At 40.9% G+C, this 233,502-nt stretch overlaps 6 protein-coding genes across 9 annotated transcripts in view; 2 read left to right on the top strand and 4 right to left on the bottom strand.

The window, feature by feature from the left end:
• Positions 1 to 33,369: 33,369 nt before the first annotated feature.
• b3glcta (beta 3-glucosyltransferase a) lies at positions 33,370 to 134,600 on the bottom strand. The gene is made up of 15 exons (XM_080503758.1): positions 134,405 to 134,600; positions 123,372 to 123,415; positions 98,099 to 98,138; positions 78,239 to 78,348; positions 67,918 to 67,994; positions 67,094 to 67,205; positions 63,557 to 63,693; positions 63,391 to 63,454; positions 60,217 to 60,348; positions 55,253 to 55,322; positions 50,172 to 50,285; positions 39,239 to 39,338; positions 38,647 to 38,766; positions 36,305 to 36,449; positions 33,370 to 33,885 (listed from the first exon to the last, which is right to left on the bottom strand). Exons 1-15 carry the CDS (start codon positions 134,469 to 134,471, stop codon positions 33,718 to 33,720), a joined length of 1,500 nt encoding a protein of 499 aa, XP_080359884.1. The 5' UTR covers positions 134,472 to 134,600; the 3' UTR covers positions 33,370 to 33,717.
• A 10,890-nt stretch (positions 134,601 to 145,490) lies between these two features.
• Positions 145,491 to 178,237, bottom strand: wdr95 (WD40 repeat domain 95; the record flags this gene model as incomplete). The annotated part of the gene is made up of 27 exons (XM_080505618.1): positions 145,491 to 145,660; positions 148,186 to 148,274; positions 149,228 to 149,267; positions 149,346 to 149,478; positions 150,131 to 150,189; positions 150,293 to 150,382; positions 150,467 to 150,620; positions 163,232 to 163,291; positions 163,566 to 163,611; positions 163,698 to 163,752; positions 163,863 to 163,942; positions 165,791 to 165,897; positions 166,020 to 166,122; positions 166,415 to 166,566; positions 168,056 to 168,161; positions 168,295 to 168,535; positions 170,097 to 170,166; positions 170,317 to 170,434; positions 172,752 to 172,798; positions 172,888 to 172,933; positions 173,007 to 173,099; positions 173,199 to 173,284; positions 174,280 to 174,459; positions 174,961 to 175,026; positions 175,188 to 175,265; positions 176,612 to 176,867; positions 178,203 to 178,237. 27 exons carry the CDS (start codon positions 178,235 to 178,237, stop codon positions 145,491 to 145,493), a joined length of 2,760 nt encoding a protein of 919 aa, XP_080361744.1.
• Positions 178,238 to 179,148: 911 nt separating this feature from the next.
• tex26 (testis expressed 26) lies at positions 179,149 to 184,066 on the bottom strand (the record flags this gene model as incomplete). Its single annotated transcript, XM_080505604.1, has 8 exons — positions 179,149 to 179,282; positions 179,401 to 179,562; positions 179,663 to 179,854; positions 179,945 to 180,101; positions 180,208 to 180,370; positions 180,446 to 180,530; positions 183,744 to 183,906; positions 184,022 to 184,066. 8 exons carry the CDS (start codon positions 184,064 to 184,066, stop codon positions 179,149 to 179,151), a joined length of 1,101 nt encoding a protein of 366 aa, XP_080361730.1.
• Positions 183,881 to 187,422, top strand: hmgb1b (high mobility group box 1b). Its single transcript, XM_080512806.1, has 5 exons — positions 183,881 to 184,001; positions 185,805 to 185,969; positions 186,341 to 186,486; positions 186,565 to 186,739; positions 186,826 to 187,422. Exons 2-5 carry the CDS (start codon positions 185,814 to 185,816, stop codon positions 186,949 to 186,951), a joined length of 603 nt encoding a protein of 200 aa, XP_080368932.1. The 5' UTR covers positions 183,881 to 184,001; positions 185,805 to 185,813; the 3' UTR covers positions 186,952 to 187,422.
• Positions 187,423 to 206,895: 19,473 nt separating this feature from the next.
• On the bottom strand, positions 206,896 to 217,957 carry prdm10 (PR domain containing 10). The gene is made up of 22 exons (XM_080512672.1): positions 217,825 to 217,957; positions 217,053 to 217,214; positions 216,817 to 216,876; positions 216,617 to 216,721; positions 216,181 to 216,355; positions 215,709 to 215,950; positions 215,355 to 215,555; positions 214,011 to 214,083; positions 213,792 to 213,909; positions 213,591 to 213,711; positions 213,127 to 213,399; positions 212,492 to 212,836; positions 211,780 to 211,935; positions 211,527 to 211,706; positions 211,335 to 211,445; positions 210,288 to 210,488; positions 210,067 to 210,210; positions 209,042 to 209,212; positions 208,274 to 208,411; positions 207,777 to 207,996; positions 207,592 to 207,689; positions 206,896 to 207,421 (listed from the first exon to the last, which is right to left on the bottom strand). Exons 1-22 carry the CDS (start codon positions 217,894 to 217,896, stop codon positions 207,233 to 207,235), a joined length of 3,555 nt encoding a protein of 1,184 aa, XP_080368798.1. The 5' UTR covers positions 217,897 to 217,957; the 3' UTR covers positions 206,896 to 207,232.
• A 5,935-nt stretch (positions 217,958 to 223,892) lies between these two features.
• Positions 223,893 to 233,502, top strand: part of aplp2 (amyloid beta (A4) precursor-like protein 2) — a 76,422-nt gene continuing 66,812 nt past the window's right edge. For all 4 annotated transcript variants that reach the window (XM_080512717.1, XM_080512715.1, XM_080512716.1 and 1 more), the window contains exon 1: positions 223,893 to 224,209. In XM_080512717.1, the coding sequence (XP_080368843.1) occupies positions 224,138 to 224,209 (72 nt within the window). In that variant the 5' untranslated portion in view covers positions 223,893 to 224,137. The remainder of the gene's footprint in view (positions 224,210 to 233,502) is intronic.

Here is a 233,502-nt window from a genome sequence, read left to right as displayed (position 1 = left end):
CTATTATAGTAGTATCGTTACCTGTGGAGCCTCTGCTTCATTTGTTCAAGTGCACTTTGGTCATTTAGCAATTCCTTTTTTCCTCCTTTTATTTTTTTAAACCAATGTTTTCCAATTTATCTTTCGGTGTAACATCACTATGTTTTTCTTGATTCACACATGATGACAGTGCTCATAAAACACCAACTCCAAAGTAATCCTGGTCCACTGTGTGCAGCAGCGTGTGGAGCAGAGCAGGACCTGAATGGAGGAACGAGGCTGGAGCCGGTGAAACCAACACCCTCCGGTGGAGCCGGGAGGCTGTTTCCATGGTGAGACGCATTTAGATTTGTGCCAGCGGAGCAGAACATGCTGAATAATTGATAGCTATCAGGCCCTAATGTTAGCGCTCACCAGCTGAAGGTTAATTCCAGCTCTGCCGGCGGACGCCTGAACACCACACTCAGGCAACAAGTTGAAAAACAACGCACTGCGGGAAATTATGCTGGAAAGAAATGAGTAAAATGTGTGACACTTAAAATGTTTACCTGCGACTGAATTGCATGTCAGAGAATACGACTTTGCATAATGAAAACCTCGTGCCACATGCTGTCAAAGCTATTGAATTGTGAAGCAATTTCACACTTTTTTTTTTTTTTACACTCTCTTCAAGGTCCTACTGTTTCCTCCTCGCCATCATCATTGGAGTCGTCCACCTTTACATTTTACAGAGAACAATAATCACAAAAAACAAAAAAACAGAGCGTGAGTAATAATTGAATAGGTCACCTGCTCTCTACTCTGCTCTGGGTCTGGGTTGGGTGAGGATACAAAAGGACCATTCAGGGGCTACAAACAGGTCGACAATCGACACCTGTCCCCTGATCTGTGCAGCCATGATCAGCCATGTGAAGGAGGGGCCTCAGACTGAACACATGCAGCCACTGCGGGCTCACAAAAAGGGAGACCAGATGAGGTGAACGCCATACATACATATCCAGTTACAGTGAGGTGATTGTTTTCATATGCATTGTTGCAGCAGCACTGCAGGTCTGTGTTGATGTGAAGGAAACATCTTTTATTGATAACTCTGCTGGATCCTCGAGTAAATATTAGCCTGGTGCACAGACCAACTTAAAAGTACATATTGTTTGTTGTTCAGGTGTTTTTTGGCGGTGTAGATAACCTAAAGGGACGTCTTAGTCACTCATAAGGATGATATCTACATAAAAATAAGTCATGCTGAGTAGTGCTGTTAAAGCCTTCATTAAATACACTGCCGGCAGGCAAACAAGGTTGTTTATGAGAAAGGCTTCAAAAACTCTACGAGGACTTTTTTTTTTTTTTTTTGTTAAATATGTCCAATCAATCTAAGTGCTGTGTCCTCTGAGAGGTGCTTGTTCCACAAACGGCTTTGAAAATGTATTTTTAGCAAACGTCCTTTGATAATCAAGAGAAATAAAATCTTAAGAACCATAAATCTACACCCCAATTCTCTATTGTTACAACCGTATTGATTTTGAATGTTAATTAGGTAACATTAACTGGCGTGGAACTGGAGTGACAGAAACGTCAAGTCGGTTTAGGCTGACTTTATTTACATAGCACAAACAAGTCTGCCACGTTTGCTTTGCAGCGACAGAAGCAAACAAATATAACAGACAGCTAAATCTGTGTGCAGCACCAACTTCTAAATCCTAATTTACACATCCCAAAGTCAGGTTCCCTGCATCCTCAGGTAAATAAGAACTGACACAGTGACTGTCTTGTGATGGAGGATCAGTGGAGACACAAATATAGACACAGTTCTTTAAACTTTTGACTGACTAGTGCCAGGTGCAGAAATGTTTGATACTTTTCTTTTTTTATAGCGCAGTTGTAAACTGCAAAGGTTATCCTAGTCGAGAGCGAATATCAGAACAAATACTGGATATCTATTGAATAACTTAATTATACAAGCAGCAAAAAGTTCTATTTTTACTTTCAAAACCCTCGAAAACTACAAGGATGTATGCACATGTAGTTTTAATGCCACTCACTCTTGTGGAATGAATAGTTTTATTGCTGAAAATACTGAAAAGTGCAAAAGACAACACAGGTCATACCGTAATTGAGAAATGAGGCATTGAAGGTTGCATTGGTACTGCAGTCCAACCTGAGTTGAAGGTGTACCGAGGTTGATTCACTCACACCTGTGGACGTTTTGCATGTAGAAAACAAGAATCCATGGAAATACACAAGTTATGAAGGTTTTTTTTTTTTTTTACAATGGATTTAATAAAAATAATAGATTACAGAGCTTCAGAACAACCATGCCCCAGGCGCAAAGGTTTGTACGGAGCCCCTCTGGTGACATTGGTGAAAAAAATATTATTGCTTAATAACGCGTGGCCACGTGTTATTAAGCAATAATATTTTTTTCACCAATGTCACCAGAGGGGCTCCGTCGGTTTGTTTACTAACAAGTTTTACTTTTTCTGAATGAATCAGATTCACACCGGAAGTAGTTCTTCTAATCTTGGTGGTCGTCACAGAGAAATCAATTGGCTACAACTTAATGTTATAATAACAATAACAACGAATGTATCCCTGCTCAGTTTAAACGTTAACTTTCGTTTTCATGTCTCTTGTGCTCCACAAATGGACTTTGGAACCGTTTGAACAATGTCTTTTCCCGCACTCAGGTTTATGTTTCCTGTTGGTAAAGTGTCGTCGGTTTCAATTTAAACCGATTCACGAAGAACTCGCAACATTTTTTACTCATAATATCATTTATAAGCTTATATAAGGCCCAAAGCTTGCAGAAACAGCCTCTTCAGAGGATTTATAATGCTGAATAGCGATGGCCAGCAGAAACTTGAGGACACTCAATAAATTAAAATGACATAAATACCTTTAACTGTAACAGGTGCGTATGCTTTGCTCACTCCATCTCCTCGAGCGCAGTCAGCCCAAGCCTCGGAGTCCCTCCACTTGTTTGGATGAAGACGTCTCCCCCGGTTTGCCTCCATCAGTCCGGCTGAGATAGGCCCCGCCCACCCCGACGCAGCCCCTCCCCCTTCAGCTGCCCTCCCCTCCTCCATCCACCCTCCCCACGTCCTACTGAATAATAAAAGCCCTCTCAGTGCATGTGGCTCTCCTGATCCATGACTTGGCTCCTGGCGGGTCAGTCTGGGTCAGACTGTGTAGGAAAAACATCAGACTGCAGCACTTTCTGGACGTCACGGCAGTGTGTGGTTCTGGCAGCGAAAACATTGCTTTATACTGTGAAGTCCATGAGAGCAGATCTTCAGGGGTCAAACTGCATGCAATTCAGAAGGGAGCTATATCACAAAACATAGAAAATACAAGCAAGTGATCATCACGAAGGGCTGCAGTGGTTAACCTCATCACCTCAGGGTGAGAAAAACATGCTCTGTTCATCTGCGAGGGGAAAATTACAACTTGATTTTCTAACCGTTTAGGGCCACCATTGAGGAAAAACCCCTTGTTTTAAACCTTTCTGTGTGGAATTTGCATGTTTTCCCTTTGTGTTTGTGTCGTCCAGGTACTTACCTTTGCTTCATTGGTGCCTTTATGTTTGAATGTGAGTGGTTGTCTGTCTGTGTGTTTGCCCTGTGATGGATTAGTCTGCTTTTGTCAGTAGTAAGATTTGAAGAAACACTATAAATTGGATAGATAGATTGAATTTGAACTTTTTTCATCTATTTATCTACTATCTATCAATCTATCTATCTATTGGAAAATTCATTATTCTCATTATTTATTTCAGACAGTGAAACATCCATATAGTTATTTTATATGCATTACACATAACTTGACATTATTTATTATATATTCAGAATTTAGGTAATCAAAATCAGAAATATAATCTCAGACAGACAGATGGCACACAATCACACTGACAGGTATTTTTTAACTAACAAGGATGTTTTGAGACTGTAATTAGTTTTTTTTTATTTGTCACATAGACATACTAGTATGGCCATGAAATGACTGGTAGGATCTATGAACATGCAAAATGTCAAAATAGGCCGAAAATAAAAGTAGAATAAAAAATATAAACATAAACAAAAGAGAAAAAAAACAAATAAGTAAAACTATCAAGCACAAACAGGTAGAAATCAGCACTCCAATCAAAATGCAGCAGATGTATGAAAGTGAAGACGTATGTCCACACAGAGAATGTGTAGGCCACAGGTGTTCCCAGACCACCCACATAAAATTCCCCCAAGAGCCAAACAGAACTGAACCAGAGACTTTTTTGCATCATGAATCATGATTTTTTTGTTATATATGTGATCAAACTGTTAAACTTTGTTATGTGTTAATGTTTTATATTTATTACACATGAACTGTTTTAAAAAGGAACATTAGCTTATCAATCATAGAAGTCAAAACGTGTAGTTTCCTTAAATTAATACAATATTTCAGAACCCCCCCCCCCCCCCCCAGTAGGCCATAATCATCCCACAAATAGGTTTAAAATACGGTTCAAACTTTTTATTTTACATATCACAAATGAAATTGAATTAACAAAAGCTGTATACAATTATTATTGTTTTCATGTCTGAACCATGAGCTTGTTTCCCTCATCCTGCATGAGCACCTGAGTTATATCAAGCAGTATATAGGATGAGTGGATGGAGGTAGTGAATGAATGAATGAATGAATGAATGAATGAATGAATGAATGAATGAACGAACGAACGCTCAATAAATGTACTTTGATAATATTCCAGCAGATGGCGTCAAAGCACGTGCTTAAAAGTGGGAAACATCGAGAAAAAAAAAAGAAGTGTCGTCTCGAGGAGAGAGATACTGGAGACACAGGGGGCATCTACTCCAGCTATTTGATGTTTTCTGAGTTTTACATTGAAGCTTCAAACAAACTTACACTTTCCTGCAGGCTTTAACAGATGTTACACTCTCAGGTCTTGCATTGATTTTTTTTTTTTTTTTTTTTTAAACAAACAAACAGCAAACTCAAAAAAACAACCCCAAACCTCAAAGAGCCACAGTAGTTGAAGTGAGCCGAGTTTAACAGCTCGCCGTCAACTTGTCGAGACATCATTGTTCCTGCATTGATGGTGAGCGGTGCTGATTTGCGATGGTGGCAGGCCCAGGAGCTCTGTCCAGACGAGTACAGCAAAATTGCTTTGTCAACTGTACACGCGCACCAGGGACCGTCACGATGACAGCGGATCTCCGCTGTGGCGCTGGGCTTTAGAGCAGCAGGTGCACGACAAGAGAAAAACACTGAAAAACACATTTGTTTCTGTTGTATAAAAGGAACAGACATGCGCATGCTAGTACGGCGGTTATAGCTACAGAGGAAACCAGCTCCTTGTCAACTGGAATAAAACGCAGCAACTGATGCAATGTAATCAAATTGCATGATTAAATTGCAGAAAGCGTTTCTTTACTTCGAAGTGAGCCAGGTGTTCTTGGCTGCACCGTCTTGGCTCTGGTGATGGTGCCACAGCACGAAAGGCAGAACATTGTTTTAAAGCAGATGTACAACTGCTTTTACTTGATCCAAGCGCTCCAATCTGTTGGGTTTTTCAAGCAAAATAAATAAAGAAGGCATGGATATGTGCCATGTCCCGGTGCTTAAGGTGCACATGCAGGTAGTTTTTTTTTCTGGTGACAGGGGAAGGCAGCACACTGCCGAACTCACACATGTACAGAGAGAACATGCAAACTCCCTAAGCCAAGACTCGAACTGGATGCAAACCACTACATGCCCATGCAGCATGCAACATCAAAATGTGCCAACCAATTAAAACCAGAATCCCATGAAGCTATTGTGAAAGCCACGACCCACACGGACAAGCAGAAAATCCCATTAGCCTGTAATTTCTTCAAAGTAAGCCTTGCCTTGCTTTGCACTCGAGGGTTGTAGGTTCAACACCGACTTGACATTTTGCAGGGATTTTCTGCGCACTGCTGGCTTCCCCTGCAGGTTCTCCACACCGAGAGATTTCTCGCTATAACATGAAGGCTGTCAGTTCACAATTTACCTCACAGCTGAAGGCGATGGGCAGGATGACCTCTGATTCATGCTTTGCCGCTTTTAATGGAGAATACAGGCCTCCTTTTGAAAGCTTCAAGTTACCGAACAACCAATATGTCCCCCGCAGAGCGGCAGCTGCAGAGAGAGACGGCACTGAAGCAGCAGGCCAGGAGGAATGTGGATCAAAGCTTGGACGTCTTGCAGGGGCGCTTTGACTAACATGGTTTGGGCTGTGCTGCACGATTCTGCAAACAATATTGATGAGACCCCCGGCGAGCCGTGGAGCTTCACTGAGACACGCAGGGATGTTTTCAAGCCCCAGACCTGTAATAAATATTTGACTTGGGTAGAGCGCAGACCTTCGCCAACGCCACGTTATACATACATATAAATAAATACACGCAGACAAAAACACAACCTCCTCGGCCAACTTCATCGGTTGCCCAACTTGTGTTGGCGAAGGTAATGATAGAATGGATGGGTTAGAGGGAAACTGCACAGACTCACGTTTGGGGGGAAACTCATTTCATTGACATTGCTCGGCGAATAGAAGCTGGCGGAGGCGTCAGCAGGTTTCTTGTACAGGAACTTAAACCCAGCAGGGGACGTGATGACTGGAGAGAAGGAGAACATGAGGTGTAAAGACCAATCAAGTTCTTCAAGCTCGTTCAGAAAAAGGACTGAGATTTGTGTGCAGTTTTGAATCTGACAAACAGCTGGCCAACGCAACTAATGGTTTCCAGACAGATGGAAGGTATATGGGACCCTATACGATTTGCATACATTAATCTGGTGAAGTGTATAGACACCACCTTACCTTTTAAATTCCAGCATCTTGAAGGCTAAATCGTAAAGCAAGATTTTTTTTTTTTTTTTAATCGCTGACTTTTTGAACCATCTCCAAACTCTCACTTGGCAAGCCGACAGCTCCAGAAGGCACAGACTGTTTATATGCTCAATTCATGTATCTTTAGTAAATTGGAGGCGGCACACGGCTGTTTGAAAACCCAGACTCTGATCATTTAATGCTGAAGGACACCAAAGGGAAGAGAGGACAAAGGATCTAATGAGGCCAAACTTCCCTGAATGGAGCAGTCTCCTCTTAGATGCTAAATTAGTTGATATTCTGTGATGTGACTGCTCTTTTTCGTCTCTCTCTGTCAGCAATGTGACAGTCATCTCCACGGCAGCCTTGTTTTGTTTTTTTTCTTTTCATCCAGGCTGCTATAACAGGTGCATGTCGCCAATAACACTATGTCGAGTGTGATGTTAAAACTAGTCTGTCACCCGTCACCAAAAGCAAAAAGACTTGATTGATATGCCTATCAGAATTATTTTCAAGCGAGAGAAGACGATCAGTACAAACTTTTATGTCTTTGTGTAGATTAAAGAAAAAAAAATTTACCTCCAGGAAGCAACGAAGCAACTGCACCTGGAATTATCATATAATTCCAATCAGAGGGTCTGCATTTTCCCATAGGAGTGACCTCTAATGCGCTTCACTTAAAACACAATATATTACATTGCTCAGGTACACGAGTCACAATTGACTTAAGTGCAAATCAGAGGCTGGCAGCTACAGCCACAGCAATGATTTCCTTTAATGCGTGTCGTGCCTCTTGGCACACTGTGCACGGCATACTGCAGCTCCACCGTTCTGCACAGCTAAGAAGACTTTACTGTTTTGTTTTTTTTGCTACCCCCCCCCCCCCCCCCTTTTCCACTTCTGGTTTAGCAACAAAACATACAGTCCCTGGCCGGTTGGGACATCAGAAGAGTTACAGCTGTCTTGTTTGAGTGATTTTTGTGTGGTCAGCACTCTACCAAAGTAACCTTGAGTGTGTGCGCGTGTGTGTGTGTGTGTGTGTGTGTGTATGTGTGTGTGTGTGTGTGTGTGTGTGTGTGTGTGTGTGTGTGTGTGTGTGTGTGTGTGTGTGTGTGTGTGTGTGTGTGTGTGTGTGTGTGTGTGTGTGTGTGTGAGAAAACTTGCTGATTGAACTCACTCCTTGTTAGTTTGGAATACACAGCAAGGACAACGTACAGATGCCATTCATTTATTGTGCATAATCAGTGTCAGGAATAGAAGTAGTAATATCTAATTACCCCTCTGAAAACCAATCTAATGTGGAAAACAGGACACAAACTAAAAGCTTTAAATGATATCACTGGTGAATAAATTACATTGCATTCAGGCTTTTATTGGTTTTTGTTTAGAAAATTATCTAAATTGTGACTCAAAACTATGCATTCAATAGTCAGGCTGGTGAAACGATAGTTATATTGCATTCAATCATTTCCTCATTTTGTGTTTGTGTTAAAGTAGATTTTTCACTTATCTGAACTTTACTGGAAGTCATGAAGCCACCCTTCATTGTTCAAAACTTTGCTGGGAATCCCAGGGGGGATTCTTTACAGCGCTGTTCCATACATGGTAGTAATTCACAGTAAATAGAATATATTTCTCATACAATTTGACTCTAAGGACTCGAAGAGGGAAAATGGTGAAATCCAAAGGAAAATATTTATCAATATTACAAATGCAGTTTGGCACAAAAAACAGCAGAAGATGACATGTATGTTTAACTTGGCTTGCAGATGTTGTACAGATTAATCTTCAGTGGTAATGCTGTGTCTGCTTGAACCGGTAGAACATGTTTGAATGGGTTTCATAGAACACACAAGATAGCATACCATGCCAGGTCTGAGCTCCCACATTTGCAAGATGGTCAATAACGGTTTCTATTGGACTTTCCATGAAGCGAGGTCAGTCAGTATGTGTTTCAATCTGGCGCACGTCCATGGCCACTGTCCGTATGGCAGTTTGACTGCAAAAATCTAAAATGCTCTGAAATGTCATGCAGGGCCTCTCACTTCATAAGCTCCATTTCAGGTATCTTTAATTTATTACCATTTACTTTTTTTATTGGGTTTTTCCCAACAGAACATGTTCAGTCACATAGGAGTATTGCAAACATTTACATAATCAATCAATTATAATCACACAGCAGAACTGAGAAACACAAAAGTGCATACATGTTTTAAAACTTTTTTTTATTTTTTATTCGATTACACTTCAGAATTAAAACCTGCATTTTCTTACTTTTACTTACTACATTGATTCAGCACCTTTACTTGAAATTTCCCACAAACTCATCTTTACTTGAGTAAAGATGAGATTATCTAACATGATGATTATTATTATTATCTAATATGGGATGAGTCTTTCTAACTATGTCGATTAAAAGTATAATTTTCAACATATAAAAAGGGATTCAAAAGGCCCGGCCAGCTGTTAAGCTGATGTCATGTTGTGATTGTCTATGAAACAGTTAAAAAAAACAAACAAAGAATATTACGTTTATTCATTATCATCTGACCCTGAGCATCACGTCCCTGTAAACTTGAGAGATGATGAAGAGCTGCTGCCTCACTGCAACTGGACTCATGTCATTACTTCTGATCATTAGAATGACCAGCTCGAGCTTAATTAGCCCAATCTGTGCCGGCTGCATCGGACCCGTTTTTGACCTTGACCTTGTTTTGTTGTCGTTAAGACGGCTGTGTGATTCCTGCATAATAAAATGAATAGAAATTTAAAAAAAAAACAAAAAACCCAGACATGAACGTGAGAGCCAGACTGCAGCATCTGTGCGCAGTACAAACAGCATCATTGTGCCTGTTAGGACTCTGCGGGAAAGCAGAGATGAGTTGTGTGCATCATTTTCCTGCAACTGACGCTCCAATTCATCATCTCCTCTCTGTCTGGTTTCAATCTGTGCTCTACCTGCTAATCTCCCCCAGGAGGGAGAGCTGAACCGTGCACAAAGGCACATGGGACGGCTGCTTGTTAATCTTTGATTTGGATCAAGAATCTGCTCCTCTGGAAATATTATAAAGCACAAGACAGCACAGCGCCGAGTCATGAGGCTGCTGCAAGAAACGCCTTTCAAAATGAGTTGATCTTATCAAAATCAATTTCAGAAAAACAGTCTTCTTTGGCATTTTGTAACTGAAATGCATCTACAGTGGAGGTTTCAAGCGGGATAAAATGTGCCTGTATACAAATATAGCATGTGTCAAAGGGTCACGTACAGGGTGTGATTGGCTGAGGGGAAATGAGGAGGTTAGATCCCTCCTCTGGCCTGCTTCTGCTTAATGTTCTTCTACCGAAAAGGGATCAAATGTTTCATGCCTGCAGAGGTATTAAAACCTACTTGTATCCAAACTTCTTTGTAAGTTTGGATACACGTTCCTCAGGTACCCATGAAATCCACTATGGGGTTCCCCAGGGGTCGATCTTAGGCCCAATCCTTTTTAATTTATACATGCTGCCACTAGGGGATGTCATCAGGAGACACGGTGTCAGCTTCCACAGCTATGCTGACGACACACAGCTGTATGTGGCCGTGTCTCCTGATGACACAAGGCCGATTGATGCCCTTTTTAACTGTATTTTAGATATCAAGTCATGGATGGCAGCAAATTTCCTCCAGCTCAACCAGGACAAAACAGAGATTTTAGTTGTAGGTCCTGAACACCAGAGAGAGAAACTTTTACCAAAACTGCTGGATTTTAACTCATCTTCATTTATAAAGAACCTGGGCGTAACTTTTGACTCTGAGCTTAATTTTATCTCACACATCAAAAATGTCACAAAGACTGGTTTTTATCATCTGAAGAATATAGCCAGAGTCCGCCCATTTCTCTCTCAGGCAAACGCGGAGGTGCTAATGCATGCTTTTATCTCTTGTCGAATTGACTATTGTAACGCCCTGCTCTCTGGTCTCCCCAAGAAAACTTTAGCACCACTACAACTCCTACAAAACTCTGCTGCACGAGTGCTGACGAGGACCAGAGGGCGGGCCCACATCATGCCTATTTTAAAATTGCTGCATTGGCTCCCCGTTCGCTTCAGGATCGATTTTAAGGTTCTTTTACTAGTTTTTAAGTGTCTTAATGGTTTTGCACCCTCTTATTTATCCGAACTACTTTTATCATATCAACCCTCGCGGGCCCTGAGGTCCTCCGGCACCGGCCTTTTAATTGTCCCTCAAACGAGGACCAAGACTCACGGGGAGGCTGCATTCAGCTCCTATGGCCCCCGTTTGTGGAACAGCCTGCCGGGGAACCTCAGGGCTGCAGAGTCCATTGAGGTTTTTAAAAAAGGGTTAAAAACTCACCTTTTTAATCAGGCTTTTAACTGATTTTATACATGTATGTGTGTATATAGTTATGTATTTGATCAATGTATTTATCTACTTCTATTTATTTATTTCAGATAATTATCTAATTTTCTTTTTTATCTCCAGTGGTTCCTCTAGGGGGCGCTACACTGGTGGTGGCCGGTTTTTGCCACTGGTGGAGCCGTCCCATGGGTTTCCCTGCCCGGGCACCTGGCAGGTCCCCCGCGTATGCGGTGGGATTGGCTTGTCTGCCCGGTTGGGGGGGGATCTGTGGGGCGGCGCCCCCTGTGGTCGGAAGTTGTGCCGCCCCCAGTGTGGACGGCCCAAATATGTCCCTTTCCTCACCTTAGTCCTCAGTGTCCTGCCATGTCTCCATATCACTCGGCATGTCTTCACCTATGATGTGTGTCTGCATGTGTGCGTGTGTGTTCACCTGCTTTTTATTCATCTATTTTATCTTTGCACTGTTTTTAATTTTTGTGGAAGCACTTTGTGTTGCTTAATGTATAAAAAGTGCTATAGAAATAAAGATTATTATTATTATCTGCAGGCCAAACAAAGGCCAAATAAATGTATTTTAAAATGAAAAGAAACCGAAGCACTTCCCACACAACCAAAGAGACACTTACACAATTAACTGATCTCACATCCAAAATACATACCACTGCCTCACACCAAGTACATTGCAACTTCCTGTATTTTTACAATTTGTAATGAAAGACTCATTGAGTGCCGGCAGAATGTTTTCAGTTTGCAAGTGAAAGTTATTTTAAGTTTCTGCAAGCCATGATGGCTTTTATTAAAACATGCACTGCACTTGTCATGAAGTTCTAAAGCTTTGTGGCAAAATTCAACAGTTCTCAAAGTAACATGTAACTCTTCCACTGCCAGTTGGAGGCGAGCTCCCTCTCATCAGCCACTCAATGTGCTGCAATGGCGAAGTGGAGAATTGTGTTCAGGAATAAATTGAAATGATTGAAATGATAACAATCCTGAAGCTGGTATCCTAGTTACATCATGTAACAACACTTTGAAAATCAAATGAAATGACTGTGCAGTAGATAATTTTGCTGCCGTAGCTGGTATCATGGAGAGAATGATCAATATCAAGATTTTTAAGTAATAAGTGACATTTATATGGTGCTTTCAAAGTTATAAAAGATACTTTGCATATTAGTAAAGTGTGTGTGGGTGTGGGTGTGGTCTTGATTACTGCCCTTTGGAATAGTATTTGTTACAATTACATCAATGCATAAAAGAATGTATTTGTTTCATTCAGATCAGTCTTCATTACGTTTATATTCATTTTTGTTTTAGAGATGTGAGTTATAACTTGTACCTGAATACGGGCCCTGGCCAAGTGGGGGCCCTAAGCAGGATTACATTTTTGGGGCCCCCTTCCAATAACATAATAATAATAATAATAATTATTATTATTACTATTATTATTGTATTGACGTTTGGAAGCCATCTCTCTCTCTCTACTCTCTACCTGTAAACAACTGCCTGCCGGCCCATCTGACCGCTGATTGGTCAGATGGTGACGCTTCGCGCTTTCAATCATTGCGTCTCTTTTCTCTCTCTCTCTCTCTCTCTCTCTCTCTGTCTCTCTCTCTCTCTCTCTCTCTCTCTCTCTCTCTCCTGCCTCGGGCTGACTTGGTGGCGGTGTTCTACGCGCGCCTCTCGGCAAAATGCACGCGCATCCTTTGCGCATTTGCAGAGTATGATGATACTTTGTTGATCCCGAGGGAAATTCAATTCACTTGCGCAAAATGGGGCCCCCCATGGATCGCGGGGCCCTACGCACAGCGCGTGTTCTGCGTGTAGGGAGGGGCGGGCCTGCCTGAATATTGCTGAAAGAAATTTGATCCATCTTCAATTTGAGCTCTCTCACTGCAGCCTCCCCGACACAGCAAAAAGCCCAGAGTTAATTTTGCTGTGAACAAATGCTACTTCCATTTGGTAGCATAAACGTCTATAAACCCTCTTTTTTCGTCATTTTACAAGCACAGTGACACAGAAACACTCAGAAATGTCATAAAAATGTCCAAAAACAGATGCATGCATTCGCACTAGAAGGGAAATATTTTATTGAGCCCCACTGCTTATTAATTTACAGTAATTCCAATAAAATATCAATTCAAAATATTATGGAAGTATCAGTTTATACTGCATATATGTAAAAGCTTAACACTAAATTTAGAAACACGCACAAATACACACAAGGTACATATACGCTTTATTTATTGCTTCCCTGCTCCACCGTCTCCGCTCCTGCTTTTATCCCACACGTCACCTGTTTGTTTACTGTATTTATGCACTCCTCACACATCGCAGGTCTGTCAGTGTGAAAGACGTCAGCGACACGGGGACAATTAACAGTCCCGACATGTGACTGCGAAGCCTCTGATAAGAATAAATCTTTAATCCTGGTTTGCGAGACACTGATTGACTGGCTGCTGAAGGCGCACCAACACTTCGTTGCTGCTACAGGATCCTCTGAATCATTCCTTCTAATTTGATTAGTGAGAACAGATCTAAGAGATGAAACGGAGTGATATCAAATCATTAACTGCAGGAATATATAACACACTTTTGTGTTTTTATGCCAATTTGACTCACATAACTGGATTGGGCAGCGACGATTCATCTCTGAGAGATGCTAAAGCTGAACGCAGCCTGAAAATATTAAGAGAGACTTTCATCTCCGCAGAGTAGGTAGAAACACTAATGCAGACAAATTACAACAAATCATACTCAATATGTCCCTAATGCTCTCACAGCATTTATAAAGCTGCTATTACTCATGAGTAATTCAATTCCAGTAAACCAATTAAAGCCAAGCAATTTTTTTAAGTCCCCGTATATCTCAAAGTATTACTTGTCCCATACATCTAACGGCGCGGTGTCCTCTCCCGTTAACACAATCAAATGCATTGGTAATTACGTCTGTGATTCATTTGAATAATGTTTTAGAGAAGTAGTGTAAATACTCAGCAGACCAAGAAGCCTTTTGGCTCAGATGTAACTGTAGTACAATGGAAATCCATTACAACTTTGGCAAAGCAATCATGCCAGGGTGGGAAGGTTAACTAATGCAATATGGGCATGCTCACTTGCATCTGAACTTTGTTTTTGCTTTCACTCCTCTTGTCAGCTCACTGACGGAAGTAAATAATGTAAAATGAAATGTTCAATCATGAGTGGAATCATATTCTGATCCATGTTGTTGCTGAGGGGCTTGTACTCTGTCCTTGAAATCCAACTATTGAGCAGACTGTCATTCACTTTGGAGAAAGAAATTGCTATAGTCTTCTATGACTCGACGTTTTCTCTGTCACTCCATGAATGTTTGTGTCGTGGAAACATTTCGCAACAGCGAGTTGAAGTAAAACTAGTTTACTGTATTTCCCTACTTTCTTACTTTTCCTTAAGTAAAACAGTTGACTCGAGTACTTACTCGATACGCAATTTGGGGAAATGTAAAGTGGCATGCAAAAGTATTGATACCATTTGAACCTTTCCACATTTTGCCACATTACAACTGTAAATGTATTTTATGTTGTAGGCCAACACAATGTGCTGCAGAATCATGAAGTGGAAGGGAAATCATACTTAGTTTTCAGATTTCCTGATCAAATCCAGTGCCACCGAGAATCTTCAGGAATCACCTGATTAGTAACAACAGTCCCTCTGTGTGCAATCTCATCTCAGGATATATCCAGACGTTCATCAGAGGATATTTGTGAACCGACGACATCGTGAGGAAAATCCCAGACAGGTCAGGGAGGAAGTTGTGGACAAGTTTAAAGCAACCTTTGAACAACTCAGGGATCATTCTGCAACACGTGATCAGCAAATCTAAAGAGTATGACACAACAACAACCAAGACATGGCCACCCGCCTGAGGCCCAACATGGAGAGCGTTGATCAGAGGAGCAGCTGAGAGGCTCATCTTAACTCTGGAGGAGCTGCACAGATCCACAGCTCAGGGGGGGACAATCTGTCCGCAGGGCAACCGACTTCAGGTGTTGTATCACTTTCTACCATCGCAGGGGGAACGACAGTGCAAATCTAGTTCACCTTCAACATTTACTGGCTGTTAACTGATATATTAAAATTCAAAGGTTTCAAAGTGAGCTTGACTTCCTAATGAGACCCATATCTTGATTGATTTTGTAGTCTAGTTTGAGGCTTTTATACAGTCTGCAACTGTTACACTTAAAAATCATTTTTTCCTCAGAATTTTAGCTCGTCTTGACTCTCACTCATAAATACAAGCACCTTGCGTGATGAAACTACTGCAGTAAAATCAAGCTTCAAGTAAAAGCCCCTCCCCCCTTCTTTCACCACTGGCTCCCTCAGAAAGTCAGAACTGTCTTGTCTGATCTTGTGAACTTTTCCCTTGTGGCATTATCAAATTTTTAATTGTCCAGCTCTTTGTGACTGCATGAGAAGCTTACAGCATCCTCATTAGTCTCAGCCGTGTTTGGAGTTTAGCGCTAATTAGAAAATATCAGCGTGCAAACAAAGCAAACAGTGCACACGGTAAGTAAATAGCATCGCACATGAGCTCCGACTCTGAGCGCATTTGCCTGCGGATGACTGCACTAAGCTTCTGCCATGCCAAAGCTTCAGGAAGCACGAGCTGCACTCAAAAGTGTTTCAAAGTGCGTGGAATCACACGGCAACACATTTTGAACTTGAAACAATCATGCAAACTGAACCGATAATGAATGTTTGGCCCGCTGAGAGAGCAGAAGTGGAGCGTCTGCACTCAAAGCTTCTGCAGGAAGATCCCAGATGAAACAACAGACCTTCAGTCTGCTTTAAATGTCAGGCTTGATTCCATTTTTTGGTTTTATATTGACGTTTTAAAAGTTTCTCGACTCTGACTTCATATCTGCTGCGATGAGTTTACTTTTCATTAAATTTTCTAGAACAATCATAAACGCTACAACAAGAATAACACTGGCAGAGTAATCCTAATGACCACCGTAGCATGTTACTCGCGAGTGTAGTAATATGTTAATATACAGGCTAAAAACTGCTCACATTATGCTCCGATTTGACTCTGAACTCACAACAGGAAAATTCAACATTCCAGTAAAAGGAATTTGTGATTCAAATGTGTTCATTGGGGAATGCAATAGATATACAGCAAGATGGGCCGATATCAGAGACCAGAGCTGAGAGATCTTTGACGTTGTAGTGAAAGTGAAAGCTACCTTAATGCTGCATAGTAGCATTACAACTTTGTTCACGTAATAAGTTTACAACTTTTTTTCTCGAAAATATTTAGACTCCCAAAGTGGTGGACCTGCACTTTAACCCACAAATCTGGGATTTGTTATATTATCTTCTTTTTGCTGAACTTGGAAAGTTAGTGGTCTTTGAATTTAAATATTTTTTATGTTAATTCCATGATTTGCCATGAATACTTATCCACTGCAATGTTCAGTCTTAAGTGGGAAAAAAATATGATTACCGGTAATCACAATAAATTACAATTACCAATTATAGTTCATCTTTGTTAAGTGATTGACAGCGCTAGGAAAAGTGCATGCTGAAGACTTTGTGCGTATTGAGGAAACGTGTGTGTTTCAATGTGTGACGGAGAATATTTTTAAACATGTCACTATGTTTTGCACAAGCAGACATTGTAACAACATTAACATTCTATATGTTTTAAAGTTTCAACTTGCTCTATCATCAAATGTATGGATTTTGTATTGTATTGTATTGTATTGTATTGTTTAAGGGCCATAACAACATAAATCTTAGTCCTCAGAGGACTTCTTAGTGGACGGCTCCACTACTCTCACAAACTGATTGAGTAGAGATGGCAGCAGGATTAGATTTAGTCTGTGCACAAAATGTTTCTCTGTGTGTTACTTTTAAGAGAAACTTGACTAAAATGTGCAGTCATGAACCACACCATTCAATTTGTTTTCTTTGTCCAGTCTGACAAAGGAGAGGTATTACTTTGTGGTATTCAGATTTTTTTTTAGACAAAAGAGTATCATTGTCCTATCATTTCATTTCTTCTGCCTCTGATTCTCGAGCAGAGATGATTTGAGACATAACACAGCCTGTTGAGTAACCTTTGAGAAGCCGATCTGAAATACTGTCCTTGGTTAGAGAGAGATTCTGTTCCATTACGAAACCAAAATCTCAAGAGGCCACATATTTGAAAATGTTGAAAGGTGTCTTTCCAGTAAATTTTGAGCATTATTTAAGTGGCTGAGTCATGGGTATGGTCACCATATCTTTACACCAGGAAAACGTTGCACTTTCCATTGTGGAGGTTCATTATGCTGAAATGTTACAAACATGTGGCTCCTGAATTAAAATACTTAAAAGAAGTAGTGAAAGAGTCAGTCTATCCTCCTGCAGCATATTAGCACAGATGAAGCATAAAGAAAAAGTGTGTGTTTAAGTCCAATGTCTGCAGTTTTTTGGCTATGAGCCTGTGGAGAAATTACACAAGTGTCACAACCACAACAAGCGGTGACAGTTTCATTGCTCTGATGAAAATTTCAATTGTGTTTGAGGATTGGTCATAATTATTCTTTCTCATTCATCTTATAGTGGGGCTGAAGATGCAAAAACACTCAAGGGAAATAACTGTTCTCTGGCCAAACAGCTTCAACCATTTGTTCCCGTCACGGGCTCAATGGCTTCATTAGTATGATAGGATAACAATCAGTCACAACACCAAGAGAGGGACCTGGCCTCATTAAAAAATAAGAACAGGAAGAACAAAGATTAGTATCTCTCTCTTAATAGTTTATTATCACAGATGCCCGAAAGGAAAAAGACAACATAAAAAAATAGATGAGTTGCTTGATGTTACTACGATCAGGCTTGTAAAGCACAAATATGATCTTTGTGTCATTGTATTGCATGCGAGGTAAACGGGGGCCAATTTGTGCTTTAAAGTAAAGGTTGGATGACGGACTGGGATGAAAACACCTCACAGAACAAGAGAAAGAGTGTGGAGATGATAAATTATAATCTTATCTTATTAAATTACTTTTTTGTCAAGGGTCTAGCTGAGGGACCCACAGTGGTGACACGTCAGCTCTGGGATTTGCAGGTTCGAATCCCATGTCCACTTCTCTTACCTGTTGCCCACCACCGCTCCGAACCAACATGGCGGCCTATTGCAAGGCGCTCTACCCATTGGCATGAACAGATTTAGATTTGAACCAGTGACCTTCTGATCGAGAGACAACCACTCTACCAACAGCCGTTACAATGCGATTTTACTTCTGAGGTAAAAGCTTCTCTTTACTGTATTTAACAGTGCATTCATGTGGAAAGTGTTTGTTGCAGTATGTTGATATTCATAATCCTTCACTACCGATTGAACTGCTGCTCATTAACTTTGCTATCCAGTCTGTCAATATCCAACAACCATTTCATTCACTCGTTATACTTTACATTTGAATACGTTTGTATATTCTTCTGTTTAATGAAATTTAAATGAGTGCATATGTAATTTACTTACTTTGTCAATAATGTGTGTTATTCGATTCATTTTATACATAGTGCATATTGATAAACTAATGAAAGCTGCACTGGTGTATAAATGAGTAAATATATAAGACAAGTTATTACATTTTATTCTATTCTTTTTAACCAACACTTTTCAATTAATGTGATTCAATATCAATCTTGCAAATACTGACGCAATACAACCAATATTTATTACATAGTAAAAAGTAAAAGGTGTTTGCAAGCACATAGAAGTCAATTGTAAATTGTGTTTTTGGCTTAACACTGTATATATTAACAATACTTATTTAACTTTACTCTGCCGTATTGATATTTTAACTTCTATGTACTCTGTGTTGTTTTCTGTGTGGCATTAATACAAGAATTTCCCAGTGGGATTCATAAAGTATGTCTATTCTATTCTATTGTATTCTGAGTATCAATGAAGACTTCAATATTTTCAACAACGCATTCCATTTATTTAATTTTGTCTTGTCGTCTATGCATCTTGGATTTGTCTTACTTACTGTGAAATTAATTGATCAGATTTGAGGATACATGGAACAGAAAGAGGAGCTCTATCCCCTCCAACACTCCCAGTAAGTCATACACCAGAGGTCATGAATAAGATAAGAAACTGGACTGACCTTCCACAGAAACAGGCTACGTATATGTGAACCTCCTTAAAATTTTGTACTTTCAGACTGCAGAAACCTTGGTGAGGATGCTGGTTAAGTGTAGTTTACACCGCCTCTCTGGACTGAGGACTGAGGATACCGCACTTGTACTGGTGGGATAAAATAAAGGGATTGAATTCCCTATGCTCAAAAATATGTGCACTTTGGATGAATGAGCTGATAAAGTTGCAGGAAAACCTACATTTCAACTTTTTCATGAGTTTTGCCAAAAGATGCAGAATAAACAAAAAAAGAATTCGTTGCTATTTAATAAGGAGCAGATTGTGCAGCCAGGAAATTTAGATGCAATGTGGATGAAAGCCATTGCTATTCAGTTGTAGCTACCATGCTGCGTCTTATTTGCCAATAGCTGTCAACATACAGAGTGGGAGATGGAGCACTCGCGAGGATTGAATCTCCGCGTGGTGCTACCATATTCACAAATTAACAACAGGCTAACGAGGGTAGCATGGCGTGCGTTGTGAAGAGCAGTCAGACAATGAGCCAAACCGAAAACACCAACAATGAGCCAATGATTAATTCCGCATCTCGTCAAATCAGCTGCTCTCTATATGCTTTATCTCTGGGATTCTTTACCTACTTATTAGAAATGCATGCTGCACAAGCCTCAAAACTGCTTTCCGGGTTTTCAACACGCCATATTTTTTCTTGCTCAAAGACTACAGGTTACAGGTTCAACATATTGTTATTCATGCGGTCCAATCCAGACTGAAAAATGTCATAAAGTTTTCATTATGTTGCATTCAAAAACAACATTTCACTGCACTGTCTACGGGTTGAGATTTAAATGTCATAGTAATTTTCTGAGCTCTAAATGATCACTGTGTGCATTTAATGCAGAGAGAGCTTGTGTTAATAGATTGAGCTTCTAAAAGAATAACTTTAGTCCTGCTAGTTAGATTTAGGATTTGAATCTGGTAAGTCTTTGCAGTTTAAACCATAGTTTAACATTTTGAGTGCTTCTTTTTTTCCCATTTAAAACAAATCAATTAAAAGGCATGTTTTAACAAAATTATTCAGCTTTACCCTCAACATATTGTATTTCTTTTTTTGTGACAAGAGAATTCCTGCTGGGAAAACACTTTCCTTTGACCTGAAGGGGGCCTCCATCTCTCTCTTGCTGCTGGGCTCCTCTGCTGCAACACTTTGAGGACTAAGTGGAGGAAAGTATTTTATGTTCTCCTTGAAAAATAGAGATATTAAGACAAAAAACCCCTTTGATTTCAGGCAAAATCGTCAAATGTGGTCGACAACTGTGTGGACCAGCCGGTTGACATTTGTAACTCGCTCCCTGAATCAGGCCACTGTTGTGTCACGTTTCAAGCAGGCCACGATCATACCATTGTTAGACCAACCCTCTGTAATCAGCCTGACTCCTATGATAATGATGAGGAGCTTCGAGAGGCTGCTAAAGCAGGACATAACCTCCCACTTCCCCTCCACATTCGACCAGTTCCAGTTCGCTTCAAGTCCAAACCGCTCTACAGAGGGTACAGAGGGTGCAATTTCATCTGCACTTCATTCGAGCCTGGAGGAGAGGAACACTCATGTGCGAAGGCTGCTTGTTGATTTCAGCTGAGCATTCAACACCATCATTCCACAGCATCTGGTGAGAAAACTGGCACCCCTGGGCTTCAACACCTTGTTTCAACTGGATCCTGGATTTCCTCTCCAACGTGCCCCACTTCGTGCAGAATACTTTAGTCATCACCCTGAGCACCAGCTCTCCCCAAGGCTGCATCCAAAGTTCGTTACGCTTCACACTGATGACACACGACTGTGTTGCCAGGTCCCCTACTAACCAAATACAGAGGATACTACAGTAGTCTGATTCAGAATGACATGACCAGACATCTAGAGAGGAGGTGCATTAGCAACACGAACAGGAACAGACAAAAGAACGCATTGTTGACTTCAGAAAGAGCCCAGCCTCTCCACTGGTTATTAATAACACAGCAGTGGAGGTGGTAGAAAACACCACATTCCTGGGGGTGCACACGAACAATCTATCCTAGAAACCAGAACACTACATCTCTGACAAAGCACACGCAGTAGAGTTTTGCAGCGTTCGCATGACTAGAAGGACACAACTGCCCACCGGCACCCTCACCACTTTCTACCGAAGCACCAGAGAGAGTGTACCGACCAATGGCATCTCTCTGTGGTGGTGCTTCCAGGCTCAGGCCAGATGAGTTCCCCTTTACAAATTGTCTGTTTGAGGATAATGCAATAATTCAATGCAATAATTCGTATCACTTTATTACAGCTTATCATTTGATATTTAGACACTTTATTTCAATTAAGTACATGCGCCTTAAGTGTTGCTCTCTGAGCCTTGCAACAAAGTCTTGTTCATGTATGTCCCTGTGATGAATATGTTGAATGGCAAGAACGATCTACTCTATTACTACCAATGATGGATAAAAAAGAGACACACATTCTAAGGAAGAATTCAGAAGGAATTCCTTAAAAAAAATTATTAGAGTGTTTTGTTTTGTTTTTTTTGTCATTTTGCCAAATGCAAACAGCAAGTCTTGGATTCAATTAATTTCATCACCGTCTCCAACTTCAGTTTGCATGTTATTATTGGATATTGGGATTCTTACCGTCGGCTCATTTGATCCTTTCAGTGTAACTTCTGAATCATCTTCACAGAGAGTTAACACAACGAGAACCAGTTTGAATAAGTAAGAAAGAAAGTACAAATGTTTGTGTTTACCTGTATGGAAATAACGTTTAAAAAAAAAAAAAAAGTACACGATAAACAAAAAAACAACAGATACATGAGAAAATCTATTTCACTATACAAGTAATTTACTTTCCACCTCTGTTTCTTCCTGTGAGGGAAACATGTTAAACTCTGCAGACAATTTTCATCATCATTATACAATTGAAAAATATGCAGAAGTTTCAGTCACAAAAATGCAGCATTTTTCCATCACTGGCGGTCGTGTTGCTGTTGACGATTACTGGGGTAGATGTTGTGGTCTCAGTCTAGATTTTTATGCATTTCCGTGTCTCCTGCACACCTGCATTCCATCATCTCATCAGGCTCTGCAGCATAGTTATGCCAGTTTACCACGTAATTACACTCACCTTGTTGTCTCCACTCACGTCTGCCTCCTGGCCACCCTGAATAGTTCATCCTCGCACGTCACTCTTTGCTTTGACTGCTGAACTAACCTTTGTTTCATCTGTTCCTGAGGATCTATAGTTTCCCCTGCTTCTTTCCAGACACACACTCTGTCTCTCACAGCTCAGATTTGATCCTTTTCCCACTTTGCCAGTCCAAAGACTCACCTTGACCCCACTGGTCAACTACCAACTCACTTGACTGTGAAAATACAGATAAGTAATGAAAATACACACGGAGGCTTACATCTGAATATGACCAAATGAAGGATTTTTGTCACTAAATGACTAAAATTTGTTCTTGATTAGTTCGTATTTTCTTCTAAAATGAATGCGTTCCCTCTCGCACATGCATAATGAAAACAAACATTTGGACTTTGGATATCAATTTGATTATGACTATAAAGTTGTATTGCTGTGATATACGCATTACTCTTAGCACAGTGATTCACTCATTACATTCGGTTTACTGAATTTTAGTCAGTTTGAGTTCATCAGTTATTTCTATAGTCCAATATTCTTAATCAGAGTTGCTCCCACCAGAGGGAGGCAGTTTTTGGCATGAAAACATCAGTTTGTACTGCCTCACTTTCTAATTAAAAATGTGACACATTCAAATCGCTGCCTCCAATCTCCCAACAGTCTGCCTTCGATTCATGGCTGTAGTATTTGTTTCAGTGCCACCGCCATGCCACCATTGGCTGCAGTGGAAGATGACCCAGCGGCTAAATATCTCCCATTATCTGACCACTGAAGAAAAGCAATGGCATTTAAACTAAATCTATACGCTGTTTGAGCCCGATTTACTCTCAGATGAGCTGTTGACTCTGTTGAAGTCCCATCTCCTTACACTAGGGAGTCTCTCAAAGCTTTTCGGATCGCGATCTTAAATGCTATGGAGTTTAAGATTTTGGATACTGAAATAGCCAATGCCTTGCTCAAGAAACTTCTGGCTTCCTAGCATGTCATGTGAAAACTGTAACTCTTGTACTGGAACAAAGCACCGGGGGATGGGACTGCCATGATGGCTCATCAACTGGTGATATTTCAGGTACAAATACCTGAAATATCAAGTAGAAGAACTCAGTACAACTGCTCAGCTGCTTCCCACCTCTGCAAATCATAGACTTCAGTTCGGGCTTACCCACACCTCAAAATAATTACATTTCATGTGGAGATGAGAGTGAACAGGTGGCCATTTTTCTCGGCTTTCTGCGTCTCAAAGATAAATGAGGGTTAACGTGTGGGGGAGGAATTCTGACTAGTTCATCGCACCACGTTTCGCTGAACATTTGCAGTAGCGATGTACCTGCACACTGCAGAGCTTTGCTCCGCTTTAGTTCATGATTTTTTGAATGCTTGCACCTTTTGAAAAGAGACCGGGGCTGAACAGAATTCTTGCTACACACACGGACTGAATATTACATGGCTTGGCGAAGGACAGAGTCCTTATAGTCCCTGCAGCTGCATGGGCTCTTTCCTGCAGCAGTTTAGCCGTTTGGTCCTCCTGAATATTCGAGCCGGATCAAATTTAAGGGGAAAAAAAAATTGACCAGAGGCATTTTCTGTACCAGCAGAGTCCTCAAGCCATGCTGCGCACAGATGTCCATACCCCATTCCTCAGACTACATTAGGTGTCACTGAATGTGGAATTGAGGGGTTACGCAAGTGTCTCCCCGAATTACTGCAGCCAAGTCACACCCCCTCACTGTGTCTACAGCTCGTTCAGCCTCTGGAGTTCAAACCTCTCATAATAAAGTGCACCCACTCCTTTCTCACTTCAATTTAATACCATGCCTAAACCAACAGACCCCTTATCAGCTTCTTCCTAATACTTTTTACACAAGTACTTAAAACAAAAACCAAACAACACCTGTAGTTAATGAGATACAAGTATCAGCTTTTATGCATGCAAGATTGATGTTTCTGAAAATAATTACTCAGTTCAGCAGAGTGTAATTGAAGCAATACATTGGATTTAGAGACAAAAATCAGCATCTGGGTTCAGTTGAGTTGGGGCATTTCTACAGTTAAAAGCCAATCATGGCATTCTTTTTGATTGGAGGAAGGTACAGTTTTGTGCTTACATCCATCTTCTCTGTCTACTTTCTACCTGAATGTCAATGTTCAAGGATATCAGGATGGTGAACAGGATAACATCATTCAACACTGTTTTCAAGGTTGTATATGATTCAGTGGGGAACAACAAGGTCTGGTCATACTTACTTACTCATTGCCAAGTTTTGTCAAGGATCGATGTGGGGAGACGCAAAAGGCCCGACACCACGGTTGAAGGTGAGAATAGAGGTTCTCTCTATTGAAGCACTGGAAAAAGGGGAGGTGGAGTCAAGACGTGGTCACTCGGATGAATGTCAGGGGTGGCGATGATCATGCTGGCAAGGGTCAAAAAATCTAAGATCCAAACTTGAGATGTCAAACATAAAAACCACAGAAACTGCTGGAAAGCAGGAACATGGAAGAACTGGCCACGGGCTCACACCTGAAGCCCAGTATATCCTGCAGTCACCCTGTGAAGACGATCACACACTCAGGCACAGGTGATGCACACGAGGGCAGACAGAAGCAATCAGACACGACGAGGGGAAGTCATGGAGCCTGAAACCAGGGTTAAGTGTTAGGAAGCATCAGCTCCCTATGTTGAACTTCTTGGAAAATAATGGAATAATTTGTTATGATTAGTTTAAGTTATATACCTATAAATTACCTATACAAAGGATATTTATTTTGTTTCTTGAAGATCCAGTTTTGTAGTGATGCCTGAAGGAGAGGTACTTCAATAAAGAGTGTTAAAACTTTCTTTCAAAATGTTTTACCTCCTCCACTCTGATCTGTGAGGCCAGTGAGAATCCGGAGGCGGAGCCAAGAGGCTCGAGGAAGGAACAGGAAGTGGGGAGATGAAGATGACTGGCGATGAAGGACATAAACACACACAAACCTGAGTACAAAGAAGGTTTTTTTTCCCCCACATCATTTAGTTTCCTTGGTATTGGAATGGAAAAAATACTTCCAATAAAAGTGGACTTTGACCTTGCAGCTCTCATCTGCCGGTGCGTTTTGTCTCCCTGAGCCTCTTCAGTGTTGCTTCACCCCTCATCTCACAACAAACACTAACGTTTCATCATGTGCAAAACACAATAAATCGAACATTCAGCCAAAAATGGCGACCTTGTGTGATGCAAAGCATGTGTAGTTTGAGTGTTGGGGAGACAATATATTTTCATCTCCCTGTGGGGGAGACACTCATCCTCTCACTTTGAAAATCCACTTAATATTTCAATCCTTTGACAGGAAACGCCAAATACCCACAAGGGGCATGATGTTTGGGAGCTGGGGGAAGGTTTGTGACGGTAATAAAAGCTTCCATTGAGCTCCATTTCAGGATGTATTGCAGCACTTTTTACACTTGCAAGTGGACGAAGTTGGAAACAACTTTTGTCTGGAGCCTCACTTTTCCCCATTTTTTATTTTTTTGTGAGGCCTACAAGTTTGTCTCATTGCCACATAAACCATAACAGTGGAAGTCATAGCAGCAGATGCAGTACCGACATCAAGGTACAGCTGTTGGAGGGACCAAAAGCAAAACTCTATTGAGCTATTTGGGCATATTGGGCTATTTCATTTCGGAGAGATTTTTTTTTTTCAGAGGGTGATTACTTTTTGCCCAGCTCTCTGTTCTTTTTTTTAATGCACTTGACATCTGATAGACATCAATATATCAATGCACTGCGGTCACAACTTGGACAGCTAATACTCTCTCTCTCCTTTGCTGAAAGGCTCAGATGACACAGCGTCCTATATTGCAGCCTAAATGGTGACATGGCGCACGCCGTTCCCTCACCAATAAAATAGATTAATTCGGAATGATTCTGCGCCACACTAACACTCACCTCGCGCTTTGTTTTTCCCTTCATTGTTCTCACAATTTATTTTTGATGAATAGTTCTTTACAGAAATTAGGTGCAATGTTGTTCCCATGAGTACAACAAATTGTATTTGTTGCCGTTGAACTTCCGTGCAGCACAGTTTGTAATGGCGGGCTTTGCCTGTTATTGTGTCCTTGAGGCTGTGACTTATACGTCGAAGACAAATTTCCCTGCAAAGACAATAAAGTTTTTTTTTTGTTTTTTTAAAATCTAATCTAATCTTCTCTCAGAATAGGCAGCTGGTGGCCGGTAAGTGTTCAGAAATATTTTAATCGCTATCAGTAGCCTGACACGATGACAGCACACTATTTATTTTACTATTGGACCAGCTATAAAACCAATCTTGCATAACTGATGTCTGAGAGCTGATAGCATTTTGACTTTCAACATTTGTCCTTCGCATTCCTTTAACTGCAACCTGCCCATTTCCCCGGCACGTCTGCACGAGTCGAACACCCCCGATATTACCCACTCTGCCTTTTAAAGAGGCTCCTTCCCTGCCGAGGATGGGGAATTGACACCCAGTTTGCTCTGATGATCCAAATTGTCCAGATACAATCATATTATCTCTATAGGACACAGAGGAATTATACATATACATGAAAATAATTAATTTGCCAGTCTTGCCAACATTCATTATCATTGTGATTTCCTCATTGTAAAACGACAAGTGAAGTGATGACTCCTGCTGAGGAATGCCTCCTGAATGCATAATATTTATAATCAGTGCGATCTAATTTATTTGGATGGTGTCGGTAAAACATCCCCTGGGCCAAATGAGATTTCACACACCTATATGGCTCATCTGTCTGCATCTATAAATCCCAAACCACGTGGCAGGCAAGACTTATAAAACTGGGTAATATCTGGTCCCGTATGTGTGTGTGTGTGTGTGTGTGTGTGTGTGTGTGTGTGTGTGTGTGTGTGTGTGTGTGTGTGTGTGTGTGTGTGTGTGTGTGTGTGTGTGTGTGTGTGTGTGTGTGTGTGTGAGAGAGAGAGAGACGAGACAAGATGAGAAAGTACAACAAGGTTACAGTATTAATGGCTCCATTTGCACCCACAGCCCGACCTTTTCACCCGGCTGAACTGATGTGAAAAGCCTCTGTTCTGTTCACAGATTGCATTCATGATGAGATTCACCGAATGATTTAATGCAATAAAACGGTGGAAAAGTGAAACGGTTCACAGTGTTACTTCTTTTAAATCCACACAGCATTAAAATGGGTTTGCATTTGGTTTACACTGAGTTAAATATGCATGTGATCAAGACTTTCTAACATTAATGAGAATCTTAATTTCCGAGATAGTCCAACAGGATGTACTCATTAAAATCTGCAGACACATGACTAATGATATTGCCATAGTATATGTCACGAGGATGAATGTCATCTTTTTTTTTTTACAGGCTCCATTTCTACACAAATAGACTTATTTTTAACTCGTAACCAAGAATTCAAAGCTCCTGAAATCCAGCTTTTTCCCTTTTAACTTGGATATGGATTTATTTGCATGTGTACTGATTATAAATGTTGTCAGTTTTGTGCTGACTGATGTGAAGTTTCCCTTTTGACATTTCTAAAAAAAACATACTGATCTAGTGGAAGGTTTTATGTATATTTGACATTCCCCTTCATATAATTCACCAGAGAACTGTCTTGTTCTCCAGTGTTTGTTACTATTGCATATAAGTTTTATGTTTCATATTTAAAATGGAGAGCAGTACTGTCAATGTATTGTTTTCCAATGTCATGACAACAAATACCTTCTGACACAAATCAAATAAATATTTACTTACTAAAAAGTCTACAATTTTCCAGCTTCCCAATTCCTCATAAAGGCTCTATTGAACATAAATTGAGGAGCCTTTTCACAAATGGAGCATTCGTGAATGCGTAAAGTGTTAAAATTCCAAGCTGAAAAATAAATGCATTTGAACATTAAAATAAAGTTTTCCTCTAAATAATCTGGAAGTTTTGGAGATTTTCCAGTGGCGGGTCACTCAACATGAAAGCAGTTTATGTGAAAGTTAACAAATATGAAATATGATATGATTTTTGATCATACAGGGATATTATAAGACTTAAGAGTCTTTTATACGTCTATTATATGCCTCAACTGTATTCAAGATATCCACTTATATAAACAGCAAAAACAAAAACAAAACAACAACACAGGACCAACTGTGCAGCAAATGTGTTGAAATCTATTTTAAAATCAGTCGCACCTCCTGAGATTCATGTCGTCTCCCTCTTGGTTTAAGCAGGCGATTTTGACCTTGGTTGTTTCTATTCTGGATTCTGCTGAGAAATTATTCTCACAAAAATTATGCTCTTCTAACTTTCAAAAGATTACATGTTATCCCCTGATCTGCCTCATGAAGAGAAGGTCTACTTTATTGATGAGAGAATCACAGGGTTTGGCTCGACTGCCCATGGATCAGTGGAAGTGTGTGGGTGGCTGCTGAGCTTCACAGCCATTTATCTAAAACAAGCGATGCATCGCATGTGCTAATGTTATTCTACATATCAAATGAAGCAAACGCATTAACACTTCACAGACTGAATTGTTCTACCTGTTGGATCTTCTGAGCCGATAAACAACGAGTGATTTGAAGGTTTTCCTGATATTTTGGTCATAATATCCAATAGGTCTTCTCCCCACATCCTTCTCCTCACACAGTTGTGGGTATATATGTGTGTCGCTGCATATGAAATAGCTGTTTTGGTCTAATTTGGTGAAGTCTTACAGTGATATAATTTTGTCTGTCTCTTTGTTGTGTTTATTGTATTTGATTGTTTGTATCACTCACTCTCTTTTGCTTCCCCTTGCTTCTGTTATAAAGTCATCCCACATTGAGATGTTTAATTCTTCTTCTCCACAACTCTCGCTCAGTCTCTTCTCCCGTCAACACCCCCACGAATGACACATGACAAATTTTATCCTTCATTGCTCCACTCAACAATGAAACAGAGTTTCCATCTTTGATAATAAATTGTTGTAAAAGGATTCAGAGTTTGCCTAAAAAAAAAAAAAAGAGGGAGAAAGAGACAGAAATAAACTTCCAAGGCTAACTAAAGTCATGATGTCAGCATGACAATGATGCAGCTTGATACTATAATGGCCATTATATTGTGCAGTACCCAGCTCACTGAGTTTGACTTAGTTCAACCTAATGAGATCATGTGTCTGTAGCTCAGATCTTGTAATTGTTTCACTGAAGCGATCTGTTGTTCCTCTGAGGGGATGGAAATGTGACTGGCAACAAGTGAGGGAAGTGAGTGATGATAAGAGCCTCGGATGGAGCGACAGTGACGGAGATTTGAGATGGCACCGACTGCGGCAGCTCCTCTCATCCGCTTCGCTTCGGAGGCCCTGCTGGTCGCAGCCAATCCTCGGAGGAAATGCACTCGTGCTCAAACAGCCCCGACAGAAGATTTAACACCCTCCAACAGCTCTTCATCGCTCCCCAAAGCCTTTAGTTGAATAAAGTTTCATGATTATTTCTGCTAACAATGACAAAACAAAAAAATAAAAAAGAAGCTGCATAATGTATTTTCTGATCTGTTTTGTGGCTCCTTGTTGGTCCGATTCTGGTTTAGCTGGTGCATCAATCGGGTCTTTACGGGCTTATGGTGCGCTCGCTATTTATGTCACCAACTGAAAGCAGCATGAAAACACATCATATATTGGTCTATGTTTGTCTAATGCTGGTCTATGTAAGGCTGACGCCAGTTTGATTCTGGGTCTGAAGCTCGTACATGTTAGTTTGATGGACCATACAGTGTTGTTTCGATGAAGGTCTGAAGCCGGTAAGCTGGTGTTTGTTGGTCTAATTGAGTTATAGAACTTAATAGATGGGTTAATGCAGAGGAGGAGTTCTCCCAAGCTTTTGTTCTTCTGTTTGCTGCTGGTCTCATCTGTTGGTTGTCAGATGTGTCTATGTTGGCCTGGTACTGATCTCTGTGGCTCTGATGCTCTGAGCTTTGGGGATTGACTCTATGTTGACTGCCTCCTTTCCTTCCACCACGAGCTGCTACGTGCCATTCTATGTTGCAGTGATCTGAGGTTGGTCAGTGAAGTGTGATGACACAGCTCCAGCTGGTACTCCTTCAGCATACACCAGAGTCAAACTTGCAGGATAATGTCAAAAAGTGTACTTAGGCATACATTTACACTTCCAACAGTGGAAAGCAGTGAAAAATGATATGTTAAACTTTCAGTGTGGTGAATTGCTTCAGGAGGACAAAATGTACGAGAAGACGAAGAGTGTCTACAACCTGTCACCGTGGTTTCTGCTACTCCCAATTTAACCCACAGCAATTTTCTTTCAGAGACGATGTTCGAGCAGGTTTAGACACATCTCTGCAGAGTGTGCTGCTTCTGCAACTAACCACACTCATGTCATGTCAATAAAAACTGGGATTTCTCTGCAGGGAGATTCAGCTTGTTTGATGTGATTCCATATTTTCTCTTAAACCAACAAAATATATAAATAAAGAGTCCTGTGTTTTTCCTCTTCGGAGTTTTTGCACTTGGCAGCGTGGACAGGCCCTGCAGCAGCATTTATGCCTTCACATAACATCGTCAGAAAATATTTCAAAAATTCCATCATGAAAAGTGAAATATATTAAATAACTTTTTTTTCCATCCTGCTCTGAGGATGTACAGTTCATATCCTCAATATTTGTGAAACTCGTTGCTGTAACTCAGACTCTTGGCTGAACTTGAAATGAAAGGATGTGCTTTAGAGGAATTATGGTGATACACTCATCCCTCTTCCGCTGTTTTGGACAAAGACCTAAGGAGGAAAATTCAAACAATGTTACTCACATGCTGTTTTGAATTATAGTGAGAATTCCCCTCAGTGCGAAACACTGTCTTACCACCACTCATCACTGTGTGGGCGAGTCCCACCAGGAATTTAATTTGTTTTCTGCAAATAGGTTACAATAGGTGTGTTAGGGGATGACTGCTTGAGTTATTGCACTGCCTCAAATGCCTGAAGCTATTAGACTTTTCATGAACTTGCACAAGCTCACTGTGCCATCAGAAGGGTACGAATTTAGCAGCACCAAGCTGACAAAATCCATAAGTGGAGGAGGCCGTTTCACTTTTATAGTTTGCATTACAATAATGAGTTTTCTTTTATTAATGGTTTCATTTTTTTTCATCAAATGAATGTAATTAATATCGTGCCATTCTTAATCCTCAGCTTCTCTAAATCTTGAGTGAGCATTGTCCAGCTACAGTCTCCAAACGTTTCTTTCAGAATGAACCATTCCAACTGCAAATTAATTTTTGAAGTTGGCAAACAGCCAGAGAATGAAAAGTTTAACTCTTCAACCGAAGCTGAAGGTCTTTGAAAGACCTTTCATGATGGTCAGCAAATTACAGTCTGCCAATTAATTATGAGACGGAGAGGGAAAAAAGAGAAAATGAGAAATTGCTATTGATGTCGATAAAACTCATTTGTACTGCGCACCTCAGGATATCAGAAACTGTTTTACAAGGAAGAAGCTATGAAGAAGCTGCTCTCTCTCTCTCTTTTTGTGTGGTTCCTGTGGCTCCATTTGAGGTCAGACTGCCCTCGGAGAAACAGATGGCTTGAGCAAAAAGTGGAATGAAGGATGGAGTTTGAAGGTGATCTGTTTATTTGCAACTGGAGGTGAAACTACCAAACCTTCAGTTTGCTTTTTAGCAGTGATGGGGTCTGCCCTCCAAAGGCCACAAAAAAAAAAAAAAGATCTTCAGGTTTCCACTATTATGACATGAGGGCCATATATGGAAGAAGAATAGGACCACTGTGAATGAAAAAGTTCTGACTTTTATTTCTCAGAATTCTGACTTTTTTTCTTTTTTTTACAGAATCTTGACTCTTAATTTTGACCTTTTTCAGAATGTTGACTTTTTTTCTCAGAATTTTGACTTTAAACTGTAAAGAAAATAAATAAACAATAAATACAAGTATGTAAACACGATTTTCTTTTCTGTATGTGACGAGAAACACCTATTTCTTTTCATGTTTGTGCTTGTTTAATTATGAGTGCAAAAGAGGTGTTGCACCTTGTTGACTTTAAGTGGTATGATATAATGCTATTACATTTATTTGTAGGTCAAAAATTATATAAAAATATAAAATAATACTCGTAAACTATGTACATATTAGCTTGGTGGTAATGTGTCATTGATTCTAATACGACCTAATAGGCAGAACAAAACACTCCGCCAGAAGCTTCATTGCCTGTCGCAAAAGTTATGGTGAAGTATTAAAAACAAGAAAATAATTATGACGGTAAAAGTGGCGCCGAAGCCTGAAAAATGCATGTTTTGTGAAAGTTTAATCCTGACTTCATTAAATATCGCTTTGTTGACCAAGATTCCACAGCAGAGTGGACGCCCTTTGTATGGGCTGTGAAAGAGGTTCACTTCTTACTGTAGATATGAATCATGTGATACTTGAATGGGCCCCGTGCCACTCAGCTCTTTCTCACAGAGCTTTAATAACGCAGGCCTAAAAAGTCTGGCCCTTCTATAGTATCAACATATTTTGCTCATACTTAACCTGTAAGGAATGTTGCAGTGGGTCACATTTCTTCCCCCTTATAGTGTCTCCTGATTAAGAAAACGAACACCCTTATTGATCTCTTATTTGTTAAATTTTTTTTGGAGTAAAGTCACGCATGGGAGGACATGCCTATAAGCAAGGCCAAACAAAAACAGAAGCACTTGGCATTTCCGACTTCGTATATTTGAACGTATCTTATCAGAGTTTTCTTTGACTGAAGCCAATATAGGCCAACCTCCATCAATTTTTAGATCCCAGTTTGTGAACCTCTGCATTAATGAGTTATTTGTAACACGAACTTTGTCTCCAATAAAACTGAAAAGCCAAACTCTTTCAAATATTTGTACTTTTATGTCAAAATAGGGCACATTGTACAGCATTAGTGATCATTTCTAAAAGATACGGTATCTCCTAGAGAACAAGTTATGCTCCTCTGTAAGGTTTAAGATTACTCATATGATATAAATACACACACACACACACACATTTCCAGGACTCAACATGCATTTCAGTCAGGGGCACGCACTCTCAATAACATCAACATCAACGATACAAAAACATTTACATCTGTGAATACATTATGTTTCCATGACATAGTGCGCGCGCGCACGCACGCACGCACGCACGCACACACGCACACACACACACACACACTGTACATAAATACATATTCATATAGGCGAGTCGTGTGCTTAAAATCGTTACAGTTCAGTCTTAGTCCTCTTGTGAAGTTCGTCTGAGGCGCTTGTGCTCGTGTCATCCTTCAGCCATTTGTAGAAAACGGCGATGGGGTCAATGTTCCAGTGTTTATGGAAAGAGATGGGCACCTGGTGCGCCAGGAAGTCCTGGGCATAGTCCTCTGGGCGCGCCTGGAAGGTAAGATTAAGTACAGTAATTTATATTTGGAAGCAGTCACAGGAGAGTGCTGCATAGAGCAGGAGTGAAGGCGAGAAAACCGAAAGTTTACGGCGAAATGCTGCCACTGAAAAAAGAGAAAGTGATACTTATGATGTCTTTTTTTTAAAGGTCCTGCATGGTCACGGCGTTTTCTTCTTATCTGTACTGATAGACACATGAACTATGTTTGTCATCTTACTCGGTTTTCTGGGGATTTTCTATCAATGGGATGAACTACAAAAAAGCCTCTGGGAAGGTCAGAGCAGGAACAAACAGGATTAATGATGCGGGATTACTTTAGTTTGCGGCTGCAGCTACTGTACATTGAGCTCATTATATTTCCTATTAAAAACTGCCGCTTTCCCTATGATTACAAGTCAAAGTGCCTGCTATGAAAAACCATGCCTGTTAAGCCCACATAAAGCTTCGTGACCGACCTCACATATCCCATTGCCCTGGATATCTGCAAGGCTTAAATCTGCATGAAATAGCGCTTTCGTATCAGAGACACTTTACGCTCTCTGGTTTGTAATTACAATTCATACCAACAACCACATTATATTTTTGACCCTGATATTTCCGAGAAGCTCTGGCATGTGCAGCTCCATAGTATAGCCTGAGAAGGTATGTCAGTGTGCGTTTTCCATGCCTTCATATATTCTGCAAACAAGTAGAGAGGCCGTGTATATAAATGTGTTTCCCACGCATTTCACCGTGATTACAGATTCTCTAATAGAGCACTTCAATGCAGCGTGAGCAGAGGTCAAATCAGCTGGATAGACTTCAGAAACACCTGTGTGGGTGTGAAAGACTTTAAAATAGCACTCATGGGTGAGTTGCGTTACTGCCTGTCATTAAGATGGATGCATCAATCTGACACTGGAACACCTGTGATGAAATGCAACAACACAGATTTTTTTTTTTTATATATATATATATCCATACAAAGGGGATGAGAGGCACCTCATGGAGGAGATCATAGATCAGAGTCTGTTGCCACGGAGACGCTCCCTGCTCAGTGTTTCACACAGTGATATAACTACCTGCCATACCGAGTTAGCATCGATATGAGCTAACGGCTACCATGCTAGTGATGCTAACTGAGTTCCGAAATCAAATGTGGTGTTGGCGAATGCCTGCGCTCGACTGAGTTCCCTTTCTAGTTGCTTTTGTGTTCTGCACTTTTTTAATGTATATTAAGACTATTGTTTTTGTGTTGTACTTTTTACTTGTGTTGTGATTTTTGTATTGATGGTGTGGCTTCTATACAGTATTTGTGTCGTGGGCTTGCAACCACGTTGAAGCCTGTCTGTTGTTAACATATTCAGCTTTGTACTGGTTATTTTTTTGTGGTTTTTTTTCTTTGCTGTGCAACTTTCATGTTGGTCTCGAAAGAGCAGACGTGAAACAGGGACGGAGACCGGGACTCGGGAGCACACGCTACGGCTGTAATCGATCCCAGGACAGACCTCGGCGCTGTCCCAGCGCACCGTGTGCCGACGCGGTCCGAGTCCGCTCGTCACATTGTGGCGCCGGCGGGAGCTCCGGTGGGACGTGATGCAACACAACGACCGTATTTGGACCGCGTCCACACACGGTGCGCCGGAACATGGGAGCTGCCCCGAGCCCCGGGGTCTGTCCTCGCATCACGTCCGTGCTTTCTGCCCCAACGGAGTTGGGCAGTCGCATCAAGCAGCGCAACAATGGCGCCGACCGCCGGAGTGGCTCCGGTGTCACTTTACCGGGACGTCGGTCGCTCTCTCGGAATCAACACACGACACCAAACCCGACCGGCTGTGTGCCGCCGGAGCGTGGTCCAGTGCACTTAGCCGGGGCGACGTGACCTGAGCGTTCGCTCTCGTAAGTTGCAGCTGCAGCTCTGTGGCTGCAAAAAAAAAAAAGTTAACTAAAGAAGTAGTGCAAAGTGGAGGATGCAAACAAAAACAGAGGATTCATAAGTTCCAGATCTGCCGCCCCGGCTGAGATTACTGTTGCAACGTCACATATCTGCAGAGCTCTAAACCCCGTCTACATTTTAATTGTAGTTTCTGATGAGGAAATGTGCACCAGATTTGGCTCTGATTACACTTTGCCTTACTTCTCCGTACCGCTCCGTTCCTACCCTGCACTTTTTGTGCGGTGGAAACAAGGCTTAAGAGTCATGGCTTCTGTATTGTTGTAGTGACCTTTGTGTTTGTGTTGTGACTTTTATATTGAAAGTTGTGGCTCTCAGATTTGTGTTCCGACTTTTGAATTTCCACGCTAAGTTTTTGCATCAAAGTGGAGGATTTTCTCGTTTACATTTCGAGTTTGTGCAGAGTAACAATGTTTTTGAGCCACTATACATATCATTCTCAAAATGAAAATATAAAGTAAGTCCGCTAATACAACCTGGTGGAAGAGGGCGCTGTGTGTGACGGGGAGGCCCAGAGCGTTGAGGCACATTCCCAGCACCATGTCGTCCGGTGCGTCGTTGCTGTAACACTTGCAGCCACTGTTGAGGAGCTGAACCACCGCCTCCCTGCTGAACACCATGCTGCAGCAAAACACAAGCATTTCAACAAACTTCAGCTCCACAGTAAATCCTCAACTGCAAGGCAAATGCTGGTAATCGTCAGAAAATAACATGTATATCTTTCAGCTGTATAATCTCAGTACTTCATTGTGTGCGTTTTATTTGTTTGGAAAGACTGCAACAGGGATGAGATTGAAACTGCCAATTGAGATGTGTTTTTTCCCCTCCTGCTTGTCTGCTCTGCACAGCCATGATGTGACATCTTTGGAATAAGAAACAATTACATATGAAAAAAAAAAAAAAACTTTAAGCTGCCAGAAAATCGCTGGTTGCCACTCAAAACTGTTTTTTAAAAAAAAAAAGGAGAAATCACTTTGCGAAAACTGGCAGCTGTGGTGTTGTAAATTGTCACGTCAACTGAAGTGTTTCTAAATAGATTCTCTCAGAGCCCGGGACTTATATTGAACACAGATTTTTGCCAAATAGCCAAAATCTTCTATATTGTCTGTACTGTCAGCTGACATATAACATTTTCCTTGCATGTAAAAGATGAGGAGATAAAAGTTGGAATGTGGTGAGAAGTAACAGTGAGTTGATTCCGGATGTACAGAGAACAACTAACTGCATTTTATCCACTGGATTATTCCTTTGTTGGAACAAAGCTTGTTGAAAACACAATGAAAAGTGTTTTTATGCTGCATTGAAGAATTCGTGGGAACATTTACACGGTCTAACATTATATGATGGCAATACTAAAGAGCTACTCTGTTGAAAATATACATTTTTCCCCCTTAAACGTGCCATTGCCACACTTTTTGTAAATATACCTTCACTGTCAAACAATATAAAACAAGACCTACCTTTTCAACAATCACAGTATTTTAGAATCAATACTGATGTTGTCGTCCAGTTCAGCTATAAGTTCAGATAATGAAATCTAATCTGCCGTCAACTCAAGATGTTTAATTGTGAAAATAATTGAATTTAATATGCAGGACTTCCTGTCTGATCACCTCAACTCAATATGAAGCAACTGCTCTTACAAAATAGGCTTCTGATGCAACTGAAATGTGCTACGTAACTTCTAATAGAAACAAACGTATTACTATATCAGGGCTACAACTAATGATTATTTTAATAATCGATTAATCGGTCGATTGTTTTTTCGATTAATCGATGAATCGGTTAAAAAAACCACAAAAAAAACATTTCAAATTGTAGGACCCGTTGATGTTGAACGAACCAAACACCAAATATGTTATCGTTATTTAAAAGAACATAACTGAACCAATACAAAGATGTATACTACATAAATACAGATATACACACGTGTATAAGACGTATACAAGATAATTATCAAATAAGATTTAATGTACTTCAGGGACCACATACAGTCCAGTTTCATCCTGAGTGACCAGACTGGTCCAGATTGTTATAATAACCTTTAAATTTACACTTCAAAGTTTTTCTTTGTTGCAGTCACAGTGTATGGAATGAAATTGTGGATATTTTTACAAGATCAAACAGTTAGTAATGAAAATGATTACAATCCCAACATAAAGTCACGCAGCCCAAATTTTGTGACTGTGCGAGTCTGAACACGCTGACTGTGCATGCGCCAGAATCCTCTGTATGCATACATAGAAAAACAAGATTTTATCTGCAATCATTAACAGTTAAGGGTTGTAAATCTGGTTTGGGGAATAAATGAATGGCAACACCATTATCAATTGTATTTAGGTAATGATTTCATTTCCAAACAAAAACGTTGTGACCAAAGAAAATATTGAATCAGCACGGCAATTATTACATGGACGAGGCAGAATGTCTCCTCCTCTGAGGCAGGTTCTACCAGTTTCTTGCTATAAAAAGAGAGTTTCTCCTTTCCACCGTCTCCCCTGCTTGCTCGGGTGGAATAGTTGAGTTTTTCTCCTTAAAAGTGCCTTGAGATGACTGTTGTTTTTGTTGCCTTATAAATAAAATTGAACTGAATTGATTCGCCGCCTCATCCAGTTAACCCATGACGTCGGTTTCACACTGTGGTTATTTATTACATATTTTTATGGAGTACTCTGACTGCAACGTGGTCTCCCACTTTCAAGCTGAACTGAAATGGTTTATCTATAAATTACAGATCACAGCTTCTTCATTACACACTTCACAGTTCCTCCGTGGCCTCTCATTACTATGCCCGGTGCATTCCGACGGTGAAACTCACCCTCCGCCTCCCGTGATGTAACTGTAGCCACCTTGGCTCAGGCCGTAGCCGTAGCGCTCGCCGAGACACACCGGTTCAGAGGGGTTGTAACAGCTCAGCAGCACTTGCAGTCTGGGGAGGCTGCAGGAAAGAAGCAATGATCAAAGTCATCACACGCTCATCATCATCATCATCATCATCATCATCATCATCATCATCATCATCATCATCATCATAACCCGTCTGCACACACACTTATGACACGGTCCGAACTGCAGGTTGAAATAACTGCCTCCCACGGGGGCTGTTACAACATCCAGAGGTTTCCACATGAAGAGTCCATCTGACAGAACATGTAGCCGGCTGGACGTGAATTTATCTACTGAGGATTTGAAATGTTCGACAGGGTGGTAATATCGCTGAAACTTCATTCCAGGGAGCTTCTCTCACTCACTGTGCAAACCTTCTCATGGTTGAGACAGAATCTATTACAGCAGTTATGAAAAAAATGTCAGTCAAACATTGAGATAAATGAAAGTGTGTCATTGAGAGAGAGAGAGAGAGAGAGAAAGAGTTGAAAACCCTTTTCCAGATCATGGAGGAGACTGTATACCTGATAAGTGTGTCATCATCCACAATGAGAAGCCACTTGGTGTTTGGGACGGCGCTGCTCAGAAATCTTTGAAGGATCGCAAATGTTTTCCCACAGTGGCCTGCAAACAGACAGACAACATCAATACGGCGGCCAGTGCAACTTAATCACATATTGACAACGTGTTGTTTTCTACTCAACAAAGATAAATGAGGCCCATCAGAAGGCAAAATAAAGTATTTGGTCGGAGAGGAGCGGTTACACTCAGACACAGGCAGGACAAGAGCAACACAGATATCTGTCAATTATTACAAGAAAAAGTAGTTTTCAAAATGTAGTTCCTTACATACACTCTCTGAAACATTTTCATTGTACACATTGTAATGCAAAATATCTTTCGTTGAGGTATGAGAGGGAACAATTCCAGGAGTTGCGCTAGTTACATGGACTATAATCAAATTAAAAGAACTAATTCAAATCATGCCATGTAAACACTTCAATTTGATTAGATTGGCCCGATCCAATTGACTTCACCATCAGATTAGAAAAAAAAAAGAGATTAGAGACGCTGTAACCTTGTTATGATCAGGTCAGAGTCCATTTAAACGGCTCATTGCATCCAACTGAGCTCTGTGTGCATGTCAGTGATGTAACGTCACATCATCACATCATGACACTTCTTACATAATGCTCTTTAGAAAATCTCAAAGCACAACAGGTCGATGGGAGAGACAACACTACTCTTACATAGACAACGGTTGCTCCACAAGGACAATGTTTCTTTGGTGTTGCAGTTGTAACAGCCGCACTCCCTCACCTCCTTCATCTCAGTGTGTGGATGGGTCGTCAATGGTAAATTATTATTATTTTTTATTTGAAGAAAAAAAAAAGAGAAGAAGTCAAAATTGTTTTATTTTTCATGGTTCCCTGAAATAATCATGCAATCGGAACCCCCAGGGTTGAGAATGGCTGATCTGGGAGAATTGTGTGGTCACAACCAAATTTAAACAACCTATTGGTTTCCCATTTAATGTAAAAAAAAAATATTTGTTACTCATTGCGGGGATTGAGGCAGCACAGAGACAAAAAAACTGTGGTTAGAAGACTTCCAATAGAGTGCAAAACCAATCAGAAGATAAGATCAAGTACAAAATAAAATTGAATCGATCATCAAACGTGTGCTTGAAAGGAGTCGGGGAGGTGAGTTTAAACAGGCTATTAAGAGACAAACAAAATAAAATGCATGACCACAACGAATATTATAGGCCTGTTTGGTCTCCAAAGCTGTGAATCGTTTCAGAATCAGAATCAGACGCCCTTTAATAATCCCAGGGGGAAATTCTTTATAGATCTATAGTTTAGATCCAAACTGCTTTCTGTTCCCAAAGTCAAAACCAAACACGCAGAAACTCCTTTTATGCAAAAATTATTTGGAACAAATGTCATGAAAACTACATAAAAGCACCAACTCTTTTAAAATGAGACTGAAGATCTTTCTGTATTTTATGTCGCATTTCCTCTTCAACTCTTGTACTTTTTATGCTTTTCATTCTTTTTAATGATTTGATGGTCTTTATCTTTGTCTATTATCAATTAAATCACAAGTTTAACTCAATGACTGTCTTTTACTTTTTTAAACTCTGGTTCGTTATTTGATGTGTTAATCCAGTCTGCTTGTAATTAGCTTTAATCACATTTTATCCCTCTATAGTAAAAAAAACAACCAGCATCGACCAGAGGGGTTATAGCCCACTTTAACAAAATACAGCACCCTAACAAAGCAATCTCACCAGGGTTCATTTAACTTCATTTAAAAACCAGACAAGTGAGAACACGCTCCAAAAGCTTTGACAAGAAGGATGCTAATCAATAAAAACAATTAGCCCCTGCAGAAAGTCAAGCATTTAACGACTGCAAACAAGTTGTTGTCATCATTCCTTTTCAAGACTTTTCTACCTAAAACTTACAAGGGTGTATTCAAGTCTTGTGAATAAAAAGCAGGAATCTGCTCTGTATTATCTGCTCAAGGATACCTCAAAGGTACATGAAGCTGTTTGTGCGCACGTAAGCCACGGCAGAGATCAAAGCCGTGCCCTTGCATTTGAGGGGCTATTTCATAAAACGACTCGGCTTTCCAAAGTGTCACAGACTGCATCATGTTGCACTTTCCTACACAATATGTCCTCTTGAGCTTTGTGAGGTAAAAGGAAAAAAAACAACAACAACAACCCACTGTCTGCATCTTGACATCTCAGAGAAGTAATAAGATATATTCTGCATGATGGGCCAGGAGGAACAAACTTACGCTATGGCATGTCTGACATGACGGCCAGATGGAACAAAATGTTCCGCCAACTGCTGCAAACGCAAACAGTGATGTGGTAGTACACAACCAATGCAAGGAAAGCAAAGAAATACACCCATCCGAATATCTGCACTTTACGCCATCATGGCTGAGAGCTGAGACACGGAATTCCATGGTGGCAAGCATCACAAAGAATACTGAGGCCCTACTGTTTTATTTATGAGGCACCCAAGGTGTTTTTTTTTCTTCCCCACCCTAGTATCTGAATATAGAATAAGAAGGGACACCTTGAACTGCTGACAGGAATAAAATCCCAAAAAGTAGACTTTTAGATGCAGATCTCCAGACAAGCTTGGTAATCCCACATCTGCTTTGGGGGAAGTTAGTGATGTTTCATAGTCTGGAGAAACTCCGCAGATTTACTCTTTGTGTTTCATGCGGTATCTTTTAAAAGATCAGACCTAATCCAGTTCAAAGTTCCTCTCCCACAAACTGAAGGTTGGTACAACACACTTGACCATGACAAGTGTGTGTGTTTTGCTTGATAAAGTCCCAGTGCCACTTCCCCACATTTCAAGGTCTTGCATCATTCCTGCCCCAACTTGCTTAAACGATCTAAAATTCAACCCCCCCCCCCACCCCCAACTGAGTTCATTTTTCCATTTTCAAAATACATGCATACAGTAAGGTTGCACAAGCTCTCACCAGAGTTCAATTTTCGTTGTGAGAAAACTGGTTGACAGGTTGTAAATCAGGGAAATGCTTGTTTCAGAGTCAAAGTGGTGGATTTATTTTGTAAAGTCTTCTTTTTTTAATTTTTTTTTTTATTGGAGCCTCCAGAATAATTGTGCATGTCTCTTTGCCAGTATAAACTCTATTGGTTATACACTCCCTCATTTTCTTTGGTGAGCATGTCAATACACGGTACAGTTTCGAGATCTGGCTCTGAGGGCACAGACAAACGCAGTATAATGGTGATGCGCACCGGCTCCTGACACATTGACGCCTGATGACGGACTTCAAGGATGCTCCGAGTATGATTAGCATAAACCTCAAGGTCTGGTGAAAAGAGTGGATGGAAGTCGGTGAAAGGGAATGGAAAATAAATAATACATGTGCTGAAGGCGCACCGAAAGACAGATAAACTGCTTATTCCTTATTTCACCTCAGCTATATATCATCTCAGTGCTGATCTGATTGTTATGAAGGCCAATGGCTTTCCCCTGAATATATCTGTTAAAAGATGATGCATAATATATTTTGTGTTCTCTGGGTTATCTTCAGTTATATTCAACATTTCTCTTTCTAGATATTGGTGTCAAACTACAGTAGACAAACTGGATGTGAAATCTATTAATGAGTCCATTGGACTGACAATGTGCGGCGCCTCAGTTTCTGGCTGTTCACCAAACCAGAGAAGATCCCCGCTGCCTTAATAATGGGCTGTGGACTGCAGCCAACGCCAGAATTTCCTTCCAAAACATTATTTAATAATAATAATAACAATAATGATAGCAATTACAAATAAACCACCATAACTTTCTTCTAACCGATCTGTTGGAAAGACTTTGCCAACACTGGCTTAATAAAAGCAATAACAGAAATGATTAATTCAGAGAAGCAGAGACGTTTCCTTGAACGAGACGTGAAACTCGGAGGTAAGTCGCTCCCGCTGTGCAGGTAGTCTGGGTAAATTGTGGGGCTTTGTAAAAGGAGAAGGTTTGAAACGCCGCACGACTTCCGCTCCAGTCAGACGAGCCGTCTGCCGCGTTCTCGGCTCGTCTGCACACAAACTGCAAATGAGAGCACAATTTATTACCCGCCGACCCCCATGGATCTGTTTCACAAAGATAAAATATCACCGCGAACAACGTTTTATGATTTGGGATATCAGTTTCCGTTTCCCAAGTGACGAGAAGTGGATGAATAAAAGAAAACAAAAGTCCACTTCAGTCAGAAGCCTCGACAGCAGGGCTTCACTCTCCAGCTCCAAACTCGACGGGACGAAACAAAACATCACTGTATTTATTAACCAGCTTATAACAAACACAACAAACCATGGATTCAAAGTTGATATGAAATCTGATCTTTACAGCGTATCAGCTTTGGTGATTCCACTTTTATTGAAATCTTCCTTGCATTTTGTGTTTCGTTGATATTTTGGCAAAATGGTCAGAATCATCACAGGTAGTTTGTATCAGTAGTTCGAGATCAGAGGTCTGCAACCTTTATCATCAAAACATGTGTCTTTGTCACTTTCCATCAAACCAAATTTAACTGGAGCCACACTGAATCATTAAAATGAGGCGAACACAGCTTCATGTACAGCTTTGATATACGAACATATACTGTGATTTTAAAACAATTTAGGATGGTGAAGCTTTCATTAAGCTTTCAGCTGTTTTTATACCTGATTTTAGCCATTTCAACCTTCCTTTCAAGCATTTTTTAGACCATTTTGACGCATGAGCTTTTTTCAAACTTTTTTCTTTTAGAAATCCTGGGTCTTATAGGGTTCTGTTAAGCTGTTTCCCCCCCATTGCAGCCATTTTGACTTTGTGTTCATAGATGCAATGAAAAAAAGACAACATTTTTGCAGAACCGACGGAGATTTTTCACAATCGCAATTGAGAGAAAGTTTGACATAATATGCATCCCCAATGAATGAATATGACGACTATCCCATCCACTGTACTTATCTGCATAAAAAGCATATATGTTCCAAGAAGTGCAGTCCTATTTATGTATTAATGCAATACTGGCTATACTTTTTTACTGTTTGGAAAGGACTTTAAATGTCTTTAGTCCTTCAAGTAATAACCTATTAAATATCAAATATCCTATTACTCAATTGGTAAGTTATCACATTATTGACTTTATCACAATCAAAATGGGCAAAATGATTACATTATTGTCAGATATCATATAGTTACAGGGGCTGAATGCTTGAAAGCTTCAGAAACGTGTCTGGTTTTCTCTGCAGAGCGAGACACGTGATTGGATGACTTTTCACCATATTGTATTTTATGTCACGTTAAAACAGCTCTGCTGTTCTGTTTCCTTCCTTTTACATTGCTGTTCTTTAATCAAACGGATTCTTGCTCTTTAGAACTGCATCACTACGAGGACTTGTCTCCTTTCCAGTGTTTTATAAAAGAACCAGTTTTAAATTAAAAAAACACAAGTTGAACTGTCTGCATGTTTACAGCGTATTAACCAAGGACGTTAGAGCTTTTCCTTTGTTCTCTATTATTCTCTCAGAGCAAAAAACCATGGTCTTTAATTGTATTTTCATTTGGGAAATAATAACACATAATTGTTAGACATAATTGCTTTGAATTTCAATTCTACTATCTGGCGAACAAAATGAGTCTATAAACCCAGCCCCCACTTTGGGTATTTTAATAGATATGTTTTCATGTTTTATTTAAGTGAGTGCATCATTTAATTGTGTGTATGTCTGATCTTGTGTGACTGAAAATGCCTTTTAAATACTCCCTCAGGGGTAAAGTGATCTGAATTGGAAGTTATTCATCTGCATTTTAACTATCTCTATATCCACCCTGTTCCTTTGCTCCTGCTCTTGTTGTTTCTCCAGTTTTGGCTTTCTTAAAGCTGTCGCAGTTTCTTTTATTTCGGAGCACTTATATCTTGTTTCTGTGAACTAAACAAGCCTCAATTTTCCTACATTTCAGTTCAGTGTTGCTCTCACATCTTCCCCTTGATAGATTCCCCCACTCCAGTCTTTGCTTACTTCCAGGTTGAGATTTGCTGAGTGGAATGGACTGAATTATGGTATTGAATTAGTCTGAATTATTTATCCCCCACGCAAAGTGATTAAAGTGGCTTCACCAGCCGAGTCCACCAATAAAACCTTAAATAAATGTCCTTAAAACCCTGATGGAGCAGAGCTGGAAGCTCTCACGCAAGCAAATTAACTCTAAACTCGCGCTGATTGCTTCACATCATGTACTACATTTTGGTTCAAAGCCAGTTCTAATAACTGGCATTGAACCAAAATGTAGTTTATTCAGGTCCTGGGTAGATACACTTTAAATGAACAATTTGTTGTTTTTTCATTTTATTTGGGTTCATTAGATTTTGTACTAAATACTTGTAGTAAAATGAGAAGTTGTGAAGCTTGTGGTTTATTTATTTACTTACTTTTTCATTGGAGCTGCAACTTGTTTGAAACTTGTTGATCAAAATGTTAAAGGTACAATTTATCACACCCAGAGTATTGTTTAAAATGTGATGACAGGATGCATTTGAGATAATAGAAAGCTTAGAAAATAGCATCTAAACTCATTGTCCATTGCAGCCATTGCTCGTCTATGTAATCAGTAGCTCTCCATATAGTAACATTCTGTAAAATGTGCTTATTTTGCACATAAAATATTGAATTCATCAAGTAGAACGTTCTCATCTAGTGTTAAAAATGGGTTTCTGCTATGAAGCAATAGTTTTAGACCAAACAGTTTTGAGCAATAACATCCCCAATAGTGTTCAAACTACCACTGATGGTTTTCAAACAAAGTCTCCAGATTGTTGATAAAAACATGCCTCGGGGACAAATACCAGCCCAAGTGCAATTTATTCAGCAGACAAGTCTATTTTCCGACTTAGCAGTGCTTTGTCATCTGTATGCTCCCGATGCAGCTTTGTATGTAATCAGTTACACCATTAAGCAGACCGTCTGCAGAAAACATGCTTTTCTGACAAACTGCTAACCTTCTTGTCTCATATTAAACCTAGTATAAGCCCCAGAAAGTACAGATTAATTGCATTTCAGGAGTGTGCATGGAATTCCTAAATGCTAGCTATCAATTAAATGTCCCTTAACAGCAGAGAACTGTGCTGTAATTGTTTGGTAATTTGGTTAGGGAGCCAATTTCCTTGAGAAGGCTTATAAAGGCAAGAAATCATATAGTTAGACACTGACACGGACATTTTCTGTGATCATGTGTTGTCGCACTCCATTGTATTCAGGCTTGTCGGTGCTCGTTAGGTTGTTGACACATCAGAAATGTCTTTCAGTGTCTTATAGGAGAACAATCGACGTACTGAACACGGAGCTGTCACACAATGCAACACAGAGCCAATCAATGAGGAAAAAACAACAAAGGAAACACAAAAAGACTCAATTAAAAAGTATAAGTCCAAACACATTATGACCATTTCTTTGCTTCTAATTATAGCCCTAAATTGTAATTTACAGTATAATTCCACCACATGTTTAATTATTCCTCTTAGATTGTAATGTTCTTAAAATCTATATTTTCAAAAGAACTTGCCTTCACTCGTACATGGCCCGACTCCAGACAGCTGCACATTAGCGATGTATTATAAGCTGCAGCGGAGCACCGCGGTGGCCCAGGAGGTGTTATTTTCATCTTCATTTTCCCCCACACACCAAACCTGCCTCTTCATACGAGCCGCCCCATCTCTGGAAAGTACTTCCATCGTGTGGGGGCATCAATGAGGTCAACAGAGACTGAACTTCTACTGCTTTCATGAGGACAGTGCAGATGGTTTTGAATAAATATTACTGGATTAGGAAAAAAAACCCAGATGTCACGACATATACAGTGATACATTAATCCCAGATTTATAATTTTGTTTTGTTCATCTTGTTGAGTGTTTGCAGGCCATGTTTATTAACACAGACATTAAGTACATAAAAAGCTGTTTGTCCTTTTTCACAAGTGCCGTAAAAAATAATTGCTCGACACTAATAAATGTTTAAGATGTATTGTTTACTGAGACTTACAATAGTGTTTAATTTAAGGAGTTAAAAAAAAAGAAGCACCCAGATCATATTTTATAGTTGCAATAAAAACTACTGAAATGATCACTTGTGGCCTGTGTGGATTTTGTTAATAATAATTTGCCAGATGCAGGATTAGCTAGTAGCAGTACTCTGTATTCAGTTACTGTATTCTTGCAGCATTCAACCATCACATGTAAACTTCTCTCGGTTGTGACTGCGAGAGAAATCCTTTATTTGTACTTGTCAGATTTCTCTTTTTTATGTCTGCACGAGTCTCAGCGTGAACATTTGATTTAAGGGAAAAATCAAAATGATTAGCCTGACAGTTGGTGCATCGTGAGAAAAGCAAAGGACTTGGTGGAGGATTTGTTATGAAGCAAAAAGTGGGTGAGAACTGTCACTACTCACAATGAAGAATTGAGGATGAGGCGGCGCCGGGGAGCGGGGACTGCATTTCAACAACAAACTGGGCCTCATATCTGAGTAACTCCGTGGGAAAAAAAGGGCCGACTTCTATTCTTGACGAGTCGCGGCTCCACAACACACTGGTCCACATACATCAGTGATAGCCAGTGGCAGTTTGCATCCCTCATGCCCTCCATGGGAAGAGGTTGCAAAAGACATCCTTGTTAAAGGACCAGGCAGCCTGGAGAGAGCGACCGAAGGCAGGCTGGAGACTAAATCAGGCTCCTTTGAACAGCAACCTCTGCCCGCTCTACATCAGGAAAAAAAGGCCACAGCTGATGTACAATCCCATTACGGAGCAACCTGAGGATTCTTTAGTGCCTTTTCTGCCTTCGGCCATCAGAACGGAGACGACTTTCTGCCCCAACGTCCTCGAGCCTGTGCAGGGTTGCTCAAAATACTCCGATGGCCGACAATAATTCAGGCACTTGTTTGTGTTTAATATATATGGATATATAAATTTCACGGTACATCAAATAAATATGCGTAGAGACATGTTTTCTGTAAATGATGCAACTGTGCAGAACTTTCGTGCTGTTGCACCATATAGCCTGCTTTCTGTTGTCTCCTTGAAACTTGCAAAATAACAACGATAAAGATAGATTAGGAATTTGACAAGAGTATAAATAAAACAGCTCAGCGTCTTGCCGTGTTGTCAGATTATTTTGACAACCGTGGCTAAAACAGACGCGCCATGATGAGCTCGCTGAGAAACGACAGAAGGAAAAGTAGAGATATTTGCCCGAAGCAACAAATGACGTCCAACTTTTTTAAAGAAAAACCAGACAGGATGTACAGCTGAATATATTGAAATCGTGATCACCATTACATCTCATTACATTTCAGCTTGGACTCATGCTGAAGCGCTAAACGTCCATCCATCCATCTATGCCTTTCTTTTCTGGTTCAGTGCATTAGTGGAAACAAGCCAGTTCTGCATTGTTCAACTCAACAACGACCGCCGCTTTCCCTCCCCCAGGAGTCGCTGCAGGATGTTGTTGGGTTAAATCCCCTCCTGGGGGATGAAAAGGCTTTGACAGTAGCTGAGGATGTGTTTTCCTTGCGGAGGAACCTGGTGCGTCCCGGAGTCTCCTCCCAGTCAATCACGCCCGGTGCGCCTCCGGAGGGAGCCACCTTTGGGCTTTATTATCAGGTGCAGTCGGAGGCTGTTAACAGCAGAACACCTGCTGTGCTATTTTCTCACTTTACCTCGCCTCACTGTGGGAGGAAGGTCATAGCTTTTCTGTACCTTTATACTTTAATCATTTGCTTATTTGCACTCATAAAACTTTGAATTTGTCGTCACAGATGATAATCACCATTAATATTCTCATCTAATGTTTAAAAAGGGATTGTGGATAAATTGTTTTGGACCTAAATACACTCATTCTTCAATGTTCAAACTTCCAAAAATGGCCTCAAACTAAAATCCCTCAGGGATATATGCCAGGGTTGCTACTGTTTATCCGGTAGGCGTGTTTGCTTCGTGATTCAGCCACACTTGATTTGTATGCGAACAACTGAATGAACAAGTGGAGAAAACATGACCTGCATGACCTTAATGTTTCATATAAAACTTGTTCTAAGCTCCAATAAACATAAACTGAGGGATGTTCAAGTGTGCATGGAATAAACAAATATCCTTTCTATCAATTAGGTGTCCATTATTAAGAATTGAGATCACTCTAAGTGCACTCTAAATATTTATTTGGGTTTTCCAACCCCCCCCCCAAAAAAAAAACAAACAAACAAACAAACAAACATAATAAATAAATAAATAAAAACCAGCCCAAAATGTAAAAAGCAGAACTAACTATAATGCTGAATCTATATCAAGTTGCTAATAAGGCTGTAATGAGCCAGAAAAAGCTTAAGATATTTGACCTAAAGGTCTGAGTTTAAAAGTCTGCTGTGGCTTTCTACTATCTACCCTGGTCGGGGGCAAGTAGCATGAGCTTATCAGAGGATCTAAACCAAATATCCAAAGCAAACAGTTCAGTTATTACATCCTGGCAGCTGTACTGACGGTGGAAACGAGTTGGGGACATATTGGCCGAGCTTCTGATGACTGAATGTACTGATTTTAGCTGTTTGTTATAGAAAAGCTTCCTGTTTTCCAAAACAAACTCAGGACACAGGCCCATTTGTCAGCTCACAATTATTTGAATACAAAAAAACAAACAAAAAAAGTGGATGCAATACTGCAGGGCTTTTGCAATGACCTTATTCTGTTGACCTTTTTCTGCACCAAAACCTGAGCGAAACACTCCCACTCACCTGCAACATCAGATAACAATCTGTCCCAAAAATGGGGTTTCTCGTGTATTCTACATATATTTTCTTTTATACACTGCTTCAGTCTGCATCACTACCAACAGCCGTCAGATGTATGTGATGGAGGAAAGGGAACTTACCTCTTTCGGTATTTGGCACTCCCAAATCAATGGTTGGTATGGAAGGATCAGCGTGGTCACTGTAATACTCTAAAAATAAGGCATCCTTTTCCCAAGTCTTCTTTATCACTGGAACTGGAGCAAAGGGCAGAAGAATCAATACAGCGCTCACTAGTTTCACAACAAGCAGACCTTTGGCTCTGTGCAGTGTCCAGAATGAACAACTGATTCACATTTGTTTTGTTACATGGATTGTGATGCTCAGATTGTGGTAGAATCTTCCTGTTAAGCTCACAGTATCAGTGGGCATTTAATTTAAATGTAGTCACATATATACTGTAATATGTACTGAGTAGTTGTTTCCACTTGAAAGAAATGTTGAAATGTGTTTTCTTCCCTCTTGATAGCACAACAAAGGTACAACAGTAGATCACTTTACATCTTCTACAATACGTCTCAACATGAGGTGGCATCTATGAACAAAACAACACTTTTGTGTGTTGAAATGAAGATGAATGTCTCCCATAACAAACAGTTGTTGTTGTATTTTTTTCCTTTTCTGGCCTTGAAGTAGATCTGATCTCAGCCACTTATGCTACACGACATAATGATCTAGTTGTTACTCCTGTATTTTCACCTGGGAGAACCCCCACTCTGAAACCAGGCACTTTGCCTCCAGCACAGTCCTCCGCTGCTTTGGTGTTGTGTCTTTTATTTATTTATTTTTTAAATTCAGAAGTCAAAAAACTAGAAATCTTTCATTTGAAGTGTTGTTTTGAAAAATGTACCTGTATCTCACTGATCCTCAACACTTTGCTCGTTTCTGTTTCTTCCACCAAGATGATGCTCATTAAGGCCTCTCCACACAAATTGTGAACTCACAGACACTCACATCTCCTGAACTGGCAGGTGTTGAGAGCGGCAGGGCTCCATCCATCATTATTAATACACAGTACATGGAAACATAATTTATTGCAGTTAAGCCAGTGATCTAAACTGTGCCTTGTCATTATATTGTGCAGTGGATGTCATCTATACACAGCCTGAGCAGCCGGGGACTGAGGATTTTGTTCCGGGACTCACAAACATCTGGCTTGAAGCTGGCTTCCATAAACACGAGGTCACTACTGCCACAATGCAAATTAAGCCTTTCCACTAGTACGGTACAGCGCGGAATTTTGTGTGTTTCCACCCGCAAAAGTTGTGGATAGTACCGAAAGTACCGTACACAACCATGAGAACATTTTCCAAGCTGTGTCAAAGACAATGGAGGCTCACGGCTTTGCTCGGATGCCTGAGCTGCGCTGAGCGACTACCGGAGAGTGAAGGACAACAACAACATCCGGTGTAATGATGTCACATACCTGCGGCGTAACGCGGCCGTTCACAATCCCGCCCACATTTCAACTGTTCTCTCGGCGGTAGAGCCACGCGACATATTTGGATCTGGCTACCGTTCGCCGTACCATACCGTACTGTGCAGTGAAATGAAGGCTTTGTGGCAACATTTATTTAGAATCACACTGAGTGAGTATTGACCACAAGTGGCCTGAATGTTGGAAGAAGATGGCATGAACTGCCGGGTCTAAATTTGCTTGAATTTCACATAAGAGAACAGTCAATCAACCTATAAATGAGATTCCCATGACATCCGCCAGATGAAATGATTAACTGTTGAGGCTCAGAAAATGGTTCACGACAGGCTTGGGACATCCACAACAACTTGCTGCATTCACACTACATTCAATAGCAACGTTCAAATTATTTCCTTTTTTTTAATTTGCAAAATAAGTTTGTAACTGTTGTGCTCCATGACTGGTTGCAAACTAGAACCTCTGCTCTTTAGCTGTCCTCTTCAGTATCATCAGTAGTTAGCACATTCCTTTAACTAAATCTACTTTTCAGTCTATTTATACTGTGTGTCTTTCAGCGAGGAATCAGCACAGTTGCCGACTTACTTCCTGGAATTGCACTGTTTGGTATAGTTTCGATTTGTATGAGACCGATGAGATCAGGAGGTTCTGCGATCAGTTTAAGGGTTGTTGAGGTGAGAAACACCAGATACCCAGACTTATGCAGCAGCAGCTCCAGGCTGTGCTCAACCCTCAAACATAATAAAAAAAAAAAAAAAGAATCAGAGTGGCACATTTAACACAAAAAGAATAAGGCAAGAAGATAAAGCTGCCTGAATGTCAGCGCCTGTAAAACTTCTCAGTTACAAGACTGAACTGTTGAAGTACAGTGAGGCTTAAAACACCGCTGAGGCTCTTACCGTCACATTATAAATATATGTAAATCAGCATTAAGTGCATACTGTTACATTTTATTAAAGTACTAAGGTGATCCTTCCTATCAGAATAACATAGAGTATATACAAGATGTCCTGAGGATTTAAATATACATGAAAATATTTATATTCAAAGCAAACAAAAGTAGAAGAGACCTATAATTGCAATTCTAGAAGAAAAAAAATATATTTTGTGATTCATGACTTTAATTTCACTCTGACTTAGGAAGACGAAATTGCTCTGTGCAGTCTATTATTACGTTTTAATTCATTTTAAATGTTTGAAAAGGGAAATAAATGTGGAGTGTTTAGTAGTGGCAGCTCCACTTCAGGAAGTGGCCCTCTTGTGTGAAGTTTGCATGTTCTCCCTGAGCAGGAGTTAGTTTTTACTCATAGACATATTTTCTGGGTGTAACAAGAGACCTCTAAATCTGCCATCTGTGTGAATGTGCTTGGATTGTTTGCCCGACAACAAACTCATTTATAAAAGTCGCGTCCAAAAATACAAAAGAAATTGAGCGTTCCCGTTCGTCAACTCCGACCCGTGTGTGCGCACGCTTTGGAGGCGCGTCAGACTGGTGGGGCAGATTATAACACACGTCGCTCATATTGTCCTTATAATAAATATTCACTCCAGCGACAGAGTTATTTACCAGCCTCATTAGTGTTTGTGCCACCCAACCAGGGAAGGACATGTCATTCTAACTTGTTACACGTAAATCTCAATTATAAATGTGCTCAGAGATTAGCTGAGAAAATAACCACTAACTCATTTTAATGTCAACCCTGTTAACTCGTTACTGCACAGGACGCTGTTGCTGTTATTTCCCAGTTTATCAAAAACGATTTCTATGTTTAGTGAAGGCAACACAGTGTGTTTCAACTAAAAACAATTTCTTTTTTGTTTTAAACGTTCTGATTGACCTCAGTGTTTAAACTTCAGCTCCTGTTTGACACCTCTGTGTAAAAAAAAAACGATAGGAAAACTATAGGAAGTTCTTAGATTTCCACATATTTCATTTTTAGGAGCTTCTTCTCAATGTCTCAGGCGTCATGACTCCCCCGTAAACAATCAGTACATGGAGACTCGAACCTGCGCTTTATTATTCCTGAGCTGCTCTGTATTTCTGGGTAAATGTGGGCGTGTTGGATATAAAGCAGAAATATTTAAAGCATATTTTTTGGTATTACTATTATCATCAAGTGTTTATGGCTTGAAAGTGTGAATAGTTATTAATCCGACTTGTGATCGGTGTTCACACACAAGTTTATCTGACAACACAACACACACCTGGAGTGTGTTGTTTTTCCACTGATTAAAATTGAACTAAACAGAAACAATTTCCCTCATTTATTTGTTTGTTTTCTGATGTGCAGACTTTTTACAGAACCACACACACTTTGTAACCATAGCTTTTGTAGTTCAGAGTAGCTACTGCAACTGTAAGGAAGCTTTGAACTTCAGTAAGTAAATACACTCAGGTTTTGAGGCTTTTCATAGCACTTTCTTGAGCTGCCGTTGAAAGAGCAAGGACAGAAAAACACATCAATCACATCTAAGTCTTATTCCTCTTTTAATTAAATAAACATAAATTATGAAGAAGAGAATGTTTGCATTCGTATTCATCTAAATGCTTTTTTAAAATCCTGCGTAATCACGATAGAAAGGGAAGATTAAAAAGCCCCAACACTGACTGACGTCTCCAATTAAATGTGAGGGATTTTCATTTCTTTTCGTGTATTGATCCCAGAAAACCTTTAATACGTAAATCTAATATTCATGTCTGCATTTGAAACTAATAATGGCAGCTTGTCAGGGGAAATGGTAATTAGTGAGATTACTTCTGAGGGACACCTTTTAAAAACAGTTTAGAATTTCTCCCGTGAAATTAATGAGGAACTCTGATGCACAGACTCAACCTCTAACATCTATAGTGAAAAGAGAAGCTGATTTACTGGAAAAAGCTTAAATGTGAAAAAAGACAACAACAAACACACAAACAAAAAGAGTTGTTGGAGGATTGTGCATTGAATTTTGCACTTTCAAACCTTGTTTTTTTTTAACAGCTCATCTTACAAACAAATCACTTCACAAACCAAGAATTGAAAGTCATAAATTCATTGTACACTAACTCATCTGCATTGCTGATCCAAGCAATGCGCTTTGATTTTGGTGATTTATTTACCGGTATTTTTTTCCCTGTGGTATTTTCTTTGGTAAGCACCACAGGAGCTAAGAAAGCTTGTGAAAGCCATAAGGAGAAAAGAAAAATAATGAGAGGTGAAGAAAAAGATCATATAACAATCGAATCTCGCTTTGCAGTTTGGTTTTCAAACTAAAAAGTCCTTTCTGCCTCCATGCACATCATCCAGACTCCTCACTACAGGTTAGACTGAAGACAAAAAAAAATATTTATTATTAAGAACTTTGCTCTTTAATCAGTAGGTATGTTATAATCTAACATTGCATGTTTTTACAAACAAAATACAGCTAAAGAAGCTTAAAAAGAACTTTTATCTCGAGGATCAGGAAGAAATTAATCCATTTCAGATTGAAATTCAGGAACGAATTATTTTCTAAAACCAAGCTTTGACAGTTTTTTTCTTTTTCTTTTTTTTTGCAACTTCAATACGATTAAATGGTTTTAGACGCGGTGGTGGAACAATTTGGAGAAAACTGTTATCGTGAAGCACTCATGCAGTCACACATGTCAGAGGTAAAAGTAATCCACGAGGAAACAAACAACAGGACTAAAATGTTCCGTATTCAAGATGAATTTGTGTCCTTGTGGTTTTCGGCCGGAGTGTGACTCACCTCTTTCACTGTGAAACTTCCCGCACGTTTTCACTGCAACAAATATCTCGTCTGTATTTACAGGCTCCCCCTTCAATGACACAAAGAAAATAAGAGCATGAGCAAAACAGAAAAATACTTACAATAGTTGGATTTATTGTATAAAATCTGGATCCAAGTAGTTTGACTTTGGGTACTTAGAGCTGAATGTGCTGCGGGACACAAAATGTGGACATAAATGATTAATCGGTGTGAAGTTTTTGCCCCAAAATGTGATCTCATTTCCTTTACAAAGACAGCTAGGCTCAAAATGTTGCCTCAGGCCAAATGTTCATTAAAGATATCATTAAATGTCAATTTTACCAGTATTTTGTCAGCGATAATACAAAATGATGATACAAGCGTCTTTTCTGTAAATATTTAAGTAACACATAGATGTAGGAACACATTTAGATTCATAATGAACACCCCAATCATGTCTGTGAATGTTAAGTGTGATATTTCTTTACCCTGAACGTGTCCAGAATTATTCAGGGTGACTTCCAGGGCAATATACTTTCACCTTAAACATTGAAAGTCACATTTAGGGTGAGATTTACCCTAAATATCTCCATTAATGTTTAGGTAAAGCTTGAGACACACATTTAGTGTCAGACCGTTTTGGCACATAATGTGTCTGTAAATGTTCTGAGTAAGATGAAAGGTTGAAATTTTGACATTTCAACATTTATCCTGCCCAAAACGATCACATTTAATGTCTCCCTTAATGTCTAATGTAACATTTGTTGAAATATTTTTACCCTAAATGTGTCCAAGTGGCTTTTTTTTTTTTTCCCATAGTGGGTCTGAGGTTACTTTAGCAGTTTCTATTGAAATTCAAAGAATAATTTCAAAATGCATTGAAAGCTTCTGTAGCATTAGGTAGAAAAATACTGCATGAGTGAGGCAGAGGAGGATAATAACATAACAAGACAGCGAACAAAAGTGAAACTGAAAAAAAATCCCGTTGTGCTTTGTTACTGCACACAAAAGGAAACGTAATGAGCTCAATTTTTCCTCCTCATATTTAAACAGGCACACAAAAAGGTGAGCTAAACCAACAACAGACAGGCGGCATTAAAAATGTATGCCACATTAAAAATATCCTCCGCCACTGAACAAACCGTCACTGTTCCAAGATTATTAATCGAGCAGAGGTCATGCAGTCTAACAGTTATTTGCCACCTTTGAGCCTGAGAAGCAAACTGAAACACAAAGGTGGAGATGTAACAGTAGCTTACAATTAAAAAAAACAAAACAAAAAACATTTCAGTCAATTAAAACCTAAAGACACCTGCATTTTTGTCATAATTCATAAACTCACATTCAATCATCTTTTTTTCGTTAAATGTTTCTGTATGTAGAGGAATGCTTCATAAGTAAACCTCATGTTATTAATGACTTTTGGTATTCATAAGCAATTAATTTGAAACTTGTAGGTTGGTCTCTAGAAACAGCCTGGAACTGTTATATGCTGTAAATCTAGAACTGCTACGCTAATGGTTTTGCCCAAGAGCTGATTTGATGATTTTATCACAATTTTCATAACGTTTAGCCAAGAAAATCCATCCATCCATCTTGAGGCAACTTATGGTTACCAATTAACCTTGCGCGCTTGGTTTTGGACCGTAGGAGGAGACCCCCCCCCCCCCCCCCACACACACACACACACACACACACACACACACACACACACGTGTAGAACATGCAAATTCCCCACAGAAAGGCCCAGGCCCACAATAATATGCATCCTAATTATATAAATTAAATATTCAATTCACTCATTCAATTAGCCCACGGTCAAGCTGAGCTGGAGGCCACTGCTCTCACCGACCAGCTCAATGCTCAAGAACAGTAGAATGAAAAAGTGCACACTTAATTCTCAAACCAGGTTTTCATTCATCACTTTTTCTGTATTGCTGAGCAGTAAATTGAAGCCTTTCACCTGTCTTTAGAATATTTGAAAATGAACATGTCTAACGATCAGTATTGTTAAAGAACATTTCAGGACCTATGTTTTTTTATGTTGAGGCGTTTTTCCATATCGAGATGTTTTTCATCTGTAAGAAAAATCTGTTGAAAAGTGTCAAACTGATCAAATTGACATCAGGATTTACAATTTTTACTTTGAAATGTCTCTAAATAGGCTATTAAAGATAATCAGCACACAGCTGGAATTCTGTAAAAGGACATGTTTTAATCAGAGAAGTGATGTGTTTGCTAACCGTTATTAACTTAACTAATACTTTTAAAGTCGGAAGAGACCATATATAGAGACTCCCCGCATTCAGGGTGAATGAACCAACCAATAAAACAAACTGGTATTTTCTTCTGGCGAAACACGTTGTACTCATGTTCTCTTCATAATAAACATGTTAAAAACATATACAAATACATTTTTTGCTGCTTGTGCAAATTGTTCTTTGAAAACATTTGCTTATTTTTCCAAGAACAACTTTTTCGTTCTTCTTTTGCTTCTTGTCGTTTAGAGTCGGATTTCTTTCTCTTTTAACAGAAATGCACCAATTAAATTGCAGATAAAATCTGTTTTAGTTGTAGGTGAAATTAAACAAAATTTTAAAAAAGTAGTCAAAATTGCAGGGTATTTATTTGTGACATTAAATTGTATTAGCCTATTAATAAGTATGAAGGTTGCAGTCCAGAAACAGTCCATATGCTTGAGACTACTGGTTTAGTTACTGATTTCCACTTAGTTAATCTGTCAAACGTTTCAATATTACTGGGAAGAAGGTCTGAGAGCAAATAGATGCCTTCCAAATGTTGACCCTTTGAATGTTGACATAAGGTTGGAGTCAGTGCTTGGAATAAAAGGGATCCTGTCGTCCTTCACCTTTGTGAATCTGCCTCCTGAGACTCTCCAAGTCTTTTCCCGACACGACAGCAAAGCGCTGCTCCGGCCCCAGCAGGCAATTTGTCTTGCAACTGTTTCCAACACGGCCCGATTACGATACGTCGCCTCTTGTTTAGTGTGAATGGAAACCTCTTGTTGAATACCTATTAGACCTGTGACCTTCCCGCTTCTCCACCGACTGCTTCGTCCTGGTTTCTGTTCAAATGAATGTACTTTTATGAGGACGGAGATTTCCACCGAGAGAGAGGCGATAACCACATGAATTTAAATCTGACAGTTGAGACGGCTGCAAACACGCACCAGACTGAAGAACACAAACGCTCGCACAGTATGTGATTTGGATGAAAAATGAAAAGATCAGATTGGATATACGTATATACATATACGTGTGTGTGTATATATATATATATATATATATATATATATATATATATATATAGGATTCAACCAGCAGTCTCCCTCACACACAGACTCAAGTATAAACTATCTCCTCCCCCCCGACGCCATCCATCATTTCATGTTGTGTGTGCAGTCAGCCGCTGCAGCCTAAAGGATGGCTGGTCCTTCTCATGAGTCGGCAAACCAAACTTCCTTTCAGCTTGAGCAAACACAATATCAACAATACATCAGGTATCCTGTGGGGAGTCATCGAAGAAATGAAAACAACCAACAAATAAATGTTCCAGAGGAGCCGCTACAGCAATCACGGCGCAAACTTCATTAAAATTTTCCACCCGACAAGGAAAGCACGAACCTCACCTTCACTCATCGCCAGACTCCCGAGAGGTAAGGCCATATTTATATATAGGTGCTTATAATGTGAATTTTCAGAAATAAATTGGTATTCAACTATCAGCTCATCTGATTGTCAGTTATTCATCACACAGAGGAAGCTGGAAGAATATTGGAAAAACATCGAAGATGTAAAAGGTCTTTATGGTATTGAATTTACAAATTTACAATTAATACCTTAAAAGTCTATAAAATAGACTAAATTTGATATTGTTGGTCTATATTTAGTTTTTATTGATACACAGTAACTATATTTGTAAATTTAAGTTGTTGTTTTTTTTTTTGCTTCATTTTATTTATTTGGTAATATTTAAAATGTTTACATTTGTCATGCGACAGGTGAGCTTGAATGTTTTGGCCCCTGAGTTGTATTCAAAATAAAATGAACACAAATCAGGAAATTAGTCGAAAGATTAAAATTAACTGTTAGGGGGAGCACGAAAGTCGTTTTTTTGCTGTATATTGTGTTTGGGATGTGTCCAAGCTGTAAAGAAAGTACCTCGAGTCCAGCGGTTCTATTTGCGGTGACTGTGTAATATGCTTTGAAATGGTATAAATGTTCCAGGTAGTCTTAAAAATATCTTAAATTGAACTTGAAGGAACCTGAAGGAACCCTGGAAGTATTGCAGAAGATGGATTGGTTTATTAAATGTGTTTTGTTTGGTTTGCTGGTGAAGCAGCATTTGACTTGAGAGTGTTTGTGCAACTGAAGATAACAAAGTAACCAGAGGGAAAATTCACTTGTCTGCTAAATCCCATCCTGAATCCGGTTTCACCTCCAGCCTGACTGGCAGTGGACCTTTCAATATCAATCAATCACATTTCATAACCTTGTCATATTTTAACCTGAAGCACCAGCAATAAACCTCCTCATTCATTAGGTGCAGAAATTCCGTCCATATTTATGGTTTGCATGACTTGTGTTAATGAAAAACATAAAATACTTTCATGTGACGTGTTCCATGGTCAGTAAATTAGATGAAAAAGAAAGCAAAAGACAAACTGAGATGTAAAGACCTTCACATCATGAATTAGGAGAACGTCACCCAAACAAATCGCTTGATGTACAAAAAGAAGATCCTGCTTAGCAACGAGAACATTTCCTTCCTCTTGTCATAAAAAAAAGAAATTAACCGGTCAGAACAAGCGGTAATTACAGGTGAATGAATGAATTGATTTACAGAAGCATGTCTCCATCTCGCAGCAAATGTCCTCCTGTTTGTACTTCCTCATTTAATGTTTGTTTGCCTGAGACTGGAGGACAGTGGGACTGGATACTCACACACAGTGGAGGCTCTCTGCTCAGAGTGGTGGCACAGCGCCGGGCCCGGGGAGAGTCCTCTGGCTCGGTGCACAGCTCAGGAACGGCAGTCAGATGTGGACCTTTCCCATCGTCCCAGATATACAAGGCGACCTGAAACAACACAGTGTTCTTGTTTTTAGAGCTACGCACGCACGCACGCACGCACACACACACGCACACGCACGCACGCACGCACACACACACACACACACACACACACGATGCAGTATTTCACACTTTGATGATTTATTTAATAGAGGAAAGAAAACATGGTGGAAAATTCCGTTACAACCACACTGGTCCAAATAAGAGACAATGCTATCTTTCTTCATGAAATGCATTTTAAAATGTGAAGTTGCCTCACGTTTGGGGTCTAATAATTAACTCCTACGTTATGCAGAGTTCGGACATGTATCCGACATGCATCCTTTCAATGCGACGGCTGTCCGGAACGGTCAAGCCACATGTATGTGACTCCCACATCCACTCATCAACTGCTGCTCCACAAAAGACCCTCGTTAAAAGCTGCGCTCTCCTCTTTTCTCAGCCTCCTTCCTCTTTTTCTTGCCATTTTGCATTTAGTTCAGTAAACAGCGTTACGCGCTCTTCCACACATACAAGTCTCACTTTGTGGGTCTAATACACTGCAGTCTGGTGAATGTTGCTTTTAAAGTCCGATCAGGCAAAGAATCTCAGTCTGAACGAAGCCTACGATCCGGCAGGAGGTGTGTTTATTTTTATGCTAAAGCAAAAACTACTCGTTTTATATGCGTGCCTTTCACCTTTGATCTCTCCAAGAATGCCACCATGAGTGATATCTCGTGAAAAAAGAAGTATTTATATGACATTTTTACATTTATTAAGTGATCTGCTGGAAATGGTTTCAATTCTGTGAAAGCCCTGGGGGAAGGTCTTGTAAAATACTTCCACACATAGAAGTACACAGAATATATAGAATACAAAATGAAGTTTCAATATTGCAGAATAAAGGCAAATAAGTATATTAAATTAAAATCCAGAAAATAAATCTGAATTTGGACCCCCCAAAAAAAGGCAATATGGGGGATAATCAGCCACAAAATCAAAGTTGCAGGTCCAACACAGAACATATACTTTCATAAATAAGTGTTATTAAATGCATAGCCAGTTTGCATTACTTTTTGAAACATACACTTGTTTAACACAAAATCTAAATTCAATATTAAAAAAACCTAACCTGGTTGGGTTATTTGGGTCACACTTGATCCTCAGTGCATCCTCTTCGTAGATCAGCTTCAATAAGTGTGGCGCAATGTCCAGTTTAAATACATGCAAGTCTTTAGTAGATGGGGCCTTATGGGAGGAGCAGGTGCAACCAGAGCACGAGAGTTACAGCATCTGCAGTGAGACCAGCAGTGCCCAAAATCTGTGTGAGGAATAAGCTGAGGACGCCGGACTCTGCAGACCAAACATGGACGACTGGGAAATGAAGTCCTTTTTTTTCTTCTTTTCTAAAATGTATAAATGGCTTCATCAGATGTAAATTGAAATCACACCAGATTACTGTATGACTGGAAATATTTTCAAGGTAAAAATATCAATATATGCTAATTCAAACTACACAAGTACAGTTAGTTGTTTGCATTTTTAAAATACTTGCTTGATGTGCTTTGGCTTCGTGTGGAAAGAATTACATTTTTGCATTGCTCACATCAAAGTTGCTGTAAATAAAGAAACACCTGCACTATCAGTCATATTTTAATCCTGTTGAGCATGTAGCCTCGCTACTGTAGACGAGTAACATGTGGGTGTCGTTAAGATGTGGGAGGGTGGTTTTACGTGATGCCCCAGAACGCATCACTCAAAGCTGTTAGCTCCTGCAGTTACAACCTGCGGTTGAAACTGGACCAACATGGTGTCTCAGACACAAACTTTCTCTTTTACTATTGAAACAGTTCAAAGAAATGTATTTCTGAAAATACTGGAGGTGAGAAATAAGCTGTGCAGTTGAAAAGGTAAAAAGCTGCTTTGCAGACATGTTCCTGCCGCGAGGGGGCGTGGCCTGCGAGTTGGACAGCTTCTCCTCGGAGTATGAATAGCCGGCTGACGTCACAGCCGAACTTTCTTCTTATTCTTATGGCTTCTAAAAGGGAGAATGCAGGGGCCTGGAGCGCACGCCTGTATAGTATTTTACAATGGTAACAACAGCTGTTTAATCGTCATACAAAAGCCTTTTTCTAAAATAATGAGTCGAGAGTCATCTTATTATGACCATTACATTATTTTATAATAAAAACATGCCGACTCTGAGCATATCAAGTATTTAAGATGAATTATGAATGACAGACAACAAGGCGGCAGAGGAGTACACCTTGAGAGACGGCAGATATTACTGAGCTGCTCTCCAAAGAGGAACCAAATAAAATCCAGGATTCGGTTTAAGTATTCTACTGGGGGAAGATGGAGATGTTACAGTAAAAGGATTTGTCATGAGGATGACACAATTATGGCCGTCTGTACCGTTGCAGCGATTTCAAAGGGGAGTAGACACTATTAACTGATGCTTTGCTAACTTATAGCCTGGAGCGTCTCAAACACCAATGAACTGTACTGACACTGACAATACATGTCATGTTTGGAATATAAAGCATGCACAAGTTTGTGCATGAAAGTAGAATGAGTTCACAGTCGCAAGTGCTCAAATAAATGTTCTTATTTCCAGGAAACAGCTGGAAACACACAATGCTTTGTCGACTTTATTTTTTTTACATATGAAAGCTGTAAATAATTTTACGTCATTTCTCCAGGAGGGAATTTATACCATGTCAACCTGAGCCACCTTCTTCAAACCGAGTCTGATAAGTCTGATGTTGTGTTTACTCAACAAAATCCCTGGATGCCTGCCTGACTGAATTTCTGTGATAAAAAATAAGAGCCTGCATGCTTGCACCATGACAATTCTGCAAAGTAATGAGATTTCACTTCGGGGTTAGATGAATTTTGTGCCTTTTCTCCGTGTTTTTTTTTTTTTTGTGTGTGTGTGTGCAAATAAATTACAGCAAGTTCTTAGTGGTTTGAGCGTGAAAAACCGAGCCGTTGTCGGGAAACGTTTGAAAAGTGGCGAGCCTTCCAGACAAAACACCATCAAAGGTAAGACTGGGCTTTTCATCTCACCTCGTGTTTCAGGTCAATGGTGAAATCAGATCTAAGTGGCTCCTCTCTCACTTTGTTCGCCAGCCTGAAACATGGAATCACATGAAATATGTAATAAATAAACAGCAAATTTAGTAAAACCTTTATGAGATCGAGTGCATTCATCTTTTAAAAAACACAGACTCACCGTACAACCAGAGAGATGCTTAAGGCCCAAGAAGCAGCAAAGTCCGGATATTTAAAGACGGAGGGATTTTCTGCAAAGGCGTAGTGATGGATAATGGTCGACTCCTCATCGCGGAGGGGCTTACCAAGAAACCACTCCTGATGAAGAAGTGGAAGAGACACATTTGAATACTCACAAAAGGATGTTTCCTTTTTCCAGCCACTATTTATCCCACTTTATTCAAACCAGGGACTCTATTGCTGTGACATGCGAGTGCAAACCACTACTCAACCAGATGTAGTAGTTATGTTGCATAATATTCATTGCAACAGTTCTTGAAAGGAAAATGGAATACCTGGACTTCAACATTCAACAAAAAGTAGCAGAACCTGGACCTTCCTTCCAAATACCGCATTCAACAAGAGGAAACACGAGGCTTTTGGTCGACTTCTCTACTGCACTCGTCAGGAAAACTTGGAAATAATGTCTGGTGAGTAGGTTGGCTACTGGCTGAGAAAATAATGAGATTTTTCTTTCTTTTGTACAAAAGTTCAAAGACGCCAGATATTGTTGCCACAAAGGCTCTGATCATAATTCATGACATATCTGAAGAAATTTTTTTTTTTTAAATCTGATATTTGAACAAAATCCTCCAACAGTTGAAGTAGATAAAGTTCAAAGGAGCGGGCCAACGGTTTGCCCGATACGTGCATCTGCTTTCCGCCAGAGTCGATAAGACTCATATCAGCAGCTAGCAGCCAGTTAGCTTAGCATAGCACTTCCTAAACGTGATATCTTTCTGAACAGTCCGTTTTTAAGACTTGTAGTTCTGCTGAAGTGTATAATTTCATGATCAGTGTATGAGTTTGTTCACACTGTTTATTCTAATTTTCTTCAAACCAGATCTGCAGACAGAAGCGTAAGGAAATTGTACCTGAATGTTTGATTTTGTTCACCACTGACTCAGAAATTCTCAAATTAATACAAAAGAAAAGAGGCCATCAGGCTGTTGAATCACAAAATATCAAGTGAGCTGAGATGATCTCTTTTAATGCTCTCATTTACCCCGACTCCACTTTTTAATATTGGATATTTCAATACTTCTCTTGATCTTTTGCAATTGTGTCTTTATGAATATTTTCTTGACATGGACAGCTCATCAACAAAGTCCTGAACATAGTTTGCTAATATTAACCTTCAACAGGGAAAGTCCAGGTTTAAATATAAGTATATCACAAAAAAAGATGGAGACGCAAGTCAATACATATGTAAGGAAGAAATCTGGTCACGGACTGAAACATTTTCAACGATCATGTTTCTAACTCGATGTAAAACCATCAGATCAGCTTAATATAATTACTGCACAGATTTTAAGATCCTGTAAGTGTGACAAATGTGACATTTGAAACACGTTTCCAGAATATTGCAATATTTTCCCATTTTGAAGCGCACATTTATTTTAGCTGCACGAAAGGAGATAAACCCATTGAAAATCAGCTTAATTGATGTCATCCTCCAACGTCTGATTGATTGTGGCCGATTTCAAAGTGTTTCTGTAAGGTGCTCACATCTCACCATTCTTTGAAATAAAAACCTATTTTTTTGGTCTTTCTGAACACAATGAGGCTGAACACGCTCAACTGTAACACCTGAGACAGAACTCTTTGCTTTAAGATGTGCTGTAATGAATCAAGCTGTCAGGGTGAAGCATCTTTTATTCTCCTCATCAGAATAAAGTTGTGGAAGTGCACAAGATAAAACAAAATCCATCTCTGCATTAAAACTGAAGCAGCTCCCAAGATGTAGATTGACAACACGACAGTGAAAGATTGAAACAAATAAAAGTTCAGTCATTGCTAATTTAAATAAGTGATTTCTTTTTTTTTTCCCCTCTTCCAAGAGTTGTTTTTCATCAAAGCGTGAGTGCTGCTATACTCATGCAATTTTCACCTTTAATTTGCCTTATGGCGGCTTGTCAACACTGAATCAACTGTGAAAATAAATAAATAAAAATTAAACCTTCAAATTGTAGAAAACTTTAAAAAAAACATCAGATAGAAATGATTGTCAGACCTTTGAAATAATGCACAATATGCCTGCCATTCCGCCTCATCCAGCTGTAACGCTCTTCAAGGAGACTGTGGATGCTCCCGCATGGACAGATGATGTGATGCATTCATTGGCCATTACTCAATTTAAAAGGCAGCGTCCAGCTGCTGGCTGTGAGCGCGGCTGCAGCTGCTCCGCCAGGTTGTGACGGGTGAAGCTTTGGCTGAATGTGGTTTTTGTTTAGACTTTGGCTGCTGCTGCCGCAGCCACAATCTGTGATGCAATGAATATGTCCAGCTGTTACTGTTTCAACTCGCAGTGCCTGTTTGACTGATGTGTTACCAACACGCCGCGGGAGCTCAGCAACACAGGAGCATCAATATAACACATGGCCTGGAAACTGTCACATAAACACACACACACAACACAACACACATCAATGCACTGCACGCACGCACGCACGCACGCACGCACGCACGCACGCACGCACACACACACACACACACACACACACACACACACACACACACACACTTCGATATATACTCAATGCACGAAATGTCATGCACATACACACCAACATGTGCGTGATCATGTGATCGCTCTCTCTCCCTCTCTCTCTCTCACGCACGCACACACACACACGCACACACACACACACACGCACACACACACAGCAGTTGTGTTAAAATCATTAGGAATAAATGTGTCACAGCCATAATTGTCAGAACCGAAGCGTGGTCACATCTCCAGCCATGGTGACAGCTGCGTCGTCCCACGTCACCGTCTTCAGAGCTGCGGTCCGTCTCAGCAGCGGTCAGCGAGAGAGTCGGTGGACCGGCTCCTCTCCGTTTATCTCTGAATGCAATGGAGCGGCCGAGTGGCTGTGCAGCCACAGCTCAGAGTGCACCCTCTCTCCTGCTCCACTTGCAGCCATTATACATGATACTGAGTCATAAGGCAGCTTAGCCTCTTTCCGTGGGTCAGACGAAAGATATCGTAAGGCTAATCTACAGAAAGATTCTCAGCGGGAACCTTTTAGTGGCTCTGTAGGAATGTGCCAATCTTTAGGATTAAGTAAAAAATTCATAAATGAAGAAATAACTTAAGGAAAAAGCTATTTCGCTTGATTAAAGGAATATCTTTTTTTTTATTACCACCCTGATGTATGATTTTCTCTAGCCTTCATTCAACATTTATAGCCGACCTCCCGGACGACCCATATAGAAGAGATTTTGCGAGTGGAGGGACAGGGCTTGCGGTGAGTGTGGGTATTAAGTCTGCAGCTGCTGGAGTGACACGTCTGACAGGTTGTGCCGTGAGCTGGTGGAGCTCGGCTCGCCTCGGCGACCACAAGGAGGCTGCAGCTGACCTGATACCGTATCTCTCCATTTGAGGCGATTATCAACCGAGCCAGAGCTCAAAGCGCAAAGCTTTTGGTCTCGATGATGAACTTGGCACAGAGACCAAACAAACAGTGAGAGAGTATGAAAGAAGAAAACTCTCAACCTTGTTCTTGTCAAATTTGGCGAGGACTTGGGTGAGGACGGGCATGTTCACGTTTGTCTCCTCCTCAAGGAATACAATCCAGGATGAGTTCCTCCCAAAGGAGCGGGATAAGCTGAGGACCCACAGACAGAAAATAAAGTATTATCAAAACCACAGTTCATAACAGAAAAGAAAATGAAAATCACCATAGATAAAAAAACAAAACAAAACCCTGTGAAACACTGATTGAGGTTCCCCCCCACATTTTTTTTCTCATTTCATTCCAGCGTGAGGTGCTATCAGACTGAGGCGACTGATCGAGTCCGATCAGCACAGTCAAGAGCTTTTTCTCCCTCAAGAAAGGAAACAGAACACATCAAGCGTTCACTCTTTTCTCAGGGAGGCACACTGCATCACATTTGGTTGGAATTTTGTTGATTTTGGTTTCTAAATCTTACATTAAAAAAAAAAATGAATTCAGATGTTTTACTCTCAAAACAGTCATCACATCCATACTGTATATTTAAGAAGACTAACACTTGATGGAAAGTGATATTATCATGCTGTTCACACACCACTGAATAGCAGCACTAATGGGCTTATTGTCACACTGACAAACACATTAAGAAGGGATTTATCATATCGTGAGCCAATTAATCACCGCAACTGTGTTTGTGATTGTTTCTAAGCAACTCAGGCAAACGCGACGTCCTCGCAACCTCAACATAACCTTCAAACTATCAACTGGAAAAAGATCTCTAACATCTTGTCCACCTGATGAACTCCTAATTAAAGTTAAATCTGTTTTTAATTGTATGAAGCACCAACAGCGAGGGGGGACTTACTAAGGCAGCAGAGGAAGAATACTCCAGTCTCCCTCATTATGTGATAAACTGTGAAGAAGCAGAACCTCTGGTGGTTTCTGGAAGAAAACAGAAGCCGTTATTAGTGTGACACCTAAAGAAAAATGAAGTCGGCCTGAAAGAGAGCGAAAATCTCAAATTTGTGTTTTGTGCAGTGTGATCAATGCCAGCAGGCCAGCCGAGTCAATTTTTACACTTTAATTGTTGTAATTTATTGGATATGAATGGCATTTAATGCACAAAAGTAAAAATGATTTCAAGCATGGTTCAGAGTTCATATCGATGAGTGTTTCTAAGAGTAGAGTCGATAAAGAGTTAAAGGCAATATATGAAACAGCAAGTCTGACCTGTGTGATTAAACGTATGACACTCAAGTGAATGGCGTGTCTTGATTGCATGGTACTCATTTTATCCAAGACCTTGACATATTGTTAAGTCGAACAAAACCCACTACCCTGAACATAAATACAGGTTATTTTTTGTAATTTTACTTCTATAGGGCCTTTTTATAACAGTCTTCTCAAGTGCATTACCATAGTCACATCTCGCTCTTACAATATACAGTATGTATACATATTAATTAAAACAGCATTGATTTGCACAAGAAGACTCAGAAAACAAAGAAACTTTAGAGGAAAAATAGCCAGAGGTCAGAAAAGAACAGTACACAGGACTTTAATTACAGGTCTGTGCAATTACAGGTTTGTAAATGTGAGATGGAAAGAAATCCAGACACAGCAGCAGGTAGTGAATCAATGATCTGGATACGGGTGGAGATATTCATGCAAGGACTCTCAAACAAGTCAAAAGAAGTACCTCAGTATATCACCCCTCTTTTTTTTAACAGTTTGTGAATCTTCCCTGGAGTGACTTACTTTATGCTTTATACATGATGGGTCCCGTTTGAAAATAAGCCACATCAGTAAAGGTTAATGATTTGTGATTCAGGCTTTTACCTCCTCAGGGATCCGCAAACTATTGTTTTGGAGCCGCGCTGGTGTTGGTTGTCTGGCTGAGCCGTTCCCCAACTCAAGTATACCAAAGGCCACTTAAAAATATGGAAATCTTCTGTCGCCCACTGAACTCTAACATCTCAAACAGGATTTCACGAGGAGCCCAAGACACATTTATTCCAGAAACAGAATCACTGAATATGAACATGGGCTAATGGCAATAAAGTGCACATTAATTAAGCATGCAGGCAATCTTTCACCAGTACCACTGTTCTGTACGGTCCATCACAGCTGGATCTTTAAAAAAAACCGAATGGCAAAATTCAGAAAGTTGAGGTCCATAAATGTCAACAATAGCGCAACCACATTTATGTACCACTTATTTAAGCAACACAAGTTCAACTCCAATTAGGAAACATTTATTCTCTTGTTTCCACCTCTATATGCAGGCTCCGTCATGCCTCTGCCCGCATCGTCCCCATCAGTGAATGTGATCAGAGACCCTCATTTACATTCCCAACCTCTGGTCCGATGTTGGCTTGAAGCCAGCTTCACATTCATAACAAGGCGTAATTTAAAGTCAGAGGGTCAAACACCTTACAATGACAAAGTGGGACGAATGAAGATTGAAACAGAATTCAATCATACTTTATTATAAGTTACGATAATTGGTTGATAAAAAACTAATGTAAAAACTGTATTTTGTAATATCAAACTCAGTTGCAAAATTGAATAGCGAGAACTTTTCAGTACAACTTTTCCCCGGTCTTATTGTTTCCTGCTACATTTCTATTGGTTGTTGCGTGAAGCGCACATGATCCCACATCCTGCTTCGGGGTGGCCTGATCCGGTCTATAAGCCCAAACTATCTCATATATCCTCAACTTCGCTTTACGTGACATGCCGTTACACAGACGAGCTGTCGCCATGGTTACCATGAGCCTGTGTATTTGTCACGTGAACAGAAGCCTGCAGAGCGGTAGTCATGTCTGCCGTGTGGAATTTGTTTACCCTAAAGGAGGAGAAAAGTAAAACAGGTGAGTGCAACATTTGTAAAACGAGTGTCTCAAGGGGGGGGAAGCAAAACCGGACGAGTTCAGCGCTGAGCTGCAGCGGAGAGGAGATGAGAAGTTAATTCAGAGCGATCCTTGATGTAATAAAATAAATCCTCGTTACTGAGGCTTTCAAGAATGTATTTTTGTTTTTACTTGCATCCAAGGCTGTTTATCTCCATGAGGGTTGATCTGTGATGATGAGGTTAATGATCTCACGAGAAACATGAATTTATTGAACCAAAACTACTCGTCCCGTCGCGGTGATGAATTAATATTCCAACACAAAAAACTCACATAAGAGAAACTCAGCCTAAAAACTGGATGGAAAATCTAAACTAAAAGAAGAATAGCGAGGAAGTTCATCCCGGCACATTTCTGCTGTAGCAAAGTGAAACTGAGTGATCACAGTGCCGTCCGTTTATATTGCTGATGAATTCATATCATGTAATCTCACCAAGTCAGCATTAACAAGTCAGGAATGTTCCGGCTTTGGCTGCAGCAGCAGTGTTGCTTTTAGCTGCTGGATGTGTTTTAATTCTTCATTTTAAAGGTGTAAAGCAGCCAAGAGTTTTTTTTGTTTTGATTGTGTGTCTTAAGAAGCCATGTGTAACTGGCTTCTTCCTACATTAGCCTCGTGGGGATGCTTTTATGTTATATTTTATGTTAATTCATAAAATTATTTATTGGAGCATTGCAATGCCATTGAGGTAAAATGTGACTTTTCTATACTGGAATTATTTAATTTAATTTAAATATTTGCACCAAGTTGCACTTTTATTTTATTTCAAACATTTGAAAGGTGTGTTGTGTGGTCTGGTGTGTTTACAAATGCTGTTAAAAGCGATGTGAGCTTTAAGTTTTAATAAAGCCAAAGCAGTTCAGTTGTTTCCTTCTTTCTTTAAGGGACCAGAATAGTTGTTGTACAGCGAACGTGATGTTTTAGATGTCAGTATCAATCAAATTACATCAATGTATTATTAACAACTTTTTGAGTGACCAAAGAATGGGATCGGTATCGGCCCATCCTCAATGCTCGAATATTGGTATCAGTATCGGATGTGAAGTGGTATCGAGCCATCCCTAATCCTGCTTGTGATCTATGTAACTGCAGCAACAGTCAGAAGATTATCTCAGGCTGCCTGCGGGTGCAGGGCAGTGACATCAGCGGTCTTTAAACGCCTCTCACTGTACTCCATCAGATCGCAAATTTCAAGCACCAATCAAAGAAATTGCCAAGAACAGCCGCCTTTCATCCGAGATCACTCAGTGTGTACCAACTCATGAGACGTGACAAATAAAACTAATGTTGACTTTTCAATTGCTGTGACTCCCTGCCCTCACTCTCACGCACGCACGCACGCACGCACGCACACACACACACACACACACACACACACACACACACACACACACACACACACGGCTTGTGATATTTCAGGGCCCAGACAGAGCACAATCTTCCCCCAAAATGAGAAAAGTGAATTTCAGGAAATGAAAAGAAAACCTTGGGAGTGTGGACGGGGGCAGAGACCGAGGTGTGTGTGTGTGTGTGTGTGTGTGTGTGTGTGTGTGTGTGTGTGTGTGTGTGTGTGTGTGTGTGTGTGTGTGTGTGTGTGTGTGTGTGTGTGTGTGTGTGTGTGTGTGTGCGTGTGTGTGCGTGCGTGCGTGCGTGTGTGTGGGAGTGAGTGAGCCACTGATTCACACTGTGAGGGAAACCACGCAGCGGAGCGAGAGGCCCTGTGGTTGATTACAGCACGGTCCACTCATCACACAGGAGGTCGGCTAGAAGAGTCTCCTCCGTGCCCGTGTGTTTGATTTAGGCAATGGATGTCAAATTGTTTACACTTAATAATCCCTATTAGAGATCTGTTAGCACTAATCTAATTGCCTTAAGAGTTAAATCTCGAAATAGGTTGCATAATGAGACGCCGCAAGTTTTATTACCCACTCACAATTTGACATTTACACCATTTCGGTTACAAATTAAATCACAGCTGAATTAAAGCAGATAATAAAAATCTGGCACTTTTGTGTCATTGATGAAGGAGATTTTAAGCTGTAATAAATGCAATCAATGTTCAAGGTCTTTATTGTGATTTTCATGCTTCCACATGCAGATGAGACCTGTTACTCAGGACCAGCAGTCGACAACGGCGTAAATTGCTTGAAATACTTTCAGCCCTTCAGTTTTTCCAGTGGTTAGTTTAAGGCACTGTACTTTTTCCATTCTTGAGACTTAAACACATTTATATGATCTCAAGATGTGTACACATGAATGCACGTACAAGCAGAAACAATACACATTTCATATAATTCTGTGACTGGCATTAATCCCTTGCTCTTAGTTTGAGAGAGAATGCAGACATTGCAGAGTAAGTTCATTTACATAATAGCCAAGGATTAAAAGATGATCGAGATGATACTTTTGAATGCAGCCCTGTGCAGCCTGCTGCCAACCCCTAATCAACAGATAAGAGGCCAATCTTTATGAGGACCTGCTCACGACGAGCCCGACACTGATTGCCTGGCGTCCAATGAGAAGATGATGGTCACTTTGACCTGCCTGTAAGAGAGGAAGAGCTTCAACAAAGGTCCTCAGCAGCTGCTGGAGGGGAGGGTAAAGATGAAGTGGCCACCTGTCAAAACTACTTCAGCAAAATGCTGCACTCAGAAATGACACATTTGACGGGTAATTCAAGCTAAATAAAGCTATATCTCCAACGGATCAGCTACTTTTCGAAGTGGCCTTTAAAAAGCATGAATTGCGAGCAGACAGAGGAAAGCATTTTAAAACAAAATGAATTCCACCAGTGCTGGTAAAGATTTTACTTTAATCTCATTCTGGAGTCGTCTCCGTCTGTCTCTGTGGATATGAGCATTGGCTAAATGACAAAAATAGTGTATAAATGTAATGTGAATTTCTCCCAGAAGGCAAGATGTCAGACTGCAGGAACCTGAGCTGACGGAATATACAAGTGTGTGTGTGTGTGTGTGTGTGTGTGTGTGTCTGTGTGTGTGTGTGTGTGTGTGTGCCTGTAGAAGGGGATAAAACAGGTCTATCTGCCATGTATAAAAAAACACTCTCAGAGTGATATACTGATTTTTACATGAGTCAAGGCCATAATTCTTCTACATGTAACTGATGTCAGCCTACAATTTTAAATATTCAGCTGCATTGCTTCAGCGTTAAAGTATTTAAAAGCACAGAAGACTTTTTTTTTTTTTTGCATTGCCATGCTTTTGACCAGAATCGTCTTTTTTTCCTCTTAGATTTTTACCTGCAAGACATTTCGACTGCAGCTTGAACCTTTTTTTTTTTTTTTACTAAAGAATATTTTCTGTTCCGTCTTCTCTTACTTTTTGTTTCCTCAAAAAATATTATTTCTCAAGTGGCATCTTGTAATGCTCAGATCACTTTCTTTGAGAGTCAGTGTATGAATTCATCCATTCGTCTTCCATCTCCTTACATATGTTATGGACAAGTCGACAGCCAACTTGCTGTTTTAGTGTCACACAAACAAACATCAAACAAAACTTTTTGGACTGTGGGAAGTAGAGAGTAGTAATTTAAACTAGTCAACTAGTCTCAATTACTATATATATATATATATATATATATATATATATAAATCCCCAAAGCCAGACTTGAATGCTCTCACTGTGAGATTAGAATGCTGCAGCGCTTGTGACCAAAGCTGCTTAAACAGTAGACCACAGAAAACACATACATTTAAGCTTTTTAAAAATGTAAGTCAAGCACTGCTGCAGCTCTGTAGCAAGAGAAGGAAAAGTCACACAATTAGCTCAGAACTCTCACTTAGTGGAACACGAGCACAATGAGATCTTTGCTATTATTATGATGTACTGAGTTTAACAACCGCTGGACTATAACAGAGAGTAAATAGCATTTACAGAGGAGTGTGCGAGTTCGAAGTTTCAGAATCATGTCTGGTCAGGGTGAAGTTCTCCCCAAAACCCCAGACTGTCAATGCTCAAGCACTGAGAGTGAAAGTCTACAAACTGACTCTTACAGTAGCATCACACAGATTTGATACTACATTCAATGGTCCCGCGTTTCAAGTGTCTCATACTTTGTGTTTTCGTTCCAGAAAAGCTTCTCGATTACACCGCAACGTTTTGAAAACGATATCCGTTAACATGGAAACAACAGAAATGCTAAAGTAGTTTTCATGTTGGGCCACTATTAGGTGCTGTTGTTTGTTTTCGTGTTGAAGCCACACACACATGCATGCAGAACAAACATTAACAATGGTGAGAACACAGACAGTTGGATTGTTATTACGGTGACACTGATCTATAAAACCACCAAGTCCCATGAAAATATATGGAGCCATGACACTGTGGAGTAAACACTGTTCTTATTGTCCATCGACTGAGCATGTGCAGAAGAATTGTTTACTACAGGTACTCAAGCGCAGTAGCCGAGTTTCATAAAAGTTGCGTTTTCCCTATTTACATGGAGATAGGGTGGGAGCATCTTCAAGTCGCTGCGTTTTCAGTGGCTCCGTGCACCATTTTCATTTAAACATGCACCCAAAATGCAACAAAAATTTTCTTTTTTGACTTTGCTTTAGAAGGAAGACCTGATCTAAGTCAAACTTAAAGGAGTCATATTATGGAAAATTCACTTTCTAATGGTTTCCCAAAATTAATAATCGTCCCCATACCTGGAATGACGCTCCAGAAGTGAAGAAAGTGTGTCCTCCAATCAGCCAATCATAAATCACACCCTATATCGTGTCATTGGGGGTTCAGCCAATCACAATCAAGGTAGGCGCCTACCCTTTGACTCCTCCCACAATGAGGCAGTTCTGCTCTGGCACATGGCACCACGAGAGGAAGTACTTCCTCCTCTTCCCTAGATGGGCAAGTGTGGGCGGAGCCGGTCCAGCTCACACAGACACAGCAGATTCTGAATGCAGCTCCTATGACCCAATATTCTAATGGAGGAAAATCAAGGAAAAGCTGGATTTAGGGCAATAAACTTTGACTACAATGTTTTTGGATCAACGAGACCTTGTGAAAGTGTTCAACAGCTGTATAATGTGACCTGTTTAATAATAAATTGAAAATAATTTGTTGTCTTTATTAAATCAACATCATTGCATTCACTTCGAACGTGTGTTTTAATAAAACATGAATCTGAAACAACAGATATTTTCTTTTATTTTGATATTTCTTGTATAGAAAATTAAACAAACTACCCCCTCAAATGTTTGTAGCCCCTTTTAATATACCGTAGTCTGAAACAGTCACACCCCAAGTCACTTTAATAGTTTCATTTGTATTTCATATATTTAGTAATGGATGTTTTGGGAAAACATTAGGTTTCCATTTAAAAATTGTGCTTTAATAGAAAAATAATGATACAATAACAAAACATCATCTCCATTTGCTTCTATACAACCAGGATTTCTTCACATAATGTGCAAGCTGGCAAACTCCCTCAATCCTCACATTTCTGTCTTGTAGAAATGTTTGAACCGAGAACACACGGTATAAGTCCATTGAGAAAGTGATGCAAATGTAATAAAGGCAATTTACACCCCCTGAAAGTTTTGATTGGTTCAAATATTACAGTGAAGAAAAACACAGACAGACACACTCACGTCTTGTATCGCTGTCTGAATCTTTACTCTGTGTGCAAAAGGGATTTTTCTTTCTTTCAACATTCTTATTTAATCAAAAGTCTGTATGTCAATTTTCTTCTTTGAAAACGGTAAAGTTTTTACTACCATCTGTCCAAGAAGTTGCAGTTTCCCCCCCCTGGATTTTGTGTTTATTTGTATGCAACAGAGGCTGAAAATGCCAAATCCCGAATGCAAACACAACAAGATGGCGTAAGCCTGTCTGATCTCATAAAAGTAGATAATCATTTAAGAAACTGAATCTTTTCAGGACAAACTGCATCTACTTGCTGCCACAATTCATTACAGAAAACATTTTTTTCATTTGCATATGTTGAACAGTCTACAATAATTGTTTGTATCTCAATATTCTCGAGATTTTTCATCTTTATTTGGTGTTTTTCAGCCACTTCAGAGAGAAAATCAGGATTTCCAATTCATCATTAGACAAACATGAGACACATGGGACGAGCCGAGTTCAGTAATCTTTCAAGGGAGCCGTAATTAAACAGCAAATATGTGTAGAGCATAATCGCAGCACATATTTCCTGATTATGTTCAACGTCGTAACGGCAGCACTAACTAGAGAAATAATGGGTTGCAGCAGAGTTTGAGAGTCGGTGACGAATCAGAGAGCGGAGCGATGTTAAAAACAAATACGTCTTTTAATAGAGTGAACATGGCGAGCAGTTGCTTTATTTAATTTACTGTGATATTTTAATTAGCGATGCTGAATTCACTCTTTAACCAAATGGAACACAACTCATGCATCGCACCGTGTTTCATCAAGCTTTAAAAGGATTTAATGAGACGTTCGAAAAAAAAAAAAGGTTTTGTGACCTCTGAATATGCTCGCTGACATCACATAACAGTAGTGGCTGTGTGTCTGTGTGTGAAGGAATCCTTCCAAAAGTGAATATGTCCATTTAGGATCAGCTGATCATTTTGTGGCATTTGTTTTTTATATACATATATAGCTCAGATTTAATCACTGATTCATTTGTCTTTGCCTGAGTCACAGTAAGTCACAGTTGCAGCATTAAGCAACGCAGGAAATACCAGAGTGCACAAAGGAAGAACATTTTTTTTAATACTAATGTGCTTCAACACCTCCAACAGCATGCAAGACTGACTGGGACCGCACTTGTAAAAATTGGTGTAATTATTGACTCAGGCCTGAATTTTAACAACCACTTAGAACTAAATCAGCCGTTTTCCACCTGAAAAACACAGCGAGAATAAAGGGTTTTCCGTCTAAACAAGACACAGAAAAAACTTGTTCTTGCTTTTTGTTTTCAGTAGGTCTGGGACAAGTCTACTGTGTGTTCCCCGAACCAGAAGCAAACAAAGTGAAGCAGCATTTAGTTTCTATGCTCCTCACTTGTAGAACAAACGTCCTGAACACCTGAGGTCTGCTCAATTCTCATTTCTGTCGGGGACGAAAACATTATTGCACACTGCAGCGTTCTCATGATTTTAATACATTATTCCTTGTAATCATTCCAATTCTTCACCGTTCTAAATGTATTTTTATGGGCTTCATTTTAAATGAATAACATTTACAACTTTACAGTCAGATCACCGATGAAAACCAGTTTCTTTATGATCCATTTAAATTGAAACAAGAAAAAAACCCAAAACTAAATGATTTTGTGTATTTCTGTCCAGACCTTTTGCCCACGGCGTTTCCAAACATAAAGGAAATCTAAACTGGTGGTGGAAGGAGCAGAACGAGGCCTCGAGGGACCCTTTGATGTCTCACACAGAAATATTTATTGACACCCGATCGATCAAAGGGAGGTCAGCCGCCAGAAGAAATGATCAATGTGCCTGAACACCCCTGTTATTACCCTTCCACCGTCACAATCACAGACATTGATGTATGTCATGTATGTCCTTGTGGATACACGCTATCGGGGAGCAGCAACGATGGCTTCTGCTGCTATTGACGTAATAACTGATGGCGGTGATAGTGCTCGCACCTTTCGCCCTGACAGAGCGGCTCCATGTAAACTCTAATGACCCGCCGTGACCAACCGAAGGACGGCCGCCACTCCCCTCGCCTCTTCGGCTGGAGATTTATGAGGTAACTCATGGAAGTGTGAAGAAGACAGAAGATTCCTTCAGAATGGGCTGTTTTTATACAGTATATTGATTATTTACAGAGACGTAGGCAGGAACAGGCGCTTTTTTTGGTTCTTTTTTGAACCAGAACCTCAAAACATGACTACTTTTTTTCAAAGAGTTGCAACTGTTGCATATTTTAAATGACACTTCCAAACTGTAATGTACTTTACAGGTTTAATCTGGCGGGTAGCATGATTAATTCTTCATGCTATCATTCAATATTTACATTTGGCCGATATTGCCATGTGACGCAAATGGTTGAACAAACTTTTCTTTTTTTTGTTTCTCCTTTTTTTTTATGACGTAGTAAAATCGCGTGCACTTTGTCCCAAAGCAATTTTAAATAAAAAATGTCCTGGTTTCGATTTAAAAATCTGTGCTGACGCTATGTGACAACTTAACTAGAACACAGGAAGAAGCTGCAAGGGAACACTGTTGTTTACATGTATTTATCCTGAAGTGCACTGCAAGAGAGCGTTCTTTGTATGCATCAGTGACGTCGTGTGCATTTGGATCTTACCTCGGTGAGAGCGTGCGCCTGCTTCAGCAAATCTGCTCTCTGTCTCTCCGCCTGCCGCACGTGGAAGGAGTTGCTTTGACTGTGGATGATGAACACTATCTGCCGCAGGTCTGCAGGAAACACAAAGGACGGAGATGTGAGACTGCTCACATACTGTGAAAAAGGATTGTGGCAATCGATGACCTTCCGAGAGCAAGACAAGATAAGAGTCACGGCCTGAATAACTGAGGTGACTTTTGCTAATCTCCATTATTGGCCTGGTGATAATAACCGGCACATCAAGAGCTTAATTGGCTCTGGGAGAGAGGATGTAAATGTCACAGCCCGGACTGTTTTACTTAATAAAAGATTAGCAGTCAGAGGAGTCTTTCTCTGAGGTGTTGTAGGACCCAGAAGGTTGACACAGCCCAGCTGTCCACTTCTGGCTCAACGACACAACTGCAGCGTCAGTAAAACTCGGTATTGTTACTGCGATGTCGAGGCCAAGGTTAACACGAAGCAATCAGCTCAATAATGTCTATTTAACTGCTAATACAGGCCGGTTGAGTGCCGACAAAAATGTTTAGTTTCCGTCGTTGTCATTGACCCCGCCGCTCGCTGCGGCTGCTCTTCACGTGGAATCCATTTACAGGGCGGTAATAGCAACATAGCTCAGTGAAGAATGACATCGGCTGCACAAGTGAAGCCACATAAACCCTGAGGCCCTCGCGACCAGGACAATCAAAACTAGACAAAAAAGACCCTGTCGGGGGGGAGGGGGGGGGTCTGTCAATTTGTCTTTCACTCTGTACAATTACATCAAGTAATCCTGTAAGCCGTCCCTCACATCAGAAATAAAGTCAGCAGCACCTGGCTGGAGAGACGGTGACAACAAAAAGGCTTTTCAGAGGATTTAGAGCTGAGAGGTGGAAGTTGAGATTCAGGTGTGAACAGGAAAAAACTGAAGTATTCGTCAAGAGGTTGGTAGTTTTTGTGGCTGTTACCAGGCGCTCAGAAACTCTCCAATAATTAATGGATTTTTAAGGTTTTCTTTTATCTACTTTTACCTTAATCTGAGTTCAGGCGAACAAATAATGTGCCATTATGCCACATAATTCTCTTGCTTTTGCCGTTTTAATTAGTCACTGAGGTATTTGCACAAAATACAGAAATAAGTGTGATACTGTGTCATAAATTCTGATTACCGGAAAGAACATTTCCAACAAACGCTTGCTGAAATTTTGCTGCCCAAGTGCATTTTTGTGCTTGAAAACATAAATAAGTCGCAGTCACTGCTGACACGTCTACAGTCTTCCCTTTGGAATAGGCACGCAAAAGCAGTACAGGGAGGGGGGGAAAAAAATGGGAAGGGCGAGTGCTGACAGCGGCAGGAATAGATGGATTGCCTCCACCTCGACTCCACGAGTTGCACCTCTTCACACCTCTGTTTTCAAATATTAGCGTCGGGGTCATGGGGAGACATCAGGGGAGTCAGGATACAGTATCTGTGTCAAATCTTTTTAATTAAGTGTTGGTGGGTGTGTCGCTCCTCTGCCCGGCTCATAACAAAGATCCCATTGATCCTCCAGCTCTGGTAAGGGGAGGGTTGAATTACTTGCTAAATCTCTGCATGTCCATCTCCAAGCAGATCTAACCTTTGCTGAGAGCACAGCTTAAAGAGAGAATACCCCCACACTGCCTCGAAATGTCCTGCTGAGTTTGCTAAATTAATGACCGTGTGTGTGTGTGTGTGTGTGTGTGTGTGTATACGTGTGTCTGCATATGGTTCCAGATAAAGGAGTGCATTTTAAACCCCCAGGTGAGGTACCAGCCTCTTGATACTGCACCGTACAGCAATAATGCCAGCTGCAAGAGACTAAGAGCAAAATCAGATAAGCAGTTTGCCAATCCCTCATTGTGTAGATAATGCCGGACCCTATGTCAAAGCAAAGGAGGATGAGGGGGTAAAAAAAGAAACTAATTAAAAGTGAATTCACTGGCCCGGACTTCCACACTAATAGGTTTCGATTAATCATCAAACAATGGGGGGAAAAGAGGGGAAAAGAAAAAGTCCTGTTACGGTGCCCTTTTCCCTCCACCTCCATCATTCCTGTGTCCTCCAGGTGAGAATCACCTTTGTGCACGGCTCTGATACTTCTCTGCAATCGATACATCTACCCGAGCTCGATTCCAGGATGAGGGTGTACAAACAATGCTGTTCACGCCAGAGATGCCAGAAGACACGTTTTGGTGATTTAGTCAGATTAGGCCTGATGATGCCTCCAGGCTCAGACAGACTTCCCACTTTGCTTTTAGACTATGCATTCATCAAATTATCATATTTGATTAGGGTATTGGATTTTAATGTGGTTACAAAAGTGTTCAATTGCAATGATTGTGCTTTACTTTAACACATCAACATTAGAACATTCCTCAGTGCATCTGGGAAAGTTCTTTTTGTTCCAGGCAGTCCGGTTTCATCTCACAAAAGTTCATCTCGAGTGGGCCAAACTGTTACAATTGTGCCATAATGACCTTTAAATTAAGTTTTGCGTTGTTGTGGCGCAGGGTCTCCATCATTAAAATATCTATATTGTCACAAGACCAAACAATTACTGCTGAAAGTGACTTCAAGCTCAACATAAGGCCGCTTTTAATGACACCTTCTGGTACAAAATACTGTGAAATATCAAAACGAAGTTCTTTAACTGTGGCGTTCCACACGTTTTTACAAACTCACCCTGACAGATTGGCTTTGAGACCAACGCTGGTTTGCATTTTGGCAGTGAGATAACTCGTTTTCACGGTAGCATCAGTGATATCTCAGCTCGAGTCTCTGTGGTGTCCGCTTTAACTTTAAAGTATTTCTGGTCCTGGCAGCAGGAATTATTGGTTACTCTGAAGGCGAAACAGAGCTTCAAATGTTATTGGACATTTTGCTGCACTTTGAGTTGTACGTGACAGCGTCATTAATTCTGAACGAAGCCACAGCGCATGATTGAATAGCTGGAGCTACTAATAATATCGACTGACAACTGGACTAAATTATAATCATTGACAACACAACTAAATGTGTGAAGAAGCAAGAAATTGCAAAAACTATGCAAACTTTCAGTTTGGGGGATTATTCTCTCTTCATATTAAAAAAAAAACTTGAATCCGTCTATCTACTATATTGAGGATGATTATGTGTACAAGCAGGCAGCCATTACACATGAATGTTCACACCTACAGGCAAATTAGAGTCACTAATTAAACCTAAAGCTCTGTTTTCATACTGTTCTCACTTATTTTTAGCTCAATAAGTCTAAATCTATTGGTCATTTCTAGAGCATATTCCCTCACTGTCACAGTACAGGGACATGTTGTAAACATTGCACAATGGCTTTCTCATCGTCAGCACGTAGTGCAAAGATTCACTGTACACACTCAGTACAACCTTGCAGAGGTTGGGAGGAAGTTTTTGTTTTTCTTTTGTTTATTTCACCGTCTAAAGTTTTCTCACTTCTGTCAAAATTACGTGGCCTAATTCTACTCTAAACTTCCACATTCAGACAGTATCCAAGATATAAAGGCCACGTTAAAAACATGAAACTAAAGACAAAAGAGACTGACCCGCCTGCATTAGATTGAAATTCATAGCGATCCTTGGCCAAATGTTTCAACTCAATTCAACTCGTACGTTCATTACTATTCATTGCTCCAGCTTCTCTGTTGTGACATTGTGCATCTGAAGCAAATGATCTATTTCTCTTTGTTTCTCCTCCATATGATGAAAAATGCACTGAAGTGAATCGATTAGTCTCAACAGCCGAAGGTCTTATAGGATTTGGATTATTATGATATTCTCACTGTGATGCTGAGCAGTGTAGTGGAAACTTATTCATGACTCTGTTATACACTAGGGGTCAGCGTTGAGTCGCCTCGCCTGGATTTCTACATTTAGTTACTTTAATTCTTCTTTATGGTTGCTCTTTGCAATGCTCCAGAGTAGGTCCAGTGGGTAAATACTGTATACATGCTTATCAAGAACACTACATCACAACCCTGCGAGTCAGGCATTGTTCTTAACTGTTCAATTCTTCAAGTGACTCAATACACCACCTAGTGGTGCCAACCTGTACGACAAGGCCCAACAGGCCTGGGAAATCAAAATAATTAGTTGTTTTTAATTGATGTGCGAAAAGACAAAAATTGCCCTTAAAAGGACAGTACATATGTTCTAGCTTGTTTGGCTCTTGATATGAATTAAAATAATAAGAATAAGAATAAGAATTTAATCATAGTGGCGGTATTTTTTTTCAAAAGAGGAGATTTAGCCTGAGCTTTTGGTACTCACATTATGAAATTAATTTTTAATTTCCATTCAGCTTTGGATATAACTGTAGTGCAAGCAAAATGAGAAGGCATTAATTAGATTTAAATATCACAGTTAAGATGAGAACCAACTCACACACATCCCTGAAACCCTCAGCAGTGTTTATTTTGCACTAATAAATAGTCAATTAAATTATGAAAGTGAAAGGTCAATGATTCTCAAAGTTTCCTCAAAGATTTGTAATATTTCCAAAGTATGTCGACTCTCTATGGATAGAAAATTTGCTTTTCTAAAAAAAAAAACTAAAAATTAACTATATCTTGCTGTAACTAGACAAAAAAAGCTTGCCAGAGATCAATCAACATGCTTGATGTAATCTCTTCCTATAGCCAATGGTAGAAAAAAGGGATCTTTGAAATGAAGCAATGATTTTCTTCCAGCAAATCATCAAATAACAAATAAAACTTGTTCTAATATGACTCAACAAATGAATAAATATAAAATATGAAATGTTTTGCCTCCAACCATGAACTGGATAAATTAAAAAAAGAAAATTTTCAATGCACTGAATATCTGTTTTCAACACTCCATCCTTCATAAAATATATCTTACAGTGTTTTCAATGTAATCTTGCAAACAATAAAAGAGTAGGCTTATGAAGATTAACCAACAATAGAAGATCTAGACTTAAATCAGCGAATGGAAGAGCAGCACTTGGATTTTTCTGGGCAAATAAGATGCAATTCAGTTCTGCATCTATTTGTTCGATATTAAAATTGGGACTGTTTTAGAGCACAAGAGGAAGAAAACCTTTGTGATATTATGAACAACAAAAAGCACAGTACCATTTTATGCACTGCATCACTCAATTTAAATACAGGTCACTTTAAAAGCAATGAAAATCACTGACATTACCGTATTTTCCAGACTACTGAGCACAACGGGGTATAAGCCACCAAAATTAATAAAAAAACAAAAAGTAAATATATAGACCACACTTGACTATAAGCCACAGGTGTCCATGTTGGAACAGGGTGGGAATTTCACTGAGGGAATATGGGAATTTTACATAGTTGCATCAATTCCCGCAAATCTGTCTTTCATTGTGCTGGAAATTTCTACACACAGTGCTATGTGCGTGCGTGTGTGTGTGTGTGTGTGTGTGTGTGTGTGTGTGTGTGTGTGTGCGTGTGTGTGTGTGTGTGTGTGTGTGTTGTCTGCCTGCTGTGGAGAAGCCTTCAGACAGAGAAAGAGAAATCACTGAGGGTTTTATATCTGTTGATAAAGTATTTTGTGAGTAATTTGCCGATTGTGATTCTGAGGAGGAAGATTTCTCAGTCTCAGAGTCCAGCAGGGCGGCTTTACGTGATGCACCTGAACGCATCACTTACGGCCTTCAGCTGCTGAGTTCCCTACCATGGAAAGCAGCACAAAAGACCATGTACTATGTGGAAGTAGAATCTGGCAGCATGAAGCCTCTTAATCTGTACAAAGTCATAAATGAGCCACGTTATTATATAAGCCCCAGGGTTGAAAGCTTGTGAAAAAAGTAGCAGATTATGGTCCGGAAATTATGGTTTTGAAAAAAAAACCCTCTGCCTAACCAGATGCCAGAGAGGACATGAAAAGCACAGACATAAGGACATTTTTTCATATAGTGCACCTTCAAAGAAAAATGATGACTGAACCTTAGATACTCTACTGTTGTCATCTTAATGTAAAATTACTGTAAAATGATCAGATGATGATCCTTAGGCTGTGACATGAAAGTTCAAACAAAACAAACTGCACCTCACTGTAGACCATTTTCTCTCTTTCCCAATATATATCAAGTTCACAGTCGCCTTTGCTTTGTGCAGATTATTTGAGCAGGATATAGCTGCATGTTTGCTCATGTGGCTGCAGTGTGGCGTCAAGCCCGCGGCGACCAGTGCTTTAAGTCGCCGGTACGCACTGGTACACAGTACCGCCATTTAAAATGTTTACCCTTCAGCGTACCGGGACTTGTTTCCACTGTATGGCGTGTACCGGAACCTTTCATAATGTCTGGACTATCAGCCGCTACTATATCACAGTTAAACAGTTATAACACAGAGTTGAAGCCCTCAGTGTTTGTGTGTTTTTGCAGTAATTCACTCGCCCTCCCTCCCTCTCTCTCTTTCCCTCCAATCCAGTCCGTCGCCCCACGGAAGCAGTGTTTAAAACTATTTTTTTGCTTTAAATAAAAGAAGAAAACCCCACAATCCTACAGTGAAATTCATATTTGTCTATAAGGACACATGTACTTATAGACAAATGTTTGTACTGAATATGTACAAATACATTTATTCTTTTTAAATATGGTGGGTGCACCTTACGTTCATTTTTTAAAAATAGTTTAGACTGTGGTCTGTGGTCCATATGGATGTGATCATCGACAACATCAACATTTTTCACAATTACACACTTAAATACTGTACAGGCAGTTCCTAGAAACTCAAACCAATTTGTTTTCAGCAAACTGCACCATGATCCTGTCCTGTCCATTCCTACATGACCCCAGGTTCCTCCAGGTCAGTTTTCTCGTGGATTCTCTGCAGCTTTTTATCACAATCACACTAAAATCTTTCTAAAAGAAATATTGCTGTCAAGGAAGATTTTTAAAAACTCCCTAAAAAATCTAATTGTTTTCAGTAAACTGTACCATATCCTTGTCCTACATGACCCCAGGTTCCTCTGGGTCAATGTGTTACACTCTTAAATTACACCCAATACATGTAATGGTGTACAGGCTGATAAAAAAAAATAAAAAAATAGAAAATCCCCACAGGGACAATAAAAGTACATATGAACTTATTCAGGATGGTGTGTAGTGACATCCACTCATCTCTCGCTCTTTCTCCCTCTTTTTCGTTCCATTAATTTTTTTTGCAGGGGTGGAATTATTAAAAATCGACCAATATTTAAATAAATATGCAATTACTTACAACATTTACTTGTTTTTTCTTCAAATCTCACTATAATAAGGCCGCCACTGGATCCACACGCTGCTCAAGGTGCCTATATTTTACACTAACCACCTTCCGTACAACATGTCTGCACACACCACTGAATATTATGATTTTCTCACATATTAGTATGAGATACTGACGTCACGTCGCCAAGGGGAGTACCACCACTTGTTTTTTTCCCACTTAAAGCACTGGCGGCGACCCTACGAGGTGTGTTTAACGCTGGCTGAGTTGTTGTGTTTTCGCAGTCGTCACAGAGGCGGCGTTCCGGGTGCTAGCAGTAGCAGCGTTATTAATAGCAGAACCTCCAGAGGTTAAAGCAAGCAATCAATTCATTTAATAATTCAAGATGTGAAGAAGCGCCCCGGTGCCAAAGCCGGCACAAAGCGCTTCTTTCTGACGCTTAAGTGAAATTATCTAAGGATCCCCCTTGGCTGGAAATAATATGCCATGAATGACGGAGATTGAGGCCAACGAGGAGACGGAGTCGAGGCCGAGGTATCTCCGGATGGTTTTATTTTCCCAGGAACTAGAAAGCACGAGTCTGCCGTTCGTTTATCTCCCTCCGTTCAGTATTCCACCGAGGCCACTCCAGAGAAGAAGTGAAAAAAAGAAAAAGAAGACTGTATCAGCCTTGAAATATATTGGACGAAACGAGAAACAGGAGGATTCTGCTGCCTCCTTTCTCCCCGTCTCTTTCTGATCTGATGCTTTCCTAAATGCATGGACCACTCTTTAAAGGCCATCACCATCTGCTCCATGGCCAGCTCCGCGTGAAGGCTTTGAGCGCGGCGCGTTCTCGCGGCAGCGACACGAGACTGATAATTACAAAGGAAACTGGAAACCAGTCCAATAGAGTGAAGTGTGTTTGTAGGTACGCGTGAACATCTGCACTGGAACGTGAACGGTGCGCTCTGGTCGTCGCCTGCCAGGCCGTGCGGCGGTTGTCACCTCGCTGACACAAATCAATGGTGACGCTTCCTCAGAGCAGCGTTGCAGATGTTGCCAAGTGGCGGCGGAGCTGAGAGCGCAGTGACCTGCAGGCACTCCTGCAGCTCTGTCATCTCCATCAGTGTCACCGAGCAGGTGTGTGTAGTCACTGGAAGTGTCACCGTACCGTCTCAGCCCCGAGGATCTCCCCTGCCCGCGGGTAAACAGAGGCACGGCCGTGACGAGGTAAACAGTAAACAGCGATTGTGCGCGGACGCGCGCGCGCGTGCGTATGCAGCAGTGTAATTTTATATCAGTTTCCTTTGTACTGCTGCAAGTTACTGCAACCTGCAACACAGACGTGACCAGGTTTCTCACACTGAAGGCCCTTCAAATCAGAGAAAAATCTGCTCTTCTGTTATGACCTGACACGCTACAACCCCAATATGTGATCAAATGCCTCTGGAGTGGTACGACGAAGCCAGGGGTCTGCAACCTTCAGGACATAAAGAGACACTTTTGCAACTTTCCACGAGATAAATGTCCTCGTTATTGTAGTGGAGGATTCTAAATAAATAAAGAAAATGAAGCCCTTTTCGTTGTTTTTACTGTATAGACGCCTGTTATTTTTCATTCGAGGTTACTTTGTGCTGTCAAAAATAACTTTTAACTCGTTAACATTTTTTTGTTTCACAGAATTAATGCAGTTTTGGTTTACTTCCGGGCTTCTTCTTTTTTTTAACTCACTTACCTGAGCAGCCGCAGCGTCTCATTTCTTAGATGTCTTTAGTCCAGTCTGCCGGTGAAGAAACTGAATGGAATGGAAATGGATTTTTCTCCCCTCGATAAAAATAATTTCGCAGACGAGAGAATGGGTATATCAGGTAACTGCACCCTGCTCACTGGGAGGGGTGTCGAGGTCGGCAAATAAATACTTTCAGATCTGAGCGGGTTCCAGGATCCTGCAGTAACATTTACACATAATAAACTGCGTGCGCTTAAATCACATCACAACTTCCTTCCTCCTGGAGAGTGTGCGACTTTCAGTTTAATCAAGGTTTGGGAAGACTGAATGAGTTTCTCAACTGAACTCAATTGAACCGAAGTTTTCAGGTTTTAACAGGATTCTTCCTAAATTGCATCTAATCTTTTGCCGTACGTCATGGGAGAGGTACGACTTGGCCGCCTTAGTATCTACAATGTCTTATGGATCTGACTGACTGTTGTAGCTGCTACACTGTGCAATGTAGATTTGCAGTCAAACTTTACCAGATATCAAAAACCACAGCAAACATTTCTTTATGTGATGTTATTCGCTAAAGATGACGTGTTTTTCTACTGCACTGTGGGGCAAAGACGTTTTCACCATTATCTAAAGACACTCAGACGAGGCAGAACCAGAGAGGAAATTAGGGGACGATTAGAAATTTTTATGACTGTCTTATCTTTGTCTAAACAGAGGTTCTATTTACAACTGTCCTGTGTCTGCACACAGACTAGATTGTTTATTCTGAAATACTTAAAAAAGGGGCCGCACTGAAAAAATCTATGAACAACTCCAGCTCAGCTCTAAGATGGAGGCTGTGTTTGTGAGCTGTTCCCTTGCCGGCAAGGCAACTTTTCCCTCATTAAATGATGTTTAATCTTTTCTGTTGCTCTCAGTCTGATTTTTCTGAACTTTGTCTCCTCTTGAATTTTTGCGAGGAAGATTGTTTCTGTATTGGTTGTATTCCTGTGACCCTGGCAGTGCTCCACATCTTTTTTTTTTCATGCAAAGAGCTACAGGTTACAAATATAGTTAGAATAAATGCTCGTGTGTGAAAAGGCTGAGGCAGCTATCAACATAATCGAAGATTTAAAAAAGGTATACAGCAATGTCAGAAAATAAAACTCAAATCAAAGCAGAAATTCCTGTTAATAAATATGTATGGTTGTCAGAATTTCATAAATGAAAAATGCACTACATACATTACTGTCCAAATATAACTTGAGGTGAGATTCTTCAGAAAGTCAACAATTTTCAATTTTTTTCAAATCTTGACGTTTGTCTTGGCCTCTATTTGAACAACATTCCCTGCAGGCGAGTCACAAAGTCCCTGCGGGCGTCGCGTTCACTGCCACTGATGGAGGGCCTTGACTTGTACACCTGAACATGACTGAACAGTTTGTTTTTATACCTTGCTGTTCTGAGATCACCTCCGAAGATAACCTTGTGCTGGCTACAAATAAGATGAACTCTCAACTCAAGTATAAAATTAAGAAGAGGAGCAGGAAAAAGACTGAAAGCACATCACATGCGCACTTCAAATTACAAGAGCGTGACAAAGTCTAGCGGGACGAGATCCAGCAGATGAGGCCATTAGGCTGTTATGGGAACAACGAAACTGTCACCACAAATCCCGAGCTCTTCATTGCCGACACACAGTTGGAGACGACAGAGGATGTCAATAGTTAATTTCCATAGTCGGCGGGCCAAACTCCCCATCCAGCAGCTGATTGTGCTGGTGTAAAACCCGCCACACTCCAGTGACTCACATCATTGGACTCCCCGAGACAAGATGGCCCAGAGTCATCCTTCTTATGAAAAATTCCCCTCCATCTCTCCCTTCCTCCAGTCCAAAATGCTGCAATCTGGAGACGGAGTGCACTCAAAGCAATTTGTGTTGCAGTTTTCTGACCAAACTATCCGTGACCGTCACGCCGGCCCTGGACTACCATTTAATGGCCAATCCATGGGCATGCGCTGATATTCAATCCGCAAGCCACCAGTCAATACGGGGGCCAGAGGGAGCTTGATTTAGATGCAAAAATTATTTATCTTTTCCACAATCTTATGAGACAAAGACCTGTATGTCATGCTATAAGTGAAACGATTCTCCATCAGGCTTTTTCTTCTTCTATTAATACACACTTTTAATTGCTTTGCACCAGATCAATAACGAGCACGGTGTATTTAACTTTTAGCTTACAGCCGAAAAGGTCACGATCATAAATATCTCTCAATAAAACACAAAGGAAAATAGCAAAGAGAGGGAAGAAATGAGGAAGCCTGCAGAGAGCCGAGCAGATGGACTACAATTGGGGGGGAAAAAAGAAAAATGAAATAGAGAGGAGAGTCTGTGTGAGAAACGCACGAGGGAAAAGTGACTTTTCTATGAAATTTAGTTAATTAGAATTCACTCCACAGACACACACACACACACACACACACACACACACACACACACACACACACACACACACACACACACACACACACACACACACACACACACACACACACACACACACACACACACACACACACACACACACACACACACCTAAAACAAGCACACATCAGATTCAACATGTAAAGGTTAGAGGAAGTGGGTCTCCAACCTGTGATAATCACCCTCATTAAGGGCTCTCTGGAGTTCACGGCTCCATGGACAGCTCAGCTGAAGACTAATGAGAGCTGGACTCAACTCTTATACCTCACTTTGAATCAATAATTCAGGAAGCTCATGCAATTAATGCTCAACACAGTCCACGTTTCTTTGCTTTGCAAGGCTTGTTCACTATCCACAATAGTTCTGGATAAGACAACACTAAATCAGACAAAATCGCTCTTCAGATCTCAGAGCAAATTTGAAGGAAGGTGCAGGATTTTGTAACTCACATAGAAATAGATGCTGTGGCACGTCTCGGGATGGTCGTGTGAAATTATTTTAATTTGAACGGGAAAGATTGTGTACAGAATTACATGGCAAAAAAGGCAGCAAAGGCACTCCGAGGAAAAGAAAGGACAAAATAAGAAAGTAACTATAAGTGAACACTGTCTGCAGACTCTCCCCCTTCAATACAACTGCAGTAGCTTCACCTTCATATAGTTCATTATTGTCAGATTTAATGTGATTTAAGTTCTGGTTCACCTCAGAGCTGTGGTACTTTAACTGGCCAACATCCTCCGTTGTCTTGTAACTATACATTCAAAATAAATGCGGCTTTTGGTAAATGTACCTGCTGTTGCTTGTTATTTTTCTCTCTGCAGGAAAGATAAGAAAACAAATTGGACGGGCATTTATTCTTCCACCACATCTGGTTTGCTGCTCACCCTCTACGGCGGAGCACAGGGATTTATTTGTAGATATGTTTTTTTTTTTTTTTTAATTTAGGAATAACTGTAAGAAGCAGAGAGAGAGAGAGAGAGAGAGAGAGAGAGAGAGAGAGAGAGAGAGCGGACCCAAACAAACTGCAGTAAAGTCTATAACAAAATACACTCTATACTACCACAACAATGTAATGTGTAATATGTGTGTAAATGTTTGTTTTCGTCCCAGTTCACATAACTTCTTTGGAGTAAACCAGTGGATGCACAGTGGTGCAGTGGTTGGCACTGCTGCCTGAAGTAAGATGATCTCCAGTTTGATTCAAGGAGTTCTAGAATTTGTTGGGGGGGGATTTGCATGTTGTCCTTGTGCTGATACGGGCTCTCTCCGGACACTCTGGTTTCCTCCCACCATTCAAAGATATTTAACTTCAATTATATTTATGTTTATTGGTGTCTTTAAATTGAACTTAATGAGGAACATTTCGAATATGAACAGAAGAAACAGGGTCAAAAATACCCAAATAAGTATTTGTGTCTCTCGTGAAGTATTTAAAATGTGTTCTGGATAGATGATTTGTTATCTTATGATTTCAACTCTCCTGGTGAAGAATATCTCGGTGAGGTCGTTGGCTTTTCCTCAAATTGATCATGACTTGTGTTGTATTAATTACAGGTTCCATTGTCCGCTTCGTTCTCTCTACTGACTGCACATGAGCTATACTGCACAACACTGCCCCCACAGGTCATCTGTAGTATTACTCTGTGTGCTCCACCTGCATAGGATCCCTGGAAAAGTACCAAATTCCACAGATAATGAACGCAGAAGATGAACAGAAGGCTCCATCCCTTCTCACATCTCCTCTCCTTCATGTTAGAGCAGTGGGGGATAAGATGTGTCTTCATCTCACTGTGATTAAATCTACTATGCCAGCAGACTGAACAAAACCCAAAATTAAACATACATTATGATCCAAGTGAAGCAGAGCTGCCAACTCTCACATAGTGAGAGCAAATCTCACAATAAGTACTAAGATCTCACACTAAGTGGTTGATAAATCAAAGACTAACGATTGTAACATTAAAGGATTAACAGATGTTACATAAACAATAAGAGCATTATCGGAGGCATGCGAGTTAGAAGTTAGGTTGGACTTTTTTTTACTTTCTTCACACTTTGTCTTCATTACACCGACGTCACAATGACCTAAAAATGTGTATTTCATAGATATACACCAAATGTGGGTTTCAAAGTTTATTCATTCCCTTTTCCTCATGATTTCTTGTAAAAACTTACAGGACATTTCCTATTTCCGATTGGACAAGTAAAAAGGACACATATGTAAAAACAATAATATTGACCATTTAGTTATTTTTACAAAAAGGGAAATTAGGTCTGAACCGTGGATTAGGTGAAATTTTAATGAACTAAAACTAACTAATTGTAATGCATGAATCCTTTTCCACATTGACCATCTAATTTCTAGGGTGCAGCTTCTATTAATAGTGCAAATCAGAATTAAGTGATTGTGACGATTCCATTTTATTCATGCCCTGCAAATCAAAACTTTCTCATTAGTGGTAAAATGCACAATTTAGAAGGTATACAGACCATAAAATCTGAAGTGAAGTGAAGTATATAATACATTACTGCAGTCCGAGTGAACAGCCAACTGGACTTTAGTCAAAATGGCCTCTTTTAGGTATCACTTAATGAATAAGAACAATATAACTGAGGGTGTGCTTAATTAAAAAGATGTGCTTGGCAGACGAGACGGTGAAAAGTCTGAATCAGGTTAAACATCAGAGTGATTCTGCTCCAAATCTTTTACTTCCATGTTCTCCACATGTGCCCCAGACCAGCGACAGGGTGACAGCAGATGTGACCTGAAACTCTCCTCTAATGAAGCGGCTTTCATTGAAAACATTTTGCATTGCTATTCATTATCGGGACTTCTCCTCTGTGACGCTTTGCACATAACACATTCGGGGATTTTTTTTTTCATCAGTTTCTACTTTGGAGCACGAGTCTGGAAATTATGTGAACTGACTGAATCTATTAGTCCAGACAACCAAAGGCCTGAAAAGATACAGATTATTACAAAGTTTGCTGTTTTTGTTGTTGCATTTGGTTTTTCTGATGTCCTGTGCTTTGAACTGACCAAGTTGATGAATGAAATGCTCTGAAATACAAGTATAGAACTTATACATATTTTGTAAAATCCAAATTCAATGGCCTTGGCCTATTAAAGAACAATATTTCTTTTTTAAATTTAATTAAAATGTGTGTTTTTTCAGTAAACATAACACAAATACAAATAATAATGGAACAAACAGAAGGGGGAGGATCATCTCTGAAGCAACATGTCACACAAACTTAAATATGCTCATGTCACCATATTCATTCTCTGCTTTATGGTAGAGTTTGAGGTTGTGACCCCCCCCATGGGGGCATGTTGTTACAACACAAAGTCAGCAATTTTACATCTTAGTTTCAATGTGATTTTCTCCATATATAGATTGTGGACATCATTCCAGTCATTTATACTATACTATACTATACTATACTATACTATACTATACTATACTATACTATACTATACTATACTATATGCTACTTTTCAGCCATCTTCTGGTCAGAGCCTTCTTGCTTGTGATTAACAGTAGGGTCATTAAGTATGTATCCCTCTTTGCACATTTAAGTTCTTTCATATCACATGATGAAGTTAAAGCATATATTAAACTTAAAAACTGCCTCCAGGAAGCTGTGGGCATTTCTCCAACATGGAGCCACAGAGGGACAATCCCAAAAGACGTGAAAGTGGTTGGCAACAGTGTTTCCACGGTACCTCCAGCAAGCAGTCTGACCAAAGTAGTGAGCTTTCTGTGCTGGAGTACAGAAGGATTGAGTCAAGTTCTTCCAACTCTATTCCCTCCAGGAGGGTGAGCTTGTTGTCAACCGTTGCTCTGCAGATTCTGTCACATCCTTCCCCCGTTATCGTGACGTTGCCCTTTGCTTCCCATCTTGCTTTAATGTACAGAGTATGGTCTGCTTCGAAATTCGGAAGGGCATGACATAATATTGAAAACATTTTTTTGGTAGATTCCATCGTTGTAGGCGTTTTGGGAAATATCCAAAATTGTATCTCAAATAGTCATGCCATCCTAAAATGTTTTTGTTTTTTTTCCTCATATAGACTGATTTCTAAATATCTGAAATGGTCCCGAGTTTGTAGATTATAATTGTCCCTAAAGTCCTTGAAGCTCAATATTGTACCTTTTTAATTTTTCTTACTATTTTTTTTTCTTTTTTTTAGGAGCATTGAGTATGTTGTATGACCATTTCAAATATAATGCAACAAAAATTGTTTTACATAAATATGTGGAGAAGTCAGTATTTGCGATTCCATTTGTTGATTGTTGTGTGTGAAGACGTGCTCAGTTCAACAGGGACTCGGAGCCCTGGGCTGTGAAGGAAAACATGTGCATGTAAGCATGTTTTAGCTCATATTGTAGCTGAGCAGCTTCCTGTTGCAGCTGGTTTCTTTACCCGAGGCGTGTAGGGAGGTGACGTTCTCTAAGGTTTCGGCTGTTCATGTGGCTGAGATGTTGCCAGATTTATTTGCAAGATACAGCACAATATTTCGAAAAGGAAATACGTTTTATAAGATGTATGGCTCAAAGTGCCTCCTTTTACGAAGAAATACTGATTGTGAGATATAACAACATCCTGAAGGTCATCTATTCTTCTTCTTCTTCAAAAAAAAAAAAAATTATAAAACAAGCTTGTACTACCTTTGAGACGTATTGCATTGTTAAAACAATCGGCAGCCTTATTCTCATTAATTCAACCTTTAATTTCTTGCCCACAAACAAACTCACTCCGCAGGCGAGCGCCGCTTCTCTGGTGTAACAAATGGAATTACTACGGCGGTGCCAGAGAGGGGAGCTTCATTTTTCAGATCGCTGTCTGTTTGTATTTCCTCTCTGAGCTGAGGTGCCAAATGAGAGCATTATGAAGTTGCTTTTGTGTGCTTTTGCGTCTGCGGTGACCCAGTTGAATGAGCAGGCAGAGGTCCAAAAAAAAAAAAAAAAAAAAAAGGCTCCAGACTTCTCAGTAGGCTCCCGAAAATCGCTCTCAGATGGTGATTGTATGAGCCCTCGAAAGCATGAAAGGCAAGCATGGGATCTTTTTATTTGCTATACTTATGAAATTCCTGGTAGCTGTCAAATCGATGAAGAGATGGGACTATATTTATGAAGTCAGAGAAACTCTGAAGATTAAATTTTCAATGCTTCATACACAAACCCCTCTCTTTTTTGCCAGTTTCATTTTGGAGTATTTTTCATTTAATCCTCACACTGGGCAACATGTTTTCAATCTAGAGCCATTCATGACTTCACCAAGAGATAATATTCCAATTTTTGCAACATATTAGATCTGAAATGGGGAAAATACTCAGTAATGGTTAATGGTTATTCTCTTTGAATATGAACCAAAAAAATTGTTTTTAAATCATTTTCACTGATGTCGTGTTATTAGATAATAGTCCAGTTAAGCATTTACCACACACTAGAAAGAACAGTTATATCCAATGGCAGTGGCGATGTGATTGTTTTCAATGAGGAGTAAGACTGAAAAAAACAACAAACAAAAACCCAAATTCAAATAAAGTGGAGTTTGAACCTGACAGTCAAATAAAATCAAAACTGGTTTAAAATGACAAAATGACCAAGAAATGGGGAAAAAATGAACTTTCATGTTCAATTGGCTGCATTACAATTCAAAACAATAGTCTACCTTTCAGTAACTTCAGCTTTTTTCTCCCAGACTCAACTATGTTCTCATGCAAAAAAAGGAATTAAAAAATTGGTCCCTACTCAGATGTAATTTGAAAATGTGACGACTTCATCCTTTCAGATGCAGACAACTCAGGAAGACATAGTGCAAATGTACAATTTATTCCCAATTATGGTTTACGGAGTGAAATTATATTGTAAATGACTTTTTGTTGTGTTTATTCAGTTATTTTCATTTTTACAGAACATCTCTCTAACTCAGACTCACAGTTTAAGCCCAGACTCCCCCCCCCCCCCCCCCCGACATCCAAAGTCATGACATAAAAGCTCAAATGAATGCCATCTACAGTCTTTCTATCTCGTTGGATGACCCGGCTTGAGTAAATAGGAGTTTGGTGAAATGGTCACAGAGCCTTTGATCAATGGAAATAACTCCTTTGGCTAAAGAGAGCAGTTCTACAAATGTTTTCACATTTGACATTAATCATAAGTAATGAGCTCATAGAAAATCGACACCAACTATAATTCTGATTTATTACCCATTAATCTCAATATCAACCCACAGTAACTTGGCTCCATCATTACAGTTTTAAAATTGCATACCAAACAGAGGTTTCTGCAGGTCTGATGAAAGCATGTGTGTGATTGTTCCAGAGTTCAGATGCACTCATCAGACATGAGGTCAAATTTGATGATTTGAGTCTTTCTGTCAAGCTGGGTGTGATTTGATTTCACCTCATACCTCATTGTGTTTCTGGGGATCAAAATGGATTTTCTTGTTCTCTGGGAACCTTGAATGAGAGCATCATCTAAAACCCAGCGAAGGCTACATCTGACAGTAAATGGAGAATTGCGTAAATGTTACTGCAGGTCCTGGTGGGTGAAACAATTCCATCTCTTACCTGAGAAAAGTCCGGGAGCAGCACGCAACTATTGACCATGAAACCTTGTATCTCATACTAAGTCGAGTTGCTGGGCAGATGTGCGGACTAAGGGCTACCAAGTAAAGAGAGCCCTGCACTATCCAACCCAAAAGGCCCCTTAATCAACTTAGTGTTAGCAACCAGCATAAAATCCACCAGACTGCTGCAGCTTGTCAGTCATGACCAATGCCAGAGTATACCCTACCCAATATGGCGCCCTCGGCGGGATTCTCTTCCATTGGTGATTTGCATTCACTTGCTGAAGGAATGGAATAGCATTGTTTTCACCATTGTCTAATCTATATGATAACATGCCACTCAATTTACATTACAAATATGCACACAGAAATGACAATTCCCAGGGATAAAAAAAGGAAATGTGTATGTCATGTATTATTTTCTAATATGCATCTTAGATCACATACAACTTTATTGCCATTACAGTGCAAAGTTGATTTGCAGATGCAATAAAGCAGTAAACTGCATTTTAATAAGTATGGGGAAAAGTTATGGTTATTTTTAATAAGAATATTAATGTGCAATTTAACACTAATGTAAAGTTAACAACATTTAATATGGTTTAGACAATAGGAACCATAACACAACAACTAGATATTTTAATGTGATATACAAAGGGGTGAAAAGGGAATAGCATTGAGATTGATTATCCAAAGCAGGAAAACATTAGCTCACCAGATGTAAAAATTAAAAACAACAACAAATAATAAAAGGCCAATGGAGATGCTTAGTGAGCAGGATTAATCTTTAAAACTGACCCATAACACTTATTTCGCATTACAATTTGTAGTAGAATTAAATGGCCATAGCTTCATTTTAAGAAACATCATGTAAATAATATTGGAGCAATCCAACCCAAAATAAGTGGTTTTTCATTTTTTAGAAGTAATCTTTTGTAATTCGTAAAATGTCATAGAACTTGATTGATCAAGAACAGATTTTAAGATTGAAAAAAGTCTCCATATTCCATTTTCTTAAGTACTTACTTCACTCTTGAATATTTTTGTTTCTGCAAATTATTGAGGTCTGTTTTGGAATAGTATTTGCCTTAAGCCTACTTTTAAAGCTTCCTCTTAATATTGGCCTGATATTATTAAAATGTAATGTATTATTTCTCTTCTTTTAAATTGTGAAGCTGTGATTTATGTGAAAAGTCTGATTGTTGAAGTAGTTAAACCCAAACCTATTTCTGCTTCACTTTGAACTGAATTTGGCTGAAGATTCATCTTTAAAAAAACATAAAACCAAAACAAAACATACATATATATCATAACCTATAAATAGCAGCTCTAAAGTTACTTATTGAAATGTTAAGATTGTAATAATCAACTTGGAAATTCTTATACCTGCCTCAGTTTTCTCTTCAAACTAATCTGTAATTTCTCAAAAACCAGAATATCTGTGACTTCAGCATTTATGTTTTCACAAAGTCACTCTTACTGAAGCACAACTGATCAGTTTTGTTGTCATTGGTTCAGTTATTTTCACTGTTATTTGAAAATAGGAACACCAGTTACTGATTAAAAAGGCAGTTAATATCTTGATAGTTTATCTCACTTCCAGGTTGATTTTGGCCTGTGGGCCACATGTTCAACACCGCTGGCATAAAGCCTGAACCTCTGGACCGTGTTATCGCTATACAGTCATTTACTACAAATTCTCTATTGGACAGAAATGTCTAATCTTTTGATTCTCTGAACTGGATGAGGCACATCTCTGGCAGCCCACATGCACAAAATATCTTTTTTCCTTTTCATTGTTATTCTCTTCTCCTTTTTTTTATCGGTAATAATAAAGAAAAATAAAACTTACCCAGCTGATTGTTGTGGATGACATGCAGATCATCTTGGCCCTGAAAAAAACAGAGAGAGAGAGAGAGAGAGAGAGATTTCAATAATTAAAATAGCAGCCTTCAAATAATGACCTACATACATCCACTTTTTTTTTGTTTTATCCAAACAGTGGAGAAACAAATGTCTCGTGTGGAGATGCTCATTTCCCACTAAATACTCCATTTCCTCTTCCTAATCACTAATTAAGACTTAGTGATACTAAATATGGAAGCCCCTATGGGTTATTTGGAGAAATAACGGGCGATACCCCACGTCATTAGTCCTCCCTAATTGTGTGGGTTTTGTGCCTGCAGCATTTAAAGCTCTCGGCGTTCGGCTCAATTAAAGCATTCAGCACAGTTCCACCTTCCAGAGCTGTCAGCGCTGGCTGCAGACCACGGAGAGATGAGCGAATCAATCCCAAGCTGGGGGGAAACTTTGAAGAGCTGCCTTTTACCTCCGTCTTTCAGAGGAGCTCTCTCAGTCTTGGGAGAAGACGGGAACGTGCCAGTTCTGCCTGTTTCTCGGCGCTCCGGAGCGAGAGTATTAATAGATAATGACAAACCGGGACCTGTTTTGATTTATGACTTCCTCTACGCTAACAATCATCTCGCTGGCAAGCTGTTGCCGCCTTCAGAGAGCCTAACTAACTCATAAATTCACTCTCATGGTGGGCGTGGCACAGCGGTAACGGGGAATCACAGGAGTTTGCTGGCAGTTGCGTGAACCCAGCCTATATATAACCTGCTATCTCAGCACATTTACAAGCCGATTCATAATAGTGAGCAAGCCATTCATTTACTCAATTTCCTGCTCACCGACAGCTTAGTGTAACTGAAGTGACTGCTCATCTTTTTCTTTCTTTCCTGGGGCACATGCTTCCCCGCACCTTCTGTCCTTCCTATAGTTTATCAAATCCTAAATTAAGGATTTTGACAAGTATCAAATGAGATGTAGAATTAAGAGCTCAGCGACCGTGTTCGCCGAGATGATTTGTGCACACGTGACGCTCTCTGTCTCCTATTTTTTTTCAGGTGATCAGAGTTAGAGGCAAATATATGCACAGGCAGACAAGATCATATCAGGTGATTTGATTCAGTGCGTACATCAGCTTAATTGGACTCAGTAGCATTAGTCATGCCCACAAGGTTTCTGTCTCATCTTATCACACATTTCTCATTTGAAATTGTTTCCTTAGCTTAAGAGAGAAGGCACCTAGAGGTAGGAAGAAAAAGAAAAAAAAAAAAAGCTGGCGTAAGTCAGGAGAATCTCGCTATCAGATAATTACTCTCACAAAAACTCTCCGGCTTGAAAATGCATCTTACATAACAAGTTATTATAGAGGAAACTGCCCAGAAAGTGAGGAGAAAAAAATTACCTAAAAGCAAATGAGCGAGTGTAAAAGTTTGTGTGTACAGTGCGACGGCCTCGGGCCTGATGTGTTGGATGTGAATGTGTTGTGTGTTTCTCGCCGGTGTTGCAGGTCCCTGGTTTGCTGAAGAGGAGGAATCGCTGCAGAAACTGGGTTTGAGAAGCAGTCAATTAAAACAGAGAAACAGTCAGTGGTGTTTTCAAGCTAAATCACAAGACAAGCCTTTTTGACATAAACCGTCAAGATATCTGCAAAAATTGCCTCCAAGCCAAAGTGAAAACTGTATTTTTAATTATTAAGGATAATTTATGTTAGACTATTCACTCCAATGAAAAAGCAAAACCTGGAGAAAACCGTCAGAATGGAGCACAATGGTTAAAAGCTGAAGCTTTTTCATGGACTTCCTGAAGCCTTCAAGGTCATTGCCGGGCGTCTTTTCAAGCTGAGATCACAGTGTCTCAGGGTAAATGACATCCAGTTAACCAGGTGTGGTTAACAGGTTGGTAGTGTAGAGACGGTTAACATCCAAATGCTTGAGTTGAAAATGATTATGAATTGCTGCAAGGAAAGATATTAAATGCCACTTTATTTTTTCTGAGACAATCCGTATACTCCCAAGTTTGAGGCCCTGTCGACGCCACAAAACCTTTTCATATAATTGCATCATTTTTGGTTGATGGTTAAAGGTTAAATAAAATTGAATAAAATACATTTGGGTCAGAGGTTTGTAGCTCATGTGTTTGACTCCCAAATGTTGAATCATTGCACTGTGGCAGCACCGCGCATGGGAACTTCTATTGCAATCAATAAGTCTGTCAATACATTGATTCTATACGGAACGGGTTATGTGTTTATAATGCCGGCATGCGCCCCTCTCAAGTGGTCCCATGCAAGCCTGAGCAGGGCCTAATGCTTTGTGGCAGGTTATAATGAGACTTTAATGAGAAATCTCGAAATTTAATCAAAGTGTGGACACTCCTATACTGTTTTACATTAATTTCTCATGTTTTCTCCTTTTCCCCCAGTGTTTTTTATAATGCACCGCTTTATGGTTGTGTCAAGTCAAGGACAAAAATGTAAAAAAAAAATCCTATTTCATTTCAATTACGCGACTACTTTGGCACAACAAGACTCCTGATGCAGCCGCCTCTGGCAACAAGCACGAGATCATCTGGCGAGAAAAAGCTCAACATGGCACAAACTTTTCACCCCACAACTCACAGCGTTTTTCTGTTGAACCATATGCACAAGCACATTCTTCACAAACTACATTTCATGGTTACCAATCACTGTCAGTCGGTAAAATAATGGATCCCATCTTTTTTTCTGTAAAATCTGCAGTCACAGTATCAGAAAACTCTAAAAGTCTTCAACCTGGATCCTTATTTTATCCTCTCACCTGTAAATGCCCCCGCCAGCGCTGTGTGCTCATTAGAGCAATGCTATTTCCTCTCTGAACACCTACTTAAGCAGCCTGGATTAAGTGCTTATTTCCATCCCTCAGAATGACTTTTATTGTATCTGGAAGTTTTACAGGGAAAAGGTACTTTTAACCTCGCATGCACCGTCGATGAGAAATACCTGAGAAATAATTGGGGACTGTTGTGGCTCAGCTGGTAGATCTGAGTCATCTTCCAATCTTAAAGTGAGTGACTGAATCAGGGTTACAAAAGTCCAAGAAATTTCTAATTTAGAAACTTTTCATGGGGGAAAAAATGCGATTTTATGGGAAACAATGAGAATTCATGGAAATAAATAGGGATAAACTAGGAATTTGCTAAATTGAAGTTATCCTGACTAAAACAACCAGATTTCATACAAGTACAGTTGAATATCTATGCCATTCCCCCTCCACATGTACATAGCACACAACTTACTGAGGCCACGCCCCCCCACATGCTCTGTGCGTCCCTCGATCACATGAACACATGATTTCTACACCTTGGACTAAACCACACATTTGAGCTTGTGGACTACACAATGTAATGTACGTTTTGATGATATTATGTCATAACTATATTTCACAAATTTGATGTATTGCAATGTAATGTTTAAACTTACAAATGATACATAAAATTATTTGGTGATGCAGATGTGGACAATTCTGCATAGATGCAAAGACAAAACATTATCGATTTACAACAAATATTTCCAAAATTCCTTAACTTACCATTGAAATTTACTGGAAACTGCATGCTAGATCACGAGATCAGGAATATCTTGCTACGGTGGAATTCTCTGTGACGAGTGAGGTCCTGCCTTCTCTGGATGAAATGCAGGAGGTCAACTAAAAACTAATAGTGTGATTGACAACTTGCGCAAACCTGTGAGTGGCAGGAGTGTTTAAATGAGGGTTTTATATGTATGGAAGTGGAAAAATATGAGGCAGAGAATTGAGTACCTACAAAACATACTGAAGCAATGTAGCCCCCCCCCCAAAAAAAAATCTGAATTTGGTTAAAAAAATGTAAATAGGGTCGTCACAAAGTGAGGTCTGTCTTAAAAAATGAACACATTAATAAGTGAAGGAAAACAAAAGGAAGAACTCCATCATAATAAAACCTCTGCCATTAGAACTGGTGGGGGCCTGCTGAGGAAATGCCTCCCAGCACAGAAACAGTTGGAGCTGATCTGCACATTTCTTTCAAACATGTTGAATACAGATGAGTCATGAACAATGGAATTGATTTTAGGTTTCTCGATCACATCGGGGGCCCACAGTGGTTTGAGTCTGGGCTCGGGGGCATTTCTGCCTGGTGTTTGCATGTTCATTAGAGGATACGTTCTCCTCCCACATTAATTGACGTATACCTCAACTTCCCCTGCAGTCAAACTGTATGAGCTCCAGCACCCCCCCCCCCCCCCCCCCCCCCCTTCAGTTGTAGAAGATGGATGGATGGATGGATCACTTGTGTGAAGTAAATTGATCTATTAACATAAACTCCTCCAAGTATATTGTCGGGTTCAGCCTGATATTGTGTGATAATTATGGAAATTATCTGAATGAGTGGTGCTTGTTATTCAGGCCCGTCTGTCACCTGTCAGACTGAAGCCTCAGTCGGAAGATTATCAGTGGGAACTTAGTGACCGGAAAAGTGGTAACATTCTCATTTCTACACCTTTCTTTTTAAACAGGCAGTGGTGTGTTAATGTGTTAATGATAGTCACGGAAAACACAAATAAATAGTTGTGGTAAACATTGAGGTTGTTATTGGTTTATAGCGAGTCTGTGACAATTCAGCGATTATCTCATTGGGAGATATTTGGTATTTATGTCGAGACAAGACTACATTATTTGCAACTATATTTGTAATTCAAAGTGCTTCACAGTAACTAACCTGTACTAGTAGTAATAAGAAAGGTGTAAATTTAAATTTAGCTACTTCTACACTCTGCAAAAGCTTTGGGTTAATGGAATCGGTTGCAGAAATGCAAAGGTGAAAAAAATGATCTTGATTGAACATATTCCAACATGAGGGTCCCGGGTTTGAATCCCAATGGCAGCAGGAAGGACATCTGCTGCTTGGACTAGATACTGTCAGTTGCAATAGCCATCAATGGCAACCTCAGAGCTAACATCATCATCATCATCATCATCATCATCATCATCATCATCATCCTTATCAAATATCCAGCAGATACAATAGAAAGGGTTCATTCCTGTTCTTATAGCAAATGCATTATGGACACGCGTATTCTCCTGTATAAATAAAAACGAACTGCAAAACCATATCTGAAATATACAAAAATCACAATAATGCCTTTAAATCTTGAGACAGCAACAGTATTTCTTAAAGGTTTTCAACTTTAGCACTTTTCAAATTAACGCAACTGAAACTAAGTCTAAAAGTTTTACCTGCTCCTGATGAATGAGATCATGAAGGACAAACAGATGTAATGTAGAATGTCCCGAAAAAAAATCCAATGGCAAAATTGTGGAAGGTCAAATCTAAAGTGTGTTCTTTTCACACCAGTCAACTGATTTACATGTATAATTAAAGCTGAAAGTTTACACTCTTTGTTGTTACAGTTCCAAATATTTTCCAATCCCACTGAAAATTACATAAATTTCCAAATATTTATGGACCTGAGGAGAGACTGAAACCTCACTGACTCTGCAGCTCCACCGAGGAGGAGGAGGAGGAATAAAAGCAGCAGCAGATGAAGGCATCACATCTATGTGGATCGTGGGAAAGAGTGTGACCTTCAAAAATAGAACAAAACAAATGCAAATACAATAAGTATTAATTTGTGTTTTCTTCATTGATTTCGACTCTTGAGGTCTGTCTGACACTCCTTTAATCACATAATCTCACACAGAATTATTCTTCTGCATGGTTTAAAAAAAGAAGAAGAGTGCATTCATTTCTATTCTCTGAGTTTCTCAAAATTCTATTCAGATTTGAGACACCGAAGCCTTATGGAGACCTGAGAAGTGTTGATGTCTTATTAAATAAAGAAGTAACAACGTGAGTGAGATCTAAATTTATATAGTTAAGAAATGACTCATCTAGTTTTACTTTAAAATCCTGCTCTGTGGTTGCACTTGATAAAATCCCTCCACAGTCTGCAAATCTGTCTCCCGTAAACGATCTAATATTTCACAGCGGAGAGAGAGCCGATCCACTCTTGTATCATTTTTACCATCACTGGGAGACGAGGTAGTCTCGGCTCACAGAGCCAGACTCTTCCTGGCCTTCGATGTCTCAGCATGCAGGTGACGCTGTCCTTAATCCCGTCTGACAGCAGGCTGTCAGCCATTTGCAGGGAGAATCAGACACCCATAGGTGTTAAGAAGAAATTGCTATGCGTCTACACTATCTATCTGAAAGGGTTAGTTTCACCATCCAGTCACTGCTTTTGATCTGAGGCGCCGCCCCGCCGGCGCAGGCGGGCAGAAAGACCTCAACTCGTGTAGGTTACCCTCTGAACAAAGAAGGCACACCTGCCTGTGAACTCCTCTCGGGAGCGATGCCCAAGCCTGCAAAAAAAAATTGGATTATTATGCAATCAAGGACACCGGCGATGACAGGCCTCTGACCCGCTGTCTTTCATTTGGAGGCGCCTCACATGCAGACACGGTCGAGCCGCTGCCTCTCTGCCACATCTCCCCGTCCCCGAGGGCACAGACGCTCCACTGATGTGACTGACCCGTCGGCTCGCATTAGCTTTCTGTTCACTGACGGCGAGAATCGTTCAAGGTTGCAGACATTTTTAGGATTTCGGACGAGCGAGCGGAGAAACATGTGCAATTCAGGAAAGAAGCGTTTTAAATACCTTAGACCACTTATCGCAAAGTACGAGTGGATTAATTTTTCATTTTATGGCTCTTGAATTGTCAGAATATGTGCGGGCGATATTTTTTTTTTTTTGTTTTGGTTTTTTTTCCAGGGCAACTTTCAGTATCTGGCACTTGTGTAATATTGCTGGAAGCTGTGCCAGTGAAACAAGCGACCAGGAAAAACCAACCTCAGAAGGAACAAAATGATGTGTATATGATTGCATAAGCACCAGTGAATTAACAACTTTGATTAAAAGAAAAGGCAATGCATTATGCACAGTGTGGACGACTTGGCGTCTTTCTTGCGGAATCTGGAAACTTTCCAAATAATCATTTTATTTTCTGTTAAAAGTGACTTGTGAAAAATGTAACCGCTTTTTGTGGTGTTGGTAGAGGCTGATACTTCTGGCATTTTGGGGACTATTGTTCTCCAGTGACTGTGAGCCTCGTCCCCGTCCCAGAGCTCGAGTGTGTGTGTGTGTGTGTGTGTGTGTGTGTGTGTGTGTGTGTGTGTGTGTGTGTGTGTGTGTGTGTGTGTGTGTGTGTGTGTGTGTGTGTGTGTGTGTGTGTGCGCGCATATGCAAAGCTCCAGTAAATGTAAATGTTCCTTCCCTGTCAAAAGCAAAACTAACCTAGAATCAACAGACGGAACATTTCTTTGTATATTTTAACATATTTAGGGTGTTTGTTTTTCACTTTTTGGACTCCCGCACAACTTTATGCATGTAAATAATCAATCATGCAAATTATGTGGTATCATTAAGCAATGAAGTTTTTCTGATGAGTTAGCAACACTGATTATGCAAAAGCAACATTAAAGTGACAGCGATTCTCCCACCTGAGGTTGAGTCCAGTCCTTCTGTGCGCTCCTTTTTTTTTTTTTATCTTATTTTCAAATTTAACCAATATTGCTGATTTTGTTCCACAGGTGCAGGTGTGAACGTAAATATGGGTGAGTAAGTGGCATGTACGCCGGTTTGTGATAACATGACAAACGGGGTTGTGGACGCAATCGTGAAATGCACAAACTGCACGTTTTGATTTATCGTGGAGCTCAAGGAGAGAAGCAGGAGTTGTTTCCTACAAGAACCGAAGCAAGCCTAAAGAAGTGACTGCAATTCACATGAAGAAACAACACAAAAATGCCACTGATGATGATTTCAAGCAATTTCACAGAAAAACAAGGACAGATAGTGAGTAGAGCATCAGCTTCCAATCCTATCCTGTTCATACTTATAAATATCCTCGAACACAAGTTCTTCCAATGCACCTTTCAAGGTCGCAGTGCCAGTTTAAATGTACAAACGTAAAGCCTTTCACCATTTAAATAGATAACCGCGAGCACCTTGAGGTTCAGAGAGTTTCCAAGCATAAAAGAATAAGACGAGCGATCGAACCAAAAACCTTGAGATTAGAAAATGAATCACTCTACAAACAAATCATTTTTCCTGATCGAAGCTGAAAAAAATACAGTGAAATGTAGAGCGGTCGTCTCCCAATCGGAAGGTTGCAGGTTCGATTCAATCTCTGCCTGCCCACATGCCAAAGTGCCCTGAACTGCCTGTGTGAATGCAGCGTGAGAGTGACTGGTTGGTGGTGGTCGGAGGGGCCGATGGCGCAAAATGGCAGCCTCGCTTCTGTCAGTCTGCCCCAGGACAGCTGTGGCTCCAGACGGAGTTTACCACCGTCCAGTATGGAATGAATGAGTAATGCAATGCAATGTAAAGCGTCTTTGAGGGCCTAGAAAAGCACTATATAAAACCAATGCATTATTATTATTAAACTATTGTCCGAACAGCATTTTGCAATCTTCAAGAAAACCTATTTTTGTTTTTCCAAATCCCCCTTCAAAGTATAACTTGAATGCTGAATCTCACTTTTGCATCGTAGATTGTTTGGATTGGGCCTCAGTATTGTGGTTTGTCTGCCACTCTCCATAAAAACCTGTAATAGTTTGATTGAATAATGAAGCACATGATTTTATTTTATTTTTTTAACTCTGCAATGTCATTCCGTGGGCTGAAGGCCATATTTTTGACAGCACATTTTGTTTTAGCTAGAGGCTGGGATGAAAGTCACATTTATTTACTGTGTTTTTGACGGTATTGACAATTTCATGCTACAAATATGTGGCCTGCTGCATCGTCTGCTGCGATTGGATGGATCTCCAAGGGGCCATTGTAATGATTCTATATCTGAACAAAAAGCTCAACGTTCCTGCTTTCTGGCAATTATTTAATTTCCTTGACATTACAAAAGGTCTAGAAGCGATAGCGAAGAGAAGTGTGCATGTCAAAACCCGTCGGTGGCTGTCTAAGGGTTAAGCACTTGAAAGTTTGAACATGGTTATCGAACGTGCCACTCTCAATTTACATGGACCATCAATTTCTTGTACCACTTCCTCCTACATAGGGTTTCTTGCTGGTTGCAAAACCTTGTGTTGTGTCATGTTATTAGACTGCGGGAAGGAAACGCACACCTGCACAGGAAGTAACATGCAAACTCCACATAGGAAGGCCCGCAAACCAACTGTCCCACAGCGCAGCCACATCAATGAGCCAAGGATTCAAATTATTGTAAACCGTCGCATTTATTTCAACAGTTTAAGGATTAAAATATCTTTCCCACCTCCTCCACATTGTCATAATGCACGGAGACTAAAAACGCCTGCCGCCGAGCATTAGCAGGATTTTCCTGACAGTCTTTCTTCAGATCGCTCTCCCGCATTTTGTTGACTTCAATTGAAAACTAGAGGGGAAAAAAGCTGCTGATAGCAGCTCGCAGCTGTTAAACCGCTCTTACTGACGCCAACCTTTTCCAACTGCACACAAGATGATGTGCTCTAGTGCCACTTTGAAAAGGTAATTTCTTCCCTCTTTTTTTTGTCACTGTCAACAAATGAATTGACAAGGACTGCAGAGAGTAATTTGATCGGTTCCTTCGAGCACTTACGAGGTAAAAATCGCACAATGTTTGGCACTTTATTCACTCTCTTGTTTGGAATATGAATGAAAGGATCAATCCACTAATTGTTTAAGTGCATAAAAGAGAAACGGAACAACAAATAGCACAAATTCAGACAAACCCACATGAAGCCTTTGACTTTGTTCATGAGGTTCTGACAAGCATGTAGGTTATGCGGCTACAGGCTGTGCAATTTTTAAAATCTGCGGAGAATTGATTGTGCAAGAATAAAACAATGTAAGAGCGTACTGTCCATTCATGAAAAAGAAACTAGTGAAGCATGAACGGAGCCTCACCCTTGTGACATCTATACATCTGGAGAGAAATGTCTCAAAACCTTTTGTTTACAACCCGCATCCTTTTTTTGAGGTATGTTGCTAGTGTAGGCCCAAAGCACCCATTTAGGTTTCGCGCCAGTGTGGCGTTGATCACTACGTAACTTTATACTGCGTTTCTATTGGCTGGTTAGTTGATGCAGTTCGCAGCAGGAACCATGATCAACCCAGAATCCGAATTTGATCACAGGTTGTCTTTGGTCCCCTTGATAACGGCCGTCCTTTAACCGATCTCACAGTACGACGGAGGTCCAATGATTTAGTGGCAAGAGGACAGATATCGCCACGATTCTCTTGCGCTTGCCATCTTTCATCTGGGACGGCTGAAAATTGCACAGTGTCTCGCGGGTATAAGTCACCTCAGATACATATGATGCTGTTGATCAGACCAACATGCATCATCCTGTGAATCCAACAAAATAACTACATAACTGCAGGTGACAGTAGAAGATAAACCACAATATCTCTACTCGGTAGCGTCCAGGTATAGCTATTTTACAAATTCTTCCAGGATCATGGAATGATAGGTTGTTTGTTATTTTGTTTGGTTTTGAATGGAGTTGGACTTTCACCTGCAGGTTTTCACGATGTAGAAAGATGACATTGGATGTTTTGCCTCCCACTGTGAGATTGTGTGATAGTGATTTGTCGGCCTCAAACAAAAGGGCTTTTATAGCGGCTTTGAAGTGAAGGATCGGAGACGGCCTCTGCATGGGAGCAAGGTTTATTCTCTCTGGCTCTCTCTCTCTCTCTCTTTTATTATTTTTGGGCTTAAGCAACTTGTGATTGGTCAATTGCATGTATGCAGTTATTTTCTTTTGACACATTTTCAACTATATTTTGTTGTCTTTTGAGGTTCATGCATGTCTTTTAGACTGCAAACAGCTAAACCATGGCGTACTGTGCATCTTGCCCTTCCCACTGTGTCAGTTGGTATCACCTTAAGAGAGTTTTCAGGTTTTGCATGTGTCTGTGAGGGTTTTCTGTGAGTATTTTTTTTTTCCTCCCACAATCCAAACACATGCATCTCAGGTTAATTAGAGACTGTAAACTTGGCAGTTTGGGACAAATTGAGGTTTCCTTGTGATCTCTTCACTGTGTATCTTGCCTTTAGCCCTGTGTTGGCTGGGATAGGCTCCCGCCTGCTTCAACCATGGATCGGATAATTGAAGACGGTTGGATGGATGAGCTCAGTGTGAACCACAGAGGCCAGAAAAGAATATTGGAAAGAAGCCAGAAGGTAAAGAGTGCTGCAGAAATGAGCCCAGTGCCACTCTTCCAGTTCGCTTGACTTGATTTTTAAGAGTTTCATATAAGGGATTTAGTCAAAAGTTTGAAAACAGGTCAGTGGTGACCATTGCCTCCCGAGACTCAGCTTAACTCTTTCTCATAAAACATCCCTGCTTGTACAGTGTTAAGCTGTATCCTATAGGGCTACTTAGAAAGAAACGCCAGAGTGATAGTTGTATCTTGTATATTTCCAGCAAACACAGAAAGAAAAAAAAAAAAGCAAAGGGCATGATGCTGCAGATTTTCAGTGACATTTTCAGTGGCCAGTAGAGCTGAAAGTCCATTACACACTGTCAACAGTTCAACTGTCCAAAGCCAGCACTGCCGCTTGTGCAAAGCCTGGAGAGGATCATCAGCTGCACAGGAAAAGATGCATCACAATGGTAAAGGATTAATTTAAAATACAAAACTTCTGAAAGAAGTGCAAACATTTGCATGCTGACAATTTTTTGGCTCATATAAAAACACAAATCAAATAATAAACCCATACATACTTCAGTTATGGCCTTAAGAAACACAGCTACCTTAAAGTGCAACTCCAACAGCCATAAATCCATCTGCTCCACCACTTTATCAGACTTACAGATGCAGCAGGCTGTAGCCGATCCCTGCTGACATTGGACGAAAGGCAGGATAAACCCAGGACACGTCACGAGGCCATCACACGGCTAACACAGTGAGACAGAACACCCTGCACACACACGTACACACACTTCAACTAATACATGTGTCTTTGGACTGTGTGGAAGCTGGAGATGGTCCACACAGGCAAAAGAAGAACAAACAATCTCTAAACATAAAGCCTTCTGGGCCCGGGATCGAACCGGGGATATTCTTGAGGCAAGAGAACTTAACACTTCATTACCATGCCCTCCACTATTTAAACTATTCTGACTCAAACCCAACAACTTTTGTAGTGTTCAATTGTATTATTTCAGTACTTGTGAGGTCTCACTGCAGAAAAGGTTTTTACATGTTAAGACATTTATTCCTCTCCTGTCGCCGGTAACAGAATTTCGAATGCAGAATTCCCATAACTGTAACTCCTAACCCATTTACCATGCCTTCAAAACAAGAATAATAATAAAAAAAAACTAACATAAAACAAAGAAACAGAGCAAACTTACTACTCATCAAGTTGTCCCCGCAGGACTTGTGCAGCACGACTGTCGAATCACAGACTTTGAAACTACACAGTGAAAAACGTGAAGTCGTCACATTTATTGACAATTCTACAATGTTATTCTCAAAATAACTAGTCAGTCTAGTGAAGAAGCTAAGTGGTTGAGGTGTAGCCCATCATGAGGTTTAATTATATTTAGGCCTTAGAAATGTGATTTTCACTTGATCTATTGAGAGTGTGCGTCACTACAAGTTTTATTTCTGCAACAATTCAAAAACCTACTGAAATAAGTCCTCTTGCTATACATAGAGAGAGCCACGGTGTCGCCAACACTATCGGCCTAGAAAAATAATCCCTGCAGTGCCAGGGAATAAGAAAGACTCTTATTTATTCAGTCCTCCGTGAGACTTGTGAAGAAAAGAAAAAAATCCGAGTATCACCTGTGTTGATAATAATATAGCTATTTTGTGACTTAAAAAAAACAGAAATCTCAATATACATGAAAAATATAGTAACGCTCTGTATCAAACACATGAGGAATCAAACCACAACAGGTTCACTTGATGTGCATTTGTTACGCATCTGATAAATGAACGCCGTCTCCCTTCAACTCACGCTGGGCTACATGACTTTCTCTGTGCTTCATCATTTTCTGGTGCTGCTGAGCAAAACCAATGACACCAACTAATTACAGTATATGTATTCAGTCAAGGCAACTTTAATATGCAATTAACTGGTATAAAACATGCCATTTATGGCTTTTGGCTGTATCCATAGCAACAAGCGGCACAAATTTGATAAAGAACAAAAGACTTTAATAATAATCCAGAAATGTAAGTGACAATAAAAGACTAATGCCACCGTATTTAAATTTCACATTTGCAAGGTGTGACAATTAGCATGATGAATTACACAATGCTGAATATTTAACTGGTCTTGTCCGCAGCTTGGAAACGTATTCCCACTGTAGTTTCTGATCTGGAGGCAGCAGGTGATCTTTGAGGTCCACAGTGGACGAAATGAGACACTTGGCCAGATCGTCTTTTGCTGATCTGAGACTGATAAGTTCAGCGTCAGATTCCTCTTCTTTTAGCCACAAAACCCGACGTGAGTAAACTTGTTTTTCACTGATGATATTTACACCGATCAACCGTCAAGTCATAATTACTGACAGGTGAAGTGAATACCAGTAATTATCTCTTTATAAAGGTTCCTGTCAGTGGGGGGGATATAACAGGAAAGTGGACGTGTTGGGAGCAGGAAAATGGGGAAACCTGAGGAGCTCTTTCAGGGTGTAGGAGCAGAATGTACTTTTTTGTATTTAATCTACAGTACACATTATATTGGGTAATTGGCAGATGATCTATACATGGTAAATGGATTTCACTTATATAGTGCTTTTCCAGCGCTTGAGCAGTTCCCAAAGCACTTTACATTGTTAATCACATCCTCCCATTCACACACAATCTTTCACATGGCTGCTGCCATGCAAGGTGCTCAGTCCATCTGTGGGGAGGGATGGCAACTGAAAAACGATTCTTGTTGAGCACCTATTACCAGTGTTTCAACTCTGTGAAATCGTTGGCCATATCTGCAAACACCCCCGCTGATCAATTCCACTGAAGGCGAATGAATGTCTCCATGCCGTCGTTCACCAGTGCAGCCAGCAGGAAGCATGGCTGTCAATACTGCAGGTGTCATTTCCAAATGAGAAACAATAAGAGAATTGATAAAGAACAAAATCGTATAAATTCCCATCCCTATCCATTCGGAACATTTCTTGGTCAGATGTTTGTGAAGGTGAGTGTGAGTGTACTGGACATATCAATAAAGAAGAAATGTGTTCAATTGGAAACTGGGGCTCTTGCTTTCAGCAAGCAGAGTGTCAATTAAGATCCCGTTGTAGCGTCTCAAGGGCTTAAAGCATTGGCTTGGCCTCTACACCGCGTGCTCCCAGTCGGCAGCGGCCAGGATTTTTAAAGCTGTTATGTGTCCATGTGGTCAAATCAAAGAAAAGAGCTCTAATAGCTTGTCTATTGTCTATTTGCCCGTCCATACAACTCACCAACAACGTGAGCAAACAGGACCTCAGAGCGATGGAAGAAAGGAAGGTCTAGACGGATGAGTCATGTTTGTCTTTTACATAAAGTGTGCATTGCTAACCCGAGGAAAAGATGGCAGGATGACGAATTATGGGAAGATGGAACGTTCAGCTTCTAAACACTTGGTCCTGCCATCCATGTGACATGTGACTTGTACCAAAGCATTGTTACAGAGCATGAACACTTTTTTATGGAAACACTGTTCCTTTCAGCACGATGTCTAAAAGCAAAAAGGTTTACTAATACTTTGAGAAAAACAGTGGGTTGAGGCGTCGACTTTGCCTCTAATTTCTCCAGATCCCTCACAGCTTCTCGGATTTTAAAGATCTGCTGTAAATATTTAGTTGTCAGACACCACAGCTTACCTTCACAAATCTACAGGCTGATTATGTCTGTTGTCACAAATGTTTGGCATCATTTTCCATTTTCTCATACCATATCTGCTGAAAGACATATTTTCTTTCACTATTATCGCCACTCTCTTGTTTAAGCTATTCATTTTTATATAATTTCGTAATTTCTCACACAATGAAGCGGTTCAGCGGGGGCACTCTCATTTAGTTATGAGAGCGGGCTCATGGGGCTTCAGCTTTGTTTTTCTTAACGTACGAGAACTGTTGCCAACAGAGGTGACCAGACCGCACAAAATTGTTGACAGTGGTCCAAATCTGGTTGCCAGGGGCAATGGGCAACCTCGACTGTCAAGCCCTGCTGTGTAAGTTATTTCGGGTCACTGTGTGCTCCGTCGCCTCCACATGAAATGCTTTTGATCACATTTTGGACATTTTTAGCCCTTAGAAAGTAAAAGTGAGTGTACATTTATCACAATATTTGTTTTTTTTAGCAAGATATTAATATGTATTAATTTGTTGCCAGTTAAAATGGTTATAAAAATATTTATGAATAGAAAAACCTTCATGTTCGTTTATTGTTACCTTTTCATTATGGAGCATTATCTTTGCAGATAATGGATGTATGGAGATTCTCGCAGCTTGTTACACAGGAACATCATTCGTCTTTAGACAATAGCCAATACCAGCTGTCGTACTAAAATCTCCTCTTTCATCCAACTCAAAAACATGAATACTCTGAGACTTTCATGTAATGTTGCTCACTCAAATCAAAAGACACAAAATTCCTCTCAGAAGATTAAAAAAAAAAAAAAAAGTTGTTTTAAGAAAAGAGAAAAGTAATTTGAAGGCACTTCTTTTTGTTCTGAAAGTGTACACAGCCTCATCTCACCATCTGGATCAATGTGGAGGTTTTGTTTTTATTTTTAAAAGCTGTGCAAACAAATGATTGTACCATCCCTGTGTGTGCAGAAAGGCAGAGATCTGCAACCTGTGGCTCGACAGCCTCTCTGTAGCAGCTTCCTCTTTACAAAAAGTCTGTTTTTTGTAATTTCACTGCAGTGTTTTCAAAAAGCCTCTCACCTCGGAGTTCAAGGTGACAAATGTGACACTTGGGGAAAAAAACTGTTTCAATATTTTGCGAACAAGAGAAATGCATCACGTCTAACAGGATACCTGCCCGGCGTCACCTTGCACTGCGCAGCTTCTGACCCCCGCTCTCAGAAAACTTAACCATAGATGAATACACTGCACAAAAAAAATGTTTTGGAGGAAAATGGAGTTTTAAATCCAACTGTTTTGATTGTATTTAGTTGCATCAGGTCTGCATCAGCCAAGAACAAATCATTACATTCATGTAAATGCATGAAAAAGTGACCAGTCGGTGGTCTCTCGTCTCTGTTCATGACAGCGTCCGTCTGCAGTGCTTTGTCTTTCCTTATTGCGTTCCGTCTGGCAGCAGCTGACAATCACACGCTGACACACCGATCGAACCGATTAGTATGTAAAGAAGCCTTTCTGAGTTGGTCAGAAAAGACCTTTTGTTCTTCCTTTCAATTTCATCACATCAAAAAATTCACGAGATAACTCAAGACGACAACAAATTGATTTAGTCCACAAACAGTGAAGATCAGCGAACAACGTAGGTGTTTGGAAGTAGCGCGGATGTTCAAGGTTAATGTATGCAGATGAGCCTACAGTAAACTGGCACCATGATGTTTACTGTGAAATGTTCAGGTGAATGTTGCCTTGACAGGCTTGATATCTGAGGGAAAAAAGAAGCCTTCACCTCTTCTGTGGAGCCGAGTTCGCTGCAGAGGAGTTAAAGCAATGATTCAGACTCCTCTTGAGTTTGAATTTCTTAAAACAACTGCCCAAGGTTAGGAGAGACGGGGAGACAGAGGAGAAATGCTCTTTTTGCACGCAGCGACAGCCGTTTAGGCTGCCCCGGCACGTTTGGAACGGAGCATAACAAAGTGCAAACAACTGTGAAAATGTATAGTCGAGTGTGTCGCAGGAGAGGATTTCTTTCCGTTCAAGTTTGGTCACTATGTCAACAGCTGTCTTCGAGGCTGAATTAAGCTCACAGAGATGGCGATCTGAACCCGTTGAGGAGCAGAGGCACTCTGGACATCAGGTTATTCTGGCAAATATGATGGATTATAAAGTGTCCTATCTGCTATGATATTTCTATATACAGTATATGTTGTTGTTTTGTTTTTGTTAGAGGAGGGCCGACCACATCAACTGTCGCGGCAGCTTTATGACTTACTATAAACAAACAGTTACGTATATTGATGCTCATTCCTCTGCCCCCCCCACATACACACACACACACACAATTTTACATTTTGTTTGTTCCTCTTTTCTCCCCCATCCATTACGTGTGTGCAGTTTTCAGAAGCGGTGCTGGATTTGTTTGTTTTTTCTCTTGATTTTGTTGTCTGATGCTTCTCGCTGCTCTCCTCTTGCCACCAGGTGTAATGTAACTTTGAAATGAAGAAAAATACAATTCATTGTAAACACAGTATAGGGCGGTAAGGCTCAATCTGATTTCCCCAAACATATTGAGAAGCAGGCCATGAATGCACAATGCATGGGAGTATAGTTTTTGGAAGCTTAGTAAGTCTTTTTCAATGTGTTTATTGCCTATGCTGTAATAAATTTGTAAAATATAATGCAGCCCCACTTCCAACCTTATGCAGTATGAACGGAAATCACTGTCCAGTTAAGCTAAAGCCAAACAAAGAACATTCAATCACATTGAATAGAACAAACAACATGCAAATGACACTAAGATGCAAGGACAAAGCGTTTTCCCACACCAGCTGCAGATAGTGAAATTCAATTCCTCTGCTATTGTAGACAAAGACATAAAGCCTCCAAGCAGTTAAAAAAAAAATATGAATATATATATATATATGAATGAACAACAGTGACTGTCAATAATTAAGAAGCATTTACTGCAGGAGGGTATAAACAACTGAAAAAAAGCAAACAGCAGAATTCAGAAACATGACTCAAACGAGCTCCTACAAATTGGCAACGAGCTCAAAATCACATCATGTAAACAGATAATGAGCCTATTTTAACAGGTTTTTTTGTAGCCCTATTAAGTACATTCACCAAGAGACTCATATTTGAGACCTTTGACCAACTGATCACCAACCGATGCAACAGGTGACCTGAAACAAATGCAGGCGAGACTCAATCTTGTGTTTTTGATCTGTCGGACAGCTACGATCACAACAGACACCAAACAAGTCACAGCTGATTGATAACGCACAGAATGTAGCCGTGGGCAGATCTTTAATGTAGATCACCCAAGATGTTTTAGACTCTGGTTAGTCTGCCTTCCGTCAGTGAAGCAATCTCGCTGTATATCTGCATGAACGAAGTCTCAGTTAGGGCTTTTCCACCAGAAAGAACCAGGAGCTCGTTCGGGGCCGGTGCCAGAGCCCAGTTCTTAAATGACCACCGCCAAAGAACCGGTTGTTTTTCCATTGTCTATGGAGCCAAGTGAGATCCACGTCATTGCGTCACTCCAAAGCGTTGTATCTCACTGATCACCAACGTAACGCTGACAGCGTGCAGACAGGAACGAGGAGACGGACTGTATTGATCGGTTTGGTCCGGGTCGCTCCATCTCGTCTGGCCTGAAGCTCAGATGCAGACCAAAGAGCCAGAAAACATTGAGTCTGCTTGTCACACTATTGGTGTTTTTTCACGTCCGTCTTGCTTCAGTCTGGAACGGCCATAGAGAAAAAAAAATAAAATAAATAATAATAATAATAACCTGGTTCTTTCTGTGGAAAAGCCACCTGTTTTAACCGGGGTCGTTTTCTGGAGAGCAGACACAATCAAATGCTTTGCATCTGCATCACACTGCAAATTTCCACCAGAAGAAAAATGTCACGTGCTGAGACACTCAATATACATTAGCACGGAAATTGAAGGATGGCAGAGCTACTTAGGTGTTCAAGGTAAGAGAGGTACTAACTGTCGTCTGCACGTGTCCTGCAGGGTGCATTCACACCGGATTGGCTTGAGTCAAATAAACGCTGGTCTGTCAGCACTGTAGCTTTGATCTATTTGTGGAAGCAGACCTGTAAGTTGCTGATTGAAAATACTTCTGATGAAGTTTTTCCCAGAACAGAGTCTCGAAAACTTGCAAATGAAAGCCTTATTTTGTTAAGTTGCTGTGTGATCCCCGCTTGTAAATCCCATGTGTTCCATTTTGCCAAATTCACATCTTAAAAGCTGCCCAGCATGCCTTTTCAATGGACCTCACTGACAGCAGTCACATTCATTTTAATTGTTCATCATAACCTCCAAAGAAGTAATTCCCCACTTGCAGTGTGACCAGTGAATGGAGGGGATGCCAATTCAACAGACACCAGTGGCAACAATTATCCAAGGTGCTCAACCTCTATTTATAGCAATTATGGGTTCATTGCTTTGCCCAAGGACACTGGGACTAATGGCAAGAGGAGATAGAGGATCGAACCACCAACAACGAGACTGGAAAACAACCTGCTTATTAACCATGTGAGCCGATCATGAATGCTGGTGAACGGATCTCTGTATTTTAAGCATGAACAAGCTAAAAGGGATAGAAAAGTATAAGCCCTGCCTGTAGACTGCATCCCAGCCTGGACTACAGATGAACTTTAGAAAGTGTTTAGATTGCGTACCTTTGTGAATCTACCATTAGGTCTTTGGAAACACATGAAGCAACTCAGTGAGTCACGGCGTTGAGCACTTTTGATTACTTCTGCTGTGGTGACTATGTGTGTGTGTGTGTGTGTGTGTGTGTGTGTGTGTGTGTGTGTGTGTGTGTGTGTGTGTGTGTGTGTGTGTGTGTGTGTGTGTGTGTGTGTGTGTGTGTGTGTGTGTGTGTGTGTGTGTGTGTGTGTGTGTGTGTGTGTGTGTGTCACATGACTTGTTGCTTTCAGCTCAGATCTGGTGAACCACCAGAAGGTGAAGTTGACCTTTTCAAAGTAGAAGCTGAAATGTCTTTTCAAAAATGTCTTCACAAAGGCTCAGAAGGAGTAAAGTCAGGAGCAGAGGGAGCGAAATGATCGGTCAGAATTCCTGCTCATTGTATATCGTTCTCCTGCATCCACCCACCCCCCTTGCGTCAAGGTCTCCTGCTTACACAAGCAAATTTGTAGAACACTTGTTGTTGAGCGTGTTTATGAAGCCCTGAAGCCACACGCTATTTTACTACCTGGGCTTTTCGTTGGCAATTTCCCACGAGTCATTCTGAGTTCACACCGATGCCGGTCGTCGGAGGCTTCGGGCCGTCTTCAAAGGAGTCGGGCGCGGTGCGTTCCATATGCGAGCCACGGTCTGCGCTGGGAGACGAGTGCTGGAAGTGGCACTGTGCCGCGTACAGCTGCAACTACACTCCCTGCTTTCCATATCATAAGCTTCTTGTTGCGGTGTCGTGTGTAACAGTATTGATCAAAGCGGACTATGTAATTGAACAAATCTTCCCCTGCACTGAAAGAGAGCGCTGGGCAAAACCTAATAGCATTCGGCGGTTGCTGCTTTGCATTCCGAGATCAGTGTTTCCCGTAATCACACCCTACAGGAGCCTCTGCAGATTTAGCCAGATCTTAACCACGTTTGGACGAGCGCAGCTGTTTGAAGTTACTTGAAGTTAGTCGTGTGCAGAAGCAGGTCTGCTCTGCAGCTTATTGGCTCTGAAAATCATGTGAAGACGGCTGTGAGCGCACAGAGGTTTTAAGAGAATATAGTGGCGGATTAAAGGTTGTTTCATGCGAGACGCGTCTGCAGGATCCGCACGGCTACGTGCGGCCAAATTAAGTCATTTCAGCTGCCACGCCCCTCCGCGAGGCCCTGTTCACGCCGACGTGACCGCTCCATATTTTGTTACTGCGGTGGAAGTGTGTCTGCCCGCTACTGCCCCCTGCAGGTTGAGAGCGGGAGCCGCTTGAAGTATAAATGGCGCACACGTTCTCTCGTGCTGATTCTGCACGTCACGCCCGTGCGTCAAGCATAAAACAGCCTCGAGTCTCTTCCATGTAAAACATCTATGAAACACAGGCTTATATTCCCACGGAATTCAAGAGCTTGAGCATAACAACAAACTGATGCAAGAGACTGATCTTTGATCAATCGCTTTTTTTTTTTCTCCAAATCACAGCTTTTCAATCATTCATCCATTAATGCTTCATTCAGACTAGTATGAGCAGAATTTGTCACAAACACCTTTTAAATATAACTCAGTGTGCAGGGATGAATAAACAAGTTACATGGAAATAATATAAACCACAGAACAATAGATTTGTATTCTAAGGGCTTACGAATACTGTATATATCTTAACAGTGCTTGGAAACTATTAGCTTCTTTCCACAAGGCCAGTTAGACTCAACAGCTGGACGTCCTTGAAATATCAACTCAGACTCTGTTTAACTTAGGGATTAACCACCAACCAGGACTGCAACTCACGGTTTCTTCAAGTGGCTGAATACTAAAATGATAAGTAGAAAAATTGAGAAATAACAGCTCCTGTTTAGTTATCATATTTTAATTTGCACATACATGTATTTGAATTATTCTCTGTATAATAACAGCAACCAAAAAGAAAGATGGACACATCCAAAATCCTTTACGCAGCTGAAATCCAGCTTCTGCTGATACAAAAAGCAAATAAAAACGTCTTGTTTAAATTCAAGGACAGCTACATTGTGTCTAACGTGTGTTTGTTTGATTCTTTTAACAAGGATAAGAAAACTTCTGATCCAAATAAAATAAACTTTATTAAAAAAGAAGAGACAAATCGTGTATCTATTTTTTCTATAAAGCGAGGACAGCCCCTGGATGACTTCCTTGACAAAAGAAAAAAGGTCGTATTCAAAAAAAAAAAAAAAGTTTTTTTCTGCGTTATCCTCAGACTCAACTTACGTTCACAATTGAGAGCAAATTACGGTCACCAATTAGTATGACGTAAATGTCTGTGTGCAAACGGTATTAGACCTGAACATAATCTACTAACTCAACTCAACTCTAATAACTTCTTCTTCACCAAGCTTCCAACTCAATTTAAGGCAGGCAGAAATTAGCTTGTGTATTTTCTAACTGTGCAATAAGTTACCATAAAACTTTGCAGGAAGTTTGTCACCCTCTGCGAAATGAGCAGTAATTAATAGTCATGTTCAAATAAAAAAAAAAAAAAAAAAAACTTTTCTGGGTGTGAAATAATAAATCAGTTTTATTCACTTGGAGTCCACTAATTTATCAGCATGTGTTGCAAAATGCTGTGCATGTAAATGCCTGCCAAGCCTGCCGCCTGGGCCTCCGATGTAAATATCATGACTTTCCACAAACTAAACTGGAACACGTCCATGACCTAAAAATTTGCATTCCCCTCTAATTTGTTAATGTTCTTCTTCAGCTCAGGAGAGCTAAAACGAGGAGGGGGAAGTGGGTGGGGGCTCAGGTTTTATACAGAATATCACACAGCAAATGTTACTCTCACAAAGGAGTAAAAGTGGCCCTCGGTGTCTGAGCAATCTGTCAAAAATGGGCCGATTCTGGAGAACATTCAAAATGCCGTTGGGAGGATCTGCGATTGTGTGTTCAGAAACTGGTGATGTGTGGGGAAAGAGGCAACCCTCGCCCCGTCTCGGCTCTTCAACACCCCAGCAGCCACGCGAGGGTCAACAAAGGAGGAAAAGACTGAAATGCATGCAGAGATTTTTTTTTTCCCCCGAATGCTTTTTGAAGACATTAAAGTGTCGTTATATACGTTCACATCCTCCGACTTTGCTTTAATGCCTTTTTTTTTTTTCTTTTTCCAGTGCATTAGACATGTCTTTTCTGGTGGTTTCCATTGTTGTGAAAATTGAGCTCTTTTCATTCCCTTAATGGGTTTCTTCTCCCGGATGGATATAATTTGAATCTTTGTTTTATCACTCTGACAGGCAGCTGTCCCTAATGGAGCTTTTATAAAAAGCGGGGGCTGTGCTTTGACAGAGAATCCCTTTGTACAGGTGCACTGATAACGTAGCGCCACTATTTTCATCTGAGAACCGACTCACTTTTTTGTATAATTCTAGAGGTCGTCTTCTTTTTATGCGTCTCATGAACACAAGCTAACAAAAGATGAATGCTTCAAGACGTTTTATTCTTTTTTTTTTTTTTTTTACAATGGCTTGCCAATTATTTCCCTGCAGATGAACATGGACATAAAATACAAAATGTCTTTCCACTCCATTTTTTTAGGTGGAGTTTGGAGCTACAGTATGTATCATGGGCTGTTCTATGAGAATATTGCATGCGACCAATCTTGCCGAAGAAAAATGGCAACAACTCCAGCCAAACCCGATCTTAAACCAAGAGCCAATGCCTCGTAGATATATTTCCAATCATTTCAGAAACATGTGCAGCGAAACGGTGACATACAGTATATGATGTTTTAAACGCCTCAAAGAAATGGGCTAAAATCACCATGAGCTGTACAGAGCACGAAACTCCTGTCGTACCAACTCAAGCATGACATTCCTCTTTTCGTCATGGAAACTTGAAGCATCAACACCCAGGACTTTGAATGTGGGCATGCAGGAATACTGGGACCTTCACGGTTGCAGTGACACAAACTATAAAATAAATGTTATTTAAAGAGGAGCACTGGATCCTGGCTTACTCCTTTGGACATGGGTTTGTTGCAAGCAAACTAAAATAGAAAGAGGCCATGGGAGGGAGTATTGGTTATTGGATAATGCAAATGATGGCGGCTTTACCACTGGAGCGAATTACACTCATACTGAGAGAGAAGAAAGACGTCTTTGAGAATGTCGGGAGAACATTTGTGAATCAGGTCAACTGGACTTAGTCTTAATTTAGAAAGATGTTTCAAAGTCTGCTGATGTTTGGTCGAGTGATTGTGATTAGTACTGCAACCCTGAAACATAAATGATCTGTTCTCCATAAACATAAGCACGTAGCTTTACCCTTGGTTTTAGTAAATTAGCACTTAAGACAACAATGCCTTGTTAAGAAAAAACAACAACTAGATTTTGCACATTTCTTTTATGTTTATGTACCATGTACAGACATGTTTGCCAGGTTGTCAGCACAATAAAGGCTGATGAAGATACGCCCACAAATACAAATTGCACACTGTGGAAAAAAACATAACACAGCAGCCAAATTAAAATTAAAATATAAATTAAAAACTGTGGCATTGTTATCATCCATTTGATTCTAGATTTCATTTTAACCAAACTCAAACAGACCAATCTGGGACAAAATAAAGTGTTGTCTGTGGCCACCATGCTGTACAATAGCAACAATAAATCATTTTTGTCAAATAAGTAGTGGGTAAGATAATCATCATATTAAGACATTGAGAATATACAACATTCTCTCACTGACGGTTGTAAAACACCTTTTGTTTTTTTTATCACATTATTAATTACCTTTATGGCTGTTACAGCCCCTCTCTACTCTTTTTATTCAAAAGATCACAGACGACGACAGGTGCAGGAGTTCATTTTGGACAGGTGACAAACCAATCATAGAGCTCTCGCCAAGAAAAAAGATCACACACACACACACACACACACACACACACACACACACACACACTGCGTGTGTGGACAGACGCTACTGCCCTGTCCTCTACAAAAATAATGTGGTTGAAGAAAAGCTTCTTTTTATATGAGGTTCGTTTCCATTCGAGAATAAACTTTGACAGTTATTTGCCTGTCAATGTGTGGCTCTTTGATCCATAACTGAAACCATTGGTTCTCCCGTGTAACGTGAAGTTCAGATTTTCCCAAGCCGTACTTAAATACGCTACTCAACGCAGACGAGCATCGGCGTTCGTGCCGTTGTTTACATTTCTTAGTGTTTTTGCATCCCTGGAGGACACCACTTGGGACTGTGGAGGGACCAGGGAGCACACTGAAAAAGGACAGGAAGCGCAACACCGCCACAAAACAACATGAGGACTATTAAAAGGTGGCAGAGTGAAGGGTTGAGACTTTTGCGGAAGGGAAAGGAGTAATGGGAATCTGTGAGAAGCATGCGAGTAATTTCCCTTTCCTGTGATGCTAAGCACCTCTGCCAGGAGGCTCACTGTCAACACCCTCTCACACCAATAAGAAGTAGAGCAACCGAACACATTTATAATTTATTGGGCAGCAACTGCAGACTACAGAGAATGCTAGAGGAGGGAAATCATCTTGAGCTTGGGCAAAGAGGGAATGTGCTCGTGTTGTAGAGATCAAACTTCTGATCTGGAGGCCAATAATCAATACCTCCCCTCCCCCCCCCAAAAAAAAGGCTCCAATAGAAGTGAGAGGACCAGGGAAGAAAAGGGTTAAAATGACGAGGAGAAGTTAAGACCCTGGAAGGTTCACACAGGAAATGAGGAATAATGAGCGTTAACAGATTTTCTTACCTGTGAGCTTTTTCCTGAGCTGCCGGCAGCAACATCGATATAATCTGGGGGGAAAAATACGAGAGATTATGCGATTTCAGATTGTTATAATGCCGTAATCTATTCATTTTAAGTGAGACATACATTTCTTTCTGGTGGGAAAGCTCAACAATATTCTGTCTGAAAGCTGCAATTTAGAAAGAAAATTGTCAGTTTTGTATGATTTCATGGGAGAAATATTTCTACTGGAAATATATTTGGGGTTTTACTTTCATTTTGAGTTGCTGTTGGAGGTTGGAGAGCACAGGGCACGGTTCATCCATCTGGGTTTGTAATTAGAGCCCAGAGAGCTTCTATCCAATTACACCGCCATCGATTCAGAGACAAGAAAATCTTCGCTGAAAGATTCCCAGGTTTTCAAATCAATACATCAAAAAAAGTGGCGTCGCCGAGAAAGAATTAATATTGCAGTTTATATGAAATCAGGCTGCCTTCGCCACGACATCTCTCAGCTTCAAATTTGGCTTTAATTAGGTGATATAACAGGGAAACACTTAGATTTCCGCTCCTGACTCACCGCCGTAATGGGGGGGGGGGGGGGGGGGGGGGGGGCACAACAGGAGTGCAGATTAAGACCTGAAGCAAATCAGATAGGAGCTCGAGTAACAAGCCTCCCTCAACCTCCCACTGTCCAGCATGAGGCGGACGCAAACATAAAAGTCCCATATAAATCTACATATTTCATAAGATTGATACAATCTCTACGACTTTATTTTTATGACCCAGTCGGCACTAATTTGGCCCGATATTAATTCCATCTATCGCAAGAGGGACGCACGACTTGAATAATTCAAGCAGCCGAGTTAACTTCAAAACACTTCTGAGCACAAAGCCTGGAATACAGCCACCAGTTCAGAACAAATGAGCAAAGTAATGAACCTAATTATTTCAGTCGTGGAAGCACACTAAAAAAAACAACAACGAACAAACACTTGCCAGTTCTCAAACAGCTCAAACTTGCCAAACAAACTAAAGGTTGGATTTTTTTTTTTTTTTGCTATTTGTTTCAAGAGGAAAACATATAATATGTTTTAACGAGAGCAGAATAACTACATGATGGTGGGGATTACATCCAAGGATTTTATATTCCTACAAAGAGAAAGGTTCACATTTGAGGAACACATTTTTCTTTAATACAGAAAGGCGACACTGTTCACAGCAAAAAAGTGCTTTTGTAAAGAGTAAAAAATGAGATAAGGCACAAAGGAGCCTCTGATGAGCTGTTAAGTCAAAATAAGTCTTTGGAAATAATAATATATAAAATACCTGTAACAATCCTTCTATAGCAAAGAGAAGCTGACAGCTTCTGTTAAGCGTTATTTGTAAGAAAAAAATATATATAAAGAAAACACTATTTCAATAGACATTGTCAAAAAACAGGGTTTTCATATAAGATTAATTATTGACTGAATTGTCACATTTGTTGACGCTGAATAGAGTACAGTAATGACAGTCAGGCTGAAGAAAATTAAGCAGCGAGGCAATAAAAAGAATCACTGTACTTGTGTTGGTTAGACGCTTTTGAAAATAAACTGATTTTTGGGGGGTTTTTTAAAGGTCACGTCACAATCCCAGTAACCGGTCGGTACTGAACCTGGAGGTCAGGCTTCACCTGGCTCTCTTCACATAGCAGGAGGAAGATAAAGCTGGAAACTGAACTCATCTGACTTGACTGTCCAGTTCTTGTGTGCTCCAACCAAGCAACTTTTTGACTGCCTTGTCAGACTTAAAGGCGTGATCCCAAAAAATGGGCCATGTACAGAACGGACTGAACACTGGACTCCAGTTTGGTTTGATGACTGAAGCTCCTGTGACGTCATTCGCTGGTGTTCATCACATACGGATCAGGATGCAGACATTTCTTGCTGAAGAAACACTTGGATGGCCAGAACTTTGTTTGTCCTCCAAGCTGTTGGTTCGTCTGTATTCCTGCAGAGCAAATCTAGCAGCTGAAGGACTGCGTCTGCACTTCCTGACTGAGGATCTAGAGCTTCAGGATTGTTTCCTGCATGAGGTCCCTTATTTGAGCCTTTTTTTGGTCTCTGGAGAACTTTTACATGTTCCAGCTTTACATAGACACGAAGCATGGCAATAAAAAAATGTGTCTAGATAAAAAACCCAACAAAAAATGACCCAATACGCCAAATGTATTATGTATTATTATGGAATTAATCTATTTTTAAAGTTTTTAATGGCTTTTTTTAGGATTTGTTAGTATTCTGGCTGTGCACATGCGCTTGAAGACCTAATAGTGATTCTTAATATAATATTTCGCAACTACGCGGGATGTCCAAAACCTTGTTTTCCACTATTGTATTGCATGAAGTTAGTCAAAAAGAATCAGATCTCAATTTTATCTCTACCGAAGCAGACAGCAGCTACATCATTGTGGTTTCTGTTGATATTAAAAATGCACCATTTGGCGTGAAACGAAGCCTCCTGCAGGAATACGCTGAAGTTCACAATGCATTCTGCTGCATCTGCTCAAACTTCCCTTCTTTTCATAGCTCGCCCCAGAGAGGGAGAGCCGGAGCCGCTCCGAGAGGGGAGATCGGGAGAGCAACTCACTAACAGGAGTGCTGATGGGAGCACCTCCATCTCATCGCCTCCTCCGCCTGCATAATCAAGTCTGTTGTTTCCGACCATGTTTCCAATTGAGCCACACCGAGGGGAGCTCGCTCGCTCGCTTTGATTTGGGAAACTCTGGAAATCACTTTACACGATGAAAGGCGCGAATGGCTCCACTGAACGCTTTTCAACAAGCCGCACATTTTATATTGTCGGAGTAATAAAAGCAGACGTCCGACGCAATTAGCCGGGGAACGCCGTGCTCATGACAATGGGAGGGAATGGGGTTGGTAAGCGGAATTCAAAGTATGGCACAAAAACAAAGATGCACAATGGTGAAAATCTTTGTGGATTCATAGTAATTAAGAAGCGTGTTTATTTGTTTGACAGAGTCTGACTTCATCAAGCATTTAATGGGGGCCGAGGGAGTTGAAGAACAAAAACGCGCACATGAAAGCGCTTTGGAAAAAAAACCCAAACTAAATTATGATAGCAAGGGCTGCTATGCAGGTGTTGGTATATTAACTAGAATGCAAATGAGCAGCCGGTGTTATGCTTTATAAGAGCTCTGACAATCAGCCGGTCTGTGTGGTGTGTTCAAAGAAAAATGAGACGACTGAGAGCCTCCGAAAAGAGCCCCGACCGCAGCGACAAAACAAAGTTATTTCATCAAACAAACACAATAGAATCGAAAATTGTGTTAGCTTCACAATGCTGATGTATATACTATTTTATATACAATATATATATATATATCAGTGATCGTGAAATACGTCGGACAGTCGGTCATTACCAGTAAAAATGCTGCGTCTATACTTCAGCCTCTGCTGAAATGACTCCACAAGTGTTTTCTTGCCGCTGCTCTGTAAAATCTGGAATGGATTTCCTGGACGGAGGTGGGTTTCAATGAGACGTGGAGTAATGAGTCAGGAAATCCACTCCACAGTTTGCAGCCAGCAAGAAGGCTACGGAAGTAGCATTGCGGCTCTCATACTTTTCATGACAACATGTTGCTGTTTGGACGTATTTTACGCTCCAAAAAACCGCAAAGCATCAACGTGGATGTGAGCAATGCCGTTGTAAAGCGAGGCGCTCTGCTGCCAGCTCGCTGAGGAGAATGGCACCGACATCATAAATATGAACAGCAGCTCCTTCGCGGTAGCAGGCTATGCACACCTCCATGAAGCTGCGTCCTCCTCCACACTAAACTCCCTGAAAATAGTCCCAATCATTTGTGCTGCATTAGAGCTGGAAAAATTGCTGTTTGTGCTGCTTTGCTAAATAATTTCTCCAGGAATTAATTAAGTGATTCTGAGTTTTAATTAAAACAACAAGTTTATTATGAGATGATGACGTCACATAGACATCCACATTGTCCAAAGTGAACAAAAATAGTTTGTACTGTTTCCTTTCCTGACCTTTTATTAACTAACCTCAAGTTGCATTTTGAGAGAATACATGCATACATTCATACTTTCCTGTAGAGATGACTTTATTACAGCCTCATGTAAAAAAAAATATATGGCCAGAAGCCACGTCTGAGACCAGTGTGCAAACATCACTGAGCTGAGGGCCATTAAACATGGATTCAACTCTTATCATCCTCTCCACAAACCATACAGCTCACCGCAGCTCAATTTTACCCAAAAACGTGGTCCACGTGGCACTAAAAGTGGCTCTCAATGACAACCAAACATTTAGAAATATACAGCCACACATGAAAAGACAAGTGGGCATTTAACTAGGATCCACACAAGTGGTGCAAAAATAACTCATTCGTATTCATGTCCGGTTCACATTCAAACTTGAGTGATTTAACACAAAGATTATTCATTTTGCTTTGCTGCGGTCGTCCTTCGTTACAGCATGAGAATACAGTGCGGTTGAAGCTCTGCAAGGACTCTTCCTCCCACATTAAAACCCCAGTCTACCCTGAGCCAGACACGAGCTGAGAGTCGTACATATGAAGGATTGATACAGAGACTCCCCGGTGACCAGAAATGACTTAATCCATCATGAGCATGTTTTCTGTTGTCTGAAAGTCTGTGAATATAAGTCCATGGTGCCAATAATTTTTTTTCAGGGGAAATTACAATACTTTTGTGGCGACAGAGACAGGGAAACCCATTATAATGAAAATATGTCCTCAAAGGGTTGGCACAGATGGCCCTCAGTTTGTGCTGCACATGCAGTTGTAATAATGCGTTTGATTTGTACTTGTGACAAATGCCCTGCTTACTGTTAAGCATGCAGGAGGCACCGGATTCATCTGGCACATCATGTCATATTAAATCTAAACTCCTCTATTCCAGCTCAGACATCACCAGCAGGCATATAGGAGAGACTCCAAACCCAGTTAGAGCTAAAATGATCTCTTGGCACAGGAGGACGCTGCAATATGTGACGTTTTAATTTCGTGTAAAATTGGCAGAACGTGCCAAACGCAAACGTCCTGATGTCAGCTTAAAGACAAGTCTGTGACGCTGTGCTGGTAGAGCAACCAAATGTAAAGAGTTTTGTAACTAACCACGACTCATTTCGTCCTGCAGTACAAGTTGAATCCACAAGATGGTGTGTTGAGTCCAAGAAGCAGCAGGAGGACTAGTCAACAGTGGGAAACCATTTTCCCATTGCAATTACTTGGTCATGCCAAGTAAAAACACCCTGAAACAATACGGTGAAAAAAACTCACAGGCGACAGACTAAAGTGTCTCAGCACTGTCACCCAATATTGACTCATTTTTCATAGCGCCCAATTAAAGATGTGACCTTTTTCGACTCAGGAGTCTTGTATTTAGCAGCAGCTTAAGTTTTGTGTGATTCTGAAAGAGACAATTGATGGGTCATAAAGTAACAGAACTCCAAAAACAAAGAAAAAGTTCACCGTTAAGTGTGAAGTGGACTAACAGTCATTGGATATTTGATCTGAAATATGTCCAAAATATACACACAAATTAGCTTCTTCCGTGATTGGCCAGTGTACGCTCGCACACTGCAACACAAGTTCCTGTCAGAGACTCCACGCGTTTGTTATTCTCACAGTTTAATTGGCTGCCTCTGCCATGTGTACAGTCCAAAGAAATCCTAAAACTATCTTTGTATTCCATTGCAGTCTGATATAGAGTCACATAATGCAGAATGTTTTTGGACACCATAAACAAGCTGCCCGGTGCAGTAGTGGTTAGTGCTCTCATTTCACAGTCAGACTATTCCCAGTTCGAGTCCAGTCGTTCTTGCATGTTTCAGGGTGTTTTCACACTTCTCGTGTTTGCTCCAGTTAAAAAAAAAACAACTTTGATTGGTGCAGTGTATTTGTGAGTGTGTAGATGCTGCTGTCTGCATCCCACTGTGCACCAAACAAGCAGAAGAAGTCAGGAAGCAAGCCTCAGTACTCGTGTACTTTGGTGTGGTTTGAATTGCAAGTCTAATTGCAGTTTGAACACAGTCCAGTCCAAATAGCTGTTAAGGGATCAAACACATGATAGAAGTGTTGAATCCTCACATTATATCCTAGTCAATGTGCACAATGAGGCCTCAGTGTAAATTTCACTCATTTGATCCAAGTTGGGTTCACTCCGAGGACCAGCGTCATAAAACTAAGCGCTTTATAAATGATTTTAGCAGACTTAACAAAACAGAGCAATGATGACATCTCATGTCTTGGTTTAAAATATGTGTCATGTTATGCCATGTTAACGGACAGCTTCAAATTATATTCTGATTTTCCGACCACCATCTAACAACGACGCACAATGTGACCACTCCACAAACAACCAATACTAAAATAATCAAAGCAACAGCAAAACAAAATGTTAGAGTCCCAAAGACGCTAAAAATCCACATTATTCACCCCGTGTACATTAATGCAACTGGATAAGTCCTTCAAAAAGCTTTGCTTATTTATTTTAGAAATGCAAAGGCGACATACATATGACAACAGGATATCATTAGTTGTGCATTTTGACATTCATCGTTGGTGTCATCACTTTCAGTTGAGAATGAAATTGTGGAGTCAAACTGCCATACTCAGGATTTCAAAATCCATATTGTATTGCACAGTCTGTGTCAGACTTGAGATGCTTCAAATAGCTTGGAACAGATCAAAAAGGACTGTTAAAAAAAAAAAAAAAAGAAATACAATAAAGATTGTTGGAGCATGGTGGTATTTAAACTCTGTGGCTCTCCGGGATCTGGGATCAAACATTACTTTAATCTGAATGTCTTTTTGTTGTGGTCCGTTGGTCGGGGCAGAGTAAGACATTTTTCACTGAAATTAAAGGAGTTGTGAAAACTAAAGAGCTATTCAGTTCATTGATCTAAATTCCTGTTAGTTGCGTCGCTGTGAAAGACCCTTGCAGGGAGTGTCAGTTGTCAAGAAGTGACGGTTGTTCGGAGGCCTTCCGAGACACTTAATGGAATGCGCTCATCATTATCTTTGTGCTTTACTCACTATGACAACTGGAAATGTGACTATGATGAGTGAAAATGTCAGAATCGTGTGTTTGAATTGAGACAGAAAGTCGTTTTATAAACTATTAGAATCACGACCCTTTCCAGAATTCCCCATCTGGACATACATGGATTCATCTTCAAACTGTTGTTCTTTTCACTAAATGTTTGATCAAAATTGCAAAGCTAAGATTGAACAGATCACATCAATATCGCAATTATTAAAACTGCATCATGTCTAACAGTGTTTGCAAAACATATAAAATTTTGACATTCAGCTTTCAAGATATATTTATAAATCTGTCATTCTGTGCAAAAATAGCTTTTCAAAGGCAAGAGAGAGAAAGAAAACCAACAGTAAACATGAACATAAGCTTTGTGGGATGAAACAGGACTGAGTTTGACAGCTCAGGCTTTCAATCAAGTTTACTTGTTGAGAAATTCTTTACACTTAAAATCAGAATTTTCATTGTAAGCAAGAAGCAAATCTGTAATAGTAGGTACATTGAAATTGTATGAAGGGATGGTTTCATGAAACACCTTCTTCCTGTCATCCATGCATCTTCAATAACTGTCTGAAGACGCCATTGTCCAGGAGGCTCACTGGTGTGGAAAGAATGGATTCAGGGAACTGGGTGGCTGTACTTTCAGACCTCTTCAATCAGACGCTTTTGACATGTCGATGCTTTGTGTTGCCATGACATCGATGTGGCGCATTACTATAAATTGGCCTTTTATGGTTGAGAGGTTTCGGAGCAGAGTGAAGGCAGGTGGACAGTGGGTCCTGTCCACAACGAGCCAAAATTCTCTTTTTTTTCCCCTCTCTGTCGTTCTTGAAACCGTTCCCATCCATAACGCACAATGAAAAAGGCTCAAAAAGATGTAGTTCATAGGACAGGCCTATAGGCGGCGTTGTAACTGTCACAGAAATACAGCAAAAAATGGAGAAGAAGTCACGGAGCCTGCAAAAACTGAGAAATCTAAAGATGCAAACGTGTGTCTTATCCATCCACACGTCAATGCCGAGAAGGCATTGATGAGAAGGCGTTGATGTGTGAAGCCCGTATTCCAAAAATATATTAATAAAAAAAAAAAAAAAGGATGATCAGCCAAAAACAATGCAGTTCCATAAACCGACGTTGTCATGTGGACAGGGCCACAGAGAGACAACAATCTCACACACACACACACACACACACACACACACACACACACACACACACACACACACACACACACACACACACACACACACACACACACACACACACACCAGCAATTTTAAAGTCACGAGAGTACGAACCACTGCTCCACCTTGCCACTCTGCTCATACCACTAGTGACAGGAGTTTATATACGTCTTTTAATCAAACACACAGGACGGGCAGAATATGGATTTTTGTCGCACACACAGGACTCGACCACATCTTTCAGCTCCTCCTGATATGAACCAGACCGAGGCAGTAATCCCTGCAGACCTCAAAATGCTGAATGTAAAAGTATGAGACGGCTCTGCAGGGCATCTTTACACAATGCCTTTAAACACTCTCAGCTTGCTTCCCCTCATTGTGAAAGGAGCCACATCAGCAGCTGGAACCCTTACGTTCCCTCGAATTCCCTGACCCGCTCACGCCGTCGGCCACAGATGAGACACTCCGGCCTACAGCGGCTACAATCTCATTCCTCCGGTCACTGTCCTAAATCTGTAATGGTGGCGAGGTGGTCAGAACAAAGGCTGGCGTTTGAGAGGTGCTCTCTGCGGCTCGGCGCTCCACTCGCCACCGTCACTCACATCAATCTCTGAAATCCTTTTTACCGTCACTGGATTGAGCCGTCAGGGTGGTGGGGGAGGGCTTTCAGGAGAGAGCGTGGCAATCATAGGAACTGTAGTCTTTGAGCTATTGTGTTGGATTTCAGTTAAATTTATACCAACCATTTTTTATAATTATAAAAACAAACAATGCTATGAAAACTTTCCAAGTGGCTGAGTTTGGAGGAAACCTCAAAGCCTTAGGAATGCACCATTTTCTCGTTTCATCACGTTCATGTAAAATACAGCATATATGTCCTTTTCAAGGAATTTCAGCTTTAAAAAAACACACCTGTTTGTGCACAGACCATTGCACTACCCCTCCACCCTCCTTACACCCCCCCCCCCCCCCCAATTGTGCCCCGATGGGGTTTTAAACACTGTCTGGGAGCCTCATTCTTGTGAGGTGCTGCACTTCATCCTTGACCACATCGCAAGCTGCTCCAATGCACGTCAGACATGACAGTGGCCTGAAACCCCACAGGCGACATCATTGAAAAACAGCAGCGGTGGCACAGTAATGTCACCAGACTGGCCACTCTCCAGACCGCGGCTGTGCTTCGACGGAGGCTCCATGAATATTGCATACTGGGAGAGCAGACAAGTATCCTTGTCAGAGTCTCAAGCCCAACTAAATGTGCTTGACTCGGTGCCAAATACACAAACACGGCGGTGTTGCTTGATGGAGGGTGGGGGGGGGGGGGGGGGGGTGGGTGAAGACCACGTCTGCACACATCACACTCAACTTATTGTATTTCTGACAAATCCATAAACCCAATGTTTCTGTTGAAGCTGCAGAATCTTACATTCTCATCCCCTAATTGCATATGGATCGCACCAAAATACTTTTTTTTTTTTTTACTTGATATTGGAAAAGCTTTTCATTCATATCCAGCAAACGAGAAAAGTCTTGAAATGAATGGGGACGTGCTCATGTGACATGAGTGCAATCAAGTGTAAAGAAGGCAGAGATGCAAAGTAAAAGACTGACCAAGTGTAGGTTAAAAACTCATTATCCTGTGTGGAAGTGTAATTAATAATGAATCAGTGTGACCAGAGGTAATTTCTTGCAGCATTAAGATTCATAGATTCTCCGTTGGCCTGTAACCTGTGCATCTGTGGAGGCTTGAACGTGATGGTATTTTATCATTTTATGTGTCTGTCATGGGCGGAAGGTCCATTTTTCTGCTGCAACGGCATATTTAGTGATCTTTAGGTGTTTGACTTGTTTTGTGGCAGATTTCGGTGTCCAGGAGTGGAACGGACCCTCTAGTCCTCTTAAGTCAGTACAGGTGGGGCTGCACATGGTCGACTGGGCTAAATGTAATATTGGTCACAGTGTAACTCTCCCTACAGCTGCAGCACACAGCTGTCCCTGTGTGTGTTCACATCTAATTGAAACACTTCACCAGTTGTTTAATTCTAACTAAAATTTTGTGCAAAAAAAAAAAAAAAGTCTGAGAATGTGTACTAAAAGTGCATTGCATCTCTTTCATTGCCATTTTTCTTCTCCACCTTCACAGTGACTAAAAAGATAAATAAACCATGGTATTAACAGCAGTAGGCATCTCATCATCGACTTTGGCAGCGACATTTGCAGAGACTGAAAGAGAGAAAAATCCAAGCCGAATCTTTCGGGAGGCTCCAGCCTGGAGAGCAGTGATCCGAGGGGTCGCTTCACTCCTGCCGGGAGGAAGCGACGCAGCTTATCGGGGGGGGGGGGGAGAGAGAAGAGGAAGAGGAAGAGGAGGAGGAGGAGCACATTTTAAAAGAACATTTCACAACTGTGCGTAATGAGACGTTTCCCCCGCGATCGAGCCCGACGAGCTCAACTCAAAGTGCATGAAGCCACATGGCGGAGTGAAAATCCCCTTTTCAACTCCTCGGGAAGTTGTGGCGGATCGTGGCTCCGCACTTCTTCCTAAAAAAAACAGTTGTGGAAAAAAAAACGCCGCTGCCGTCGCCGCAAAACCGCCGGATTCGACGCGTAAAAAACCCCAAAAAACAACCCAAAACGGCACCGATCTCTCCAAAAAAGCAGACGCGTCACGCCGCCTCTCCAGAAACAAGACAAACTGTCCACTGTTGTCAGCCCGACGCCCCCCTAGTCTCCCCTCACAGCTGTTTCCCGACGTGAGGAGGATCGAGAAAGTAAAGTGAGTACTCACCGGAGAAGGAGAAGAAAACCAAACAGCCTGCCACTTGGTACCAGGCGTGCGGGCTGTTGGAGAGCATCCTGCGGGGAGTCCTGCGTGCGGTGCGGGCGGCGGACAGGGCGCACAGTGCATGGGCTGTCTGTCACTGTTCAGCTAAAGAAAAGAAAAGAAAAAACACCCCACAACAACAACAGAGCTTTTTCCTCCTCCTCGCAGTTCACGGGGAACGGGGAGTGTGGAGTGGTTGAGTGTGGAGGGAGGCATCCCCCCGGCTCGGGCTGTTGTTGCGAGGCGCAGGGACGCGCTCTGCTGGCCGGATGAATTCGTTCAGTCACAGCGCAGCTCAAAACTCTCACCACCACACAGGGGGGGTGGAATACACCCTGAACCAGGGCTGCCAAACTTATTTTAGTTCAAAATATACAGCTCAGGTTGAGCCAACACTGCTCGCAGGGGGGGAACAAAAACACTCAAACACAGGAAGCAAATGAAAATGTTAAGAGAGTTTAATTCAGGAAATGCAAGAGAAACAAATCATAGTATAGCCTTGATGTAAGCGTGTCCAGGAGTTGTCCAATTCATCCATCTTCTAATCTTCATCCACATTCAGGGGCACTGGAGCCGATAGCAGCTCACTTCTGGCGAGGACAGGTGATAAGTAAATGTGTACTTCATATTAATTATTATACTTGGCATAATGGGAATTAACATTGTGCAAGTTATCGTTGATTCATGCATGTTTGTGTTGAACACTACTCACGACTGCAAGGCCACGAGTCGTCGTACCTTGTACTGATGAGAAGAACTGTGCCGCTCTGAGACGTCTTCAAGGTCTCTGGCCTTCGGGCCAAAGGAATATCTTATCTTATAGCATTCCTACCTTCTCAGCTCACATAGAAATGTACTTACACACACACACACACACACACACAGGCCTGAGAACCAGTGTTAACCTTGCTTTGTTCTATCATGGAATGAGAATGTAACCGCCTACTTCAACGGTGTGAATAAAAGCAGGGAAGAACTTGGCAGATTGATGAACGAGCTGTCAGGTGACTTCCCTCTGCCCTCGCGCAAGAAATGTTGATTGTTGTGACTATTATTGCTCTCGATACTGGGGTTGTCTCTCTTCTCTCATTCTTTCAGGTTTTTCACCCAACAACAGGATTCACCCTGGACAGGTGACCCATTGACACACACCCACGCTTTTGGGGCAATTTAACCTCACATGCAATGTTTTGGGACAGTGGGAGGAAACAACCATATTTGAACCCATAACTTTCTTGCCGTGAGGCAAGAGCGCTAACCACTGCACCAGCATAGGAACACAGCTTGTGAAAATCATAGAACTTCATCTTGGATGAACTTCTTTCAAATGTGTTTCCTTAGAAACATGTTTATAAGAGTGTTTAGAAACAAGACAGAGTTTGGTTCCAAAGTTCAAGCAGAAATGCAAGATTGTTTTCTCAGCGGCATTCACACACAACTTAAAGTGCTTCAGAAAGGTTGAGTTAATCAAAACAGACATTAACATGAGATACAAACTGGTAAAATAGAAGTCGTTCTAGTTGGGGCGACATAGCTTGGTTGGTAGAGCAGTCGTCTCTCAATCGGAAGGTTGCAGGTTCAATTCCCATCTCTGCCTGCGTACATGCTGAAGTGTCTTTGAGCAAGACACTGAACCCCAAACTTCCTGGGTGAATTGCACCACCATCCAGTATGGAGTGGATGATGAATAATGCAATGTGAAGCTGAAGTGTCAAGAAAAGTGCTGTATAAAACCAATGCATTATTATTATTATTAATTTTGGACACTTGAACAGATTCAGGAAGTAAAACAATTAAAAAAGACATGTTCAATGCTGCAGTAAACTTTAGTACTTTCAGGCCTGATTTTCACGAGGTGAAATGTTTGTTCTGAAATGATTCAGGAGGTTTGTGGTGAGCAAAATAACTGAACCCAAACTTTCACCTGGTCCGTCACCTGGATTTTATTTCTTATTTCCAAATGTCCACTGAGCTTGCAGCACAAGAAGGAAGAGATTGTAAAGAAATCTACCCGAGAGCCAAATGTGAACCATAAAACCCATATTTTCACACTGTGGAAGGAAACCAGAGGCCAGAGAGCAAACCACCAAACGAAGCCTCAAATTACACTCTATATCTTCAATATTATGGGCTATTGTGCAAAAACAAGGAGAATTCTTGTCTTGAATATCTTCTTAATGCAAATGCACACAACAACTGTGGAAGTTTTATATTTGTTTGTATTTTATTTAGCTTCAGAGAATTTAAAAATGATTAAATGACTTCTAAAATACTTGACCAACACATATTTACCACATCTCTCATATTTTGGAACTCTCTGTATTCACATCTTGGTTTTGGGAGGTTTTTTGTTTTTTTTTGCTCTTGTGAGTTGTTAATTTAAGTTTCCCTTTTTTTTTCTTCTTTTTTTTATCAGACCAAACTATATAACACTGGCTCATGTCCTCTGGTAATCGACAGGCACCATCTTCCTCAAATAAATGAGAATGCAAATGAAAGGCAGAATAAAAGCACAACTCATAGCGCTGAGTCATCGTGGGGGTGAATCGCCCACAAATGTGCTGCGGCCATTGAAATGGTTAGAAATTCAAACATAGAAATTGTGCTGAGCTCACAGCAGATGTGATTCTTACACTATTTATTGTTAAAGTTCAAGGAGAAAGCTACAGGCAGATGTGTGTCATACCCTCATCTTTAGCTTTGAGGTGAAGGTGCTGCACATCTGCCTCATCTGCATCACTTTTCCATGATCGACTTGAGTCGTCATCCGCAGCATCTGTGGTTTTCTGACTGTAACAAACATACGTTTGTCACGAAAGGTCTGCTGCAGCTCTTCTAACTAATTAGTTTCCTTGTGAAGACTGGAAGACTGTGACAGTCTTCAGTCCTCTTTTGTTTTCTTGTTGTTGTTGTTTTTTCTCCCAGGTGTCCTCATTCTGTGTTCTATGCTCCGTTTGCTCCGCTGGTTTTGTTTCATGTCTCCTCATCAAACAAAACCTTGCTTCCTGTTTCCTGATTTATTTTACGCGCCGTTAGCCTGTAGGATTTATGAAATTCTTCTCAGTATTTTTCGGCGGCGTCTCTGCCTGATCTCGTCAAGGCCTGTTTCCCTCTTCATACGTGGACATACTCTCATCAGCCAAAACATTAAGACCACCCACTGTTCATGCTCCCTGATGCAACTAATAGTGTAATAGCTGCTAAAAACCTATTAATTTGTATCTGAAGTGAAACAGAGCTAATTATGTAATAGCATTGCTGGAAGCATAATAATTTTCTTTTTTTTTGTTTTAAATAACAAATACAGGACAGGGACAAAAAGAGGACTGAATAAAAATCTGACAAAACGGAAACTGATAAGCAATGGTGCAACGATGGGAAACAGTATATTAGCAGGTTAGTATGAAAAAATGTCAATATCCATTTGGGACCAACTGGACTCTTTAAAGTCTTTGCCCTGTTCCTGGGATAATTCCTGAACCAATATTTTCTTTGTTGTTATAATAATAACTGAAGAATAACTGAATGTTTCTGACTTCTTTTGATGGAATGAAGCCAACATAGTAAATAATGGTAATGGGGAACCCCCCTAACACAGATTGACTCCTGTCAAAGGCCTTTTGTATGTTATAGTTTCTGTAGATGGTTTCCTATTTTTCACACAATACCGTTCAGCACAAAATGTTTTGTTGCTGCAAAATCCATCCCCAAATGAACACTGATAATCTGTCTCTTTATAATGACACCCAGCTTTGGACTTCACATGCTTCCTCTTTTGAGTTGCTTGTTGCTACTTTCTAAATTGTGTCTGGTTTATTCTACATTATTTGGACATCACATCTTCTAAAGAAGATCTGTTTTCACCTTCAATCTGCTCCGGGTTTCCTTTTCCAAGACAACGTGGGAGAGAATAAACTATGGTTCACTGACTTCTGACTCACTTTGTTTATTGTAGCAATTAATTGACAGAGATTAGTGACACCACACACTCTTATTGTAAGCAGGTGGCCTAATTAAGTAGAGTAACTGGAAACAATCGCGTTTGTGTTCTGGGCCTGTAAATATGCTTTGTTACTGAGTCACTAGTTGCATAATTAGATTACTTTGTTCCCTGAAGATTCTCACTGTGTTGGGCTGTTCATGGTCACAAGACAGCAGCTTTCTGTTGTCGTGTTTCATTCAGTCTCAGTGAAACATGGTGCTAGTTAGTATTAACCAGTATTTTTGTCTAGATATTATTTCATTATTTAGAATCCTCATGTATTTGTGTGTTTACATGTATATTGGTCCATAATACTGTGTGTTTCCTGTTATGGGAAATTATCCAGTCAGACATTTATATTAACTTCTAAAGTCAAAATGTGTTCATTTTTCTTTTACTTTTTATTTTTTTCTCAATTATGAAAGCCACCATTTGAAGAGAATTGCTTTTTTTTCTGGATGTTGTAATGAAGCTGAGAGGTTAATGATCCTGTAGAAATGAGTCTAAGTCTGGATGCAACAGTGGCTGATTTTGTGTTTTCACAGAAAAAGTAATAAGACTAAATCAAGCAGAATGTTATCTGTTTGGCACCGTCTTTTCATTTTAGTTTTTGATTTCGCTCCAAGGCTTTAACAAGAACGTGCAAATAGGCTTCACCCTCACCAGGCAATTGAAAAATCTTCTATACGTGGTCTCACTGCTTAAATAAAATACCGGTATACGTATTTCGCAACACAGGCGCTTCCCCTCTTATTACTGCAGATTTTTTTTCTCTGTCTTCGGCTCTTTGTTCTGCGGTCAGACTGTCATATAAATGGTATCTGCTGTAAGACAGGAAGGAAATTATATACATTTTCATGTCAATCGGATAAAATAGCTAATGTGTTGACCATTTGATGAGGTTTGCAAAGAAATCAGAACCATAGTGTACAAATGAGCCGTGTTGGGATTAATGGAGACGTAACTGCTACTAAGGGTGAGAGGATGAACTCTTCTTCACTCCTGAACAAACTGTCTCCTGCTGACAGCAGCATGGACCAAGTTCAAATCAAAAGCCTTTCCAAAGATCCAAAGATAAACATTAGCTTGCTTTTATCAGAGTATCCTCGTGTATCTCAGCAGTTTTGTTGCTGGTTCTTTTGCTCACAGCTGAAAATTGATGGAATGATGGAACTCTTAACAGACGACAATTGGTGCTCTCTTCTGGCAGTACAACGCTTGATAAGATAAGACAAGATAAGATAAGATAAGATAAGCCTTTATTGATCTCACAAAGGAGAAATGTACTTGTTACATTCTGCTCTTAAGGACACTCATGAGTAGGAAAGACAAGAAATGTGCAAAGAATAGAGGTATCTTATGTACAATGACTATCAAGAACTCTAAGGGCCAAAAGTATTTACCGTAGAAGTAATAATAAGTAAAATAAAATAAAATAGAACTAAAATAAAAATAAGGTATAATAGACTATAATAAAGTATAGTAAGTTCTAAGGGGAGCAAAGTATACGGTAAGATGAAATACAAGGAAATTAAACTATGATGGGGGGGCGGCAAAGTGTAGAATAAAACTACAATAAACGTACTATTGTAAAAAAATAATACCAGTGTTGGCAGTGCAGGTTCAGTCCTAACAAGTGGTCAATTAGTGACGTCGACAAAGTAACGTAGATAAAGTGGCACAGATAAAGTGGCATAGATGCAGGGTTATTGCACATACTGTTGCATGTTACTTTACAGTCTTGTTGTCCAGTCTAGCAGCAGTGGGGATGAAGGACTTGCTCCGTCCTGCACTGAGGGTGTCTCAGTCTGCCACTGAGAGCTCCTCAGCTCCTCTACAGTCCCGTGCAGTGGGTGGGTGGTGTTGTCCATGATGGAGGTGGCCTTAGCTACCACCCTCCTGTCGCTTACCTCCTTCACAGAGTCCAGGGGCCAGGGGCCCAGGACGGAGCTGGCCCTCCTGACCAGCTTGTCCAGTCTGTTCTTGTCCCGCTCTGTGCTGCCCGGGGCCAGGGGCCCGGGGCCCGGGGCCCAGGGGCCAGGGGCCCGGGGCCCAGGGCCCAGCACACGGCAGCGTAGTGGAGAGCAGAGGCCACCACAGAGTCATAAAAAGTCCTGAGCAGAGGCCTGCTCACTCCGAAGGACCTCAGTCTCCATAGTAGGTGGAGGCGACTTTGGCCCTTCTTGTACAGGGCGTCGGTGTTGTGCGACCAGTCCAGTTTATTGTTGAGGTGAACACCCAGGTACTTGAAACTGTCCACCTCCTCAATGTCCTCCCCCTGGATGTTCACCGGTGTGTGTGGAAGTCTCTTCCTCCTGAAGTCGATCACCATCTCCTTTGTCTTACTGGTGTTCAAGCACAGGTGGTTGCGCTCACACCAGTCCACAAAGTCCATGTCCATGTGCTCACAGTTTTCACATTTTACGAAATAACAAAGTAAACACATTCTAATAAAGCTTTTTTTTTTTTTAAACATAAGCTTCTTCTATCTATGAGTATCATTCCTTTAAATTGTTTGCTGCTGCTTCAATATGGAGTATATTCAGAAAAGGGGAAAGGGAAAAGGCTGAGGTCAACAAACCTCAATGAAGAGTCACGAAACACAGACGACACACAACTTAAATGTCAGGTCCTATTTCCATTTTATTCATTTTGTGTGATATCTTTTGTAATTTTGATTTGACCTTATTCTATCATGTGCTGATTATCGTCACTGCAGTTTGAGAGCCTTTATGAATACAGGCCGAATTATGTCAGACAATTCTAAGTTATATTTAAGTTACTTTTTTTGAATAGATAGTTTCTTTTAATATCAGGTTAGAAACTCCACGAATATTAAAAGAAATAACAGTGAGTGGTCATTTTCAGTAAATCCCACAACACTGTCGATATGTAACTTGCATAATTGAGGAACTTCAGGAACTGGAACTTTTGTCTTTATTGGACCTGAATTTACAAACCAACTAAATATGTTCTTTTTTTTTCTTTTTTGTAACTAACATACACAGATTTGTGGGCTTATATTGTCACCTGCAATCAAAAAAAATGTCTGTACCTTTTTCAAAATGCAGCAACCAATAATGCAATTGTTGCCAATATATAGTAATGCCAATAATTGCATCAAATTTAAAAATGAAATCAAGCCAATACCATAACATCTGTACAATAATTTAATAAGTTATGACATTCCTGAAGTAGTATTAAAAAATTATTTCATGACTCTTAAGGAAATGTTAGTGCATTTATACATTATACATGTGCAATAAATGAACAACTCAGAGAAAAAATGCAGAGGGACACAATTGAATGTGTGAAAATTTGAAAGGCTAATCAAAAGAGAATCAGTTTTTTGTATTCTTATTTAAGTGTTACAACCAATAATTTAATGAGAACGAGAACATTTGTTTGCAGAACCTAGTTAGCATTGTTATCATGATTGCCGTTAGCTCATATAGATGCTATCTTGGTAGCTCAGGCAGCTCCATCACTGTGTGAAACACTGAGCAGAGAGCGTCTCCTTGGCAACAGACGCTGATGTCCTCTGATCTCCTCCATGAGGTGCCTCTCTCATCCGCTTTGTATGGGACATTTTTTCACAGCTTTTTGGAGATTTATTCGGAAATAATTGGCCATTAATTCCCCCAAATCTAATTGATTGGTCTTTGGATTATGACAAATCATCCCCGATATCTTCATGTAATTCAGGTATGCAGTTTTTGCCAAAATACATACATAAAAAACAATAAATAAAAACATACAGACAAAAACATAACCTTCTCAGCCAACTTTGTTGGTCATCCAACTTTCATTGGCAAAGGTAAAAATAAATTACGACCACTGTATTTCTTGTCGATAAAACTTTATTCTTTACAGTATTTGTGCAGTTTGTTCAAAAGTAGGTGCAGTAGATCACACAGTCATCATATCCATTCATATGTATATACTGGGTATGCTACACCCTCTTGTTATAGGGGTAGTTTTGTATTATATTATTATAGTAGCGACTAGTTATTACATTATTGGTTTCATTGCATTGAGAATTCCTACAATTTCTGCATTATTGGCAGGTATTACATTATTAGTTGCTGCAGATCACCTGTATGATTGCATTTACACTAACTGCTCTGAGTATATCCAGGGAATTAGTTTTTAGTACCAAGTCTTAATAAATTAGATGTATATGTCCTCCCCCGAGATATGCTTGAATTTTTGTTTTGCTTGTTTATTTGTTTGTTTCCAATAAATTGCACATCCAGACAGTGAGGAGGAGTGGGTGTAGTGTTCAGGTGAGCAAGTGTTTGTGTGGGCATACAATGGATGATAAATTGCCGGTTGTCAAGCTCTCCATGGACGTGGGGTCTTTGAAGGGTGGACAAACAATATATAAGTACCACGCTGACAATTTACTTGGTGACCTGTGCAAATGCAATTATCTGCCACAATACAGTGCAAACCTCTCCCTCATGTTTCAACAAAAATAAACAACTGAAAGCTTCGATTCTTCCTCTGCCATGTTTTAGTAAAATAATATGTCAGGTTGAACTTCAGTAAAGTGTCTGCTGTGCCAAACTGGAGGGATTTTCTCTATTTTCAAGTCAAGCTAAAACAGCTGCATATATAATAATCCAAAATGTTTTATTCATGTATGATGAAGCTGACAAATCAACTATTGAGGCTTTTATTAATAATACAACGTGTACCACAGCACCTTCACAAGATCATTAATGATGGATTTATTACATATATAATGAAACACATCATAAAGATAGGAAAAATCGTATTCTGCAGATACGAGAAAATCCCAATGCAACAACATTTTCACAAATTCTTTAATAGAAATATTGGTGGTCTCTCAAATAAAATTCACTTCTAGTTCTAAGTCATTTTGAGGTTTTTTGAAAACTGATTGAAAAAATAAATATATAATTTAAGCATATTAAATCTACATATTGGAGTATAATAATATATATTTGTTTTGTAAACATATTTAATATGAACATATTTTAATCTTGTATGTTGTTGTCAGTCCATGGATGTATTAGTAAATGTGTTTATTATTGTGTCAGTGTGTCCAACTATATGTTACTGAATATGTTGACAGGTTTTTTGTTTTTTTTATTTCCTTTATCATGATTTCTTCTTGGAAAACTAATTGGGAAAAGTCCTGCTGGGAAAAGGCATCCATGTGATACCTGGACTAAAAATTAAATTACAGTGAATTAATTGTATGTATAGCAAAGAAACTGGGAATAGAATGTATTGATAAGGTCACAGCTGCTGGCAAAGAAGGAGAAGTCACACAGAAAGCTATTGCATATGTTAAATATGTGGATATTTGACATGAAAGAATATCCTTGAAAAATTTCCCTTCATTTCTTCCCGCGTTGATGTGTTTTTTCACACATCACTCACTACGTCGGCTCACTGAAGTCTCCAGAATACTGATGACAACATGGTCTTCTTCATAGTCAGAAGTTGTGAATGTCAAAGCCGTCGCCGCAGCTCTGGTGTAATGGCAACCAGATCCCAAACCCCTTTTCACTTTCCTTCATGTCAGTGCTAAGACCCGGAGAGATGTGCTGTAAAATACAAATGAGAGAATCTGGTGTGGCAGCAGGTCGCTCAGTGTCCGTCCGCTTAACCACGAGTCGCTGTATAAACGTGGATCAAAACCTTTGCGGGAGTAAGAAATAAGGTCAATTCCAACACTTTCAGTCATGGTTTATCAGAATCAGAAAAACCTTATTTATCTTTTTTTTTATAGAGGCTATTCAGTGGGCAGTTAGTTAGTTATGTACAGATTATAAACAGTAGCAGATCTGCTGCCAGTGACAGTGTGAGCAGTTGTTGTGGAGGTATTTAAGGCAATATTGTACTTATAAAACAGCAGGATGAACAGCAGAAAGTCCAAAGTAGTAATAATGCACAGTGTAAAGTAAAAGTGAGCATCTAAATCAAAATTTGCAGTCAAAGCTAAAATAGCACACAAGGACATCATGATATTGTACGAGACATTATTGCACAAAGCGTAAAGTTATTTTAACCATTTTTTTCTGCTTCTTGTTCAGTATTTGTCTCATTCATAACTACTTCACTGTTCTATATACTGTCCATACAGTTTAAACTTTGTATAATTAAATTCATAAGTGTAATTAATATGTAAGTTGTTAGTATTTATCTGTGTATTTAAATATAGGACTGTATTCGATAGGATTTTATCTGTAAGCTGCTCACAATCTATATATTCCTATATACAAGTGCTTTTTGAAGACATCCTATTTGAATTTCAGATACTTTTATTAAACTATAAGTTGTTAAATACAGTGTTGTTGTGGTTAGTTTTGCATCATACTATATACTTATACACTAAATTACATTACATTTTAGGTTTTTTTTACGACTAATCCTAAAAAACAGCAAGAGCATTGAAATTCTGCATTTCCATATAATTTAATGAGCATAAACTCTGTGGCCCCAGTAAAGGTCTGCCGCAGTTGTATATTATATAACATGATAAAATGAGATTAGGTTGAATTGTTCAGCTCACACTCTTCAAAGCACTGGATGCTGCAACGACCTTGTGTCCTAATTTTGACCAATAGAGTTTCGTCTTGTTCAGTTGACTCCAGTTCCTCTGTGTGGTTGATGAAGGGATCAATAACACAGAGGGAGAGGTCAGGTGGTTCACCGGTGTTTGGTGGCTCCTCAGTATCGAAGCCTTTCGGAGCGCAGTGGCTCAATAGCTTGTTAGTATGCCTGACAACTTCGGTCTGAAATGCAAAAGAAGGCACTCTAAATATAAATCCCTCACTTGTTAAGCCTGGCATAAGACTCGCTTGCACACATGCAGTAGTCCTGGCTGTGAAAATCATTCAAACTGAGCAGCACCCGGTCGTAAATTCCTCTGGGTAATATGTGCTTTTTAATCTTTCTCGGCGTCGGTGTCACTGATAGATTGTTGGAGGAGATTCAGTTTGGTTTATATTTGGAGCAGAGAGAGAGAGTGAAAGGTATCAGCTCAGATAATTACTAATGAAATAATACTCCTCACCTTTAATCCATCCTCCATCAGCCTGAGTCTTTGTCAGGATTAATGGCTTCCCCTCGACGTGTTTTTACATTCAACACTTTGTGATCTGGCAAACTCAGGGGATCAATCAGGACCTCAAACGGTACACTGGGATGCATCCAGGAGGACGGGATGTGGACACTCCAGCGCTCCTGCTGCCCGAAGGTCCCTGTGGACACGGAGCAAAAATCCAAAAATGTTAATGTTTTGCCAGATTGTGCAGCGTGGTGCTGAGCAAATGTGACACAGTCAAAAGTGAGGCTTCTGAAAATGTCACAATGTCTGAATCTGTTTAAAATCATTCCTCCACAGCGGTGCCCTACTGCGCTGCACACCTCCGACAAGCCCCGGGGGGAAAAAATCTAGCCTTTATATCCACACTTTTATAAATCTATCTGATACATGAGACATTAGCAGGCATTTCTACTGTGGTTATTCTGTCAGTAGGTAAGGATAAAAGGGGCCTTACACATGGGGAAGTTCACAGAATTCTCAGGAGAAAACACAGAGGGCACGGAGAGTTAAACCACAAAAAAAAAGTGGTGCTTTAGTGTGTTTATTTGTGAAACAGGTGAACTTTGACTCTTACATGTATTGCAAAGCAAAAACTTGATGTTGAGGTTTAACCAGAGACTTTGATTGCAAATTAGCCTTTGCGAGAACATCATATTTATAATATGTGTTTTGTATTTCATATGGAAATAAAGCTGCAAGCAACATTGAACTGGTCCTTGTAGCCTTGCTGGAAGCATGTAGCCCAGGTAGCGCTGTGACTGACAGTGTATTTTATTCTATGGCTGTGATGACGGCCAACCGAGATCATACATATAAAGTTTCAGGCTGAGTGGAGCATGTCCAGGCTGATTATGAAGCTCTTATTGCCCATCCGCTAGGTGTCGCTCTCTCTGTGACTGCACTGCAGCATGGAGAGCAGAGTCACACATCACTTCCTGTTTCATGGAGGACCATCAGATTTTCAGTAGACTGTCATGGCCACGACCTTTCACTTTTGTGGAAGAATTTCGATAACAATAAGGACGAAGGTCCTTTGAGCAAAAGATGTCATGTTGGACTGAAAATTCCACTGCCTACTTCTAGAAAATAAAATAAAGACGATGCCCCTTTTTGACCTCCCTATAATTGATGAAAGACAGATGGACAAGACGGACCTCATCAATGAAAATACGACATTTAAAATTGAGAAGTCAGTGAGATGAAAAGAACCCTTGACAAAATCATCGCTGGTCACAACAATGGGACATCAGAGCGAGGGACGTGGCTGCTGAAAAAGACAGAAAACTACCAAGCAGCAAACGATGATGCTGAACAATTATCTGGCAAAGCTCACAAGATTGGAGAGGGAAATGTGCAATCCTGGGGCTTACTGGGAAAGTGGATGTAGAGCCCTGAAAGAATGGCTGGAGAATGAGACCAGGACGAAAGAGCAGAGAGAAGAGAACAGCTAAAAAGGTCCAAACAGAAAGAGGAGGCCTGGATCACAAAGGAGGAGCAATGGATGGAAGACAAATGCAAGACAAATCGAGACGACCAGGTTCTTATAGATAGGATTAAGAAACTGGATCGCCTCAAAGACTGACAAAGAGAAGGCCAGGATGACAAAAAGCAGAGAGGAAAGCGAGAAGAGAGGAGTAATGACCTTCAGAAAGAAGGGGAAGAGCATCTGAATAGAGAAAATATGGAGAAAATGGCACTCACTGCCCTCCACCTCTGGTTCTGCTGAGTGGCAGCCTTTTTCCCTTCCCCTCTCTCCTTTCCTCTCTCCTTTCCCATCTACCCCAAAAATGGACTATAAACCCATTTGGAGACGCTAAGTTGGTCTCCATCTTTTTTTGTTAATTTCAAGTGAATCAATCAAATAAATCCATCAGTTGAAATGAACCAAAACTGCATGTTTGTGTAAAGTCTGTATAACTCAAGCGTGAACAGGTGCACAGAAACACAGAAGCACACACACTAACACACACAAACAAAAACACGCACACTAACACATACGCACGTGTGAACACACACACACTTACAGAAACATAAACGCGGGCACACATGCACATACACACATTTCCTGCGTTCCCTTCGGTGACAAATTAGTATTGTTGCTCCCTGCTGAGTGGAGCTTTATGTTTTATGAGGTAAGAAGATGAATGGCAAAGTCTGACACTTAGAAAGTAACATAAATAATGCCTTGCATTCCAACAGGGTCCGAGCCCTCCGCTCGAGTTTAGACCCTAATTTATAAGGTATTTGTTTTTGTCCACTCACCATGAAAATAAGTAAATTAAGAAGCAGCAGCAACTGAGCTTAATCAGGATAAACTACCAACCAGGTGAAGACAAGTTAGTGTTACTGACGGTTTGACGTCTCTCATGTTTCCAGGAGAATTGATTAATGAAGTGTTCCTTTTTCTGTGAACAAAAGTAACAGCTACCAATGCTGCAACTGGAATCAGGATGAACTAACCTTCCAGGTAGAGTAGAAGTACTTATTCACTGTCTGTCTTGGCCATCTTTAAGCAATCCGCCCTGTAGCTGAAGGGTACTTGAAGCTGACATCTCTTGCTCACTTTTTATTGAGCCAATCCAGCCATGCCAGTCACACTGAATAAATTAACATTAAAGCTGCTTAAGTGGACTTTAAATACTACAGGAAAGGCAGTGACAAATGCAAGGCGACACCCACCTATGAATTTGCCTCGTGCGCTCCAGAGTCGCACCGTGCAGTCGGCTGATGAGGTAAGCACCACTTGATCATTGTCAACAATCTGCAGGCTGGACCAGAATGAAGAGACATGGAATGAAATTGGAGAAGGCGTTTGTGACGGATCACTGTGTTAGTACGTCTGATGGCAGATACACCCCGGGCTGCATCTCACCTACGCTGATCGTCTCCGAGACCTTCACACACACGCACGCACACACACACACACGCACACACGCACACACGCACACACGCACACACACACACACACACACACACACACACACACACACACACACACACACACACACACACACACACACGCCGCAGAAGGAAGTTTCTGCTGCCACCTCAGCCTGTGAATGACTGGATATTGTGAGGATGTATCCATTGGGAGTTTAAAGTACAAAAACACTGAGGGTACAACAACTGAGTGGAACCAGGAGAAGAATTCATCTGAGCATATATATATTGCATTTATTTAGTTGCATGCTCCCCCGTTCATAGGCAATGGTTTGATTCAATCTCCAGCTCGAGCACAAGCAAAGCACAGTAGAGCATTACATTTGATGTACATTACATTTATTCTTATTTCTTGTTCATAGTGTTTATGATTGTACATTATGTTTTTACGGTTGCTTGTTTGACATGTCTGATGAATTTGGTGTGTTGGGTGAACTGTGTGCTCATCTTTAAAAAATGCACGACAATAAAGGCTCATGTTACTTGTAGACTGTAGACTTTTTTTTACAACATGTCCTTTTCCATTATATTCTTTTTCTTTTTTTAAAAGAACTCACCACATTTTGTTTGCCATATTGCCATTTGTTATAAATCTCAGATATTTATAATAGGTTGCCCTAAAAGAAATGTGTTTTTATTGATAGTGTAAATAATGATGTTAAATGAAAGCACATTGTACACATCAAGTAGTTTTAGCATAAATACGTAAATATACATTTATTCATCACAACCTGAATGAAAAATGTGTGTGTCTATAGTATTTATTTTTCAATTTACCTACCCAGTGACCGTGCTGGTGTGGGCACGCCAGAAGTTTTCAGCTAAATAGGAGAGAACAGAAAAGTGTGAAACACATTTTAAAAAGACGTAAACGGTGCTCCTCTTTATGTGTTGCTAACCTTTAAGCGACTTTTGCTCTGAGGGAAACTTGTCTGTGCTGTAAACATAAATGTAACCGATTATGTCAGCGGCGTATAGCAGGGCGGCCTTGTCTGCTTTAGCCAGTTTTGTTATCTTCTGCTGGAATTTTGACTGAAACAGGAAAGTATAAATCAAAGTTAGATTCATTATTAGTACTCAAACAGAGGCAGATAACAATATATCTGTATTTGGCACTGGGTCTCGTTAAACATGAATAAACAGTATGAAAGCAGGACCAGCGAACAGTTTACTGTGTGGTGACTACAAGTCTTGCAGACAAAATTAGTCCACTGGGCTACCAGACTAACCAAACATAAAAAAAAACCTAAATAAATCAATAAATAAACAAATAAGGTATGTTTGTTGACTAACTAACTATTACTATAAGATCTTTCACTTATTCATTATGAGGTTTTCATACAGAAAGTTTGTATTTAAATATTGGGCATTAAAAAAGAGAAATTATGCTTTCAGTTTATGTCAGGACTTGTAGAACTCGAGTCTTTGGAGGAGCTGCTCAGATGCCCTCATGTTCACCCATTTCCCAAATGTAAAAATCTATGCTTGCTTTGCATAATCAGTCTGTAAGGAAGGTACCTGCCGGCTCTGTTAAAAAAAAGGCCAAAAAAAAACTGGAGCTAAGCAAATAAACTGTCCACTGTAAATTAGCTTTTCACTAATTCAGCACTTTGAGAGAGCAGAAAAGGGATTTGTTGATAGCTAAAGGGGGAAATAAAAAATACAGCAAAGTTAAATATCTCACAGCTCTGAAGCTGCTCACAAACTTTCCTCCATTGAGCACACTCCAGAGGTTTAAACAACCTTTAAAAGAGGAAAAAACACAATTAGTGCCATTCAGAAATACACTGGGGGAGGTTGTAAAGTGCACTTATGCACAGTAATCAGCACAATTCACAACACTGACCTTTGGACCCAGATGACAGGAGGGCAGGCGTCGAGGAGAAGTCCTGGAAGTTTTTTACAAAAACCATACTTGGGACACTCGTATCCGGATCTGTGAGAGAGACACAAAACAACGTTTAATCACAGGTGATTTGATCCAATTTGGTTGCTATTTCCATCCCAGCTACACCGTCACCTTGATGCTCGGATGAGAGGCGGCTGTCAAAGCGACACTGTATTCTTCCAGAAACTACGTTCCACACGATAATCTCTCCATCATAGCTGCCGGTGGCCAAGAGAGAGGGTGGACACTGCGCCACACAGAGGATGGCCTCCTTATGCCCATTTGTCTGATGAGAGACCACATTGTGTGCAGTATTTTACATTTATTACAGCAAAACCAAAAACAAAGCTGCAGTTCATTGCCACTGACATAGTATGAGGAATTTGTTCTACTTTTATAGAATTACATTTAGACATTTTGGATCATTTCAAACTCTTTTACTATGTGTTAAACATTTAACATGTGTTAAAGCCAGATATATTTCTTGAATGGCAATAATACAGTGGGATTTATCATATTAAACAGTGGAAGTAAAGAGCTACTTACATTACAATAATTGATTTGTTTTCTGGGCCAAATTACTCCTCCCTTTAGTACAAAATGCAGAACCTGTCCAGGGTCTTTTTTTTTTTTTTTAGGAATAAATTCACAGTAATATGTGCACAACACCTTGCAAAAGCAATCAAAAGCTTTGTCCAAGATGCATGTGTGCACGGAAATGGGTTTCTTTGACAGTCAAATTCCAGTCCTTTCCTCGGTGCCAGACCCAGCTTACCCCCCTGATCTTCAGTTTTCGACGACTCAAGCTCCAGACCGGAGCCAGAATCAAGGGATCCAAGCCGGCTTTAGGGTTTTTTGAAGGAGCTTTGTGGAAGCTCCACCTCTGGCTCCTTTCTGGAGCTGGCTCGTTGGTGAAGTGAGGCAGCAGGTCCTGCCACAATGATGATTGACAGCTAGTGTCTGACCAATCAGCATTCAGTGTGAGGAGATGAAAAGCGTCTTTGAATACGGAGCAAGTACAAAGATCAGAAAACACCAGAAGGACCTGAGGCTTTACTGAGAGCAGTGTGTAATGGTAAGACAGACAGTATGTCTGCAATCAATGGTCAGGGGATTCACATTGTTAGATATTTTCTCTCAGTATTCTGCATGTTCCAAAACTGTGGACAACAGACCTGAGAGAGTTGAGTATTTACACTTAAATGATGTATTTAACAAAGACATTACTACCACATGGCAACTTGCACAGGACACCGGTGTGCAAAAGCACTTAGGGGAATGCAAACCCATTGTCACTGTAACAGTGAGGCTAAATTTGCAGACGACATGGAATAATTCAAGTGAAAATACTTCAACAATTTATTTCCAGCAGGATACATGTTAGGGGCACGATAGCCAACATTTACACTACCCTCTCAGGAGCCTGTGCAGTAGTTAAACATACTGGACTGTTATAATGAGTGTTTAATTCAAACAGACAAAATACAAGTACATTTTCCAAGTACAGTTGTTAGAAAGGCTTGACAGAGGGTGTGGGGACTGAAGATGATGGTTATTTATTGTTTATTATTACTGATAATGTGGATGTGTGGATTCTGTTGAGTTCAGTTGGTGTTGGTCAGTGCATAGACCTAAAACACTATTTTTTGTTTTTTTTTGTTTTTGTTTTATATCTATGGGTTAGTGTGCCACCTACTGGTAACGAAATGCCTTTACTCTTTTCTGGTACTGGGCTGTTCAGTTGATCATGGCCACCATGTGGGTGTAGAAGAGTGAAGCGAGTGTGCGTTCTTTTGTAATGGTAAGTATTTCTGAGTATATTTTCTTTGATTTGTAGTCCATGTGTTGTTCACATAGTTTTCATTGCATGTTGGATATTGTTGCAGTAAGTTTACTCCTGTATTTGTATACTAATAGCCATGTGGATGCTCGCTTGTAATAAGTGATACCCTTTCATACCCTCATATCGTTCGGGCTCTCTGTTAAGCATACAGTCAGCCAGTCCCTTAAGAAAAGTGTGTTTCTGTCCCAATGGTGTAAATTATTGTAGCCTCTGTAAATATCACAGTGATATATCACGGTAAGTATTATGGTGTCACTGTTGACTGGAGATATATATATCAGTTAGTCAATATTACTAGTAGCGGTGAGTGAGTGGTGAACAAACTTAAAAAAATAATTCCTTTTCACCATCTCAAAGCTCTTGAATCTGTTAAGTCCCTTCCCTACTTTCGACATTGTGTGTCAGCACTGTTTCGACTTGCATACAGACAGCGGATGCGCATGTGGTTCCATTCATACAACATGTGAGGATTCACGTGATGCATAACCATCCCAAAAATATTGACATTCTTCTTCTTCTAAAGGTTTTGATATTTCAGGCCAGGAGTTCTGAGCCATCTGAGCCACTTGCCTATCTTTATATTGTTTTGAATTAGGATTGTTCAGATGGGAAGATTGCCATTCTTTTTGTTCGTTGCTCTGGCACATGCACGGTCGGTACTTTCAGTCGCGGGTTTACAAAATTAGGCTGCAGGCAGTCGACCACAAAGGCATCAGTGCCGACCCTCGCATACAGCAGTGGATGATGATATCTATGTGACACAGAAAATATGAAAAGACCTTTTGTCACACGCACACGCACACACACACACACACACACACACACACACACACACACACACACACACACACACACACACACACACACACACACACACACACACACACACACACACACACACACACACAGGCCCTGTTGTCACAAGCCAAAATTATCTTTTTTGTTCCCATTTCCCGGGAAAGTTTCCACACGAAAAACCTCTGCATCCACTGGACACCATAAAAACGTGCAAAATGACATAATACTTTTGCAGAGGCAATAGGTGGGGCTGTAACATACGTATACCACAGAAATACACCAAAAATGGAGAAAAAGACACAGAGCATGAAAAAAATGGAGAAATCAACAGATCTAACATCTGACCTTTTTAAACAAAACAGCTGATTGGCTTCTCGACCGGGAGTATGGAGGCCGCCATTGCCGTGGTTGTTGTTAAATGATGTCAGGATAGAGTCGCGGGGTAATTGGGTGGAGAGTGTCAAAGCCAAGGCAGCACTTTCAAGCGTCTCCACTCTGGAGCACATTTTCAAAACAACGCTGTCTCCAGACGCCTAAAACACTGCGCCATGTGGATGATCAACCAAACACAATGCGGCCAGGTGAAACAGCGTTGTCTGACCGGAGCTTTTTAGGGCTCAATGTCCCTCCCAAGGACACTTCAACACGTGGACGGACCGAGACGATGGATCAAACCAACAACGTTGGTGACTGTAATCAAGCTTCTTTAGCCTCCACAACACCAGTGTGATGTGTCACGTTTAGCAATGGCAGCTGAAAGCTCGCCCCCATTTTGCCAGAGGCGGCTCAGAGTCATCGTTTTCACAAATACATGCAGTTTACGAGATGTAATGTCTTATCTTTACTACTTTCAAGATCACAAGTTTCTACTGGACGATGCACAGAGTTGGACTCAATGTTTCAACCTCTTGATCTGTATCCATGTCGGAGGGAAACACAGAGACAAGACAGTCGCCAGTTCACCTCAAATCCATCTTTTTGGTGTGTTGGAGGAAACCCGCAAATGCCCACGGGGGAAAATGCAAACTCGACACAGAAATACAAACAGCAGCCAGGCTTAAACTGGGGATATTCTTAATGTGAGACGAGAGCTAAACCACTACATCTGCATGTTGCCCCACCTGTAGTTGTGTCAGAGTGCAGAATTTCAATCTTCCTTCCTCCTCTGATTCTCTAACTCGACACCTGGGAGTTAAATGGAAAATCTTTATTGACTTTAGTTCTGAGAGCAAAATCAATCTTTTCATTTAGCTCGACAAGGAAGCCAATAAGCGCATTGTCAAACTATTTATTTAACCTTATCAAGTCAGAAATTAGAAAAGGAATTTGTGCCTCTCACTGAGAAAGTGATTGTCTTGAAAAGGTCGCCGTCTGTTTACCAAAAACTTCACGGAAATTAGAAATGACAAAATGCCGAAGCAGTTTTCCTGAAGAGCCGAGGGGGAATCTGGACGGAAAATATCTTAAGCCTCGTCTGAATGTCAAAGAGTTTCACTGAAGTCTTGATATTCACTTAAAATATTCTTGTCAAGTGTGTCGCACATGGATTAGCAGCTGATTTGATGTCAAACCCCTGAGCAAGCAGACAAGCCAAACATTATTCCTGCCGCTGCACTTCACACGGATACGCAGTGCTTCATCTTGGTCTTTATTTCCCACTGATCTCAACAAGAGGACTCGCTGCCAACGTGAGCAGTGTTCACCACCGGCCAGTTCAGGCAAAGCAGATGGCAGTTTGAACTTAGAGCGTACTGTATTCAGAGCCAAAGTGGAATATTTAGCTGAATGGGGGTCATGTTTTCAAATTTTAATGAGATGCAATGAAACACTGACCATCTGGAGGGGCAGAATAAAGACTGAGGGCTGAAGGCAAGGAGAGCACTCCATATGAAACAAGCCATTGATCTTCCTCCTGCAGGCCAATAATGAAAAGCCATTCCAGAAGAGCCTTCTGCACATAATTAGAGGGGTCACGCTTCTTCCTGGCTACTGTATTGCAATATTTTTGCTCTTTTAATGGTCTTCTTTGAAGGAGAATGAAGCGACCCGCCATAATGAAAGAGATGCAAGAGCTCTGAGAGGCACTATGTCCAGTAAATCACACAGCATCAGTGGAAATCTGTTTCCCATCCTGGAGCTCAGTATGAACGAGCTGTGTCAGAGAGAGAGAGAGAGAGAGAGAGAGAGAGAGAGAAAGAGAGAGAGAGAGAGCATGAACACAATATACAGGTGAACTCAGATGAAGAATCTGCCATCCCTGCTCTGATTTTATTGGCAACTCATTGTACAAATTCACTCGCAAAGGATGGAAGGAACAGCACTCGAACATTTGGTCGGATAATTAAAAGAACTCTTGCTTCATCTGTGATAGTGATTGAGTTTTTCGTGTTTGAATGCCAATAATTGTCTTTTCGCTTCATTTTATATGCAAATAGATTTGTGTCATCGCTTGCTTGCAGTTAATGAAGCAGATTTACCTGAGGCGCAGAATATGAAAGCATCATCTAAAGACTACAAGCTTGTTATGCCATAGTTTAAAACCCGCTCACGTCCATTATTAGTGGATGAATAAGCTGATGCTTGGTGAATTCTGCTGCACAATGAGAGGAAGAGCCCACATCAAAAAGCCATGCTGTTATGAACATTTGGCTTTAAGAAAAATAAAAAATCTGAATTCAAAATTATCCACATCTTCAACCAGCCTGCAGATGGTCAAAGTAATATGTAGTTATTGTCTGGTTGTGTCTTTATGTAGCGTCAGGGATTAGTGCCACTATTGGCCCGTCTCAGCATCATTATTGGCACACCAACAAATCCCCTCTCACTGGGCTTTTTTTTCTTTGTCTTTTTTTTTTATTAAATCATCCTCATATCCAATTCCTGCCAATATCCATCAATATTATGATATTAAGTCACTATTAGTTCCAAAACGCTGGTCATGCCGGTCACTTCTGTCCAGGAAGGCAATTTAGGTGAATAGTTTTTGTGAAACTCACGTCCATGGCAACAGAAGCTAATCTCCTTTGATCTCCTCCATGAGCTGCCTCATTTTTTCAGTTTTTTGCGGGGATTTATTTGGAAACGGTTTGCTGTTACCATCCCAAAATGTAATCGATTGGCCTTTGGATGATGACAAATCATCCCTGAAGGTTTCATGCAATTTGGGCGTATAGTTTATGTGAAAAGTTGATCCCTCCAGCACAGTTTCATATTGTAATTTTGCGACATATTTAATAAATTTTGTGCAAATAAAGAACTAAAAGCTTTATGTGTTAGTGTCAGATAAAAATGTTGATTATATTGCAACCATATTATTTTAACTCAAGTACTTGAAAATGTGTTGTGTCAGACCTTTGTAGTTTGTGTTTACTGCTAAATACTTTGTAATGACTAGCAGGGTGACTTGACAAAGAGCGCAGTGGGTATCAGCTAAACACATGTTTAACAGCATGGCGGCATTAACATTCAGCTCCCAGCACCCAAACACAATCCGGCAGAGCTGCTGACACTGGAGTGTTGTTCAGTGACACAGGCGGGTGTTGAAAATAAATCTTGCACTATTGCACCTTTTGCAAATATCGCAGTTATAATTGACTGATAATCACATTAAATGAACATTATAAAAGCAAAGCAATATTGAATGTGTTTGCCGCCACTGAATCGGGCCTGAATTTCAAAACTATGACATTATAGAGGGATTTCTGGGCTTCTTTTTTGAACAATGTATCAATAGTGTGTCCCCAGAAGCAATCCTTATATCATGTTGTGTGAGCACAAAAGCTCTGACAGGAAATATATCAGGAGTGGGATAATCCTATGAGACACTGGCTGAGGTGCACACCTCCTCATGTCCTGGCCTGAGTCAGTCATAAAGCATCTTCACACTTCAGTCGCAGCTCTGTGGAGCAGAACCTGCCATAAACTACAGGTACAAGGTGGTCGAAGCTTCACCGCACTGAATTTTAGCCTGAAAAAGTCCTCGTGAGGACATTGACCCTGATCCATACGTAATTAGATTGCCTGTCAGTGATAATTATACCATATTTCACTGCGCACACATTAAATTATGTCAAAAATTGGGGATGGTTATTGAAGGAAACTATAAATAATTCAAAAATTGTATAATTTAAACCAGTTGCGCCTGGCCAATAGAGGGCGCCAGGGCACCGCCTTCCCTGGGACCCAGAAAGAGAAGGGGGGGGGGAAAGCCAGGCGGGGTTTAGTAGCTGTCCAACCAATTACTGAGCAACACTATGATTGACTGACATGAAATTAAACCAATCAGATTCCTTTCATGGCTGAGACTTGGGGCGACTTTTAAATCGCTCCAAGCTCAAAATTATTTCACACAAACAAAAAACTATCAGGGTCAAAATTATTAGACCTCGCCGATACTTCTTATATTGTTTGTGAAATGTTTTTTTTTTTTTTTTTTTAATGTGCCAAATGGGTTCTCTGCTGGAGAAGCGTTTCAAAAAGAGGAGAAAGTAAGACTCCTTTTATTTAAATCATGTATTATATTTTGGACAATAATTATCATGAATAAATCAAGAAGAAAAATACGTCCATGTGTATATGGATGAATGGATACCTATTTGGTTGCTGAATGAATTTAGATTCTTTCATTACTAAAAGCTGGTCTTGTCAGCGTCCAGGTCGGCCAGTTGATCATCCCCCCCCCCCCCCCTGAACGTCTTGGAGTCCACCCTATAGCCCAGTCAAGTGACCCGGGACCCCATGCACCAGCAGCTGGCGGGCCAGTAGAGGACCAGCGTATATGCTGCAAGGCTTTTGCCCTTTTCTTCCAATAATTAAGCATTACCTAATCTTACTGTATGGCCCGTCCACACTAATGACTATAAAGATGTTTGCGTCCACACTGACAAACATTTACATTCTGTGAACACCGACTCTCAGCGGTTACCGTGCATTTAGCTGCATAGAAGCTCCGTATTCCTTCAAATATAAAAGGCAAAACAATATCCAGGCATTTTTTTGGGATTAAGTGGAAAAACATTGGTGTGAAGGACCAAGGGGTCACCCCACCTCGGGATGTATTCAGCCTGCTTGTACACTGCTCAAAAAAATAAATATAGGGAACACCTAAACAACACAATGTAATTCAGTATATAACACTCATGTGAAATCAACCGGACCAGTAAGGAAGCAACAATAATTGTGAATTAATTTCACCTGTTGTTGTGCAAATGAAACAGACAAACATGTGGAAATGAGAGGCAATTATCAAGACAACTCCTATAAAGGAGAGGTTCTGCAGGTGGTGACAACAAACCATTACGCTGTTCTCGTCGTTTCTGGCTGATGTTTTGGTCACTTTTGAATTTCGTTAGTGTTTCAGTCCTGGAGGAGCAGGAGGCGTGTCTACAACCAACACAAGTTGCTCAGGTTGTGCAGCTCATCCAAGAGGGCACACAGGAAATGCCTGATGGGGCAGGAGCAGGAAGTGCGTGAGTGAGTTGTGTTGGAGTTTTGCCACTATTCAGACTGGAAAACTGTACCAGTGACACATCACTACAGTGGTTACATCACTACAGAACCAGGAGGTGAAGTCAGTCTGTTTTGTGGCAAAATGTGCGGCGATGCACTCCGGCCACCCCCCACACAAGTGTGGGTGACGCGACGCCACATCACATCCCCAATTACAAAGCACTCCTGACTTCATGGTTCTCAGATGAAAAATACCAAACACTGTGTGCATGTGCTCCTAAGTCTTTGTTTTACAGTGTCACCTTCTCATATTTCCCACCCCTTCTGGAGTCTCGCAAACATGGAGGTGAGATGAAAAATCTGGCTGCTATCCCCACTAACTAAGTGGTCTCCGCCCTCTTGAACTTGGCCTCCGCCCTCTGACTTATCTCTGCTTTCTTTGACTCCACTCCTGACTCCGCCCTCTGGCTCATCTCCGCCTTCTCGGACTTGGCGTCACCACTGGGACAGCAGCTCCTCGTGGAGGTGGAGTTATTTACCAGACATTTTAAGATCTTAAAGGTGTACAGGAGGATTTTCCCGAGTTTTAGGAAAGAACCGCCCTCTCCACCTTTTGAAAAAATGCACATGCGCAACGCTCTACCTGCTCCCGAGACGGAACGCCTACTAAAACGTGTGCGAGAGACATGCACGAGCCCAGTTCTCCTCGTGCACGCTCTGTTTACAAGTCACAAGTCGGCATCGCAAATTACAAAACAAACGAATCAACCCTGGAAAGTTACAATATAGACGTAGAGAACTTTTACTGGAAGTGATATGAAATGGATTTCTCCAAATAGAAGCCAAACTTTACCTGTCGAGTAGAAACTTGGCGACTGAAGCATCAGTGGGAAGCCCAACCTGGGCTTTCAGCGCCATGGTGTGAAAGAATCTCCCAAAAACACTCTGGTCTTGTTTCTCTCTTCCGAAGCCTTTCTCTTCTTCTCATACACTTCGAAGACACTTTTTCTCTTGCGACCCTCTGCCATTTTCAAAGTACCCGGTGAGAACTGCGAGCTAGCTGAAGGCGTAGCTCACCACCTGAAAGCGCGCATGCGCAGAAAGTGAAAACGAATAGATCCACGCTACCTGGGGACGAGCACGTACGACGGCCTTACGTAATAGATCACCAGAATGATTGACAATTTGGAGGACCAATAGCCTTGATGATCCACTCGGAAGAAGAAAATCCTCCTGTACACCTTCAAGTAATCATTTGTTACATTTTACCTACTGAGCTGTGATGTGGTTTATAAATGCACTGTATTTCAGTTGACGCTCAGATTAACGGCTGGAATTGAAGAAGGATGAAGAGCCCCATCTAAGAACTTAACCACCATTCGCCACTGTTTCAAACTGAGAGACATGAAAGAAAACCGCAGGTGAAACAGGGGGAGTCTTGCTGCTTCAGGTAATTTTTTTTTTCCTGCAGGCGATGCTGCACAGTGGGTCAGAGATCAGGGAAGCTTTGTTTCCCACCTCAATGACTTTTTCAGCAAGTCAGCAAAAAACGATCCTTCTTACAATACAGCGTCCTCCACGTGTCCGAGTGACATGAACACAAAGCGAGCTTGGTCATCACAGTCCTTTACAAATGCAGCTGAGACTGAGGAAAAGCCTGGACACTGTGTGTGACTGCGACTGTGTTGACATATAAAGACGAAATGTCAGATGGCATTTCATTTAAAAGCCAAGGTAAACACATAAGAGGTGAAAATATTCAGCTCACTTAGTTAAGTAAAAGTCGCAGCACCAGCCTATTCGAGCAGTGAAATCCTGCATGCAGAATTGCATACAATGTGATCAATAGTATAAAATGGAAAAAATACTCATCAAGATGGAAATCAAACATTTTTAAGGTCCTTTGTCTTCTCTGAGGTTGTCAAAATTAGATTAACACATTTAAAACAAAGCTATGATAACATGTTTTATAGAATCTGGAAAAGCTCATACATTGAAACTGCTCATTTGATTTACGTTGAACACTTTTGATTTTGTTCCTGAGAGCAACAGCATGGCCCGTCCACACTGCAGCATGTAGCTTCACTGTCATGGTTTATCAAGTGAGTGGATTCTTTTTTTAGAGGCAGAAAGGGTAGCTTCCAGGGGATCAAGCAAGTGGGAATTGCTGGTATAGGTCATTTTTATGAACTACTTGATGAGCCAATTATAAATTATCTTTGCAGCAAGTGGATTATCTGTCTTGTTTGTCCAATCCTCTTCTCTCCTTCTTTCCCCTCACCCCACCTGGAATAGCAGAAAGCCGCCACCTCTGAGTCTGGTTCTGCACGTTTCTTCCTACAAAAATTTGAGTTTTTTTTTTACCCTCTCCTTTTTTCCTTATTTTTATTTAACATTCAGATTATCTTCCTCCACTAATTGCAGCTATGTTTTGAGTCAATCGGACATCAAACTGATCCACGCATTCTGAACTTCACAGCAACACTGAAATATTTGTGAAATGATCGAGACAATTTAAAGTAAGTTACTTTTCCAAGTAACAAGTTATGCTATTTTCAGTAACCAGTAATGATTTGACAAAAAGCATTACCTACTGTAATTGAGTCAGTGATAATTCAGTCATTTGAACACCACTGAATATATTAGCGGTTCACCTTGAGCTGGAGGTGTACAGCTAGACGAGTGTTCACATTGGAAATATTAATATATTGGTTTATAATTTAAACCAAGGGTGGCCAACCCACGGCTTGCTAGTTGCGTGCGACTCTTTGCCTGTCAATGTGCAGCTCTTTGATCTATTAACTGAAATTATTTGCAGCCTGCGACTCAAGACCTCGACTTTTCTTAAACCGTACTCAAACCCATTACTGGCCATAATAACGATGGGAGAATAATAAAGGAATGATAATAGAGGATGATAAATCAAGAGAAATAACAGAACTATTAGGTATAACTATGCTAAACGTAGAAATAAAGTCCCGGGAGGTAACGTCCATAATCGTCTGCGTCCCCTCTGAGTGTTAACAGACGGTGCTAAGCTAGATTTAGCAGGTTGGGCTAGTGCAGTGGTTCTCAATTATTTTCTGTCATGCCCCCCCTAGAGGACAAAATTTTTTTCAGCCCCCCCCCCCCCCGAATTGTACTACCATTGAGAACCTGATAATATTTATTTATTTATCTGTATAAACCACTGTATGATTTTCTGGCACCAGCATTCTGCATACAATGGCCTGATTATCAAAATAAATCAATAAAATGAGCTGGAGGCCCTTTTTTTATCGTTCAAGCATGAATAAAGACACTAATACTGAAAGTTGCGCCTGCCTCACGCCCCCCCTGACACCCCACCACGCCCCCCCAGGGGGGCTCGCCCCACCATTTGAGAAGCACTGGGCTAGTGAGAGCATACAATGGTACGTGAACAAAGGCTCAGGTACTGAGACACTAAAGATAGTGAAGAAGTTAGAGTCAATTAGTGGAGTAGACACAGATATACCTGCTGGGAGTAGTTTGTTAATGTTCCGGCATCAATAACTCTTAATAACTCTCCCAAATGACGCCTCTTTCCCATCGGTGTGAGGTGGACAATATGCTACAAGCTCATTTTTGTCAAAAGTAATTGTCTTTTCTGCAGAAACAACATTGTTCTGTATGGGCAGCAGGGCGTGACCAGAGCGCAGGGACCGTCTACAAGTTACAAACTGCTGCAGAAGCAAAGCCAAATCCCACAAAAACACCTAATGATGTGCCTGGTATTGACTGTAATGTGACCAAAATCACTGCATCCTTCACTTGATCAAACCACAACACTTGGTTTAATAGTGATATGCGGTTTGTAGTATCTGTCTTCGCCGTTGTACCTGTTTTGCATTTTGCAATTTACAGATGGTCCCCAGCATTTGTGTGGGCTGAGGGACTGAAATTATTCCTGTTAATGCTGTAAATCCACGCCTTGCCGACTGTTGCCTAACTTTTGTATTTCCATCGGAGATGTCTCATACATTATGTATGTATTTTCACCTTATGTCATTGCTTTTCTTTTGTGAGAGATGGAGTTCGTTTGTGAGCCGACATGTGTATGATGTGGCTCTTTGTAGTACCACCATTATCTTTGCAGCTCTTGGTTTCTGACTAGTTGGCCACCCCTGGTTTACATAGAGGAGTCATCAAAAGAACATTTTAGGCTGGCAAATGTAATTATACTAGTGGATAAGTATCAAATTCATAAAGAAAACGCTGTAGGAAAATGGCAAGCTGAAAACAAAAACATTAACAAATATTAAATGATAAATATTAAGTGATAAATATAAACAAATATTTATCACTATTCAGTGGGTAGCAAAAGATAGGAATCGACATATGTTTCAATTATGACGCATTTCAAATCTGGTTTTCTGTGTCTATCATTTATTTGTTCTATATGTGTGAATTGCAGTACATCTATGGTGCAATACGAAGAGGAGCTCGGTTGATTTGGACCAAAACGCAGCTTTTTACAAAAGTCCATGTAAATTGATTAACAGGGTATTACTATAATTGCAGAGCGACGACATTGCCGTGATTGATATGTTTTGGATCAAGCATCGAGTTCCTGTCAGAAGGCTGTACTTTGTCTCTGAGTCCCTCTCAGCTCAGAAAGCTGCAGGCTTTCCAATGAAGGAATAACGATCGAGTCCCCCCAGTGTTTCTGTGAACATCATACACCCAACCACATAAATGTCACACCGTCCCTGCACTTCAACTACTTAGTTGTTGTTGTTGTTTGTAAGCCTGAGTGAAATTGTGTAAAGTTTTGTGTTAATAATCACCAGATCATCTTGCCACGAAGTCAGCGGCCTCTGCACATGGTGGAGATCCTCCAGTACATCCTGAGGAAATACAGAAACCTGATGAGACTATCACGTATGCACAGCGTTCCCTCCCTTGTCTGCTTCGATAATCAATTTCAAAACAGACAACATGTGGTGGGGTTTTTTTCTCTACTTCAATTTGACTTCAGCTGGTAACAACAATGTATACGGATGCAAATGGGGTGCAACATGATGGAAGGGAGAAGAAATTGGAGAGATAATTTGAAAGGGATTTCTCAAACACAAGAGACAAAATAATACCTTGAATTCCAGTCATTTCCTTTGTACTCACTGAGTAAATGTCAATCCTCCGGCTTCTCCCGACAGACATCACAAAGCTTCAGACACAAATTGCACGAGCTCAGCGTGGATTCAGATTTATTCCGAGCCAACAACACTCGCCAAATATCACAATGTAACTCACGACTTCCTGTGAACTTTGAGAAAGATGCAGTCACACACCTCATGGCGCTCACCATCTGCAGGGAGAAAAAAAAAAAAAAGAGTGTGATGTTTTTCCACATTTAATTGAAAATGTGTGATTTCTAACTTTTTCTTTCTCTGGAAAAAAATAAATTACAATACTTACCCCTTTTTAACGTCTTTAAGCACAAACCGTTGTTTGAGTTCCAGATGTTCAAACATCCGTCTGCTCCTCCTGTGATGAGCCTACACACACACGCACGCACGCACGCACGCACGCACGCACACACACACACACACACACACACACACACACACACACACACACACACACACACACACACACACACACACACACACACACATCTACATGTTTGGAGCAAACACAGGTGAATTTACAAAGATCATTTGTTAAATGTATCTACATTTGTTTCCCAAACAAATTCACAAAGTGTTATTTTTCTATAGTTTACTGCTTTGAATGTAGATATAATATACAGATAAGATAGAAGGAATGTTTTCTATTGGGAAATCAATGACACATGCAGCGATTACTGTAAAAGGAGCACCTTTTCAAGAAATTGGCTTTGTCAGTGCATTTTTTTTATGATGAGCACTTATATGACAAATCAATTCATGTAGCAATAGTACTTGAGAACACATTTTTAGTACTTGTTCCACCTCTGGCTAAATATACTGTACTTATATAACTGTGAAGAGGAGTCCTTTTTTAAACTGCATTATGTCTCACTAAATGCTTCAGCATAAAACCAGTGTTGGAAATAATGTGTTGTAAAGACATTCAGAACTGTACTCCATCTACCTTTTCTGGTAACAACTCAATAACTCAATAACTGATCACACAGTCACACAGTTACAATCAGTGAAGCTTCAGTCGGCTCTTTGCTTTAGTTTTACATTGAAAATGGTGGTTGAATCCTGAGGTCAAGTCAACAACTGCCCCTGGAGCACACTCGCTCACTCATGTTAAAAAACAACATGAAAAATTATAGCATCACTTTTAATGAGAAACATAGGAAGAGCAGCTCTGACCTGAAAACTGCATCTCCATGTGAGAAAATGCATATGTGGTGCAGGAGCTGGAGTTTAATAACTGCTTTAAATAACTTTAGCTCATCTCTCTTTTTCTTCCTTGCACATGAAGCTCCTCCTTTCAACATCAACATTTTAGAGCAGGAATCTGCAACCTGAGTCTCTGGAGCCACACGTGGCTCTTCAGCTCCTCTGTAGCAGCTCCAGAAAATTCTTTGTCAATAAATCATTTTGCTGTCATTTTATGGACATACCACAGAGGTACGGAAGTGTATGGAAGCATACTGCATTCACATGAAAAAACTAAAATTGACTCTGAATTATTGACAAAATTAATTATAATAAAACTTTGACTCTATTCGTCTGAATTTATGAGATAATTATCTAATAATTCTGAGATAATTTTCTCAGAACTATGAAATAATATCTCAGAATCATGAGATAATTATCTCAGAATTTAGATATTTTGAGTCGATTTTTATTTTTTCACGTGAATGCAATGTGCTTCTGTACAAAACAGTAAAAACAGCTGGAAATACTTAATACCGATTTAAAAAAAAAAAAGAAGAAGAAAAACAGCCAAAAGAAAAAAGAAGCTTAGAATTGCTAGTAAAAGAGTAAAACTGTTCAAATCATTAGGAAATGAATCATGGCTATAAATGGCTACAATAGAGAGGAGGCATAAAATGGTTAAAGCAGCAAAAATCCTTGAAAAAAGACAAATGATTAAAGCTGAATTATGTTTATTATGTTGTTTTAAGGATATTGCTTCTTTTTAACTGACAAAATAGTAACAAAAGATGTTTTGCTTTGTAAAAAATTAGCTACAGAAGCAAAAAAATTTGGTAAAATATATCTAAATAGTAACTATTTAATATCATTAATTCCCTTTTTTTTTCATTTCAGATCATTTACATGTTTTGTGATGAGAGACAAATTTTATTTGATGGAAAATTGCAAAAATGGCTCTTGATGAATTTGTTGAGTACAAATTCTCAGTATGTGTTCCACCTCTGGCTTTAAAGACTTTATAAACAATACCTCCTCCCTTCGGGGTCAAATGTCACACACGTGATCGGAGCCAGGTCCTTGGAGACGCCAAACTCAAACACCTGACGGCCAGAGTCAAAATCCCACACTTTCACAACCTAAAACCAGAAAACTCTCATAAGCCTCATGTGTCATGTGATAATTATACACCTGTTTTCACACAATTCGACTCATTTCTATGGGAAATGTTATGCTGACTGTCGTTTTACAATATCCTCACAGAGCCGTCGGTGCAGCTGACGACCTGACGAAACTCCTCACTGAAGCCGCAGCACGTCACAGGCTCATTGTGTGAAACAGTCAAACGGCTGTGGAGCTGTGGACTGACAGGCAGAAAAGATAAATAAAGGGAGATTAAAACGAAGGAGCCTGTGAGCCAACCTCGGCAGAAAGTAAATCTTAAAAATCTCTGAGACTGTAAAGTGAAAGTGGGGCAATAAATCCCTGAACAGGAAATCTTCCCAAGTTATAGGCTGTCATTTTATTTTTTTTTTATTATTTTATTTTTAAATCTCACAAACATCACCCTTAATTTAGTTCATAGGGGGAATATTTTCAACACATCCTGCTTGCACGTTTGATTTCATGATGAATAGAGCGCAGCGACAAGCCAACCTTAACTTGAGGGAGAGCGCAGCCATGGAGTCTGCTGACACGTAAAGGGACTTCATGGCGGCGGAATAGCGGCACGCAGATACTTCACCGTGGATCCTGCTCGCTCTGGGCTCGGCTGTAAACAGGCAGCACTGATCCTCGAGGTGCCAAATCTGAAACGGGAACACATTAAAGGCAGTGGAGAAAAATATTACAAATTCTTTACTGGCGTATAAGTGGCATTAACACGTCATCAGTTACTGCAAATGGGATCCGGCCTCAACCAAGCAAAAGCTCAAAAAATAGGCCATATGTATATTATTTAAAGGTGTTCATCGTGCAGAATTACTTATTCGGTACTGGGTTATATTACTGGACTTCAATGTTTTTGGTTTTTCCTAAAGTATGAAAGATTTCTTTTAATATCTGCCCTTTTGCTTTCATGCTATTGATCTTACATGTATTGCTATTATTGTTATTACTACTGTTTTATCCGCAGGTGCAGCGAATCATGATGCAGATTACACCCTGGACAGGTCACCAGTCCACGAGACAAACACATCTACAGAAAAGTTAGGATGAAGGAGAACCACACAAGCATCAGTAGAAAATGCAGATTCCCAAAGTGATTTATCCTTATTGAGATGACTTCCTCACTGGATTTCTGTAAAAAGTTCTACAATTTTGCCAAAACATCCCCAGTATTCTCCAATATAATAAAGTGTAACTTTGCAAATAATCCTATCTGAGGTAATGAGTGTGCAATTGAAAACAAATATACAGTGGATTGCTCAAGTTTCGGTGCAAACTGATCTTGATCAGATTTGTTGTCACGAGTTAGTTTTTACTGGGAGTAAGTTAAAAACATCGACGGGAGTGACACGTGCAAAGTAAGCGAGGCAAGCACAGCATTGTTAGTAATGTGAAGAGTTGAATTTAAATAATCCTTCATAAGCATGCATGTCAGTGTTCCATAATAATCAAGAATGTAGTCTTGTGACATGAACTCAGCACTGTTGCTTTGAAAGAAATGAGTAATCATCTGCTCCAGTCACACTTCCTCAATAAAGGGTTAATTTGTACAGATGCATCGTATAACTCAGTGTAATAGCTGATATCAGTTTAGATTTAAGGGTGCACTTTTACCTTTTGAAATGTGGTGATGGTGCAAAAAAATTAACGATGTAATATTTTCTCGACATTTCTGAATAAAGGCAAGTCGGGACAGATAAAATGTTAATGAAACAAAATGTAACACTATGAAAATAATTAATAACCATATATCAAACTGCATAGCCCAATATGCTCCTAAATTAGATAAATGTTCATTTTGAATCTGAATTGAGTATTGTGTTCCTAAAAAATAAAGTTAGGACAGAGAAATGTAGGCAAGGTTGAACACCTCCCATCTAATTAATTCAATTGGCTATAAAAGGTGACATCCCAGTGAGGCTGATAGTTACAGGTATAAAGAATAAGGAAGAGGTCACCAACCTTTCTGTAATTGGGCTCATACTAAAGTAAGGGCACTTTCACCAGTGCAGGAAAAAACTCCCACAGTAGTTGGTGTAGAGCATGAAAACCACAAGACTGAGGAACAACGTGCATTGATAAATTGCATCTTATGTAAATGTAAAGAATAATGAAGTATTCATGACTCACTTTCACAGTGTTGTCTACGGAGACAGAAAAGATCTGACTGTCCTCTGAGGAGACGCAGAGGAAGAGGATGGGAGCGCAGTGGCCTTTCAAAATGCCAGTCGGTTTCCTATCAAATAAAATAAAATAATAAAAAAAAAGAAGAAGAAAAAAGAATCAGGGTGTAGTGAAAGAGGCCTTGTAATTCAGTGGGATGTGTTTTGAAGGAAACATAAAAACCCATAAAAACTGTGCTTCCTCACCCAGGAAAGTGTGGGTTCCACAGTCGTATGAGCTTGTCCATGCCTCCAGTGACCAGCAAACTGTGCTTCTGGCAGACGTCAAAGGTCCTGACACCTTTATACACTCTGAAGATCCTCTGATCACATGATGCCCGGGCCTGTGGGCTCCAGCTGAGTTGGATCTTTTTGGATTTACCTTCATAGCACTCCTCCCTGATCTCGATCAGCTGCTGTTCGGCGTCTGTTAAAGGCAGCAAGCAACCTTGAGAAAGGAAAAAAAAAAAACAAAGCAAAGTTCATTATCAGAGCGACTGCATGAGCATCGATCAAAACATGCTTTTTAGAGCAACGGTAAGTCATTATCAGAATAAATGACCAACGCTGGCTAGCGGACATGCCCACGTACACGGAGATCACGCACACACATGCTGACATTGATTGGTGAATTTGTGATCGATGAGTCATAGTGAGTCATTCCTCACAGCTCCACAAGCCGGCTGCGTGATGTTCAACACCGAGTTTAATTACCACACGCTATAAAGAGAAGGGAGTTGATACTTTTCTGAGGGATGAGTGTTTTCTTTCATTAAAAACCAAGCTTGTCTCGGAAACCCAGCCCGTTTTCTCTTGTATGCCTCTATATTCCCATCATCTGTGGATTCTCTGATTCCCTTTGCTGTGGAGTTTATGTGTGGGAGACATAAAGTCTATTCTGTGGCAGGTGAGTTGTTGAAACATGGATTGTGGTGTTTGGCAAGTGGCTGGTGATAGAGTAGTTTGAAGTGGGTAAAAATGGCAGAAATATTCTTCTGTTTGATTTGATAAAATCACTGTGGGCCTGAATTACAACAACCCTGCATGAAGCATGCTCAGTGCCTCCTTACCAAAAGAGATTGCACTTTCAATTCCTGCGTGTTTTTCAGGTTATTCACTGAAAACAACCCAACATGCCAACAGGAGCATTTAAATGAGGGTTGGTTTTTTATTTTATTTTTTTAGGCGTATGACACTGTTCAATCGGACGATCAACTGGAAACAGAATGATTCCCGTGTTGGTTTGGAAGCCATATTGGAACTTTACAACAAATCAATTTGAATTTGGAAGAATTTCATAAAGTTTGCAAACAAAATCCAGCCAGCTGAGGAAATAACTTTGAACACAACAAATGCAGTATAACCAGGCTGCACCACCTTTTCAAACTCATAAGAAACAGATGCAATTATACATAAAAAAAAAAAAAAAGCTAGATCACATTGCGTGTCGTACATAAATGTGTTGGCATAAAGTCATCTTAGCATTGTGCAGGAGCTGAGAGACAGGTCTGATATTCCATCATCAATAAAGCTAAACAGGCTGAGAAGACAGTGGCTGTTATTTTGAATGTGTGAAATAAAGCCAATAACATCATAACTTGTCAATGCTGTGGTAAAATGATAAAAGATTTTTACAACCGTGATTGAGAGAGAGTTGGAATATGTACCCTCAATAAATGAACATGACTATTGCATCTTTCAGTGCTACTTCAATCATGACTTATAAGATGGATCAAATCATGATATTAGGGGCATTATTGCATTGAAAAAGGCCAACACTATTGCATTCTTGGTTGGTATTACTGTACATCATTGAGAATTATTGGTAGGCCTATATATGTTCCCATGGTTAGTGGGTCATTTTATGCTTCGACTGGCAGACTTTTCTGTCTGTTACGATCCTCTTTTAAAGGTTTAAAACCCACATTCAAACAGTGCAGAATGCAGATCATTTGTTATTAGGCAAAAAGCAAAGCAAAACACAAAGCCTCAGAAAAACCCGAAATTACCTATAACGACCGAAGAAGATTCTTCATTCGATGAGGAAACGACGGCTTGAAGGCTGTGAACATATTTCACCTGAATTGAGAGGGAAAGGTTTGTGTTTCAGACTTAATAATTCAAAATGTCAGGACTTTGAACGGCTTCTGTTTTAAGTTGTCATTTCCCAAAGCTTTCATCTGTTTCTTTGGGGGGATTGTCCATAAACATGGAAATGCAAAGCGTCACCTGCGTCACCCAGTCATGATGAACCTTCCATCGGATAAATGTCACGTTGGGAGAAAGCACTGCGTTGTCCATAGTTATGTTGGGTATGTTGTCCACCTTGGGCAATTTATTCCATAATCTGAAACAACAGAGATGGGAATGTACAGTCACGTTTGATATTGATGGAACTTATATCAAGCATGCAGTCTCACATACATGCAAATATACACAATATATATATTAAGTAGGACTGGCAGGAGCTGGAAACAAACATGCAATTTTCCTCCACATGAATGGCCAGGCTTTTGTCCTGAAAATAACTGTATGCATTCCCCCGTGAAAAGACATACCATGAGTTAAAGTCAGACACACATCGATTCATTCTAAACACATTGAAAGATTATACATTCAGCTGAAGACAGAACAGAGCGAGATAATATGGGTGCAAGGCTCTGGAAGCAATATACTGTAAACTAATCAGCCAAAATATCATTGTCTAATAATGTTTCGTTCCATATTTTGCAGCCAAAACAGCCCACGAACCACTGCGGGAAAATAACACCTTACAAGAGCTTCCATTTTGGAAATGCTGTGATTGAATTGTCACTCCATCACAATTACGCTCCTTTCAGTGTTGTTCAAATCCTTCAAATTGCCAATTTTCACCTCCTACCTCGATCAAACTTGAGAACATAATCCTCACTTGGTTCAATGTTATTGACTTCATCTGTCAGTGTTTGTAATGTTGTGGGCTGAATGTAAAAAAAAAAAAAAAACAGACTGATTTTTTGGGGGGTTTGTTTTAAATCAACACAACTTCAGGTTTTCATAAATGAAACTCTGATATGAGATGCCATCCTTTTCAATGAGGGAACCATAGATTCAAATTTGAAGGTGCTGCTGAGTATCCAAACCCTTTCATACGCAACAGTCAACCATTTCAGTGAATAATAGAGGCCCTCATGTAATGCTGCTGACAATATCATCTGTAAAAAACAGACGTTACCCCCACATGATGCCCTCCTCGACTGAATTGAAATGACAAAAAAATGTAATCTTTCAAATGTCTTTTGTCAACATAAACATGACATTGTTTTGCCGTCTTTGGCAGCTTGTTTGATAAAACTGTGCATACAAAACTAGTGCAAGTTACAATATGCCAGATGCCTAATATATCAAAAATGTCACATGCAAGCTAATTGTTTTACACATATTACATTATATTGTTTTCTGTTTTTTAAGATATATAGACAAGACATGTGTGCTGTTTTTCACCTTTTTACCATATGCAAATGACATGTTTATTTCTGAGACACAAAAGTTCAAAAAAAGGTAAACATTTGCCATTCCTATCAGTTTTTCCCATCAAAATGTGACTTGCTTTCACATGTGCAATGTTCTGTGTTCTTGGCTCACACTCAGTAGCTACTGGTGAGCTTATTTCATTGATCATACTCTCACTCAAGATTCAGTTTCTTCTTTTAGTCCATTTGGCCACAGTCTATTTTTTGCTCAATGTCATAGTTTGTATTTAGGTTGATAACTCTCCTTTTCACACGTGTTGTTTCTCCCTGGGTTGGGAAATGATGGGAGCACCATGAAAACAAGTGTCACAGGGTTAATCCCAGTAAATAAACCTTTAAATAAAGCTTCGACAATAACAGGTTCATTTAGGAAGAACACACGTTTCTTTCTTTATCTTCGTCCTGTTCATATCAGCTTTCCATCGTCTATAATGTCATGTTTTTCTAAAACACTTATGAGACCATTCTATTACAGATTACAAGATAAAACCTGACTCTGTGTGTGTGTGTGTGTGTGTGTGTGTATGAGTGAGCAACAGCGGCCTGTTGCAGATATGAATCAACAGCTGAGGATGAAAATCCAGAAATAAACCTTGACCTTTAAGAAGAACAAAAAAAAAAAAGAATGGAAAATAATGATTTTGATCTTCCTCAACTAGTGTAGCTGTTATTGTGTGGGTGAAAAAAAAGAGTTGATGTTACTTTCATCTTTTGCAAGAATATGCATCGTAGAAAGCTTCTGAGTGTCAATATTGCAGTTATTGTAAAAACTTTGCTTTGACGAGGTTTTTTTTCTCTTGGAATTGCTGTTATTTGGCTCAGACATCACTTGTACACAATGGAAATGTATCTCATTCCAAGAAAACAGTCTTTGAAGTTCTTCAGTTGTCAGAAACATGCAGAATGGAAACAAAAACAAAAACAAGACACTGAGCTCTAATTGGACGTTAACGTTTGTCTCCTTCAGCATCGACATTGGGTTTCTCCAGTAACACAAAAATCAAAGTCTAATATCACTTTACAGAACTGCCAGACTATTACTGAGCAGAATATGTCAATACTACCTATGTAATGTCTTTGTATCTATGTGCAAGTGAAGTAGATAAACAAATTAAATTAAAGTGCAACAGCTATGTTGAAGAGTAATATTACCTGAGGGTATCTCCAACAGAAGAAATTAAGATGATAGCCACACATCCCTGCAACAACAAGCATGGGAATTACCTTTGCTAGTTTATATTTTTCCAACATTTTTGTAATTACATCAGGTTTTAACCACAGAACGTACTTCAGTGTCACCGTACAGAATGCAGAAACTGTCAGGTCCGAGGTAGCTATGAGGAGAAACGTTTTATCAGTTACTGGGGGATTTTAAACCTGATGTGAGGAAGCTGTTTCGTTACTCACCTGTAGTTTAATGTCAGAGGTACTGTGTCGAGGGCATTGATCTGGCAGTGAGGGTCCAAAGTGGAAAGCTCATACAGCTGGATCTCTCTGTCTCTGCAAAATAATGAGAACGCATTGTGAGACCTGCAGTTTAACTGAGTAATTACTGGGCTGAATAAATAACCCCGTGGGTTTCTTAACATTTATTTTTACCCTGTTCCAATCATCAGCTTGTTGCACTCAGTCATCACAATGAAATCACTTGCCCACTTTGATTTTCGATTTGCGGGTCCTTCGTTCTGTCAATATAAACACAGTCATATTTTAAAACCGCACATTTAGACGATTTAAATGAAAGTGAAGAAAGTTCGATGTAATAAAAACAGGCCTGCACTCATGTTAATGTCCTCATCCATCCTTCATCGTGACCACTGCACAACTTGTTATGCTTTCTGAGTCGAATGTGTTGCTGTAAGGAGACTCACTGAAACAGCAAATCACTAAAAGCACCAAACAACCAACCAACTCCCTCTCTCTCTGGGAACTCAGACAATATAGCTACCAGATAGAAGAATGAGCATTACAGCAAAAACCAACAACTAACAAGGTTGCCCTGTGAAAATCTATAGAAATGACAAACAATCTTATCATCAACCACAGAAGCCAACACACTGATGGAACATAAATGTTGGCAATAGACTTTGGTCCAGCACAGAAATTAATTATATTTTTGGTCATTAGAAAACTGTATACATTAAGGTAATCGAGTCTACATGTTTTGTTTTAACAACAGTACATCATTTGTCAATACTATTTCTGATGTCAGATGCACGAATGTGGTTAAATTGTTTACCGGTGTGTCACATTAGCCTCTGGGAGTCCTCAGAAATATTGCAGTTTCCTATTGGAGCGTCCCCACCTCCCATTTTTATACGAACTCATGAAAAGCTGGTAAAGTGGGACTTAAAGGATATCTGGTCAGGTATTTTCATTATTTAGGATTTTATTTTAGCTATAGAGTCATGACATCCTAAACATAAATCTCCTTTTCTCCTTGCATTTGACATGAAATCATTCATTTTTCTTTTTTTTTTTATCGCACTAATAACAGCTCCTCCATTTAATTACAGTCAATTGTAGCTGTTCTGTACCTAATTTTCACTGATCACTGTGAACGAGGTCTCCTCAACCTGTGATTCTAAGCTCTGAATGCATTCAAGTGTTTATGGGTCAACAGACATACAAACATGTGTTTCGTCCTCTGGGGCTTAAGTTGACGAGTCCAAAGGCAAACCAAGCCATCTTCCCTCAGTGTTACAATGGCGCCATCATGGGAGAAGTCGATGTTGACGACGGGAACGCCGTGACCCGAGGCGTTCGTCGTGGCTGGCAGAATAAAGGCCACTCGTTTGTGGCACCTTTCGATTTCCTCCCTTTCTTTATACTCCTGCAGCATGTGTGTGCAGAACTCCGCCTGCATCACATTACTGAGTGTCAGAAAGCAATAATGCTCAGATTCGGCACAGTTATGTAACACGCGGAGGATCATTGTCACCTTCCAATTAAAAACAAAGACCTTAAATGGGGCTTAAACATTATGAATGTATATAAAAACCTGAAAACAATGACTTTCCAATCAAGGTGAAACAAAGTGAAATGATGTGAAAATGAAGTCTATGACTGTGAGTAAGATACTACTTGTCCTTGAGTCAGTACAAGACAAACATTTCAGTGCACAGTGCACTTGGAACGAGAGTGTCTGAAATAGCCCAAATTACTGAGTTAAGGTCAGTTCCAGTTAACCTTGCACCACAAATCTTCCACTTACAAAAATAACATTGCTGCATTTCACAGTGGTCTGAGTATTTCATGAAGCTGATTCCCGGTGCGCGTACACATGGGAGAACGCTTTGGCAGAGGCAATGAACAAAAAGGCTGCATGCTCCATATGAAACAAATACCAATTTCATCTCACCCATGAAATCTGTCCCTGGCCTGAATAATCAATCTTCTTAAATAATCCTTGAATCTGTGCATTGCTCTGTAAAATCAGAAGAACAGAAGATGAAGGATGAAGCTCTCGTGAATGAATCGGGTAATTGCCAAAGTGTATCCTTGATGGCACCAAAGGTGCGATGGCGATAACGCAGAGATCATGAAATCAGCGTGAAAGCTGTGAAAAGAAATGTCATACTGTCTTACTGTGTTAGGCAAACACTTCTTCACTATACGTCCAAACTTCTTCACATCAATGCATTTCAAGCCGGCCATCTCAAATTCCTTCATAAAGAAAAATATAGTCCGATCACAGGAAGGAATAAGTGAACTGTCAGCATGTCTTTGAAATATGAAACTCAAACTGTACCTCGAACGAATCCTTTAGTTTCTGGAGACTCTCCAGGGAAATCTTCTCATCAATCTCATTGTGGACAGGTTCATACATTGGAGAGTCGACAGGATTATCAAAATCAATCAGCATAATGCACAACAACAACAACAACAGTAACAAAATAACTATCTAATTCCTCCCATATACTGGGGTCCACTCAAATCCACTCACCAGGCAGTTCATACAGTCTGGGTGCTAAAAACAGGAATCATTGTTAATATTGTAGTCTCAACACACATAATGAGGGCTGCACAGCTCACTATTAATGAGTAGTAATAATGGCCACCTCAGACATGTCTCTGAGACGCCTGCCCGGGTTCAGATGACAGGCCGTGGTCTTTAGGTTTAGCGTCCTCTCTTCAATTTTTCCACGGTTTCCTAGCAACTGGTCCTGAATCCATGAGGCGCTTTGATCTATCATTAATAAATAACAGGGGGATAAACAGGCTAATTCCTGGAGGATGTAACTGGAGGACAGGTTTCCCCGAGGTATCTGCTGAATTGGGGAGATAATTGTTTAATCAGTCAGAATGATGGAAGCACCGGGAACTTTTCACGTAACCTCCACTGTTTCCAAATCCCTTTATTAGAGATGCATAACTTTGAACTCCTGAGCCTCTTCTGCCTAATCTTCTGTGGCACATTCCTCATTACATTAAGCAGGAGACTGTGACTGACGTCGGAAACTGAGGCCCACAAACTCGAGCCGGTGCATTTGCACCAAACCTCCTACACCATTCCATCATTCCATCATTCCTGTCAGCTTGAAAGCTTGAATTTGAATGTACCCGGGACCTTTTAAATAGTTGGCTCAGCAACTGTGTTTGTTTTACTTTGGCCTGAAACATGGCCGTCCACAGGCTGTCGGATAGATTGTCCTGCCCGCTGCACTGTCAGGCTGCAAGTAAATTGATCATCAACTTGATTTAAAATGGCACTTTTGGCATTAGCTCACATTCATTCTGCTGCTGGTGAGATCTGCCTCAGCTGCAGTTGAGTTAAAGCACTTTAGAAAAGCATGAGGGGGGGGGGACTGTAAACCGGTAGGTCGAGCACTGCGGCTCTCTAGTGACATCTACAGGCTAAACGTGGGGATTATACAAAAAATGGCAGGCCCAAGGAGAGAGGTAAAATTCAAAGCAATTAACTGTCCAGATGTTGTATGGAGAGATGGAGCGCTGCACTTTGATTTGACTCCTCTATCCTGACGTTTGGATGGAGATGGTGAAAGGTGTACCTTGAGGCTCTGAGTTGAACTGATGATGCGGCGCTGCTGCCTCACGACAAGAAGATTGTCTCCGAGGTTGACAGAGTGTCTTCGCCTGTTCTGTTTCAGGAGTTCTCGCACCAGCCACTCAGGATGCTGCTCTGTGTTGTCCTCACTGACATCCAGTCGCCTCGGTGCAGAGAGATCGTCGACTTTCGCCCCCTGACATGTCAGCCCACGAGGGTTTTTGATCTTCTGCCTTGATCCATCCGGTTCATAGAGGATACTAGAAGATGTGACAAGTCTTGAGTCTCAAAAGCATGCCTGGTTCTTTCAAATAATGTTGATATGGGTGAGGCAGGAAAGACAAATGCATAATTTGTTTCTGTATAAATGCTTTTGGTTTTTACTATTGCATAGGTTTTTCCAGAAAACCAAGTCCCACTTGTTACGTCCACCCTATAGATGAGGATAAATACTTTTTGGCTCCTATTCAAAGTACATAAGAAGGACTGTGTTCCAGTAGTCAAACGGCACACAATGTGTGCCACATGTCATATGGTTGAGGGTCACATTTTATGATCAAATAAGTTGCAATACCCTTTATAATCCACAGTAGCGTACAGGTTAGCATTCAAACCATCGAGACATGGGCAGTAGAAGTCAAGAGGTTAGAGGAGCAACCTTGTAATTAGAAGGTTTGCAGGTTGAAATCCCAGATGAAAGTGTTAACACTCTGGAGTTGACTCCCAACTGCTCCCTGGCCAATGCACAGTGGCTGCTTTGGGGAATTTCAGTGTGCATGTGTGACAAATAAAGACTTGTTTTTTTTTCATACCGAGAATGTCCGTGTTTGAGTTCACATTGAATTTACATGTTCTATTTGGCTGTGAGTGGGTTTTCTCCCACAATCCAAAAACACATTCACTCCATATTGCCTGTAAGTGTGAATGTGGGCGTGTGACTGTTGATCTCTGTGAGAGTCACGGTCAAATGAAATCACGCCCAGCACCCCACAACCCTCGGTAGGACATGGTTGTTTAGAAAAAAGAAGGATGATGACTGACATTTCAACAGTCACACGACCTCCCATTCTTATACAAAGAACACGTGCAGCATATAAAGAGTTTTCCACTGCTTCACAGTGTCCCCTGACCATGAAGTTCATGATGCTCCAACGAGCACCAAAACTCAAGACAACTCAAGAAGCATTGCGAAGACCAACCAGATGATGTCAATAATTATTTTGCAACAATTATTTACTGTAAATATATTTACAGTAGTAGAGCCGTTCACCTTTGCAGGTGTAGGGTTGTAATGTTATTAATAACGAAGCAAACGTTGCTTAAATTTCACTTCACGTGGTGTTAATAAATCTGTGCAATGGAGCATGTGTTCCCAGTAGCAGCTATTTGTAGTCAATGAATTGATTTAATAATAGATTTAGGTATCAGGTTAAAGAGAAATGAACCTTAAAAAAAAGTTTGCTTCGTTCGCTAATATGTTTAGGGTCAGTCCAGTTGCAGGCACATGAAGCATCAGTAGAACTTGCACATTATAATCTTGGGATTGTGATTATGTGTCCCAGGTGACCAGACTTCCTGCATTACAGGCTAATTACCGTGTGCTGCCTACAGACGGCGACTCAAGCGCCATGACAACGGCAAAGAGTTTGTGAACAAGACAGAGGAACACGTGACACCCATGAGACAACGTGTGGACCCAACTTTTCATCTCATTACGCCTAAACAAGACACTCAAAATCTTTGCGTTCTAAAAACATTGTAATAAACGGATGGAGTGGAAAAAACATTGAACACAAACAGAAGAGCAAAAAACGGCAGCAAACTACCTGGTCACATGTTGGGTTTCTAATCTTCCCGGAGCTGAAGAAGATCGAACCTTTTTGCAGAGCGGCATTACTTCTCCGTGGCTGACGTAGGTGTAAAAAGCCGACTCCAGTGCTGAACATTTCCTCAGTTAGACCTGCTGTCACTGAGCAATCAGACAGATCTCACACCCGTCTACCTGACACTCTCTCCGGCATGACACCTGAGGGGAGCAGGTGGCCCTGTGGTAACTAAGAAACCAAGAGTGACAACCCCGACTGCGTAACTCAAAACAAGACCCTGCTCAGGGAAACACTCATAGCTTTGTCACTCAATTGAAACAAGCAATATCTTGCCCTGCCAGCGTCGTTTCAATGACGATCCCAAATGCAGTCTTTTGTTGTCATTACTGGATCTTGTTGAGAGAATTCTTGAATTACACCAACAAAGACAAGACACTGAGGCGGTGCTGAAGGATTTATATTGTCAAGCTGCAGACAGAACAATTGATGCAAGAGATGAAACATAAAGGCAAACAATTTGCTTTTTTCATGCCAGCTGTTTAATTATCACAACACAGAAGAAAAACCTACAACACAAAGATGGAATGACAATATAATTCAATCACATTTATTTTTCAGTAAGTCATATTCTGCTGTATTACTGTTGTACAGGGTCTCTTAATATGCATCCTCTGACACATGTGAACAAACGTACTGTTAATCAAAGAAGCCGGGGTCAAAGAGGGCCCGGCCAGGTTGATATGCGCTCCGGTGAGCGAGAGCCGCACACTACTGCTGGAAGTTTCTCCAGCTTCCCTTTGGTGGTGGGACAAACATCCTTACCCAAAATGACTTTCACAGTCTTTTTTTCTGCAAACGAAAAAAAAAAAAGAAGAAGCAGAAGATAAGCCGTTTTTCAAGCTACATGTAAATGGACGAGCAAGTTGTACACGTGCCCAAACACTGGAAGACACGTGTCAGCGCTCACCCTCCTCAGGTAACAGCTGGTGGAGCTGCCGCAGCTCCTCGGGCAGCAGAGACTTCATCACCGATGTGACACCACTGACTCTCTTTCCACAAAACCGGTTGTATGTTGTCAGATCAGATTCTTTCTGCTGCGTGTGGATGTGTCGTTGAACAACACTCGGGACTGGAAACACAGAGATGAGTTAGACTAAGGGAGTTGCCAAAGCTTGTATTGAACAGTATTTATCACCATTTCGTTTGATTTCTCCTTTACTGTGTCGTACCGATACCAGGACAGAGCGGGGTTGGACCCGTGCTGCCGCTGTGCTGTAAAAGATTGTTCTGCAGTTCGGGTTTTTGCTTTGAACCCCGATAACTGGCCTTCATCTCGCTGTCAGCCGGGAAGGATGTCACAATGTGCCGCCTGGTCTGCAGGTTTGCAGCTCGACTTCCTGTTTTATTCACGTCATCATAACCTGCCAAATAAGTTGCAGAAGATAAACATCACGGCGGTTTGATTTGGACTTGGCTCGATGTGTGGACCTGACCCAACAAGCCTGTCAAACCTTGAGGCAACCCTAAGAAGTCCCGTCTGTAGGTGGAGCAGTACTGCGCCGTGAAGGCTTTATGGATTTCAACGTCAGATGGGGAACATTTCCAGGGCAACACAACATACTGCGAGGCTCGTGCCGCATCCCTCGGCAGCCTCCACATCAGGAAAGCCTTGAAGAAAGAAGTCTTGATTTAAAGGTTACAATACAACCGTGAGAGGTCAAGCATGGCATTCAGCCCTGAGCAAAACTGGAGCTTACACTGCTGAAATACCAACCTGGCTGGGATGTGGGTTGTTCCTCCGGTGTCCTGAGGCTGTTCCTGTGCGGATGCATTCAGCTTTACAGGCGGGCCTCCAGCTAAAGTCTTTATTGTACACAGTGGAACTGAAAGGTCCAGACCGCGAGTGGGAGTCTATAATTGATGTTGACACGGGGCGCCTGCACATGCGTCAACAAACACACGCAGTTACACAAGTCTGCGAGACTATTTATCAAACCATGAATGAAACTCACAGCAGCATCTCTGCAGTCGAGTTCGGCTGGTAGACAAAATGTCTTCTGTTAGACGTTTCATATGGATCCTGCCACTGTTTGCCCTCTGATAGATAGGTAGATAGATAGATAGATAGATAGATAGATTGATTTCAATAGGTCTCCTAATAAACGTGCTTAAATAAATATATAAATAAATAAATAATACACCTATAATGATATGCAGTGTAAAGTACTGTCAAATGATGAATTATGGGATAAAATGTTATTCTGACAGTCCAAACAATATAACAGCATGATTCTGTATATTGAATACAAAACTATTAAGGGTATCACAGCAAATGGCGTAGCCCAAAAAAATCACTTAAAAATGTACATAATAAAGTCAACAAAAATGTTAAATTCACTAATGTAGCAAAGCAAATGTTTTCCTTTCACTATGATATATCGTTGGTCTGAACCTACCTTTGGCTGCCATTGAAGATGCCTGTTTAGTTTCTCCCTCTTGTGTTACAGTCGTCGTCAATGAGCTGAAACCCTTCTCAGATTCAAGTTTATTGCCTGGATGACTTGTTGAAGCATGCCCCCTGCAGCTTCAGGTCCTAATGCCAGTGAAGCGCAACAATTACAGCGTCTCACTGTTAGAAGCTTTATCTTTTGAGAGGCAGCGATAATCCCAGCAGGATGTTTGCAGGCACTGTGGTTATGGAGACCTACAACATTTGAATGGCTATTCTAAGCTGCTCAGCAGGAGAGATGTTGCATTAAAAATTTAACATTGACACAGATGTCTTATTTATACCTGCTGCACAAGATGGGCAGTAACTAAATGCATTTCCAGAAGTATTGCGTGCGAGTTCAGTTTAACAGAAGACTTTTTAGGCTCGGTATTCTTAATTCCCAAAGAATTGAACAAAGAGAAACCAAAACCTGCAGCACAGTGTTTATCGATGCTACAAATAATATTGCGGGGGAAAAAAAACATTTATACAAAACATGATGTGCACTCATGGTAATACAGATTGGAAATAACGTTCCTGCACAATTCTCACTTTTTTAGTTTAGTTTAGTTTATTTCGGACATGTTGGCACATAACAAAAACAAAGATAAACTAACACAAACAAACAACAAACATAAAAAAGGTAACAGATAATAACTACTACTACTACTACTACTACTACGAATAATAATCATAATAATAATAATAATGATGAGGATGATGATGGTGGTGATAATAATAATAATAATAATAATAATAATAATAATAATAACTTTTGTAGTTGAACTTTTGATAAATCATTCAAATACAGTCCAAAGTACTTTCATGAGTACAGCACCAAAGACAAAAAACAAAACTATAACCTGTATTAATGTATCATAAAATGAACATTTAAAAGCCAATCAGCCTTTCTATGTTCTCACCACAAACCACTAAATCAGTATTTGCCTCTTTTAATTGTTTTAAACAACGATCAACTATTTTGAGTGTAATGAGTGAGCTCAGTGTGTATAATCTAAAAATAATTCTAAAGTAAAATCATAAAGTCAATAAATAGTGATTAAAAAACACACAACCATATTGAAAGTCAATCATCACAGATGACAAACATGTAACTTTTAAAGTGCACAATGTTAACAAGTAAATGGTCAACATATCAAATTAACATCTGGTATGTTGCTTATGTTCTCTTGGGATTTACACATAGTTGCATTTTATTTATTTTGAAGCCACGTGATTATATCACAGTATTGTAAATATATAGTATTTTTTTTTGTATTTGTCATTAAAATAGAAACAATTTTCCAGTATGTCATTCTGTGGTTTAATTTGCTGCTTTAAAAACAGTCATATGTGGAACACGACTTGAATTTGAATAATACAAACATATTTTATTATGCATTGATGTTAGTTGAAGAGAGATAAACCCTGTTTCGTGTTATTACTTCTTTATACACCAAAACAACAAAGTGGCATTTCGGAGAAATGTGCTGAGATATTTCAGGCAGGTAAATGGTATTGAATGCACTGAATGGCAAAAGTACAGAAAGTCTCCCTGTCAGGTGCAAATTTTTAGGATTTCTTCCCCCTATGCTTCTGTAAGAAACTTATAAATCAAACAGGTTTTTTGTGTCTTAAAAGGCACCTGTTTATTAATGACATTTGTTCATTCACATATTTATATCAATATACGAAGACTGTTTATGCAGTTTAGGGATTTCCTGTTCTTCTCCAAGTATTGCATTTATACAGCTATAAAAATGCACTTGCTCTTCACAATGTAATTCATACTATTAGATCATACTTTTACATAAGCATATAATATATTTTTTCATATAATTAAGTACAATTTGTGTAATGTAACAGTTGTACTTGAGTACATGCTGATGCTGCCTAGCTTTTCGCTCAGAAAGTTACATTGAATTATTTGTCCCTTCATTTCATTGTTCTGCAATTAGTCATGTTTGTGCCCTGTCAAACTCACGTCAGTGTTATTGTTTACATTTTTGTATATTATATTTCACCCTTTAAAATATTGTATACTACTGAATTACTTGATCAATCAGTAATTAATCTCTGAAAATGTGCTTTATTGTAATTGTGGAAATAATGTATTTATGTATTAAAAAAATCTAAAGGAATGTTAATCTGAAATCATTTGAAATCATTTCATCCTGTTTTGAGTTTTTAAGAAGAGTACCTTTTCAAGCCTGTCTTACAAATTATTGTCATTTTTATGTTTACTTTCACACAATAATGTATTGTTTTTGTATTCTACTCATATTTCAAGCATAAAGTAGTTAAATGTTTATTTATCTATCAGTAATTACTGTATCTATGTATATGTGCTTCATTGTAATTGTGACTATATTGTAATGATCTATAGATACTCAATTTATCGATATAAATATGTGCACTTTCATAATTTTAACAAAGCAACTCCTGCTTTGAGTAGTTCTTTAAGAAGAGTCATTTTAATTGAGAATATGTCAACATTTATTTTGCTTGTACTTTTAATGTTAATTGTAATACATTAATGTATTACTGTAAGACATAACGCATTCTGCTCATATTCCAAGCATAAAGTAATGCATCTATGCATATGTGCTTTATTGTAACGTGCAAGATTTGAGAAGAGTATGTTGAGTTGAGTTGCAATGTTACCGGCAGTATTTTTACTTGTAATCGAGTACAGTGTAATCAGTAATCAGTGTGACAGTCAGTAGCTTTACTCGAGTACGCGTCGGGTCTCGTACATTCCTCCACACTCAGTATCAGTGTTGTTTATAGTCGGAGCTTGAGTGGGGACAGGCGCGAACGGTTATTTAAGTTTAGCGCCACCGCCTCGTCGACGTTTCCCACGACCAACCGCGTGAGCGGCGGGTGCCGCGGACCGCGCGCGTCCAATGGGAGCCGCGCGCCGAACAGTTGGCGCCAGCCAATGTCCGCCTGCCGGAGCTCCGCACGCACCATAAACACAGACTGTCCACCAGAGCCGAAAGAGCGCGTAACACTGACGGAGCTCATCGGCCCCCATTGTCTGAGACGTACCGCTGGCCTGGCAGAGCGCTATAAGGGTAAGCTCCATTTACCTTACCTCCGTGGCGAAACGACCGCGGATGAACGAACCAGTGGCGTCCATGCGTTTAGCTCGGTTGGTTAACACGACCTCCGTTACTGGTTTTGTTACATTACCGGGGCTGGAGAGGACGCTAACACGCCGTCAAGGTGCTAATATTTAGCTGTTGTCGACCTGAAATGATCCTAAAATAATAATAATGACGGTAATAATAAAACCAACGCGTTAAAAAAAATAAACCTAGACTTTTGCAAAGAAAACGATTTTGTTCCCGGTAAACAGCGGTGTGAAAACTTAACGCCACCACCCCGCTGCGTTAGCTCGCTGAGCTCACGATGGCCGCTCGGAGTGACTGTGCTGCTTAGCAGGATGCTAACGGGGCTAGCCGCAGCTTGAACGTCGGTAACGGCCGCTGAGTGCAGCGGAGGCGGTGCACCGGCGGGCGGGTGATCCCGTTCACGGCTCCTCATTAACATCTCCCATTTTACCGGCCACTTTAATATCGGATTGTTCGGATTTATCAGAAACTGGCCGCTTTTTTTTTTTTTTGTTACATAATGCAGATGGTCGCCGGAGAGGCAGGGCGGGGGGTGTGTTCAAAAAGCCTGCTAGCCATTGTTAGCAGGCTAATCTGCCATTTTAATAATCTCATGAGATGAGCCCGTGTTAGCCTCGAGCTAACGGCGAGTCGCGAGAAGACACAAAGACGCTTGAAGTCGGGCTGCAACTCGACACTTTAACGCAAAGTTGCCTTGATTTCAATCACAAAGATTTGTTTTTTGTTATATTTTTCAATCTCGATACAAATTGTGTTTTTTGGGGGGGTTGTTTATATAAAACGATTGACCCACTTGACTTTTACAAGGGAGTGGTGAACTTGTTTTCTCTAGCGGACTCTCCCAGTTTCTAATTATGATCCCTAATTAAATATGTAGAAAGGTACACGATCACTCTCACGTGAGGATATTTGCATTTACTGCCAATGAGTTGTCATTTTAACGCGTCTACGTTCCCTTTTTTAGTTTCTAAATGTTAAACATCAACGTGGTGCCCCAGGGCAATTATTAATATTACGACTGCTTCTTTCTTGAATAATAAGATGCGTTTATGTTAACATGTTTTAATTCGGGGGAAATTTGACATGACAAAACTGGCCTTGTAATTGGTTTTTCTCGACCATTTTCAGTAAATTCTACCATTGTTGCACATGGCTTCCGTTGGTTTGGGGAAATATTGTGCTTGTAAATTAAACGTCTTAATCGGCGTGAAAACACATTTGTTCCCAAGTTTAAGTCGCCTATGAAAGCCAATGAGTCGGAGGCCAACTTCGGCGCGTTGACACAAAGCGAGCAGCTGAGCTACAATGCTAACGGCCAACAATCAAAGAAGGCGGAAGCTAATGCTAATGTGGTCGCCCTCAAACCGGCTGGATTAACACGTTAGATCACCGGGGATGCCAACGTTACGACACACTTGGACTCTATGTCCTGTTTTCTTCTCCTCGCTGCCATTACGATAAGCGTGTTTGTCGGGGAATGGATGTTTAGCTGATTGTAGTTGTGATTAGAAGCGTCATGTTGGCCTCTTTTTACAATGGCTCATCAGTCAAGCCAGACACCCTCCTCCCACCTCCAGCTTGAAACAATAGAGGGGACTGACAACGCAAGGAAGCAGGCCATTTGTGCTGATGGGATATTTGGATATTAACGGCATATTTAGAATGAATGTATGTGCGTGCGCTTTCATTTAATGAGTTTTCTTTTTTCTTTTTTTCTTTTTTATACGTGTCTGTCCTGTTTAGTGAGCCAAGATGGGAAAGATGGGCAAGGATCCAAGAAAGCCAAGGGGCAAAATGTCCTCGTATGCCTTCTTTGTGCAAACATGCAGAGAGGAGCACAAGAAGAAACACCCAGGAGCCTCTGTCAACTTTTCAGAGTTCTCCAAGAAATGCTCTGAGCGGTGGAAGGTGATCTGAATTCTTCTTATTGTCTGATTTTTAAATGTCTATTTTACACCTTTTGATGGTCAGAAATCCTCCAGGATTACAACGGATTGAGTTGGTGTTTTGGTTTGTCGTGCTGTTAGTGTTTGATCGAACACAGAATCCAATTATACATTTTTCATAATTTACTGACCAAACTCTTGGTTTTTTTTGTATTTGAAAAGCTATTTCTGAGTAGTTTTGTTGATATATTTGTATCTTTTTGTACAGTCAAGGAATGACTTAAAATGGGAATAATTGATCATTTAAAAAAACCTCTTGTTTAGTTTGTTGGAGAAACATTCTTTTTTTTTTTCTTTTTTTTTTTTAATCGGCCCTATTTCCCCCCGATGTAGACGATGTCTCAGAAGGAGAAGGGCAAGTTTGAAGACCTGGCAAAAACGGACAAGGGGCGTTACGAAAGGGAAATGAAGAACTACATTCCCCCCAAGGGCCAAAAGAAGAAGCGCTTCAAGGACCCCAACGCGCCAAAGAGACCGCCGTAAGTACCACCGTCACGTTTCCCTCCGGGTGTCGTGACGGATTTCTCATCGCGACGTTCCCCCCTCCTCCTCGGCAGGTCTGCGTTCTTCCTCTTCTGTGGAGACCGTCGCCCCAAGATCAAGGTAGATCACCCTGGGCTCTCCATCGGGGACACTGCCAAGAAGCTGGGAGAGATGTGGAACGGCTTGACACCAGAAGAGAAGCAGCCATATGAGAAGAACGCTGCCAAGATGAAAGATAAATATGACAAGGTGAACGTTGTGAAGGGGGTTTTTTATACGCCGGGGCTTGTTTACCTGCGCGAGTCGCGTCTCTTCATCCTGACGTGTCTCCACAGGAGCTCTCGCTGTACCGCACAAAGGGCACAGTGGATTCCGCGTCAGCCGCCGCTCCAGCCGACGATGACGACGACGAGGATGAGGACGAGGAGGAAGATGACGATGACGATGATGATGATGAGTAGCCCACATAGGGGCGGGACCTGATGTTTTGTTTATGCCATATAATCTGGAAAAAAAGAAAAAAAAATACTCAATTCACCATCCTGAAGCAGAAATCTGATTGAATAAGAACATGTGTATATTTAATGTTTTTAAGATGTACAGTGTTATTCTGCTTTTTTGTAAAGTTAACACTACATATCTTACGTTTGAGATTTTCTAGTGGTAGTTCTTTATCCCTGCCATAAATATTAAACAACTTAGGAGGACTACAAATTGGTTTAAGAAAACGAAAAAAAAAAGTAACTAGTTATTAGGTGTTTCAACTCACAAATGAGATTTCTGAGTAGGTAGTGTACTTTTCTTTATTTGGGAAATATTTTTTTATGTGCTGTCCCGATGTCTTTTCATTGTTCTTTGAATACCACTCTAATATCAAATGCAGCTGTCGGCATTCAAGAATGTCTTCAATAAAGGTCGTCTTTCTTTTTTTTAAAGAAGTTGTCGAGTTTCTTATTTTCACCGCATGTATGAATGAATAAGTCATCAGGGCAAAGATATTAATGGGCACCAATTCATCTCGAGTTTGTATGTGGCCTGTTGACATAAAACCAGAGTACATGGAGAAACAAACACGCCCAGAGAGAGCACGCAAACTGATTATCTGTAAAGTCTGATGTTTTTCTGACCTTGTATACTATATTAATCCAGAAGGGGGCGCCATGATGAAGTACATTGTCCACTGCAGTCACGAGTTACAGATGAATGTAAATCTCACAATAACCTGCAAGACTTCATAAAGTTGATGCTCAGACATGTAAATGAACCCTTTAATGCTCAACAGATTACTTGAGCTTAATAAAAGATAGTTTTGATGTAAAATGAATAACTTCAATCATGTAAAAACCAATATAATCTGATGGTCTTGAATTTGATCTCATATCAAACACGATGAACTATTCCAATAGTTGGTACACCTGATGGATATATTTTCACATTTTAAAATATGGACAAATGCAGGCCTTGTGTTTGAACATGAGCAGTGTACCCATAACACTACCTATACATTTTTAAGATCTCATTTCAAACATTTTTGTGAATGAGAAATTGTAGGACAGAAGCAATGCAGAGCTCTCGGTAAGGGCTGGACTGACAAGATGTCCCTTTTCTGGGTAAACAGGGAACTGTCCACATGAATGAGTCATTTCAGGAAGTAAAATCATCTTAAACATATTGAACTGAAATGACCCGTGTCAATTATAATTACACACAACACAAAACATTCGATAACCCGACAAAGATTGCATCTACCCTTACCTCATAATGGTTTAGTCCGTCCCACAGACGGTCATGGATCAGTGGAAGTGAGAGAGAAATCAAATGGCTTCATTAGTCATTTAAAATATCAATCACGTCCTAATTAATTTCTTCCTTTGAATAGTAAAACACTCAGCCATTCAAGCCTGAACACGTTGGGACTGTTTTTAATTACAGTGTGGATTGTTGGAATATTCAGTAACAATTCATGTTTTCAAAGAACTTGGAACAGGTAACACATTTATTTTTCAAACATACATTTAAAGTTATGGAAATGGTTTAATTTTATTCATAACCCTATGAGGACTCTCACACTTTATAGTATGTGTGTGTGTGTGTGTATAGACTTTATTCTGCCGAGAAAGTTGCATTTATTTTAACATGAAACAGAGAAAAAAGGAGGAATACTCCTTGAATAAGTGACTTCTATTTAGTGAAAACATTTGAAATATATACATATTAATGACACATCAGTGTTATAATTCATAACAGCTCTAAAAGTCTATTCATGAGATTATTTTTGGAGAAATAGTGAAATATCTCTGTTCATTATATCTGTTTATTTTGCAAGCAATGTGATTGTGTAATTGTCAGTCTATCTTGATGCTGACTCTAAACTTTAGAGTCTAAAGTCTCTCTTCATGTAAGACTGAGACTCACTGACCTGAACCCCGGACATAAAATCAACCATGACACATTTATTTTTGGCTGCACTAAAAAAAGAAAGTAGATTCTTTTTCTTTTTTTTTAAACAAGGTTTGTTTATTCAAGATTCAGTTAAACAATATTACATTGGAAATCACCAATAGTTTTTCCCACTTTTCTTCCCTCCCCGAACCCCACAGTCAACATATAACAAGTAACAAGCCAGACAGGTTGAAAGGAAACACAAATACAATAATAATACTGTCAATAATCACTGCCAATGAAATACCTCAGAATGCACACAAAGATGTTGTGTAATTGACTAATCTACAGTAGGCTTTCCTTACAAATGATTAGTTTACAGCTATACAATTTCAACTGCATCCATCTTTTGGAAATAGGCAAGGAAAGGGTCCCAAACGTCGTGAAATTTTTTAACTGAGCCTTTTGTTGTGTATCTGATTTTTTCCAGCTGTGTGTAATACATGACATCACTGACCCAAAGTCTAAATACAGGTGGCTCTGCATCCTTCCAACCCAGCAATATCCTCCTTCGAGCCATAAGTGTACAGAAAGCAACCAGACTAGCCTGGGCCTTGGTCAATTGTGGATTTGAGCTCACTCCAAAGATTGCCATAAATGGGCAAGGGGTCAATGTCTTACCGCATGTCTTGGAGAGGACCTGGAATATACTATTCCAAAAGAAATGCAGTTTCGAGCAAGTCCAAAACATGTGCAACAAAGAGCCAAGAAAGTAGATTCTTGAGTGTTTTCTATTCTTTTCCCGCTTCAGTCGACCTCCTGTGGTCCCTCGCTGAGCTTCAGTTCTCCTTCTGTGTAATCGGACACAGTCTCACAGTCACGGTCACTGAACGGGGGTTCACGTGTCCATTTGATCAGACTTTTCTCAGCAGGGCCGGACAAAAAGTCTCTTCACTAATCAGGAGTGTTTGTTGTCATGAGCGGCACCACAATGGTCTCCCTTCAGAAAGCGCTTCTCCTCCAGGTGCTTTTACACAACAAGAGACGTGAGAGAATGATGTGAAATTTACGATGACGCCAGAGGTGGGAGAGAGATCTGAAATCTTTTCTTCAAGGTACAATTCTTAATGCTGGGGTGTCAAACGTGCAGCACGTCGACCAAAACCAGCATGCAAGAGTCTCCGTTCCTAAATGTCAATCACACACATGTCCTCCGGCTTCTTTTTTGATCTGTCCATCTCATTTTTACTTCTTTCTAGTTATTTTTCATTCTTTAAATCGTCCAACAAATCGTCCAATCGTCTCATAACAGAAGTAGGAGACGATCCACTTTACAAGCCCACATGCCAGCAGTTTCAAACCGTATGTCTGGAAAAGTTGCAAATTTCATTACACGGTGTATTTTGTTCTTATCCATGACTTTTCCTGCAGAAAACAAATACTCACAAAAATACAAGGATCTCAAAATATTACTGAATAGTAATGTACGCGTAGCTGTTGATGAATAAATCAGTAAATTATAGGGAGAGAAATTTCAATTCTGAATATTAGACAGAGTATCTGGTTAAATCATATTTTTCATCAAAATTCCACATTATTGAGTCTCCTTTGCTCTTGGACAGCATAATCCTTATAAAAGTTATAATTCTTTTTTTAAGTGTATGAAAAAAATAAATAAATAAAATTAAGTGGAAAAAAAATTCCTGTTAAGAGGAATCAAAGAAATTTATTTTGGGTTTGAAATGACAAGGGACATTTTTGAAAGGAAAGTTTGATGGAGAAAAAAAAATGGTTTTGTTTAAGACAAACAAATTGGACAAATGTCCAGGATATAGACAAAGCAGATATTTCATTTGTCAGAAGGTTCAATAAAACACTTCAGTTTAAAAACAAAAAAAGAAAACATTTTATTGCCTGAATCATTTAATGATTCAGGCTTTAAATTGTTAATCCTAACTTTGTTTGGAAGCTAAAAATCTAGATTGAGTTGTAACTTTGCAACTGCATGTTTTGTCAGCTCTCTTTATAATGAGTCAGACCAAACAACCCCCCCCCCCCCCCCCCCCCCCCCACTGAATGAATGCCTTACAGTCTCTGAATGAAACCCCCAGCTGACATGTAACAAGAAAGCCCCCCCGGGGCCACCTTTCTTCAGGCAACAGAGTCGATTTCATGCCTGCACGGGGGAATCAACCTCAAGAGCAAACTCCAAAACAGGTTGATCCAGCCAAGCGCAGCAGGATGGACCGCTGCAGCTCTTTTTAATGGACAAAACTCGCATTCATTTTCTGATGTAGCAACATCGCCTTTGATTGTTTTTCATCTCGCAGCAGGATTTGTATGGAGCGATGTCAAAGAGGCGTGTCAGTCAGGATTACAAATGGAGGAGACTGAGTGATCTCTATGGATACAGCGTTCCCATGTGGAGGTAACACTGTGCAGCCTCCACCCGTCAGTCCGTTTACTATGGATGTGAGTTTGTCTGATTTTGTGATCGTGATCAAGAATGAGGCAGTGAAGGACTGATCTTTGTCATGGACGCTGCCGGACATAGGAGAAACCGTGCATCTGTCCTGTTTTACTTCATTGTAAGTCGCTTCAAATGTACATGCATGCATCTTTTTTTTTTACATATAACATTTGTTTGCATGTTAAACTTCATAGTCTCTTTCTCCAGGGGCTGGGTATTGCGTCCTCTTGTGAGGTGGGTATGAATGTGAGCGGGGACGGGGGGATGACAGGGTGTCATACGTCTGCTGATGCTGCGATGAGGCGTGGAGCCGCCGGCCCGCTCTCTCAGAGCAGATGGCGCACACAGATGGCTCTCTCCAAAGCTGTTCATTCATTTCAAGTGAAAGAAGACACAGTACCAGGTCTGTCCTCTTCACTCTCCAGTCGACACACAAGTCAACTTTTGAGTCTGTCTTGAGAAGTGCACGGCATGATTTCACTTGTTTCTTACTCGCAGGCAATCGGTTACTTCTTCAAACAAAGAGTGTTGGTAATCTGTCCCGCTCATTGAGTTCTCCGTTGTATTTAGTTTAGCCTGCTTGTCAAAGCTATTGTGGTTCAATGACCACATAAAGGACATTTTGACCTCCAGTGACCCAGACCAGTAAAACCACACCATTATAACATTTGAACACACATTTTGTTTGGACACCTCTGGATTTTGCCTTTATTTTGTACAAGGTCCAAAAGTAATTATATTTTTTTTTCAATCCCATGAAACCTTTTGAAATGATGATACCGGGTGTGAAATGAAAGACTCCACATGCTCTGATTGTGCCATTTCACAGTGTTCAGCATGCACGTTTTATTTGCGACAGCATGGCTTTGATGCTCAGTTGGTAGCAGTCAGCTCACTTCCAGTGACACGAAAACAGCTTCACGCCACATTAATGCTGATGGTTTGCTGACGTTGTCATAAGCACTCCACTCAGTGAGTCCAATTATTAGTATTAACAGTCCCTATTAGCAGGACGAGGAGATTTAACACACACGTAAAATATTCTACCAGTTGTTTCTTTTAAAAGAGAACTTTTTTGCATAATGAGTTTATGTTGATCAAGCAAGATTGTTCTTTGTTTTAACTACTTACTCATTTTGTTTTACATGAAAAATGAAATTCAAGTTGTGTTTTTTTCCATGTCTCCTGATCCTTATATTTTCTGTATAAACTGGAGTGCCTGTTTGATTGAGCTCTCATACGCTGAATCAAACGCAGTTGTGTTACAGTAACATATTATATTTTGAGTGCAGCATTTCCGACATTGTATTGAGGATAATAAACGTCCATTCACGTGTACGGTTATGAGGTCAGCTGTTAATGCCTCACTGTGTTGACAGGGACAGTGGTGGGAAAGGTGGCGGTCCCGCCGGAGAGTCTCACGCCTATCACGTACTCAGTGACGGAGGATGATGGAGAGAACCAGTTCCTCCTCGGCCCCGTCTCAGGGGACTTCCTATTGTCCCGCAGGCTGGACTTTGAATCGCAGCGGTTCTACGTTCTCACAGTTGAGGTGCAGCAGGGGGATTTGCGGGTGTCGAGTGTCAGGGTCTATTTCAACGTGCTGGATGTCAACGACAACCCCCCGGCGTTCAGTCAGGACGCCTTCTCTGCGTCGCTGCTGGAGGACACGCACACTGGTACCTGCTTCTTGGCAGTAAACGTGTCAGATAAAGACGATGGTGAGTGTGAGTCCAGGCCTGCCCTCGACTGCATTCAGTCAATTACATATAGGCCATTAAAAGGGAGACCCTCATTCATGTGCAGCAGTTACTTCAAATTACTTCATAATAATTGAGCAGTACAGCTACAAATACAACCCACATGTTGAAGGTTGCATACACGATTAAAACTACATACCTCAATAGCCATTTCTGAGAATTGGAAAATCAGGCTTCACAACAGCATCCAACATTTATGAAAGCCTCACTTTTATAACCAATGTTTACTGAAAGCTATTGACAAGGTTTGCCATTAATCTTTTATTAATAAAATGATTGGAATGAGAGAAACGTGATGTCCTTTTATAACCATACGAGATGTTTCTGCTCATTTTTCATGAAATAAATTAAATGAGCTGCAAAATGTATTCAACTAGCAAAATGACCACTAACTAATCTCTGATTCTGGAGTTCATGTTGCATTTCTGGAATTTATGATTTACAACAAAGAACCAAAAACATTTCAACATCTTATCACAGTTGTTTTAGCCAGTTTGTATTGAGTGTGGCTTGGTGGAGATGGATTCAAGATGCCAGATACTTGCTGGTGAACAAACTTGCTTTATTGCCAAAAGGCGGAACCAAACATCCTGAAGTCCAACGCCAAAGTCCATCACATACCGCAGCCACTAGAGGACGACAACCACACACTCAGGTGAAACACATCAGGGCGGAGAGCAGCAATCAGACATAAGGAAGGGAATGAGAGACAGATTGAATTTCACACAAAGCACCAGAGACAAAACATGAACCATGACGGTTTAGTTAATTCTGCTGTTTTTGCACTTTTTTAATGTTTCTACAACTGTGGCTGTTGGACTAGTTTTTGAGGCGTTTTATATCAATTTTGTCATTGAAAACCATCTTCAGATGCGTTAGGCCAGATCTTTCAGGAGTTTGTTATGTTTTTGTTTGCAGTTGTTTGGCAATTTAACAATTTCAACATTTTTGGGTTGTTATTGCTGTTTGCTGTTTACACATGCAAGTTCGTGAAACTTTGGGATGCCTCTCCAGAGGTGCTGAAAAGTTGCTTATGACTCCAACTATATATGTGGGTTGGAAAACCCTTGTGTCAAGAATGTTTTTTTAAAAAGTATAAATCCTAGGTTATTCCCATCTTTTTACATTTCGTTGCTGCTTCATAAATACTTTTTTTCACCGTGCCATAACCAGTTATTGATATCCTGACTGTTCATTCAGGACGGAATGTGTGTGTCCAAACAGTTAATGGAGATCAAATCCACCACTCTCCCATGACAGTTCAGTTTAGTAGCTAATTCCATCACAACATAAAATAAATTACACAATCATATAATTTCTACAAATAACACAGATCTCATTCAAATCGTTCTGTTCATTCATCTCAAAAATCTAGCAACTTGTAAACACTGTGAAAGAGAGTGAAAAGGCACATTTAGTTTTCACATAATTGTTGCACGTCAAACCTTTATATTTCACAGATAATTTCTCTCCACGTATATTGTTAAATGTGTTATATTTTGCATAAGTCACATACATGTTGTCTTTTCTTCACTGGCAGGTGAGAACGGTGAAGTGAAACTGAGAGTGGTCCATGGAGATGAAGAGGAAGTTTTCTTAATCCACTCAAATGGAAGTTTATGCCTCAGAAAGAGTTTAGACCGAGAGAGACAATCCTCCTATAATCTGACGATAAATGCACGTGACTGCGTGCAGCCTGAGTCCATCCAGCTGACCAGCACGGCGCAGGTCATTGTGTCGGTGCAAGATGTGAACGACAACGCTCCAGTGTTTGTGTCAGCTGGAAGTGTTCGAGTGGCGGAGGACACGCCTCCTCATTCTACCGTCGCGACCGTGCACGCCGTGGACGCAGACAGCGGTTTGAACGGTCATGTTTTGTATTATTTGAACGACACCTCTGATGGGCCGTTCGGCATTGATAGCAGAAGTGGGGAAATATACCTGGAGAAGACGTTGGACAGAGAAGAGGTAGATACCCTGACTCTCACTGTGACGGCCGCTGACGGAGGCTCGCCTCAGAAGTCGACCGTGACGAATCTCACTGTGCATGTTGAGGACGTGAACGACCACGATCCCGAGATGTCACAGAGCGGCTACAGCCTGACAGTCAGAGAGGACGTCCCCCGGGGCACAAGCCTGCTTCAGGTCCAGGCTCAGGATCGGGACATCGGGCCCAACGGACAAGTGCGGTACTCGTTGACCCAGGCGAGTCCGTTCCAGGTGGACGCAGTTCGAGGTGTCGTCACAGTCAGAGGTGAGCTGGACAGAGAGAAGAAGTCAAACTACACTCTCATCCTGACCGCTGGAGATCTGGGGAAGACACCCAGATCTGCTACTGCCACCATCAGTGTTTCTGTCCTGGACATCAATGACTTTGTGCCCCAGTTTTCTCCAGAAATCCTGACAATTTATGTGAAGGAGAATGAGGAGGACCATACTCAGCTCACACACCAGGTGCAACTGCAAGTCACCAACCAAACATGTCAATAAATAATTCATAACAAAGACTTTCAATGTTACCTCTTTTTTTTAAGCAGATCTCAGCTTTGGATGAAGATCTAGGAATCAACAGCCAGCTTACTTATTTCATACAGAGAGGAAACAGTGATGGTTTGTTTTCCATGACTCTCAATGGCTCATTAGAGATCTTACAGAGCCTAGACAGGGAAACGGAATCGCTTTATATTGTCACCATCACTGCTGTGGATTCAGGTAACGACTCTAACTGCACTTTATTTGAAATGGGTGGATCACTAATCAAAGTTGATAAGTAATATTGAATTGCTGTTAGATGTGACTGCAAGTGTCTAACTCAGTTTGTCCTGTGCGGGTGTAGTCAGCTGGTGTTGCTAAAAGTGGTCTAGAAGATAAATTAATTCAAAGAAGACATTCATGTCTGGAAGTTGCATCTTCCTGACCCCCACTTTTGTCCTTTGTACTTCGAAGGCGTGCCCCCTCTTACTGGCACTCTGACCGTACGCGTCCTCGTGGACGACGTCAATGATAACCACCCAGAGTTCACCGAGGACGTCTACAACACCATAGTGCCCGAGGACAGTCCTGTAGGCACCGTGTTTGCCATGATAACTGCATCAGACATCGATGATGGCACCAGCGGAGAAATGAGGTACAGTCATAGTAAACTTTCATACGTTCCAACGTGCTGAAAATAGAACTTGTGTCTTGAGATTTTATTACATGGACTGTTGGAAATTCTTATATTGAAATGCCAACATTGTTTTACATTTTTATTTAATCTCAATTAGGTATTTCATGGAAAACCTTGATGTTCCTTTTGCCATTGAAGAAATGTCTGGAGAGCTTTTCACAACTCATTTCCTGGACAGAGAGACAGAAGCTGTGTACAGGTTGACGGTGATTGGCAGTGATAGCCATCCGACTCAGCCTCTGTCCAGCTCTGTGCTCGTCATCGTGCTCATTGGAGACGTCAACGATCACTGGCCCCAGTTTCTGAACAGCCCCTATGTGGCCTATGTGCCCGCTGAGTTGCCTCCAGGTAAGACACTTCTGAATATTTTGGTTGAGTCACCATGCACAGAAGTGAGAGGAGATTACATCTTTGAATGTTCTTTCACAGGTTCAGTTGTTTGTGCGGTGAGAGCAGCGGATGGAGACACAGAGATGAACGCAGACCTGCGTTATTCATTATACGGACAAAGTTCTGATCTTTTCTTCATCGATCCATCCAGTGGAACTGTGTTCACTTCCAAGATCCTCCAGAGAACAAATGATATCATCATCAACGTTCACGTGGAAGATGCTGGAGAAACCCCAAAGTTTGACATCACGACCGTCAGCGTCAGGTTTCAGAACAAGTCGGATTTCCCGGCGATGAGTGTGGATGTTTCGAGTCATTTCCTCCCTGAGGAGGCGCCGGTGGGAATGCTGGTGGCTGTGATCAGTGCAGAAAGCCTCCGAGCTCAGCCCGTCTCGTTTTATCTGACTGCGGGAGACTCTGAAGAGATGTTCCACATGGATTCATTCACCGGAGCGCTGACGGTGGAGAACCCTCTGGATTACGAAAACATAAAGGAGTTTTCTCTGTTGGTCGAAGCCAGGGATGCTGGCTTGCCTCCTTTCTCATCATTTGCAGAGTTGTACATCGCCATCGCCGACATGAATGATAACGTCCCTCAGTTCACTCAGGGGGAGTACAGCTGCGACATCTACGAGAACTCTCCACCATCCATCTTCTGTGACGTTCTCGCCGTTGATGCAGATTCCGGCGACTACGGCACGGTGCACTACAACATAACAGAAGGGAACAGTGATCACTTTTTCACAATTGACCACGAAAATGGTTTATTAAGCACCACTGTAAGTTTAGACAGAGAAGATATCGCTCAGTTCAACTTAACAGTCGAAGCTGCAGAACTGGAAAACCCTCGCCACAAAGACCGAGCAACCGTTATCGTCACCGTTTTAGACAGAAACGACAACGCCCCTCGTTTTTCACAGGTTTACTTCACAGAGGTGCCCGAGGACGTCGCTGTCGGTCGCACGATCATACGAGTCACCTCAAGTGACGAGGATAGCGATGCCAATGCAATTACTAATTACTCCATCTTTGACGAGAGCGATGACATACGATTTAATGTTGATTTCACCACCGGCTACATCACTGTTGTAAGTCCTCTGGACAGGGAGGAGCAGGACTATTACATCCTGAGAGTAAATGCGAATGATTCTGCATGGAGTGTCAGCACGGACGTCACGATAGTCGTTTCAGACGTCAACGATAACAGACCTGTGTTTTCTGATCCTTTTTATAGCGTGGTGCTTCATGAAACAAAACACGAGGAGGTATTTGTAATTCAGGTTCTCGCGACTGATGCAGACGCTGGGAAAAACTCCGAGATTTTTTACTATATTGAACCTTCAAATGAGGAGTTCTGGGTGAATGCATCCTCAGGTGAAATCTATACAAAGCAGCCACTGATGCTACTTGACGCTGCCTTTGAAATGTATCAGTTTACAGTTTTTGCTTATGACTGTGGTAACATCCCTTTGTATAGTAATGCCAGTGTGATGGTGAGATTAGAACCATATAACCGTCACCCACCAACGTTTTTGCCTTTCCTCCCCCTAATTGCTATCCCCTATGACCTGCCTCTGGGAACTATGCTGGTTCACTTCACAGCAATTGATCCTGAGGCCAACAGCAGTGCTAATGTTGAATATACTCTGAACGGAGGTAATGCGTCTCATTTCTTTTGGATTGATCCATATGGTGGACAATTAGTCTTAAATCAAACTTTAATGGGACGTGAGAATCTGTGGTTAACTTTGCTCATTGTGGCCAAAGATCAGGGCTTCCCCTCTTTGACATCACAGACTGAAGTTACCTTTCAGATCACTGGTAGAAATCAACACTTTCCCAGCTTTAGTGAGCCAGATGTTACCTTTTCTGTCCCTGAGGACTTGCCTGTAGGTTCAGTAATTGGGAGAGTCCAAGCAGAAGATAGAGACTATGGATCCAATGGTGTGATTAAATACTGTATTGACCCAGAAAATCAATATTTACCATTTTCTGTTGGAGAACACTCAGGGCTGTTAACACTGATGAGAGAGCTTGATTACGAGGCTGAACACGTCCACCATCTCCGAATCAAAGCCAGAGATGGTGGATGGTTCTCTGAAACTGGAACGGTGAATGTTACGGTGAGAGTTATGGACATTAATGACAATGCTCCAGTCTTCTCATCCTCACAGTATGTCACATCAGTCCCTGAAAACTCCAAACTTAGAACAAATGTTATAGATATGAAGGCTATTGACATAGACTCAGGGGTGAATGGACTGATAACTTATTCTCTCATTGCTGGCCACGTGGACACATTTGAAATTGATCCAAGAAATGGTACCATTATCACTTTGGACATTTTTGATTTTGAGCAAGAGCCCCTTTTTGACGTAACAGTCAAAGCTTCCAATTCTGACGTATTTACTCAATTTAGTTTAGCACATGTTGTTATTCATGTATCCGATATTAACGAGTTCACACCAACATTCAAGTATAAAGTATTCAACTTTTCAGTGCTCAAAAATGTACGAGTCGGCGATCTAATCGGTACAGTAACAGCCACAGATCATGACGGTGGATCCGAAGGACAGGTGTTTTACCTGATGTTTGGCCAAAATAAAAATATGGGATTTAAAATTAATGAGCTTTCTGGAGAAATATATACAACCCGGAGTTTGAGGAAACAAGGCAACAGCCAAGTTGTTTTGAAAGTTTTGGCAAAGAACGCAGGTGTTATCACAAGCATGAATGTCGATGAAGCTTTGGTCCAGATCAGTGTGATCGATGTGAATGATCCACCCATGTTCACCTCTGCCCTCTATGAAGCGAATGTTACAGAAGACAGCCCGGAAGGGACCGCAGTGATAACCGTGAACGCCGTGGATCAGGACTCCATATTGGACTGGAACCGATTCTTTTTCAGCATTGAAAGTGGAAACACAAACTTTTCTTATTCAGTCGATCCATCGAGCGGTGTTATTTCAGTGAGCTCTCCACTCGACAGGGAACTCTGGGCGGTTTATAACCTGACCGTTACAGCCACTGATAACGGCTCTCCACCAGCTACTGGAACGACTCATGTCGTTGTGGTGGTCGACGATATTAACGATAACGCCCCCAAACTCAGGTTCACTGACTCACACGTGAAAGAAAATCAACCTGAAGGTGTAATTGTTGCCAAATTGGATGCATCAGATTCTGATTTACCACCGAACCAGGGTCCTTTTACCTACTGGTTAGCAAATCTCTCAAATGTTTTTTCACTAACCCCTGATGGAGTTTTACTCACCACTCGGACTATCGATCGGGAACAAAACTCTTTGTACAGACTGCAGGTATTTGTTAGAGATGCTGGATTTCCTTCACCTTTGTCGTCAACGGCGATGTTTTCTATACATGTTACTGATGAAAACGACAATCCGCCCTTATCCAGAAACATCTTCATTGAAGTGAAATATTTCGGAAGCTCTTTCCAAGGCGGTGTGATCGGTAGTGTGCACCCAGAGGATCCCGATGAGTCGGACACATTCAGCTGCTCCATCAAAAGTGGGTCAATGAACATGTTCACAATACTGAACGGCTCATGTGAGCTGTGGTCCTCTTCCTTTCAAGGTGAGGCAACGTATAATGTCACTGTCGAAGCGACAGACCAGCTCCACTTCCCGGTGAACAACAGTATCTATATCAACTACAAAGGCTTCACCAATGCTTCTATAGACAGCTGCATATTGTTTTATGTGTCATCCCCCTCCATGGAGGAGTTCTTGTCCAATAACTACCTGAGGTTTGTGAAAGCTTTGGACAGTCTGTTTAATCTACAAGCTTCGAAGACTCATGTGTTTGGAATCAAACATATTGGCAACGACACCCTCCTCTTAGCCGCTGTCAAGAACTACAACGGCCAGTATGTGAGCAGAGAGATCGCTCGCAGCATTTCTGCTGGACACAGAAAGTTACTGGAGGCCCAGAGCAACATGACTATTTCACACATCTCCAGTGATCCATGCTTCAACGGGCCGTGTCAAAACGGGGCCACGTGCAACAAGAACATTTACATCAGTCGGGAAGTCGTCGTCCTGGAGAGCGTCGCGGTCATCTTCGTGTCGCCTCAGAAAGAGCTCTTCAACTGCACTTGTCCGGTCGGGTTCACCGGCTCACTCTGTGAAGACGACTTGGATGAGTGTGAGGCGAACCCCTGTCAGAATGAAGGCACATGTGTAAATACTGCAGGAGGTTTCCACTGTCACTGTCAAGAAGGCTCCACCGGCTCCGTCTGCTCAGCAGATTCGGACAAATGCTTGCCTGTAAAGTGCGAAAATGGTGGGACATGTATTCCCTCAGAGGAGGGCTATCGCTGTCACTGCCAGCCTGGATTTGAAGGTAGATTTTGGCGCGTAACAGCAGGATAAGATCGTGTCTCATTTTTTGGACACAATCTTTTTTTAAATGTTTCTATTATCTCTTGTTTATTTCAGGGTCAGTGTGTGAAGCAGCAATTGACCACTGTGGATCTGCTCCATGTCTGAAAGGCAGCTGCACTAATTCTCTGACTGGATTCTCCTGTAATTGTCCATTCGGTGAGGACAATGCGAAAAGACTTCAATAGATGAACTGCGAGAGATTCACAATAGTGCCTCACCATGTCAGAAGATCTCTAGTTTGAACTTAAACTGAAAATTGAAAATATGCTTATGAAGTAATTTGGTGATTCTGAATCATGTATGAGAAAATTAGGTGAGTAAGAACAGCCCATTAAAAAGAGTAAGAATGAAATTACATTATGTACACATTATATACAGTGGCAGGCCTGTTGCCAAGAACAGTGTCAGTAGTTACTGTGGAGGTAGTTGAGGCAGTTTTGTACTTATTACACAGCAGGAATATGAAAGCAGCAATTAGAACAGCAGGATGAATATTCAGAGTGGTGATACTATACAGCGTAAAGGCAAAAAGTAAGCATCTAGTAAAAAGAGCTTAGTCAGCCAAAACTGATTAAAACCCAATGCCAGTTGCAATTATTCCTTAGGTATGATAAAAGTGAAATGAGTGGAATGATATTTCAAAGTAGGAATAATCAAAAGCATGTATTCTGATAGAATAATCTTAATTTACAACCATTGAATAAGCCCTTTATTCTAAACCATTAGTTCCAATTCTCAAACATTGTTAAATAGTTCTCTGGTGGAGAACGTTTCTGGTTTACACCCTTTCAGTGTCGGGACATTTCAGGTTTGACTCTTACAATCCAGAACAATGTACACTTTGAATTGAACTGAAGTTGCTGATTTTCCTGTCAGGAGTCGGTGGAGTCCGCTGCGAGGAGCCCAGTTTCGGCTTTGAAGAGCTGTCCTTCATGGAGTTTCCCCCACTGGATCGCAGAACCAATCTGATCTCTCTCGAGTTCGCAACAGTGCAGCGGAACTCCCTTCTCATCTACAATCACGGAGGATCATCCAGCAGGGAGTTCTTTGCACTAGAGATACTGGATGGAACCGTAGGTCTCTCCTATGACCTTGGCACAGGACCCGTGAGACTGCAGACACACAAGCAAATAGCTGACGGACGATTCCACAGTGTTGCTGCCCGTAGGATTGGCAGTGTGAGTGCGTGAGGGAATCAAGATCAGTTTTGAGTCTGAGATGTGTAGGTAGTGAGTACTCATGATGTTCCTTTTGTGTTTAACAGATGGGCTCTTTGCATGTGGACAACTGCACAGAAGACCAGAGCAGTAGATTTTGCTTCTCAAAGAGTGAAGGTTTCCTCTCAGAATGGTAGCAGAGGAACAATATTGACACATCTGACATTATTGTTTTTTAATCAGTGTCAGGAATAATCACTTTTCTGTCTTCTTGACCAATCAGGACTCTTGATGTCGGCAGCAGCAACATGAGCTTTGGAGGACTGAAGACGGCTGAATTAATTCTCCTTCACTCTGCTCACATTCAAACTCATGACTTTGTCGGATGCATTCGTAACATCCAGATCAATGGAATCTTACTAAAACCATCAATGGCTTTGGCAACATATAACATCTTTGCCAGGTAAGATTAAAAAATCAAGATCATCAAAGTGCCATGGTCAGGTCACATTTTGCGCTTTGAAGCTCCATGTTTTCGCTGCATAAATGTCTTTATTTTTTAGTTTCCTCCTCCAATCCAAAGATATGTTTGCCTTGATTGTGATTGGCTGAACCCCTGATGATGCTATATAGGGTTTGATTTCTAAATTGGCTGGTTGGGGCAACACAATTTTAAAAAATTTAAACAATCCAGGGAGAGAGAGGACAGATTTTCTTAACCTCTTGGGCATCATTCTTGGTATGGGGATGATTATTACTGTTGGAAAACCATTAGAAAATGAATTTTGCATAATATAACCCCTTTAAGTATATTTGTGTCTTTCTTACAGAAACTTACATGACTTGTTTTGCATTTTCTGCATATTTTCCAAAGCTGTCCTCGAGCAGTAGCGTTCCCATGTCACAGCCTCCCGTGTAAGAATGGCGGAGTGTGTCATGACCTTTGGTCTGACTTCATCTGTCAGTGTAAAGCCCCCTTCACTGGAAGAGACTGTGGAAAAGGTAAAACATTTAAAGTAAGATACGAGATCGTGTGATTATTTTTCAGTTAAGACCTTCTCTCTCTAATTCTGAACAGAATTGTCAGAGCAGCTTGTATTATGGCTGAATGGAAGTGACTACATTGAGTATGTGGTGAAAGAAAAAATCAAGCGAGACCACCTGCTGAACTACTTAGTGGACAATCGCAATGATGGAAATGCCAAAGAACAAACTGTGATTGATATCAAGTTCAAGACAAAAGACGATGGCGTGTTGATGTTTATCCTCGGACAGGCAGGATTCATCATGCTGGCGGTGGGTAACAAATATATCTGGAGATTTATACTCATACAGAACTTGAATACAGATTTTCTTTTCTTTTTTTTTCCAATTCAGATAAAAGACAGAAAGCCAGTGTGCATTTCCAAAGACTCACAGTCAGAACGCCTGTCCGAGGTCACCGGGGGTCGTCCTGTGGCTGATGGGATGTGGCACATCCTCTCCTTGTTCAGCAGCGAGGCGTACAGCTCTCTCACCATGGACGGCGATCTAGTCCTGAACCACTCGACACAAATTATGAGTCTCACTCCTGCCAGTGTGGAAAAGATCCTTCTTGGTCGAAATCCGCCAGAGGAAACAAGTCTCCAACAGTTACGAGGTGAAGTCTGACGTTCATCTATCCTTTTTGTTAATTAAGCTTGGTTGTGTGTTTGATAAGTCAGATTTTTTTTCCTTGGACAGGGTTCACTGGATGTGTGCAGTATTTCACCCTGAACGGTGACACGCTCCCGCTCAGCGGACGTAGTACGATGCTGGACATCTGGCCAAGTTCAACTCTCCTTCATCCCAACTGCAGCTCTCTGGACGTCTGCCTACCCTCGCCAACTCATAACGGGTCCTGCGTTTGCCTCCATAACGTCTCACATTATGTCTGCGACATCTGCGCGTCCACCGCACTGAGCCGCGGTCAGTGCTCTGAAACGCAGAGCAGCGAGCCTCTGTGGCTCATCGCTGTGGTTCTTCCTCTGATCGCTCTCATCCTTTTGGTAATGGGAGTGTGTGTTTGCCTTTTGAAAGTCAGGCCATGGGATGGAAAGCGTCAGAGGCAAAATGTCCCACAAAAAGCTGAAGAGGGAACTGACAATGGAGCGTTTTGGTTCGATGTCGCGTCGCAGGAAAGTGAGAACCCACACGACCCGGTGGACGCCAACCAGCAGAGGTCAAGCGTTGAGATTTACAGTGCTGGTAGTCTGCAGAGTTTCCAGCCAACACCGAAGAGTGAGCTGGAGTATTATGAAGTCGGCAGCATCTGCAGTGCATTTCGTTCAGACACCGCTTCAATGAAACTCAGTTGGCACAAACATTTTTACAACACAGAACACCTCGGAGCAGATCCCAGGCTGAGGGGAAACTCCAGTCAGGACAAAAGCCTCACAAAGCCTCGGGATGCTGCTCTGCAAAACAAGTTAAACACCAAACATCCGGAACAGACTCTGCCTTGTTGCATGAAGAGCTTCCTTCAGCCGGAGCTCCTGGGGCCCATCCAGTGTCTCACTTTTGAAGAAATTAGTCAACTGAACACTCCTCTGGAGGAAACAATGTTGATGTCTGTAACCGCAAAGTCCAACGCCGTCATGGGTCTTTCGTCCGAGGGTGGAACGAACAGCTCGTTCAGCTGCTTAAAGTCTGGACAGCGACAAGAAATCCTTCGTGCTGCAGGTCAGGATACGACCCACACTTCTCCTCTCGCTGATGTGTTTGAGCAGTGGGAAGACATTTTAAAGGTTTGCCTCCCTTATAGCAGCTATGCTCCGGTATTCCAGGATATTGCACGTCTACCTGACGAATCCAGTCACATTTCTGACATGCAGAGTGACACAGAGGAAATTATTTGATTATTATCAGCTAATCAACTTTAATTATTGTGACCTGTTATTTGCAGCCCTACTGTACCTCTAGAACTGGTCAGTTCCTGAATCACCAATTCTGAATTGAACCCTTTTACTGAATAAATAAATTACTGATAATAATAATAGATTTTATTTATTTTGCACTTTTCATATTGAATGGGAAAGCACTACATTAACTTGCAGTTAAAACAACAGATCAATTGAGGAAGACAAGAAAATTAGTCAACAAGATGATCAGTAAAAAGAAATCCTTATAATAAAACAGGTTATAATAGTGATTTTTTTTTGTGGGGGGGGGGGCAACCTATTACAGTGTGTTACTGTGATCCAGTCGGGTGGAGATAAGGGCATGGATCAGTTTGTCACCATCATATTGGGTTGACATATTCTTTATATGTAAAAATACAGTTTTGTCAGCTAAGGATCCAATCCATCAATAGTGGGATGTAATTTGAGATTATATCTCCTCCAGACAGGAAGCAAATGTGGTGAGAGAATTAATTTTATATACAGTTGTGTCATCGGCATAGCAGTGAGTTTATATTTCAAGACAGCTGATAAAATGAAGGGAAGAATAAAAAGGGATAACAGTGTGGGGCCCAGGATTGACCCTTGAGGGACTCCGCAGGAAGCGTTCTCCAATGGAGACATATTAGAAATTGTCTGTCTTGCTAACATTTTTCCAGAACTTTGGACAAATAATTGAATATTTGCCATCAGAAGTCAAAGGCCGGATGCTGTGATTACACTGGCTTGTACACAAGTACGCAAAGTTAGCGTACACACCGGATTCACAATTCAGTTCACCGACTCCACGAGGTCACACTAAGCAATAAACAACAATGCTGTGTCTGATTATCTTCAAGTGTTGCTAAAATGGGATAATTGACTGTAAAGACTGAATGTAACTCACTGATTCATCAAAGTCCTTCACAATCAATCCTGTTTATTCCTTTCATCATTAAGAAATAAACAGTTTTTTGTTCTCAAAATTATTGTTTTCACCAATAATACAAAGGCGCTGCCGTCAAGAGAGAGAATTTAAGAGTAAAATAACTCATTGTGAGTTTTGGGAAACAATCCAGTCTGTCAATAACACTGCTCCAGACCAAGAAAAGGAACTGAATGGAGATATATATATATATATATATATATATAAACTCTATTAGCCATAATATGAAAGCATTCAACCAACAGTGCTGAGGAATGGCAATGAACAAGAACACAAACCGTTCTTCGATATTTTGTTTGTTTTTAAATATTCTTTATTTACAAATACTGTTTTTCTAAAAATCCCTGTGATATTACAAATATGTAAAATGAGTATTTCAATGTAAGGTGGATTAAACCTTGTGTCACTAGTAACTGGTATTATGATGCAAACTAATATTGAATTGAGTTTCCTTTGCTTATGTAGTTCATACATAAAGAAACTGAGGTTTCTTTTTTTTTTCAGCCATCAGATCAAAATACACCATTTACATGAAGTATTACAACTGAGCTTTGGTGCATCCTGCCTCCTTCGGCAGTCCATAAAATGACCCTGCAGCTTGTCTGAAGTCCACGTGGACAACTGAGGTTGTCACAGGTTAAAAAAGACAAGTAAAAGTTTTCTTGCAATTAAGTTTGGGGGGGGGAGCATGGAAAGTGCATTATTTCAAGGACAACTTGAGAGTGTCACCACTCCCAGAAACTTCACTGACTACAAAGTGAATGTGAGACAGATGTGTGTTTAAATCACAAGAAAAGCAATTTCAACTCAAGGAGATCAGAAACAGAATTCAATGAAAATATTTATATGCAGCGTGTGTGAGATTAAAATGTCTTTTTTACTTCGGTCGACTCATTTTCTCACAAAGATCTCTGAGCTCATTCAACACTAACACTTTACAGACACATAAAACTGTGCTGGTCCATTTAATCTCTGTACACACACACTCACACAAACACACACACACACACACATCCAAAACCGTGACTGTTACTTCATAGCTGATGTGCAACATAAGCTGCTGAGGATCGACATGCAGGATCAGTCCGCCAGTCGGCAATGGGTGTAAAAATGAGATGAAAAGAAAAAAAAAAAAGAAAGAAAGAAAACATGATCGCAGTTCATTTCAGGGTTTTGTGATGTGGACTTGGCTGGCGCCGCTGCCGTTGGTGGTCGTGGTGATGATGTACTGAGTGGTGGCCTGCTGGTTGGTCGGCTGCTGCTCCAGATGTTCAGTGTGGGTCTGGGTCGTGTTCTGAGGAACAGCCTGTTTGGTCTCCAGCTCAGTCTGACCTTCCGAGATAACGTAGTGTGTCTACAGAGAGGAACACACGTTCAATTACACGATGGGATTTTTGCTTCTTTTTTTTTATTTTTAACCTCCTGAATACTGAGAAAGCAAATTGCATCAATACAATGAACTATTAAAGATGCAACCAAAGCCATTCAGGCCTTTCGAACTGGTAACAACTACTATTGACGTACCGTTTTCACCTGGTTGCTGTTGACGCCGGATGTGGGCGTGCTCGCCTCAGCTATCACGTATTGTGCATGAGGTAGAGCCATCATCTGGATCTCAGATGCTGGAACGAGAAGAAGTTCAAGTATGAAGCCGGCCTGGCGCTCGGAGCAAAGAGCTGCCGATCAAAACGGTAGAGTGTTGGACTCACAGTAGCCTCGGTAGTTCCAGTTTCCAGGTATGTAAGCATGTTGCACGGTCCCCTGTTGCTGCTGCTGCTGCTGTTGTTGCTGCTGCTGCTGCTGCTGCTGCTGCTGTGTGCTGCCAGCCTGGAGGGTGTGGCTCTGAGCTAAAGTGACGGGGGTCAGCTGGGCCGGGCTCAGCTCCTGGCTCGTCTGCTGGGAGGTCGGACTTAAAGGCTGACCAGCAACCTGAACCAGGGAGAAGTGACGGCCATTAGAGATGGTTTATTGATGATGATGATCAGAACACAGAAAGAAATTGACTTTAAAACTAAACACTGGACTTTAGGGCCCAATGAAGAATGATATTTGATAAAGACTTAATTGTGCAAACATGTAATCAGGAAAGAGAATATCGATTATTTTGAATGGTTGCTGAGCATTCGCTCCATGTTAGTACGGATCACGATCGACACTTCAGTGTCAGTGGGAGCTCATTCCCGATGTGTTCTAAACTCCCCGCTACCTGGGACGCTGCCTGTCCGTTGCCCGAGGGCTCGGCCACCTGGATGTGCTGCACCTGGATGGAGTGCTGGCTGTAACCGTGAGGGTCGTGCAGCTGGCTCACGTCCACAGTCGGATGCTGGGAATGTGGAGAGGAAGCCTGTGGAGCACGGAGAGAAGAACTATCAGGATCTAAAGCTCGTCGACAGAGATGGAAATCAGAGGTGGGCTAACTCAGAGGAGCAAGGTAAAGAGTCTGTACATGTATCAATAGTGGCTGAATGAAAGAGATAGAAATAGAAGCTTAACATGGAGTTTTATATTTTATTTAGTTTTGGATTATCACACAAATATGACCCAATAAATACATTGGTAACAAGTACTATTGATTATGACTTGTATACATAAGTGAGCTACTTATCATCTCCCTCTGTCCAGTGCTTAAAATGTTGCCTAGACAGTTGGATTATTTTATTTAGTTTTGTTATTATGTTGTTGACTGCCTGTATCATGAATGCACACTGGGAAGCTACAAATAAATTGGTCCTCGTGGGATAAATAATGTTGTCCGAACCAAACTTATCCACGCTGACAAACGGCGTGTTACAAAATTTATGAAACTGGTAAGAAGGCAAGAAAAAAAGTGCTAAATTGCAGGTTTGAACCATAACCAGTCACAAAATTATACTTATATGGGAATCAAAGGTATGTGCTGCTTTCTTCAGGACTCTCCCTTTTATACATCGATGCTTGTAAAGTCGAATGTTGCTGTGAGAAGAAGTGGGCTTACCGGAGCCACCTGCACCACCTGCAGCTGGATGTGCTGAGGCTGGGAGAGGCTGCCCCCTGCCTGAGACACGGGGATATACTGGATCCTCTGGTAGTCGCCCTGTGCCGTCCGGTAGTCTGAGGTCAGCGTCTGGGAAAGCTCCGTCATGGCCTGGGTCAGCAGATCTGTGGTCTGGAAAGAAAAAAAAGAAAAAAATCACAGGTTTGACCAACATATAAGATCTGATGTATTTAAGTTGAACTTTGATCAGTGAAAAGATTATGTACATTATATGACTGCAGCCAGAGTGTTTAATGCATATAACAATATTTCAGAAAACGTGCATATTTCCACATTGACCAAACAATCTTAACTGGTTTACTGTTCTTTTATTGACTCCGTTTCATCTTTTTGCTTGATGGCATGGTTCGGTCAGACTGCTGTTGTGACCTGATCACTGCCACAGTCTTGTCCAGCCTCCCTGTGCTCTAAACAGGTACAGACGCTGACTTCATTTATTCTTAATCATGACTCCCATCTTCTCCCAGGTGAATTTCAGCTTCTTCCTTCTGGACGGAGGTTTTTAGCCCCAAGGTGAAGGACAAAGCGTTTGTTCCCGTTGACGTCACTGAGCTCAATAAGAAGTAGTGACGGTGTACTTTATTTTTGTTCTTTTTATTTATGATCCCATTTCTTAGCTCAATTTATTATAGTGACTTTTACATTTTGCATCTTATCCTGTTTGTTATGCCAGAGATTGCTTTTATTTCCCTTAGGTGTTTGATTGTGTTTTGCTTTTATCTATCTTGATCTTATTCATTTTATCTTTTTCATTTATCCAAGTTGCTTTATTGGTGAATGGGGGAGCTTTCAGTACTATATTGTCTTGTCACTCGATCAGGTTCAATGTGTGTTTTGTAATGGAATGCCGATTGCAATCAATTTCTTCTGCAAAACAAATCGACGCACAGATACCAATAAAGCAACCTTGAACCATCATCCTGAATGTTGAATTCTGTTTGAGCTCAAAATAAATCCTTTCTTACCACCACTGCTTCGGCCGTGGATCCATCTGCACTGATGACTGCAGGAGCCCCACTGATCACGGCCGTCGTCAGCGGAGTCTGGATGGTGTTGGCCAGCTGAGCGAACTCGGGATGCTTTTTTCTGATGTGCTGCACCATCTTCGTCTGCAAGTATACAGGGAGTACTCAGCTGCTGCGCTCACTCCCAGTGTGGACAAACGGTGTCTTTACCCCATACTGACCTTACTGCTGTACTGCTTGGCACAGTGTGGGCAGCAGACCGGTGCGGTGGCGATGGTACCAGTCAGCTGGGTGTGTGTGCTCAACATCGGATCCGGTTCTCCTGGAGCAGCTGGACGTAACTTCCGAATGCTGGGAGGCAATTCTGCTCCGGGGTGGTTTTTCAGGATGTGAGCTTTCCTCTTACTGGCACTTTTATACACCTTCAAACAAATCATTGTATAAAAAAATTAAAAATAAATCAAACCAGCTGCACGTAATTGACATTTGGCTAATCCCCCCCCCCCATCTCGTGGTTACTGTTGCTAACTCGGATAAGGTGTCACAGCTGACAGTGTTAAGACCACACCGCATCGGGCGCTATGATGTCCTTTCTTTTTTAACTCACAAGTTAGTGAAGAAAGACGTTTCACTTTACTGATAAACACCGACACAGCTTCACATGCTTCACTGCAGATTGTAGTCAAAACATGTCAGCAAGGTAAAACATATTTCACTACTTTGTTGGTTAAATGTGAAAAGATGCAAAGTTAAAATGGCAAAATTAACATAATTTAACTTTTAAAGTTCGCTTGAATTTATTTGTTTGAGGAGTCTTCGGCAAGGTCGGCACTGTTATTGCATCTTAAATTAATTAAATAGTGTCACAATTCTAACTTTTTTCGCTGAGAATGTCCGAGTCGGCTTTTCCGGGCAGTTGGTACTGGAATGCTATTGGTTCTATTCCATTTGGGGGCGGGGCTTTAGCCAGAGCTCAATTAGGCACCTGTTGGACTCGGGTGGGTTTAGTGTGAAAGCAATGCGAAGCCTTCGAAGGTCCCCGTTGCAATGAACCACTCATTATAGACGGCTCCCTTAGTGCCTAATAAATAAGACGAAGAGAAACTTCACCAAACACACGTCTAACGCAAACTTAATGCTTTGGTGTGGCGTTTTGGCCAAAGGAGCAAAAGCTCTGAATGCAAACCGCATTAACAACAATGTATTAATTGTACATTTTTGTCTTCACTAACTGTAAACTCTAAAACACATTTAGAAAGAAATCAGACCTTGTCACAATACTGGCAGTAGTAGTCTCTGTTGGGTTTGATGATTGGCAGCGTGAGCTCCGGCACGTCATCGATACGCATCTCCGGATGCCGCTTGGACAAATGATTGACCTGCAAGCAGTAAAATAAACGGTCAGAAAGTTGGAATTCAGGGTTCAATCAAGCAACTGGTGGCACTGAGACGCATCTCACCAGCATTCCTCTGCGCCTGAATCCCATCATGCACAGTCTGCATTTGAACATGAAGCTCTCAAAGTCGGTGGTGGGCGCCTTCAGTTTGAGCGTCTTGTTGCGGTGGATTCGATCGGCTTTCTTGGCCTCTCTGTCTGGATTATGCATCCGCTGCATGTGCTCCCGCAGCTTATCTTTCCTCTTAATGTCAGAGTGAAAAATAAGTCTTTCGCACGCAAACTATATTGTATACTTGATCATTTTGTTCTCTTACCTTGAATTGCTTTCCACATGTTGAGCACAGGAAGTCTTTGCGGTCCGAGTGACGCAGCATGTGCAGCCGCAGCTTGTCCGGTCTGCAGAAGGCCTTTTCACAGTCTGGGCACTGGAAAATCTTCTCCGAGTGGAAACAGCGTATATGCTTCTTCACCTGAGGAAGGCAACAGTTTGACATGGGTCCATGCACCGTTTACAGTCGACTTCCTGACAAGAACTGAGGCTGTGGACACGACAATCGGACACTGTTTGAGACAGTTCTGTAGATTTACATTGATCAAGTTCGGTTTTGTGATTCAGCACAATTTAGAATAAACAACGCAAGATGGGAACGAGCGCTACCGGGCTTGCACACACTCCCACTTCTGTTCAGTCTGGAGTAAACTGTGAGTCATGATGTGAGAAATGATGCAATAAAGCACAGAAATAAGAACAACATGCCATTCATGTGCAGCACCTTGTGTTACAAAAATCGTATGAAGAGTGCTTCATAAATAAAGTTTGATTTCATTTCATTAAAATGATCTAAAACATGACATTGATGAGGGATGAGGGATTATGTCAGTGACAGCAGCAACGTCTTCATACAAGACAAAAGTAACAAGCTCAATGGAACTTCAGTAGATGTAACTGTGTTATTACTTTATAATAACGGTGGCATTACACAAACATTTAGCGACACATTATTTCAACCACTGCTCATTACTCACCTGGATGAAGTCTGTAAACGTCTTCTTGCAGGAGGGACAAGTAAAGAGGCCGTCCACGGCGTGCACGCCGACGTGGTCTTTGAGCAGGTCCAGCCTTTCGAAGGTGTCTGTGCACAAAAGACAAGAGTAGGAGCGGCTCTCCGTGTGCACCAGCAGGTGGTCCTCCAGGGCCGAGTCGCTCATGAAGCTCTTGCTGCAGATGTGGCAGGAGAAGGCGTAGGCGTCCCGGCCGTGCACCCGCAGGTGCTGATCCAGTTTGTCTTTGTCCCGAAAAGCTTTGCCACAGTGCGAGCACTTAAAGGGACGGAAACTCTTCCTGATGAAAAGATGCTGCAGCGCTGCATTCTTGGGGGGGAGAGAGAGAGAGAGAGAAATATATTTTCTGAAAGTGGCAGGAGAGAAAAGCAATGATGTGTGCAGGAGGATCAATAATGTCAGATGCTACAAAGTTAAAAAGAAGAAAAAAAAAACATGTAAAAATGAGAGTTCACTCATCCTCAAGGTCTCGCCTACCTGTGCATCCATCTGAGCGAAGCCCGCAGTGAAGAAAAGAGACATGGTTGTAAACTAAGCTGCACCACAATCGCGCCAAACTAAACTAAACCCAGAGGGGGTCAGACACCCTGCAGCCTCACCCGTATCCTCTTGGCACGCCGCATGTCCTGCGTCGTCAGGTGGGTGTCTGATTGGCTGCCCTGCGCCGGGTCCTCCTTCAGCGGGACGGGCAGCTCCGTAGTGCTGGCGGGAGGCGTGACCGACTCTGGGTCGGGTTCCCCAGCAGGAGGCTCCAGCTGACTCTCCGCCTCGGGGCCAGCCTCCACCTCCGGCTCCATCTCCACCACCTTCAGCCCGTTGAGAGCGCCCTCTTCTGGCTCCTCCAGCGGCTTCTCTGTTAACTCCAGCATTTCCTTTTTGCACAATAACATTTTGGAGAATTAGTCTAATTTTTACAATTTCGGTGTGGACTCATTGATCAGTTAAAGTTTCACAAATTGAGCATTCTGTAAATTCACTGAATTTAATGGAAAACCTCATAATCCCCAATGTCAGTTATTCGTCATCCATTAAACAACAAAACATGCTTTAATGTGCCCCTTACTGATGTCTTCTCCCCACTGCTGTCTCCTGGTGGCTCCAAACGTATGAATTTTGGCGGCCGTCCTGGCCTTCTGCCTGTTCCAAATCTCTTTCTACCTCTTCCTCGCCCCCGGCCTCTGGATCTAAGAGAGACGAGTCATACTTAACAGATCATATATGCACTGACGCGGCGGTAAACACGTGTACAGTTAATGGCTATTACCTGCTGGCGGAGTTAATCTTGTCGTCGTGCATGTTGAGATGCTGCTGCAGCTGCTCGGAGCTCACGAAGCGACGGTTACATTCATAACAAGGCCAGTTCTTCTCCTGCTCCCTGAGTACTGGAGCGACAGGAGAATGTGAGAACGAAGGAACACTGAAACGCACATCGTTAACATCAAACGGAGGCACGAGACGACAGCATCAGGAGACGTCGGCTCACCTTTTCTTTCTTCTTCTGTAACATTGTGGATTTTCTGATTTACAAACTCTGCATACGAAGCCGCGTACCAAACCTGAGAGAGATTTGAGGTGAAGTTGCTGGAGGCTTAAAGATTGAAAGGATAATGTGAAATCTCCCACCAACTCACAAGCTAAATTGACACTTGCTGAGCTTAAGAGAAACATCTCACTAGAAAACATGTTCTTACAGAATCGAGGCTTGTGGGGCCTTTCTGTGTGGAGTTTTCATGTTCTCCCTATGCATGCACCGTTACTTTGATTTTCCTCCCACAAGCCAAAAACATGTATTTGAGATTTATTTGTCGAGAAGTCTAACTTTCTCGTAAGTGTGAATGTGACTGTGTGAGTATCTCTGTATGTGTACAGGGATGGGTGGATGTTTTGAAGGGTGTTTACCTTGCTGGCTTAGTATTGTTTATATAATTATCTGGGAAACCAGAGTATTTATGAAATAATTCATTCAAATGTAGTGTCCCTTCTTTATGGACTATGCAGGAGGTAAATGAGTCCACATGATGGAAGGAATACATTTGTATAAATCAACCTTTTCGTAACTGAAAGCTACTTTAAAAGTATTGAGTAAAGGGTGAATTTCTCCAAACTAACTGAATAATTAAGATTTTCAAACTGGAGTTGTAGAATATTCTTTGCAGGTTACTCATAAAGAGTGTTTTCTATTCCTCTTAAAAATCCTGCATTTTTATTACTTGTTATCAATGAAAGGACATCAAGAAGGGTTGCAACCTTTTTAAAAAAAAAAGACCATTATTGGGCCTTCATGTACGTTTCACTCACAGGCTTGTGTTTAAAATGGGAAAAAGAAAAAAGAAAATCCATGTCACTTGTTTCTGTGTCGCATTGCAATATGTCTGATTTGTGATTTGAAACTTTTCCCTGCATTTCCAGGATGAATCGTGTGTTTTGTACTTCTCCTACACTTTGCCGCCCCCCTTCATAGTTTATTTTCCTTGTATCTCATCCTACTGTATATTTTGTTCCCCTTAGAACTAGTTGTACTTTATTATAGTTTATTTTTATCTTATTTTTAGTCCTATTGATAGTCATTGTATATAGGATACCTCTATTCTTACCTAACTGTGCACATTCCTTGTCTTTCCTTTCCTCTTGAGTGTCCTTAAGAGCTGAATGTTACGAGTAAATGTCTCCATTGTGAGATAAATAAGAGCCTATCTTATCTTATCTTATCTTATCTTTTCTGATATTCTTAATACTTTAAATGAATAAACGTTAAATCACGCTGGATGGGTGGAAGAGACTCTGCAGTTGATTGGAGCGGTTGCTGTAATGCACAGAGAGCGCTGACCTTGAGCTCCTGCTTGGGCTGGATGTTCTTGATGGTTGTGTAAAATATCTCTGAGCCGTACTGATAGGCCACCAGGTTCTGCTCCAGGTGGTTCTGAGCAGGCCTCACAAACATCATCCAGTTGCAGCTCTCCTCGTCAGAAAGGTCCAACCACAGGTCATCAGACTTCTCTCCATCCTTCTCCGCATCCAACATGCACAACTGGAACATCAGAAAAAAAACAAAAAAAAACCTGAAACACCTGCAAGACAGCTGCTGCTACACACATGAGCAAAAACTCCTCAATTTTCAATGCATTTCCCAATCAAATATTGTCAACCACAGAAAACCTATTACTGCGGGATGCGGACTTACTTTTAGGTGGATGTAGTGCTCCTGTAGCTCACTCTGTGGAATCAGAGGTCCCTCCACAGGACCGAACTGTGTGCGTTTTGGAATGCGTCTCTTGGAAAACACGCCTCCCAGGAAGCGATCGATGTAGAGGACGAGAGGAAGACTCGCCCGGGCTTTGGACACCACGGGCCGGTTGGGAATGGGATGCAGCGGGCCGTGTTTCAGACAGAGTGACGAATTTGCACTGTTACACTCCTCGCACCCTGAGAGGCAGAGAAGTTCACCAACCGGGACAGTCATGTATGCTGTGGCTTTCTTCGTGGAACTGCTCTTGGTATAACACTTTTCCATAACAAGTAGTACCGTACATAAAAAGTGACTGCTTAGCAACTGTGGAGACAATTTTCCATTCACTGCAACATTCAAATTCAATTATTCGTTCTAGTTGTTTTCCATCATCTTAAGCTGGTTGACAAGCGTCTACTTCACTCACAGAGGTTGTGAGGGTTGAACGATTGAGGCTGACGAGGCTCCCAGTCATCCATCTCAGAGTCTTCGTCCTCTTCCTCATCAGAGTCTTCTGTGGAGTCGGTGGCCCCGAGAGGGCTGGAGGGAGGCTCTGCCATGTCGGCCATCGAGGCGAGCGAGTTGGACACCGACAGCTGCTCCTGCAAGTGCAACAGTTTGATATAGTCAATGTTTTCATCATTGCAAATGATGTGACATGACATGAATGGAATAAATGCATGAATACGTTTTGGGGGGAAAATGGCATCAACCAACAATTTTAAAACCATCATCAATTGCAGAACTTTTGTTTGTTTACATTTTCTTCTGCAGCATGTCAAGATGTGTGTGCAAACAGATGCATTACATGGTTGGAGATATTATTAATGGCCACAGACAAACACAAACTGTGACATTGTCACCTGAGAAACTGGCTCCAGGATCGCTTGCGGGGCGTCTGCAACATTACTGAGGACATGTAGATTGGCGGCATTCATGTTCTGCCCACTGGGAAGCAGAACTGTAACCTAAAGTAAGAGTTGGTTACTTTATGGTTCCATAAGGGGAAAAAAACAAAACATCATAATAAGATGAGCATTGGCATCATTCCTGGTAAACCTACCTGCTGAGTTGTTCCATCCTGCTGAATGTAAGCTACTTGAGGCTGATCAGCAAACACAGTCTGGAGAAGGAATTGTAAACAATGATGTGAATGTGTGTACTTATTAATAATGTCAAAGGCAGGGTTACAAGAATGACACAAGCTTCGTGTCCTGAAGGACATTCATATTCAGATCAAGGTGTGTTTTTCAGACTTACAAATAAATGCCAGCGAAGAATTACCCCCTTCCCGCTTACCTGAGAGCCATCTGCAGGGTGTATGTAGACCAGTGTGTGCTCTGCAGACTCGACTGAGGTATAGGAGTTGCCATCTGCTGTATAAACCACCTGCTGCTGCGCCCTGTCCGCCTGATCTCCACTGTACACAATCTGGGCCACAGCGCCACCTTCAAAGTGCACCTGCAACACATGGGGACACATGTTCTATTTATCACCTTTCACATACTACAATTTAACTCCAAGTGTTTGCAGTGATCGATGAAAAAACATTAAAAGGAAACCTACTGGTATACAAACACTGCTGCACAAATGTATAGAACTGTGCATGGACATGCAAATATAGAGCAACAGAATTAAATGTGGAGAAGGGTGTAAGTTTTAAACAGTTGTGTAAGACAATAAGTGGGGCGTAAAACAGTAATCAATGCTTAGTAATGGATATGTGACAAATGTTTAAATCAAATATTAAAGACAAAAGATCGAAAAGTAAAAGTATACATATAAAAAAGTACAAATATTTGTGTTTGGTAGATTATTTCTTTGTTTTAACTTTGCCTCTTGGCCACTAGATCATTTGAATACTACCTTTGTACAAAAAATAATGCATTTGTGGCATGATTAAAAACCCACAATACAAACAGCCAGATACCCAATAAGGAGTTCTTCAGTGAAGAAAACACATGACTTTCTCAGAAACACAAACTCCAACTCCAACTGTGTGTCTGCAAAAGGCCGAACTTTGGCAGGAGTCTCATCCAGCGGGTTAGACAGGAGTTGAATGATGGCAGACCTGTGTGGTGTTGTTTGAATCGTTGTTCACACTCTGACTCCACACAGCTGATGGTTCCTGCTTGGTCTCCATGGCAGCACGGTGCCAGCCTCTTCACTGATCACTTCCCACCTGAGACAAGCCAGGGACGCAGACTGCAATGGACAGACATAAATATGATTGATGAGCCTGTAATGACAAGTCAACATGGTGATGATATGTATTACTGGTGCCAAATACAAATGAGTGGACATAGATTTTGTAATTAATGAGAAGTCAGAAGAGGGTGGATATAAATGTTAGATCATGGAGGGAATACATTTTTTTTTTTTTTATAGAGGATGTGGATATGACTGGGGGAATTTATAAATGGGTCCCTGAACTCTTCCACCTTTACCAATGCTGGATTGTAATTATAGGACGAGACTATGCAGTGGAAGCACAATGAGGGACTGCAGCGCCCTTCTCTGAGCTGACAACACTAACGCCAGTCTGAAGATGAGATTTTCGGGATTTCCACACACAGGATTGCTCAGCTGTCAGGACATACACTCCAAAATAAACCAGCATGTGTCTTCGGTGCAACAGAGCGGTCACACACGGCTCTCAGCGGGGGTACGAGGGGGGGGAAACGCGGTCGGCTTAACGAGGCCGCCGGGAAAGTGGAGCGGTGTAAATACAGCCGCGTTTCGCCACATAACCCACGGCGCACAATCACGATCCGGTGAACTAATTCAAAAATCGAGTTGGTATAATCAATAATAAATCCGATCCCCCCCCATTTTAACCCCGCAGGTTCGCGGTCCCAACCGGACCATACCACACAAATGAGCGCCGTAGAAACCCGGGCATTCGCCGCAGCGCAACACCAGCATTACGGCCATTTAGTCCCCGTGTAAGGCCTCGCAGCGGGACAAACATGACTTGTAAGGCCGCAAGACACCGGCGACATTTAGCTTTCTTGAACAACAGCGGCTCTGGAGTGCTAAAGGCCCGCGTTATTTTGGTTAGACCCACCCGTCCCCCGTTTCTAGTTGAGTCCAGCCCTTCAGGTCTACGGTGAACAAGGAAGAACGGGCTCCATTTTGGGTGGGACTAACAACAACGGTTACATTTCGAAGCGACCTAGGGAATATAAATATATTTTACAGCGATTCTATCGCTCCAAAACAACCAGCGTGATCGATTGACATTAAGAAAAAGGTTACGGAACAATCAAGCAACTGAACTAACCGTGAAACAATCTCCGGTTTTCTTACATTTTGTGGGAAACGAAGAAGTTGTTCTTACCTCAGAATGGTAGCTGCAGAGATGGCTGCATTGCATATATTAACATAATCTGCCTAGCAACACGGCGGAACGTGAGTTCTGATTGGTTGTCGCTTTCTTTCGCGAAATTGTTAGAAGAACAATATTTTAAAACATGTTTACGCATTCCTTTAAAAATATATATTTTTATAGAACCAACTAATAATATCGACACTAATTATTGTGTAGTCATAGCCATAATTTTACAGTTTACGTCGCTACAATGACAGCCAATCAGAAAATTCATTCCATGACCTGTCAAATTAGACTGAAGCAGTGATCGAAGCAACTATCTTCTGAAATGAGGCCGTGCTTGTCTTACTTTAAAGCTTAATTTATTACGTCAGATAATACATAATTGTATTTATATAAATGTTATAAATAGTAAAAATAAAATAAAATGAAAATAATAAAAAGTGTTTTGTGTGGAGACGGCACAATGCTGGTAAACAAAAAAGGCATTGTCAAAAGAAAACGTTGTTAGTGACCTCTAGTTTTCAGCTCATCGGGAATTGGTTGTCTCCCTGATATTTTCTATTTATATTGTAACATTTTTAAAAGGACTTTATTTCTATAGTTCCTCGATATGGCCACTAAAGGGAGCCAAACACTCACGATTCTACACACTTCGATTGTGCAATACGGCCACATATTCCGTACTGTGAATAAAAATCAGGTCTCAATAAAGAAGTTAAACACAATAATTTTTTTCCCCCGCAGTATTTTGCAGAGCAAGCAAAGTCTTTTCAATCAGGTGTTTCTCGGAAAAACAGTTTCAGCTCTACAATAGATTGTTTGTTTTATGTCAACAGTATTTAAGCAATCTAAATCTGCTGAGACAAAAAGTTCTCACTTTTTATTAAGCATTTATTTTGCATATTTGGCTCAACATGGAAACCGTGCAGATCTGAATGAAGTTGAACGCATTCAAATACACAGATGTCTTGAGCTCACACAGCCTGAGATTGGAGTAATAATTGAATTTTCAATCAGACAGATGTGGTTTTTAAAACAATCAGCATGGACAGCATGTGTAGCTTCAAATCATAGAGTGCCAGGATGACAACCTTTTATTTGATTACACAAAAGAAAGACCTGGAAATTACAGCCCACATAGCAGAACAATTCTATCAAAGTCTGATGGAGTTCAACAGCTCAAAAAGAAACTGTCTGGATTTACAAACCTTAAAGAAGGAAAACAGAGTTACTGTAAATGTGAATACTGATAAATTGGGTTTAGTTACTTTTACTTTTCTAAACTATATTTATGAATGTGAATAGAAAGACAAGAAGAATGTACCATACAACAAATACACCACTGCTTTCATACACAGTGTTAGAATATGATATATATATATCTTATTCTAAAATTTTAAAAGGAGAAAATCATGAAAACACGGAGTTTCATTCAAATTTATAAAAGACAGAAAACCTACATAAGTTGGACATGGAGTTCAGCTGCAGAGTCAGTTTATGATTGTTAAATCTCCCAGTTCAGATCTCCTATGTGACATTGGGTAAAACATCCAAATAATCCCTCACACTTCTTTGCACTTGCTGAGATGTCTGAAAATAAAACAATAAAGATGACATGCTCCAAAAATAATGTCAGCAAACCCCTGCAGTTCTATTGTCATTCCTTTGGGTTTTGTTTTTTTTAATTGTATTCATGCATAACTCTGGTTGTGTTGAAACATTGCCAGGTTGTGTAATTTGAGAGGAATTAAATGTTTTCCCTTTATTTTTCCTTTTAAGTGTATATCATGCCTTTTCAAATGAATTGAGTATTTCAAATCTCTTTTGCTTTCCTTTCCTCAAAAATATTTTTTTCCAATGTATTTATATGGCAATATGATTTTCTAATAATTGTTTTTATTTTCAATTGTTGGTGTTGAAATCTCTTTGAAATGTAACAATTTATTGTTTTCCACTCAGCGAAGATGTGAATCACACCACTGACCAGCTATACCATTATTATTGCCCATTCAAACGTTTAAAGCTGTAATTATTTGAGTGTAAGTGCATTTCTACAGGAAGTGGGTTGTCTTTGAGGCAAAGAGCAAGAAGGAAACTCACTATTCTTTCTTAATGTTTCAGAGACTGCTTCGGGCAGGATAATAAGTCAGAATAGACTGCATCAGGGTCCTGCAGCCTCAACAACTTAAAAGAGTAGTTTTTACACACTTTTTTACCAAAAGCCAAATAGAGCCACAAAAAGAACTAAACATAACTGACTGTAGCTACAAGTTGATAGATTTACTATATTTACCAAAACTCTAGCTCATGTTGAATTTAAGAAATTTGAGAACTGTGACATTTTATCACAGTCATATTATTATAGTTTTAAAGTCATTTTAGCTGTTTTAAGTACTTTATCTGTTTGTTTGTTTGTTTTTTAAGTAGTTCAAGCCTTTCCTTATTGCCATTTTAGAGATAATATTTTGTAAAAGTTTGATTGTCCTTTGACATTTAATGATTTCAAGTGTTTTACCTGATTTAACATTTTTATTGCAATTAAGACATTTTAGGTGTTTGGGATGCTTTTGCCATTTTAGCAGTTTCAGACCTTTTAGGAATTTTCTTCCCGAGAAAGTTCCATGAGCTTTTAAGTGATTAATTTCTCTCCACTTATCAAACATACAGGTAAACCTGCTTCCTGAGCAGTAAAAGCCAATAATTTACTGCCACATTGAATGAAACCCCATGTTTTTGTGTTTATTCAGTGTTAGCCTCCCGGGAAACTCTACATTTATCATCCTTCAATGAAAGGCAGCAAGCAGGTGACACATGAGATGACAACCAATTGATTTATCACATTTAATTTAGAAGTCCCTTTGAGAGATTTTCCACTGTGCTCAAAAATGAAATGAGATTGAAAAACATGTTTTTAAACATGAGGCTGTGGGTTGCAGCATTCCTGTGTGCCTTTGTTTTAGTTTATATCAGTGGTTTACAACTTTTTTCCCCCTTGAGCTCCTGGCATTGATTCTAATAAAAACCCTGATTTCCAAACACATTACAGTTAAACAAAACACTGGACAAACTCTGAGCAGCATGCAATGACTTTGTCATATGAGGCTCATATAAAGGAGGTGAAGTTGGTCAGATGTTCTGACCACAGTGAGTCAATATGAGCACATTATTCCGGTATGGCCTCTCTGCACCTGTGCAAGCAGTTGCATTTTGTTTTTTTTAAGAAATCTTAAATGACATTTCACTTATCTGTCTCTCTTATCTGCCTGATTTGTTTTACACCCTTATCATTCTTTTCTCTCAAAGGGTTCACTGGCCTTTTAAATGTTGCAGGGGTTGTTCTCAGTGTACTTATACTGATATAAGACAGATTTCTTCCATGGAGGTTTTGCTAAAGAACCAATATTTAATTTGATTCTTAAACTATGTCGTATTTTCTGTTGCGTAGGGCTTTATGGGGTTTCTTTCTGGCATATTCTTCTCCACTGTTGTAACTTTTTAACTTCGCGTTCAGGATCCTCATTCAGGGTGGATTCACAAATGTATGGCTTGGGAGCAACAATCAGACTGCCTCACGTTCCAGTCCAGCCCGTATGCTGATTTTACAGTTTAACAGTTTTAAGGTTGAATCTGCAGTATGTCAAAGGGCATATTGATTAATTGAATTGTAAGCGAGAAACTATGCTCCATTGCAACACTGAGCAAACTTCCTATCCATCCCAGGGCAAACACAACGAGACACAGTCACACATTCTGTACAGTCACTCCCACAGGGGATTTAGATTTAGAGTCACCATTTAACCTCACATGACCTCAACCTCAATGGACCAACACGCATTCCAGCAATACACATGACAACAGCAATACACGACAACTCAATCAAGAACTATACACATTAGTGTTTGACTGCCCGTTTGACTTGAAAATGACAAATTCTGAGGAAAATCAGAATAACATGACAACTGTACAAAGATTAAAAATACGGCTTAAGGCAAAAAAGCACGTTGAAGGGTTTCGTTCGCACAAAAATCTGAAAACTGATGTTAATCTCAAAGTTCTGAGAAAAATGTCAAAATCTAGTGAAAATGAATCGAAATTCTCTGGAAAGAAATCAGCGAAGGAGTCATAGATCTGAGATTTAAAAAAAACATGTAGACTGCAGTAAACAACAATTATATGCATTCTAACCATATGATTGTTATCAATGTCATATATATATATATATATATATATAAATGTGTGTGTGTGGTTTTATGACATTGATAATATAATATAATGTAATATAATATAATATAATATAATATAATATAATATAATATAATATAATATAATATAATATAATATAATATAGTATAATATAATATAATATAATATAATATAATATAATATTATATTATATTACTCACTCTACTACTGACTAAATAATTCTAACAATTATCAAGATGATAATTAATTTAACTCTGTTTATTTGTCGTTTGTTTAGGTCACTCTTATCATTTTCTTCAATTATGTGACTTTCATTAATTCTAAATATGTAATAATTATAAGTTACAAATGAACAGAAATGTGCACAGAAGTAAGGTTTATGCTCGGAATTCTTATTGTTGTTGTTGTTGTTGTTGTTGTTGTTTGTTATGACCAGTACTGTCCGCCTGGCGGCGCAGTGCGCTGTGGCTGATCGCAGTGCCCGGGGGAGGGAGGGGAGGTGGAGGAGGAGTAGCGGGAGGAGGAGGAGGAGGAGGAGGAGGAGGAGGTGGAGAGGAGGTGTAGGAGGCGACGGAGCCACATTTCCAGAGGAGACCGACCGTCAGACGCTTCAGTCCCTCCAACGTTGGAACAACAAGCGGATCCGGACTGGTCGCGCCTCCGTCGGGACAGACAGCCAGCTCACTCCCTGGACTTTGCTTCGCTCTTTTACTCCCCCGGGACGTCACATTTGACAGATCTAGCTTTTTATTTTTTGTTTAGATATTTCGTTCTATTATTATTATTTTTTTTAAATTTTAATTTAATTTTACCGGACATAAGTTATTTCCAGTAGCACTCCTGGAAGATGGGTTCGGTCCCCGCCATATCGGTGCTGGTCCTGGGCATCGTGGTCCCGGCGCTGGCCGGATACATTGAGGTAGGTGGTGCAAGAAATCCGCTCCGAACGACTGTTCGAGAGGCAAAACAGCAGGGAGGGTTTTTCCTCTGTGAAGGCTGATCTCTGTCCTCCTCCGTGACTCTGCCGCTCGCAGGTCCTCTCTGAAATGTGCGTATTGATCAGGCTCTTACGCTTCCCTGTCAAGTAACGGAACAGATCAATACACCAAAATAGAGATAGCCCTTTATTCCAGTTTTGCGGCTTTTTTTTTTTCTCCATGCGTCGTCTTATTTGTTCACGTGGTTAAATATTAATCAGCCTGCTTTGAGGTCATTCCTCACCTTTAGTCTTGAGCTCTGATTTGTTGGTGAGTGGATGAGCAAGGGTCCACAAGGAGGATTATTGTGGGTTTTGCTGCAGACATCAAACCAAAGACAGTCGGTGCTTAGTCAGGCCTTTTTTGTTTTGTTTTTTTTTGTTTTTTTTTAGGGGGGGGGGGGTCAGAATATCTGCACTGGGTGTCAGACATATAGAAGTCTGCTGTCCATTATCATTATGGAAAAGGAAATCCCATCCAGAGGTATTCAAGCTTTTCCTGTGTCAACAGGATGCACCCCATCCACACCAGACCCCCAGTTCCTGCTCAGCAGGGGGCTCCTACTGTCTTCATGTGTCAGGCCTGTTTATGTGCATTGCGATCTAAATGTAGGGTTCTCTATTTCCTCCACCAGCACTCACACACGTGCACACTTTATCTACTTCTGTGCTGGCTTACCGGTGTTTGTCCCTTCAATGTCAGACGTGTGTCATTGGATAACAATGTACCCGTTTTCAGAGCACTCCCCCCCCCCCCCCCCCCCTGGCCCCCCTCCCAGGGTAAACACAAGTGTTCCTGCTCACTGTGGAGGCAACCGTGACAAACCATTTTAACAAGACGTCTCCTCCTGGCACTGTTGAGTGCCATGCAAAGTAGTTGTCAGTGGATGTTTTTCCTCCCCTCCTGCGACAAAATAAACCCTCGGCCATTTTGAGGCAGCATTGGCTGGCATTCTGTGTGTGTGTGTGCGCGCGCGTGTGTGTGTGTGTGTGTGGGGGGGGATAATGGTTATTATGTCCCCAACTAAATCCATGCTGCTGCACTCTCTCACAAAGACCTGTCCCCACTCTCCACTCCTCCATGCAATGATTGCCTCCTCAGTCAGCCTCTCTAACCACACAGACGGGCCAGTCGATACTGTACTGACTCTCCCGAGATGATTAATGGACAAAATCAATGAATTTTCATGATCAGTCACCCAGATTAAATTGAGAAATTTACGGTGGCTGCTGTGCTCCTCGCCTATAAAGCCGGAGATTCTTTAACCAGTGGCTTTGTTTGTTGGATGGTTGCAGTGAGGCGAGGTGGAAATCAATCCATCGTCTGTAAAGCTTTGTCACACCTGAGACACGGGCGGCCGGCGCCGGTCCTATTTTACGATGGCCCGAACTACATTTTATGACCTGGGCAGGTCATCTAGTCCATCACAGGGGAAAATACAGGCACATTTTGACACAGAAATACATGTCATTTATAATATAATAAGTGTAAACTAAGGCTGCACAATATCAGGTCAACGTGCGATAATGTCGAGTGTAACGATGTGACTGAACACAAACTCTATGATGTCTTTGTGTTTTTAGTTCTTCCAAATAACAGTGCTTGGTTCCAATTTACCCCTTCTGTGCCTGACCGTGTCAATTTGTTGTTGTTATTTTTTCCACTTCCACTCTCCACTTCTTCCGCTTTTATGTTTCGGACTCCTGCCCACTAAATCCCACTTTTTCCTTTCCTGTTTGATATTTGGTCCTTTTTGAATTTGCAGAGCGCGAACCTGTTGCAGTTAAGGTCAGTCTTCACAATGGCGACACATTTGCTGGATGTTGTGCAGCACTCGCATAAACATAAGTAACATTAGAAGGATAACTTTGTGAAGAGCAGACTGAGGTTACATGTTTCTGAGGTCATTGCTGGGTGTTTGAACTGGACTAGTTGGCCGTTGCTGCTGCTGCAGATGAGTGAAGTTGCTGGTGTGTGCGCCGGCCTGCTGAGCGGCTGGACACACGGCCCAGGTACACGTCGCTGTGCTGACAGGCTGGCCGTGCTGCTGGACCTTGATCTGGACTTGATGAGCCTCTCTGGCGGTGTGGGCTCCGGCTCCACCTGCCACCTTCCATTGTTTCCCGTCTCTTCGCACATATGTTGGAAATGAGGCGGCTCTCTTGTTCTGTAGTTCGCCCTTCTTTTTTTTTTTTTTTTTTTTAAAACAAACCGTTATGGGATTATCCAGCTACTTTCAGCTGTGTAAACAGTTTTGTTTTGTCAGATACCTGCGAGAGCGCCACATTGTGAAGCTTTTGTTTCTTCAGCTGTATTTTAACCCCTCCCTCTCGTCTGAGCATCTCTGCGTCGCAAGCCTTCCAGTCCGCTGTGGCTTCAGAAGGAGGAGTTTTGTCCTGATGCTTTCATTAACAGCAAACAGTGAACAGTGTATTTATTTCAATTTTAATCACCTTTTTGGAGAATCTGGAGTGAACAGCTGTGCCATTTCTAGGCCTAATTTGAAAAATAGGGCATCGGCTTGCACCGCGAGTCAGGTTTACACTGAGAATTGCATCACACTGAGGCATTCACTGATATGGCTCCCACTGGATTAATGGAACAGAATATCTGGAACAGTTAACGCGTTCGGTACATTTCATTCTCTCTGCTGACTTGAGCAAGCGGAGATTATCACGGCAATGACACACGGTGTAAAATGACTACGTGTTATGCAACACCACATCGCATTTTTGTGTCATAAAATCCCTCCCCGAAAAAATGTTCTCCTTCCAGCTGGCATGTAGCATCAAATATATCAGCGTGTGTCTAAATCCAAGGCAAGACGGAGCCTGTAAGGGAGGGACTTGTTTAGAATCTGCAGTGTCTTGGCTTGATAGTCTATTCTCAAGCATGTACGACCTCGTCAGAGTGACCAAAGAGGAATAGACAGAGCCAACCAGAAGAAATGTCCCAAAAAAGAAAATGGCTTTGCTGCTGTGCTTCCTGCTCTTTGGTTGCAGTGATCTTTGCAGCAGCCCCCCCCCCCTCCTCCCCCCCCTCCTCCCCCCGCCCCCCCACATATCATCCAAAGCCTGCATGCGTGCTGGTAGGCTAGGCATTGACATTAAAGTGTGCTTTCTCCTGCGTGTTTGCTCTGGATGTGGGCTGATACTGAACAATTGCACGTGAATGACTGCACCCCCCCCCCCCCCCCCACCCCCCCCACCGCTCGGTTGTGATTGTCGGGGCGGGTGTTATGGAGCCCTCTGTTAGCAGGGCTGAGTGATTCCCTATGAGGGCCTTTTGTGTTCTGCTGAATAGCCTGGGACAAGCCACGGTGTTGTTTCCATACAGAGGTGAGCACAAATGAGGGACCGAACTGGGCCGCTGGCAACCTTTCACTCTCAAAGAAGAAAAACACACACACACACACACACACACAAAAATCCTACACAACTATCAGTAGCACTTGTATTCAATAATGGCCTCTCAATACGTCGTTGTGGGTGGCGGAGCAGTGTCAGAGCCTTCTGCCGGCTGATTCTTTGCTCCCCTCTGAGCTGTTAAGATTGCCTTTCTGACCTCGGCGTCCTGCCGTGTGTCAATCAAGTTGAAGCCTGTGTTCCGTCAGCGCAGAATCAACCCTCGATCACCCTTGGATTTGTAGATTGGCGCCTTAAACCTCACGTTCAATTGTCGCGACGGCCCCCGCACCCCGCGAATCCTCTTAGTGACAAGAAACACTGCGTGCTTATAGATCTGCGAAGGGAAAGGTACTAATCCCCGCGCGCTCGTTCGCTCGGTCACCGACTCACTCAGTCAAGCCCACACTTCCACACCCTGCCGAGGCAAACTGACTTCAAAGTGCCACCGAGCACAGCGAGTCACCTGCATGTATTATCGGCGGTGTTCGCTCGGCGGCGGAGTCTGATCTGTGCTCTGTGGCGAACAGTGGGAAGGAATGTCTGATTGAATCTAAGCCCTTAATCTCTGTTCTTTCATTTTCTCAAAAGACACCTTCATGCCACTCGGATCATCTCCACTTGTCTGTCTCCGTCCGTCTCCCCGCGTCTCCCTCCGTGACTGTTTCTTCCCCCGAGCAAGTCTCCCGGAGTGATTCCATCGACAGACACGCTCTCCGCTCATCCCGAGGATTTAAATAGAGAGGCCTCATCAGACGAGCCTTGTTCTCACGATGCCAGGCTTTGTCTCCCAAGCTCTGCGTGTGCTCTAATTATCCCAAGTGAATAGAGTTGCCTTCGAGTTTTGCCTTTTTTTTTTCTTTTCTTTTTTTTTTTTTTTTCATTTTACAGCTGGAAATGTGTGGTTGTTCATCTGTGTGTGAGTTTGTTTTGTGCTCCCGAATCCTCCTCCTGCAGCTGGGCTCATCACATATTTAGTCGGGGTTTTTTTTTTTTTTTTCCTCGGTGAGGGACCCTGGCCGGGGACTTGGCACGGAGTGAGTGGGTTCATATCGACACACCCATGACTGCACATCGTTTAAGTTGCATCAGGCCTCCTGCCATATGTAGGCCAACCTGCGCCAGACCTCCTCGTGTGCACGCCGTCAAGGTGAACGCCACTCCACCGGAGTCTGAGTTGGGGTTTTTTTTTTTTCTTTCTTTCTTTCTTTCACTTTTTCTTTATAAAATGTCCTGCCTCAGCACAGATGCACAAGCCTTTCTTTTGTGGGTTTATATGGCAGAGTGCTCAGGAATGCATAGCCTGAAGTGGCAACGCCATGCCGTATTGTGTTGTGAGCGGCTCGCCTCCTGCGACGGCGATTGAATATAACTATACAGGGTAGCAGGTTCAGTACACATGAATACCTTTACAAGCAGCTCTGCTATCAGACTTTATTTTTTAATGTATTTTCTCTTTGACAAAGAGAAGAAAGTCAGTGTAGGTGGCTTAAACCCGGTCACCCCCCCCACCACCACCACTGGTCTGTGTGTGTGTATGTGTGTGTCCCTGTGGCTCTGTGAGTCATTCTTGCTGCTCGAGATTTTCTACCCATGAATAAAATATCTGCTGTGCTATCAGTGAGATACACTGCATCTGTATCTGCGCCTATGGCCCCTCCCGTCTCGCCCCCAGCCTCTTCTCGGTCCGTGTGTGAGGAAGCGTTCGCCTGGCGTCTCCTCCTGGTTTAATTCAGGTGTGCACCTCTCCGCTTTGTAACATCAGTGAGTCACATCGCCGACGCCGGCGTGGCCTTTGCACTGATTTGTCTGCCTGTTATTTATTTATTTATTTATTTCACTTTGGCAAAAGTGCACTAAAATGGAGGCAGGCAGCTGAGAATCAAAGAGCCAGTTTTAGCTGTGGGCTGGGCTTTGTGTCCTGCTGTTTCCACACTCATCTGCACCAGAAAGTGCACACGCAGGATGTGTGAACCCATCTTCTACTGGATTGCTCCTGTCAAGTCAGACCCAGTTTTGCAAACTTCACTTGCAACTGATGTGAATTTTCTTGGTTTTCTTTCACTTCTCTCTTTGTCTCTCCACGCGTTCTGTGTGTGGGTTCGTCTGTTTTTTGTGTATTTGTGTCTATTCCTGGATTATAAAGCTCCGTTCTATTCCGTGGATGTGGGGAAGCCATTTTTGGACATCTTGTGTCCTCAGGTGACTCGTTTCAGCACGTCATTCAGGACGCTCACTTCCACGTGTAGTTCTTCTGCAAGCGTCTTTTGCTTTGTAACTTATGCATGGTCAGGTAGAGAGACGGTGACATGGTTTTAAAGCTGACAGAGAGTTAGGAATGTGCTGTTGAGCTGGCTGAATGTCTGCCGGGCTGCCTCTTGCTGCAGCGCTGCACAAATACTCCCATTTGCTGTCAGGGAAAACAGAGCATGTTAGTTCCAGCTCCCTCCCTGTCCACTTTACTGCTTATCCAGCTCCCATCATATTGCTCCCCTCCTCCTGGAAATGGTATCATCCACACTGGAACCAAGGGCAGCATGGACTTCATCCTGTGTCTATTTTATTTCTCTCTTCTTCTTCTTTTTTTTTTTCTTCAAGTTTATCCTTTTCTTTCCTCGGGAGAGTGGGGGGAAATGAAAATGTCAGAATGGGAAGAGGTAGAAGCATTGCAGTGTAACTGTATACCGAGGGAGGGGGAGAGGGAGAGAGAGGGAGGGGGAGAGGGAGAGGGAGAGAGAGGGGGGGAGAGAGAGAGGGGGAGAGAGAGAGAGAGAGAGAGAGAGACTCTGCTGGTAGTTAAGCTATGTGACAGGCCTGTTAGCGGTCTGTCTGATACAGCGTTTTCTCAAGGAGAAGGTGACCAAGGACGAATAGCAGCCGTAGGATGGTCCGCTCGGGGTGCAGACAGGACAAGGGGAGATTTCACCTACAAAGGATGGAAGGTCGAAAAAGGAAACGTTATGAAGCAGAACATTTTTTTTTCAGGATTGGAGAGTCTTTCTTCCTTTGAGTTTTTTTTTTTTTTCCTTCCCTCAAATTATCCCAAAGCTCCTGCCTTCACACACTGTAATTAATTCAATAATAGGTGTTCATGCATGATAAAGAGCTAAAGCCAGCAGATCTTCATGCTGCCCTCAAAGTGGTAATAAGTGGTGGACGTTAGCGTTTTGTAGAAGTCAAATAGAGGGTTACGCACAAGTGAGAGTTCGCTGGAGAATGCCAGCGGAAACACTGGTGAGACGCACAAATGCCACGAGAAGGTAAGAGTGAGAGTAAAGCAACATATCAGAAAACCTATTTTTTCAGGTTTTCTGGTTAATGGTGACTTAATTTGAGGCCTTTCAGTCGAGAGTTAGCATGTTCTCCCTGTGCATACATGGGTTTTCTCAGAGTTGCTTTTGTCACACAGTCCAGAAACATGCGTTTGAAATCATTCAATTTGGGTTGAATCACTCAATCCCAACATTTCAGACCATCAAATAATACCACATTGGTGCCATTTCTGTACAAAGAATGTTGGAATTTGTAACTTTGACAAGATTCTATTCCCTCCTCCCGCTGGCCGAGAGTAGTTTCAACCATTTTGCTGCTCATATTTTTAAAAAGATCTGACTGCCGTTAGATCAGTGGAAGTGTGTTAAACATAACTGTCCTCCAAAAAGAAGCAAATTTAAGATTCACTCAACAAAAATTCACTCAAAATCAGAGATTATTATTTATTGAAACATTAAATATCAACTTATGATGGTCACTTCAGTCATGTTTAGAATTGTATTTGTATTAATGTTTTTTAAATTGTGTACATAATCTTTATCTTTCATTCAAATAAACACCTTTATCAATTCATTTTCTTCAGGTCATGCCCCCAAAATGACTCTTATTATGACATTATTCTCTTATAAGCATAGCTTATCTCGTTGCCTTGTTCTGTTAAAAACACAACTGACCAATACACAAAACTGATAAATACAATATCCTGATTCCGAGAAGATTAAAAACCAGCCAATATTAGACTTTTTTTTGTGTGATAAATGTTGTTAATTTTCTATTGAGTGATCAATCAGCTGATCTGAAAGCTTTTTTCGCAGTGGATGGCCGCTCTCAGCATTTATCTTTCATTGTTTTTGTGCATTACTGCGTGCCCACCGCCTGATTGTAGACCGTGTGTTTAGCATTCTGCAGCAGGCCTCCCTCCACACAGATCTGGCAGTAGCTGAGCTATGACCCTGATATTATCCTTGTAGTGTTTCTCTTTTTAATCTTCTAACTAATGACCAGTAGAGATTTCCATTATCTGTCTCAAGAAGTCATTATAAGCCCATTCTCACTTAAACATCCATGCAAAATGACTTCCGAAGCAACACTGATTGTGCATCACGTCATGAATTCAGAGTGCGGTCAGATTGGTGGTGGAAGGACTGTCTTTCCACCACTGTGTGGACATTTTTTTTGCCTGAGGTTTTTCTTTTTAACATTTTGTGGCCAGAAACACCAGTTTTTCATTACAAAAGATCCCGCTAATGAACGCTGCCGCGACACACCTCTATCAGCCATTTTGATCTGAGATAAAAACCAATCAAGCACTCCAGAGAATTCCATTAGTTTGATGAGATATGAATATAGCTCTGAGCGCAAATCTGAAATAGTCTGCTGTTTTCAGACAAACCCATTAAAAGTCATTTGATCTTCCAGCTGCTAATTATAGAGTCTTTCTGAGCAGCTCGCTGCCTCCGCTAGGCTCCGCCCCTTCCATTCCCCCACCTCCCCTCCAGCCACTCCCTCCAGTGGTCGTCACATCATCGTCCGTATGCTTGATGTCTAGCGCCACTGCTCTGTCATTGAGGGTTCCAGTCCTGTGAGGGCGGAGGGATCCGTCAGCTCCAGCTATGGCCCAGACAAAGTAGCGGGATGCCGCGGAGGGGCTCGACTCAGGCCGGGCACCATGGGGAAGGAATCAAGAAGTAGGGGAGCAAGGTCAGACGATCGACCAAAGCGAGCACAGTGGACGGGCTCAGAGATGGATGCTCCTGCTGTGGAGTCTGTGTCTTCTCCATAGAGACCTGACTGATTATCTGTTGGCCTCGGCATGTCTCGCCAGAGTTATATTCTTCACTCGTGTGATTGAAATCCCCCCCCCCCCCCTGCAGAGAGGCCAAGTGAGGGCAGAGCAAGGCTTAATGACAGATAAGCATATCTCCATTACATCCATCATGTTCTCTGGGTATAGATGGCCTTCCGTGCATTGCCGTGGGCATCACAGCCTCTGTTGGCAGTGTCTACAAAGCTCCTTGTTTCTTTTCCTCCCTCTGCAATTATAGTACAGATTCATTTGAAATCAGCGTACGTCGTGGCAACGCGTGAGGGGTTCCAGAGCCCCCCCCCCCCCCATCCCCCCCCAAAAAAGGAAATACAGCTCCAGCATGATCATGGTATAAAAGTTCTAATAAATGTTTAATATGTTCTCAGAAAATTGCTCTGCGGGTTGGAAATGTTGTTTAACGGCGCCTCCAGCAGGGTTCACGGCACATGTGAATTTGAAATATGAGCATAATTAAGGCTGTCTCCGTGTGTGTCCGTTAACACTGGAGTGAGGAAAATGTTCCTGTGAGTGAGATTCGGACTCGCTGGTCTTTTAGAGGCTCAGATTTCACAAATGGAATTTTTTTTTTTTTTTTTTGCACAGTGAAAATGGACCCTTGAATTAGCAAGGGTGTGAGTGACATTTTTTCAAGGGGGGCCTTTTCTCTATGTATTTGAATTTGTGGGAGATCCAAAATTTCTAAATATATTCAGAAGATGAAATCCTCACCAGCTGGTGATTTACATTTTCA

This window comes from Blennius ocellaris (assembly GCF_963422515.1).
Source record: "Blennius ocellaris genome assembly, chromosome: 2".
NCBI classification, from domain to species: domain Eukaryota; kingdom Metazoa; phylum Chordata; class Actinopteri; order Blenniiformes; family Blenniidae; genus Blennius; species Blennius ocellaris.
Note: the sequence above shows the minus strand (reverse complement) of the source record. Positions and strands in the feature narration are given on the sequence as shown.

Coding starts and splice junctions, on each gene's coding strand:
- prdm10 (XM_080512672.1), bottom strand. CDS start 217,896: ATGGAGACCAAGCAGGAACCATCAGCTGTGTGGAGTCAGAGTGTGAAC. Junction 214,084..215,354: donor AGCCCAAGCAGGAGCTCAAG/GTCAGCGCTCTC, acceptor AATCTCTCTCAG/GTTTGGTACGCGGCTTCGTA. Junction 213,910..214,010: donor TACAGAAGAAGAAAGAAAAG/GTGAGCCGACGT, acceptor CTGTCGCTCCAG/TACTCAGGGAGCAGGAGAAG.
- b3glcta (XM_080503758.1), bottom strand. CDS start 134,471: ATGCTCTCCAACAGCCCGCACGCCTGGTACCAAGTGGCAGGCTGTTTG. Junction 39,339..50,171: donor AGTGCCAAATACCGAAAGAG/GTAAGTTCCCTT, acceptor GTCTGTTTGCAG/GCCACTGTGGGAAAACATTT. Junction 38,767..39,238: donor GATGATGACACACTTATCAG/GTATACAGTCTC, acceptor TCTTTCCTGCAG/CCTCCCCAGACTGCAAGTGC.
- hmgb1b (XM_080512806.1), top strand. CDS start 185,814: ATGGGAAAGATGGGCAAGGATCCAAGAAAGCCAAGGGGCAAAATGTCC. Junction 185,970..186,340: donor AATGCTCTGAGCGGTGGAAG/GTGATCTGAATT, acceptor CCCCCGATGTAG/ACGATGTCTCAGAAGGAGAA. Junction 186,740..186,825: donor TGAAAGATAAATATGACAAG/GTGAACGTTGTG, acceptor GTGTCTCCACAG/GAGCTCTCGCTGTACCGCAC.